The sequence below is a fragment of the Castor canadensis genome, chromosome 13 (genome assembly GCF_047511655.1).
Source record: "Castor canadensis chromosome 13, mCasCan1.hap1v2, whole genome shotgun sequence".
Lineage (NCBI taxonomy): Eukaryota > Metazoa > Chordata > Mammalia > Rodentia > Castoridae > Castor > Castor canadensis.
This window is the reverse complement of record NC_133398.1, coordinates 13,387,120-13,629,550: the sequence shown is the minus strand read 5'-3', so window position 1 is coordinate 13,629,550 and position 242,431 is coordinate 13,387,120. Positions and strand designations below refer to the sequence as shown.

General features: G+C 43.7%; 1 protein-coding gene and 1 pseudogene across 3 annotated transcripts; one reads left to right on the top strand and one right to left on the bottom strand.

Moving 5' to 3' along the window:
- Positions 1–17,016: 17,016 nt before the first annotated feature.
- Ttll11 (tubulin tyrosine ligase like 11) lies at positions 17,017–241,078 on the bottom strand. Of its 3 annotated transcripts, none has more exons than XM_020173109.2 (9): positions 240,429–241,078; positions 202,898–202,994; positions 198,435–198,568; positions 160,971–161,546; positions 148,530–148,625; positions 147,638–147,753; positions 62,512–62,754; positions 52,952–53,058; positions 17,017–22,186 (listed from the first exon to the last, which is right to left on the bottom strand). In XM_020173109.2, the coding sequence occupies exons 1-9, from the start codon at positions 240,879–240,881 to the stop codon at positions 21,891–21,893; spliced, it is 2,118 nt and encodes a 705-aa protein (XP_020028698.2). In that variant the 5' UTR covers positions 240,882–241,078; the 3' UTR covers positions 17,017–21,890. The 3 variants fall into 3 exon arrangements, with proteins under 3 accessions (XP_020028698.2, XP_073907181.1, XP_073907180.1); XM_074051080.1 differs by lacking the exon at positions 240,429–241,078 and adding an exon at positions 212,581–212,703; XM_074051079.1 differs by lacking the exon at positions 52,952–53,058 and having other exon boundaries at positions 21,934–22,186; positions 240,429–240,992.
- On the top strand, positions 229,629–229,747 carry LOC141416018 (small nucleolar RNA SNORA51; annotated as a pseudogene).
- Positions 241,079–242,431: the final 1,353 nt, after the last annotated feature.

Below are 242,431 nucleotides of genomic sequence, written 5' to 3'. Positions count from 1 at the left end.
AGAAATACTGATTGCCATATGAAAGGAATTTCTCCAAGTTAACCAATCTCAAAAAGGAAACAGAGGAAAAGAGCATTTATTTTTCTCAGATAGGGTCTTGCTTTTTTTTGCCCAGGGCTGGCCTCAAACCACAATCCTTTTACCTATGCTTCCCACATAGCTGGGATTACAGACCCATACCACCATGCCTGGCCAGAGAATTTCTTTAAAAAACAAAAAGTATAATATCCTCAGAGAAAACAAGAACAGGACGGTATGAAAAAGAAACAAGATCAGGAAAGAGCTCCTGAACTAATCTTAAAAAAAAAAAAAAACTTTTTAAAAATACAATATCCAATAGAAGTAATGAAATACAAGGTTGAGATACTCTTCTAGAAGTAGATCAAAATACCCAAATAGAAAACAGGAGAGGGAGAAAAATCTAAAGATGCAATCCTGTGTGCCTAACATTCTACTACTAGGAATTCCTGAAGGAGTGAAAGAATATGCAGGAGTAAAATTCCCAAAGGAATAATAAAAGCTCATCTTCCAGAGCTGAAGGAAGGACTCATATGTCCAGGTCGGAAGAACCTGGTCCAATAGAAGGAAAACCCACAATGAGGCATGGGACTGTGAAATTCCCACGCACAACCAGAGCCATGCTGATGTCCCCTTACCCCGGAGCCAAGAGAAAGGATGGGGAGGTTGAGGAGGCAGGTGGGTACCAGGGATGCTGTGGAACAGCAGCCCAAAGAGTGGAGAGAGACTGGTGTTCTTAAGAATATCTCAGTTAGAGATCTTGGTAAGAAATTGTGAAGTTACATTGCACCTGGTCAGCACAGTCATGCACTTCCCTCTGGCTGTGGTCAAAAACTAGTTAATGCCCTAAGGGACAATAAAACCATCACCAATGGACTGTCCATCTTTTCCTGGAAGAAATTTAGAGGTTAGGGTGTGACTGCACAGAACCTGGGCTTTTAATCTACAGCAAAATGGCAAGTTTTGGGGAGATGTGCTCCCCTATGATGGGGGGACCACTTGGACAGGCCTCTTAAACAATTCTTCAGTAGAATACTGGAATGACAAGATGCCTTCCTTTGCCTTGGGTTCAAGTTTAGAATAATTTTTCTGAATGCATCCTGACAATTCTCCATAGTCATAAAGCCTGAAGCCTTGGTGACTTGGTAAGAAAGAGCAACTATTTCAGGCCCACTACAGATGACACCCAGACCCAGTGTTGAGAGACAGCAAAGGGCCATTATCACATCATACCATCCATTCCATGTTGACACCTTCATTTCTATACAGTGCCACTGCTCCTCAATTCAGAGTCAAATGCCACTTGAGTATTTCACAGGCATCAAATATAATGTGTCTGATACAGAACTCTTGACTTTTATGACCTCCAAACTTGTTCCTTTTCTCACTTTCCAATCCCCAAAAAACTGCTCAACCATCCTCCCATTTGCTCAAGCCAAGTGCTAAATGTGACTTCTTGGTTCTTGTGCTTTAAAAGGGATGTACAGATTTAGAACAATGTTCGTGATACAAGTAAAAAGCAGACAGTCAATCAGGATGCCTTCATTTCTTTGAAGAAAAATAAATCCCATTGCATATAATAAATTACACAGGAGGACTGTGTGGAAGCAAACACATTGCACTGTTAATGGCAGTTTCTCTGTGGAGTGAGACTCAGCAGGACGGGGAAGGAGGACTTTCCCTTTCTACTTCATATTCTTATGTGTTGTTTGGATATTTTACAACCAGTTTTTTTATTTCTTGTTCTGATATGGAGCCACTTAAAAATAAATAAAACATATCCATATAATGAAACACTATGCAGCCATTAAATTTGTAGAAGAATAATAAATGACATTGAAAGATGTAAATAATAAATGTAAAAGCTGATAACTGAATTACATGTCCCAGAGGATTCCAGTTTAGTTTTAAAACTATCTTTGCAGAAACAGATCTGGATGAGGGGATGGTAGAGTAGCAGGTAAGAGCTTGAGTTTCAGTACAAGGGACACCTGGGTTTGACTCTGAATGACTGCTGAGTACCATTATGGGAAACTGCTTTAAGTTTGAATTTCCTCTTCTGCAACCTGGGGATAACAGTAACTGTACTCTAGAGAGATCTTCTGTAAGGATTTGCTGAAATAGTTATTGTCCCTCCTCCACTTAGCATAGTTACTGACAAATAAGTGTTACCTACTGTGGGGGCAATAATAATTTTCCAATAGAACCTTAAAATAATTAGGGATATATGCCAAGATGTTAATAAAACATTGAACCAGGAATAATGAGGTAATGAATGACTCTTATTTCCCTTTGATTATTTTTATTTTCTATTTTTTTTCCTTAACATGATTTGCTTTTGCAATTAAAAATCCATTTTGAAAAAATGGAATACCTAAGGCTAGGATGGTGGTTCAGTGGTAAAGTTTAGCACACAGGAAGTCCTGGGTTCCATCTCCAGCACTGCAAAAAAACAAAACAAACAAAAAACAGAAAGAAACAAAGAAAGATCTCAAGCCAATAGCTAATATCATCCTTAAGAGCAAAACACAAGAAGCCTTCCCAATGGGTAAAAAACAACTTGAATATAGGAGTCTGCCACATTCCAAGATAAAAGAGCAAGAAATAACGCAAATATTGGGAGAGAAAGCCAAAAAGGATTAGCTTCTCAGAATTTCCCATTGAAAGATGGTCCTTATTCAGTAAAGTGGTTGAATACACAATAAATATACAATGGCCATTAGTGGGGAAGTTATGGGGGGTGCTACTGAGAGAGGAGGGTGTACAAGGGATCTGAAATGTGGGTAACCCAGTGAGGTTGTGTACACATGGTCTGATGGTCACCAGGCCCCTGGCCAAAGCAGATTGCCTGTTTCTTGTGCATACTGTACAGTGCACCAGGATCCCAGTCTTGTTATCTGATGGACAGTACAATTATGCCACACTGTTCACTGAATTTGTATGAAGACATCCATCTTCAACCAACAGTTTAAAATTTCCTACAATCTTTGTGACTCTCTTTTGCCACTGCTTTATTTTCCCATGTGTCCTTTTGAAACATCCAGAAAAACAAATAAGCCATCTGAGATGCCCAGCCAGTCTGAAACAGTTTTTTTCCCAGAGGGTGGTGGTCTGATTTTGGACAAACCCTTTGCACCAGCCAATATAGCTGTGAGAGGCATGTGTCCCCACTCACCAAAAGTGCAGTCTGTGCAGAAGGCTGGGCTGAGATCCCTGGAGGTCTACAATTGGGGGTGTCCACACTTTGCTGCTGTGTGAAGTTTGGTTTTAAGCCCATCTGGGTCTGGCAAGGGAGGAATACAAATGACAGAGCCAGGAGAGAGGGGGCTGTCCTGGAATTCTTATCAAGAAGTCCTCTGGAAAGTCTCAGGAATACTTTAAAAATGTTTACAGATTTTACTTTTAATGACAAAAAGTAACAGACGATTATGTGAAAGATACATTTTTTTGACCAATGGCACAACCAAGACTCACACAGAGGTATAAAATGAACATATGTTTAGCATTTTTAACTCACTAATTAATGAGAAAATCAGTTGGTTGTCACAACCAATTCAAAGGATACTTCAAAGAGCCACACAAATAGGCAATGGGAAATGCTGAAGAAAATTTACAAATGGATGCAAAACTGCTTTATCTGCAGGAAGATAATCTGAAGATTATGTATAATAGGACCAGTTTTTCAGGACTTACAGAGCTGCAAATAGCTCTGTAAGATTCAGAAAACCTAGGAGTCCTTTTTGCTTAATTTGAAGTCTTTCATAAAGAAAGCCAGAAATATAGAAGGTGAAATGGGATTCCCTTACCCACAGATCCTTCTCTTTATAGATGTTTGTAGTTTAAGGTTGTTTATAGTTTATCAGGGTTCTGATAGACTTTGTTTTTGTGCATACAAACTTTTTTTTTTTGAGACAGGGTCTTGCTATATAGACCAGGCTGGCCTCAAACTCATCCTCTAGCCTCCATCTCCCTACTACTGGAATAAATTACTGTTACTTTGGGGAGAAGTTTGGTTTTATTTTATTTTATTTGGCAGTACTGGGGTTTGAACCTAGGGCCTCAGGCTTGCTGGGCATGTACTCTACCACTTAAGCCACTCTGCCAGCTCTGTTTTCTATTGGGTGTTTTTGAGAAAGGGTCTCATGAACTATTTGCCTAGGCTGGCTTTGAACCACAATCCTCCTGATCTCTGCCGCCTGAACAGCTGGAATTACAGATTTGAACACCGTGCCCAGTGTAAACTAGTATTTTTAACACAAAAATAGATCAAACTATGTGACTACATTCCAATCAATACTTTTCCTGACTTTCTTTCTTTCTTTTCCTTCCTTCCTTCCTTTCTTCTTTTTCTCTTTCTCTCTTTTTTCTCTTTCTTTTCTTTCTTTCTTTTTAGATGGGGGTCTCATTATGTCGTCCAGGCCTCAAACTTTTTCTTTTTTAATTTTATTTTTATTTATTTATTTATTCCACTTCTTTTATTTATTATTGTTTTTTTATTCATATGTGCATACAAGGCTTGGGTCATTTCTCCCCGCCTGCCCCCACCCCCTCCCTTACCACCCACTCCACCCCCTCCCTCTCCTCCCCACCCCCTCAATACCCAGCAGAAACTATTTTGCCTTTATTTCTAATTTTGTTGTAGAGAGAGTATAAGCAATAATAGGAAGGAACAAGGGTTTTTGCTGGTTGAGATAAGGATAGCTATACAGGGAGTTGACTCACATTGATTTCCTGTGCATGTGTGTTACCTTCTAGGTTAATTCTTTTTGATCTAACCTTTTCTCTAGTTCCTGGTCCCCTTCTCCTATTGGCCTCAGTTGCTTTTAAGGTATCTGCTTTAGTTTCTCTGCGTTAAGGGCAACAAATGCTAGCTAATTTTTTAGGTGTCTTACCTATCCTCACCCCTCCCTTGTGTGCTCTCGCTTTATCATATGCTCAAAGTCCAATCCCCTTGTTGTGTTTGCCCTTGATCTAATGTCCACATATGAGGAAGAACATACGATTTTTGGTCTTTTGGGCCAGGCTAACCTCACTCAGAATGATGTTCTCCAATTCCATCCATTTACCAGAGAATGATAACATTTCGTTCTTCTTCATGGCTGCATAAAATTCCATTGTGTATAGATACCACATTTTCTTAATCCATTCGTCAGTAGTGGGGCATCTTGGCTGTTTCCATAACTTGGCTATTGTGAATAGTGCTGCAATAAACATGGGTGTGCAGGTGCCTCTGAAGTAACCTGTGTCACAGTCTTTTGGGTATATCCCCAAGAGTGGTATTGCTGGATCAAATGGTAGATCAATGTTTAGCTTTTTAAGTAGCCTCCAAATTTTTTTCCAGAGTGGTTGTACTAGTCTACATTCCCACCAACAGTGTAAGAGGGTTCCTTTTTCCCCGCATCCTCGCCAACACCTGTTGTTGGTGGTGTTGCTGATGATGGCTATTCTAACAGGGGTGAGGTGGAATCTTAGTGTGGTTTTAATTTGCATTTCCTTTATTGCTAGAGATGGAGAGCATTTTTTCATGTGTTTTTTGGCCATTTGAATTTCTTCTTTTGAGAAAGTTCTGTTTAGTTCACTTGCCCATTTCTTTATTGGTTCATTAATTTTGGGAGAATTTAGTTTTTTAAGTTCCCTATATATTCTGGTTATCAGTCCTTTGTCTGATGTGTAGCTGGCAAATATTTTCTCCCACTCTGTGGGTGTTCTCTTCAGTTTAGAGACCATTTCTTTTGATGAACAGAAGCTTTTTAGTTTTATGAGGTCCCATTTATCTATGCTATCTCTTTGTTGCTGTGCTGCTGGGGTTTCATTGAGAAAGTTCTTACCTATACCTACTAACTCCAGAGTTTGTGGTCTGATATTAAGATCCTTGATCCATTTTGAGTTAGTATTGGTATAGTGTGATATACATGGATCTAGTTTCAGTTTTTTGCAGACTGCTAACCAGTTTTCCCAGCAGTTTTTGTTGAAGAGGCTGCTATTTCTCCATCGTATATTTTTAGCTCCTTTGTCAAAGACAAGTTGGTTATAGTTGTGTGGCTTCATATCTGGGTCCTCTATTCTGTTCTACTGGTCTTCATGTCTGTTTTTGTGCCAGCACCATGCTGTTTTTATCGTTATTGCTTTGTAATATAGTTTGAAGTCCAGTATCATGATACCTCCTGCATTGTTCTTTGGACTGAGTATTGCCTTGGCTATTCATGCTGGCCTCAAACTTGAGATCCTCTTGCCTCATTCTCCCAAGTATGCAAGGTGTACCCCACCATGCCCAGCCAATAATTTGGTTTTTTTCTCTTGGTTTTCAGTGTGGATATGATTCATTACAGATATCATTTTTCAGTGTTCTTTTATTGTTTCTCCTTTTAATGATTATATTTGCACATAGTCTAATTTTTTTTTTAGTTTGGAAGTAAGTACAATTGACATTTATCATTTGTAGAGTCTCTCTCTCTCTTTCTCTCTCTCTTTCTCTCTCTCTCTCCACACACACACACACACACACACACACACACACACAAACATAAAATATGGCTCTTTACTCCTAAATACTTCAGTAGTGCTGTTATCAACTTCATCCACCTTGCTACTTTTATCTGTTCTAACATTCATATCCCACTTTTCTCAGTTGACACAATTATGTCCTTTCATAGTATTTTTTCCTCTAGGACAGGACTCTGTCAAGGGTCAGGGGTTACATTTAGCTCTTATGGCTTTTTAGCCTCTTTTAATCTTAAACATTTCCATAGTCTTTTTTGGTCTTTTTATGGTATTGACATTCAGGAAGAATGCAACCAACAATACACACACACACACACACACACACACACACACACACACACCCTTTTTTCAAATAAAAATAGAATCTTGCATTTATCCTTGTGACTAGTTTTTGTCTACTTATTCTTGGCCAAAACACTGCATAAAGCATATTGAATCTTTTCACATAACACATCTGGAGGCACAAGATGTCCACCTGTCCTTGGTGATGGTAATTTTGGTCACCTCATCACGTGATTCCATCTTCTCTACTGCATAATTACTGTTTTTTGTTTTGTTTTGGTAAGACTGGGCTTTGAACTCAGTGATTTGCACTTAGAAAGCAGGAGCTTTACAGCTTGAGCTACAGCTCCAGTCTATTTTGCTCTGGTTATTTTGGAGACAGGAGTCTCACGAACTATTTGCCTAGGTTGGCCTTGAACCACAATCCTTCCGGTCTCAGCTTCCCAAGTAGCTAGGATTAGAGGTGTGAGCCACTGGCACCTGGCTTTGCTTTTGTCTTCCTTGCAACTAACAAGCAGTCTGTGGGGAGGCATTACTTTTTGGCAGTACTGGGATTTGAACTCAGGACCTCACGTTTGCTAGGCAGCCAATCTACCATTTGAGCCACTCTGCCAGCAGGGAGGCATGTTGAGATCATGCTTTAGCAACCATGAGTGATTCTTAATTCATCCCACCTTTAACATGATGGCTGCAAAGGATGATTTTGCCAAGCCATGATCCTCCCTTCACCTCCCCAGTTGACCCAACAATCCTACTGTGAGCAATAGTCCTCCTCCCCCGTGGGCTGGTTTTTCTATTTACTCTCCATATGGAGCTCATAAATTCTCATTGTTAAGGGTCTATAATCCATTACTCTACTTAATTATTTTGGCACTCCAACAGTCCTGGGTTTGGCCCCTGGAAGCCCGTTCAGATTAGTATCTGTGTCCTACTGTTACACCCCAATGTTACTTTTGACCAGTTCTTTACTTTCTGGCCTAACAAGATATCCCAGATTCACCTTGTATCTTCCTGCCCTGGTTCTAGAATTAGTCATTTCTCTGAGGACTCCTGAGGATCAGTATTATGGTTCAAGATCTGAGAACTTCTAGAATGTTTCTTCTTCCTGACCTTTTCAGCAGACAGAGCTAGGGAATAAATGTGTGTATACACATATACACAATAGGAATATACATCCATATATCAACTTGCATATACACATTCCTGAGCTTGATTTAAAGTATACAAGAGGATGTGCATACGTTGTGGGGCTTCAGGGACTGAGCCTCCGGCAGGCTTATCAGTGGGTCCTTGCTGCAGTGGGAGACAGTGTGGTGAGGGCAGGGACCTGGAACAGACAGGCAGAAGGAGACACAAGGCAGAAGGCAGTGGGGGGAAGGGCAGGAATTGAGGCAGGAGGACAGTACGATGTCTTCAGACCATCTCTGCAAGTTGCACCCAAGTTCAGCCCCAGTCCCCCATCATCAGCCCCCAAGTCTTCCTTTGGTGCAACCGCAGGGAGTGAGTGCAATATCTTTGCATTCCTGTTTCCCTGTGGAGGTCCGGAAAAACGGTCCCGGCAAGAGGAGGGGCAACGTGTCCATTACAGGAAATAAGCAGCACAATTGCATTCCAATAAATCAGTGCAGATTTCAGAGCAGCACGGGGTCTCGCAGGCTCCACGGGCCGTGGAATTCAATATGATATGCTTCAGCCTGTCGGTTAATGGGCTGCTGCTGGATGCCATGTGACCCAGTCTTCCTGGGGATGTGAAACGATGCTGAAAAGTGGCCCAGATTTATTTATTAGGACAGTGTGTGTTCCTGCCTATGGGTGTGTGAGGAAATGACAAGTTATGAAGGCAGGTTTGTATGAGTCAGGTGGGTGAAGATGGGGATTTCATACTGCCACAGGGCCTGGTTAGAAGCCCCTGGCCCCCTTGCTGGCTCTGCTGCTGGGTCATCCTGTCCTACCCATGGTCTTCCGTCCCCTTCCCTGCTTTGAGCACTCCCATCTGTTGAATGCATTCATTTGTCCACCATTCCTTCTCTCACTTGGACTCATTCCCTCCCAGAACACCACCTATCACATGCAGAGACCAGCTTCCAATAGGACAGACCAGGCCCTGCACCCACAGAGCTCCAGCCCAGCGGGGAGGTGACAGTAGAGTAACTCTCTTCAATGCCATGTGTCTCTTCCACAGGCCAGGGAGGCCTGCAGCCCCTCCACCCCCTGCCCCAGCCCCAAGGCTCCCCACCCTCTGCCCTCAGTTGACCTTTGCTATTTTTAGTAAGAATTTCCCTGGACCTTTGGCTCCAGGCACGCAAGGGCCCCCTCTGGTTGTGCTCACATTGTCCTATTGCCAGGGCATCAACTGGCACAGAGGTTCTGGGCTCAGCATTCACTGAATGGAGAGGAAAGAGGTTAGGAAGAGCGAACACCAAGCCCACCGGCAGAGCAGGCCTTAGCCTGGAGGCAAGATATTGGCAGAGACCTGGGCAGAGGTAAAGATCCCAGCTGGTGGTGAGGCCAGAAGGGACAGGAAGTAGGGACTGGGTCTTGTTCCTCAGAGGAAGGGGAAGCCACAGAGCTCTGTGAAGCTGGAAGGACCCTCATCCTTAGGGGTCCCCCAGCCAGAGGAGAGGAACTGATAGTGGGATAGTGGGATAAGACCTAGAGGTAAGCAGAGTAGTGGGAGGCCCTGAAGGTGCCCAGGGGCTGCTAGTGACAGAAAGGTGAGAGTGCAGACACATTCTCCCTTTGAGGAGGTGGGCTGGGGTGGCATGTCTTTGTTTGGGAGTAGGAGCTGATCTAGGGTCTACATCCCACTGTCTCCTGTAAACCAAGAAGGCTCTCTTGGGGCCCTGCATCCCTGGGAGGTTCTAATGCAAAGGCCTTTGTGTCCCTGAGGATCCTCCTACAAGGACCCCCAGGGACTAGGAGAGCAGGAAAGCTGCTCTCTGAAAAGATGTGAAGTCATCCAAGTGCATTAGGCCTGCTCAACCGAAAGGCCTCACTGCCACCTGGCAGGGAAGACAGTATTACTTGGGAAGGATGGGTCTGCTGCATTTTTTAATTTGCATTTGACAAAGTATTTAATGAATGCTTATATAAAAGAACAGCCATTGGAGCAAATGGAAGACTTTACCCTACCCCCCATGAGTTCTGTAGTGGAAGTTGCCTTCATTCATCCTCTCATTTATTCATTTATTCACTCATTCATTCATTCGTTCATTCACTCCACACACATTTCCTAATGCCTCCTCTGTGCTGGGAATGGGACTGAACATGAAGAAGCACAGCCCTCCACTGGAGAGGGTGTAGTAGAGAGAATCACCAACCATGAAGTGGGATACAGGATTTTGGGGGTCCCAGGGCAAAGGGAACCACCTGGAGAGAACAAGGTTGGTTTGTGAAGGAGGTGACCTTCAACTGAGGGGTGTAGGAAGCTCACCAGTACCCCAGGAGTCAGGAGCAAGAGGGGTTTAAGGTAGTGCATGAGCATAGATAAATGGGACCTCATAAAACTAAAAAGCTTCTGTTCATCAAAAGAAATGGTCTCTAAACTGAAGAGAACACCCACAGAGTGGGAGAAAATATTTGCCAGCTACATATCAGACAAAGGACTGATAACCAGAATATATAGGGAACTTAAAAAACTAAATTCTCCCAAAATTAATGAACCAATAAAGAAATGGGCAAGTGAACTAAACAGAACTTTCTCAAAAGAAGAAATTCAAATGGCCAAAAAACACATGAAAAAATGCTCACCATCTCTAGCAATAAAGGAAATGCAAATTAAAACCACGCTAAGATTCCACCTCACCTCTGTTAGAATAGCCATCATCAGCAACACCACTAACAACAGGTGTTGGCGAGGATGTGGGGAAAAAGGAACCCTCTTACACTGTTGGTGGGAATGTAAACTAGTACAGCCACTCTGGAAAAAAATTTGGAGGCTACTTAAAAAGCTAGACATTGATCTACCATTTGATCCAGCAATACCACTCTTGGGGATATACCCAAAAGACTGTGACACAGGTTACTCCAGAGGCACCTGCACACCCATGTTTATTGCGGCACTATTCACAATAGCCAAGTTATGGAAACAGCCAAGATGCCCTACTACTGACAAATGGATGAAGAAAATGTGGTATCTATACACAATGGAATTTTATGCAGCCATGAAGAAGAACAAAATGTTATCATTCTCTGGTAAATGGATGGAATTGGAGAACATCATTCTGAGTGAGGTTAGCCTGGCCCAAAAGACCAAAAATCGTATGTTCTTCCTCATATGTGGACATTAGATCAAGGGCAAACACAACAAGGGGATTGGACTATGAGCACATGATAAAAGCGAGAGCACACAAGGGAGAGGTGAGGATAGGTAAGACACCTAAAAAACTAGCTAGCATTTGTTGCCCTTAACGCACAGAAACTAAAGCAGATTCCTTAAAAGCAACTGAGGCCAATAGGAAAAGGGGACCAGGAACTAGAGAAAAGGTTAGATCAAAAAGAATTAGCCTAGAAGGTGACACACATGCACAGGAAATCAATGTGAGTCAATGCCCTGTATAGCTATCCTTATCTCAACCAGCAAAAACCCTTGTTCCTTCCTATTATTGCTTATACTCTCTCTACAACAAAATTAGAGATAAGGGCCAAATAGTTTCTGCTGGGTATTGAGGGGGTGGGGGGGAGAGGAAGGGGACGGAGTGGGTGGTGAGGGAGGGGGTGGGGGCAGGGGGGAGAAATGACTCAAGCCTTTTATGCACATATGAATAATAAAAGAAGAAAAAAAGGTAGTGCATGAGCTAGTACTATGAGGAGGAAGAGCCCAGAACTGTGGAATGGCAGAATGTGGGGCATGGGGAGGTATGGGTTACAGGAGCTCAGCAGGGCTCCTGCAGGGGTGCCATTTAGGTTCTTCCTGATGGTCATTGTCCCCTGTAGGTAGCACATCTTTCATGACCTCTTGTGGTGGACTCACATGGATTGGGGGCTGAAGGAAGCTGGGCCCCAAATGGGAAGTATCCCCCAGCAGGCTGAGGAGTTGAGCTGGATCCTGGGAGACAGGGGTGACAAGATCTCCTCTGCAGTTCAGAAAGGCCACTGTGGAGACTGGGCTGGGGAGAGAGTCAGTTGGCTGCTGAAAAATGGGCCCATGTAGAATATAGATTCTGCAGAACTATGACAGAAGGCCAATTCTTTTTATCTGAAAGAGATGCTACAAATCTACAAGATCAGTAGGAAAACAAGCAAACAGCAAGAGCAGCCAGTTCACAGGAAAGGGAACACTGATGGCTTTCAAACATACACACAAATCTTGGCTGCATTCAGAGCACAGAAGTGAAAATTAAATCTATAATGAGATGATACCATGTTTTTCATCCATCAACTGGAAAAGTTAGCATTCTGACAATATGCTGTGTTGGGGAGACTGTGGGGTCCTGGCCATTGTTCTAGGGCTGAAAATTGATCCAGCCTCTGGAGATTAATTGAGCTACGTTGATTACAATGTAAAACACACGTACCCTTTGACCTAGTCATTCAACTTCCAGGACACATGGCCCATGTACATAAAAACACTGGTAGGACAACAGTTCCTGCAACACTTTGGTAGTAGCAGGCAACTGTAAACAATCTAGATTTGGGACTGGTAAAGTAAGCTGTAATATCATAAGTGAGTAAGGTACATTATGTAACAGACACCATGACATCGTTTTAAAAAGCCATAGGCAGCTTTTGTTCACACAAGGGCGGCTGGAGTCCATGGACTTTCTGACCTGCAGTAAGAGTCAGAAAGTTGGGCGACAGCTTCCTTCTGTCTGGTGTCCCATGGATCCTTGCACCTGCTGGGCTCATAGCTTTATGTTGGACTCATGGTGGAGGGAATGGAAGCCTCCGTGGCCTCAGTTAAGGCACCTGCTTCTCTGAATTACCATTTCTTGGCTGTAAAAGGGGAACAATGCTACCACCTTGCCATGATGTCTGGGGTGATGTGACTCTGGTGCCCAGAATAAAACTAGTCGTCGGTCACCTGTTTGCTGCCTCTCCACCCCCACAGCCTGGCACATTCAGGCCAGTGATGAGGCTGTCTTGCTATTGGAGTGCCCTGTCTTTAGTTTCTCTGTGCTGTCACTCTGTTGCCAACCTCAACCATTCCCACCAGGGCTCAGCACCATGGCCAACTCTGTTGTGTAAATCTTGTTAGAGAGGGGTATCCTTCAGGCAGCAGGGGCTGGTGGCCTTTCCTCAATGACTTTAAGCTTACAGAAGGATTTGCTGACACGCTGCTATTTAGGGCCTCCCCCAGAACTTCCCACTGCCTCATCTTCTTGGGGCCTATCTCCCCTGGGCAGAGCCCACCTCCTATTTGAGGGGGGCCTGGCAGCACAGAGACACGGTTTGGAGTGCGGGCTCTAGAGGCCGCACTCATTTGCAAAGAGTGCTACCTCAGGCAAATCACTTCATCTCAGCTTGAAACCTCAGTTTCCTCAACTGTAAACTGGGGTGACTGTGAGTATAATCAACTTGCCACATCTTTGGGTTCTGAATCCAAGGACTCAACCAATGGAGAATCAAAAATATTCATGGTGGTACACATTTTTAATCCCAGGTACTAGGGAGGCAGAAGTAGGAGGATAATATTCTAAGACTGGCTCTGGCACAAGTGAGAGACCCCATCAAAAACAAACTAAAGCAAAAAGAGCTGGAGGCATGACTCAAGTGGTAGAGAGCTTGCCTTGCAAACACATGGCCCTGAGTTCAAACACTAATGTGGGCTCAAGTTCAAACCCTAATCTGTTATCTGTCTATCTATCTAGCTATCTAGCTATCATCTATTTATCTATCTATAGATATATTTGCATCTGTACTGAACAAGTACACTTTTTTCTTGTCAATATTGCCTAAACAATATAGTATAACAATTTTCCATATCACTTGCATGATATTGTGTTAGACAGTATAAGAAATCTAGAGATAATTTAAAGTTTGTGGGAGGTTTTACAGGAGTTATATTCCAATATTATGCCATTTTATATAAAGGACTTTAGCATTCTTGGATTTTGGTATTCACAGGGGGTCCTTGAATTCCAAGACACTGCTGTACTAGCTGTGATGGGCATGCCATGTACTGGTGTGGACAGGTATAGCCTACGCTTTGCGGTATGAGTAGGTATCCATGGTGTGTTTTATGTGCGGTTCTGTCCAGGTGTGGTTTGTGTGCCAATACAGGCACATGACTTATCAGTTGTGAAAGGTGTGGTAGATGTACCTGGAGTCATAGACTCAATGACTCATGGATACCAATGATTGTATGTGTGATGGGCAGCAGGGGCGGGGTGTGCTTTGTGCTGTCGTAAGATAAAAGAGGTCATTTTCTTGGAGCAGCTGTTTTACATGAAGCTTGAGGGGAGAAAAGCTTTTTTATATTAAAACAAATATGTATTGTGACAAAAACAACATTTCGTGTTCACTTAGTCTCACTTCGTTCTTTGCTCTTGGGCACACAGGAAAGCTCATTTCCTACAGTCTCAGCTCTTGAGTCAGGGCCACATGACAGGGTGATGACCAAGGGCATGTGGGTGAAGGCAGAGTTGGCTGTGCCTTGAGCAACATCCTCTGTCATCCTCCTGGCTTGTCTTCCCTGAGGCAATTGGAGGCCACCATGGAGAGGGAAGAGCCTAGGCTGGAAGCAGCTGGAGCTGTGTGGAGGAGTTGTCCTGGGGGAGGGGCCACTTGGCCCAGGGCAGACTCCAGTGAGCAAGAAATAAACGTTGGTTGAGTTACAGCCCATGAGACCTGAAGGTCGCAGTGTAGCCTAGCCTACTCTAGCCTGACTGAAATACGGATAGCGCCATGGAGTAGAATACAGCGTTTACAGAACTTTTATAGCCAAAACATAAGGCTTCAAATAAGTTGCTCCTTTAGCTTGTCTTTTTGGGTCACAACTGCAGACTTCTGATCTGTCAGTCTGGGGCCTATCTTAGCCCAACTCTACTGGTGGTAGAGACAGTGACCCACTGAGGTCAGCAGCCGTTGGCTCTGAGAGTGGCTCAATGGTCTATTTAAGTGAGAGTGGCAAGTGAGAAGCTGCTGTGCATCAAGTTGTTACTTCCAAGTGTCTACTGACCAAAGTTGAGGAAGATGTGAGCTCTGCCCTGGCCTCCAAGGATCATTGCAACCCTGCTCGTATGGCTAAGAAAAGCCAGTTGCAATGGACCGAATGCTTGTGTCTCCCCAAGTTCATTTGATGAAATCCCCTCCCCACCAAGTGTGAGGGGTCAGGAGATGGAGCCTTTGGGAGGTAGGTAGATCATTAATGGGATTAGTGTCCTTATAACAGGGGCCCCCAGAGAGTTCTCTCATCCTCTCCCTGCCAGGTAAGGGTACAAGAAGACAGCAATCTACAACCTAGAAGGAAGCCCTCACCAGAGCCTGACCATGCTGGCACACTGACCTTGGGAGTTCCTACTGTTCATAAGCCACCCAGCGTATGGTACTTGGCCTCCCAATGCAGGCTGGAAAGCCCAGCTCTGCCCATGGCTTCCACGGACCAGTGCCAGAGGTCATGGCAGGGCTCAGATCATCAGAGGAAGAAGATAGGTAGTCATGACCTTGGATGAGTTACTCATCCTGGGTCTTGAGCTCTGTAAAAACAAAACAAAACAAAACTCTGCTATTTACTCCACAGGTTAAAAAGTTGGAAGAATGCAGCTAGCATTTGAGGCTTTCCCCTTTTGTGCAACCCCAAACACAAAACACGTAATGGTTGAGCTGCTATAAATTCTGTGGAATCCAGCTTTAAAAACGGCCACTCTAGAAATCTCTGGGCTCCCCCGTGGTGGGTATTTGATGAGGTGCTGGGATCAAGGCTGGCGCAAGCTCTTACTGTACCCCTCTGATCAAACAGAGCAAAATAGATTCTCCCACAAAGAGAATCACATCCCTAACATGTGGGAATAGGGGCAAGCCCCTTCTCTCTCTAGATTTCCTTTGCCTCATTCACATACTTGGAAGGTTGAACTGAAGTAGCCATGGATACAATTTTACAGTGAAGTCCCTTCCATGGAACAGGTAAGGCTAGAACTGTTTGCGTTTAAGTTAGAGGTGGGGTATGAGCCCTGAGGTGTTCCTGCAGGAAGGCACCTGGGTAGAAGTGTTGCCTAGGATATGACAGTCCCCACTCAAAGATACACCTGGCCTGGATGCAGAGGGCCAAGACAGAGGTAACCTCACAGAAAGGCTGCCCTAACCACCTCCCCACCTGGCTACAGGACCCCTGGTAGGCAAACCTGGGTTTCTCCAGCAGACAGCGGGGTGATGGCTCTAGAGCACTACAGAGCCATGACCTGCAACAGGGGAGCCTAAGACAAAAAAAAAAAAAACAGGGGACATAGTAGGAACGAGAGGCATGTATGAGATTTGAATGTTTTATGAACTGGCAAAGAACCCAGGGAGTTGCCAGTGGGCCCAGCCTACTTAGGTGGCTTCCCTGGTGGCAGAGGGTCTGTGCAAAACGAATGCCTCTCCGATGCCACTGGGAGGTGGAGATTTCCAGGGAGGTAGGGTCTCACTTTATTTTTAACTCAAGGCCATCTGCTTTCCTCTTTCCACTGGGTGGCCCAGAGTCTGGGAAATAATCAGAGCGAACATATGCCGCTCCCAGAGGGTCGAGGGGGAGGAGACGCTGGAAGGGGGTGAGGGCCTCTGTTCCCAGGGACATGCCACCAGGTGTACTAGCAGCACCAAAAGTGGCTTTGTTGGTGCAGTCCTCTGGGAGGTACCCTGCCTTGAGCTGCCCATGAGGCAGAAACTTGCCATGCACAGCTGCACAGACGAGCTGCACACAGGGACTGCTTCACGTACACCAAGCAGAGGTTCTGACCTTTCTCCCAGGGCAGGCATTTCTCCAATGGAGTATCTGACAGGTGGCCAAACTAGGGACAAGCCTATTCCTCATATGACAGCCATCCCCAGCAGATGGAGGCTGGATTTCCCAAACTCCTCCCTCCAGCTCACCTGGGATCTCATAGTTTCTTTGAGGCAATAGTTACCTTCCCAGGCAGACATTAACCATGAAGGGAGAAAAAAAATTAAAAGGTGGCCTTTTCTTACCAACTGACCTAAAAAGAACAAGCATGTCCACCCCATCGGGTTTGCTGTCAAAAATTATCACACCAAAGAGACTATCAATACCCTGTAGTTGTTTATACAATGAGCCTGTGGTTAGCAACATTCAGCTTTGTTTTATTATTGCATTTTACAAAGTTACCAAGACAACTGAGGCAAACTGACAGAACCTTGACTTCATGCGCCATGAAAATTTAATCAAGACTTTTTAAAGGCTTTTAAGAGGCAGGAGCTGCAGCTTAAAGGCAGAGCTGGGTACGGGGTAGAGGGTGGCTTGAGCCTGTGGGAGTCTCACCAGACCTCCAGGAGCCTCCCCTGCCAAGGCTGATAGGTTGGCATCAGTGTTCCCTGGCATCTGCGTTTCAGCATATGGAGACCATGCCTTTTCTCAACAGACATTTATGAAGATACCTCTCTGGTGACAAGTCCCATACCAGGCTCTGTGCATCCATTTTGACATGATCTCTGCTGTACAAGCAAGGAATAGGGGAAAGGAAATCACTGGTCCATGGTCACTTAGAGAGATTGCAACAGACAGAGAAAAATCCAGATCCAGGTCTGACTACAAAGCCCTTGATCTTTCCAGAAGAGCTACAGCCTCCTCTGGGCTTTCCCATTCTGATGCAAGATGTTCTGTGGGGAAAATATTCCTACAGCCTGAGTGGGGCCTGGGGGAGCTGCAGTGGTCCCAGACTTCCATCCTGGTTGGAATCTTAGCCAACAACTTCCTTAGTGTGGGAGGAAATGTGTTTCCTAGGAGCCTCTTGGTGAGGAGCCATACACCAGGGCTGTGGACTCAGAAGCAAATTGCCAGAAATGAGAAAATCAGTAGTGGTTTACCATTTTATACGAAAGCACTCAGCTGTGCTCAGTGATGTGGTGTGTGCGTGTGTGTGTGTGTGTGTGTGTGTGTGTGTGTCTGTGGTCTGTAAGTGTGAGCACTAAGCTGCATGGTTTTTCTAGTTACAGCAAAAAGCAAGACTTTTGGTTACAAGCAATGAAAGCAATTGAATATGTTGACTATTCTGCAGAGTTCCCTTGTCTCTGAGAATAGAAAAAACGGACTTATTTTGTATCAGAGAAATTCACATGCCATGGGGGAAAATTTCCAACAAGCCAAATAGGAGACTGGCGAACGTATCAATGGAGATGAGGTGGATTTTAGGCAAATGCACATTGTGAATGTCCCTCAGTGAGGGACAGCTCCCCCAGCCCCTGGGAACACCAGCTCCGGGAGAGTTTGTAGTTTCCAAGCTTGGAGAGAAGGTGCTCAAATGTGGACCGTGGCATGCCTGGTTCTATAGGACGAAGAGTATAGCACATTAATCCAAAAAGGAAAGAAAAAAAATTGAGGTATTTTGGAGCAGCATTCTGCCAATCATGAGGCAAATTCCAGATGTCGGAGGAGTGGCGGGGACCATTTTTCAGCCTGTGAATGTCTTTAAATATGAGAGTGAGCAGGGAAGGAGAGGAGCTGACCATTTGGCTTCATTTGTCTTGACAGATGACATTACTCAAGGAAGCTTTTCATCCTTCATCCTTCTATGCCTTGTAGGAAACCAGAGACTGGCCTGAAGGTCAACACTCCATTTCGGCAGCACCTTGGTTTACAAAACACCTTCACATTCATTGTGCTTCCCATTATCTCACTAAATGTTCCCAGGACTGAGTGAGAGAGGACATATCACCCCCAGTTGGAAGGCTGGGGACCTAGATTCCTTAGTCTGTGTGGCCTACAGAACATTCCTGGGGTTTTCAGTGGGAGAAGAGCAGGTCAGTCCACCCCAAATCCCTGGGGCCCCCAGGTACATGCTAAGCAAACACGCAGATTTTCAGAGATGTACGTTTCCATGGCTGAATGGTGCCCTGGACAAGCCATTTAACCTCCTGGATAGCAGAAAAGAGTGCTGATAATTCTCACCCTCACTGGGAGGCTCAGGTGAGGAGGCAGATTTAAAAAGTACTTTTGTAAACTGCAAAGCACTCAACACGTGTTGTTAGGTTCATATAGGAAAGGGAGTTGGTTCTAGAAAGACTGACTCCTACCCAGGCCCATCTAGTCCCATCCCCCAACTATTTGCATTCATAGAAGGATAACTTTTCTGAATGGTGGGGTGCCCCACACCAGTGCAGGCCAACATAGGAGGGGAGAGAGGCTAGATGCCCAAGGAAGGAGTGGTGGTGAGGACCATGCAGCCAAGCAGTCCTCAGTGTCCAGGGCTGAAGGACACATGGAGTCTGGTTGTGGAGAGATCGAAAGGTTAGAAAAGCCATTATCTATTCAGGGAGTCATGGGACAGCTGCCATGTTTGGGGGATAGAGCAAGCCAGCCTGGGATCTGGCTTGGCAAGGTTTGAAAACCATAATTCTTTAGGGTGCAGGCAGGCTACTGGGAGAGGGAGCATGGTGATGCTGTCTCCTCACCTGGACTACTTAGGATCCTATTATTTCAACAAGCATTTGCTGGGCCCCTGCTCTATGGCTGAGGGACCAACCTGGATCTAGCACATACCTGGCCCTGAAAAGAAGCCACAGCTGGGTGGAGCAAAGGCTATACTCCCACAGTTAAGCATGGTAAGAAAGGAATTCACTATGTAGCCAAGGCTGGCTTCAAACTCATGATTCTCCTGCTTCAGCCTCCTGAGTGCTGGCATTATAGGTGTGTGCCTGGTTAAGAAAGAAACTATCATTGTGTGCTGATGGCTCACGCCTGTAATCCTAGCTACTCAGGAGGCAGAGATCAGGAGGATCATGGTTCGAAGCCAGCATGGGCAAATCATTTGCGAGACCTTATCTCAAAAAACCCTTTATAAGAATAGGGCTGATGGAGTGGCTCAAGGTGAAAGCCCTTAGTTCAAGCCCCAGTACTGCAAAAAAAAAGAAAGAAACTTTCTAGATTTTCAAAAATATATGGAAGAAGCCATTCATTCTGTGTGGTGGAACTTCAGTGGGGCACTTGAGCTGGACTTTGAAAGAGACCTATGCTTGCCAGAGTCTGGGGCACAGACAGCATAAGGGTTGGGACACAGAGCAGGGACCTGCTGGGGCGCTCTCATCACAGGAGAAATGGCAATTTCTCTTCCTGTCTGCCAACATATACTAAGAGACCTGGGAGCACAGTCAGAGACTCAGAGCGGGCTCAGGAGTGGCTCTTAGGTTGGATGGAAAGGGAGGGGCTTGATTGCTGGATGATGGCAGCTCTCAGAAGGGATATGTCTGCTCTGTTCTCCAGTTCCCTCTGAGCTGGAGGGATGGAGGGTGGCCAGGATGGCTGGCAGGTCAAAGCTCCTGCCTTGAACAGCAAAACAGCTGAGCCTAGTTCCCTAAGCTGGGATGGGTCTTGAGGGTCCTTCTAAGGAATGGGTTTATGCCACAGCCAAGCACAGGGTACTCTGAGCTGTACCTGGAGGGGTCGCTAACTGGTCCCTCTCTGCTAGCAAGAAGGTAATTTTGCTCTCCTTTCAATCATTCCCTGAAAAATTAGGGACTAGTTATCCAAGGGGGAAAACACAGTGGAGCTTCCCAAAGGAACTGAGGGGGTGGGAGAAGTCTCTAGAACTTGTTTTGCCTTGAAACTCTTTCTAACAGTATTGGGGGCGAAAGGGTCTAACTTGTCATTGAAGGGCCTCTCGTGAAACGGCAGCCTTGTTCCCTAACAATCACTGCGGAGTTGGGTCCCCCAGAGCATGGGACTTTCCTGGACCCTGTCCACAGAGGGGTTGCTTCCAGGACAGAAGGGTTCTATAATGGACAGTAACCTGCTTCCAAATGACAGTCACGACGTGAAGAGGACATCTCTCACCATGAGGGTTGACTTTTTTTCTACCACCCCAATGTGGCTGGAATTCATCCTCTTGGTCCCTCACCCACCCAAGTCACTGTGCTTGGCTGGTTCTAGACCTGAAGCCAATACTTTCTGAAAAGCCACTGAGAGAAATGATGTCAAATTAGAGCTCTGTTTAACAGATTCTTTGCAGCTCCCAGCTGATAACAAGTGTGTCTAGACACATCTACTTGGGACTTTCACTGTGTAATTCATTTGCTCTGCCTAAGGGGTCCATAAGGTCAGACATAGGGGCTTCAAACTCTCCTTCTCACTTGGGAACACTAATTGCTCTGGTCCAGGCCACCATGCTTCCAACTCACACTATCCTGCTTGCCTGGTACTTTTCTGCTTCTTATGTCTTTCCCTCTGAAGCCCCTCCACTCCCCTAGCAAGGGCCTTTACCATGGGGTCAACACCCCACCCTTGCAGAAGTCCACTCTGAGGCCACAGGCCATCTGGACGGAAGGCTGAAGATGGGATTCCTGTTTTGGAGTCAAGGCCAAAGCAAAGCAAACCAAATGATCTCTGAGGCTCCTGTCTGCTTCAAGGCTCTAAGAGCCTAACTTAGTTATTTGTTAATTATTTCTTAATTAGTAACAAACCAAACATTGCAGCAACAGTTACTGAAATAAATGAGGCTAATCTGTTAAATATACCCAAGTAGCACATGATTGGGGTGGGAGGTTCATGTCTGCCTTTTTGTATTTCCACTTCATTCGCAGAGAATGGCCGGGAGGAAATACACACGATGTTCTTGGGTTTTAACCAGGCTCTCGGAGGCCCCTGCAGAACCAAGTCTCTACTTCCTCTCCACAGTTCTTAGTTTTAGGATTGCTGGTGCCCCACTCCCTGCCCTGCCCCAGACATAGCAGCTTTACCCCAGTGGGTATTTCCTGTAAGCCCAGAATAACAGGTGCCATTTGCCACATTTCAGATGTCATATGTCCACTGATAGCTTGCAAACAGGGCGGGTCACCAAGAGGTGTGTGTGATGAAGGCAGGCAAGAACTGGCTTCAGGAAACAGATGCTCTGCAGAACACAGAGACAATGAATGGGAATTATCAGCAGCTGTGGCTCTCTACAGACAGGAGCCTGGGACTCTCTTCAGTCCTGAAGGCTTCTTTTTGGAGGACATAGTGGCCTTCAGGACAGAGCATGTCCAGAGTGGGAGAGCTTTTTAGCACCGATCATGCAGGGTGGGGGGCTGCCCCCCGCGGGCTGGGCTGCTGGGAGGGTCTCCTGGGAGGACTGTTCTATTAGGGGTCTGGCTCTCCGCCGTGCTGCTGTTCCGCTGTACACCAGGCGCTTTTCATCCAGCAGGGACAGGTGGTATTCACACAGGTCGATCAGAGAGGCCACCTGCTCGTGGAGTGGCCTTGTCTTGAACTTCCTCTGGGCCAGGAAGAAGAAAGCTTCTACAAAGGCCTGCAGACACATCCCTGTGGAGAGAAAGATAGCCTCAGGGTGTTGCAATGCTCCAGAAAGGTTCAACCCCAGCACGAGACTGCTCCAGGACCCCGCGTCTGTCCCCACTGCGTGTCCATTCTGGAAGCTCTGCCTGAGCCAATTCACAGAACGCTTACCAGGCCCAGGCACTATGTTTGAGTTACAGTCCTGTGGAGTAGGTTTAACCCTCTTTTATACATATGGAAACTGAGTCTCAGAGAAGTGGGGAAATCCAAGTAGAAAGTGATTTCTAGGTACCACAACAAAATTTTCCCATTAAGACCCAGCTCCATCATATATGAAAATGGAAAAATGAGACCTGTTGAAACTTTTCTAAGAAGGGGAGAAGGGGGGATAAAGGGAATGATGGAGGGGGTGAATTTAACTAAGATATACTGTAAGCACTTTTGTAAATGTCACGATGTACCTCAGTACAATAGTAATAAATAAAATAAAATATTTTATACTATTATATTATATATAATATTATATATTATATTAGTAATGATAATAAAAAATCTTACCCCACCACTGCCTAACTTTCATAATTGGAGGGGTGAGCTATTATAATTATAAACCCAATCTGGTGTTCTATATGAAGATAGGAGTGGTGGTTACACTGGAAGGTGCATTTAGAGTTTATGGGTTTTGCTGTATGTAAATTTTATCTCCAAAAGTAAAGCCTTCTCTCCGACCAAAGTTATACTTTGGAGTGTAAGATGCAGATTCCCCCCCACCCCCATTCCCCGCCCGAGCCCCAGGATGTTCTTCCCCTGCTTTGCCTCTGACCCATCTTTGGGATCTGAGCTCACCACTACTTGTTCAGCAAAGCTTTCCTGCATGCTGGGCAAGTGCTCTACCACTGAGCCAGTTCCCCAGACTCTCTATATGAACAGAGGCCTGGTGTGCACAGACGAAGGGAAACGGGGGGTTTCTGTCCAACTCAGGGGGCGGTCAACCCTCTGCCAGGCTCTCCTGGGGGATGTGGGCGTTGTGTGTATGAACATGTATATGCCTGTGCATTTGAGACATGCACACATACATACTTGCATGTCACGATTGGGTGGGTCACATACACAGAATGGAAGAGGCTGAGATCCAACGGCAGAGAAACCCAGTCCCAGCCCCCATGTTCCAACTGTGTGATCTAAACAGTGCCTGCTCTGAGTGTGGCCCGCTGAGGATGCCAAGTCCACGAACAGCGCGTCCATGGTCCTTGACAAGATAAGGAGCTTGGGCCAGAATGTAAATCATCCACCTCATCAATCACATTGTTTAGTTCAGCTGACAGTATTGTGGAGCAAGTCTCTCTATAAAGGAAGCAATAGGCTATTTACACTGCGGCTCAGGCCAACAGTTGGTGGACTGCAACTGTGCGTGGCTCTGTCTACACCACTCAGCGATATTCATTACTGAGCTTTCTAATTATCACGATCTTGTTAAAATGTGGATTCTGGGATGGGGCCAAAGACACACCTATTGTTAGCTTCGTGATGGCGCGTAGCGCTGCTGGTTCCTGGGTCACTCTGAGTAGAAGGATGGAGTAAGTCACTGAATTGTTTTACACAAAACACACATTACTTTTGTCCCCTTCACTGAAGGCAGACTGTGGTTACAGCTATGATGCACAGAAAAAAATGCACTAAGGACTTATTTGGGGAGAAAAGTTTGGCTGAATTATCTGGAAGAAGACATTTTAAAAAGAAAAGTGGAATTTAATATTTTTCTGGTTTGTCTACATTTTCTGTAACGAACAGGTATGCAATTTTTAAATATGCAATGGGGGATTCTGGTGGGTGGAAAGAGGTGATGTAGGTGCAGCTGCTTCTGTTATGAACCCTTTGCTGAGATCTTAATTTGAAGTCAGGTACATGTTTCACTTTGAAAAAAATATAATGCAAACTTTATATGCTATATATATTCTACTTTGATAAAATGCTTAAAATAATATATATATACATGCACACACACATATAATTGTCCTCCTCCTTTATTCTCTGGGGATGTTTCAAGTTCTTCCCCTCACCTGCCCCCTCGCCCCTGCCCAGTGAATGCCTTGAAACCTCTGATAGCACCAAACTGTATACCGAATATTTTAAATTTTTTCCTGTATGCTCTGCAGCATTGCCATATATCACAAGAGTTCATTTGTCTCTCTGGTGTCTTCTTTGCATCACTACTCTTGAGTTTTGGGGCCATTATTAAGTAAATAAGGGTTACTTGAACAATGGCACTGCGATACTGTTACAGTTGTTTTTGTAACAGATGGCTACTAAGTGACTGATGGGCTGGTTGCCTATACAGAGTGGATACAGAGGACAAAGAGATGATTCCCAGCCAGAGTGGGATGATGCTGGATGGCCTGGGATTCCTTCCTGCTATTCAGATGCACAGTTTATAACTTATGAATTGTTTATTTCTGGAATTTTCCATTTAATATTTTTAGACTGATATTGACTAAAACTGTAGAAACTGTAGAAAGCAGCAAGACTTCGGAGACTGGGGAGATCACTGTAAAGGGAAAGAAGCAGTGAAGGGTAATGGACATTGATGGTTCTATGTGAGCCAGGTACACTATGACAGGTACCCCGATTCTCACCACAACTCCCATTGTGCAGAAGAGAAAACTAAGGCCCAGAGTAAGGAACAGCTTGCTCTTAGGTTCCACATTGGTAAGTGGCAGGGCCACGATTTGAACACAGTCCTTATGCCATGTGGCTTCTGCACCTTATTTTGCATCCTCTTCCCCCAGTCTCCCCACCAAGAGCACTCTTGGGGTGAGGACACAGTTGTAGAGGGCAGACAGGCTCAGAGGGAAATGTGAGGCACTCACAGGATGCAGCCCAGGACATACTTGGAGGGTCTGGGGTGGGGTCAAAGAAGCCATGTGGGGAAGGGGACATTTGAGTTGGGCTTTGAAGAGGAGTGAGGGCCTTTGACAAGCAGAGCTGAGCCAGGGTTGGAGGCCTGGGCTGAGGGCAGGAAGGACAAAGCAGGGAGGCAGAGCATATGTCACCCATGGATGACACAGGACACCTGCAGCAGGCACTGCTGAAGAGGCCAGCTGCACCAGGCTGGCCTCATGGGCGAGAGTTCATGCTAGAGCAGATGAACGTGCACTCCAGTGAAGGTGCTGGAGTCATGGAGCCCCACATCTAGCATAGCCTCAGCACACTTTCAGGCCTGTGATTTCTAACTGATTTCTTCTATGGTGATAGAAACTTGGGGTTTTTTTCTATCTTCTTGTTTTTATTTATTCCTCACCTAAAATCTTAAGAAGGGGCCCAGCCCAATATGCAGCTAAGTCAGGTGGGTGGTGGCTCAGAGTCCTGCCCACACTTCAGCATCTTCCCAGCAACAAGGCCACCGTCATTTCCTAGGAACCTTGCCAACATCTTCATTTTACCACAGGGCTGGGGCACATGATCCAAGTCAACAAAGACGGGACCAACCCCAGGTCTCACATGAGCTTGGATTACCCTCAAACTGCATGACACCCTGCCCCCCAGATAAAAATGGAAAGAAAAAAAAACAAACCAAGACAAACACTTCTTAGACAGGGGGCTGGAGAAAAAGGCCATCTCAACTGACTCACATCCCTGCATACTTTGCTCAGCCCTGTGACATGGGTCCCAGAGAATGGAGGTGACGAGGGTTGAGAAGAGGGCACACCCCAAACTGTACCACAAGCACAGGGGGTGTCTGCCCCGCAACGGCCCCTTAGAAAGGGCTGTGCTTCTGAATTTGACAAGAGGTTGGGTTTGGTCCTCACTCTATCAAGGTGGTCCAGGAAGTAATAGTTTGACCTAGGTCAATATTCAGTGAGCTTCAGAGAGTGGATCTTTCTACAGCTTTGAGGAGGTGAAGGGAGGAGGAGGTGAGCAGGGGGGAGTTAGCACTGGATTCAGGAGTAAGGTGCTGGGGTTTTTACTGGAGAGGGGAGCCTGGGATTGGGCAAAGGGGCAACGCCTACATGGCTAGAGGTTCCAGCCTTTTCCAGAGCCTTCCCAAATAGTCTGTGTGTTCTGTCAGGTGGACCTGGGTCTTTTTCCTGCCTTGTTATTACTTATTATAAAGTGCAGCGAGAATATTGGCAGAGAGCATGGTAGAGTTCAGGCCTTATTTTCCCTCTAGAGCTCGAGTATCTTCATCAACTGACCTTCCGATCACAATCTGTCCTCGGGAAGCTGTGTATCACTTGCCTGCCATAGCTACACATGCAGAATTTCATTTTATTTAAAATTAAAAACATTTTTGTAGGTTGCTACGCAGCCTTGCAATATTCCATGAAGGACAGGTGTGCTGGCCTGCACCTACAGTCCCAGCTCTTGGAGGCTGGAGTGGGAGGATGTCTTGAGCTCAGGAGTTTGTGGCCAGCCTAGGCAACATGGTGAGACCCCATCTTAAAAAAACAAGTAAACATTCCATCAAGTTTTTGCTTTGTAAATCATTGCTCCACCCCTCCCCGCTGAACACTGTTTATCTTTGCTCACTCTTCTTGAGAATGGTATAACAAATAGTCGGTACGTCACTGTTTTTATTTCTGATTCATTTATTTTCTAACAAAACCCCAGGAATCTGGGTTGTTGTTGTTTTTAATAAATGTTAGATTGCTTTGGCAATTAATTTCATGTAGAGTGTCCAAATACACAAAGCACATGAATGCACAAGTAAGAGAGAAAACAACCAGCACCCTGGAAGTCATGAGGAGATTGTTTACTCACTAAGGTAATAAAAGTGAAAATAAGGGTACAGTCAACTGGTGGTGCAATAGCTGTAGACTTTTGGGGTTTTTTTTTTTTAGCAATACTGAGGTTAGGCCTTGTGCTTTTTAGGCAGACACTTCAACACTTGAGCCTTGAGCCACACTCCTGGCCCCTTTTTGCTTTAGTTTAGTATCTTGTGTTTTTGCCTGGACTGGTCTGGAACCATGATCCTCCTACTTATGCCTCCTGTGTAGCTGGGATTACAGATGTGAACCACCACAGCTGGCTTTTTGGTTGAGATAGGGTTTCACTGATGTTCTACTTCCATCTTCCCCAGCTGGTCTTAAACTGTGATCCTCCCAATGTCTACCTCCAAGTATCTGGGATTACAGGCATGAGCCACTGTGTCCAGACCACTGTGGAGTTTTGAAAAGCAACTTGGCATAAAAGTTTTAAGAACCATTTAAGTGTTTATATCATTTAACAGTGATCAGAGTCCTAGGAATTTTCCCTAACAGGAAATTCCTTCCAAAGAAAACAAAGTGTGCAGGAATCCACCGCCAGGCTGTTGATAGTACAGTGGGGTGGGGAGCATGGCTAGACTTCTTGAGCATATTTTTATCCTGCTTTCTACTTTTTGTGTCTTTTCCAAACAAAAGAATGCATACTCATTACTGACAATAATTAGGAAGAAATACATATTCTTTAAAAAATATCCCCAACCAGCCTCTGAGGTCGCTGGTTCTATGAGGTGGAGTTTATCACCCTTCCTTACTGCTTCCTCTCATTTCTGGTCAAATACTGGGGTAAATCCCCAGGAAGACTGTGAGCCCAGGAGTCAGAGACCAAGTCCCAGTCGTCTCTCTGTTCCCAGTGTCCAGGACATCTGGGCACATGGCAGGTACCAGAAAGATCTGTTTAATGCACTTGAGTTGACTGTGAACCTCTGAACACGCTTGCGACACAGCTGTCATTATTTGCACTTGACAGCATGGACACTGAGGCAAGCTGGCAGCAAAGGAGATGGCCACTGTGAAAAGTCTTCTCCAGGAAGATTTGCAGGCTTGTGAAAGCAGAATGACCTGGACTTGAGGACACCCCACAGACAAATTCTGATTCAGAGGTCTGAAGTGGGGTTCTAGCAAGTTCCCAGGTGCTGCTAAGGCACAAGACCAGGGACCCCACTTTGGGACTTTCTCACCCCCACTGAATCCAGTCTGAGTGTACCTTACTTTGAAAATCCAGTGGCAAAAAAGTGGTCTAAAAAGGGCTGCCCTAAACAGAAAGAAGCTTGACTTTGGGCTAAAAATGTCTACATTTATTTTAAGACATTGATTGAGAGAAAACCCAACCAGTTATTTTTAAAAGACTAATGATGGAGTTGAAAAGCCATGAAATTGCTTCCACTGTGCATTAAGCCCCCTTGTCGTCTCCAGGAAACCGCATGCCCCGGGCTTCTTGCAGTGTCATTGCCGGGAGAGCTCCACAGCCCTCTCCTGGGCCCCGTCCTCTTCTATCTCACTGAGGTATAGTACACTTGAAAGGTGCCAGAAGGCCAGGTCACACATGGCTCTGCAGACCATGGCTGGTGTTTGGAATTTATGCTGAAGATGGGAGGTCAGTGGGGGAGTTCTAAAGTGACATGATCACTGTGTCTTTTGGCTGAGAGCAAGGGGTAGGGACAAATGTGAAAGAAAGCAATGGGATCCCTTAGAGACTACTGCATTGGTTCAAGCAAGAGCTGACAGTGGTGGTTTTGACATGGTGGTGGACACGGAGGTTGTGAGGGCTGATTAGCTTCTGGACGTATATGTAATGAGAACCAAGAGACACCTATGGACTGGGCGGGGAGGGTGAAGGCAAGTTAGGAGTCTTTATGAAGGAGGGTCTCTGACCCCAGGCCCACCAGACAGGCCTTCCTGTTAAGGTCAATGGTTTTCAAACATTTTATGCTTAAAAGAATCTGAGGACCTTCAGAAATGCAGGTTTCCCTTCCCTCCTCCTGGAGAGTGTGTCTATTTGCAAGGAGGCCCCAGAAAATGCATTTGTAACAGCAGCTTTGGGGATTCAGCTCTGTGGGTGATCAGAAAGAACCTTTGGGACGAACACTCCAAATTGACCATGTCTTAAAGGACTCTTGGGGAGGCTGTGCAGTGAAGAAGCCAAGAGAACAGTCTCTGAGAAACCTAGTATACTGGGCTAGACCCACTGAGGGCAAGCAAGAGTCCCACTGCCCATCTGCCCCTATGCTTGGTCTGCTCCTGTTGCCATAACAGAATTCCACAGACTAGGTGGCTCAAATAGTAGAGATTTACTTCCCGAGATTTGAAGGCTAAAATTCTGAGATCAGGGCACCAGTATGGTTGGGTTCTGGTGAGGGCCCGCTCTCTGGCTTGCAGAAGGCCACCTTCTCACTGTGCCCTCACATGGCAGAGAGTGAGTGATCAAGCTCTCTGGTGTCTATTGAATAAGAACTCCGGTGGTTCACACGTATAATCCTAGCTACTCAGGAGCAAAGATCAGGAGGATCTCAGTTCAAAGCCAGCCCCGGCAAATAGTTCCACAAGACCCTATCTCGAAAAAACTCATCACAATAAGAGGGCTGGTGGAGTGACTCAAGGTGTAGGCTCTGAGTTCAAGCCCTAGTACTACACACACACACACACAAAATAACCCCACCTTTCTAACTTCATTTAACGTTAACTACTTCCCCAGCAGCCCCTTCTTCAAATGGAGTCACAATGGGGATTAGTTTCAACGTAAGAGTTTTTTGGGGGGAGGGCACAATTCAGTCTCTGGCGCTCTCAAACCCTCAGCTCTGCTGAGGTGCCCCAGTATGCTCCCTAAGTCTCTGAGATCCCTGGAGTGTTTAGGAAAAAATAAGAGAACCATTCCACTTCTGCCAGGCACAGGGAACCCTCACAGCTGGGATGTGACTTGGAAGGATCACATGGCAACATTGTTTCAGTGACTTGTTACGGTGAAAGTAATGAAAGTAAACCTTTCTAGTTCATAGTTACTGAGCCCTTGTTCTGGGCTAAGGGCTGTCATATGTCATTCAACTTAATCATACAAAAAAACCTATGGAGCAGGCATTATTTTTAAATTTCATCTGGCATTCAAGAGACATGCCACAGTCACCTAGGTGGCAACCTAAGGACCATCCCTTAACTCCTTTACTCCACTTTGCTTTGAGTCTTCAAAGAGCTGGCCAAATGCAAGTTGCATCCATGCTGCCAAAGATTAAAAAAAAAAAGAAAATTCCAGAAACAATATCAGCTTTGCAGTGAATAGGGATGGGCCTCATCCATGCCTGCTGGATGTCAGTAAAAGAAGGTGCAGCCAGATCTGTGGGTCTTTGCAAATGGGCTTTTCCCACCTGCCTTCCACACCTGGACATAAGCTGTTGAGTGGTTCTTGAAACTTCATTTGGGTGGATGGATGTCGCTGGAGAAAGCAGGCTTTGAAACATTCCAGTTGTAGCTAGACACACACCTCTCACTGGAGGCTGCCACTGGGATACTGAGATGAGGCCGCTGACAGGCCAGGGCTCATTCTGTCAATCAGCTGTGCGAGGGTGGGCCCACTGGCTCCTGCTGGCCCACAGTCCTCCCTGCTCACTTCCTAGGGAGCCATCCTGGCACACATGACTCTATGCAAGCATGGTAATTGCTCCCCACTAATCCTATCATCTATTCAGGGGTTTAAGGACGGAAACAAGATTAATACTTTGTGTGTGCAAAGCGTTTTCCAGTTTACAAGGAAATTCGACTTCTCATCTGGTTCTCAAAAACAGTGGTTGGGGGAGGACATTATTACAAGTATTCCGTGTTTACAGTTGAGGGACACTGGCCCAGAGAGGCCAAGTAGCTTGTTGAGGTCACCCCCTAGGGAACGAGGCAGTATTTCAACCTGTGCCTATCTTGCACTCAAATTCACATTCTTTTTCCAACACTATTAGGCTTTCTTAACATCTGACATTTATGTATTATTTTACAGTTTATGGAGCACATTTGCATATATGATATAATTAAATCCAAATCACTGTAGACAGCCAGGGATATTATCCTGGACTGAATATGAATTTTTTTTCTCTCTCTCAAAAGTACCTAAGCTTCCCTGCCAGTCATCTATCTCAAGGTGTCTGTGAGTGAGGACAGTCATTGCCAATTCCTTCTCTCTCCTCAACTTTTAAATCTCTTTCTTATTACTCACTTAGAATAGATGTTTCTGTCTCATGGTTAAACCCTAAATGTATATGTATACAAGTTTTCTGTTTGGAATCCTTACTAGGAAATAAAGCAGAATGATCTGGTCTGGAATTAGCTTCATGATCTCTCTCTGTGCAATGAACAGCCCCCAGAAGAGCTATCTGAGGGCTGCACAGACACAGAGGTGTTTCATCACTGACTCTGTCTTCTCCCCATTCCTCAGGCCCCTGGCAGCCTGGCTCTCTGTCTGCAGCTGCATGGGCCTCCAAGTCATTGCCACCACCTCCCTAAGCCTGGGGTTGGGGTCTCAGAGGACTCCATGTAAAGAAGGTCAGACCTGGGCATTTGCCATGAAATGGGCTCCATGAACAGTGACTAGGACTCTGATGAGCTGGTCTAGATTCCAGCTCCACCACTTCCTAGGTGTCAGGGTGTTTTATGACACTTGGTCTCAGTTTCTTCATCTGCAAAATGGGGGCAGTAATATCTGCCCTTAGTGGCTTTTACAAGGTACCACCCAGAAAATCTGGCAGCTCAACTGCCTCCTGTCATCTCTCCACTTGGATTTCTGCCTTCTCACTGCCTTTGCCTGCGGTACTACCACAGTGTTAGTTCTGGTTTCTTCTTTTATAGTGCTAGCCAAACTGAGTTTTCCAAGCCCAGGGAGTCAGGAGACAGGTTTCTTGCTGGTTTCTGTTCCTTCACACTGCCCAGCTTGGAGCTGGTCACTTTCCTCCATGGGCCTAATTTTTCCCTTCTGTAAAATGAGGAGCTGGACTGAGTAATCTCTCAGGATTCTAGAAGTATTGGGAATGATCATAGCTTCTGAATTCTTAAGGTAATAGCTAAAATCACAAATTGCATTTATGAAGCATAGTCTGACCACTAGGACTCCCCCTGGACACTTTCTATGTCACCAGGCAGCCCTGAGAGGCTGGCACTGCTAATTTTTGCATTGGACAGGTGACAGTGCTGAACTGGGAAAGACCAAGGTGGGTTCTCAAAGTCACACTCCTCGTGACTTGGAGAGTGATAGTGCTAGGATTCCCACCAGTGCCTCAAACCCATTCTCCCCCAAACCAAAGAGAATCCCCTTCAAGGCCTATCCTTGGAGAGAAGAAAGATGAAGACTTGTTCCTGCCACTCCTACACAGCATGGGGCAGTCACTGTATGTAAGTGTCACAGCAGCAGCAAGCCACTATCACCTTTGTCCTTGGCTGGAGAAATGGGTGTCAGGATGGAATCATAAATAGACCTTGCAGGAAAATCATTACCCCCAGAAAGCCAGCAGCACCTGGGTAACAAACAAAATCAAAGGCAAAAGCAACTATCCTCCATCTTCCATTAATCACAGGTCATCCACTGGCTGGTGCAGAGGAGCCCAACATCCACTGGCTGGTGCAGAGGAGCCCAAAGCCCCAGGCCAGTCCCATCCAACATCACCGCTTTACAACACAATAGAAACACAGGTCCTGAGTCTTTGTCTATGAAGACAGGTTCACAGTACTTGTCACCTCTTCCTGAGACTGCTTTGCACCATTCCAAATATTTCTCTTGAGATTAATGACTCCAGTGGAACCTTCTAAGGCTCAATACTCATTCCCCAGCAAGTAGTCAAAATTTCCAGCTTAGAAACAACTTCAGAGATAACACAGCCCAGGCCTTTACACAGCACTAACAACACTCAAAATAACACAAGGGTAAGCAATAAAGGGAGTCAGCATACAGCATGTGCTTAATGTGTGGGGGGCACTGTGGTGAGTGCTTTATGGCACTGCACATATAATCCTCAAAACAAAATCAGGGTGGTACACACTCTTATGACCCTGGCTTCTCCTTTTGGTTGCCTGCCTGTGTTTAATGACATGTCGTCTTGGGTCCTGTTTTGCAGTTGGGTGCAGGGAAGCAAAGCCGTTGGCTCAGAGTCCCACAGACTGAACCCAGGCTCAGTGAATCTGCCCTTCCGGCAGCTGTTTCTAGACACCAGGCTTTCTCAGACAGGCAGGGAAGGACCCACAGGGGCAAGTTAGCAGGAGCTTCTTGTACTGTTTCTGGTTTCCTGCAGCTGCCTTGTGAAATTTGGACCATGTGTTGCCCTCCCTGACACTGCTGCCAACACTCATCTAGCCCTTTCTTGGCCAGTGATGGGTTTTTGCTGGGTTCTCCCCCAGGAGGCCCCTTCTGGCTGCTGTGTGCTGTCTGCACTCAGCCTGTGTACTGAAACCTGTGGTGCTGGTCCTCTTTAACACAGAGCCTTGCTCTGTAAGTATCTGTAGGGCAGCCAGCACCATAATGCAGTTTGACTGACTGCCCACCAGGTAGACACAGAGATGTGCAAATCTCCCCCAGGGCAGAGGACAGGAGAAATGGGGACAGATTGATGTAAGAGAGGGCTGTGGGGCCGAGGTAGATAGGGTTAAAATGTAAAGGACGAAGCCAATCATTGTCTGGAAGAAGCAGAAAAGGCAAAAACCTCCAGCAGAGGAACCCTGTGAATAGTGGAAAGTGAGAGCCTCTTCCTGTTTCCTCTGCTGCCTGAGTGCACGGTTTGCGATCTTTGGTTTATACGCACAAAATGGAATATACACATCTCTGTGCACATCACCATCCCTATAATTCTGTGCCCATATGCATCATATACATTTTAAAAATTAGGATATATTCACTGTACAAGAGGGATTCATAGTGACAATTCCAAACAAGCTTATGTTGTACCTTGGTTAGATCACCCCCATCGTCTCTCCCCCTCCCCCTACTCACCCCACTTAAAGCAGTTGCAAGAGGTTTCTTTGTTCCATTTCATAGAAGTATATGAGGTCCATCAATCACATACCCTCACCTTCATCTCCTTCATTCACTCTTTCCCTGTGACAAGTACCCCTCCCCCCACATGCACACTATACCTATTTTACAGTCCTGTCTTTCGTTATTAATACAGTGTATCCCTGGCATTCTATGTATTGTACTGTATTTTAAACCATGTGTCTTGACACCTTCCCGTATCAGTGTGTATAGACCTACTCCATTTTGTACAGACTGTGTAGAATACCATAGTTTTAATAATTCCTTCCTTAGCTAGATGGACACTTACGATGTTTCTTGTTTCTTTTTTTCTTGTTATTATGAACAATGCTGCAATGAATGTCTTTGCACATCCAGTGCATTCAGGACTTGAACAAGTGATTACTTTTTTTTTTTTTTTTTTTGGAGCTAGGGTCTCACTATTTAGCCGAGGCTGATCTCGAATGCAAGATCTTCCTGCACTCCTCCTGAGTGCTGGGATTATAGGCATGCACAGCCACACCAAGCTTCTGTGTGTGTTCTGATAGTTCTTGCCAAGCTGTCTCGGCGTTGGGGTCTCCAGAATCGGCTGCAGCTTGCTGGTCAGAAGTGGAAGGAAGACCTCTCTGAGCAGAGTTGCTAGACCCTGCAAAATCTTAGTGCTCTGGCATAATGACACACACTGAAAACTTAAATAATAGGGCTTAGGGAAAAGGGGAAGAGAGAGTAATAGAGAAGGTTGACCTGATTAAAGTACAATATGTTTGTGGGTGAAATCTCTTTGAACAATGAAGGACAGGAATGTAAGACAGGTCCTGTTTGAGGTGTGTACTAGTGGGAGGGGCAAGGTGAATGGAGAGGGTGAAGGAGGGTGAGTATGATCCATCTGCTTTCTATACTTGTATAAAAATAGAACAATGAAGCCTGCTGACATTGTTCAAAGAAGGGTGCAGGGGGATGAGGGAGAATGATGGTGGGGGTGACTTAACCAAGGTACAATGTAAGCATATAGGAAATGTCACAATGAAATCCCACTGTGCAACTAATAAATGTTAATAAAATGTTTTAAAAAATCTTACTGCTCTTCTTGTGCTGGGATGCAGAGCAGGTGCTTCTGAGCTGGCCTGATGGGAGTGGGGGCGGAAGGGGGCTGGAGGTGGAGCAGTGCAGGGAAGAAAGGCAGGTGATCTGAAGTTGGTTGGTGGAATGCTCCTGGCACGTCAGTTTCTGTACTGCTCTATAGGGTGCCTATCAGCCCCCGACTAGCCCTGGAACCTTGCATTGTGCCTGACAGTTGCACTTCTCTCCCTATCATCCTCTCTGTTTCCTGCTTAGTCAGACTTTCCCCTGGGAACACTAGCCCACAGCGTGTGCCTCTGAAACCTCACTTCCAGCTCAGGAGAGGACTTCCGTCCCTGCCTCTCCACCCAACTGTGTCTTGCCAAATGACTAGGCAACTCCTTTCCTTTCTCGCCTCTCAGCTCTTCTCAGCTCTCCCGCTGCAGCATTTGACAACCTTCCCTCCAAGAAACTCTCCCATCCCCCTTCTGTAGCCCCCACTCTCCTGATTCCCCTCTGTTGACTCCTGGCTCAGCCTCGGGTCTCTTTTGCTGGCTCCTCCCTATTTTACCTTGCATTGGGTCCTACAGGGCTCCCGCCTGACTTCTCTACCCTCTTCCTATCATTCATTGCCTAGGCTTTAAATATCTTCAATGAATCAGTGCCATCCAAAATCGTCAGAATCCTTATCTCCAGACCAGACTGCTTTTGTGCCACTGGGACACCGTATTAGCATCTCAAAGAGCTTGTTAAAAATGAGCTTCCCAATCCTGCCTTTCCTGGAGGAAAGGACTTATTCCAATAAATAGCATCTCCACCTACTGACTTGCAGGAGCTAGAACCCAAAGGTCAGTTTTGAAACTTCTCTCCACAACCTTACCTCCCCTCAACACACCAAGCATTATAACTTCTGTTCTCATCTGCCAGACCTTGCCTGAGTGGCTTTGCTCCCCTGTCTCCTACACAGCTTTCTCACTGGTCTCCTTGCCTCCAACACAGCATCCAAGACAGCCTTGTAGAGACCCAGGTCAACCATGCAACCCCTCCTTGAAACTCTCCGACAACACTCAGAAGGGAGCCCACAATTCCTTATTCTCTCTGAGGGGCTGCAAGAGCTAGCCTCCTCTGACTTCTCTGGCTGCCTGGCATTCCTCTTCTGTCACCCTGCTGCCTTTTGTCTCCCAGACACTTTCCACCTCAGGGCCCTCATCGTTGGCATTCCCTCTGCCCTGAACACCATTTTCCTGGGTCTCACCTGGGTGACCCTTTCATCTCAGCATAAAAACTGCTTTACTGACACAGCCCTCTGACCCACAGTCTAGATAAATTACAGCCTCTCTGCTATTACTTTAGGGCTGGAGATATGGCTCAAGTGGTAGAGCACTTGTCTAGCAAGAGCAAGGCTCTGAGTTCAAACTCTGGTACCATCAAACAAACAAAAAGCAACTTACTTTAATTAATGAAACTTATCATAACACCTGATTACAGGAGTGTTTCTGAGCTCAATGTCTGCCTCTGCTTCCAGACACCAGGGGTATGAGGGTCTGGCTGCACTGCTGGTCCCTGTATATGTCTCTCACCACTAGTACGTGGTGCAAGACAGGCTCGTGGACCATTAGTGGATCCATGTGGGGTAGGAAGAACCCAGACTGGATATCAGACACACTTAAGTCTGAATGCAGGGTCTGCCTCATATAAGCTGCTTAGTGACCTTGGCTAATTTGTTGTAGCCTCAGCTTCTGTGCACACCACCAGCTCTAGGGGTGCTTGTAGGGGTTGAAAGTAGTTAACTTATCTGGCCCGAAGAAGATGCTCATAAATTCGATCTTCTTTGCTGACTACCTTTAAGTCACTAAAGAGGCCAACCGTAGTGGAAAAAACAGCTTGCCATCCTGCAGGGCAGTAGTTCAGCTTCCCCCTCCCAGTGTAGCAATTCTTGTTTTCCAAAGCTGGGCAGTCTGCGGGGAGCTGAAGCACCGACTCACCCATGAAGACCACTCTGCTCCCCCTGACCATCCTCCAGTTACTTAGCTGGGCCTTCTGGAATTTACAGAAGGCCTCAAACTTAGAGGGGCGAGAAGGTGAAGGGGGTAAATGCCCACTCACCAAGGGGAGACTTAGTCCTGTCCTCAAGGAGTGACCCCTCAGGATGCCAGTCAAAATCAGCCTGTCACTTGGAGAGGTGACAGAAGATGGATTTTCTTTCTGATAGATTGGTGTCAAAAATAAGACAGAGCAGTGGGTTTCAACTTGACTCACATTAAGAATGTCATGTTAGAGCACAAATGAGAGAGAAGAGAAATGCTCTTTTATTCGGTAGTTTATTTTTGTCACTTTGTCAGAGAGAAATTGCAGCCCCAAGGGCACTGGAGCTGCACAGAATTACCCAAAACATTAACATGCAAATTGCCTTCTTTAGAGAAGGTAATTTTATTAGTGCACAAAAATGTTTCTTTCACTGTACTCATGCCTAGAGCAGTGCTGTCTGGGGGCCAGTTAGGGCCACTGCAAAGGGAGAATTAGGGGAGCACTGAAGTTGGTTAGGATTCTGCTACTCCTCTATCTTTGGGTCTGTGAGGCACACTCACAGCATTACAGTTGGCTACTGGTGGGCACACAGGGCGGGGAGGGCAAGTGACATGTTCAGGACCATACAGCTTCAGGAACATGTCCTTTGTCTCACAGTGGAAGTAGCCACTCTGAAAATCTGGAGCCCAGGGCCATGTACTCATCCACTCACTCATTAACAAGTTTCCACTGTGCTAGGCCCTGGACCCTAAACCAGAACCAGGTACTAGCAGGAAGGTGCTGGGCACCCATTGGACACCCAGAAAGAATACTGACACATAGAATAGGGCCTGCTGGAGGACATGCCAAGAACCAACCCAGCACTGCAGAGAGAATGACTGACAGGGAGGGCAGTGAGAGGGTCTGTGAAGCCTCATAAAGGAGGGTCTCCATGCAGACCTGGTCCAGACAGTCCAGGTGGGGAAGGGCATTCCAGGCAAGGAGAAACACCTGAGCAGAGGTATAGAGATGAGGCATGGTGGCCTGGCCTAACAGTCCGTGATGGTGATGTCACCCTGCAGGGCATGCATGGGAGAATGGTGACTTGGGAGGGTGTCAGGGCTGCAGATGATGAAGACTGAGACCAGCACAGTTGATCTCAAAGGCTGAGGAGGTTGGATGTTACCCTGCAGGCAGCAAGCAGAAGTGTGGGGCCTGCTTAGAACAGAACCAAGGTCTCCAAGGGACTTTGGGGGGGGGGTTCCCCGCCCTGGGTGCCAAGACAACAGAAGGTTATATGAGGCTGCGCTTACATAAGGCTGTCTCCTTCACAGACGTGATCTGGGGATGTGTGGGCAGAGACGCCCACCACCACCAAGAAGAAAGTGCCTCGATGATGCCAGGTCTCCCGGAGCAGATGTGTGCACCCTTTCCCAGGAAGCCGCCTGGCCTCCAAAGCTGAGGGAGCTCTCCCTTGCCCTCAGTTGGCTGGGAGCTGTATCACATGGCAATGGTGGAGCACAGGGAATTTCTCATAGCCTCAGGAGCTGTCTTTGGGAAAGTTCAAGGGAATGCGTGGTTGCTATTTACGTTTTGAGTCAGATAGCTCTCTGTCCTGTGCATTATGGGATGTTTAGCAGCACCCCTGGCTTCTATCCGTTAGATGCCAGCATAGCAATTCCCCTCCCCCCACCAGTGGTGACAACCAACCCTGTCTTCAGACATGGCCAAATGTCCCCTGGGGGATTTGGGGCTGTGGTTTTAACCATTACAGTTTTGTGCAGTAAGATGAATGCATGTTGGAGTGGGCTTTAAATTTGCTCCTGGTAAAAGATGGTGAGCTCTGATTTGGGCAAGCTCTGATTGGCTAGCTCAGGTGTTTTCCTGATTACAGAGAACTGACCAGAGGGGCTGCAGAGATGCCCACTGCACTCCTGGGTTTAGGGATGAAGCTCAGGCTTGACTCAGGATTCCATGGAAGTCTCTGGAAGGGCCTCTGAGGGAAGCACTCTTGGAATGCTCATGATTGGGATGGTCTCTCAAATACCACTGGACTCTGAAGAAAGAATTTTGGCTCTACTGCTCACTAGCTGGGTAACTTTGGACACATTACTTATCTTCTCTGAGCTCAGCTTTCTTTTTTGTAAACAGGACTAGAAAGCTTACCTCTAGGATTGGGGGATGGGGGGGCGGGCAATGTGAACATGCTTATGGGGAAATTTTCAGTTTTAGCTCCAACATGTACAGAGCTTTGAAATCCTCACTCCCATCCTCACAAGTAGAAAAACAAAAAGTGGAGCGATCCAAAAATCAATGACTTTTCTTGGATCCATCAGAGAATTGAAGTCACATGGTAGACTGCCATACTGAAAGCTGGAGAGACAGGCAAATGCAGAAAACAGAGAACTGAGATAGCTACAGGGCAGAAGCACTGGAGCCAGTCACAAGTGGTTTTTTTGAGACAAGGCTCACTGTGTAGCCCAAGCTGCCCTGAAACTCTCCATCCTCCTGCCTGGCCTCCTGAGTGCTGGGATTACTGGTGAGAAATCTTACTTGGAAATTGAAGCACTGCTAGAGGCCTAGGGTGCATTTCCTGCTTCAGGCAAGTTAGGGGGACAGTGACCATTTTGAAACAGGCCTAGGACTTTCTCCATAACAAAGGCTTGCTTTCAAGGGAGACTACTTCTCCAGAGGCTTAACTGACATGGGAGAAGGGCAATTAAACAAGTCTAGCATCTCCAGCCTTCCTGTCCCACATGAGGGGAGGAAAAACCTGACTAAGAAAATTTACAGAAGTCACAGCCTATAAGCTCCAGCCCATTAAAAAGCTGAGATTTAATGTTGAGATTACAGAATGCTTTTTCTCCTCAGCACCTTGCCACCACACCCACAGGGCTCCAGTAGAGCAATGGAGGATTAAAGCTGACAGAGATGCTACTCAGAGACTCCATTTAAGAAGGAGTTTTTAGGGAAACCCAAAGGCAACAGGAGGAGAAAATAGAGCAAGGACACTAGAGGGGCCCCACGCCTCTGGCACCAACAGTTACATCACACGATGAATGCAGCCCAACTCCTAACGAGGGAAATAGAAAGCTCTCAAAATACAAGTCTTGAGAGAAAGCTTCAACTATCTTGAAATAAATGAAAATGAAAACAGAACGTACTGAAGCATGTGGGGCACAGTGAAAGCAACAGAAGGAAGTGTATTGCACTGGATGCACCTATCAGACAAGGAGGGCTAAGATCAAGAATTCAAGCTTTCATTTAGGAAACTAGGAAAAGAAGAGCAAATTAAATCTAAAATCAGTGAAAGAAAATGAACAATGAAAATTTCGAAAACAAATGAAATTAAAAACAGGAAATCAATGGAGAAAAATGAAAGAAACCAAATGCTGATTCTTTGAAAAGGTCCATAAAATTAATAAAGCTTTAGCCAGTTTAATCAGGGAAAAAAACAGAGATTATTATATTATTAATTATTAATTATAAATTACTAATATCAGAAATGAAAGAGGAATCATCACTGTTGGAAATGTAGGCCCCAAAAGTGACCACGTGGAGAGGAGTGATCTGGCCAAGAGATTCTTTATTGCCAGGTGGGAGAGGGAGAGAGCAGAGAGAGAGAGCAGCAGGAAGGGCAGGGGCTTAAATACCCCTCAGTGAGACTCGGCATGATCTGATTGGTTAGGATCTTATGGTTCATGCTGATTGGAGGTTGGGGCAGAAGGAGGATTCAAGCTAGACTTGAGGCAGGACCTGACCCTGGAAAACAGAAGCTTAAGGGTGCAGTAAGAACCAAAACCTATCGGCGCCATTATTGCCAACAATCACTCCTCATCCCAGGGACATTAAGTGATAATAAAGGGATATTATGAATGACTCTAGCCCACAAGTTTGGTAACATAGATGAAATGGACCAATTCTTTGAAACACAAAATTAAACAAAACTCGTATGAGGAAAAACAGATAACCTGAATATCTGTTGGAGAACTTGAATGTATAACTAATAACCTCCCCGCAAAAGAAAGCACCAGGTCCAGACAGGTTCACTGGTGAATCCTAAGAAAGAAATAATACCAATTCTCTTCAGTATCTTCCAGAATATAGAAGCAGAGGGAACAGAGTTTGTTTAGACATGTGCTACCTAATCTCCAATTTTGGGGGGACTTCCCAGTTATCTTTCTGAAATTTATTTTTAGTTTAATTCTACTATGATTTGAGAATATACTTTGCATTATTTCTATCTTTTTTTTTTTTTTAGCAGTACTGGGGTTTTGAACTCAGGGCTTCATGCTTGCTAGGCAGGCCCTTTACTGCTCAAGCCACACCTCTAGCCCTTTTTCTATTCCTGTAACACTGTTAAAGTGTGTTTTCTAGCCTAGCCATTTACCTCATCTTGGTGAATGTTCTATATGAACTGTGAAGAATGCATTCTCTGCTCTTCATGAAGTATTTTAAACATGGTAATTGGGTCCAGGTGATTGATGATGCCATTCAGCTCATCTACAACCTTACTAGGTTTGTTTTTTGCCTACTGGATTTGTCAGTTGTGATGGGGTATTGAAGTCTCCAACAATAATCATAGATTTTTATCTACTTTTCTTTGTGAATCTGTTAGTTTTGCAGTACATATTTGGACACTCTATTCTTAAGTACATACATGTTAAGGATTGTTATATCTTCTTTGAGAATTGAACTCCTTATCATTAGAACCGGTCTTTACTGCTTGTTCTGTCTGTAGCCTGCTTTATCTAAAATTAGCATAGTTACTCCAACTTTGTTTTGGTTAGTCTGAGCATAGTATATCTTTCTTCATCCCTTTACTTTTTAACTACCTATGCTTTTGTGCTTAAAATGGGGTTCTTGTAAACAACATATAGTTGGGTCTTGTTTTTCATCCTCTCAACAGGCTCTGTATTTTAACTCACATATTTAAACCATTCACATTTAAAGTAGTTGTTAATATAATTGGATTAATATCCACCATGACTGTAACTGCTTTCTATTCATTGCATGTGTTCGTTTTTTATGTTTTTAAATCTATTTTTCTGCCTTCTCTGTTTTTTTCATTTTATCTTAATCTTATAAAAACTGAATAATAATAGTAGATATTTTTAAAATGAAAAATTCTGTGGAACCTCATCACTGTATACAACTGTTTATTTTTACATCTTCCCTCATAGTTTTATCTATATGCGTCAAGTGTTTTTATACCTAGATGCAGTTATAGTATATGTATGGTTTTACATTCTGCTTAGTAATGCATTATGTTGTTTTTACATTGAGACAGGGTCTTACTATGTGACCCAGGCTGACTGAACTCTTGAACATGCTGTTCAGTCTTCTGAGAGTTGGGATGATAGGTGATTCTGTCTTCTCTGGTTTTAACAGAACATTTTATATGATTGAATTTTCTCTCTTCTTTCAGCATACTAATCGTATTTTTCCCTCCTCTTTCTCCTTCTTTTTGAAGAGATGAGGACTCACTACATTACCCAGAGTGGACTTGAATGCCTGAGCTCAAGCAATCCTTTGCCTTACCCTCCTGAGGACCCAGGACTACAGTTATTTCTCGTTAATAAGTTCATTTTGTAGCATACATTTCTAGCTAAGAAATTAATTTTCAAATAACACTGTACCACTTCTCAGAGAAATGAAGAAAATCTAGGTGACCTTGGATTGGGCCATGAAATTTTAGATACATCACAAAAACCAAGATTCATGAAGGAAAAAAAGAAACAGATAAGTTGGACTTTATTAAAATTAAAAACCTCTGCTTTGAGAAAGATATGATTAAGAAAATGGGGTGGGGTATAGGTCAGTGGTAGAACACTTGCCTACCATGCACCATGCCCTGAATTTGAGCCTCAGCACCATAGAGAGAAGAAAGCAAAATGAAGATATAAAACACGGACTGGGAAAAATATTTGGAAAACATGTATCTGATGAAGAACTTGTCTCCAAAAATATATAAAGAACACTTAAAATGCAACAATAAGAAATCAAACAATGCAATTAAAAAATAAGTCAAAGATCTGAATAGATTCCATACCAAAGAAATATACAGATGGCAAAGAAACCCAGGAAAATATGCTCAGCTTCAAATGTCTTTAGGGAATTTAAAATTAAAGAACGAAGTAGCAGTATATACTTATTAGAATGACTAAATAATAAAAACCTGACTATCCTAAGTATTGACAAGGATGTGGAGTAACAAAAACTTTCATTCATTACTGGTGGAAATGCAAAACGGTACTGTCACTTTGGAAGACTGTTAGTTTCTTATAAAGCTAAACATAATATTACCACAGATAGGCGAGAGAGGACTTACTAAGGATATTGGTCATAAACTTATGAAAGCTGAAAAGACCCACATCAGGCTGCCTGAAAACTGGAGACCCTGAGGTGCCAGTAGTGTGGTGTCTAAAATCCTCAGAATCTAGGAAATAATGGTGTCACTCTCAGTGTGAGGCCAAAGGCCTGAGAGAGGGGCTCAATGCTATATGCTTAGGAGTCTGAAGGCCATGGAGGCTGGAGTTCTGAGGTCCAAGGGCAGAAGAAGAGTGTCCAAGCTGAGAGGAAGAGAGAGAGAGAGAGAGAGAGAGATAGGAAATCATCTTTCCTCTGTCTCTGGGCCCTCAGCTGATTGGATGGTGCTTGCTCACATTAAGGGCAGATCTTCCCCCACTCATTCCACCAACTTGCAGGCCAGACTCCTCTGGAAACACTTCACAGACACATCCAGAATTAATGCTTTAGTCCAGTCAGGTTGACACCTAAAATTAAGTATCACACCATACAATCCAACAATCATATTCCTGGTTATTTGCCTAACCATGCTGAAAACTAATGTCCACACAAAACCACCTCATGAACATTTATAGCAGTTTTATTTATGATTGCCAAACTCAGAAGCAACCAAGTCACCCTTCAGTAAGTGAACAGACTAACAAATTGTGGTGTACTCACTCAATGGGCAATTATTCAGAGACAAAAAGAAATGAAGTATCAAGTCATAAAAAGACATAGAAGAACTTAAGTGAATATTGCTAAGTGAAAGAAGCCAGTTTGAAAAGGCTGGATTCTATATGATACCAACACTTATATAACACTCTGGAAAAGACAAAACTCTAGAGAGTAAAAAGACCAGTGGTTTCTGGGGGTTCGTGAGGATGAACAGATAGAGCACAGGGAATTTTAGGGCAACGAAAGAACTCTGACTCTGTAATGGCTGATACATGTCAGTATGCCCTCTGTCAAAACCCATTGAACTGTACAACACAGATTGAACTTTAATGTAAACTATGCACTTTAGTCAATAATAATATTCAAATATTCATTAATTGTAATAAATGTACCACAATAACACAAGATGGCATTTTAGGTGAAACTGTGTATGGGGGTAGGGGAGTATATTCTATGTATTTTCTGCTTTATGTTCTAAAAAAAATAAAGCCTACTGATTTTTTAAAAAGTGCTTATAGAGCTCTGGCCTGTGTTAGATGCTTGATACATGTGGCTCGAATGTGTGTCAATGGCCGGCAGTCTTGTTTGAACCGCCTGCTGTGGAAGCTTGAGTTAGGAGACCTGGTTCGGGGTCCAAACTGTACCACACTCTAGTTGTGTGCCGCTGGAGAAAGCTGTCCCCCAGGCTTTCTAATGCTTATTTTTTCAGCTTTAAAAAAAAAAAAAAGGCAAGAGAAACTCCTCCTGCAGATCAATTGGGAGTGTTCAGTGAGGTTCTTTATTGCAGTCACGCCTGTGACACATTCTCCTGACTCTCTGTGGCTGGTAAGGAACAGGTGAGAGTGGCTTGCGACAGAGCCCTCACAGCTGCAGGGCTTTCTGGATGCCTCTGTTGTCATTATCACCACCCTATGCCAAGATCAGGGACCAGACTGTCTCATCAAACACAGTTCCCCCAATCCGGGGCTGCAGATGTTTTGGGACTGCCATAGTTCTCACGGCCTCATGAGCTTGTGAGTGCTGTCGCTGCAAGAGGCAGCCCAGAACCGAGACTTGGGGGCAGCTTCCTGTTCTGCCCCTCATGGCCCTTGTGAACTGTCCCTTTATCCCCGAGCCTGGATTTCCTCCTCTGTAACCGGGGCCGTGAAAAGACTGCGCTCCCTGGAAGTAGGTGCAGTCAGTGAACAAGAGAGCTTGGAAACTGTTTTGTAATCTGTAAAGCACGCACATCAGAAATGATGATGCTGGTCGAAGGAAGGAAAAAGGTGCCACCATTGGGAGCCAGGAACAGATTTCCTTACTAAACTCTTAGAATAAGTCGAGGTGGCTGTCACGGCCCCATTTCAGAGGCCACTGAGGCCCTAGAGGTGAAGTTCTTCCTCTCAGGGCTCCTGACAGTCAGGTGTGGAACCCAGCCTGACTCAGGCACCAATTTCTCCCACGACACTCACTGAGTGCTGGGGACAGTGAGCAGCAAGTGCAAGGGGCAGGGAGGTGCCAGGAAAAAGAAGTCTACTTTTCTCTCTTCTGTCTATTTCTAGGTGGAGAAGGGGACAGACAGCGGGAGAGGCCCTGTTTTCTCTACTCCAGGTGACCGAGGATGAGGAAGGCCAAGCACTCACCTGGCCTGAGGGCAGTGAGTATAGCACACATCACCTCCCAGGCAAGGGCATCTCACAGAACACAGCCTACATTTTGCAGACCTCCAAGACCAGTGTCTGGGCCAGGGAAAAGGTGGGCTGGCATTTCTTTTGGCTCACTTGCTTTTATTAAAAATAATTCTGATGCCATAATCGTGTCGGGCACACATCCAGATAGGTCCATCTGACTTTGAGATAATTTCAAGGCTGAAGAACACTGTCAGTGCCAGATACCTCCACGAGGCACTGTGTAAGACCAGCCTAGCTCTCCGTAGCCCCCATCTTCCAATGGGTGGTGCCACCCATGTAAATGGATAAGGGAGGCCTCGCTAAGCATTCCAAGTAAAAATACTTTAAAATATTTCAGTACATCATCAACCAAATACATTTCAGTTGGGGCTGGCTCCAGCTGATGAAAGTATAGGCGTCAGATGATTTGCATAAGTCGGCTGAGGAAATTTGGTGAGAGACAGTAACAAGACTCAGACACTCACAGAATCAGCTGGCTGCCATAGTCTAGCGCCTGGTCCATCTGACACGAGTGTATGGAGCACCTACTGTGCATCAAGCACAGTGCCAGGCCTCGCAGGGAGGAAGAGCTCTGGTGACTAGTCTGTCCTGAGGGCAGAAGTTACACACTTGTTCTAGTATTTAACAGGTGCTATGATCAGGCAGTGCTGGCTGTTGGAGCCCAGCCTGGGGCCCAAGGATGACTCCTTGAGGAGGCCACAGGACATGAAGGAAGGGGTCTCTAGCAGAGGCAAGGGCCCAGATGGAGGATCTCTGAGGCAGCCAGCACTCTGGCTGGAGTGAGAAAGTGAGAAGCTGGTGATGGAGCAGGTGGCCACAGAGTGTCAGGGGTTCATTCTGAGAGACCTCATCACTCAGATGTTTTTCCTTGCACTTGGACTCGTGAGACCAATCACTGTGGGTGGTGGTTCTGAGTTGAAAGATGGTTCCCAGTGTCAGCTGGTATTTGCCATGTTCAAAGGCAGGGAACACCCCCACTGCATGGGCTGTTCTTCCAGCCAAGCAACCAATGGTGCAGTATAAGACAAACAGGAGACAGAAGAATGAGGAGACCTGGGTTCTGTAAGGCACCAAGGGACAGTCATTGCAACCATGTTCTACCCCTCTTGCTAGACTATGATGCAGCCCCTTCTTCCTGTACTGTCCCCGTCACCTGCAGAAACCTGACAGGTGCAGATTCCAGAGAAAGGTATGTAGGGAGAGCCATGGTGACCACAGTTTGACAACCCAGTTTGCTGAGCACAGGGCGGACTCTGTTCTGAGCACTTCACATGCTTTGTTGCGTTTCTTCCATGTTTTTGTGAAACAAGCACCATGACCATCTCCACTTCCCAGATGATGGTCAGGGGGCCTGAAGGAGGTTATGCAGCTTGCTTGAGACCTCCTAGCTAGCAAGTTATCAAGCCTCAGTTTAAAGCCAGGTTTGTCCAAATCCAGAGCTTGTGTCTGTGAGTAGATTCCTGTTCAACCAAGGCAGCCCCAGGATGGGGGAATGTGGCTTAGGAGTGCAAGCATTAAACTCTACATTCTTAGATTTCCCTCTCCAAGTAAGGTGTGTGTGTTGAACTGGAAACTTTAGCTTCTTTCTTTCCTTTTTTTTTTTTTTTTTTTTAATTGAGGCAGACCTTGCTACGTAGCCCAGGTTGGCCTCGAACTTGAAATCCTCCTGCCTCAGGCTTCTGAATGCTGAGATCACAGGTGTGCACCACCACTTCCAGCATAGCTTCTTTCTTAAAACAGGAAAACATCTGGTTGCAAAGGGAATGAAGGCTCAGGTGCTGGGCTCAAGTGTTCCCTTTGTAGGTGAACTGTATGTCTCTCCTAGCTGACACCAGTGACAGAGCCTCTTATTGCCTGATTTTGATGCTGTCCTCATCTCTCCCCACTAAGATGTGTGATTCCAGTCTGGAAGGAGTTGAGAGCAAAGTCTCCTTGATAAGAAGAAATCGTGAGTACAATTTACATGAAATCACTGCATCTCCAAAGTCAAATTTATTTCCTCGTTTGGTTCTGGCCCAGGAGAGGACTACGACACCCCAGTTTTGCTGATAACACCCTCATTTAGATTTCTACATTGTGCTGGAAATTCTAGAATTGGAAATTAAAATCCTTAACTTAAAAAAAAATGACAATTACATTGGCATGCTGGAGAATGTGAGATGCATATTACTAAATTCCATCAAGCTCCCAAACAGTCTTTGACATTCTAGAAAGACAGAAACAGGCCTATTTAGAGGAGGACGAACACTGGGTGCCTATGAGGACTCCCTGGGTAGGGAGATGAGGGGAGAGGGCAGGGGGTTGAGCCACGTGTCAGGTGTAGGTTATTGTTGAGCCTTAGCTTTGGTTTTGGGTGGTGAGTTTATGGATGTTTATTCCATTATTAAAAATAACTAATTAAAAAAAGTTAACATAAAAGCAGGCTGGGCACAGACCATGATGGAAATATCTCATAAACCAATGATGCTGTTTAATACAATTCTACACACCTGAGGTCCAACAGAAAACAAAACAAACACATGGCTGTTTAAAGGGATGGGTTGAAGTCTGGATTTTGTCGTGTGCCTGTTTTTTGCTTTTTTAGTAGTTTTGAGTTTTTTCCTCATTCATCTATCTTCAGCACCAATAGTCTCCATTTCAGTAGCAAGGTTCTCTCACGCAGGTTATCTTTGCTCACAGTGGCTCGAGCATCAGCAATCTGGTTACCCCTTTGCCTTAGGGCAAAAAGTAGATCACGGCCAGCTTTGGTGAAGTGGAGGATGCATTAGCAATTTGACATGGCAGGTGCTGAGAGTAAGCAACAATCCTGTCCAAATGGGTTGGAGTTATACACCGGGCATTCAGGGGCAGGAAGGGAGACCGTCAGTGAGGCCACCTCAACCATACAATGGGGAGCTCAGATTCAGAATTTCCTGCTTTGAAGATGTGGCAGCTTTTATTTTGGCATTGTCCATTCATCATTCACCTGGCCCTTGGCAAGATGCTTTTAGGCTGGTGCTAGGCCTCCAAGGACTCAGAACACAGAGTTGGTGCCTTTTCTGGATCACACACTGTGCTAAGTGCTGTGTGAGGGGTTTCTCTTTTAACCCTCACAGCACTCCTCCTCTGTTGCTTCCTCTGGATAGCTCTGGTCATACCCTAGTATGATTGTCAAATGTGCACGCAATTATTTGTGTGACTGAGAGACAATGGCTATAATGCAAAGGGAAATGGGCTTTGGACTTAGAAACCAGACTGTTTCTAAGAAACCAGGTCCCTGCTGTAAGGCATTGACTCTCTGTTTAATTTCACCTCTATAAGGTTTCTCATCTATTTGTTCTTTTTATTTATTTATTTATATATTTGCAGTACTGGGGTTTGAACTCATGGCCTCACACTTGCTAGGCAGCTCTACCACTTCACCACTTGAGCCACTCCGCCAGCACCTCATCAATGGGCATTACAACCCTTACAAGACTGTGTGAAAGTTAAATGAGGTAATTCACAACAAACATTCTGTCTTCTGTCACACAGTACATGTTCAGTAAATGGTCTCTATTATGATTTTTCTTAAGAGGTTAGGATCTGTAAGTTATTTGTTTTTATATCTCCACAGGGCCCAGTATTGGATGACGTGTTCATTACCTGTGTGTTGAATGAATGAACGAGAATGAGTTTCATGTTATATCACTCTCCAAAGACTTCCTTCTTCTGTTTTTCATGCTAGGCATCGAACCTAGGGCCTCCTGCATGCTAAGCATGGGTTCTACCACCAAGCCCCATGACCAGCCCTAAAGGCTTCTTTCTTGTCAACTCATAGCAGCTCTGGGATAGGTCTTCCTTTATGCACACCCACACCTCTGCCCAGTATTTAACTGGGAGGGAGGGGAGGGATGGGGGAGAGGAAAGAGTCGTCTTTCTTCTGTTGCTTGCCAAAAGCAAGAAGCACCACCAAGCACAGATTTCCTCCGCTGCTCTCCAGGTGCTTCTTGAATGGTCCTCAGAAGGTGGCTGGCTCCCGATGCCCCTTATTTACTGGATCAGCCTTGACAAAGGCAAGAATTAGGCCCTGACTGGCACCATCTGTGAGACAGCAAGGCCCTGTGATCAGGGGCAAAGAGAGACTACCATTCCTGTCTTTATTGCCCAGTTTGCTTCCTAAACCCCCAGGCCCTGGTATTTCCTTTTGGTAGTAATGGAAATATGCTCTGAGGATGAGGAAAGGGGAGACGGGAGTGTAGATAAGCACCCCCATTCCAACACACACTGTGTAATTCTATACCCCCAGCAGGTCCTGATGAGCTGACTTAAAAAAAATTATTTTGTCGATGCATAATATTTGTACATATTGATAGGGTACAGTGTGGTGTTTTTATACATTTATACATTATGTAATCATCAAATAAGGGTAATTAAACACTCATCATACCTTTGCTGTGACAGCATTCAAAAGCCTGTCTTCCAGCTCTGAAATGTATAGGGTTTTATTGTCAGCTCACCTCTCTGCCTCTGTATCCCCTCCTACTCTTGCCTCATAAGTCCCTTCCCTTACTGTTACTCAGGTGAACAAGCACGTTCTGGTTTGGCCCAAGATTGTGGACAGCACCCGAAGCCAAGTGACAGGATGTTCAAATGTTGCTTTTGCTACTTAATAGCTGTGAGACTGTAGACGGGTCACTTTTGCTCTTGGGACCTCAGGATCCTCATTGGTAACATGAAGCACCATCATGCACCTCAAAAGCCTGGCGTGAGAGCTAGCAACCATGTGTGTACATATGAGATCTTCCCAAAATTCTCTGTAATAACTACTCCACACATTCAGGGAGGAGAGATGCGAAAAGCCTGGTGCATCCCAGGCCCAGATTTGTTTGTGCTAAAAAATAAATATTTTTTTCATTTCCTTAGCTTGGTTAGCAGAGTGGAGAGACCCTGGCAGACCCCAGAAGCCCTCACTTGAGCTGGTATTACCGAAGGCCCCTGTGGACTCTGTGTACACGGTGCAGTTCAAGAGGCAAACAAAACATGGGAAGGTACTTGGAATTAACAATGGGCCAGATGGTAATGCTAGTTTGAAGCAATAAAACATGATAAATAGCTTCCTGCTGCTACTCCTGATCAATTTCAATATTTAATAATTCCACTGCCACCCCCACCCCCTCATCTGGCCCCTCCACAGGAGCCTGTGACAACGTCCCGCATTCAGCTCACAGAGCAAACACTTCTTCACTTTCTGAAGGCGTCAGCAAAAAGTGATGCCGCTCAACTGTCACATGAGCTTGCTCAGTCCTCGAAATGATAATTAATCTGCCTGCTTGTTCTACAGGCTCTCCATCTCACGCCTCCCCTGTTGCCAGGGGAGGCTGTAGCTGTAAGAGAGCTGCCAACTGCAGAGATGCGACAGGAACGCTCACCTTGTTGATCCAATGACTGCTGGAATTCTCTGACTTTTGCTTTTGAGTTAAAGAAAGTGGAGCATCAGGGAGCTCTGTGGTCATCTTACTCCAGGACCAATTAGTAAGAGAAAGCAATCTAGAAGGGGAGCCCAGGTGGGTTGGTATTTGAGTCTTATTCCCCAGCCATGCCTCTGAGCCTCAGTTTCCTTCTCAGAACTATAAACATAATCATGTCTGTCTCCAGGAGAATTTTAGCCAGTGCTATGCATGTGATATGCCTGGCAGTGTACTTGGTGTGTAGGAAATGGACAGCTAGCAGCTGGTAGCATCATTACCAAACAGTGGTACCCAAAGCAAAGGGTTTCTGAGCATCAGTGCCCTGCAGAAAGGGCCTGCTGTGTTCCCATGATCAGGGTTTCTAGTCCACATGAGCATGGGGCAGGATCTGCCAGGGGCAGCACCTTCAGTCAGACAGTCTTCCCCTAGTATTCTCCCCAAGTGATGTCCACAAATAAGATCAGCAGCTCCAGAAGCTGAGTATTGGGAGGATGACAGTTTAGACCAAACCTGGGCAAAAGTTCTCAAGACAACATGTCAATCAATAAAATGGGATGCATGTCTGTCATCCCAGTTACATGGGAAGTGTAAATAGGAGGCTCAAGGTCCAGACTGGCCTGGGCATAAATGACTCTATTGGAAAATAAGGAAATAATAAAGATCTGGGGAGCATGGCTCAACTGGTAGAGCACCTGTCTAGCAAGCAAGAGAACTTGAGTTCAAACCCCACTACCACGAAAAAAAAAAGAAAGAAAAGTAAATGCCTTACAAAGGCAGTGAGGACCCCAAAAGCTTTGAGGTCTCCACTGGCACATGAGACCTCAGGGCCACCTCAGAGAACAGGTGTGTTGGTGTCATTTAACAGATAAGAGAACAAGATTAGGAGTTGGCAAGACTTTTAAGCTGACATTGGCAGGAAATGGCAGTCACTTCCAATCTGGATCTCTCAACTTCTCTATGACGTCCTCCCCACTTCCCTTCCTCTGTATGTCACTTTCACAGGGAAGCAGCAGCAGAGAGGGGAGCAGGATGCAAGGGTGCTATAGGCTCACGGTCACTGTGTGAGCTGGGTCACCTGAGCTGCAGTTTACTCATCTGTGAAATGAGGTTCATAGCCTCTGCACTGGATCATGGGGACACTTAAAGATAGACTAAGCATGAAAGGACTTTGCAGTTCTGTGATGAGGTTTATAAATGTCAGCTATGGTTATTATGCCTTTTTAGAAAAACACCTTCTGAGGAAAAAGATCAGAAACACATTCACCCAAAGGTGGATTCTCCTAATTGACTCCTTCACCATGGCATTCATAATCAAGGTCAAATTCTTTGGTGTGGCATTCAGCACTTCCCACAACCCATCCCCACCCTTTCTGCCTGCTGATTTTGGTCCAGCCCATCTGAACTAGTTGGGGTGGACTGGGCTTATGACTTCTCACGTGTCCATCTACACCCTGTTTACCAGTTTATCCTGTAGACCCTTCTCCAAAAATCCTTGGCTGTCTCTAGGCAGGTACAAGGAACTGCCTGATAGTGTCTGTTTGCTTCTCTCCACATCCCAGCCCACATTCCACTATGCCAGTGCCATTTACTCATGTGCCTCCACTTTACAGAGAGTTCCTCCCAGGCAAGAACCGAGTACTTCTCACTCCAGTCTACCCAATGTCTGGCCAGCGTGTGTGCAGCCAACGTGTGTCAAGGGAGTCTCCCCAATACAGAGAGAGTCAAAGCCAAAAGATGCTAATGGGGAATTAGAATTTGAAGGGCACAGTTCCCTGGAACTTAAATGCCACTCCATTTTTGGGATGAACAGGATCATCTTCCTCCTTTCCCTATAACGAGAAGGAACAGAAGACGAGTGTGCTGCCCTCCTCCCTTGAACGTGTGTGTTTCGGTGCCACAAGGGTACTGTCTAGGCACTTATTAGGTACCTGAGTCCCGCTGGTCCAGGGTCATGGAGTTCCACCTCCTGGTAATGTCGATGTAGAGAATGTCCACGGCAGCCATGGACAGACTGCTGCTGCTCAGCTTGCAGTTCCTGCCAAAATGGAGAGGCAGACATGTCACCTCCAGATGGAAGTCTGCCCTGTTCTCTCTTTCTTCTTTCAGGCCTGTGCGGACTGAAAGTTTGTGTCCCCCTAAAATGCATAGGTTGAATTCCTTTCTCCCAAGGGTGATGTATTATGAGGTGGAGCTCTTGGGGTGGATTAGGTCATGTGGGTGAACTCTCATAGATGGGACACAAGAGAGATATTGCTTGCTCTGCCTGCTCTCCACTATGTGAAGATCCATGGAGACGGCAGCCATTAGTAAGCTCTCTTCAGGCTCCCATTTCCTGGCACCTTGACTTTGACCTCCCAGCCTCCTGACTGTGAAAAATCAATGTTCCTTGTTTTCGTTGCTCAGTCTCTGCTATGTTTTGGCTGAGATGATGTCTTTGTTCTGGCCATGCCCCTGGCCCAGCTGCTACTGAAGGTTGGCAGGGAACATAGGAGAAGAGGCTGGAAACATGGGCTGGGGTCAGAGGCTGTGGGTTCCCATAAGTTCAGTCATGGGGTTACTTAGGAGATAATGGGCTAGAAAGAGCAAGGACGTCAGAATGGCAAGTCTTGAGCTGAACTCTGGCTCTATCACTGAGAAGCAAATGCCCAGGTCACTGATTTACCCTCCTTGTCTGTGAAGCCAGGCTTTAGTGTCAGTGGGACCTCACACAGCTATGAGGCCCTGCCCACTCTGAAAGGGAAATGAGAACTCCATATTTCAAACACTATTCCATGCTTGTGTCTCCACCCTCCTATTGATCAGTTCCTGGGCATGTGCACTGCCCCCACTGCCAGCATCCAGATGGATGCCAGTGTCATGCTCAAATGACCCAATGATGACAGCCCCTCAGAGGAACAGGCTCGAGCAACAGATGCTCAGGGATGAGTCCCTAAGGCCACTCTATAGACAGGAGCTCAACGTTTCTGTTCTTTACCTGTCTTAATTTGTCACCTGAAGATTTAACATAAGCCCAAAATCAGCCACAGGAAGGCTCAGATTTATAGAGCAGAGCAGCACAAGCTGGGCCACACCCCTTTGTGTGGGCTGAGCTAGCATCATGAGGGAAGCTCCTTGATGGGATGCTGGTTCCTAACTTTCCAGGAGTCACCTGGCAACATCAGGAGGAGGGAGGGTCCCTCTGAGCTTCAGATGTTTCTCTTGCGACGTGCAGGGAAGCCAAAGCAACCAGGTTTTTAGTCTGATATCAGTCATGGTGCTCCCTGTCCAAGCCACAGAGGGGGATTTAAAATCCTCTCCTGCTTTTATTTGGTCTGGAAATGTGGGTGGGCGGGGGAGGCAGAGTGTGAGCTGGGTATCAGGCAAGCAGGATTTAAATCTTGGTTCTGATGTCTCCTTTAGCTGTGTGACTATGGTCCATTTTCTTAAACCTCTCCCCCCACCCCATGCCTTTATGAGAGTTGTTGAGGGAGTGAGAGCTGGTCGACATCCCCATGGTGCTTGGTACCTGGCAGACCCACAGCACTGATTAGTCCCCTTCCAGATAAGCTGTTAGTGAGTGACACTGCCCATTTGGAGCAATGGAGCACATAGTCAGAGTTTGGGTTCAAGGGCTCAGGCTCTCCGTGCAGACTGAAGTAGCCCTTGGCTTGTCCAGGGCACCACCCTCCTGGACAGGATTGCATTTGCCCAGGAATTCTGAGAGTGAGTCTGGGCAAGCTGTCAGGCTGGCTGAACTATATCCACTGCTGCTTCCAACTTTTCAAACATATCACATCCACAGCCCCAGAGAATGATAAACTGGTTCTTTGATTTCCCATTTGTCATCATCCCTTGTGTGAACAGCTACCTTAGGAACCAGACAGGTGAGGTGTTGATTGGCAAGCAGGACTAGGCACCCAGAGGCCACTCTCCGAAACCAGACACACCCCTAGTGATGGTGGTGTGCCCAGTACAGTGCCTGGATAAGGCTGGTGCTTCTCACATACTGGTTCACCTGCTTGCCCCGCTTCTCCCTTCCTTTCCTCTTGCCCAGCCACATTCTCCAGGCCATCAATTCTCATCTCGCTTCCTCCTGGGCTCCTGCTCTATACTTCAATCACAAGTCACCATGGCAGACTTCAAAGCACATCAGCACACTATTATTGAGCCCTGGTAACAACATGTCAGTGGACGCCAAGCTTTTCACGTCACCTGTCATCAAGATGGCTATCTCTATTGGATTCTGCTGGGATGATGCGCCTGTCTCTCTGGAGGCAGCTGAACAACCTGCGGTGCTAATTTCCAAAGCTTCATTAGGAAAGGACCACAGGATTTCTCTAATTATTATATCTGTGTCCTTCGGACTACCTGCTCCCTTGATGGACTGAGCGATGTCTGGCTTGCTCTGTGGGTTAATGGAGTATAAGAAGGAAAACCAAACTGATCACTGGCATATAGTCATTTTTTTTCTGACAGCAAGAAAATAGAAGTGCCAAACCTTTAGCAGATGCCGTAATTTACCAGAAAGAATTCTCCATTTATTCCTTTTCCAAGGTAGTGATGCCGGCGAACACAGTTGATGGTAACTTCTGCACCAGGACCAAGGAAAGAGGCTCTCTGATGACTGCTGGAGATAAGGAAATGCCTCAAAAGAATTTTGATTCCATAGGTATTTTTGGGGCACTACCTATATGTCAGGCCCATTCACGTCTATGATCTCTCAGAATCTATGAGGCAGTTATTTCCAGTCCCATTTCAATGAAGGGTAAGCTGAGGCACAGGGGAACAGACACGATTCACCCTAGATTACACAGCTAGGATCTATACCCACTTCTGCATGAAGACAGAGGAGTGGGTTTGGGAGCTGTGGGGAGGTGGGCTGCAGGAGGCACCCGAGAATCTAGATGCAAAGTCTCAGGCCAGGGACAATAAGGTCAGAGCCTTCAGAGTGCTTCTGTTAGGAAGCTTGGGGACCTGGAGACAGGTTCTCCCATATTTGTCCCTGTGGTCACCAAACATTCTCAAGGGACTCAGACAGAGGATGAATCTAAGGATCAAGATGTCAAGACTTTGCAATGATTTTTTCTCATCCATTCATCTACTCCACACAGAATTATTTTTTTTGCCCTGCACTATGCCAATATTCTGGGCCCTGTGAGCAAAGCAGAGCCAAATGTGCCAGGGGTATAGGTGATCTCATAGTCTGGGGAAAAACATGAAGGTTGCGTAGCTCCTGATCATGCAGAATGGTTTCCTTTCTTGCCCTGGGATGCAGTTCTTCAAATGACTCATAAGTGGTAGGATAAATTCTTCATTGGAAGAGAAACCCAAGAAACATGGTACATGAGAAGCCAGACAATTTCCTAGCAAAGGGTAGACTACAAGTGAACTTAGAAAACATGAGCTTTGGCGTCAAATGCCCAGGAATTTGAATCTTGTGAATCTGTGACCTTGAGCAAGTCATTGGAGCCTTCCTCATTTGTGAGAGTAGGGCTACTCACCAGACAAGGCCCTTTTAAGAATGCTCAGTGCCTGGCACCTACATGGAAGTGCCAAATGACAGTTCATATCCTTTCTCTATGATGTAGAGCCAGTTTGAAGAAATGATTTTTTGTTCATTTGTTTGGGTTTTTTGTTTGTTTGTTTTTCAAAGTTGAAGGAATTTGGACACAGGTGATGGGAGAGAATCACAAATCATTCAAGTTCATTAGGAGGCTGAATATAGAAAGATTTGAAATGATCCTCCCAATTTCCTCTTAACAACTGCTGACATCTCATGGGAAATTCAAGAACCAACTTTTCCACTCCATAAAATCCTACTTATAGAATTTCTTTTGTGTTCATCCATCCTTCTCTGTGCAAAAAAGAAGCGTGTTTTATTCTTTTTTAACCTCGAGCGGTTTTTATACGGTACCAGCTAACAAATAATCATATTTATTTAAAAAACAAAGATAAAAACACATACTAAACACCTAGTGAAGGTGGGGGAGCGGACATGGCAACTCTGGTTTAAAATGTATGCCTTTTTAAAGGTCATGAATATCCCAGGCGGAGAATCCCATGGTACTGGAAAGGGCTGGTCATGGAAGAGATTTCCAAAGTCATGGAGGAGTTAATGACAGAGGGAGAAGCAAGGCTCCTTATACTTCTATTCTAGAACATTCTAATGCACCACATTGTCTCTCAGAGAATAAAACCCCCTACAGCTACCCATTATGGAATCATATTAATATCTCCTTACGATAAAAGGGAATAGAAGGGAAAAAGAGGAAGAGAAAAAAATCCTCTAATTCAAAAGGATACCCATTATTAGAAGCCACAAGGACGATGAACAGAGATTTCAAAGAGGAACTGACCCATGTGGAGCCAAGGCTTGAGGCGCAAGGGAGCGGCTGCATTTCCTAGGAATAAACCTGGCTTGGGCAAACAGTTGAAGCCCTGGCTGCTGTCCGTGAAAGGGCAGAATATGCAAATGGATGTCAACTTGTGATGTCTGATGGTTTGGGAAAAGTGTCCTCAGTGAATCATATTGGATGCTCCCAAATTTGTAATCCAATAAAAGGAAAAATAACAAAAATGCACTTCCCACAAAGAAAGCTGTCAAACTAAAGATTCAATTAGATCATTTGTATTTCCCAAAGAAAGAGAAGCCTCCCCACCCCTGCAATTACTATAAGATCAATTTTTTTAAAAAAAGAAAGAAAAAAAAAAGGCACTAATTCATGGTAATATGTGCTACTATTACAAGCCTCCTGAGGAAATGACATGAAAAACTGGTTAGGTAGACTACGTCTAGACAAGAGAACGATGGTTCATTATTTCTCATTTCTTGGTGAAAAGGAGAAATAGAAGCTGGCCAGGCTGGCATTAGCATAATTCACTCTGAAAACTGCTGATCTATGTGGCACGTTATGGGGGATGGACACTGAGAATAAATTCAATTGGACTGTTTATTATTTTCTTCCTTCTCATTCTCTTCAAGGAACTTGGAAAGAAAGAGTGGGTAGTACACATGAAACCCAAGTTCAACTTCTGCCATTTGCTGGGGAGCTATGAAAGGTGCATGTACCTCATGAGCAAATATGTCTTTTTCAAAGTGCTCCTGAGAAGGGGCACTTGGTTCAATTTAACATATGGCATAAACATTAATTCATAATAAAGCAAAATTTAAACCAAAGTGGAAAGGAGGAAGAGAGAAAAAGAATAGTGTTAGCAAGAGCAAGACTGAGTGCACTCAGTAAATTTTAAGCAGTGAGTATCATTTTCCATTATGAAGTTGCTGTGGGGATCCTTGGGATATTTTAGAAGGAAAAGTCCGTGAATAGTTGTGCAATATTCTGTCTACTTCTTCCTGCATCCTTAATTAGGTGTCATTTGCTGGGTGGGGAGGGAGGCTCATTGTCTGCTCCAGCTGCTCCAGCTGCCTGTTCTCTACCTGAAGTCATCCTTCTCCACCCTCATGGTCACCATAGCTCCCACTGACAGCTTCAGTCACAGATTGGGAATGATGGCTGCAGGACCTAATTGTCTCTAACATCACAAAAATCGGTTTCTCATGCAAATGCCCTTAACTATAAAGAACAAAGGGATAGAAAATCAGAAAGCCTATCATATAGAGACAGATTTGTGGGGACATTTTTGACATCACCCAGTTCCAGTCCTAGAGCTTATTTTAAGGAATCTTAAAATTTACCCGGACCATGTGTAATTCTGTTTTCTCTTCAGGATTGTGTGAAAATGTACTAGGTGGGTGACTAGGTACCAAACTCACCCATTCATGGCCTCTGTGGACAGTCATGCTTAGACTAAGCCTGTACAGCAGCTAAAATGATTTTTTTCAATAGCCAGCCTTTATATACATGTGCTGAGATTTTACATAAAAATCAATGGGTTTAACTTGCTTTTGAAAAACCCAAAGTGCTTCCCTTTGACAGTGTGTGCATGCTTCAGCTTCCTCAGACCCCCTTCTCAGACTTCTTTATGCAGTCCACTAAGCTTATGCCTCTTGCCCGTACCCACCGCCATTCACCCCATCCCTGTAGGCAATCAAGTGTGATTTCCTGCCTCTTTCTTCTATGCTTCAGTAGAATTTTACTAGGAGTAAAAAGGAAGCATTCTACCCTGCTTCTACAGTGCCCAAGTGCCTCATGGCCACTCAGCCTGGATGATACACCTTTCCTGACCTCTAGACCTGGGCCATGCACGCAGTCCGTTTTCAGGTTCTCCATGTCTCCTGGATTGTGTTTCCCTTTACTGCCTGGCAAATTCCCATTTTTGGCAGTCCAAACCCTGCCTCCTATGGCTGGGGGTTCCTCCGTCAATTCCACCAGGCAGACAGAGCCTCCCCAGTTTTACTTCCAGGGCTCTGATCACAGTCCCATTGAGGAGACCTCTGGTCACTGCTCCAAACTCTGCCAAAGGATGGCACAGAACTGTGTTTATGGTGTGGTTTGTGTTAGACTGGGAGTGCCCTCTGGGGCAGTGAGGGCTCTGTTATTTTTCTGGGAATATCCTGTGGTTATTAGATACTCAGAAAGAGGTGGAGATGGGAGACCTTACAGAGCCTGCATTCCCTGCAGCTCCCAAGATGTTGTTCACATGAACCCAACCCAACTCTCTGATCTTGAGATTTCTGTGCAATGGAGCAGAGGCTGGGGAGGGTTCAGAAACTACTTGCTTTTGTTCAAGAAGGTCTGGGTTCATGGTCGGGTCATGCAAGAGAAGCACCTCAGGTTGCTTTCGAGGTCACTGAGGTGACAGGTTGACTTGGGTCCCTGTGTGCTGCCACAGTGCCTCAAGGGCCCTCAGGACCAGGGCCCATTGTCACTAAACTGTTTCTCTGTTCCAAAGCCCAAAAATCACAAAGGGGAGGGACTGCCTACCTATGTGCTCTCTTCCTCCTCTTTTCCACCATGATGGGACTGCAGTAGACACAGTTAGAAAAATTCTATTTCCCAGCTTCCCATGTAACTGGCAGTGGCCAGTAAGATAGAAGTGGAAGTTGTTGGATCTGGCTTCCGGGAAAGCTTTTAAAGGGGTTTGAGTCATCTGGGTAAGACCTTTGCAGTTCCTTCCTTTTCCTTCTTCTTGCCTAGAACTCTATTAAGATAGCTGGATTTTGAGAAGTCATTTTGTGACCATAAGGCAACTCTGAAACTGGAAGCACATACTTAGGACGGATGGGTAGAAAGATAGACAACGGGACAGTTGATCATATTGTGGAATCATTAACCAGCCCTAGAACCCCTGTTGCCAAGTTTCCTGTTATATGAGAGAAAATTATTCTCACATTTTAAGCCATTTGTATCTTATTAATGAGAACCAAATGCAGTTCTGAAGTGAGTCACGGACTATTGTGCTCCATAGTATTTTCTGGGCAAATCATAACATAACATGTACCCACTGACTTGCTTGAAAATTCCCATTGCTTAATGCATAGATCAGCCATAGACCCCCATTTAATAAGCAGCTCCCATGAACTAAACCTTGAGCAGGTGAGTTATGTTGTATCCCATTCCCTCATAACAACCATGCGCAAGGCAAGAATGAGTTTCCCCATTTTGCAGATAAGGGAATAGAGACTGAGAGGAAACAAGGCATTTGCCTGAAGCCACCCAGCAATGAAGTAATACAACTTAATCCCTGAGCCAGACCTGTCTGAGCCCAAAGCCTGTGTTCTCTGTCTTCCCTTATCCCAAACCCTCCCGCCCCTGAAATTAGCACAAAACTCTTTCTCAAATCACCCTGAAAATACATCTTCAGGTTTATATAGAAGGCAGAAATTCCTGCCAGTACTTCTTCTGCTTACCAGTACTTCTACCAGTACCAGAAGGCTAGAGTTAGAATCCACAAACTTTATTTGCAGAAAAGCCTTAGCCGGAAATGCTAACTCAATTATTTGCTTTAGTAAATAAAACTGGGAAAAGTGTGACTTTGAGGTGCAAGGTAGAAATATTAAAAACCAATGACAAGAAAAATGACAGCAACATTGAGGGTTGGCGGAGACTCTTCTTTGAGGAATATACACTACAATTAACTGCTAATCAGCAACTCCCTGTTGGAGCCAATTCACAGTTGTTGAAGGGATCTAGAGTCATTCAGTTTGGCCTATTTTGTCTTAGACCTGTGCAAGTGTGACTTTTACCTCTCTCTCTCTCTCTCTCTCTCTCTCTCTCTCTCAAGAACTTCTTTAAACATTGTAGGAAGAAACTAACAATAGTTTGCTTACCACGTATTAGATGTGCCATCCTAACTAATGTTATTATTATTTTTTGGTAAGACTGGGATTTGAACTCAGGGCTTTGTGCTTGCAAAGCAGGCACTCTACCACTTGAGCCCCACCTCCAGTCCTAATGTAACTAATCTTACACACACAATCCCATTTACAGGAGAAAGTCACTGAGGTTCAGGGATGGACATGAACGTGTCTCAGTAAATGTTTCTGTATTGCCCCAAAGTGCCCCATGGGGAAGAGGCAAATTAATAAATAATCTGGGGAAACCAAGAAGCAATTTCTTACTTTGCAGGCTGCCGCAAAAATACTACTTCTTTGTTACTTCATGTTTTATCTTTAAAATACATGCAAATTTCGTATTATACTCTACAATATAACCATGTTATTTTTATATTAGAACAAATGTGTTACATTATTGATCAGCTGAATTATTTAACTTTTCTCTCTTGAAACTGACACTTTGGAAAGCGGTGACTTGCTGCTCTGCCGTGGCTTTGTAAATGCTCAACCCCAGCCTGGCACCACTGGGCGAACTCCAGACTGTTTGATTCCAAGGGCCATTGGTTAATATGTGTTTAAGGACCTGGCTCAAGGAAGCTGCTTGCAGGGTGGATAAGGTTTGAGTACATCCCGCAAGGATTTATGCGTTGGAGACGTGGTCATCAGTGTGGCGGAGCTGAGGCTATAGGATCAGAGGTGGGACCTAGTGGGAGTTCCTTAGACCATTGGGGCCATGCCTTTGGAAGGTAGCAATCCTTCTGGGTCCCCAGGTGGTTCCTGGGAGAGCGAGTTGTTATAAGAATGAGCCTAATTCCTGAATTGTTCTCTGGCTTCCTTTCTGAATATGAGCTCTTCCTCCTACCATGACACCACCTGCCATTAAGCCCTTACCAGAGACCAAACCAATGGGGCTGCCTGATCTTGGACTTCAAATCTTTAAAACCATGAGCTAAGTAAAGCTCTTTTTCTTACAGAGTTACTCAGCTTCAGGTATTTTGTTATGGTATGCAATGACACACAGACTAAAACAGTAGCACACAATTGTTTTTTTTAACCATGAACCTAAGGTTGTGAATGCTGTCACATCAATTCAACAAACAAGAGTCTATTATGTGCCAGGCCCAGTGCCAGCCTTGAGACCAATCCATCTTTAAATGGGGGTACTGATCTAGTACTACAGTCTCCCCAAAACAGTCAGGGAGATTCAAGCACCCAGATGAGGGACTGGATTCTACCCTGCCCAAAGCCAAGTCAGAGGAGGTTGGTTTCACTCACCGTATGAAGGTACGAAAGCCAGTTGGTCCCAACTTCATTGTACCCTTGATTCCCAGGAACCGGATAAATAAATTTGCCATCCTGTCCACCAAGCGCAGGTAGTTGAACTGCTTTGCATACTTGGGGAACACCTGCTTGAGGCAGATGGAGGGCAGGTGGGCCTCGGGGTTGGCATCTGATACACCAGTCAGCTCGCTGTCCAGATCTTCCTTCCCTGCTGCTGGTTTTCCGAGTTGCTGAGACCTGAAGTACACAAGGCATTCATTTATTTTAATTATTTTTTTTCAGGGAGCTAGGGATTGAACTCAGGATCTTGTGCATGCTAGGCAAGTACTCTGCCACTGAAATATACCCCACCCCTGAAATAAGAGGGTTTTTGCTTTTTTGATGGGATTGGAGTTTGAACCCAGGACCTCATTCTTGCTAGCCAGGTACTCTAGTACTTGAGCAACTCTGCCAGCCCTAGGAATTCATATATGGTACTTTCTCTTGTGTGCTCTTCACTTGAGATTTATAGTGCTCTCAGGGGGTGGGCATTATTTTAATATTTATTTTACAGATCAGAAAACTGACCTCAGAGAAGTGACCTGCGTAGGCTCGCACAGTGCATAGCAGAGCTAGGATGTGAACCCAGGGCAGAGCCAGGACTGGAAGCATATGTTTTCTCCATTCTACCAGCCTGTTCCCCCAATATGGGAAAGTTCCTTTACTGTACTCATGATTCAAGAGAATACTACACTATGGAGCAGACTGGGTTTGATTTCAAACTCCTACTTGTGGGTAGTAATTGAATAATTAAGAAATATAAAAAAATCTCATTGAGGGCTGGCAAAAAGCCATAGGCACAGTTCAGTGAACAATTTGCAAAGATGCATCAGTTACCCAATTCTAGGAATAGGAACAATTACATTTCCTGGCTTAACTGTTTTCTTATTTGGAACACATACAAAAAAAAAGGATTGCAGTGTTGTGATTCCTTAGTCTGGATATTTTATTCTGAAATTATTCTGATAGTCAAGAAAATTACCACTTAATAACTCTCAAACCTCCACCTCTACCCTGAAATGTTCTTCTTATCTCCAGACCCACCTATCACTTTCTCCTCACCCCAAGTCTGTGTCCCCTGAGTGTCCCCACCACCTGCTGGTTACCTAAGCAGGAAAAATCAGAGTAAATTCTAACCTCTCTCCTTTCTCTGCATTCTACTTTCTTAGTCCTGAAACCAACTCCCCTGATCTGTCCTGTCTGGGCTGACTAGAGTGCCAGGTCCTCCTGCATCCAGCTTTGCCCATCCCATCTGTCTTCCATGATGACCTCATTTAAGGCCCTGGTAGGGCCACTACTTGCTAACACTCTCTAGGACCCCCGAGTCTATAATCCTCATTCTGGCACTCAGGGCCCCTCCTGAGTTCTTCGAAGACCTCTTCATTTCCATCCCTGCCTGGTCAAGGACAACATTCCCTTCTGGGCCTTGAACACCACCCCTCCACCTTGCTGCCTGCCCATTGGCCAAGTCTGGACACTTAACACCTCTTTTTTCACTTGCAGCTCTGCTCCTTTCCCTGGCTGCTCTCCTGCCCAAAGCTGAGGCCAGAGGAGGCTCTCTGCCACCTGTTGTGTCCATTCCTGTGCAGAGTCCTGAGCATGTTAGACGTGGTCAGTAAACCCCACCCAACTGATAAGCTGATCCACAGAAATTAGAATCACGTCTCATGGTACTGAGCTCAATACCAAGGCTATTGGCTACACATCTCTTTATGAAATGGCCTCGTGTCAGTGCCCCCACTTCTAAGCAAACATGCCATCAGTCCCCAGGTTGGACCACTTTGGTGTCTCCATACCTGGTTACCCCTGGCTCTGACTGCCTGGCACACTCTGTCCCATTTTCAGAGCCCACTGAGATGCCTCTTTGGCCATGCTGATGGCATTCTTCCATGCTCTGCTCTGTTCCTTGGATGTACTCTCCTGTTCCGAGCTCTGCCTGCACCACACTGGTTTCTATCCAGCCTCTCTCATTATTCTGGGAGCATATCGAGGGCCTGGGCCACATCTGACTCAACTGTGATCATCTAGAGGACCTGGTTTGTAGTAAGTGCTTGGAGAATGTGTCACTGAATTTGTTGAATTGGAAAAGTTTGTTTTTAACAGCAATGTGAGCTCCAAAGAAAATATCAAAGTTATGATACTTTGTATCCCATGTGCCCTTATAAATGGGGAAGAAGTTCAAAGGAGAAACACCTTGCTTGACAGCCCTGGCCAAAAGGTCCTCTCCTCATACCAGTGAAAGGAGCCAGCCTCCAGGAGAGAGATCTCCCTAGTGTGAACAAGAAATCCCAGGAGATCTGTTCACAGATCCTTCCAAGTAAGTTTTAACTCTAGTCTCAAAGCAAGGATAGTCAGAGGATAGAATGAAGGAAACAGTGTATGGGGTGGGGGTGGGGGGTGGGGGGGGACACAAATGTTCTCTCCTTCACAGGGAGAAACCTGATTTCTTGGGAGAAGCATATGTCCCCATGGGTGTGCAATTTTTCCTTAGCAAATGTTTGTCATCGTCACCTTGAACTTCAGAGAGTAAATAAAAGTCAGGTGGTTACTTTTCAGATGAAGTGTTTTCCCACTCAGGTTATAGGAAGAAAAATGAGAAAAGAAAGTGACACTCTTACCGGAAATTAGCTCTTCAATTACTGGATAAGTGTCAGTTGCTGATATTATTAGCACTTAGGAAGTTTTTGTTAAAGGGAAGATCTGGAAAGGCACAGTTTGAACACATCGAGCAACAATGAAAATAGCCCAGAGAACAACGCAATTAACAGACTTGTCTCACTTTTGTGATTGCATTTGCTCTTCACGAAACTCTGTGGCATAGTCTTTGATCATATCCCTGTTTAGATGGGGAAACTAAGGCTCAGCGAGGCATAGCCCTCTTTCTTTTGGCTGATTACGAATCAGTTCTTCTAATCCAGTTCTCTTCCTATTTTACTGTCTCTTATTCAAAAGAACATCGTGATTCACACTGGGGCTACAAAATCCTAAATTCTATACTAGTGCTTATTTTTTATTTTAAAGAGACTTATGATTTTTTAATTTTAAGAGTAATTCTCTTTTTTTTAATTTTAAGAGTAATGTCTCTTTTCAGACATTTTGAGAGATGTATAAAGGAATCAAAATTATTTCCAATCCTGTAATTTGACAATAAACACTGTTAGTGTTTTGATATCTGTATGTACAGTTAGGATAATATTACATGTCCTTTAAACACTTTTTGCATGTCTCAAGCACCTTCCCATGGCATTTATATGTTTTCATGAGCTTGCTTCTAAGGAATGTATAAATATTCTGTATTAAGCCCAAACCATCATGTTAGTAACTCTTCTTTCTCAGATACTTAGTGGCCACACGAACTGTCATTTGCCTGAATAAGCCTGGTGATGAGTTCCTTCTTGGGCAATATGCTTCCTCTCCCAAGCACCAAATGTTACAGCTAGAAGTGGCTCTAGAGGTCATTCTATTCAATGATGTCATTTATTATTTTTTGCCATGTAAAATATACATAAATCTCACCATTTTAATGTGTATAATTCAGTGTAGTCAGGGCATTCACATTGTTGTGTAACCATCACCTCTATCTTGTTCCAGAACACTTCATAACGATGTCATTTTAGAGAAGAAATTGAAACTGAGGTAGACAGGGACATTAGTAACAGTGGGTCATTTAATCAGCATGTCATCCAGGGTGGTAGCCTTAGCTTGGGCTGCCATGGTGATGGGGACCCCACCACCTGCAGACCTCTCAGACTGGACAGGTTTTCCCCATGGCATGACAGAGGATGTCTTCCTCCAGAGTCCACCTTCCGTGTCCTTTTCTGCCCCAGAGTTGTGCAGAGTGATTTTGTTTTCTGCATGACAGTGTGACACCCTTCATGTTTCTTTCAAGGATTTCTGTGTCTACTGATGACTAACACTCCCCACTCCCTGAAGCCCGACTGATAGCCTCAAAATGAAAAGGGCCTCCACAGCCACAGCTGCCATTTTCATGGACTCAGAGCCACAGATTCACAGGGAAGTGGTTTTATTTACCTGGAGGAAGCACTAAAGATGTAGCTGATATATAAGAGGAAATAAAGCAATGAGAAATGGTATCTTTGCCAGAGATAATTGCAATTATCACATTGAGATCTAAGCCATTGTAAATACTGTAAAATCCTATTTTTACTTAATAGCATTTTAGTGGAAATGTCAGGCTAATGAAATAAAAGTGACTGGTAAAGAAAATATAAATCAAGCTTACTAGTCTTTTGGGATCATTTTTTAAAAAATTGAATTTGGTATGTCTTTGATTCATTATAACTGGAGAGAAAATCCTGGAATGTTTTATCTATTAACATTTTTCCAAATAAAATGGAGTTCTTTTTTCATTAAAACTCTTACGAAAAATCTCCTATCTCTAATTTTGCCTGGAAAGCTTACTGCTAAAATCACCACTGTTTACTGGGGACCCCCTAAATGTCAAACATCATGCTAAGCAAATGAATAAACAGATGAATAATTTCATTTGTTTCTCATGACAAGTTGACAAGTCTATGAGGTAGGTGGAAATGAGTTCCCTTTTATGGTTGGGAACTTGAGGCTCAGAGATGCTGATTACTTGCCCAAGTTAAGACAATCACCATGGAATCAGGATTTATACCTGGGACCCTCACTCCATACCCCATGCTTACCTCACTGTATAGTTCTTTGCATTCATTTGGTTACAATCAAATCAGAGACTTTTCTTATTATGTATAAACTGCCTACATTCCCAGAAATTAACAAAGTAGGAAAAGTAGATGTGGCAAGGTTAGATTCTAGTTTCAGAGTTGTTGAGAAATAGCTACCAACTCTAGGTCAGCATGCCTTCAGTCACTTATCCATTCATGAGACATTCCCCAAGCATCTAGATGTCCCAGAGGCCTTGGGTACAGGGTCCCTACCATACAGAGGCATGTGACCAGGTTGGGGAAGCCAAGCCTATCCTTAAGCGATGACTTGGTGGTGTTAGGACCAGGCAGCCAGCCTAATTTTGCCTTCTTGGATTTGTAGTGGGGGAGCTAAGAGTGTGGTAGATTTTAGGCAAGAAGTGTCAAGATCAGGAACTGTGATGGAGATGAATGAATCTGCCAGCAGCATGAATTCTGAACCAAGAGGAGGAGGGAGGGGAAACTCCTGGAACAGTCTAGAACAAACCATTCTGAAAGTGTGGTCTCTGGACCAGTGCATGAGAACTTGTTAGAAATGCACATTTGCAGGTCCCAGCCCAGACCTACTGACTCAGAAGCTCTGTGAGTGGGCTGGGTTGTCTGTTTTGCAAGTTTTATAGGTGGCTCAGATGTACACTGGAGTCTAAGAATTGCTGGTAGGTGACCAAAGATGAGGGCCAAACCAGGACAGTTGCAATGGGTACAGAGCCAGGGCTGTTGCAGAAGACGCTTCATCGGCAAAGATGTGATGACCAGTGCTTAAAACTGGGGCCAAAAAGTCAGAGAACAGCCTGGATCGTATTCCTGGCAAAGCCGTGGCTCAGCAGGACTGCCTGGTGGGCAGTTGGTGCTGCATGGCAGAAGGACGTAAGGAGGCCCCTTTCCCTGCTGTCTGGCCAAGACAAGTCCCTCTGTCACTAGGAGATTTCATATGTGGATGTATCGTGTTGGCCTTGCTGAAGAAAATGCTAACCATGCACTGATGAAGTGCCTTAAATTAGGCCCACAGCTAATTTAAAGAGATGGAAGATGAAGTCGCTCAAAATAAACATAACGATCATGTAGCCCAGCTCTGTCACTTGATAAATCTCTGCCATGACAGAGGCCCCATTTGCTTGATGGGTGATGCTATGTAATTTGATGAGAAAGCACCAGACTACGAAACGGATGAGGCCTGAGTTTCCAAAGTTATGTGGAAAACGACTTAATGAGGAACTGTTTTCTGATACTCAAGTCCCTTTAAGACTTAAACTCATGCTGGATCTACTCCCACCTGTTCTCTCCATGCAATGACTGACTCTTCCTTCCCTGAGCACTAGCCTGCTCACTCTCTCCTCACTCAGTTTCTTTCTTCCATAGCATGAAGTGACATCACCAGCAACAGACAACACTGGTAACATTTACTGTGTGCCAGGAACTGTAGGTTAAAAACATGTAATCCAGAGAAAAATCCTATGGAGTAAGTGTGGGTATTATTTTCATGTTACTGACAAGGAAACCAAGATGCAAAGGAGGCAAAGACATATGTTATGATCCAGGAGAGAAACCCAAGGGGGTGACTCCAAAGTCCCTATTTCTAACCAGGGTGTTATGTACTTCCCACACATAGGGAGCTGTCAGGCAGGTCACTTGTAGCTTTTTCATCTTGGCCCTGGAAATAATCATATGAATTAGAAGACTATTTTGTGTTTGTGTGTGCATGTGTGTGTGTGTGTGTGTGTGGTACTGGGGCTTGAACTCAGAGCCTCACACTTGCTAGGCAGGTGCTTTACAACTTAAGCAATTCTGCCAGCATGAATTGGGTATTACAGGTGGAGCACCTTTAATCCAAAAATCCAAAATCAGAAGTTCCAAAATCCAAAACCTTCTGTGCATTAGCATAAGGCTACGAGTGGAAAATTCCCCACCAAGGAACTTTGTTTCATGCACAAAAGTGTTTAAAATATTGTATAAATGACCTTAAGGCTATGTGCATAAGGTATACAGGAAACATAAAAGAATTCTGTGTTATGCTTGGGTCCCATCTCCAAAGTATCTCATTATGCACATGCACATATCCCCAAATCTGAAAAAATCAGAAATCCAAAACACTACCAGTCATATACATTTTGGATAAGGGATATTCAACTTGTATAAGTGGCCCCATTTTACTAATGAGAAAAATGAGTTCATAGAGGTTAGCTTACTTTCCAAAAGTCACTTAGCTATTAAATTTGAACCCAGATCTGTTTGAGTTCAAAGCCTAGGCACTTTCCACTCTATTATCTCAACTTGGTACAAATTGTAATTATGCAACTGGTCTGAACTAATTTTCTCCTCCCTTATAGTAACAAGGAGCAGTCTCTTGTTACATGGGGTGCTGTGAAGCTTAAGAGGTTTGGAATGAGAGTACACTTAGCCTATGCCCAGCACAAAACAGGTTGTTGTTCAGGATCAAAACACAGCCTTTCTTATAAAGCACCAAGATGAACCAGTGTGAGGACTTATAACTGACTTCACCGTGGCTGCCTAAGAGGGTCCAGCACGCATCTGGATGTGGCTGTTTTCTTTTGTTTGCCAAGCAAATCAATCTGTTAGTTCATAGTTTTGGGCTCACACGGATCATTTATACAGAATGTTTGTCAAATGCAAATTAGCGAGGGACCCCATGGCAACAGCAGTGCCCATCTCTGTCCTTGCTCGGGGCTGGACTCATGGAGCCACTGGCCTAGGGTTGCTGCATGAGCATTTCCCACCAGGCCAGACATGAATTAGCCAAAGGACAAACCCAAGGACTTCTTCTGATGCTCAGCTTCCCACAGACCCGGAACTCAGGCCATTTCAGAGCTGGAGAGGCCTTCAGGGGTCACTGGGCCCAGCCCTCTCATTTTCTGGATAAAGGAGCTGACAGCTCATTTTACAAAGACCTCCCAATATGCTTCTTTTCTAGCAGGGCGCTCTCTGCCCTGCGCTCCTAAGTGCAGAGCAAGCGTCTGTGTGTGCCTTTGCTGTTGTCCCTTTTGCTCGCTAGGCTGCAGCACGGACACTTGATGGAGCATTCCAGGAAGAGGGGCTGTCGGGTGGCTTCTCTCCACTGGGATGTGGTTCTGGTGGTCCAGGTGGGGGTATTAAATTGGACTCCCATCTTTGCCATTTGAAGCTGCTTGACATCAGGAGAGTCACATAACCTCAAAGCTTTAGTTTTCTCTTTTTAAAAAATAATTTAATGTTTTTACTAGTATATAATAAATATATTGTGACACTTCCATATGTGCATACAATGTACCCCAGTTTGGTTCATCCCCTCCAGTATTCTCCCTTTTCCCCCTTCTAAAAATGACTTTGAGAGGTTTCAATGTTCCCTATTCAGACATGTGTAGAAAATACATGGACCATTTTCACCCCTCTTTAGTTTCCTCTTACATAAGAGGCAAATGCCAGTGGTCTCTAGCCATAAGACTGATGTAAAGGTGAGCAGAGAAAACGGAGTGTGGGCTTGCACTTTGCCTCAATAGCGGTCAGCTGCTTTTATATTAATCACCAGCGTCTTTATCTCATGGTGTCACCATCTCAAGGGGCTCACTGTTTAGCCACAAGCTGGCCATGTAGGGACTGGCGTTCACCTGTGGGAACCTAGGAGAATATGAGTTCCTACCCCACCCTTGCATCCATGTAACTGGGCACTAGATTCCCCCCACCCACATACACTGTTCCAACTGTCAAGGGAGTGTCATATCAGGCTGCTAAGGCTCGCTGAGCCTGTCCTCTTGTCTTAGCCTGGACAATGTTCCATGGGGCTTCATTTTCTTAGGCCTTCATGGGTAACTAACCACACCTCCATTCATTGTTGAGGATTACTAGTGTCACAAAAATCCTGCACTGAGAGAGATCTTTGGGACTTCCCACACAGAAACATTTAAACCTGGGAGTTAGGAGAGGCCCTGGTGACAATCTTGTCTCATTTTCCTTCTGAAATACAGGTGAGTAGAGGCCAAGCCCCTGCTTGAGGGGTTAGGGGAAGTTCTCCCGACCTCCTATCTAGAGTCTTTAAAATAAACTAAGAAAGAACAGAAAATCACACCACCATTGAGGTTCAACACCAGGGTGGCAGAAATTCTGAATGAAAATCTTCAGGCTTTTCTGACCACTTGGCAGGAAGGGAGAAGGATCCTTTTGCTTCAGGGATTTCGGATTCCTCTTTAACCCACTGAGGGCCTGCTGCTGTCTTTCTGTAGTGATTTGACTGCTCCTTTGCTTTTCACTGAAACGATCTTCAAATGGTAAGCCTTGCCTGCACCAGCTGTCCAAGGCACACTGGACAAGGCCCCCAACTTCCGGTGTTTGGGGACGTCTGATCACTGCCTGCCTTGTCTTCCATACCCCACGCCCCTCCTTCCCATCGTGATGCTCTTTCCCAAATTAGCTACTTATAAAACACTCATCCTCCAAAGCGTTGAAGAATCTCTATTGCCTTTTCCAAAGTGCTTTCCACAGCTTTTGGAGTGGAATAACTTCCTTTGTGCATGACCTTCCTGACTTTGTGTATCACTGTCGCCGCCATTGTTGTTAAGAAATCTACGAGAAGTTAACGTCTGTTCTGCACCATGGCGATGCTAAGCCTGCAGGATGCATGATGTTTTCTTCATAGTTCTTAGACTCATAGTTAAGTGGCTATTTGTGTAACTGTCTATGGAAAGCCTGTCTCCTTTACTAGATGGAAGGTTCCAGAAGGACAAGCACTGCTATTGCTCCATTTATGACTAAACCTACAGCCCCAAAAACAGCTTCATTGTCAAAAAATCTAGCAGTGAATATTGTCATTGTTTCAGTGAACTCTCACAACAATCCAGTTAACTAGATATGAGGATTAACCTGAGTTTACATCTGGAGACAATGAACTTAAAGAGGGTAAGTTAGTGACCTAAGTGATAAGGCTAGTTTGCCTTCAGAGGCTTCATTTTCTCCCTCTCTTTCTCTCTCTCTCTCCCTACCTATCTACTCACCTACCTACTACCTATTTATTTTGTAGGGTTAGAGATTGAACCCTGGGTCTTGTACATGCTAGGAAAATGCTCTATCCTAAGCCCTTGACTTTTTGAGACAGGATCTTACCATGTAGCCCAGGCTGACCTTGAACTTGCTATCCTTCTGCCTCAGGCCTCCCCAGTGCTGGGCCCTTTACATGCTACACAGGTGTTCCACCATGTAAGCTATATCCCCAGCCTTTCTGGCTTGAGTTTGTTTTTCAAGTAGGGTTTCACACTTTTATCTGGGGCTGGCTTTGGACTGTGATCCTCCTACCTCTGCATAGGAGGGTTACAGGTATGTATGAAGCCTGGCCCTCAGAAGTCTCACTTTTAACTCCTACATTATCGTATCTCTCTACTTCTGGTTTCCACAATGACTCTTTTCCTCTTTTTCTCTCTCAGTTGCTAGAAGAGCCTATCCATACCCTGGGAGAACAAAGATTTCCTAGTGGCACAGCAAGAGACTGTCTGTGTGACAATTGTAATCAGTGGTTGTATTAGCCTGTTTTACCACCTCCAAAATTAGCAGAAAAGGCCAACTTGAGCTTTCATTGTGTGTCTTTGCTAATGAAGGGATCCTTTTAATTACATACTCAGCGCGTGTCTGCAACACAAAACACTGTAGCGTTTAAACCAAAGGATAAGTGAGCGGAAAACACAAGTAGAAGTTATTCTTTGCCTAGATCATAATTTCTTTTTGGCATCTAATGTCACTCAAACCCAGTTCATGTTCTGCAGTAATCCTAATTTCCTTTTGAATGCTGTGCACCAGTATGTCCTACTCAGTGATTCTCCAGGCAAATCTCAGGCCAGATAGTCCCCTGCCCTCTAGATTGCCTGTCAAATCTGCTTGCTTTTTTGTCACTTGATCCTGACTGGAGGATTCTCCCACCCAGCGATGCTAGTACACCCTGCAGTACAGGTGTCGAACTCTAAACCGTCCTCACTCCATGATAACCCACAGGCTCATAGCGTTTGCACCTCACTTTTCTTGGGTGCCATTCTGTACGAGTTTTGCACTAATGTGAGGAAGGCCTTATGGGGTGATCCCACAGACCTTTCTCAGGCAAGGATGCCCTGACCTTGAATTTACATTTGGTCAGGATATGGGGGAGTAACTCCCCCCTTATCCCATCCATGGGCCAGGAATTCTACTATACTTTAAGAAGCTGTCTTATTCTCCCACAGGGATGCACACAGATCCAAACTTCACACCTGGGAGTGTATGCAGGTCTCTGGGTCTGGGAGGCTGATGTCCTCTTACACCCACAGTCAGGTCCAAATCCTGCTGGAGCAGGGTGACCTTCACAGCTCGTTTAAATGCCAGCCCCACAAACCTTCCCATTATAATTGTGCCCATGCAGAAATACACTCTTCTGCATTTTCCAGGGTACTTTGTTGTGGAATTTATCGTTTTTTTGAACACCCATCGTGGCTGTTTAAGTTTGTGTCTTCTTTCTCCTGAAAGACCGTGAGTTTGATGGAAATGGAATTCATTTTTGTTCTCTTCACAGTACCCTACATCTCATGGGTGAGGCGAGGAAGACCTGATGATAAATGATTGCACAGGCAAGGTTTTCTTCAAGACAGATGACATGAAGAATTTGGGGCGATTCTGCCTGAAGGCAAGAAAGTGAGCAGGGTGATCTCTGGGTGTCACTTTTAGCTTAGGGTTCTGGAAAGGCATCTTCAGGGTAACACAGCAGTAATAGTGACTCTGCTTCCACTACTTGCTAACTGTAGAGCCATAGGGAAGTTGCAGTATTGCCCAGCCTCAGTTTTCCTTCTGTGGTATGAAAATGGACATAGAATCACCTTCTAGAGGTGCATCCTGGCTGGAACATAATTCACAAGAAAGCAGTTACCACCCATGAGACACTGCTGGAATTACAAGTGTGTACCACCACATCTGGATGGACACATATATACTAAATACCTGTTCTATAGTCAGGAAAATAGGTTCAGATCAAGCCCACCTCCTCCAGAAGATTCCATAACATTCTTTTCCTTAAAGAACTTTGGCCCTCACAAAATTAGATTTTAAAAAATTCAGCTAATAAATTAGGCATGCATATTAACAATCAGGTCCAGAGAGAAAGTCTAACTTTTTCCTTATGCAATTTGAATTCCCCTAACATACAGTTGTTGTCAAAATCCATTAAAGTGTTTAATTTCTCTTGTCACTGCACTATTCCCCAAGCAGACATCCAGACAGTATGCACTGGTGTTTCTCACAGAACTACTAAATGTTTAGTTATCATGGTGTAGTTTTTAGATGATGGCTCCCTGTTGGCTCTATAGACTCTAGAGAGACATCGTGAGTTCAAGTACAAGGTTAAGATGGCAGCAAAGTGCCAAGAGTTGTAGGGATTGTGACTCAAGCAGGCCTAGGGTTTAGTTTCTACACTGTCACCAGTTGAGTGACCTTGGGGAAGGTACTTAGCCTCTCTGGACATCAGTTTCCTCATTTGCAAAGTGGTGACAATTCCAAACCCACAGGGTTTTAGTTAGCACTAAATAGAATACCAAATGTAAAGAACCTACTTGAACACCACTCATATTACTGCTCCTCAAAATATGACAGCTTAAAAACCCCAGGGAAGTGGGGATGTACAGACTGGGTTTTAGAGGCTGATAACCCCCTCCTCACACCATTCCCCAAGGGTCAGCCTTAAGAAGCAGTGTGATAATGGCCAGAGCCACTGACTCTTGACACTTTTTTTTCCAAAGTATTTTCTCCTAACATCAGATCCATTCAAATAAATTAATAACCCTACTTTGACTGACTCACTTGATGGGAGCTAAAGATTTCCATGCCAACAGAAATGTGGATCCTTCACCACCCAAGAAGAAAACAAGAGTCCACAGTTTAGTTTCTCTACTGATAAGCAGGAGCTGAGTCAGAGCTCGCCTCTTCCTTGGTTGTCATGGCAATGTCAACTGACCTATCCCGTCCTACCAAACACACATGCCACATGCTGGAGGGCAGGGAGATATGGATGTGTAGGAGGTGACAGTTGAGGGACAAGGGGACACAGAATATCACCACAATATTCATGAGAGAAGAATTGTTACCTGTTTCATTTGTTTCAAATCAACAACTAACCAAACAACCAAACAAACAAAAACACTGGCAAAAGTATACACCTTTCCAAGAAATGGAGGAATTCCAGTTCTTATTAGAGTCAGCTCAGACCTGGAAATGCTGAGAGAGATCAGCATGGTCCACCTGTGCCTCTCCTGTCCTGCTTGGCACTGGGGAACTGTGGCTGAGGATGATAACTGCTGCCTCTTGACACAGCTCAGCACACACATCCCACCCCTGCACTAATGTAGCCTGAGCAACAGCCTGGGAAGTGGGAGGCAGTGTGCCCATTTTATGGGCAGAAGAACTGCAAGTTGTGACCATGAACCAATGAGTGCAGATGCGTACTATTGCTTTCTCTCTTCAAGTTTGCTCTCTGCTCCCAGAAGCCTACACCTGGGTCAGGACTAGAATTTTCCTGAACAGGTTCAATTCTTTCCTTCACTCTTAGCTCCATGTAGCTTTTAAAAGTCACCTTCTAAGCCCAACACCTGCCAGACAAATCTCCCCAGATGTCCCACTTGCCTCTCAGTGAGTTTAACGTTCCAAGTTGAACACAATTTGTTCCCCAGAACCTGCTTCTTGTTGTTTCCATGTTGTTATTGGCAACTCCATCCTCCCAGTGAGCCAAGTTCAAAACCCTCAAGTCAGCTTTGCCTTCTTCTCCCCCTCACCCCCATTTCTGAAGAAATGCTCAGAAAGCCTCCCCTGTCCCACTTCTATTCAGAGGCTCTAATGTGGGTATGCTGGGAGTCCCAGCAGGAGGAAAGCAGTGAGAGAGAGATTGTTAACCATAAAGGCCGTGGGCTGAGGCTGCCTGGGCTCTTCCTTCTATGTGCTTGTGTTCCAAGCACATTCTCTCATTTGATCCTTTCTCCGACCCTTTGAGGTTATTATCATGCTTAATGATTCCAGTTTCTATATGAGACACTTCCCTATGAAATCAGGGGTGACATAATTGGCCCACAGTCATCGATCTTAGAAATGGCAAAGACAGATTTTGAGTGCCAGTCAGCTTGACATAAGGGCTTGGGCTCACGACCTACACCAAGCTCCTTCCCACCCAGCCTCGAGTTTCTTCCAAGCATAAGTCCCTCAAGCCCTGTTTATACCTCAGCACCTCGACACCAGGGCCCGCCTCTCAGTGTCTGATGAGGGGATACTTAACCGAGGCTCTGTGGGGATTGTCGGTTCAGAGCTGGGCAGCCTGGATTCCACTCCCCACTGAGACCCTTTCTTTTTACTACGTGACCTTGAGGAAACAACTAGCTAATAGCTAGAGGACTATAGTGGCCTGAATAGTGCCGGATATGTCCAAGTCTTAATCCCCTAAAACCAGTGAATGTGACCTCATTTGGAAAGAATCTGTGGATGTAATCAAGTTAAGATCATCCTGGATGTAGAGAGAGCCCTAAATCTAGTGACAGGTGTCCTCCCGTAGGAGAGAAGCAGAGGGAGACTTGGTGCTGACATATACAGAAGAAAAGGCCATGTGATGACAGATAGGAACTAGAGTGATGGTGCTGTAAGCCAAGGAACAAATATGAGCCACCAAAAATGCTGGAAGGGGCAAGGAAGGATCTCCCCTGCAAGATAAGGAGGAGTGTGACCCTGGCAGCACTTCGATTTCAGACCCCAACCTCCAGAACCTCAAGAGAATGCATTTCCGTGGTTTTAAGTGACCCACTTGTGGTGACTTGTTACAGGAGTCCTAGGAAATAATACAAAGTCTCCGTTTCCTCATCTCTGAAGTGGGTAACCTTGGGGCACTGGTCTGAGTCAACCGAACAGGACCTGTACACAGAAGACATTTCAACTCGATACCTTGTAAATGTCTCTCCCGAGGGGCACCTGGCTGGCTGCCTCTGTCTGCACTCTCAGACTTGTAAACTGATTAACTTCAGATCCCAAGTGCCAGAAGGAGGAGCCACGGGGAGCATCTCCTCTGAGCTCAGCTGCACGGGATGAACGGGCAGCCGGCAGGGACGTTTGTGTCCTTGTGAGGCTGGTGTCTAAGTGCTGGCCCATCTCCAGCTGGAGATGATGAGCCTGTCATGGTGGGTTTCGCAAAACATCTGTTTCGGAACAAGCCTGTTGTTTCAGGCAAGCTCTAGAGATAATAGTATGTTTTTACTACACACAGCCATGACATGTTCACTGAAGTCAAATATTCCTAAATGTGACCAATTTCTTAAGTGGCAGAAGCCCATCAAACTCTTCGAGAGCATAGATTGCAGTAGCCTTTGTTGCTGCAGACCTGAGAAAACATGACTCTGGCTTACAGGGATGTGGTTGGGGGTGGTTGGGGGGAGGGACAGTGCTTTCTCTGAAATTGGTCCCTCTAAAGGCTATGCTGAATTCTGCAAGAGAGTCAGGTCTGTCGGCTTCATGCATATGGATGGCGGCCGTGGTTGAATGATAACCTGCAATTTCTCTGCCCACGCTAATCGACTTTGGTTGGCTACTGAGAATTTGACTAGGGTACGCTATGCTAGTACACATACCAATGATCCCCAGGATCTGAACACAGCTTTGCTGGATTTGACTCAATTCCAGCCTGAGATCAGAAAGCATGAGTGACATGTCCCATGCGAGATGAGCAGAACGTGCCTTGGCATGTGATGGAGAGAGGCCCAGAAGGTAGATCCAAATAGGACAGAGCAGGCACAGTGTCCCCGTAGACCTGTAGGCAGAGGGGAGACCTGGGCCAGGGAAACAAAAGCTTCTGGAAAGCAAGCACACAGGTTGTCCTCTTTCCTTCCTTCTTCCTGGAGCTAGGACTGGGTTGTGCACAGAGGGGCTACTGCCCCTTGGGCAGCTGGGTCAAGCCTGGAAATCTGTCTGCCTTCACAGGATAGTCTCTTTGAGCCAGGGCAGCTCTCTACCATGCTCCTTGTGAGTCAGGCCAGAAATGCTTGTAGGTACCAGGCAGCCCCAGCCCCCAGTGAGGGTTTAAGAGTGGGTCATGCTTCTTGGTACCCAATTTCCCATGGAGTCTTCATTCCTCATCCCTGTCATGTCACAAAGAGGGACACTGGCCTGGAGACCTGGCCTCAGTCTTCTGGAGTTCCTTGTATCCTGGGCTCTGCAGGGCCAGGCATTCTCCCTGTCCTCAGCTGTCTGCCACTAGGGTCCCTCCCAGGCTACAGGGATCAAGCCCATTCTGGCTGACAGAACCGGCCCCAAGGTCAACTCTATAGTTCAGAAGGCAGTGACTGCATTGCAACTCCCCCAAATTATCAATGCTCAGAAGATTGCTCCCAGAGACAACCACATGTTCAGAAAGGAAATCGCTTCAGAGCACGGCCAAGTTCAAGGTCTTTGTAGACAAGGACTGAGCCCTGGAGATGGGGTGTGACTTGTCTGAGGTGTTGTGGCTTGTGAGTTTTAGGGTTCAGAAAAAACTTGTTTCCTAAATGTTGTCAAATTTGCAGTGACACAATCCTTATCTCTTCCTGGGGTCAATATCACCTCTTTTCAGACAGGCCATGTTGGGCTCATCTCTGACTCTCTGGCAGTAGCAGGGATGGGGGAAGAGAGAGGGGGAGCGATGGAGAGAGGGGAGTTGCCTAGGACAATGGCTCAGAAAATGCTACTTAGACCCAGCTGAATCTGTCCCCTTTGTAAAACAAGTGAATCAGACATAGACACATTACAGAAGCCAGCACAAAGGGGTAGTTTCAGGTTTCTGCAAACACCTCACCTACCAGCAGGCACTGTTCTAGAGAAGGAAGTAGATAAGGACATAGGTCCTACTAAGTACTGACCCTTGACCCTGTCAAGCAGGAATTACCAGCCCCTCACTATAGGTAAAAACTGAGGAGCAGGAAGGTTAAAGGGTTTGCCTGATGTCACACAGTTTGTAAGTGCTGGAGCATGGATTTTATTTTAGGTCTGTAGTGTTTTGCCTAAACCAGGTTGTTCTGGCATAAGAATGGGTGAGGGTCTGCCCTGTGGAAGGTGTGTGGATGCATTTAATCCTCTTGTCAATCCTACAAGGCTTTGCAGGTGAACAAAAATAGGTCCAGAGATGCTTAGTGACTTTACCAGGTGATCCATTCTTGGCCAGAGACAGAAAGAGCCCAGAATAAGAGGCAAAGGATGCATGGGAAAGGTGGGGGGTGCTTTTGGATTGGCCAGACTTGCTGCCTGTTTGACTCTGGGCAAATTGCTTAGAAAAAAAAAATGTTGTAAACCAGATGTTGGGGGTATAGCTCAGTGGTACAGCAGCCTTGCCTGACATATGTGAACACTTAGGTTCCACTTAAGTAACACCACAAAAAAGAAATAAGATAAAGTTTTGGTAAACTACATTAACCAAAATGTTTCAACTATTTTCCACAATATGATCCAGCAGCATCATATACACTCATCATGCAACCATTCATCTCCAGAACTTTCTCATCTCCCCAAACTGAATGTCCCCATTAATCACCAATTCCCCATCCCCCCTCCCCCAAGCCCCTGGCAACCACCATTCTATTTCCTGTCTTCAGGGACCTCACACAAATGGGATAGTACAGCGTTGGTCCTTTAGCTCTGATTGATTTCACTTAGCATAACGTCCTCATGGCTCATCCGTGTTGTAACATGGGTTAGAATGCCCTTCCTTGTAAAGGCTGAATGGCAATATACCCTACATTTTATTTATCCATTCGTTCATTGATGGACTTTGGGTGTTGTGAATAATGCTTCTGTGGACATGGGTGTGCCTGGGAAAGTTACTTGTAAGTTGGTCACCTTCTATCCTGGACCTGAGCCTCCAGCCTTGCCCCCTGACTCAAAGGAGAGAGTCCCCACCCACCCAGGATCTGGGTCAGACACTAGAGAGGTTGATTCTCTCCCTCCCCTCACGGGTTGAGTTGGCCAGGTCTCTCCTATCGCCTCAATTCACCCAAGTCTCTGCCATCACCTGGCATCATCCGTGGGTCACATGAATTTCAACAGCCTACCATTTAATCACTAGCAATGTCCCCTTGCAACTCATCCTCCACGTCACAGCCAAAGAACGGGGCTGGCCACGTCACCCTCAACCTTTAGCCCATCACTGGCTCACTCCCTCATTTCCTTCAAGTATTTCTTCAAATGTCCCCTTCTCAAACAGGCCTCCCTGACTACATGCTGACAGCTGCAGCCCACATTCTCCCACATACCAGGCCCTTCTTTGCTCCATAGCGTTGGTTACCATTGTAAAGTCACTCCTTGGGATCTACGGGGCATTGGGTCTAGGACCTGCCTGTGGGTACCACATCCAAAGATGCTCAGGTTCCTTACAGATAATGGGGTGGATTTTATGCATTTATTTTGTTTATTGCCCATCTCCTACTTTCTCACACACCTCCCTGCCCTCTCCTGTGAAATATGGCATTGCTCAAGGCAGGGGTTTTGACAGTGTGGTCCCTGCTTGAGCCACCCTTGTAAGTGCTCCACGAATCCCAGGTGAGTGCACAAATGCTTGAGTGCTTGGTCCTCTGCCTGCAGCCAAGTCTGAGTTCTCTGGCCTGACTGAGGCTCTGGCTCTGGGGCTTTCTCCGGCCCCACCTCCTGCCACATTCCCATTCGAGCTTCAGCCAAACTGCTCTACCTGCCACAGCCTGCCATATCCTCCTGCTGTCCACTGGCCCTGGGCCTTTGCACTCGCGGTTGCCTCTGTCTGCACTGTCATTCCTCCCACCTTGCCCCATCCTTGTGCTGGCTTGAGGGCTCCCTTTGCTAGGCTCCACTACACTGTTCTCACCCCTTCCAAAGCCCTTTTCACCCGGTCCTGCAACTTCCCCTTTACTTGTCTCAAGCTGTTTCTCAAGTGGCAGCTCCAAGGGGACAGCATGATGTTGGTGGCTCTTGGGTCCTCAGGGTTGTGCCCTGGGCACACTAAATGGACAGGAAATATCTATTAAAAGATGAGCCAACCTGTGAGTCTCAGCTGCCTCCTCTTGAGATAATGGCAGTGTCACTCCTTCAGGGCAGCTTAGGGATTGATGGAAATATGTGGCATGTGGAATGTGTGTCACTGTGCCTGGCATGGGGCAGGCATTTCACACCTAGGGCTTGTGTTAGCCCTCATTTGGAATGGAGGGATCACAGAAGGCACAGAGGACCTGCTTCCTTTGTTCTAGAAGCTTCTAGAAATCCTTCCATCATTTGTCATCTCTAGGGCCACAGTGATCAGTGCCGGCCCAGGAGAACATTTCTGTCCTTTCTTGTCCTAGCCATCACATTTTGGCAGCATGCCCGCTAAGCACAGAGAGCATCCAAGTCCACTCTCTTCCCAGAACTGACTATATTTATAATTGTGTCATGGGACTGAGAACATCCAGGGACCTCAGAGACAAGCTGTGCCCATTCTTTGTTTTTCACTTGAGGACACAGGTTCAGAGAGGCCAATTGACTTGTTCAGGTCACACAGCTCATTTGGAATTTGCCTTTTTCTTTCCTTAATGCACAATTTCAGTTCTCTCTGGTTGAACCTGTTGAACCCTAAAGGATTTTAGAGTTCTACCTAGAACTCTCGTGTGAGCTAAATCCTGGCTATTACCATCACTATACTCATGGCTGAGGAGGAAGGCACGTTTCTAACTTTGATAATCTTCTGATCAGCTGCACCAAGTTCATTTCAGATGTTAGAAACTCTTACAGAGCACCTTCTCTGTTACCCAAACAGAAGTGGTGTGACTCAATTCTCCTTACTGTCCCCTGGACAAACGCTCTGTCACCAATAGAGGATGGCATGGCTGCTGTCCATGAGCAGGGTCCCCTCTGCTGCGGCATGGGGAGCTCTGTTTGCGGACGCCTTTGGGTGGAGGGAGGCAGCAGAGGAGCAATGCTCGGCCTGGAACTCGGGAGTTTGCAGAGGGATCAGGGAGGCAAGTGAGGGGTGGCCTGGTTGGAAGAGGCCCCAGAACGCCCTCTCCCTGGAAGGGAGCTGTGAGTCATCAGCCACCTCCAACAGACTAATTCACAACCTCTGGTCCCCGAGGAAATCATTACTCCTAATTATTATTATTAGGCATAATGACTAATTAGTAAAAATAGCTACCATTTACTGAGTGCCAACTTATGCTGCTTCTTAATGCATGTTATCTCTCTTTTCTATTTTATTCTTTAAAGCATATTTTCTAATTTCCTAGTTATAAAGTCAATATGTGTCCTAGGGAAAAACATTTAAAAACAACAAAAAGCAGAAAAGTCACCATTGGTACACAGTGAAGCATTATTTTAGCTACTATTAATGCATTGGTGTTTTCTTCCCAGAGTTTCTCCTCTCTCTCTCTCTCTCTCTCTCTCTCTCTCTCTCTCTCTCTCTCTTTCTCGCTCCACCCCCCACCCTCTCTCTCTCTTTCTGCATGTGTTATCCCTCTAACCCTCACAATGATCCTAGGAGTTGGGCATCACTATTTCCATTTTACAGATGAAATGAGGCCCAGAGAGGGTGGGTAGTTTGTGCAGAGTCACACAGCAGGTAAATGGCTGGACAGGGGTTCATATCACATGTTTCTGGGGCTAGAACACACCTTTCACCCCTCTTTTAGGGCAGTATTGGGGTTTGAACTCAGGACCTCATGCTTCTTAAGCAAGCACTCTACTATTTGAACCATGGCTCCAATCCTTTCTGCTTTTTCAGATGGGGTATTACATTTTTGCCTTTGGCCAGCCTTGGACCACAATCTTCCTACCTATGTCTCCTGAGTAGCTGGGGATTACAGATATGTACCACTGTGCCCAGCTTATTTGTTGAGATGGAGTCTAGCTAACTTTTTGCCCTGGCTAGTCTCAAACTCCCACTCCCATCTCCAACTCCCAAGTAGCTGAGATTGCAAGTGTGAACGACCAAGCCTGGTCTGGTTTTCATTGCATTTTGCTGCCTCATTCCTCTGCCTGACCCATACCCTGCTGAGATATGCAGCTACAGGTAAGGGGGACCAAGGTTATTCCACCTATGTCTACTCAACTGGTCAGTACTGACTATGGAAAGCCTCAAAAGCCTAAGCTTCAGTGAAGACAGTGAAGACAGTTTCTGTGAGAAACTGGAGGAAACCTATGCTCTCTGTCCATACACATATCCGGAAAGTGAAATCAGAAAGCACAGGAAACTATTTTTTTGCAAGCTCTTTTGTACAAGACCACTTAAAGTTCTACAGTCATTGTGGAATGACCTGGAAGTCCACCCATCCTGCACTCAGCTTGAAAACTGAGGAAGGGCCAGACAAGACACCACCCCCATGGGGAGGGAGCAGTGAGGACCTGGAGTCCACTTCTTCTTCTTCTTTTTGGTGGGATTGGGGTTTGAACTCAGGGCTTCATGCTTGCATAGCAGGTGCTCTGCCACTTGAGCCACATCTCTAATCCACTTTGCCCTGGTTATTTTGGAGATGGGGTCTCATGAACTATTTGCCCAGACTGTCCTCAAACCGAGATCCTCCTGATCTCAGCCTTCCAAGTAGCTAGGATTACAGGTGTGAGCCACCTGTGCCTGGCTAGAGTCCACATCTTGTCAGATGTTTGAGCAAAGACAGGGGTACTAAGCAACTTTAGATTGACACCCTGCAAATAAGCAGGTGACACTGCTTATATTCAAGCACTGGGCACAGGGGTAAAAAAATAAATGACAGTGTCCCTGCCTGCAAGGAACTTACACTCTGGGGCAGGGAGGATCTCAAGAGAAGAGTTACAAAGGCTAGGAAATAGTAAGTGATGAGACAGAGTGGTGAAAACATCCAAATAGAAAAAACAAACAAAAAAACCCAAGGTTGGATCCCTAAAAATATTAAGGTGAGAGAATTCATGACAGTGGAGGGAGACTTTTCACAAAAGTTCATTGACATAAAAGGATAAAAAGAACTAAATACAGCTCTCTCTTATCTTGCATATCTTCAATTGAGTAGCAATACGTTGGCACAGTGGCTTCCTAGCCCGTTTTCAGGATCTTTTCCTCCTGCGGTTTGAACAAGATGGAATGTGTTTTGCTCTGCTGCAGACAATGTTCACAATGAAGCTCATCTGCGTGTGTGTGCGTGTGCATGTGTGTGCGTGGGTGTTTGTGTGTGCGTGTGGTGTTCCACCACCTAAAGTTTCAGTTATCTCTAAGTGAATAACCAGGGGTTGTTGACTTCTGCCTCTGTACCTTACTAGGGACATAGAGTGCAGGGAATGCTGGGAAAGCAAAGAATGCTGGGAACACTACCAGCTTGGGCCAGTACTGCAGATAACCTCGCCCCACCACCTACCTCAGTCTTCTGCTTTCCTTCTAACACTCCCCCACCCAACACCCAGGGTGTTTCCAGAGCCCACCCCTGTCGTGGGCTGTGTTCCTGTCCTGCAGCCTCAGCCCAGCTGCCCCTGCGCTGCGTCCTCCTGCACTGCTCCATCTTCATTTCCACAGCCTCTTTCCGAATTTTCCCAACAAGAGTGACACACACATCTCCTCAATGTGGAAACAGAAATGCTCACGGTGGCACAGAAAGGGTGGCAGAGAGGGATCTATGAGTACCCAGCCTTCAGCTTAGGGCCTGGGGCTGGCGAGGGTGACCCTGCAAACCAGTCTGTAGGAGGAAGGGATGTTAGGGGAACAGTCTTCCTGCTAGACTGGGAGGGGACAGTTCCTGTATGTGGCGGCCACAACAAGCCAAAGGAGAAGCACGTGCAAAGGATCAGAGAGACTCAACCCAGAGAGGCAGTTCAGCCTTGGATCTCTTCCTTATCATGCCCTCACCAACGAGCTTTGCAAAGTAAATGTCAACCCAGTAACTGCAACAGATTCAGTTCAGGCTATACTCATACCACTTTGACCTAGCAGTCTAGAAGTGAGTGGACTTTTTAAGGAAGCTAGTAAAACTAAGAATGTCAGACTGCTGTGCACACTTAGGAAAACACAAAGATGGGTCCCCAAAGATCAATCACTCACTGCCCATGGGCTTGGAGTAGTTTTCTCCAGGAAAGAAAAAGAAAAAAACAAGTACTGGTTTTCCATTTCTACTGAGAACTTTAGTCCTCACAACAGGCAGGAAACAGACCCAGGACAGGGAAGCCCTCACTCAGGTGTTTCTTAGAGTAACAGCAAACTGACTAACACATTCACTGTTCTTTACAACATCACTTCGGTGACTGGAGTGCACATGCATGGTATGCCCTGATGGAGATGGAATTTGAATACAGAGTCTGCCTGACTCTCAGTCTTTATGTTTTCCATGGTTCCGTGCTAGGCCTTTCCCGCTAAGAATTAACAAAAGCATTGTAGTTAGGAAGCTTGGAGCAAAAGATGCTTCTCACTGTCTGTTTTGATTCCCCACGTCCCACCCTGGGCTTAGTGCGTCTTTAATCGTGTGCACTGGGTTTCCGCTTGATCTGTTTAGCCTAGAATTTCCACTGAGCTGTGTTTAAGTGTTGGCTGATTCAGCTCACTCTCGTTTTCTGTTCTTGTACTCATGAGTTTGAGGAAGCCATCAGCAAGCCCCTCTGTGTGCTGTGTTTGTCAGGCTCATGAGTTTCTTCTCTGGCACAGATGGGAGTTGAACAGCAGACCAGAGCCCCAGGGCTGGCAACGACCAGGCATTCTCTTTGTACTTCACCTTCTTCACTGTCCTGAGGGTGGGGTAACTCCGGAGCCTTTTCTGCTCTGACATTCAGTGAGCATTGTCAGGCAGGGGATGTCTTTGGGTTCTACCTTATAGAGCAGACTGTACCATGCTCCTCCAAGACTCCTTTTGCCCAGGATGAGCCCAGCTGCTTGGGGGCTTTCCTGTGGCTACTGTACCCACACTGTCCTAACCAGAAGTTCTGACACATGGCTGAGGACCTCCATCCAAAGGTAGTAATAAGGAGAGGCATGCGTGCAGAAGGCCTCCTGGGTATGAAACTGTGCTGCGTGCTTCCTATTCACAATCTCCGGGCCTCACACGGGCCTGGGAGCTAAGTGACAACCTTCTTATTTTATAGACAGAGAAACTAAGGATCAGGGAGATTTGCTTGCCCAGCCTCACACAAGTAGATGGCAGGACTGGAACCCACGTCTGTCTCATTCCTTCCATACTGCTTTTTTCCTTTGGGTTTTTTTTTCTCCCTGTGGTAATGTGAAGAATACTTTGGTAAATCTGTGGTAGCCCCTGTGGCTTGGCCATCAAAAGTTTGACAAATCTGGATGGCCTTAGTGAAAAACAGCATCTACTTTGGGGCCAAACTCATTCAAATCCTAACTCTGTCACTTAGATGCTGTGTGACTTCGGGTAAGTCACTTAACTCTCTTAAGATCCTCCATTTTCTTATCATTAAAATGGGAATAATGTCTCTCTTGCAAGGTTTTTGTGAAGATTAAATGAGATTTTGTATAAATATGCATTATTTATTTATTATATATAGATGTTATTTTTACTCATGTCCACTTAATACACATTATTTTTGTAAAATATGTTTAAAAACAATTGTTGCATACACATAGATATATACTTGCACACCTCCCTAAGTACAAATGGTAGCTGGCACAGGGTCGTCACCAACCTCTCTGTGTCTGCCATGTTATATATCATAAATCTGTCACAAAAGCAGATTTGATAATGCAACAGAAAAGATTGGGTAAATGTAAGCTAAACAAAGAAAATCCTGAGGTGTAGTTTTTCTTCTGTGCTGTGAATAGAATGATATTTATCATGTCATTTTGTAGCGAAGGCTTTGTAGGTTTCCCCAGCCCACTCAGGGATCCTAAACACAACATGGGTTAAATGCACAGACCAACTTAGCTTCACACAGAGACTAAATCTGACCAGGAAGCATCAGTTGCTCTAATTCCCATACTTAAAACAAAGCTCTCTTAGGAAATAGCATTTTCTCTTTGGAGAAAATTCTAACAACTGAAAATACTTCCACATTTATTAACAATCATCAGGGGACAACTCCAACTATTAAGCCCTCCTACACTGGCACACGTTTATATCCTGTCCATTCAGATTACACCAGCCAGCCCCTCACAGCTGGAGTCCTGAGGCCTCCACCAGCCCAAGCCCTGAGCCAGGCCTGGTCAAGCAGATGACACTTCAGTCACCTCAGCCTTGGGGTTGTTCTTTCTTTCTTTCTTTTCTTTGGTGGTACTGGGGTTTGAACTCAGGGCCTCACTCGTGCTAGCAGGTGCTCTACCATTGAGCCACTCCACCAGCCTGGGGTTGTCCTTTCTGACTTAAACTTGGAATCCTCACATCCAAGAGAAATATCCAACTGTGGGTAGCTCCCAAATTCATCTTCATGGAGGTGAGCCAGTCCTGCATAACTGGGCTTCTTCCTCCATACCTGTTTGGTACCTTGTTTTCCACAATGGAGACAAGCTGACTATGATTCCTGCCCGTTTGACTGGGGCACTTACTAACTCCTTGCTTGCTTCTTCTACCAGGACAGCAAGTGTATTCTCTGTAAACCTTTGTACTGTCTGGGACCAGTTGTTAACAACCTGAGCTCATGAAACCATGAGGCCCCCAGTGTCTAGCTGCCAGTGTTGACCAATTCCTGTACATCCATGCCCTTCCTGCCATCTTGGGCCCACAGCTGTGAACATGTGGATCCAAATTGGGTCTGTCAGGCTGTTTTGCCTTGAAGGGCTGTGCTTATTCTATCTGCCACATTCCCTGAGCCCTCAAACCTCAGAATACACTGGCCTGTGTTGAATATAAAAGCCTAAATTGTAGAAGTTCTCTCTTTCATGTCTGGTTTTAACATTGTAACATCATCTCTTTACAGAAGACATGAAAATATACAGAACTAGATAAGCAGAAGAACAAAACTCTCATATGTAATTTTATCATACACAAATGATCACTTTTAATATTTTGGTAAATTCCTTTCCAGTACTCTTCTATGCACATATTTTAACATAGTTAAAAAAACTATACTATGTAAAACATACAGTCTTTAACCTGCTTTCACATTTTACTATAAAGAATTTGTCATGTCACTAAAATTATTTATAGATATCATCTTCAATGACAGAATGACTATCCCTCCAGCTAACAGATATTTAGATTGTTTGTAATTTTTCATATTTGGATGAACATATTTATGCGAACTATCTTTCTTATAATTTTAGATTATCTTTGGTGAAAACTCCCAGAAGCAAAATTTCTGAGTCAATAGGCACTAACATTTTTAAGCCCTTTGATATATAATCTGACTTTTGTCTATGACCTTGTCTGTTGCTAAGGAATAAACTCATAGCCACCAGTACTAAGCTTTTTTTCCATCTGCAATCTTTTGTTTGCCAGGAAGTTAGCTACTGAGATCACTTTAAAATAGAATGACACATTTTTCTATTAATTTCAACACAAATAAGGGTTTAAAAATATTTCAGATAGGTGCACATAAAACTAGAAGTAATGAGATTAAGCAATGTTTTCACATGACCCCCAATCACTGTTCTAATAATAGAAAATAGTCATCGAGTTTTGTAGGTGTGTTTTAGACTCTTCTAAAGCAATGAAACTAAATCTGAATCAGCAACCTTAACAGCCAGAATTGGACACAGTGAGTTCTAGTTCTGAGTTTCTTATGTACAATTGAACTTGGGATGTCAGCTGCTCAGAATTCCATTTTAATAATTTTTTAAAATATCTGTCTTCTCTATGAACCCTTCCCTGATTCTTCCAGGTAGAATTAATCACTTTTCCTCCTTCGTTTAACACTTACTTTGGTCTTTTTCATAGTCAAGTTGTTTATTCAAGTATCCTACTAGGCTGGAGGCTCCTGAAACCCACTGAAATTCCTTAGAGTTAGCACAGAGATCAGTGCCTTAACAGGTGCACACTAATAGGCCTGCAAAATTTTCAACTTGCCAGGAAGCATGGGAATTGTGCCTTGCCAGGAATCTGGTGTGGAGGAAAGGAAAGGAGAAGTTGAAGGAGGCTCAATGCTGTCCCAGAGACTGGACACAGAGCAATGGTCAAAAAGGAGTATTACTTTTAAATTTCCAGTAGTTCCAAAACAAAAGAAAAGTTAATTCATTATTTTTGAGATATTTATGGAGTACTTTCGAGGTTGCAGGCATTGTGCTAGGTGACAGGATCCACAGTGGAATAAGAAGCCCTCTCTGCCTTCCCACAGTTCATGAAGAAATGACAGCAACAAAATATAAAGGTTCCAATGATCCTATTAAAAATGCCATCCATGGATGAGAAAAAATAAGCATGCAAAACCAGATAGGGTAAGACATAGAGGCTAGCCCACTAATCAGAGATTACCACCTCCATTCCATCATTCACAAGTCATTCAAGATTCTTTCAGACAATCACCAGCCTCCTGCTCTCTGCCATACTGAGATCATCCACTCATGTCCATTAGGTAGCAACTTCCTGAGGATAAGTGAGACCTTTGGCATCTGCTAAATCTTACTACAGATTTCTTACTACAGGATCCTCACAGAGATGGTGGTTTGTCATGGAAAATGTATTACTTATAGCCAAATGAATATTTTAAAATATGTCATACATAATTGGGGAAAAATAGCTAAGACCTAAGGATAAAGACTCCTTAAGAAAAAGGCTAGTGTGATAGAAGGTTTTTGGCATAACACAGCCTGGATAAAATCTCCACTCTGTTGGTCATTAATCTTGTAGCCTTGGTTAAGTTCCTTAACCTTTGTGGGCTCAGCAGTCTCACCTGTAAAAACAGGGATGATGACTGATGACACAACAACCTCAGTTTTCCCATCTGTAAAATGAATGCGTGGGAATGAATAGTCCTTGAGTTCCTCCCAGTTTGGACATTTTATCAGACCCTTCTGAAGTTTGTGAGGCAGGGGACAGTGAGCCAGTGAAGAGGCATAAAACTCAGGCAGGCTTTCATGTTTCCAGGTTAGAAAGTTGTGAGCGTGGCTCACCAGGCAGAATAATTAGTACTTATGAAACATCCTGCCACACGCTGGTGTTTTGTGAGAAATGAAGAGATCCATCTCCCATTTTGACAATGCCTCATTGGGGGTTCATGAAATATTGAAGCAAGTAATAAAGTTATTTTCCCATTCAATTGTGATTTTCTCTACTTATCTCTTTACTTATTTGTCCATCCAGTTGATTTCTCCACTAGTTGGAGCATATATTATGAGAAATATGCAGACATGTCACTTGTGTTTTAGGAACTAGTGTTCCAGGCCTCCCTCCTTGGCTTGTGATGGCTCTTTCCTCTCTGTGTCTTCACACCATCTTTCATGAGTGTCTGTGTCCAAATTTCCTCTCCTTATAAGGACATTGGTCATATTGGATTAGGGCCCACTTGAACGACCTCATTTTAACTTGATTATCTCTGTAAAGACCCTATTTCCAAATAAGGCCATGTTCTGAGTTACTCAGGGTTAGGGTTTCAGCAAATGAATTTGGGAATTGGTGGTGGTGGGGGGAACAAGTCAATCCATAACAATTGGTCAACTTATGAATAAGTAGTTATTCATCCATTTATTCATCCTTCCAACTGTAGTTGAGTGCCTAGATTCCAGGCATTGAACTAGGTACTGGAGAGAAAGCAGAACAGGCAGATATGGCCTAAGAAGACTTCGCACCTGGTATTAGTGTGACAGACAGATCACTCAGTGCAATGCACATGTAAAGCCAGAGGTAGCACAGGAATGGCGGGGCTCTTGGCTGATAAGGAGTGTTCAGGAAGGGTTTCCAAGGCTTCCATGAGGAGGAGGAACCCGGTGAGAGGTAAGATTGAGTAGGGTTGGGTGGGAGGCAAGTTGGGAAGAGAGGCATGCCCAGGCTGCAGGCAAAAGGAAACTGCAAGTGTAAACCAGCACAAGTGTGGGAGGCAAGGGTGCCTTTTAAGGATGTGGATAAGGTGGATGGAGCTGAGGCATGTGGAGGAGCAGGGTGAAGGGATGGGGCAAATGTGGGCAGTCACCATGACAACACCAGGAGCAGAGACACAGTTCCCCTGTCAGAACCCAGGTGTCCAACAACATTCTCCAACACTGCTAAGAACTAGGAAGCCAGGGAGAAGTCCTTGGAGGAGCCAAAGCAAAGAAGTTCACAGCCAGGAGTTTACAACTGTATGTGAAAGGAATGCCTCCTGGACCTTACCCCACATTCACATGCTTGCTTTACCTCAACTTCTATCAAGTGTGGTGATCTGACTTTCAGAACAACACACAGCAAGGAATGGCCAGCAAATTAGAAGGGAGGAGACGAGATCCACAACTACATGATCTGCAGAATACGAAGTGACAGCAGCTAGCTTGAAAACAGAGGAGGAAGTACAAACACTTTCCAAAGCCTGCACAAGAAACTCACAGCTCTTCAGAGATACCAAAGCACTACAGAGCAATTTAAAACTTATTTGCAGAATCGTTCAAACAAAAAGTCATAAACTAGGCCTGGAGACACAAGCTCATAATCCCAACACTTGGGAGGCTGAGGCAGGAGGATGGAGAGTTCAAGGCTAGCCTAGGTTATGTAGCAAGACCCTGCCTCAAAAAGAGAAAAGGTCACATTCACAGAAATGTATTGAAGAAACCAAGTTGCTTAAAGGGTTAAACACAAAGTCATTTAAAAATCATTTGTCTTAAGAGTTTCTTACAGCCAAAGATTCCATTTGATGTTACGAGCCAACATGAACCAAACTGAAACTGCTCATGAGCATCTGGAATTTTCTGTTAGGAGGGACTAAAGAGATAACTTAGGCCAAACCTTCATTTTTAGGTCTAAGAAAATGAAGTCCGATGTGGGGAAGGGACTTTCTTGGAACCACCTATCCAGAGAGAAGCAGCACCAGAGCTGTACCTGGGGCCTGTGCACCATACCTTCTGGGTCATCCCTGGACAGGAGTTGGAGGTGAGGGAAACCTCTCAAATGAGTAGGCCTGGGGCAGCTGTGCAGAAGCAGGGTCTGAGATGGCTCCAAATGAGGAAAACGCTGGCACCGTGGAGAAGAGGGTGAGGGGCATGTTAGGTCTTTCAACGCCCTCACAGTCCTTTCCTAGGGCCCCACACTCCTGCTCCCACCCACAACCTCACCAGCTGCCCAAGCCATGAGCCTCTCAATGTACCCACAGGGCGTCAGGAGAGAGCTCACGTGTTCACACAATACAGCACTGAAGTGCAAAGCCAGAGCTTTGCAGATACTGAATGCTGGTTCAGCAGCAGGTGTCTTGGGATATACCCAAGTATTTGGTCTTTGCAAATGACCTTGGGTAAGTCTCTTAGATACTGACTTTCCCTCGTGGAGTAAATCTGATATCGTTAGCTATCACTTGGACCAAAGTATGGTACTTATCTGCAGAAGTAGTGTGGCTTGATTTCAAACACCATTCCTCACCACAGTTCTGCAACATTCTGCCACTGCAGAAAACGCCTCTGTATTTTGTGAATGCCTTAGAAACTTTGCAGTTCCTTCCAAGCTTCCTCTGTCAGCTGAGTGTAACAGTTTGGAAAACAGCCTTACATTGCTGCAACTTCAAATCAAACACCAGCTCCCAGCTTCCACAGCAGCGGCTTTCTTTAGAACACATTTATCATTAAAACAAAGGGTTGTGGGCTTGTGGGGAAAGTGACATTTGAGCTGTCAAGACAGCTGAAATGTTTGGGAAAACATCTTTTCTTTTTTTAGATAATGCTTGCTTCGTAAGTAGCTGCGGTTTCAAATTATTTTCCCCTGCTGTAAATTAACATGTTTTAGATTACATAGGAAGGAAAGAGCCTGGGAATCTTTGGTTGTCTCAAATGTAATTATTGTTTTGACTAATAAGTCAACTTTGCTATAGCACAAAAAGGCTAACCACCAAATAAAAGCATGTTGCTTGCATTTCTTGGTATTTTTTAAGAGTGTATGCTGGATTTTGATAAATGAGAGAGCCAGTAGTGATCGTATAGAGATCTTTATAATGGGTGGGGGAGCTGGTGTTGCAATCTTGATGTAAGTTCTAGCGGGTGTATTACTCATTTTTACAATTACTGAGGAGGCTCACACACTGCATTTGAACTTCGCAAAGTTCTCCCATTCCTAATAGGTCCCTGGTCCTCAGAACAATGTTAGGAGAAAAATAGAATGGAGATGTCCCCATCCTCTGTACAGATGGGGCACAGTGGAATCTCCTCAACAAGCACTTTCAAGCTCCTGGTACACAATAGGCCTGGACTGGGCCCTCGGTGCTGAATTAGAACCCGTTCCCAGGTTGCTCCAGTGAGCTGCAGGAGAATAGGACTGGGATCACGGTCACCTGGGCCACTAGATCCACCTCAAACCTCTATCAGAGCCAACAACAGGATTTTCTTTTGGAGGAAATGCCTTCTGGTCTCTGGGGGCCAAGCTATACTAGCTAGGCCTCTGGCTCACCTGAGGAACCATCCAGAATGCTTTAAATCCAGGTCCTCTGCAGATGGACCCTGTCTAACAATATCACAGTGATTATGAGCCCCCAAATCTGAAATGCCAGTAATGTGCCTCTCTGACTTTGTGCAAGCCTCTCCTTCTGCTCAGAGCTCCCTTTGCTCACAGGCCAAGCAAGCCTCACTGTCACTAACGGGTTTACTACCCCTTCTCTCTGTCATTTCTGTACCATGTACACCTTTCCTTTGTTGAGCTTGTCACCCTCCGCTGTGATTTGCTTATCTCTCTGTTTCAATCCTCCACTGGAGCTATGGATGTCTTGAGAGGGGGGGCGGGGGTGGGGGTCCTGCATTTTATGACAGTCTAGATCTTTAGAGCTTCATCCAGGACCTGGGATGTGGCAGGTGTGAACAACTGTTTCTTGAACAAGTAGATTCTATGAAGCATTTAGTAGCCCTAGGATGTGAGGTGTTCTAGGACCTTCTGAGATTTTTCTCTAACCCACACCATGATCTTACATTATTTTCCAGATTAGGGATCTGAGGCTCAGAGAAATTAGGAAATTTGCCCAAGATTAGAGGCAAGGGAAAAAAAAAAAGAACCAGGATTCAAGGCCAGGTTTGTCTTCCTTTAGTGTTCTTTCCATTATGCCATACTGACTTGACTGAATTTCCTGGTGCTTCCCTGCAAAGTTTGATAAAGAATGCAGTGAACTCTGACCCCCTTCAGCATTCTCTACTCATCTCACTCAGCCCAGACAAACAGGCAAAGGAGGCTTGTGTTTAGATGTCTCTTGGTGATTTATTGTTGATGGCTCTCTTTTGCTTGTTTTATCAGGAGGATAAAACAAGTATGGATCTGGCAACAAGACTCTGAGTGCTCTTAGAAATCTCAACTTTGAATTTCATTTTTCTAAATCAGTCTGACTGCTCCTGAAAGTGGTCAAAGACCAAATCTTACTGAGACTAATTATTTCTTTAAAATGTCCAGATCCCTCTGTTGGTGAAAAGAAGACCAGGAGGCAAAGTTAAATTACATAGTACATCACTGTCCCCAGAACATTCATCTCTGCCACTCTGTCAGTGTGAAAATTTACGGCAGATATTATCTCTTTGAAGGGGTTCAAGTCCTAGAAAATACAAGCTAAATTTTAAATAGAATTTTAATTTTAATGAAAGCTTCAGGGAACGCTGTTTACGTTGCTTATCTTTCATACCTGGTGATTAAGTTAATTTATGCTTAATGGAAGAGGATATTTCTAATCCCCAGACAGGCTCAACATCTGTCTAGGACTGTGTTTTTGGAAGCCTTAAGCTGCTTGTGATGGATGTAATAAAGCCAGAACGCTGTGAACTGACACTTGAAGGCTGTGTAAGGAGGACCAGGGACATCTTGTCTCTGCCCAGTACTTGTGTTGAAATCAAATCAAAGTCCTAAGCATTTCATTCTGTCAGCCCTTCCTTCAAAATCCTGTTTCTTGCTTTTTTATGTTACTCCTTGGGCAGGGTTGGGGAAAGGAAGCTAGGATGTGGAGTCTGGATCAAGCATTAAAACTAGCTGTTCCTGAGCCCCTGCCATACCTGTTGCCAGTGCAGTGTTAAATGTCCCACGACCTTCTGCTCCTTTAGTTCTCACAAGTCTGAGGTAACCATCACCACCCCCATTTTACAGTCGGGGAAACTGAGGTTTAAAAAAAGATAAACTAGCTTGTAGGAGAAATATGACTTCCAAATACCCAAAGCTAGCTAGTATTTGATCCTAAGACAGACTGTGTTTGTTCTTTACTCTAGAATAATGGGCATAGCCCTTGGGACAAACCAGTTGGTCATCTGTTTTTGTAAATAAAGTTTTATTGGAACACAGTCAGTACTCAATAATATATTGTATATAGCCAATCTCATGAAGCAATGGTGGAATGAAGAAGATATGAGTTTGGCTGGCAGGGCCTAAGATGTCCTCTATCAGGTCTTTGACATGAAAGGCTTGCCAACTCCAAGTACAGGGCGTATGTCATCACAAGGAAATTGCTTGAGCACCTATTGCCTAGAAGTCTGGGTTGGGTCCACGAATTTACGTTGAAGAAGATAAACCTAGAGTCAAGTGAAATGCAAAGTACAGACGGGTGTTTACTACCTCTGTAGCCTTCTACCTGCCCAGCCGCAGAAAAAGGGCCCTGCTCTAGCCTCCATAGTGGATCCCTCAGCCTTCCCGGGAGCTTCCCAGCCAACTAGCACAACTCCAACATGTAGTACCATCCTGTCTTTGCTCTCCTGCACAGACCCCACATGGTCCACTGCTACTGCACCCAGCTACTAGGAAAAGCCTCGCTTCTGAGCTAGGCTGGCATGTGAGCACCACGACACGGCAAGAGGGCTCTTAGCACTTGAACAGAGTGGGATTCCACAGAGAGTTGGGATGAGGACTGGGGATCAGGAACCTGTGCCACTGACGGTTCTGGGGGTCTGCTTGTTCCAAGGGTGTCACAGATCTCTTGCCCAGATTAATCAACTCTGGTCTTGAAACCCTCTCTCTACAGAGGCCCAAACCACTTGCTGGAACCACAATAGGAACATATGATATTTCATCTCATTCCTTCTCAACCATGTCACTTTTCCTGTGACCAAATCCTCTCTCTTAATCAGAGTAGGGTGAATGACCAGTAACCCTGGACGAGAGATTAAGAGTTCATAGTAGAGTGAGAAAAATGCAGGTACGTGTGTGTGCAGCAATGTGTGTCTATTCCTTTATGACATCAGGCTGACAATATTACATAAACTCATACTAAATTGCAGATATTAGGTTATTTTGACATATGATTCAAATACCAATTTCACATTTAATTGGTAATAATTGGTATTTAATTAAAAAAATCTTTACACTAAAAATAAAATGTTGGCTATTTCCTTCATGTTACCTCCACAATTTGAGTGTTTGAGTGTGTGTGTCTAACATTTTATTAGTTTATAAAGCCTGCAAGTCTGAAAATTACTTATCTTATATAAGCAGCAGCTGGCCTCAAACACCCTCATAAAGTCTGGCAATGGCTAATCAGAATTTAAAATTGCCTATTCTTTAACCTAGCAATTTTATTTTTAAGGATCTATCCTGCAGAAATATTGGCATGTGTAGACACGAGGGGGTTCTTGGCAGCACTGCATGAAATGTGGAAAAAACTTAAGCCCCCATAACTAGGGGGTTGGTTATGAAAAGAATTTGGGGGATGGCAAACTGGAATAGCGAGCTGGCCTTAGAAACAATGTCAGATCTGGATGCACTGATGTGAAGAAGTGTCTTTACTGTCCTGAAGAGTGAAAAGAGCAAGTCATAGCATGACAGATAAAAAATAGAGTTGAGTATGATCGAACTTTTATATAAAAAAAAATTACAACAACAACAAAAAAGCAAGTTTGCCTGACTTGGAAGGCTTAACTATTACACCACACACACACACACACACACACACACACACACACACACACACACACAGCTTTGGAAGAAGAAAGCAAAGGTGGACAGTGGCTATCACTGGGAAGTGTGGCTGGGGTTGAGAGACTAGGTGACTGGGAAGATTTGCCTTTTCAATTTATAGACTTTAAAAATTGTTCAAATTATTTATAAGGAGGATGCATTACTACTTTTATGGGTTTTTTTAAAGCAATAAAGAAAAACAGTCTCAATACACAGTGGCAGTCTATGTAAAACAAAATGAAAGAAAAAATTCATTTTGGTTCTGAGATTCTGAAAGGCTTTCAGAACAAACATTTTCTGAGCTAAGCCTTAGATGGCAAAAAAAAAAAAAAAAAAGATGGTTAAAAATACAAGTGGAAGAAATGGCATGCCTGCTTGAAGGATCCTGAGCACGTGTGAGCTCTGAGGCTGGCTAAGCACATTAGAGTGTGATTTGTAGCTGATGACAGTGAGATGGCTGGAGAAAATGTTAGAAAACTGGATCTCCAGTTAACATTCTTATTACTTTATTCGGACAAACCTAATTTCTCACCAGGTTAATGTCTCTTCCTTGGAAACCAGGCAGCTTTATGTCAGGCTTGGAAAGCACTGGAAACATGACTGATGGCCCATCCCACATCCCAATCGCTTCCTTTTGCCTAACAGAACTGAAATTCCGTGTAGGTACCTGTGCTCTTCCTCAAGGCCGTGGGCTTCAGGGGAGGCTGCCCCAGCCCAGGGCCTGTTCAGGAGTGTGTTCTGACTGGTCTAAATTGAACCTATTGACAATACTGGCTTACAGTTGGGACTGTGACTCAATTTTGGATAAAATGTTGTGATGGAAAATCTCCCAGGGCATCTCACTCTCTAAAGACACTCTTTCCATGGTTCCCTTCCCTGCCTCGAGATGCTACTATTTGAGGATATGACACCTGAAATTGTTGCAGCCAGTCTGTGATTGAGGGGACCAAGCCTGAAGACATAGCCACCATGCCGAGGATGGAAGAACAGAAGAGTAGAAAGAACCAGTGTACTGAGTGATGTTGTCAAGCCATTAAACTCACCAACATTTAGAGCTACTTTCACTTTGGACGCCTTTGTATGGAAGATAATACATCTCATTATTTATGCCAAGTTAATCTGGGTTCTCAGTTACCTGTGGCCAAGAGCATTTCCAACTAATTCAGAAACATTCTTTCCAGTGACAAGATTCAATCGCACCTTTTTTTCCCTAATAGATATATTCTGTTGTGTTCTAGAAGTCAACTTTAACCTTGATAAATACATCTACCTTTAAAATCCAGTAGAACCGGTGGCTGCATGACTCTCTGAATGTATGTACTGACACTAAGGCGCACACTTCAAAATCATTAAAATGGTCAATTTTATGTTGTGCATAATTAACCAGGGGTGGGGGTGAAGAGGAGACAATCCACATAACCTAGCAAAGTAAGCACAAATTAAGGGTAAGAATGAATATAATATCTAAATGTTAAATTTAAATTTTTTATGCTCTACAGGAAATAGGTTGCACTTCAAAGTCTACTAGATTAAATTAAACCCATATAATGGAGTAATTATGGCCACTAAAAAGATAAGCAGGTGCTTCACTTGGGGCCACAACAGAGTGATGGCAAAACTTGTACTTCTGTTCTCAATAACCATGAAAACTAGGCCCATTTTTGAGGTGAGTGTGTTAGGCCCTGTACCATAGGTAGCCCAGGCCTGTCATCCCTGACAAAAGGGAAATGTGAGATAAGTCCCAGTTGACTCAGCCCACAGGCTGAGTGAGAGCAGCCAATCCCCCAGGGCACTTGGGGTATGGAAGTGGCCAGTGTGGGGAGCAGGTTCCTGGAGAGAAGCAAGTCTGTGCAGGGGTGGGAGGAAACTCAGAGTTGGATGAGTGCTGGGTGAGTCTCTATAAGGCCTAACAGAAAGTGACTGCTAGAAGGCAAAGCACCAACTGGAGACACTGGAAGTCATAGTAATGGGAAATATTTGGGTGAGGGTGAGGGGACTCAATGCCACCAGAACATATGTCCCATGAGGGCAGCAAATGCTGTTTTTGCATCTGATGTACTCCCAGATTTCAAAATAATGTCATGCACACAGTAGAAATGCAATACTTATTTGTGAAATGAGTGAATACTCAAGCTGAATCCAGGACTGATAGCATGAAGGGCAATGCAGGACTGTCTGAGGAGCTCTCAGATCAGGGGGAGACCTGGTGCTAGAGGCTCTGGGGCCAAACCACTGCGGGCAGAGAGGCACCATCAGGGACAGTTGTAAAAATTCATTCATTGCTTCCCATTCGTTCCATTTCATATCTTCTATTACCCATCTTGTTCCCCAAAACGATGGGAAATAACAGCTAAATACTGGAAATAACTGAAGCCATCCATCATAGAGTGTGAAAAGAAATCATGGTACATTCACAAGATGTAATTCCACATAGCAGTGAAAATGAATGAACTCCTGCTAAACTCCACAGCACAGATGAATAGCACCGACATGATGCTGAGTGATAGAAGCCAGATATGGAAGAATACAGCAATGCTGTGCAATGCATTTGTATGTAAAGTTCAAAAACAGGAGAAATCAACCTATGGTGTTAGGAATCAGGAGGGTGGTTACCTGTGGGGAGGAGGCAGCAAGGAGTATTAGGGGACACTTAGGGGCTTTCTAGGGTACTGAAAATGTTCCACTTTTTGTCCTGGGTTTGGTTATCTTAGTGTGCAGCTCTATGACGACTCTCTGAGCAGTACATTTACGCACTAGTCACTTTACTCTATGAATGGTTTGTTCAGTAAAAATGTAGATCCAATTACACTGGCACATTTCACAAAGATCAGAATCTAGACTAAATGGTGGAGAAAATGGGGGTCTATTTAATTTAAACTTAAAAGAGCCTATTTTTGTGATTTTTAACAAAATCAATATTAAGCAATTTATTAAATGACAATATAACTTTCAAATAATTTAAAATATTGCTTTATAAAAGCATACATGTTCTTTTATAAAAGGATATGAAGTGTCCTACAGAGAGATGATAGATAATAAATAGTTGATAAATGACAGACAGATGATAGATGTCAGAGGATCATATAGTTAGGTGCTAGATGATACAAAAATAGGTGATATATAATAGATAGATGATAGGTGATAGAGAGATGATAAAGAGGTAACAGATAGGTGATAGGTAGATAGAATGATGATAAATAAAATGCTTTAAAATGAATCCAATAGAAATAAAAGTAATGGAAGAACATGGGATAGAAAGATAAGCTTGAATTATTGCTTTACAATTAAGGATGAACTAAGCACATAGAAACAAATGCTTCAAGAGTCTGCATAGTTGCTGGGGTTAGGGGCACAAGTTTCACACCAGTGAATTTAAAATCAGTGCTTCTTACACACTCCCACTGTGGGAGGACAAACAGCCCGAATAATAGCGTATAGGAGCAAATTCTTGGATGGGTTAGTTTGATCCCATTTCAACCAGATGAACTCCATAGCCTTCCTGGACACTATGATGAATGTCATCAGGCAGCAAATCACTGGGAAGTCGATGGTCTGTCTTGCAAATTTCAACCAAAGATATTTTCTTTGATAGTCAAGTCAACTAAAGGTAGAGCTGAACTTAGTATTTTAAGTTCCCTATATATTCTGGTTATCAGTCCTTTGTTTGATGTGTAGCTGGCAAATATTGTCTCCCACTCTGTGGGTGTTCTCTTCAGTTTAGAGACCATTTCTTTTGATGAACAGAAGCTTTTTAGTTTTATGATGTCCCATTTATCTATGGTATCTCTTAGTTGCTGTGCTGCTGGGGTTCCATTGAGAAAGTTCCTACCTATACCTACTAATTCCAGAGTATTTCCTACTCTTTCCTGTATCAACTTTAGAGTTTGTGGTCAATAAAGAAATGGGCAAGTGAACTAAACAGAACTTTCTCAAAAGAAGAAATTCAAATGGCCAAAAAAACACATGAAAAAATGCTCACCATCTCTATCAATAAAGGAAATGCAAATTAAAACCACACTAAGATTCCACCTCACCCCTGTTAGAATAGCCATCATTAGCAACACCACCACCAACAGGTGTTGGCGAGGATGCGGGGAAAAAGGAACCCTCTTACACTGTTGGTGGGAATGTAAACTAGTACAACCACTCTGGAAAAAAATTTGGAGGCTACTTAAAAAGCTAGACATTGATCTACCATTTGATCCAGCAATACCACTCTTGGGGATATACACAAAAGACTGTGACACAGGTTACTCCAGAGGCACCTGCACACCCATGTTTATTGCAGCACTATTCACAATGGCCAAGTTGTGGAAACAACCAAGATGCCCCACTACTGACGAATGGATTAAGAAAATGTGGTATTTATACACAATGGAATTTTATGCATTAAAATGTTATCATTCGCTGGTAAATGGATGGAATTGAAGAACATCATTCTGAGTGAGGTTAACCTAGCCCAAAAGACCAAAAATCGTATGTTCTCCCTCATATGCGGACATTAGATCAAGGGCAAACACAACAAGGGGATTGGACTTTGAGCACATGATAAAAGCGAGAGCACACAAGGGTGGGGTGAGGATAGGTAAGACACCTAAAAAATTAGCTAGCATTTGTTGCCCTCAACGCAGAGAAACTAAAGCAGATACCTTAAAAGCAACTGAGGCCAATAGGAGAAGGGGACCAGGAACTAGAGAAAAGGTTAGATCAAGAAGAATTAACCTAGAAGGTAACACACATGCAGAGGAAATTAATATGAGTCAACTCCCTGTATAGCTATCCTTATCTCAACTAGCAAAAACCCTTGTTCCTTCCTATTATTTCTTATACTCTCTCTTCAACAAAATTAGAGATAAGGGCAAAATAGTTTGTGCCGGGTATCGAGGGGGTAAGGGGGAGAGGGAGGGGGTGGAGTGGGTGGTAAGGGAGGGGGTGGGGGCAGGGGGGAGAAATGACCCAAGCATTGTATGCACATATGAATAATAAAACAATAAAAATTAAAAAAAAAAGAATGGAGGACTCTGGCCCCCAAATGCCAAATACAAAGTCTTTGAATGTATAAAAAAGAAAATGGTAGAGCTGATATCCTTTTCTGAAGTTGAGGTACCTAACAAGATTTGTAGCCCATGTTATAGGCATGAGCCAAAGTAGGATTGGTGAACAGGCCAAGATTCTCCTCTGGAAACTGTTCCAGATCTGGTGGCCCTGAGTGTATGCCACCTAATACAGCCATAACTACTTCAATCTGGTGAATGATGTGACTACAAGTGACACTCTTTGTAAGAGAGAGATTGTTCACAGAGAGGAAGGAGCATCCTTACCCAGGGCAGAGGGCCCAGGACCCCCTTTGCCAGCCCCTTTGTCTGAGGAAGGGTAGGAAAGGAAGGGCATCCAGTTGAGGTGCAGATACCCGGAGTGTGTCCGTATGCTTCTGAATTGCTTTGACTTTTGCTGACATGTTTCTTAAAATCTTTAAACTAATGAATAGCCTTAATCTTTGTTATAAGAGGGATTTGCCAGAGGATAAATTAACAGGGACTATTTTTTTTAGTTGTGCACTCATTCAAATATTTACTGACCAATAAAAGAGAAAAACTGTAATGGAAGCCGGAAGCAAAGAAAGAGGTAAATCAGCTCTGACTTTCTTTTAGGGAGTCAAGTCTAATGTCCTGATTTACTAGTTTCTTCTTCCCTTGACTCAACAAATATGAAATTTGTACCTTTTTTGTACCAATGGTTATTAATAGTAGGAGGCAGGTAAGCAGAGACATGATGATGTCCTAAGGAGACATAGTTAGTTAATCTATGGTTGAGGGGCTTCAAGGAAGAGGTGATATCAGAGCAGACCTGGAAGGATGCTAAGATTTGTTTTACAAAAGAACTCACCATAAGATTCCTTTAAACAACATTATTTTTTTCCCTAGTGCCTTTCAATTACCTCTGGATTGCTTTGCACACCCTTTTAGAAGCACAGCTGTTGTGTAAATTAAACCTCAGTAATCCCTCCCCAGTGCTGAGTCCCCCTTAGGAGAAATTCTGGCACCTGCTGATTTATTTCTGTGTACTTTTTCAGCACCTTGAGAATTTCAGCTTTAAGAATCACAAGTTATGAGTCACTCCAATTAGAGAAGGTTAGGCAAGGAGAGAACAGGGCATGGAGAAGAGAGAGTGGAAGGAACTCAGATGGCGGAGGAGAGTAGAGACAGCAAGGAAGTCCTGTGCAGACAAAAGGAAGTCATCCCAAGCTGGTGATCATGGCCTCCTCTGTTCAGAGGATGAAGAGCCCCAGACAACTGTCTCTCTTGTCTGCATTTCTAAGATGATGGGATAACATCTTAGAACATTTCAGAAGCATGGCACGCTATCTGGCAAGCATCAGCATGTTCTGAACAGCAGTTGCTGCTCTTCTACAAGGAAATTTCAGGAATCAGTCCTTTAGGTTGAACGGGCTGAAGAGGGACAACTGTGTAACTGCTGAACAATTTACTGCCAACCCTTAAGTTGTTTTCTTAGACCAGTGTTTCCACCCCACAAGGACTTTATCCTTCTCTGTTTTCTCTTTATTGAAACTCTACTCTTTTGAAGAGATTTGACATAAGCACATTGTCCTCCCATGATTTCTGTGACTGTGTGCTTTTTTGCGGATCATCTCTGGCCCCAGTGCCTGGTAATCACCTCCATATCACTGTTGAATTTTTCATGTCGTGTTTCTCACTAGAGTCGCTGAAGGAATTCTTGGGGTCTGGGAGTTCTCAGGTTTATGAAATGCTGCGTTAGATTGGTAACCACTTGGGAGCAAGCTGACCTTGGGAGACATCAAGTGTGCGACAACTCTCCAGTTTCTGGAGTCAGTACAATGACCTTGTCTGCTGATAACCTTAAGCTTGAGACCCACTAAACCTAAGATGGATTTGTTTCTTCTCTTGGAAGAAGTAACTCCAATTCTGGAAATCGTGCTGCAGTTCCTACCATCCTCTGTGACAGTGTCAGCATGTTAGGAGGGGACCATACCCTGAAGTTAGTGCCCCAAACAGGCTCCATTCACCCTACTGTGGGAGCTTGTCAAATAGGATTACAAAGGCTCTGCCCAGTCATGTTCAAATAAAGTTTTTAGGGAAAGGAGTCAATATTTATTCTCAGTGCATGTGTGTGTGTGGATCAAACTTTAAAATCCTAAGAGTTAAATGCGTCAGTGAGGGATATAAGCATGTAATTTCTAAGGCCCACAAAATGAAATATAAACAGTAAACATAAATGGTTATATGGAAATGTTCGTTCTTGTAACAACCAAAGACACACACATTTTCAAATCACCTGACATATTGTAAATCAGCAACTATTTTCATTGATTTTATTTAATTCTTTTGGTATTTTGAGACAGAGTCAGCCAGCCCAGGCTGGCCCTGAACTTGAGATCCTCTTATTTCCATCTCTTAAGTTCTGGGATTGCAGATTTGTGCCACCATGCCTTGTAACTGTTTTTATAAAGGTAGCACCTAATGCTTTGCAGAGGAGTGGACACACGTGGGCATTAGTGGCAGCCAGTAATAGTCATCCCTTTGGAAAAGCAAAATGGAGTCTGCACCAGAGTATTTAAAGATAGTCATTCCCTTTGAGTCAGTAATTCCAGAGTGGGGTTTCATTTAAAGAGCAAAACCGAAGTGTCCAACACCCAGAAGTGTCCAATGTAGGGTAAATTATGGTGCAACTGCATCCAGGGACATTTTCTATTCACTAAGGATAGTGATGAAGACTGTGGAGCAATGTGGGGTGACATTTATGCTGCAAAGTCACTTAACAGCCAGCAGAATTAAAAAAGCTTGAATAGGTCACATCTGCAGGTGGATGTCTGGAAGAGCACTAGAATTGGCAGAAGTTGAGATTGGAGTATTTTTTTTAAATCTTTTTCTAAATTTTGGAAACTTTTGCTTTTGAATTTTTTTTTTTTTTTTTTTGGTGACAGTAGGTTTTGAATTCAGGGACTTGTGCTTGCAGGCACTCAGCCATTCAAGCCATGCCCCTGGTCCTTTTTGCTTTAGTTATCTTTCCCATAGGGTCTTGAGTTTTTGCCCAGGCCGGCCTGAACCCTGATCCTCTATTTAAGCTAACTGCATAGCTGGGATGACAGGTGTGCATCACCACACCCAGGTTTTATTGGTTGAGATAGGGTCTTGTAAATCCCCCCTCCCCTCAGGGTCTGGCTTCGAACCGAGATCCTCCCAATCTCTGCCTCCTGAATAGTTAGGATTCCAGCTGTGAGCCACCACACTCCACCCTGTTTTTAGCTTTGCCATTGTAACATTTTTAGAATGCTTTGCTGGTGTTTGTTCCCAAACTGCAAAGGAGGTCAGACGCCTCAGTTCATAGGGGAGACCCTGGGGTTTGGTGAGAGTCAGTGGCTTGCTCTGTTCCTAGGGGCTTAAAATTTTACCAACTTTGATCTGTCTATCTTGAGCCGGAGCTTTCCTTCCAGCATCTCACTCTCCCTGTAGCTCTCAGGGAGCTGGCACTCCAGTTTTCATCCTCCAGTGAAAGAATTCATACTTTAATGGCATTTTCTTTGATGCTAGAGAAGTAATTGGCTTTCTACAAAGTCTGTCCAGACACCCCAATGGAGTTACCCTCCACCTATCTCCTGCTCTAGGGACTCAGCCCAGTGCCTGGTACATAGTAGGTGTTTGGTGCGGAGTGATGCCACTGAATTTGAGATAGGATATTTCTTTCCTATCCAAATGCCGTATCGCCCTTCACTGCACCTGGATGATTGACAGGAGGGACAGAGAAAAGGAGAAAAGACCACAGCCCTGGTTTGCTTCCAGTCCTGATATCTATCTATACATTGCCAAGTGTCATTGGTTGTCAGTTTGTTTTCATCCTAATACAAATGCAGAGTAAGAGATGGTGAGGAAGACTTGCAGTGGAAAATGAAAAGGCCATATTGGAGCAAGGAAAGAGGGGAAGGGGCAGGTGAGAGTTCCACGGTTGAACACAAGGAGTCTGAAAATGAAACAGAAGCAACAAGTGGAGCCCTGTTGAAAAGACAGAGGTCAGAGTGAAATCGGGCTCTTCTGGAAAGAAGAGAGAAAAAACAGGCCCAAGCCATTTCCTGCAGAAATACCAGTGGGGATAACAAGTAAAAATCATCAAGTCCAGCTAGCTTTATCATCTAAATTTGTTCTGGAGATATCCTCTAGTTCGTGAGAGACATCTTTACTCTCTCCATATTTGTCACAAGGAGCTGGAAGCTAACCAACGTGTCTGTCAGCAGGTTTGGGGGCTCAAATTGCGAACTATTGATTTTGTTTCCTTGCAACCCGTTTTAATCCAACTACATGGTCTTATTACAAGAATTTTCTTTCATCACGGCAAGGAGAACAGGCTTAGCTGAAGGAGGGGAGGAACAAGATGCAAGTGATTGGCTCTTCATTTCTCCTCTGAATGGTTCTTTTTATAGACCTCAATCTCGCCAACAGAATTTCAGCCCAATTTTCTAGTATGACATTTCTGAAAGGAAGACCAAAGTTCTGAAGAACCTGATAGAGAATGTGATTTTTTTTTTTCCTTAAGGCTGAACCTTAGGAAACCCTAGTAAAGGCAACTTGATGTCACTGGGGTGTCACCACAGCTGTCAGCTACTCAGAGCCAATGGGATGGGCACAAGGGCCCCCAGGTTGGGTGGGCAAGGCCTCCAGAGGCCTAGACTTCACAACTTGCCAGCCTTCCAGCTCCCCCTGCTGACCTCGCCTGTCAGTCTCCCCTGGTTTTCTGGACACACTGGGCCTGTCCATGGCCCTGGGTCTTTGCTTATGCCATCCTTGTCTCCTCCTCCTCTTGCTAACAACTAATCACTCTTCAAATTCATGGGTCCTGTCCTTGTCAGAGCCCTCACACACTCCCAAGCTGAGCAAGACCCTTTCTTCTTGCTTCTCCCTCAGCCTCCACAGGCTCCCACACTGTCCCCTGACCACACCGTGTGACCCTCAGTGGCCAGGACTGGTCTTTTGAATCTCTCTGGCACAAAGCCTAGTCCAGTGCCTGTTTCTGTTCAGGACAAGTTTGCAGAACAAATGAATGAAAGGCTGGCTTCCCCCTGCCCTCCTCCCACCCTATCCTTTGATCAAGATCAGCACTGGTAAGGGGAGAGCGCCTGGCACCCAGAGCCTTAATCTCAAGATGAAAGGCACAGGCCAGCTCTTTAGAAGATAAAGCATTCATTTTTTTCCTTCCCACTTCTCTTGTGCCACCAGGAGCTCTGAAAATCCAGTCATATCAATCTCTTCAAGGTGCTGTGTTCCTCTCGAAAAGATACAAATTTACCTTTGGTAGGGCTCTTGTATTATTTGGTCTCTTGTGTGTGTGGTGGTCGTAGGGGTAATCTTTAGAGCCAGGAGAGGATCCTGATGCATGCTCTGATGTTCCCCTTCACATGTACCAGTCAGAAAGTAGCTGTGATTTTTAGATGTGAAGAGTCTCGGCTTCAGAGAGGCTGGAGTCTGGAACCTATGACCAAGGACTGTCCCTTGGGAGGCCCTGTGCTGCCCACATACCATTCCCAGCAGGCAAGACACCAGGGCAAGTGTGCCACACGCTCCCTCTACTGGACCTCCTGGCGGGTGTGGTACCCACACTTTAGAATCTGAAAATAACTCCCTCCTTCTCTGTTCAGTGCCAAACAGTATCACTAAGGATTTATTTGTATTCATTAATTCTTTTTTTTTCTCCGAATAACTCTATGATGGGAAGAACAGGTGGGCATCCTGAGTAAGGATATCATAGCCTCAAGGCCATCTGAGGTGGGGGTGACCCTGTGGTACAGGTGGAGGAACTGAGGCTTGGGAAGAGGCGCAGCTGGTGCCATGTCTCAGAGTGGGTTGGTTGGCGGAGCTGGGCCACAGGGTCAGTCTCCCATCATCAAGCAGGGCAGAGCTGGTATCACACAGATGTAGCTATGGCTTCTATGGATTTAGCTGTGCAGTCAGTCTGGGCTGCCATGATGGAAAGTCATACACTGAATGCCTTATAAACTACAAGATTTTATTTCTCACAGTCTAGAGTCTGGAAGTCTGGACTGGTTCTGGTGCGGGCCCCTTCCAGGTTGCAGAATGCCATCTTCTCATTGTCTTCTCATGTGGTAGATAGAGGGTGAGAGCTCTTTGGGTTCCCTCTTATGAGGGTACCAATCCTATTTTTAAGGACTCCATCCTCATGGCTTAATCATGAGGCACCCCCCCACACACACCAACACATTGGGGGATAGGATTCCAACTATGAATTTGGGGGTCCCACGGACATTCAGTCTATGAACTACTTCCCGTGTCCCTCACCTACCAGATGGAGAAAGTAATAGAGCCTCACCTTATAGCCTCATTGTCATGAAAGGTAATTGAAATGGTGTTTACAAAGCAGGCGTGATTCCAAGCACACACTCTGAGTCTGGATCTTTGTAGATGGCAGATGGATAACAAATACTTTCATTGTCATTTCCTTTCTTGGCTTTCCCTTTTCCTCTGGAGTTTGATCTTCATATTGACTGTTTTCATTCAACAAATATCAGCACCATGATCTTTTATATACTGCCTCTCTCTGAACTATGATCAAGCTTTTTGGATTAGTAAATCTGAAAAAAAAATCAATGGAACTTCTACTGTCAGGCACTCTCAAAGGAATCTAGATGTCTGAGACCCATTTTCTTTGCTTCCAAGAAGATGAAAAGAACATGTAAAAAAAAAAAAAGTAAGTCTTACAAGAGCACAGAAAATAGGTCATGTTTTGAAGGAAGGAGAAGGCTGGGGTCTTGAGACTTCTGGGCGATGTCCTGCACAGGATGCTGACAGAAGTTACCTAGGCAAAGAAAGGGTCTAACTAGTGCTCTGAATAGAAGAAAGTGGAGCTGTGGGGCTGCTACAAGTTATCCTTCTGTATAATTCCTTACAGATCACCAGGAGGCAGGAGTAGCAGATGTGATTTTAGTGAAGTGGCAAGACCTAGTGGTGAAGGATCTTGTATAGTACACGTGACTGAGTTTGGGTCTTCTGTTAGTGGCCTGTGATCTTCAAGCCTTAGTGCACTTAAGAAACCAGCCACAGAACTTGCTAAAATGTGTATTCCTAGTCACAAACCCAGAGGCTTCAGTCACCTGGGATATGTAGCCAGGTGACTTGGATGGGGGTGCTCCAAGAATTCAGTCTTAAAGTATCATAGTGGTTGATGGGGTGCTAGCAGAGAAAAGTAGAGGACAGTGCTCACATCTGGGATCTTGATAGATCAAGAATTCTGTGCATGCTTGTAATTTCAGCACTCAGGAGGCTGAGACAGGAGGATTACAAGCTTGAGATCAACGTTGGGCTACACATTGATACCTTATCTACAAGGAAAAAAAAAGGAATTCTGTTTCTAATCACCTCCCCTCCTTGGTAAGGGATATAAGCATCCAAAATACTGGGTGCTTTATTTATTAAGCTTTATTTGAGTGTAATTGGTATATAAAAACCTGCACATATTTCGAATATACAATTTAATGGGCTTTAAACATATGTGCTCACTTATGAGACCACTGCCACAATGAAAATGATGGACATATCCACCACCTCTAAAAGGTTCCTCCTTCCCCTTTTTGTTTTGATGCTATTTATATATCATCATGATAAATTATTTTTAAATCTCATATTCAATTTTATGTACATACAACATGCATTTGCCACACTAGCATAAAATGGTTCATTTCTTCTCATTTGGACAAAAAAAAATAATCTTTATCCTTCCAGAAAGCACCTTAGTTTTAACATTAAGTAGAATGTACAGTTTCAGACAGCTTCAACTATTGAAACACAGACGTCGAGTGTGAAGTGAACCTGGGGGGGCGGTCCCAGAACAGCACAGACTTTCTGTAAAAGTCATGTGTTTTATTTTAGGAAAGCTAGAGGCATTTTCAGCTTCTCTCTCAGCCAAGGAATATGCATGGAAAATGTGGCGGGGAGGGATGGACAGCGTGTTAGGAGTGTGTTGAGGCCATTCAGGGTGGACATGAGCTCATTCATTCAATCTGTGGATAGATACCTGTGGTCACTCTGAGCTGGGTAATGTGATAAGTGCTGAGATAACACAGGCAAAGCCATAAGGACAAACAGTCATTAGAACATGATGGACAAGAAGATGGCTCACTGGATAAGGAAGCCCGAGGCCAGCTCTGAAGGACACATGCTCTGCTCCTCTCCAGCTGTTGGACTCCAGACAGGCTACTCAGTTCCTTTGAGTATTTGTAGAATAAGGGGTAGATTCCTTTTGACAATAACGTCTTATGGTTCAATGTTCAGAATGAAGACCTTAACTCACCAAGAAAAAAATTTCAATAACTATTGAAGTTAAGAAAAACAAATATGTGTAAGATCTTGAAGAACATTCCAGTTTTAAGTGACTAAACTTTTAAGTTTTTGTGATTATCAAAACAAGTACCCATGATCTGAAAAGATCTCACAGAGGATAAATAATGGCAGTGATAGGTCAACGAACAGAAAAAAATCACAGAATTCTAGAGTAATTCCATTTCTGAGGAAACTGAGGTTCAGGGGGGCTATGTCTGACTTACAGCAGGTTAGCAGCTGAGTCATGAGCGCAACGCCCCCACCTGTACCAGAACGAAAAGCCCAGCTCTACCACACCACTGTGATTGGTAGATTGTGACCAAAACATGCATGGTCAAAAGCAGAGAGAACATACTTGCTTATTTAGGCACTTGGCCTGCAGGGGCTTCCCTCTTTAAGGAGTTACCCAAAATAATCATACTTGGGAAACACAAATTCTCATTCTTTCTCTTAGCTACGCAATTACTAAAACTGTGCCCCACGTCTTAAATGTGCCATGAAGTGACAAAATTTACCTACTGGTGAAGTTAATTAAACTCAATCCCACATCAATCAGCGTCAGAGAATGCCAGCCGGTGCAGAGGGGACATGGGCTCATCCAGGGCCAGCAAGGGTAAGACCTTGGGGGGTGGGGGAGAGGAGGGGATCAGAAGGGTCACAGCTCCTGACTCTACAAGTGGCTGCTGTCCCACTCAGCCAAACGGTCCTTCTGGTCACTAGCCCTGTGTATGTCTTGACCTTTGCATCTCTGGGATGGAGCTGACCTCACTGTGAGGATAACTGCTCAAATGCCAATTTCCTAGCATTGAATCTGGCACATAATAAGTGCCCATTTAGTGTCAGTCACTGGTCCTTATTAGCGTTATGAGTATCGTGAGCCCACGCTGCCCTTCTTCCTCCTAACTGAATTGGACTCTGCCTTGCACCGGAAGACGATGGGAGGCACTCAAGCAGGGAGGCGCAGCCAGTGGGTTGGAATCCATCTAATTACTCGTTTCACTTTATTCGACCATTAATTGGGAACATGGCAAGGTTCAAAGACCTAATGATTAGTATTAGCTTTCCCTGTTCAGTCAGGCCGGCTATCTTCCCACTCCACCTGGCTCAGCCATTCACTAGGAAATTGCCTGAGCGGCAGCTGTCCCATTTGTCAAACGCTGAGAGCCTCGGTAATGGTCTAATGTGCTCAGGGCAGAGAACACATGCTAATGGCACCAGGCCACCAGACATCCGCCGAGCCCCTGGCGGGCACGCAGGCCTCTTCCTGATAGAAGACTGAGGAAGCTATGTGGCTGAGAAGTTAAAATTAGCCCTTCTGACTACACTTCTTGTTTGAAGGGGAGTGATACGTTATCAAGTTTCCTCCTCCCACACCATCATCCCCTGTCTTTTCAGGCAGTATGAAATGCTCAAGCCCTGTTTCCCAGACAGCTGAAATGCCCACGAACTATTTCAACAGCTCTGTGAAAACTGGAGGCTTGCCTGTGTGCAAAATGACAGAGGACCATGCAGGAAGGCCCTGTCCCATCACGAGACAGAGCCACCTGCTCACTAACCACCCATATTCCAGAGGGGGCCATGAACTCACAGCACTCTCAGCAAAGGAGTTTTGGTGCCAACTGTGGCTCCTCGCTCTTTATCCTCCTTTTCAGTTTTTCTCAATGAGGTCGGTGCACTGACTTCTCTCCTCTCTGGATTCTTCCAATATTTTTCATTGAACCACGTGAGTTAAGCTTAATACATTATCTTTCAGGAAGGCTTCCCCAAGTCCCTAACTGGATGTTATCACCATTCCTAGCTTGCACCCTCCTCCCCAAATCCTACTCCATAGCTTCAAGGCATCTTTGTTCTACCCCTGTCTCTACCCAGTGTCCTATAGGTGGAACTTCGGAGCCTGGCAGGCTGAATGTTCTATTTAGCTCCAGGGGTCCTGGCCCAAGGTGGGCATTTGATATGCACACAGATCTGTGTATTAATAAACACATACACACAGATATAGAAATATATGATAGGTATCATTTCTGTATTATACCTAAGTATTTTGTAGATTTAAATATCTTGTTTCTGAGAATACTGTGTTCTTTGGAGACCCAGGCTGTGTTTTCTCCTGCCTCTGTTCCCTCCTCAGGACCAAGAACATCCTGTAAGATGCTTTCAGGAGGCATTTGGGTTACATAGTCTTAGAGCACAGAAAGCTTTAGCAAAGAGCCAACCATTCATCTCACAAATGGGAAAACCAGGTCCAGAGCACAGCAGAGGCTCCTGGGTTCCTTAGCATCAGCAGGTACTTCACACTTCTTCACCCACAGCCTGTGCTCTTACCAAGCTTTCTTAGTGGTTCAAAAAGAATATCCGGCCAAACCTTTCATAGTGCTTTGGACAGGCTGATAGATTTAGATAACCTACATTGTTGCAAAGAAAAATCAAATAGTAAAGCTAATTCCCATTGATCCTGAGGATAGGTGAGGTCTGGGGTTTATACTTCAAGGAGTTGGAGCTCAGAGAAAAAAAGGATGCACCATAAAAACGGGAAGTTTGACAGATATAGAACAGATGCAGAAACCAGGCACACACTTCTGTGATTTCCATCTATAAGGGGCAGGATAATTGTCCCATTAATGACAACATGACATGCCTTTCTTCCTGGTCTGGGAACCACACACACACACACACACACACACACACACACACACACACACACAGAGTAAATTACACCAGAGCCTATAAAGAGGTATGTGAAGGCCCTCTTAGAAATGTACGAGATCTTGGGGAAAACACTGATCAACTGGCTGCCTTCATACTGAAAATGTCGGTTAGTTTCTCCTCTCTCTTGTGTAGGACATCTGGTGATTAATATAATACAACAAACAGCAAAGGAGGTGGCACTTGTAAAATAGGTACCGAGGGGAAATGATAAAGGCAGGGCATAATGAGAATTTAAATCCAAAGATAGAGATCCTCATGAAACATATTAACATGGAGCCTTTAGAGAGAGGATGAGAACAGTTACAGTAGATGCCGGCAAAGAGCAGGCTTTTCGGGGCTGCACAGCAGAGGTGGATAAAGGGTGACTGGGAGGGACGGGTGTGCATTACTGCACACGCGGAGACTGGGGTAACTGGCGATGTGAAGGGAAGAAGGCATTTTGAGGAGTTCCGGGAATATGTGAGATGAGGCTGGAGTCTAGATCTATTCTACGTCCAGAGTTTACATCAGTGGCTCTCAAGGGTTTTGTTCTTAGTCCTTCATTGTCTTATAATCCTTCAATTTCCATGGTGGAAATTAAAACAGAGGATTTAAAAAATACTGATTTATTAAAAACAAATAATAAATCAGTAACAAATAATAAATCAATAAAACGGTAATAAAAACAAATGTATTAATGCAAACAGCACTTTTTTTGGTGAAAAGCATCAAAATACCAACAAAAATACTGAAAAGGATAACACTGATTTACACTTTTACAAATCATTTAATAACTGGATTAATGAGGGATAGTTGGATTTGCACATCTGTTTCTGCATTCAGTCTCCTGTGAGGTGTTTGGTGATAAAGCATATGAAGGAAATCTGGTATGCACCAAATCCTGTCAAACAGGCTTTGGTTTTTCTTCTCTCCAAATACCTTTTATTTATAGATTTTTAAATTAACTGTAGAAATGATGGGCTTTGTATGACATTTCATGCTTTCATACAGTGCACTCGAGGATATTCACATGACCCCACCCCACACAGGGCTTTCTTTGTTAGGGTAAGTTGCAATGCAGATGCTGAAATCCTATTAATAAACTTCTCTGACTGGGGGAGTAGCTCAAGTGGGTAGAGTGTCTACTTAGCAAGTATGAGGCCCTGAGTTCAAACCCAAGTGCCACCAAAACCAATAATAATAAATAAATAAAACTGAACTTCTCATACTCTGCTGTATTAAAATCCGTTGGCCTATCTTGATTTGAACAGATGTTTTACCCATGAAGAACTTTACAACATGGTGCCTTCAACATTTGGTAATTACTGGTTTATGCAGATCTTCTAAATGTGCTTTCATTATATAACAACAGAAAATCACATTCCTTATCACCACTGATCTCAAAAAAAAACGTCTTTGAATTTGGGGAGCTCATGGTGGCAGACACAAGCTTTCTAAAACTTCCAACTTTTGCTTAAAAGTTCACATTTTACTTCTTGGGAGGTGGAGATCAGAAGGATCACAGTTCAAGGCCAGTCCCCACAAAAAGTCAGGGCGACTCCATTTGGAACTGGGCATGGTGGTATGCACCTGTCCTCCCAGCTATGCAGAAAATATAAACATGAGGATCACGGTCCAGGCCAACTTAGGCATATAATGAAGAGCCTATTCAAAAAAATAGCAAAAGCAAAAAGGCCTGAGGATGTGGCTCAACTGATAGAGTGCCTGCCTGCAAGTGCAAGGTCCTGAGTTCAAACTCCAGTAGCACCAAAAAAAAAAAAAAGTTCAATTATATCACTGGTGGCAATGCGGTAGGTTGTTTTCTTGTATCTTTCTTTTTTTCCCCACTGTTTCTTCAAGTACCTTCTTAGGAGAATCTGCTGTTCTGTTTGTTTTAGCTTATGAGTCTATGGCAGTGAAAAAACACGACTACCGTTACAGTTTGGTGCAGCTGTCTTAACTAGCATTAAGGAGCCAGTAGTTCACTTCACTGCTTTTACACCGTTATCACCAAAGTCCGTATGATGGAAAAGGCAGGTAATGTCTTAGAGTCATGCTGGTGAAAATAGTTTCGACCTCACAGATATCCTGACAAGATCTTTGGGAACTCTAGTAGAAGTCTGAGGACCATAGTTTAAGAACCGTTGGTCTAGACTAGATAATGCAACCTCTTGTCAGATGTTTCAAATGGTTTGGTTTTTATCCTACAGGGAAGTGAGAAGCCACTGAAGTGTTTTTTAGCAGAAACTTACCTCCATTACAAGGAAGTTTGAAAAGATCACCCTGGCTGCTGTGAAGAGAATAAGATGGATAGAGGTAAGAGTAGGTGAGGAGAACGTAGGTTGTGAAATTCTTAGTGCTATTCAAACTACAGGTGACGGTGGCCTGGACAAGGATTATAAAGATGGAGAGAAGGAAGAATCACCAGAATCTTTAGGGGCTGGCGGAGTAGCTCAAGTGGTGGAACGCCTGCCTAGTAAGTGGAAGGTCCTCAGTTCAAACCCCAGCACATGAGAGAGAGAGAAAGAGAGAGAGAGAGAGAACATAAATTCAAGAGGACCAATTTAGAGTTCATGAAAATGTCCATCGTTTCTGAATTAGGTACATGGATGAAGTGAGAGACAAGACCAAAGAAATGATGTGTATGATGCACAGAGCACAGGACTTCACTCAGGGAAAACCAGCTGCCCAGGCCCCAGATAAGAGCAGTAGGAGGAAGACTGAAGACGGTTTCTATCAAGTTGGATTGTGCGGAGAGAAGAGACAAGACTTCACTTCTCCTCTGCCCTCTGATGACCATGCACCTGTTGCTAAGGCTTCCAGCTCCCAGTGAGTACCTGGAAAGTGGGGGTAGTACTGAGTTTGCTGAAATCCAATGGCCAGCTGTCCTTACACGGGTATAAATGGGGAAACCCTGGCTCCACTCTTTCCTTGCCAGAGCAGGCTCATGGTAGAAACTTGGAATATACATAAAAATATAAAGGAAAATTAAAATGGTCTATAACCTTACAAATCAGAAATCATCACACTTAAGATTTTAGGAGCTTTCTTCCACTATACTCTCTGCACATAAACCATACATTTTAAATAAAATTCGGGCTACATGCAAATTGTTTTTAACAAATTTTACTATATCATCATATGGACTTTTCAAACACAGTAGTAATGCCTAGCTATTACTGTGAAATGATATTTGCAATCCTTTCTCTGCTGCTTCCTTTACAGATACTCGAGGCTGTTTCTCTGGGTCTTATGATGAATGACTTTAAATTCTCACAATGACACTCCTAAGTGCAGACAAGAATTTGGGTTTAAGCCATCCCAGAGTGTGACATCTCCTCCCATCTGCATGGTCTTTTACATTGATCAAAGCCCTTTTAAGTACATTAATAAAAAACAACATTTTTACAATATTTTACCAAATGTTCCCACGTGCTCATAAAACGTCTGTCAAATGGCAACAATATCTGTCTCATAAAGCCACTGTGAGAGACACATGCAAATAAGGACAGCCATCTTTCGATTGATTCTCACTGTGCATTGGATATTGTGCAAAGCATCTTACAATCACATGTATTCAGAAGTGCTCTATGAAGCAGACAGTGTTATTATCCTGCTTTAAAAGAAGAAGCTAGCAGGGACTTAAAAAATTAAGTAACTTGCCAATTTGCTTATAGTGAAATGGCTAAGAATTCAAATCCAGATTCATTCAAGTCTAGATTCATCCGATTCCCAAATCCTGGGCTCTTGAACACCCACCTCCATGTAACTGTGCTGTGCTTTGTGGACAGTTAGCACTAATTGTATGACAGTTTTCAGAGTCAGGAAACGCCCCTATTTTCCCACCCTACTCTATTGCCAGAAGTAGTTGCTTAATAAATGCTGGTGACTTGATGGCTATGCAAATTGATAGAAGCAGAAAAAGTGTGAAGAGATGTCTCTCCTTAAAAATGACAAAGCAAACCACAAAACCCTGACATAAAGATATTTAAAATAATTAAAATTTAAAAGAAAATAGACCAAACCCTAAGGAAAGAAAATTAAGAAAAGAACCAAAGGAAAACAACTCAAGACAAATCCAGTAAAGTATGAAAAAATAATCTATCATTACCAATGTTTATTCTAGGATTGCCAAAATGGTGTGGAATAACTTGATAAAATATGTCTGCCAGAACCCACTGTTGACTTCACATTCAATTGTAAAATCCTAGAAGCATCCCTTTTAAAATCAGGAACAAGATAGGCACACTCATGATAATTAGGGTAAAAAAGATGTTTAAAAAAAAAAGGAATAAGGCTAGAAAGGAAGAAATAAAGTTATGAATTTATTGGGCAAATACTAAGATCATATAAAATTGAAAACTTACATTTATCAAAAGGTGACTACAGAGTACAGCCTAAGTGACTGTATGTATAACCCCTATAACCATCAAAGGGTTGTATCCAAGATAAACAGATCATTTCTACAAATCAGTAAGCAAACAGAAATGACAAAGAAGATGAGCAGGTAATTCATAGAGATGGAGGAAGAAATCTAAGTGCCCAGTAAATCTACTTCAACCTCATTAGTAATCACAGGAATGCAAATGAGGATACTAAGATACTGCTGAATACACATCAGACTGGCAAACATTAATATGTTTCATGACCAGGTGCTGGCAAGAATGTCGGAAATGGAAATACTTATGCAAACTTGTGGGACTGTGAGCTAGATAATCACTCTGGGGTGTAATATGAATACATTCAGTCTTTGAACAAATGTTTATTTAGTATTTCAAGGCATTGAGCTAGGTGCTAGGATAGAGCAGCAAGCCAAAGTCTGAGATGAGAAAATAGCCAGTACATAAATAAACAAAGAGCTTACATCCACTCCAGGTCTAACCCAGAGAACCTCTCTCTCTCTCTCTCTCTCTCTCTCTCTTTTTCAGTGAGACTGGAGTTTGAACTTAGGACTTGGTTCTTGCAAGACAGGTGCTCTACCACTTGAGCCAGTCTACCAGCCCAGAAATGATTTCTTTAAAAAAAAGAAGAGAGAGAGAGAGAGAGAGTGTGTGTGTGTGAGAGATCTGAGGTAGATAAGGCAAATTTGTTCACATTTGCAGAATCTTGGTAGAGAGTACATAACTCCATTTTATTGTTTTCTGAAAGTTTAAAATGTTTCATGATCAACAATAAGTATTTTTAAAATCTCATAAAAGTGAGAACAGGACAAAGTCAGCCCTTGGCACTGAGGAAACTGCCCTTCACCTGTACCCCAGCCCAGCCTACACAATGCAGGTTGGGCACCTGGCAGATGCAGCCACGGCCCTGGAGGCCTGGCCCTATATACCAGGCTCACTTGTGCTTAGCAAGGAGAAGGTGAAGGAGCAGAAGGCAGAGGGGCAGGGAAGGCAGCTGAAATGAGGCTGGGGGTGGTTTGGTGGGGACAAAAGGTGAATCTTTTGTACTATTTGAAAAGGTGACCTAAGTGAAAAGGACAAAAGAGCAACTTCCCTGCTGCACCATTCCAAGTAGCCTGGCTGCTCTTCCTGAGTTATAAAAACTAACAACCCAGCTCAATCTCGAGTATTCCAGCAATGGCACAGGTCAAATGCCTATCCAGTCTCTCAAAGCACAGCTTGTGAAAAAAGCTATGTTGTATTTTTGAATATGTGTTTGACTGATTGTCATAAATCTTTGTAAACAATATAAAATCTTATGCTTTTATATTTTCTTCCCTTGTCCTCCCTCTCAGATCCTCCATTTCTCCCTCCCTTGGAGTGCTCACTATCTTTGATCTGTCATCTCTTCTCTCTTTCTTGATTTATCTCTCTTCTTTGCTAACCTGCACCCAATCAACCATCAGGAGATGGTCTCCAGGGGATGGAGGTGGGGCACAAGCAGTAGACAGCCTGCCTAGCAAGCATGGAGCCCTGAGTTCAACCTCAGAACCACCATCAAAAAGGAAAAAAAATCCCCAGCATCCGTGCCTTAATTCAGGTCGTGGCCCTCCCCTGGTCATTCTAAGTTTTCTTAACTGGTCTCCCATTTAGGTGGCATTCTCCCTCTTTTCCTCCCTCACTCCCTTCCTTCCTCCAGGTCTCAACGTGTCGCTCAGGCTAGTCTCAACTTCCTGAGCTCAAGCAATCCTTCCGCCTCAGCCTCTCAGTATTGAGATTACAGGTGTGCACCACCAGGCCTGAACTTCCCTTTTCTTCAAAGCCCACCTCAAATGTCATCTTCTCTGGGTAGAGTGAGCCACTTTCTCCTCTGAGCCCTAATGGCACCTTATGATGACATCACTGTTTCCACCTCTTCCTCCAACTGCAGACCCAGGGTTGTCTGCAGGCAGGGGCCATTTCTTACTCTGAAGCCTGCCTCCAGCTCACTGCAGGGTATAGAGTAGGTGCCACAAAACATTTGCTGACCTCTTCCTTTTCTATTTTATATAAACTGGAAATATCATTTTTAATTGGATTACTAACTCCTTAAAACATGATTCAACTCTAATTAAACAAAGAGGTCTTTATTCACCATTGAACCTAGAAATGTTGGCTCTAGGTAACAGGAAAGCTGGAGGTTCTTCAGAACTCCAATTACTGCAGGAAAGGGCTATATTTGGGAGCCAATTAATTTCACAGTGTTGGAAATTAATGCATTTAAGATTCTGTCGTTCATATCCACTTTTCTCCATTAAAACGTTTTAACAGTGCGGTGCCTGTCATTGTCTCTGTGTGTAAGAGTTTTCATGTAAAGGAGACCCCAGGATTACTAGACATAGCTAGTGGCTTATAACTTACCTTCTAAAATTGCAGTTAATTTTCAGAAACTTTCAAGTTGAGCCCCATCATCATGAATGTGAGGCCTGGATACTAGAACATGCCTTGTGCTCTGGCTTCTAAGACAAATGAAGGTGGGGCTGCCTCTTCATTTCCCCTCTTCTCTTGCACTCTACAATATCCCTGGAAGACCTCACCTTTGGCAATGACCTTGACTACCACTGATGGAGGAGTTCACAGTTGTGAAATCGGTGGTGATGATGACAATCGCAGGCACTTACTGAGTGCTGGCACAGACCTTACAGTAACCTGTCCCAAAGTGGATTTCTTTCCTTCCCCTGAAATCTGTTCTTCCTGCTGCATTCCTCATTAAAGTCAATGTTTTACTCTCAACTCCTCATTCTTCTCTTTTTAATTAGTGTATATTAATCACACAAAGGAGGTTCATTGTGATAGCTCCATACATGCATATAATCTATTTTGATCAAATTCACCCCCTCTCTTTCTTATTCTTCCCTCCCCATTTTCTGAACAATTTTATGGTTTCATTATCCTATTTCATACAGGTGTATAAGCACTTCAATCATATTCACCCCACCCTCTCCCTTTCACCCTCCCGCTTCCTGTTGGCTCCCGCCCTCAAACAGCTCCCTGTTTTGTATTCATGTCATTCACTTTTTTGTTTAGGTCTAGATTCTGTATATGAGAGAGAACATTCGATATTTGTCTTTCTCAGTCTGGTTTATTTCACTTAACATGATGTCCGGTTCCATCCATTTTCCTGTAAATGACATAATTTCATTCTGCTTTATGGCTGAATAATGCTCCATTGTCCATATATACCACATTTTCTTTATGCATTCTTAGCTGACGAATGAACTAGAATGATTCCATAGCTTGGCTATTGTAAATGGTGTGCAGATGTCTCTATTGTATGTTGACTTACATTCCTTCAGATACATGTCCAGGAGTAGTACAGAAGGATCTGATGGTAGTTCTATAACTATTTTTAGCTTTTCAAGGAACCTCCATACTGATTTCTGTAGTGGCTGCACTAGTTTGCATTCCTACCAACAGCATATGAGTGTTCCTTTTCTCCACATCCTCACCAGGATTTGTTGTTTTCTTGATGATAGCCATTCTGACTGGGTGAGATGGAATCTCAACGTTGTTTTGATTTGCATTTGCTTTATGGCTAAGGATTGGACCCTCATTCTTGAGTCCTCCAGTTTCTTCATTCAATGGATCCCACAGTATCCCTGCCTGATGAGTGGCACTGGGATGGTCTCTCTAGTCCAGTGCCTTGGCCCAGCTTTACAGCCCAAGACCTTTGTTCCAAGTGCTCATTTCCACCCTACTGCTGGCCCTGCAGCCCTCCGTTCTCACTGTTCCTGTCTATTCTAAGGACTGTCATATATGTGTGGATGTTAGAATAGCACAGATCAGCCGCTCCTCTGTCTTTCCCATCTCCACCCAGTCACTCAGGCCAAAACCTTGGGAGCACCTTTGACTCCTCTTTCCCTCCACTGCCTGTGGCAGTTCTCAGGAATCTGTTCTGCACAGGCTGTGTCCTTTTACACCTCTTTCTCTCTCTATTTCTCTGCACTTCTATATGGCTAGTGTCACTACATTGCTCCCAGGCTCCTGTGAAATGAGGAAGTTTCCCTACTGCCAGCCAGTCACAGCAGCTGACAGCCATGCCATGCTACTAAGGTTTCCATTAAATATAGAACAAAACCTAGCCTCCATGATCTGGCTCAATGTCAAGAAGGTACGTCCACATGCCCTTAAGCAAGTAAGCCACTTAGTGTCCCCATATCCATCTGTGCCTCTCTAGCTGAGGTCCCACGGTCCCCACTGAAGGCATTCTCCCAATGGCCTAAGACCACCTACAGGCCCTAGCCTCTTAAAGTTTCCATTGTCTCCCAATGGAACCCTGAGGACCAAGCCTTTAACACACCAGTCTTTAGGGGATATTCCAGATTCAAATGGTAAGCACTGGCTAATTAATACACATCCTATACTGGCTGGCACCATAGCCCTTGTCTTCTGTTTGATTTTTTCTTTCTTTCTATGTTTGTTTGAGGTCTACCTCCCTCCCTTGGACTGCAAGACACATGACAGCAGAATTCACAGGTGTGCTTTACTGCTCCATCCTTGCCCTAAAAAAACACCCTGCACCATTGGAGATGCTCAGAAAGTGTTGAATAAATGAACAAAAGGTTCTATAAGTCTACCCATCTCTTTCTTCATATTTGATCAAAGAATAAAAGTCAATCTTCATATTATAAATAGCTAACAGTGAAAGAGTAAGAAAACTATTTTTTTTAACTGATTAGGGATATTTACAAATCCCTAATCAGTGTGATTCTATACAATCACCATCTTCCTGGAAGGAAGAAAAACTATGACCAAATTAACAAAATGATAAATATGGCCCAGGAAGACTGGTTATACCATGAATAATCAGTGCAGAACTAAAGTTTTTCCCTTGGGATAATTTTAGAATTTAGGGCTTCACTATGGAGCAGGGAAATATTGAGTTTATTTGTTTAAGTGAACTCAAGTGCGATGGTAGTTGTATCAGGGAAATATCTGTGGCATTTAATACACATCTATAATGTAGTTAAACTATATTTGTAATTATTTCCATTACTTTCCAGATGCTGTTAGGTAAAATTCAAATTCTTATATCATAAAACACAGTCAATTAAACATAGACAGCTGGGGCTATAGCTCAATGGTAGAGCGCTTGCCTAGTATGCACAAGGCCCTGGGTTTGATCCCCAGCACTGCATGAAAAATTAATTGTAGACAAACGGAGAGCTATAAGCACACCACAGTGAGAAGTGAAGAAACCAACATAGGGCTGAGCTGAGTTCGAATCTCAGCCTGACTCATAATGGCCCTCTGACCTTAGGCAGTGAATCCACTCTTTGAGGCCAGATTTCCTCTCTGGAAAAATGGTATTTGCAAAGCTCTTTCAAGAATTCCACAAGACAACCATATGTGCAAAGGCCCTGCACAACCACTGGCACCATAATCCATAATAGCAATGTAACAATAACAAGCATCTCAGAAAAACGTGACATTCACACACAATTGGATGTTTGTTTTCAGGGTAGAAAAAAGTCAGGGTTTCCTCACTGAATAGACTAATAATTTTAGTGGTGCAATCTGGAGGCCAGCGGTTTAACAAGCAACTAACTAGAGATGGGTGCTCCCTAAGCGGTGAGTGACACCTGCTTTTAAAAAATGAACACACAGAGCAGAGTCAAGTACAAGATAAGTTGCTGGCCAACCTCTCCCTGGAAAATAAAGCTGAAAGCAAACCCCTAATTGGTCTCTTTTAAAAGATCTCTGAAAAAGATGTGAGTTAGGAAGGTGAACAAAGGGGGTCTTCGGTGGTCCTATCAGTAATGTCTCCCACATCAGACCATTCATGCCAAGATGGACTGTGAAAATAAAAGCAATAACTAAAGGTAAATTATGCAGATGGAAGGGCAGAACCAGAGATGGAGAGGTGGGGGGTGGCTCTGAAAGACAAGCAACTTGATCCTGTCTGTTCAGTGAAACATGCCACTGTCTCCCTCCCCTAAAGTGTTCATGGGGTCCTCCCCTCTACCCACGGGGCAAGTCCAAAGCTCCTTAGCCTGGTGGTCAAGGGCCTTTATGATCCTACCATCTATCCCAAACTTCTTCCAATTTCCCAAAGTCACCCGCAGTTTAATGTGTCCATTCTGGACATTACTGGAGAGGAAAATTACTTTCAAAGTCAATGTCTAAATCTGTTAATATCTAAATCAAGCTGGGCACTGGTGGCTCATGCCTGTAATCCTAGCTACTCAAGAGGCAGAGATCAGGAGGACCACTGTTTGAAGCCAGCCCAAGAGAATAGTTTGTGAGACCCTATCTCGAAAAAACCCATCACAAAAAAAGAGGTGGTGAAGTGGCTCAAGTACGGCAAAAAAAAAAAAAAAAAAAAAAAAACTAAGTCAATCTAAGTACGTTAGATCCATAATCTAGCTACCATTACCATGCATCAGTCCTGCCATAAGAACTGAATCTCCCTATGAACTTTCTGGAAATTATAAAAACGTTCCTCTTCAGTAGAAAGTCATTCATGCAGCAAACTTATTTTTCAACATCACAGTCCTGATCACAAGTAGTAAGCAAGAAGTGTCTCCCACCTCTCCCATCCTGGTCTTTCCAATATATGAGAAGCTTCCTCTGTGCCAGGACCTATGCCCAGGGCTGGGGGCATGGATGAATCAGATGTGGTTCAGATCCTAGAAGACCTCACAATCAGGATGTCTAGTCCATAAATCCAGCACAATTCATGCTTGGCTCATCATGGGCACCAAATAAATATTTGTGGAATTAAGACAAGCATGTAAGCTAGTAACGATAATGTTGGGTAAGTGCTATGCCAGGGGTGGGCACAGAGATTCTAAGCCCTGGAGGATGGTGTGTCTAGCCTCCTGGGGAGGCAGAGAGGACTTCTGGAGGAGGTGATCTGGAACTGGTCTTTGACAGGTGAGAAGTCATGGGGTGGAAAATGGGTAGGGGAGCATCCTAGGTAGGAGGAAGTGTACGTGCAAAGGCACAGAGCCATGAAAGGTATGGCATAGCTGGGGCCTCAACAAGCTGAAAAATGAGGTTGGGAGGAAATGGGGTGGAGTCCCAGAGTTCTTTGCTCCTGAGCCCACCGCAGAGCCTCTGATCCCACTTTACAGAAAAAAAAAAAAGTACAAAATACACTTATGGTCTACTGGAGACAGCAAGACAAAGCGGAGTGGGGGAGGAGGGGCTTTCAGCCGCAGGGGTGTTGACAGCCGAAATGATGCCTGAGGGCCCCACATCAAGGTTTAGGAAGATTTTTAAAAAGCTGCTGTACAAAGAACAGCAGGTTGTCAGCCAGTACCAGGCTACAGGGCAGGGAGGTTATCCTGTAGCCCCTGTTCTGTGCCAAGCAGTAGACTTATTTGGGAGGTGACAGTCACGCTAGTCACCCACTGTGCCCATTTTAGAACCAGCACTTCCCAAACATGGCCTGCACAGTTGAATGACCTGAGGAAACAATTTTTGTTTTCTTACAGCCATACTCAGGTTTCACCCTCAGAATTCTGGTTTAGGCATGGAGAAGCTCTTAGCTGGTTTCTACAAGCAGCCGAGCTTGAGAGGCAGTTTCAGGTGTCTGTCTGAGTCCCTATCCAGCTTGCTTTGTTCACTGTCATCTGTTTGGGCAGATGATGCATGGGTTTGGGACCTCTGATGTATGCCACCCTCTTAGTGCTCACTGTCACTCTCAGTGTGGTTACTGTTACCTCAGTTCACACAAGAAATTTCAGGGTAAGTGTCCTGTCTCAGGTAACCCAGCTCTCAAGTGTTAAATGAGACCCAAGACCAGGCCTGCCCAGATCTGGTGGCTGGTCCTTCTCATTGGGCCATGCTGCTTTCTTGAGCTTTCTTTCAAGCTGCCCATGCACATCCAGCAACTTCCCAAGCTGGTTGTTAAAAGCCAGTTTGAGCTTGAAATCAGTTGTGGTAGGAATATTTACCCCATGGAAATACACAAACACTATGGATCTGGGGGAGTTTTGTTTTGTTTTTTGAAAGCCAGTTTACTAGCACACCTCTTCATTGCAAGGCACCAAGAAAAGAAAAAAGAATGTCAAATTATGTTCTCTGATTTCAGGAAGCAGGTGTACCATGCACTGTAGGAAGATTCCAACTTTAAACAGCTAAAATTGAAACGGTTTTGTGAATTTAGAGAGAGAAACCCCAAGCATGTGGAAAATATATGTCTGTAATTTTTATTAAGATGCCACGTGAGTACAGATGCATTTGGCTGGGTGCATTTGACTCAGTCACGTAGTGATAGTGAGAAAGGCACATGCAAGAGTGAACAAGGTTTCTGGAGGGGCTCCTTGTCTCAGGCACTGCTGCACAATGGACAGCATCCTCAGGAAGGGGGCTACCTGGCAGACTGTCACTGCCTCTAGGTGGAGGCCTCCTAGAACAGAATGATGGGAGGAGGCGGGGAGACACTGACAGAAACCACTCATCCCCGACCAACACCTCTACGGAGTTCAGCTTCACCCTAACAAGGATAGTGACATTTCTCCACCCAGCATGGTTCTGCTATCAGCTGGGCTCCATACCTGTAAAGCCTGGTTTTGTTGGTGTGGTTCTTGTGGAGGACAGAAGGAGGTTGTGTATTGAAAAGGAATAAAGGAAACTCATTTCCTGAGTGCCTGCTTTACAACCAGGCAAGCTCTGAGCTGGATGTTCTCAACATGGCACAGAACTGCCACTTTTTGAACAACTGTTATATGTCAAGCCCCATTCCAAGCCCTTGGTGGAATCTCATTTAGTCCCATCAAGGACTCTGTGAAGTAGTAATAATTTCCCCCCATTTTACAGAAGAGAAAATTGACGCTGAGATAGTCAAAGTCACTTCCTAGGTTCACTCAGCAGGAACGTGTGGCAGCACCAGAAACAGTGCAATGATACTGGGGCCACCTCTATCCTGAGAAAGATGTATTTCCTGTAGGGAGAGGACTGTCACTCACTTAAATTCTGGTCGCCATTTATTCAATATTTCAGAAAAGATAACTGTGTGTCTAGATATTATTGTCATGGAGAAAATGAAAATTTTACTTATGTGTCTGTAATTAGAAATTTATAGTAATTATATATGGTAGCTACTGTTTGTTGAGTAATATCCCCCATGTCTGAGAACTCTAAAAGTCACTTGATGATGGAGACTGCACATTTCTCTCAGCCCGCTTAACACCAAGCCTCACAGTCACCGGGTGAGGTAGGCATTGTTCCAGTTTTCAGATACAGAAACTGAGGCTTGCCCAAGTTGCAAGAGCAACTTGCCCAGGGTCACAGTTAGAAAGCAGCAAATCCAGGCTGGAATTTAGGATCTGAGGCTCTAAAATTCATGCCCTCTACTCTAACAGCCAAGCATGTGGGCTGTAGTGACATGGTAGAGGGGGTGACATGGCAGAGCTACTCGGGATTGAGCAGAGCACTGTTTTCTGAGTTCCCTGTAGCCAGTATAAAGTTACTGCAGACACATACAGCACAGGAGCAGGAATGTGACCTGATGTAAACTGAGGGCCTGACTCCCTTGGGCACAGTGACCCCAATGTGGACGTGTCTCCCCCTCGTCACCAAGAGCATGCTGCCCCAGAAATGTGGCATCTGGGAGGTAAGAGTGACCCACAAGTGCAGCTGAGCCAGCCTCTCGGCCAGTGCTAGCATCTCCATTACAATTCTGAGTGAGACCTGCTGGCATCTGGGACCATCTCACAAGATGGGGTACAGGATTAAAGGAAATATAAGTAAAGTGCTTATTAACCTAACGATGATCACATTAGTTAGTAGCAATTAACACATTTAATCCCTGCTTCATCTGTTCACTCTGCATTTTAAGTCGGAACCTATTCTATACCAAGCTTGAGAAAAGATCCAGCATCAAGCTTCAGGGTGAGTTTTTAGGGAAAATCAGTGATTATTAATTAATGACTTGTGGGGGGTAATCTTGTCCAATGACTTTTCACCAAGGCTCAGTTATATCTGTCCCCCACACACTGCTGTGCCACTTTATCACGTGGTGAGCTCTCCAAAGCCATGAGATGGTCAATAATAGTAATCAGATGACCAGATCACTGCCATTCGTCCTGAGCACTCGCCATATCCCAGGTACTGTTGTGGTTAATTTAACTTTATTCCCTGAAGCATGCAAGCTAGGCGCTGTTACTTAATACTCCTCTTTTGGGCCTGGCAAAGAGGAAAGGTTTGTAAATGTTTTTATAATTAAGTAAAATTGCAATTTATTCCTATCTTCAAACCCTGGTACTGTAGTTTGAATCTAAAATGGTCCCTAAAGACCCACGTGTTAAGGGCTTGATCTCAAGTTTGGCCCTATTAGGAGGTGGTAGAATCTTTAAGAGGTGGGGCCCAGTGGGAGAACATTAGGTCACTGATGTGCCTGCAAAAGGATTATTAGGACTGGATCCCTCCTGTTCCTCTCTCTTTGCATCTCAGTCACCATGAAGAAAACAGCTTCCTCTATGGCTCCCACCATAATGTGCTGTCTTGCCACAGGCCCAAAAGTGACAGAGCCATCTCACCATGGGCTGAAACCTCCAACTGTGGACCAAAGTAGACCTTTTGGGAGATTTACCTCAGGTATTTTTAACAGTAATAGAAAACTGACAAATATACTTACAAAGTGTGGTTTCTCTGGGCAGGGCAGAGGCAGAGCCTGACCCAAGCACAGAATTGGTGACATGGATCTTTCAGAGAGCTTTGCTGGTCAGGACAACACTCATGTGCTCATGACCAAGGGAGGACAACAAATGGTATTTTTTAAAATGGGGCTGGAGCTAGATATTGGCAATAGTATTTGCCAAGAAAAGAGGAAGTCTGCTGGCTAAAACACAATGTCAATAACATGAAAGCTGCGAAAGCCTTAGAGACCTCTTCTGGGCTTAGAGAAGTGTCACCTCTGCTCCCAACACAAACAACATGCGTTCTGGGATGGGCCAAGCCTGGTTCAAATACTGACTCTGCCCAAGCCCTTGGGCAAACATGGAAACAGTAAAATGAAGATAATAATTGCTGATATGAAAGTTTTGGTCTAATTTAAACCAGAAGGTACCTGGCCAAGGTAACCCTCACTAAATGTGATGATAGTGGTGACAGGAAGGACGAGAGGAGACAGAGCAAAACCACAGTTGTCCACCTGCTTCATTTTTTTCCCTGAGTGTACTTCAAGGGCTGCTGCTGGCAAATGGAACTGTCCCTTGAAGCCTGACAGAATATCAGTTTATGAACAGGCCGGGCCTGTGTCAAATTCCCACTAATGATTCTCAGCATAAATTAAATGGTGAATACTCTCTAATGGCCACTGCAGAATTACATGACAGCTTCCAGGAGAACCTACAAAAATAGCTAGAATCAGAGGGCTGGTCATTGTGATGCACAGAAGTTTCTCATTAATTTAATTTCTTCTTTCCTTCTGGCTTGTGGCTCTCCTTTGAAAAGAGCTAATAGGAAAGAGACACATAACAAGCCACCGGGCACATTATACACTTAAATAGGAAGTGCTAACAAAACAGCATAGCAAGTACAATTCAATATCACACTAAAGTCACCACAAGGAATAATAGTTCTCTATATCTATACAGATGTAATTTATATCTATATATAATTTACAAAGGACAGTCACACAGCCCATCTCATTTGACTTTCTATTATTTATTGAGCTCTTATCATGAGACTTGCATTTTTATTTACTTTCCCACATAGTTTTCACGATGCCCAATTGTTAGCTCTCTTTCACAGGTAAGGTTAAGCAAGGTGGAGGAATTCACCTGGGACCATGCAGCCTGAACAAGAACTGGGATTTGAACCTAGGTCTGTCAGACTCCAAAGCGAATCCTTTTAGTTCTTGTTACTCTGCTTCTGTTTTGGGAGGGGCACTCTGTCCCTACCCTAGAGGTCCTTGCCATGGGAAAGGAACATGTTAGTGTAGTGTTTCTGGCCTCTCTGTCGCATGCTCCCTCTGAGGAGCATAAGGAGACAGAAGGTCTTCTGCGATTGAAGAGTTTGAGGGGCTCAGCCCCTCCCGTCCTTCGTCCTCATTCCTGCTGCTCACAGCCTGCCTTTGGTTTCCCACAATCCTGCTTGTAGGGTGCAGGGGGAGCTGCTGGCTGCCTGAGTCTCACTCTGGATTCAATGTCAGGAAACTCATTTGCCCACACATTCCCCAACCTCCCCTTTTCCATGATGGTGATATATTAGCTCTTCTCTTTATTCCTTTGCTTTATTCTCAACTAATTCAGAACCTAATGAAAGAGAGGGCTGCATATTGGGCCTCCTTCCACAATTCTATTCTGATCTCCATTGTATAAATAGAGCTCAGAAAGGACTAGAGCTTTTTCTTACAGAAGTTCAAATGTGGGCAGGTATGTGGTAAGTACCCCAATACATTTCATGCTACAGGAGCATAGTTCCTTTAACTCAGATTATACATGTAGTTTAAGGGGATGGAGTGAAAGGCCCCCCAAATGACTTAAATGCAACTAGAAAAGAAAACCCAAATTCAGATGAAAGCACCATCTATGAGAGCGCCATGCTTCTACCAACTCAGAGATCTTAATCTGAGGTACCACATGAAGAGATTTGAATGCCAATTGGTGCCTAGGACAGAAATTTAACCATGGCATTTCCCAACTACTAAGCAGGAGCCAGAACCAGTTTATGGACACTGCATGCCCTCCCCTCAATAACATAAACAAACAAACGTGATCAATCACGCTCACAAATTAAGTGCACTTTTTGGAGCCATCTGGAGAGTTACCTGCTACTGGAGTTGTATCATAATGCAACCTGAGAAACAGCCCAAGACTTACTGCTGTTGTGGCTAGTAATGGAGCTGATGGAAGGTTAGAAAGGGTCCCTGATAGCTGATCCCAAGCCCCATTGCTGGGGAGATGCAAAAAGACCAAGTTACAGAACTGAGTAGAAGAGCTGTGTGGGATTATCCCGCATCCAAGGCCCTGACTCAACACCTGGCCCACGGTGTGAGACAATGAAGCATGTCAGTGGTAGAGCCAGGGCTGTGACCCTGGTCTCCCCACACTAATATTCCTTCCCTTTTTTATAGTGTCTTGTCCACAGTGATGCCTGTCTGTGTATCTCACTGATACCACGTATTCAGCAGTCACAAGTCAAGTGACTTGTACAATCACAAGTCAACAGGCTTCCAAGACCAGAGGAATGATTTCTCACAAACAACTGGTACAAGTATTAAGATTCAAACTATTACAGTCACTGGGCCCTAGCTAAGCATAGAGAGGAATACCATTCTGTCCCCTAATTACAAGCACTGCTTCTCCAATTTCAAAGATGCTAGCAATGAAGTTGAGCAAAGGATATATGTCAAGCCACATGATATCATCTTTATGAGGCACCCAGATGGTAAGAGCACCAAAAAATGGACCTCTGTTCCCAGAATTATTTTAAGAAACACATCTTATTTCTCTTCTTCAAGCTAATCAACATTTAGAACCAGGACTGAAGTGTTTGCAGTGGAGAAGCAAATCATTCCAGTTGGAAGCAGGCAGTTGGGTGGTGCGAGACTGTCAAAAACACATTTAGTGCAAGCACATACACTCTAGATGATAAATACAACTTCCAATTAAGCCACCCTCAAATATCTGGCACCTAATACCTGGTGGTTTAAAAAGAAACTGGCAAAATTTGCAGAGTCTACAGGTTTTTAAAAGATGAAATCTTCCTTTTTTTATTTTTATGTCTTTTTAAAAGGAATAAAACACATACATTTTTAGAATTGCAGCATCTCCACAACATAACAGACTGCAGATGAACAAACCACAGCCCAGGCAAGTGTGGGACTTGCGCAAGGTCAAGTTCAGGTATCATGGTAGGGCTGGCACTCAGGCCCAGCCAGGTCATCTCTGACAGTCAGAGCTGCCTTTCCATGGGACAACTGCTTTTATTTAAAGTTCCCAGCCCTGTAGCACAACAAAGAGAAGTTTGTGAAAATCTATGGAACCAATTTTCAATTTGAGGCACAAATTGAACGAATGTTTTGCATCAGGGATTATCTTAATTAAACTATTTATATGAACACCATTGATTTACTTCAGTTTTGCTGAACTTCATTAAGCTGTCCATTTGCTTATGTAAATTCCTATCTTAAAAAAAAACTACATATAATTTGCATGGTGGAAAGTAATATACAGTTGGCCTTCTGAATCCATGGGCTCTGCATCTGAGGATTCAGTCAACCAATGATTAGAAATATTTGGGGAAAAAATTGCATCTGTACTGAATATGCATAGACATTTCCCTAAAAAATGCTGTGTAACAACTACTTACATGGAATTTACATTGTGTTAGATATTATAAGTAATTTAAAGTACATGAAAGGATGCATGTAGGTTACATGCAAATACTACACCATTTTATGTAAGAGACTTAAAATCTACAGATTTTTATACTTTGGGGGATACTGGAACCATCCCCTACAAATATCGAGGGATGACTATATTTGAATGTCCATTTGTAAGAACTCTAATGATGTTAATGTCAGTAATAATAATAATTACCATTTATTGGACTGCTGTGTTATTTGCACTGTGATAGGGACTTTATGTAACAGAAACAAAAAGCATAATTATAAAATAACTAGCACTTACTAAATGCCTCCCATGTCCAGGCAGTATGCTGTGTGTTAAATACTGTAATTCATTTAATGAACGCAATCCTTCTGTTACGTAGTTATTACTATCACACACATTTTACTGATGTAAAAACCAAAGCTTTGGGTAGTTAACTTCTCCAGATTTCACAGAGAGCAAGAGGAAGAATCCAAGCCCACGCCCAGTGGACTCTGGAGTCCTTGACTTTGCTCTACAGAAGGCTATATGCCCATCTATTGAAAGTATTGCTTCAAGCACTGTTTTCAGCAAGGACATTTATAGATCCAAGGACAAACTAAATGGTGTGAGGATGACCTGGTCTCTATGAATGTCTTGCTTGGCCTTCTCCCAAGTTGGGAGCAAAGTAACTCTGCTACCAAATTCTCTGAGAGAAAACAGAGCTCACAGCATGGGGTAATCAGATAATGCTGAAATATGAAGTGCTTCAGAACTCCAATGAAATTTAGGAGCAAAATACAATTTGTCTACTATTCCATTTTAAAATATTCATGAGGCAAAGAAGCATTTCCACATTCAATAATTAAATGGCTAAAATCTGCAACCTGATATATTTACTGATCATGAATGATGTGTTCCTAGAAGGACTGAAGTTCAAATTAGCAGCCCCCAAAGCTGCCATGTTATAGTGTAAAACCAAACAAATGAGACAGAAATGTTGCTGTTGCCTAGAGAACAAATTTTCCCCACCACTTGTTCTGCTGCAGAGAAAGGCTGAGTCAAAATTAAGACTGCTCCCAGGAATTTGCCTGCAAACCAGCTGGAAAAGAATGAAAAGGAGAAATCTGCAACATTTTCCTTCATTAGAAGAACTTTTAAAAGAGTTTGTGCCTTCAAGATTAGGTTTTACAATCATTTAATATTTCACTTGTCTTATGAAACCCACACAGAAAAGCAGGAGAGGAAAACACATTAATAAAAATGTGAATTTATAACATGGCCCTATGTTGCTTTATCAGAGCCATGGTTGCAACCACTATTATGTGACATCTGTGAACAGAGTGCCGCTAAAGTAGGGCATCTTACTGTCTGGGTTATTGGTGAACTTGGTCTCTAGTGCCTCATTTCTCAGTGGCACTGTCTACCTCTTGTGTATAAGGATGAGTCCTATGACTATCACAGTGCCAAACCCTAGAAAGGGCTAAAGGACTGCTTCCCAGAATTCAGGTGGTTTGGGACAGACCCAAGGATGGGAGCTTGCAGGCAAGTTGGACCTGATGAGACCTGATGGGTTGATCCCTGATTGGTATCATCTGGAAACAAGTCAGAAATGCAAATGATCAGAAGCTTTGGGGGTGGGGCTCAGCAGTGTGGACTTGAGTCAATCCTCCAAGTGATTCTGACACCCGGTAGAGTTTGGGAACTACCCAGCTCCAGTCTGGTGGCATCTGCCCCTACTCTCTAAGTTTCTGCATCCAGTGGATCTGCCCCAGTCCTGCAGCCTATGCTGACCTCAGCAGGAAGTAGTTAACAGATGCCAAAGTACCAACAGGAGGGGGCGCTTAGGGTGATCTGACTGACTCAGACCCAGAAGCTGATGTCCTGCAATGCCTTCCCTGCTGCCATGATGACCCAGTTGGCTATCAGAATAGGGATGCAGTTTTAGCTTTAACTCCAGGCAGGATGGCTAAGGCCTGATCCTTGCCACTTTCCTACCCACAACCCCAACCCCATCCCCAGGAGAGGGACTTGTGCTCTTGGTGCTCCTTCAAGTTGGCCAGATAGCCCACAGCCAGGGACTGCCATTGCCACTGTCACTGCCATTGCCATTGTTCCTGCCACTGTCCAGGGACTCTTACTATAACAGCTTGCCCACAGATTCCTTTTACCACCATGGAAGTAAGAGCCTGACCCAGAAGAAGTTCAATCTGTCTCTATAGACATAATTTAACTGCTGGCCCCGGCCTGATGTCCCATTCCTCCAGGCCCCTGCCCTCTCCCCTTTCTTTTCTGGCTTTATACCCTTGCTCTTAGTCTGCCACTGAGGCCTCAGAATGGCACAAGACTGAGCACATCCAAAGTAGCTATAACTAACACCACCACTCCTGAATCCAACAGAAATCCCACACTCACACACTGGCGACAGGCCCCTGCCCTGGGCCCTGTACTTGAGAGAGTTCTACACCAACCTGACTCTGGCAGCCCTTTTCCTGAGGGGCAAGGTGTCTTTGAGGCCAAAGAGATATGTCCACACAGAGCCTACCCCCCATGCCTTCTAGACACTCGCTCTGGGTACCCAACACCCTGGAATTCCTCTCCTACAAGGATGGCAGCCATCTTCCCAGGAGCAAAGTATATGTCTGGTGCCTTCTTTCTAGACCTCAGGGATGGCCAAGGAGAGTCAGAGCCAGGTGGGGTCAAGACTGGTGTGGAAGGGGTTGGGTGTGTGAACGGGAGAGCCTACCCCCACTCCTGAAGTAGTGGCATCAGGAGTAGCAATAGACAGAGGACTGGAAGGAGACCCTTGTACTTTTCCTTGGGCCCCACAAATATTAGGAGCAAACTTGCATGCAAACGGAAGGAAATGCAGGTTAACAGGCAGTAGCATTTTGTAAAAACTCAATAGATACTTGAGGAATAAGTGTACCTGAGATCTGCTTTGGTACCTTATTTGACCCTCCATTATGGTTTGGATCTGAAATGTGCCCCAAAAGCTTTTGTGTTGAAGATTTCTTATCATTGGAAGGTGGGGGCCTTTGGGAAGTGATTGGATCATGAGGGCTCTGACCTCATTGCTATATTAATCTATTGATAGGTTCTTGTATTAATGTTATTGGGAAGTGGTAGAAATTGTAGGAGGTGGGGCCTGGTAGATCATGGAGGCATGCCCTTGAAGGAGATATCTTGTTCCCAGTCCCTTCTTCCCTCTCCCTTTGCTTGCTGGCTGCCCTGCAGTGAGCTTCTTTGCTCTATCACATGGTCCTTGCCATGATGTTCTGCCTCCCCATAGGCCCAGGAACAACAGAGCTAAGTGACCATTGGCTAAAACCTCTGAAACTGTGAGCCAAAATAACCTTTCCTGTTTTTAAGTTATCTCAGGTATTTCAACACAGTAACAGAAAGCTGCCTAACATAACAACCAACCTGCAATGTAGGCTCCGTTATCCTCTCTCTACAAGCTTGGGAGGTTAAGTGACTTGTCCAGCTATGTGGAACTCACAACTCCTTTGAGTCAATTCTTATTTTAGGCAAGGAAAGTTTTTTCTTTCATTGAGCTTAATTCTGCAAACTTTATTCATGGTTCTTTGTTCTGTTCACTGGTACCTGCTGAGTTTATCCTGTCTCCCACTCACAACCTTTTATGCCAAAGATGGCAATTGCTCTTAGCTCTTCTTTCCCCAGCACCTTCCCCTTTTCCTTGTAGTAGAGGATTTCTAGCTACCTTTCCAAAGCAAGCCTCTGAGGGCAGATTCCAGTCCCTGTCCCCTCCAGCCCCTCACAGAGGTCAGAGTATGTGCAGAAATTCCCGTCTGAGGCCTTAGCTTATATGTGGCACACAGGTAACCGTTCTCATCACCAGCAATCCAAGATAGAGTCAAGGTTAAGAAATGGGAATGATGACTCATATCCTGGCTATTTTGCATGGCCGGGTGAGTATGATTTATAATAATTGGGTTGAAATGGCTCTACAAACAGCAGAGCACATACAGGTGTGTGGGTGATGAAGGCGATGACATTAATGAGCAGAGGAAGTGATGACTGGGGAAGCCCCAGAGAAGCTGGCGCTCCTGAGAAATGTTCTTTGCCTGCTGCACTAGTTTAGCTGCTCCATCATCCCCGCCCCCCAGACATGGGTGCAACTTACAACTAGGGACAGGTGCTCCTTAACGACACCAAGGCACCTGCACAACTCTGGGAGTCTAATGGTGAGTCAAGACCACATGGATGATAGGTACAGGCAGCTTAAAGACAGGATGTCCTTGTGCCCAGGCTTTGAGCCAGCAAGCAGGGCTGGGCTCTCTGTACGTGTTGCTGTGGCATCATGAGTAGGCCAGAGAGAGCAGCAGTCAGGATTGGAGCCAGGTATTCTGCCCAGGCCCACCCCACTTCACCACACTGTCACTGAAGTCACCTGACCTAAACAGTGTCTGCCATGGGTTCTGCCTGCTCTCCTCCTGGGAACTCTTCATCCAGTAACAGGCCTCGTGAACATCTGCCCATGTACCCAACTAGCTATTAGACAGCACACCTGGAAGTTTCATGGTCCTTCATCACGTCCCCCAAAGCTGTTCTTTCCCTGGGCTTCTCCTTCTGTAACGGACATCAGCAGTCACCAAGTTGCTACACCTGAGTCCCTTTCTTGGCTCCTCCTTCATGCTCACCGTTTGTGCTCCACTCATCACCAAGTCCTATCCACCCCTTCTCCTAAACATCTCCTGAATACTCACAGTTCTCGCCATCCCTATCATGGCTACCTCGTCCACGTGACCACCCTCTCTCAAAACTGTTAACTGCCCCATATCCACCCTCACCTCACTCTAGTTTGGCTTTCATGCTGCAAAGTGATTGCTTTAAACACAAGTCTCATGTTGACCTGCCAAACGGCTGGTCCATTGCTGGTCCATTGCTGGTCCATTGCTGGTCCATTGCTGGTCCATTGCTTTTAGGATGAAAAGCCAAGTACTTGGCCTGACCCCCAGGCCTCACAGTACCTGCCTAACAATTTCTGACATGCGCCCTACTTACCTGCTGTGATCCTGTCACAATGGACTTTGGTTTTCCTGTAAAATGTTCCATATATATATATATATATATATATATATATATATATACTCATAATACATGATTACATAAAAGAAATATGTATATTTAAAGAATAATTCCAAAGAAAATTATGTAAAAAATTGCAGCCACTACTCAGGCTGAGAAATAGACAGGAGTCAGGCATAAACACCTGTAATCCCAGCACTTGGGAAGCTGAGGCAGGAGGACTGCAAGTTCTACACCAGTGAGACCCTATCTGAAAGAAAGAAAGAAAACAGGGAGGGAGGAAAGAGGGAGGGAAGGAAAGAAGGGGAAAGAGGACCAGGATCTCAGCCTCCCACCTATGCCCCTGTCATATCACACCTCCTCCAGTATTTCTCACTTTTCTTCATATTCACACCACTTAGAATTACATTTCCACGGGACATTTTAGTTTTCCCTGTTTCAAATTTTACTTCATTGGAACCATAGTGTAGATACAATTCTATGACTTGCTTCGTTTGCTCTACATCAGTATTGATGCATGGAACTACGGTTTGCACATTTTCATAGACATACAGAATTCCAGTGAATGAATACCCACGATTAGTGCATTCTTCTGTTGGTGGACATTAGGTTGTTTCTAGCTTGAGGCGTTCATGAATAGCACAAAAATGAACATTCTAGAGTTCTTTCATTGCTTTGAGACCCAATGTTTTGTCCTGCCTTGGGGCCTTCACTGTGGCTTCTCCACCACCTCTACTCACCCTGCCTCACATCCCCTCTCTCCAGGCCCAGCTCACCTTGCTTCTGGTGCTTCTGCTGTATCCGAAGTCTCACCGGAGGCTCAGGTGCATCATTGACCCAGCCTCAGGCACAGCATCCACAGGTAACAAGCCCTCAACACTCACTCATGCATGTAGCCATTCACTGACTCATATGAGAGCAACTTCTCGGGCCTGGCCTCCAGGGCTGCAGAGGCACGGTACAGGCTGGAAGAAGAAGGGATCCTCTCTAAGTAAAGGGAAGCAAGCCCCCAGACAGAAAGGGCACATCCTGGAAAGCTGCTCCCAGCTAGACATGGAGTCAAGCCCTGCTGACCCCTAGTCAGGACAGGTGCACCAGGCAGAGAGGCAGGGAGGAGCACGGAGGAGGACCCTACTGCTCTGAACAGCTCAGATTCCACCCTCTCCCACACCCCGTGCATTAGCATCTGTCAAAAGAGTTGGAAGGGGCTCCTATGCTGAAAGCAAAGGAAGAAATGAAAATTGCATAAAAAAGAAAGGGAAAGAAAGCAGCTGGTGAATATTGCCAACCATTTGGTATGATAACCCAGGGCTTCAAATGATTACTGAAACTGGCTTTCATTTTGATCTTTCATTTCTTTTAATCTAGCAGATAATTAGAGGGAAATCAAATCCATCCCCACAGCCAAAGATTAACCTGTCATCGCTGTAGCTCTCTTCCCACTTATTTTACCACCTCTTCCTTCACACTATTTTTTCCCCTTAAAAAACACAAAGCACAAAAACCTCCAGGTTACATATATTGTTCAATTTATTTAAATACATCCAGATTGGACATTTCCCATGACAAGTGCTCTCTTGGGAATAAGCAACACTTCCCTCCCTCCAGATAAGAACTTCTCTTTGCTTTACAGATTTTAAGATATCTAACTGAAAACCCTCTTTTTTGGATGAAGAAATCACAGTGCAGTGATTTGGAAGTGACCATGTACCATATATGGCTATAAATGGCAGATCTAGGATTTACTCCCAAATCTTCTGACTCCAGAGCCCCTGCCTTTACCCTCTCCACTCTCCCACTTATGCATGTGGAGTGGTTCTCAATTCCTTCTACTTCAGCGTCTCTCTCATTCTCTCTCTCTCTCCCCACTGAGACGACATGCTAATTGCACACAGAGCTTGAAGCACAAGATGCTAGAAATAAACTAAACATTTTCCAAACTCAAATCCAGCCATTGACGAAAATGATGCTTACAAAGTGTTGTTAATCAGAAGGGGAACGTCACTGTCATATGAAATAGAGAAACATGAAAGCACACAAAAGTTATATCAATATGGCCTCAGTTATATATGGCCTCAACTATAAGACAATACAGATGAAAATTATACAATATTTATGAACTGGAAAGTTAACAAAGGGGAACTCTAAGTGGCTGAATTTGAGGGAGATTTTATGCTGTATGCTTACAGTATTTTCCGGGTTTTGTTTTTGTTTTTACAGTAAGCCTACATTACTTTTTTAATGTGGGGCAAGGAGTGAGAAGAAGTAGGCAAGCACAGAAACAGTGTCTGTCCCTCCTTCCCAACACACCCTTTGGGGAGCATGACTGGGATCTGGTTTGCCACAGGGCTCCACCTGACACTTTGCCCAGCCTCCTGCCCCCATCTCTTTCTCCAAGCCTGTTTTGATTTTATTTCCTCACCAGTCCTTATCCGAGCAAATGTGCCCTATGTGTGCAAGAGGCCAGCCTTGGCCACTCCAGGCCAGCAAGGAGATTGCTTCATATGAAATTGCCATTCTTGTATTTTCAAAAAGATCTAATATCAGCAATTTTATATGGTTCAACCCAATCCTTGGTTCACCCTACCTTACTCTAAAACTTCAACCTGTCCCTTAGGCTGGGACATACAACTGCACGTAAAGAATTTTCTATTCAATACTGTTTTCTCTTGTCCTCTGTGTGGATCTGGCTTTAAAGCACTGCTTTTTGCACATTGGCTTAATGTTTTATTCCTTTTGGTTTGGGACACTACTGAGAACAGAGTGGCCCTCTAGCTGGCCACTGAGCTTCCTCAGAAGCTTGGGTTCTGTGCTTGGTCCCTGGAGACTGAGAGACAAGTCACTGCCCCATAGTTTGCAGTGAGACAGAGAGACTTGGGTGACACCAGGGAGCCCAACCAGGGAATGATAACACCATACAGGCACCCATCTCTTTAGTGTGTTAAGTGCTTTCTTGTCTCTTCTCCTGTAGGGCAAGAACTGGATGGGCCTGCTTTGAACCTCAGTCTGTCACTTATAATTGGTGCAGTGTTCGGCATGTCATGCAACCTCTCCAAGCCTCAGTATCTCATCTGTCAGACAGAAATAGTCAAAGCCCCTACTGCATATGGTGGTTATGAGGAAGAAATGGGAATATGTGCGCACAATGACTACCTGCTGTTCACAGTTGGCACCCAAGAAGCACGTCCTTGTGAAACAGGCCAAGCAACTATTATGCCTTTTTTTTTATGTTTTTTTGGAAACTGAGCTCAGAAAAGTATAGACTTATCTGAGGCTAAGTGGAACTGATACCAAACCTGATCTCTTGAGCCCAGACCACACAGAGTCCTTCCAAGAAGCTAACAACTCCTGATTTGAAAAAGACACCATTCTTTAAGGCTCACTGGAACAGTGTGTAAGGAAATTTCCAAACCCTACCTGGAGTAATTCTGAAAGGACCCACACGGAAGTCAGCACTGCCATTTCCTCCATCATGGTGACTGACGGCCATATGCTCTGTCTAGTTTCCCATCTGGTACCCACACTGGCAAAAGGGAGTGTACTTACCTCCCCTCCTGCTTAACAGCCCTCTGAAATGACACTGTCACATTAGCTCAGGATATTCTACCTCTCCTTATGTCTTGCAAATGGTTGCCTCTCAACAGACTTCACGCAGAAGAGGCTTTTATTGGTTACTTCTCACTTAATATTTTCACATTTTCAAATGGAAGAGACTTGTTTTGTCTCTTGCACATAAAATAATGCACTTATCATTAGTCATCTCTTGTCTGTTCTTCCTTGGGAACAAATGCACATTTTTCTAGTTGCTGACAACCACCTGAGTCTGAGACCTTTGAGGTACAGACAGCCAATTTTTCTCCAAGCTATGATGCCCCCAACCTTGAACAAGCTGTGTGGAGATTCCAATGATAATAGCACAGTTTGGTCTTACATAATAAAACTTCTGGACTTTTCTTCAGGAAAAATACACACATACACAAAATAGTGTGTCAATTCTGGGCTCAGATATCCTTACAGATGTATTCCAGATTGAAAACAAGTTTGGATTTCTTTAGCTTGACCTTCAAGTTTGTCCACTTCTAGTCTTTGAATTTCCTTCTAGCTTCCACCTCCCTCTCTACCAATTGGCTTCATACACCTGCCTCTCTAGCCTAAGCAAACACTTCAAGTTTCTACACAGAGCCTTGTGCTTTTCCTTCCTCCACCAGGGACAGCCTTCCTCTTGTTTTCATATTTCATATCTTACTCCCCTTTAAACCTCAGCTTTAGTGCCACCTCTTCATCAGATTTAAAAATTCTTCCCATCAGGAAATAATCTCTTCCTACACTTTCCTCCCTTGACAATTTGTCTTTGCATTTACAGCACTTAGCACTTTCCACCTTATAGACATTTATGTGTGGGTCTTGCCTCCCCTTCTGGCCTGTGAGCTGATTTGCTTCTGTAGTCTTCCCCTTTGGAACACAGTAAGTGCTCAGTAAATGCTCAAAGCAAATGAATCCCTATTTCTCTAACCCATGCATGATGCAAATGGGATGCAAATGAATATGCACAGAGCCTCCTTTCTGTGACCCAGACTTCATATTCATATGAAATCTTCAGAGGTGCTTGGGGACTGTGATCTACAGGGTCTGGCCACAAAGGAATCCTTTGGCATCAGATGAACCCCAGAATTTCAACCAGAGGTCAGCTGTGTGCACATGGATGGGCCATTCAGTGAGTCAGACAACTTTTCTGGAAAAGTCTGTTTCCAGAAGAAAGATTGCCAGTCGCAAAGACAAGCCTCTTTATGTATGATAGCATGCTTAGTGTAGGTGGCTGGGAACACATCTTTCTTATTACTGAGGGGATTTCAATAAGATGTGCCACCAATGTAATGGGGAGGGGTCTGGGTTTGGGGGGGATTTCTGATCAGTGTTTTCTCTATTCTTCTGTATGATTGGACAAAGCCATATTCCTTGGTCATACTACAAGGCTCAGCCATTAAACTAAGCCCCTGGAGGAGATTCCTTATTCTTTTTAGAATGTCCCACCTTTATCATAGATTCTATGTTCTAAACATAACACAGGATCCCAGAGATATGCTTGGAGTTGAGGTAAGAAGTAAAGCTGGAGTTCTCAGTAAAGCATTTAGTGGCCAAACAGCTCTGATTAAGACCAAAGCTGCTCTGGCAGGCTGACTCCTCTCTTCACAGTAAACCTGGTGGTTATGGTGATAAGAGGTAAATAAAACGGGAAGAGGACTGTGAAATGTTACCGTCAGAAAAGGGGCGTCTGGGCCATGTGTAAAATAAGCCATTTTCCAAATAGACACCTTTGGCTAAGAGGCAAACAGTCTATAACCTGGAATCCAGGGGTTACAAGGCATCATGGTATCAATAAACCCTCCTCAATTTCTCCAAGCCTATCTCTGCCTTCCTTTGTGTTACTCTGGGGTAACACAGGTTATGGTTCCTAAGAACGGAGTCCAATTGCCAGAAATATCTATGCTCAAGAAATGGAGTGTAAAACTAGTGAAATGGACCGCCCCAGGGGCCCATTTCATAGCTTCATGGAATAATCACCTTGTCTTAAAAATAATCAGAGAATGCAATATATTTACTTCTGCTTCTGATAGTAGTTTCTGAAAAAGAAAGACTTAGGCTGCCTGAATGTCTTGAGAAAAGTGGAAACTTTCTGTTGATTTTCCTTAGTTTTTTGGTTTTGGTTTTTTCGTCTGTGAAGCTAAGCATTGTGCACTGGAAACTGGAGCCCAGAGCAGCAGTGCGGCCGGTAGAGTAAACATTGGTGTAGAAATCAGGAGACCCGGCTCCCAGTTTCTACTTTGCTGCTACCAAGATTTGTGACTTGGGCCAACTTATACACCTTGTCCAGCTAAGTTTTCTTATGTGTGGTTCAGGGAAGACAGAACCACCATGTCCACAACTCAGCCAGCTGCCTCAGAAGCGGGCAGGTTAGCTGTCACTATCAGCAAAATTTTAAAGTCTGATTGACCACTTGGTGACCTAAGAACCAATGTTTGTGTAATGCTCAGATTTTATGAGGCTTTCTCACATGTGTCATTTCATAGCATGACCAACGACAATCCAGCCAGGAAGAGGCCGGGTTCCCATTTTACATGCTGATCAGAGATTAAGGACTTCAGCCCAGCCTCAGCTGATGCCAAGTTCACTGGCCAGCAGGGCACCTGCTGCTGCTCTTCAGGGACGTCTGCCTACAAGAGGGACTCTTGAACCAGGGAGCTGACTGGCATGATGATTTTCTAAGATCTGTGCTTCTATCAATAAAATGAAGCACTGGATTAAATCAGAGGTTCTAATAACATCTTGTAGCAGAAAAGGCACTTTCCCCTCAAGCAAAACCTAACATAGAGAGCAAAATATGAGCTACATCACTGCAGCACCCCTCTGGTTGAAAAACAAATGCCTTCTACCCAAGTGTCCATCGACTGACAATAGAATACTAAAATGGGCTATAGCTAGTCTATATAACAGAATAGTGCTCAGCCATAATGAGGAATGAAATGCTGACACATGCTACAACAGGTTGAATCTCGAGAACAGTACACTAAATGGAAGAAGTCAATCACAAAAGACTGCATTTTGTGTAATTCTATTTATAGAAAATATCCAGAACAGGAAATTGGGAAATAGCAGATGGGTAGTTGCTGGGGATGGAGGATGGGAGAATAGGGAGTAAGTGCTTAAGGCGATGGGTTTTCTTTTTAGTGTAACAAAATAGTTTAGGGCGAGATGAAGTGATGGCTGTACAATGTTGTGGATATAGTAAAGGCCACTGAACTGAATGAACCCTTTTTTGGGGATGCTGGAGATTGAACCCAGAGCCTTGCATACGCTAGGCAACTGCTCTATCACTGAGCTATACTGCCACCCTCACTTTTAAATGGCTAGTTTTACAATACATGAGTTGTACCTCCATATAGATGATGCTTTAAATCCTGCCCCATTAGCCTCCCACTTCCCTTGTGTCTACAGTGCCTCCATGGGACCCTCATATGAAAATCAATAGTCCCTAGATATTATGAAATATTTCCATAATCAAAATAGTTTTTGTGTGACAGCTGTCTTCCTCCTTCAAAACCCAAAGGTAGTTTCTTCTAACTGCCAGATAAAGGTCCAGTGACACCTTGCTACTTGAAAACAGACCCGCGCCTCCCCCCACATTGGCCACTAGCTCCAATGTCAATTCCAGTCCATGATGAGCTCACTACTTCAGTCTTAGGATAAGTCATTGGTTTTAAATTCAAAATTCAGGCTGGGTGCAGATTACATCTGTACAGATTACATCTGTAATTCCAGCTATTTAGGAGGCAGAGATCAGGAGGATTGTAGTTCGATGCCAGCATAGACAAAAAGTTAGTGAGACCCCTATCTCAATTAATAAGCTGGGTATGGTGGTCCATGTTTGATTTCACCCACATGGGAGGAAGAGTGAGGTCTGAGGTTGGCCTCTGGGCAAAAACTTTAGATCCTACCTGAAAAATAACTAAATACAGAAAGGGCTGGAATGTGGCTCAAGTTGTAGAACACTTGCCCATCAAGTGTGAGGTTCTGAATTCAAACCCCAGTAATGTCAAATACATAAATAAAAATTCTTCTTTAAGTATACCAGAAAAGAAAATAACAACACAGCATTATTTTTCATTTGTTTGTTTCATGTCTTTAGATAATTCTACTGTTAATTTATAAGCATTAGAAGCAGCCTACAATATGTTAGTTTTTCTCATTGCTTCATTTAAATGTCATCCCCCCATTATATAGAAAAGGATACCAAGACTCAACACAACTATGTGACATTCCCAAGCCGCCATCAGCTGACCACAGAGTTGGGATTTTAATGGGGCATCTTCTTTTTTTTCAGTCTCTTTAGCTCAGGAGAAAGTGCTATGCCAGGATGGAATGCCTGACAACTACCCTCAGTCTCACCAAGAAACTGACCTGGGTTACAAGACCCAGGGATGATGGGGAGGCATGACGCGTGGACACACGTCTGGTGGTGTCCTTCTAATGTCTCCTCTGCACCTTTCCAGAGACGTCTCAGAGCCGAGGGACTCAGGGTGTCTTCTTTTTTTTTTTTTTTCAGTTTGTGTGGGGAAGTCTCTTCATGACAAACAGTCCCCAAGAAGGAACCGAAGGATGCTTCAGAACCATTTTTAATAACAAGTTGGAGGAAAAAGCCACAATACCATTTGTTTCAAAAAGGGTTAGGCCAGATCCTATGTAAACGCAGGAAACTCTTGCTTTTAAAGCCAAATATGGTGGTACGTGTCAGTAATCCCAGCCCTCAGGAGGCTGTGGAAGAAGGATTGTGAGTTCAAGGCTAGCCAGGGCTACACAATGAAAACCTACGTCAAAGACCAAGAGAGAGATGGGGGAGGAGGGAGAAGGGAGAGAGAGAAACAAGAAACAGAGACAGAGAGAAGAAAAAAGAGAGAAAAAATAAACTCTGCTTCTCAAAGCAATTTCAAGACTGGAAGTCTATGGTGACATCATCTAATTAGTTAGAGTGACGTGGTATTGGAATTGGACTCACAGGACTTAGCACTGTGCATTTTCTGTGGACATAAATCCAGTGCTTTTTCAAGCTATTCTGAAGCATTTCTGGACAAGGAGTTGAGAATAATTTCAGTCTGTCCTTTGCATTGTAAAGTTATCAAAACTAACACAGTAACTTTTGCATATAAATGTACTTTGCAGATTACAAAGTGCTTTCATGGATAATCATTGCTGGGTAAAAATAAAATAGAATAATGAAATTAAGGAAAAATATCAGTAAATAGCATTTAGCTATTAATACACACCCTTGTGTTGTAGGGAAGAAAAGGGTGAAATAAAAGGATTTCTACATCAGAATTGAAGTCAGGTTCTCGAAGTTCTAACTGTTCCTAGATATCAATATAAAAAAGTCAATGCTTTTTAAATTAAAAATGAGATGCTTCTACTCATGACTTGATAAATTATAAAATGCCATTTTCATCCTTCCTAATCAATGGTCCTGTGCCCCACTGCTATTAAATTTCAGATCTGCAGCTCATAGGAATTACATGGGTGTAGGTAAAAGAAAACAAGGAGAACAAGAAAAAGACAGCAAATTTGCTTCAATGCTGTTTAACGTGAAATACAGTGGAACCCTTCCAGTTCTTCACATTTGGTGGCAGAAGTTAAGAAGGTCCAGGCCACACAATGGGTTTTGAACGTCTTATTCTCACCAATGGAATCAGAATGCCAATATGTCAAGATCACCCTAAAATAGATTGTACCTATTTCCATACTAACATAGAAAGCCACCCATGTACACAGTCTCTCAGGACCTCATCTCTGCTGGTGAGATCAATCACCATTAGAGGACAGATTTTTGAGGGTGAGCTTTGTTGCAATTATTCTCACCAAATTGCAACTATAACCATCGCTTTTCCTAAGGGATGGCTAGAAAAGTAGTTGCAAGCACTTAGCAGTGGGCACTTCATTCGCCTCCCTCCTCACAGAGTTGCTTAGAAGATTCAGCAGCCCTGATTCACTGCCACTTTGGAGCACTCATTGATTGCAACCATACCTGTAGGATTGGCGCGTACAAACCACCCATGAATGTCCTCAGTGGGATCGTGCCCACAACGACAACCTGTGCCTCAGCTGGTTAAATGCTCTTAGGAAGAGCTCAGCTGCACGGGCACCATCCAGCCTGCATGGAAATAGGAGAAGTCCTGCAGGCAGTGGGGCTCAACCTTGGCTGCTCAGTAGAACCCTTAGGGAACCTAAAAATGTCCATGGTTGGGCCTCCAGCCCAGGCTAAATAAAATCAACATCTCCAGAGGCAGGGACCCTGGGCTGGTGTTTTTGAAAGCTCCCCAGATGGTTTTACTGTACAGCCAAGGGTGAGAAACACTCCTGTCGGGAGACTGCAGCAGTATTTGGGCTTGAGCCCAGTTGGTGAGGAGCCTTGGTACAGACCCGCAGAACATCACTTGCTTTGGGAAGTCAGCATTCCTCCTACTCTCAAGCTATAGCCTGAATATGCTTACATGTCTGGGAGCATTTGGGTCATTCTGATTTGTCAGGGGTATGAAAAGTGCTATTTGAAATGTCTGTCTTTGGTTTCTCTGACTAAAACATAGGCACAATGATATTTACTGAACCCTTACTTTGTAAGAGCCTGGGATTTGGTTAAAATATAGAATAAATGAAATATCCAAGTAAAAGGTCATTCATTTCTGAAGCGATTTGGTGGAGGAATAGACAGGGACATATACCTGCCAATGTCCCAATGTAAGGGCCTCCAGAGTGGCCGGAGATGAAGAAGAATTGTAATTGTCATAAACATGATAGAAATGACAAAAATTCATTACATGGGCTCTGCAAATTTTGAAATTAAAAGTTGACACTGCAAGAGCATAAAGAAAAGAAAAAGGAGGCATTTTATTTCACTCTTTTTGTGCCTGAGGATTTCAAAGAGACACACTGTGATCAGTGGAGATCCGATCACCAAGGCAGAGTGGGAACTCAGAAGATTCTTTCTGGGTTTGGGTAATAATCAGTTAGAAATTCATCACCCAACCCCAATTGTCAGATTATCCTGATTTTTGAGTCACTGTTGCTTGGCAGCTACTCATAAAATGAAAATGTGATTTATTTGATTGTTTAATATATAAGTCTTGTTAACAGGTTCCAAGAAATTACCTCACCTGCCTAGAACCCAAAGCAACATTAGGAAATAGTTGATAGAAATGAATGGCTTAAAAAAATACTTACTGAGTCTCTCTTTTCTTCTTAAGTGGGTCCATGAGGCGCAGGGTGTCTCTGATCACAGCCACTTTCACTTCTTCATCGACCAGGCTGGGGATATTTTCAAATATCCCTGGAGAAAGCTTGAATAGGTAAGGATTCAGTGTTAAGGTAGGACGGTAATCTAGTACCAAGTGACTATCAATGTGCCACCTCCAGCTAGCTCAAGTGGTCATACTATTACATTTTGCCTGTGCTAACCTACGGAAGAGAATTTTTAAGTGATCCCTTTATGCTACCCTAAAAATGTCGGATTTCCTTTTATAAATTAACAAATTACCTGAAGAGAAATAATAACACTATGCTTTTTGGGTTGCCAAAATTATCAATGCTCACTGTACAAAAGCTAGAATTGTGGAAAGTGGTGAAGAAAATTAAAGAATTCAGATAATCCCCCTGAAACCTAATACTAATCTGGGGGTATATTTCATTCCAGTTCTTTAAGTGCATTATTGGGGAGGGGGTCCAGAAAAAAATATAACCGCTGTTAAATGTACTATTTATCTTAGTGATTCGAGCATGTCTACATGGCTAAATCATATTCATAGAATTTCAATTAGTTCATCTCCTGAGGCTAACTAATTAGTTCATGTCAAAACTGATGGAAAGACTCAGCTGCTTCTAAATTTCCAGACCTTAAAAATGGGAAGAACGGCATGCTGGGAAATTACCATAGGTCGGAAAGGTCTTATATTAATAGACTGTTTGGAGCTCAACAGAACTAAAATTACTTGACTCGAACAGAACTTTGCTGGGAAAATTGGAGAACATGGAGACTTGTGTAGCCAGGTGGGCACCTCAAAAGTAGGAGCGCTTGGTTTTACAGCAGTATGATCACCAAGAGGTTCAGGATACCTACCTCGTGCTCGTGTTCAATTCTCATGCTGGGATTTGCATTTACTTCAAGTAGCATAGGCTTCAGGTTTTTCATCAGAAGAATGTCAAAGCCTAGAATCTTAGCAGAAAAAAAAACATAATTCAGAATTACTCCCTCTGGCCACAATATCTTTTCAGGAATTTGAGTATGGTATTAGGGTCATTAAGGGGAAAATAAATTCAAACTCGGTCCCCAACCTTGGCCTTGACCCTGGCTTCTCTTCTCCACAGCCCCTGGTCCTCTGGGTGTACTTGTCAGACCAAATGAATAGCAGAAAATTTCATAGAAACCTCGATAATGAGATGCATTCCCATAGTGCATTTCAGCACTATCTGTGTCTTCCCAAGTGCTGTAAAATGATGACCTCTTTCCTCTTTAACAGGTTTTTTATTATGTTAAGGATTAGTAGTAGTCCATCAATTTCTCTCTCTGCCTTTTCTTCTGCCCTTCTCTATTAAGTTGCTTCTTAGCAAGATCTCTGAAAATCTAAGTCTGCGTTTTCTTAACCTGGTGTATGCCAAGGAGCCCCAACCTAGCACACGCTCCCATCCAGAGCCCCCAGGTGACGCTGATATACCCTCTTAGTTAAGGGAAGGGAATATTTATTAGGCACCTACTAGGTACCAATGACTATACAATGCACTGATGGCTTGTGATTTCCTTTATTCTTCATGACATGATGGAGTCTCAGAAAGACCTGTGGATTTCCCCCAACACTGCCCACCTAGTAAGTGACAGAATTGCCTTTCACACCCCAGGAGGACTGATCACTTGGGTATGCCACCAGTTTGATGTAAAAAGGTAGCCATATCAGAGCATAGAAGCAGGCTGGAAGCCCTCTGGAGCATGGGGCCCTATGCAGTGACTCCACAGATCACACACCTGTGAAGCTGGCCCTAGACCTGCACTCCAGAACCATTTATTGCACGCCTGTGCTGCCTGCCTTGGGTGAGTCTTTCCCTTCTAGCCACTTTGGTTTCTTTTAATTCCTGGCAAGCCCTACCACCCAGCCAGCTACCTTGCCTCTTGCTCGCTCTGCCTCAAACAGCCCTTCACCTGGATAATTTTGCATCCTTGAGATCACTGCTCCTAATGAGATTCAGACTCTGACTATAAGGACTTCAGAGTCTCCAAAGGACTCTCATTATCTCTCATTCTCTCATTCTCTGGAGAATTGATACCATAGAAAGTTTCTAATATAATTGATAAAACCCTAAAGTCTCAAGAAATAATGTGGAGGATAAAAGGAAAAAAAGAAAAAGATATGGTTGTAGATTCCCTTTCCTCTGTGGCCTCCAGAAGAAAAGACAAGGGAACCCATTTACTTGTCTATATAGAATATGCATTAGTTAAATGATAATTATTAAATTGTAGATTCATCTATATTAATGAAATCAAAGCCCAAATGACCATTTTGGGGAATGATTCAAGGTGAAGTTATGTTTCAATGAAGGGCACTAAGAATGGGAAAAGTCATCTTCACACTATTTTTCTTTCCTTAGTCATGAAAAGGAAGGAATGGGAGGGAATTCAGTGGAAAATATCACATGTATTACAGATCTGCTTAATAATATATGACAAGTGAATATGAAGGATGAGGCCTTTAAGAGACTCTGGTGACATCACCAGTCTAACTTCAGACCTGGTCTGAGACATGTGATATGGATGAGGCTATGGAGAAGGACAGGCTACAGAGCCAACATTTGTCATCCTTAGTCATCAGCCCCTACTTTGTGCTACATCTTAGAAGTCTGCACTTGGACTTTCTCAGCCTGATGGATGCTTCTCAGTTCCATGGCTAGGGGACTTTGAATCCAAAGCTAGACTGGGCGTGTGGCTCAAGCGGTAGAGTGCCTGCTTTGTAAATGCCTGCTTTGCAAGTGTGAAGACCTGAGTTCAAACCCAGTTCCAACACACACACACACGTCTATGAATGAATGCAAAGCAGTAGGAATGCTGGAGCTAGAGAAGTAGGTGTAGAAACCTCATCTGCCATATAGGCCTGCACACACCAATGTCCTACTTCCCAGAATCCAAACTTTGGCGTATGTGTTTTTTTGTTTGTTTCTTTTTTCAATGTGTTGGGTCTTACACAGGAGTGCTTTGGAGTGAGACACACAGAGGCTCCAATCTCAGCTCAGTCTCTCACACTAGCTAGATGACTTTAGGTAAGGTTCTTAGCCTCTCTAAGCCTCAGTTACCTCATCTGAAAAATAAGTACAACATAGTTGCCTTGCGGGGTCACTGATAATGGATGTGAGAAGTAGTGCCTAGGACTATGTTCACCATTTGAAGGTAATATGCAGCTCTCTTTCCAGTTTTCTACCAACTTCATCAATAAGAAATGGCACTAGTGTGCTTTGGAGTCACAGGACGCATGCATTCTAGGCATGCCTTTAACTGAGGGCCAGGCAAGTTACTCAGTGGCTCTGAGCCTGTTTCCTTGTCTGTAAAACGGGAATATGAATAGAGCTTACTAACCTGAATTCATCAATAATATTTACCGAATGCTTCCTCTGGTCCACAGACTATTCTAGCTGCTGGAAATCTCACCATGAACTAGAAAGTCCCTGTCCTCTTGGTGTATACACTCTCGTAGTAGAGACAGGATCAAACAGAGACCATGCAATGGAACATGTTTTGCACCAGTGCCTGACACCTAGTGTTTAAGGAAGGTCAGCGTTATTGTATTTCTCCACAAGTTCAGGGAGCTATGAATGAGTAGTGGCCTGTTTCCAGCATAGAGAGTAGGGCAGAAGTGATGAGAAGTCACTTCCAATATTAGGTTATATCTTGGGGTGCTTTCTCTCACTCTGAGGGAAGCCACCTGCCATGTAGTGGAGAAACCCAGGCAGCAGGGAAGTGAATTCTCCTGCCAGCCCCCCCAGGAGGGACCTGAGGACTGCCCTGTGAGTGAAATTGAAGAGGAATCTTTCCCCAGTCAGACCTTAGGGTGGCTGCAGCCCTGGCCAACCTGTGGGTTGCAGCCTTGCCAGGGACTGTGAACCAGGAAGCAAATCAGCAATGCCTCGCTTCTTGATCCACAGGTCTGGGAGATAGTGAATGTTTGTTGTTTTAAGCTGCTTTTTTGTTACACAGCAATAGGTAACCAATCCACCATCTCTTTTCTCTGATACCTGCTTTGCTTCCTGCCTTCCTTATCCACCCAATCACTCAGGTGGAAACCTTCACCCCTCACATGTAGCTGGTCACCAACACCTGTAGACTCCACCTACTGAAAGTTTTCTAGATCTGCCCTTTCTCACTGTGCTATCTCTCATCCTTTCCCTGTTCTTGTAGGGAACCATCTGGCACAAGGGGATGCCAGAGTAATTTTTCCAGAATACAAATAGAACATTAACACTCCTCTGTGTAAAATTTCTACCCACGGAATGAAGCTCAAGTTCTATGGCATGTCTTATAAATCCCCCGTGGCCTGGACTCAGTCTCACCCTCCAGCTTTACCTCCTCCCCACTCTCCTGTGAACTTTGTGCTTCAGCTGTGCTGCATTGCTAGTGGTTCTAGGCACTCTGCTGCTCTCCTGGTCATTCTGCTTTTCCTCCTGGATGACGTTGTTCATTTACCAAGTATTTCTAGAAAACCTAGTAAATACCAGGCACTATTGAGTGGGGATGGAAGCAGGGCATAAGACAATGCTCCTGGCCTCTTGGGGCTTGCATTTCAAGGGGAACATGTCCATGACTGAGTGAACAGTTCAATCAAGGAAGAGCACCGAGGGAGTGTGCAGTGGGGAGAGGGGAGGCTTCATCTGGAAGGATGGCCAGGGAAGGCCTTTCTAAGGAGGGGGAGTTTGTCATTCCATCGTCTTCTGGCGTGCATAATTTCTGATGAAAACATCATGGTTATTCTTTTTCCTAGGAACATAATGATGTGTCTTTCTGGCTGCGTTAAAGATTTTCTTATCACTGAGTTTCCACAAATTAATTGTAATCCTTGTGTGTGTGTCTGTGTACATGTGTGACTCACCTGGGGTTTTTTAAACTTCTTTGATTGTGAGTTTATAATTTTTATCAAGTTTGGAAAATTTTGTCTTCAAATATTTTTCTGTGCTTTCCTTCTCTTTTCTATCCTGGGACCCCAATTACACAGATATTTGACCACCTGAACTTGTACCATATTTTTTAAAAATTTAATTTATTAGCAGCTGAGAAGGTAGAGAGGTATTGCTGGGACTATTCATTCACCCTTCTCCCCAGCCACCAAGACTTAAGGGTCTTCCTCACTCATTGTAGGTGATTGCAGTCAGGCTATTTTTCTGGGTGGGGGGTAGGGGACACCTTTTGCAAGTCAATTACATTTCTACAGGATTTCTTTCTTTTTTTTTTATCCCACCCCTAATTCTTTTTTGCTTTAGTTATTGGATAGAGTCTCACATTTTTGCCAGGGGCCAGCCTCAGGCTACAATCCTCCTACATATGTCTCCTGTCATAGCTGGGATTACAGGCGCCCACCAACATACCTGGCACACCTGGCTTATTTGTTGAGATGGGATCTCACTGACTTTCTTCCTAGGCTGGCAGAATCCTCATAATCTCTGCCTCCTGAGTAGCTGTTTTTGTTTGTTTTTGAGACAGGGTCTCTGTTGCCATGTAGCCTAGGCTGGCCTCCAACTCTCCCTGCCCTTCCCAATATGAATCACCACACCCAGCTTCCACAGGTCTGGACTGAGATTACATCCAGAAAAACTGGTATTTTCATGCAAATTCCTCTAAGGGGCAGTCCTAACATCTTTTCCTCAGGGCCCAGCCACATGGAAGCCAAAGATGTCAGCCCACCCAAGCTGGAATTCAGTCCTGATTGTGCTAATCCATTCTGGCAGACAGACTTTGCAAATGCATAGTTCTTTTTTCTCCATGTCATTTCTTCTCTCTGTCTAATTTTGTAGATTCTGGGCCATGTACGTCTTCAAGTTCGCTGATGTAAACTTCAGTGTCAGCTTTGCTGATAATCCCATCCAGTAAAATTTTCATTTCAGGGATTATATTTTCTTTTGGGGTTTTGTTTGTTTGCTTGTTTGTTTTTGAAGTAGGGTCTCACTATGTAGCCCTAGGCTGGCCTTAAACTCATGATTCTCCTCCCTTAGCTTCCCAAATGCTGGATTACAGGAATGTACCACCATGTCCAGCTATAGTTCTTCTCGAAAAGTTCCACTTGATTTTTTTTAACAGCTTCCATTTCTCCCTTCATTAAGCTAACATTTCCTTAAAAGTATTATACATAGTTGCAATTATTTTAATATCCTTTCCCTATAAGTTTCATCATTTTTAATATTTTGACTCATTTGAACAATTTTCCTCATTGGTATAGGTTACCTTTCCCTGCTTTGTGGAATATTTAGTGATACTTTTTAATTGGTTTCTGGCCATCATGATATTACAATGCTAAGTGTCTTGATTTTGTGGACTTTGGAAGTGCTGGGCTTTGTTTTGCAGTCAGTTATTGGCAGATTAGTCTGATACCTTTGAACCCACTTGTTTCAGTGACCTAAGATGGGTCTACCAAGGAAGATTCAATCCTACCCACTGAGGCAGGCCTTCCTTGGTGGCTCCAGTGACGGCTTCCGATCACCAACAAGGATTTGCTACTCTGGCTCTTCAGAGCTTGAATCTCCCTGCCCTGTGTGAGCTATGAGGTTTTTCAGCTATTGGTTCACATCATTCTCTGCCCAGCTCTGGAGGTTTTTCAGCTATTGGTTCACGTCATTCTTTGCCCAGCTTTGTGGATGAAGCCCAACCCCCACCCCTATGCTCAAGGCCTGGGACTAAGCAAAGGCTCCCAGGGAAGCAGTGCAGATTTCTGGAGCTGTTTCTTGCTTAGCTTCTTGCTTTCCTGAACCTCACCCTATAATCTACCCACTTTAGCCTTCCCAAACTCTGATCTCCATCTCTCTAGTTCCTTGATGCCACCAGGTTCTGTGTGATGTCTTCTCCTCGTCCCAAGTTCCAACATTGCCTCCAAGCTGCCAACAAGCTGAGGCAACCATAGGGTTCACCTTGGGTTTCCACTCTTTTCTCAGGGTTCACAGTGCTAAGTCACTGTCTACTATCCAAAGCCTTAAACATTGATTTCATATATGGTAAGCCTGCCTGATTTGTGGACTTATAACATATGTTTTTGACCAAGCACAGTCAAAAATAAATTCCCATGTGCACATTCTACAGCTTAGTTGATGAGGAGAAAATTTGAGTTGGTCCTGCATTATTGGCAGTTGTGTTTAAACTCTATGTATTTTGAGCATTCATGGTTTTTCCTCCTTAGAACAATATACCTGTGGATAGCAAGGATCTACTGTACCTATTCATATGTATTTCTGGTAATCTAGGGATTTGCAGAAGGATCTTAAGACAGTCTTTGTTACTCCATCAAGACCAGAGCCAAGCATTTCAGGAGCTGATTATGAACAGAGACTAAATGAAGTGAGAGAATAGGTCCTTTCTGAACAGCTGGGAAAAGCATTCTAGGCAGAACAAAGGCCATATTTGAGACAGCAAGGAGTGATATAAGCAAGAGGGAGAGTGGCAGGGGATAAAGTTAGATAGAAACACAGACAGACCATGTCACATCTTGTGGACCATGAAAAGGAGCCAGGATTTTAAATGCAATGAAAAAGTCACAGGAGGGTTTGAGCAAGGGAAGTAACTTGATCTGACTTATTTTTTTAAAGGATCTCTGACTACACTGAGAACAATTAGCTATAGGTAACAAGGGTTAGGAAGCTATCCTGGAAGTTCAAGTGTAAAGTGATGGCTGCCTAGACTGGAATGGTAGCAATGGATCTGGTTAGAAGTGTTACATTTGGGGTATATCTTACAGTGTATTTGCAGAATTGCTGATGGACTGGATGTAGGAAGGAGGGGGACAGAAGAAATAAGGATGACTTAGGTTTTTGGTCTGAGTGAGTGACTGCCACTCATTTACTGAAACAGGAAAGACAACAGACAGTAGACCTGGGAGGAAAGTCAAGTGCTTGACCATGCCCACTAGCAATCCCAGCAGGAAATTAAAGTGGGGAGTCGGGTATAAAGTCTGGAGATCAAGGAGAGATGGGGATTAGAAATATGAATTTAGGCATCAACAGCACATAGCTGTCGGGGTAGACGAGATCATTGAGGGAGTGATGGTAGATAAGAAGACAAGGTTCCAAGGATCGATCCCTGGGAACTTCCAAAACTGACAGGTGCAGAGGAAGAAGCATAAAAGCAGCAGCTGTTTAGATAGGAGGGAACCTGGGAGAACATGGTGCCCCCCAGCTTCTGTTTGGCAAATTCTTCTCCATGCCTCTACCTCCACTAGAGGGGCCCCTCCTCTGGGAGTCTTTAGTTAGGCAGTTAATTCTCCCTATCCTGTGGGCTCCCAGCATTCTGTGTGTGCCCTCAGACAGCACTGTTTGCAAGGACCCCTAATTCTCATCTGTCAGTCTTACCCCCCTGAACCCAGTACCCCTTAGGGGCCAGGACCTGACCTTTTCCATAGCCACATGCTCCATATCTACCTCAGGTCACATCTCAGTGGGTAGCCAAGGGAATGTGATAGAGTCCAACTGAAGGAAAAAGCTTAAATATCAGTGGCCAAGGAAGGTGTTATAGAGATGGGACTTGAGTACCATGGAAGACACTGAATGTCAGGAACAGTGAGAACAGGAGAGAGCATGCCAGGTTGGCCAAGACAGAAGAGAATAAGGGAAAGTACCAATTATGTCCAAGAAACATATGTCAGATCTGTTCTGTAGACTGAAGGCTCAGATAGAGTACAGGGAAGCTGGACTAGGGCCAGGTTGGGAGGTGATACATGCAGAGGAAGGACAGTGATTTATTCAGTGATTTCTATGTGTTAGGTACTGTGTTATTCCACATAGCTCTCTCTTATTTGGGCATACAACAGCTCTAGAAGGTAGCTACAAATATGTTCTCTATTTACAGATAAGGAAACTGAGGCTAGGAAAGGTTAACTTGCTAAGATAACCAGCTAGAGTTGCTGGAAGGGTGAGCTGGGATTAGCTTGAACCCAGAGTGTCTTGAGACAAAACCCAAGACCTTGACTGCTACGCTGCCTCTTGGGCTCCTCCCTGTGGGGTGCCTGGACTGCAGGGTGAAGAGGAGGTCAGAGAACAGAGAAGAAAGAGGAGGACCAATTTAGGAAATATGTCTCCAATAGAGATCCAAGGGAATGGGTCATGGGCCAAGGACAGAATTAGACACGGGGCAAGAAGAAGATATAATCTAGGCCATGGAGCGGGAAAGAAGGTTCTTGAAAGCTGAGCTGGAAACCTTTCCTCCATCCACATGTGTATTTCTGCTACATGAATCATCTGCACTCTGAGAGACTCTGCTGTTTAAGCCAGGGTCACACCACTGCCTCAAGAAGACAGATGTGAGGACATGCTGGTTGGGGCTGCCCAGGCAATGACAAGGGATGGGCTGGAATGACAGGGTGGCCATGTTCCTAGGCAGCAGATTACAGGAAACCTGCCCACCACTGAGCAGTGCCAGCCACTGCTTGGGCCATCACAATTTCCCAAGTAGTTATTGTGGCTATGACTAGAAAGGACGTGTTTCACATAAATGTAATTTTGCTGGCTAGAGTTTTATGTTCTGGAATGCTGTGGTCTGGGTCAGGCCCAGGATACAAGTGAGAGGGGCTGCATGACAAAGAAATGATTGATTGTATCTGTGCAGAGCACTACAGCCTGCAAAGCCCTTCATAATCCTTATCTTCTTGAGTTGGACACCAACCCTGTGAGGTGGGTGAAGAGACTGAGGTGCAGAGAAGTTAAACGATTTAAGAAAGATTACACAGCAAATTGATGGCAAAACTGAACCATGTCCCTAAACCTTTGTGTTCCAAGTCAGCTCAGGTATCTTGAAACCCTTCTAACAAGTGATAAAAACAAAGCAAGCAAGAAGGAACTCCAAGAATAACAAGACAGTATTCCTTCTCAATCACTGTGTGTCTGAAATGCATGGTAAAACAAATTCCAGCCATCTAAAACTTTATACCTTGTCAAAGCATCACTTCACAACATTCCTTAAAAAGACAGGAAAGTGAGTATAGGTGAGAGAAGAACAGAGGTGCAAGGTGGTGAAGAAACCTCCCAAGGTCACACAACCGGAAGGAGCTTTTCCTCAGCTCCATGTTCCTCTTCTCATCCTGGGCCTGGAAGCATTTAGTATGGTCAAGCAGTGGGACATGGTCACAAGACTGTGGTTCCATTTGCTGGTCACGTTCTGTCCAAACCGGTGGCTCCCTCTCTGTCTACCCTCCAGTTGCCCTCAGCTTGGGCCCTGGTTCCACCCCAATGACTACCCATTGCCGCCTGTCCACAGTAGGACAGGCAGCAAAACAACCATGCTGGCCCTACCCCCTGCCGCTTGGAGCACGCCAGGTTTGTGTGGCTTGGCCATGCTTGCTGGAGCCCACATGATTCTCTTAGAATAGCTGTCACTGTGGAACAGATGCAACCACACAGTCCCCTGGGATGACTCCTGACATGGCCACGTTGCAACTGTCTCCTCTGCCCTCACTTTTTGGTGGCATAGGTCAGGACTTCTTTTCTCTGGTCCTACCTTGAAGTCCTGCTCACTAGCCTTTTCTAGTGTCTTAAACTACCTCCTGAGATGACATAATACCGCCTGGGAACCAAAGGCCTGGGGTCAAGTTCCCAAGGACAGATCTCTGGATGGACAATTCTCTCCCCTCCTGTTCCTGACCACTGCCTGAATTCTCTTCCAAAGGCTTTGCCAGCCTGCCTGGGGATACTGGTGACGGACATGCAGCTTGAGTGGCCTCTCTGGGTGTGGGGCTGCATTTGGGAACAGCCTCCTGCTCTGCTGGTGAACAGATGCCCTCTCCATGGAGACATTGCCTCATCCCCCTTTCCTGACTTCTTCTGTGCTGCCCATTATCCTCTTGCCATTGACTAGAAATACCCAGATGTTCTTTGACAGAAGAACTGATAAACTGTGCAAATTTACAATGGAATACACAAAAGTGCAAATAAAGCAGTACCAAAGGCCTAGCAACATGGGTGGGCCTTTGAAACACTGCATGTGGTGGGAAATAATTTTGCAATGATGACATACTTCATAACAGTGTCTTTATATAGCCCAAAACAAGCCGAACAAGACAAGTATATTGTTTAGGGGTACATTCATGCATAATAAAAGTATTTTTGAAAAGCAAGGAAATGCTAAACATAAAATTCAGGGAGTGGGGAAGGACGGGGAGGAGCACACTAACTGGAGACTTGGGGCAGGAGGTGGTCAGGGATGGTCATTTTGTTCTGCTTCATGGCTCAGCTGCCACAAAACAATTTTAAAGATTAGATGGGGAGGGTCCCTCAGGAATGCCCCTTCTGATTTGTCAGATAGCAGGAAAGTGTGTGCCTTCTGAGTGCCTGGCCTCCATGTCCCCTGCCCTGCCACTCTGACAGCTCAGTGACCTGGAAGATATTCGTTCCCCGTTCTCCATTTCTTCCCTCCCACACACTGGCATCTTGCTGGGTCAGTCCTTATGGAGTCCTCTGCACACTCGTTAGTGAATACGATGGACAGATATCAGCAGCCTTTGATGCCACCCGCTGGCCCTGACCTGCGTCTTCTCTGAGAATCTCTTCCTTGACTTCTGGGCACTGCCTCTCCTGATCCCCCTTATATACCTCGAGCACTCTTTCTTGGCCTCCTTTGCCGGCTCCCCTGCCTCTGACCTTTAATTAAGTGGAGGTGTCCACGGGGTGTCTCCAGCCTCTTTTCCCCCCACAGCTTCTCATGTCTTCAGTCACTGACTGAATGTGGACAAGTTCCCATCTCTTTCTCCAGCCCAGACCTCTCTCCTCTGACCTCTAGCCCAAATACCCACTTATCTACTCAGCCTCCCCACTTCAGCACAGCATAGGCACTTCATGTCCAATTCCTGACCTTCCTCCACTAGCCTGGTCCTCTTCTAGTGGCTTTTATCTGTCCAAGTGCCCAAGCCTCAATTCCTCCTTGCCTTCACTGCTACCATTTCCTTCTCCCTAGTCCCCTCCAGTCACCAAGTCTAGCCATTCAACCTCCTTAAATGGCACTCAATTCTACCTATTCTGTCCATCTCCACCAAGGCCTCCTATTCAAAGCAAGCATCCTCTCTTACTCCTATGAACACAGCAGTCTCACTAGAGATCTGCCTGAGACCAGCCTTGGCTTAGTCCATTCTCTATCCTGCGTGTACTGAATTCTTTGGAACATGTAAATCTGAGTACATCTGTTCCCTGCTTAAAATGCTCTGGTGGAGCAAAAACCCTTGTTCCTTCCTATTATTGCTTATACTCTCTCTTCAACAAAATTAGAAATAAGGGCAAAATAGTTTCTGCTGGGTATTGGGGGGGGGAGAGGGAGGGGGTGGAGTGGGTGGTAAGGGAGGGGGTGGGGGCAGGGGGGAGAAATGACCCAAGCATTGTATGCACATATGAATAATAAAAGAAAAAGGAAAAAAAAATAAAGTTACACTTCAAAAAAAAGAAAAAAGAAAAAAATAAAAATAAAATAAATAAATAAATAAAAAGAGTGCCTACTTAGCAAGCATGAGGCCTTGAGTTCAAACCCCAGTGCTGCCAAAAAAAAAAAAAAAAAATAGAAAAAAAAAAAAGCTCTGGTGGCCCCCACCACCCTAAAGCTCTCCATGACTCAGCCCTCCCTTGTCTTCCCTCCACATGTCTGCCTCAAATCCCACCTTCCAACCTCACAGAACTGCTTTCAGTGCCTTAAGCACACCAGGCTTCTGTCTTACTTCCAGGGCAAAACCATGTCCCCACTCTGGCGCCACTGGTCCTAACCAGTCTCACCTGCTTCATCTCACACCTAGGATTTTGGAGTAACTGTCATTTCCTCCTGGAATCTTCCCCTCTCCACTCTACTCCCATCCAGAGAATGTTAGCTGGTTCCACAATCTCACAGCACCCAGCACATCCGTTTGATTCTAGCACTTGTAAAGTCCTATAATAATCTTTTTTAAAGGATTTGTCTCCCACTATGGTCTCTATGCACAGGTCATCAGGGACCTAGCCTATTGTCTCACAAGGACCTAGAACAATGCTTGACTCTTACTAAGCAGGTGATAAAAATTATTGAATGAATGAATGACACTTTGATTTGCATATGTTGGCTCCTTGAATTCTCATAAGAATGCTTTAAGGTAGACGCTATTAGTTTCATTTTACAGTTAATGGAAGTGAAGTAACTTGCCCTGAATCACATATAGCTAATAGAAAGCTGATAAGGCCAAGGTTTAACACCGAAACCCACACCAGTCACCATCCCTGTCCCTTCCTCTGGCCATCCCACCCTGCCCGTTATCCCATAGACCAGAGAGCCCCCTCTAAGCCTGGTCAAGGCTGGGGACTCCAGATGGGAACGGGAAGTGATTACCTGGAAGCAGGTGGGCCCCGGCCTCCCTGTGGGGATGTCCGACTGGTAGAAAACTTTGAGCTCTGGCGTCAGGGCAATGACAGTCTTAATCACCAAGGAGATGATGTCAGACCAGACCTTCTTGATGTCCACGCCTTTGGAAGACAGTCTACAAAGAATGCTAGAAAAAGTCCTTTTGCTGCCTGTGCTGGTACTGTCTGAGTGGACGAAATTGCCACTGTGGATATTCAGTGAGTAGTTGGTTAAGTGCATAAAGACATGGTGCAGGTTTTGGGGGTTGGGTTCCTGATATGGCTCTGTACAAAATCTAGAGAGTCCATCTTTGGCGATATAAATCTCTAAGGGGTCTAAGGACTTTAGCAAGACATACAAACGAATATCGAACTTGAGCTTGTCGATAAGGAGAGGTTTGCAGATGTACTCCTGGACCACCACTGGCCTGCTCTGGAGGATCCCAGCCAGACGGATGTCACTGGGGTCGTTAACGAGGTAGATTCCATCACCCTGACAACCACCATCAGGTTTCACAATAAAAGTGGGCTTCCAGGAGGGGTCACCATCCTTCACCATGCGAACCTGGGAAGCGAGGGACAGAACGGTTAGCATCATGCTCTTTTTCTCTCTGGATCCCCAGTATGGCAGCACTGTTCAAGGAACTAAGGTGGTGATGTAAGAATGGTCCTCAGTCACGTGCCCCAAAGGGAGATGGTGAGTGCACCACAATGGCATTCACAGACATGGGTTCAAATCTTGGTTTTTCCAGCAATTATGTTTTTGAACAGGTCATGTAACTGGTAATAAAGATGGTCCCATTTGTGGGTGCTTACCATGTGTCAGGTTCTGTATTAGGCACTTTACATAAGTTATCTCATCCAACCCTCCCAGAACACATCGTTGACCCTTTTCACAATGTTGGAAACAGAGAAGAGGCAGCTGTTAAGAGTGTGGGTGTTGGAGTCAGACTGTCTGGGTTCAAACCCTGGCCCTGTCACTTACTGTGCAACGTTGGGTAAATTACTTAAGTTATCTGTGCCTTCCTCATCTGTTAAGATGTAAGATTGTTCTGAGGATTAAATGACAAAATAATGGTTGTACACGGGACATGCAAAAGACAACCAAAAGCCTAGTTACTGCTATTTTGAAAAGATGAAGTAACTTGCCAGCTAACTAGGGGCAGAATTGGGATCGAAATCTAGATTGATGGCTTTAAAGCCCTTGATTCTTTCTTCATATTGCTTCCTGCCCTTATTGGGTCACTGTAAAGATGAGATAAACTGACATGTGCAAAGGCCAATCATAACACCAAATAGAGCTAGAATACAGGAAGTGCATGTGTGGTGATTGACATGACTAAAGTTCATCTGGTAGATGTGGCCCATCCTTCAGTCTGTTCAGATCTTTTGGAAACTAGGTTCTGCCATCCACAGTACTTGTTCCCCTCCCAAATCCAGGACAGCAGGACACTGCCATAATTAATTACCCAGGCACTTGCCCGGTCTAGATCTAGACTGGTACTTGTGCATAATTCCCAGAAGCTTGATTCCTTCACTGCTGTGGTTTGAGTTGTTCCCCAGTAGTCGGAAACTTAATCCCCAAATTCATATGTTAATGGCATTTGGAGGCAGAGACTTTAGGAGGTCATTAGGATCATGCTGGAACCCCATGACATCATTAGTGGCTTCATAAGGAGAGAAAGAAAAATCCCAGCTAGCACATTTGCTCTATCTTGCCATGTGGTGCCCCACCTTGTTATAATTCAGGAAGAAGGCCCTACCAGATGCCAGCATCTAGATATTGGACTTCCCAGTCTCTGGAACTGTTAGAAATGCATTTCTTTGTAATCTACCCAGACCAAGGATTCAGTTATAGCAGCAGAAGATGGACTGACATCTGGACGCTTGTGAGGTCTGAAATGGCAGGAGAGGAGGTTTTCACTATGGGAGAGGAGCAAGAGGAAATGTGGAGGTGGAAACAAAGAAGAAGCCGTGCTGTCTGCAGTGTCGGGCATGGAAGCTCCATTCTGAGCCATAACTGAGAGCAGTGCCCACAGGCCGAGTTGGTGGCATGCCCCAGCACTGGATTGCTCTCCACCTGCACCTTTGCTGGGTAAGCCTGACCCAGGCCATCTGCATTCTGGGCTTTACTTCTCTCTTTGACTGGCCTATATTTCTAAGTGAAGCTTTTGCCAATTCCTGAGGCTCTATCAGTTATTCCAGGCTTGTAAAAGATCTTTAACAATGGAGAAACACTTAAAGCCTTAATAATGATCCACTTCAATTGTTTCCCCTTGTCAGCAGGATTCAGGAATGGAACTTTGCAAGAGATCAATGTGAGCCTCCCAGGGCCTTCCCCAGAGCTGTTGTTCTTGTAACTGTGACCTTGACGTTTATGTAGTTATTTAATATTCATCCAAAGCATTCATACACGTGGCCCTTTACAGTAAATATGAGTGTGCTGGACAAATGGCAGTTATGGATCAGGAAGTGAAAAATGTCAAGTTTGCACTGATGGGTAATTTTTCCCTCTGGAAAGCTTTCACTAGGCTGAAGATACCAACAGTTCAATATATTATCAGGAGCAGTATTTTCTCCTTTGAATCCAGTGTTTGTGTCTTAAATAAATTAAACTACGTGGTCAATAGTCTGTCATTCATTGCATTACCGAATATTTCTTCTGCTCTTTGCCAGGGTAGTAACTACAAATCAAGATTATTAATACTAATAGAATCATTGAATTTTTAGAACTGAAAGAATCCTCAGAGATCAACATCAACACATCCTCTCATAATTCAAAGGGGAAGCTGAGGCTTAGAGAGGTGACCAGACTTGCCTTGGGGCCCATAACTGGCTAGCATGATGATTAGGATGAGAACCAGGTCTCTTGGTCCCACCTCAGGCTCGTTGTGCCACTTTTACCTTTGATAAGATAAAATTAAGGCCCATTTTTTTGATTACTGTATGAAAGATTTTCTTCATAGCTCAGATGGCTTTGGTTTCTGAGCTCTAGCCTCACACTAAAGAGTCTATGCCCTGAGCATGGCGGTCTTGGAACTGTATCCATGGATCCCAAGCTGGCCAGGACTGCTCGTTTGAAATCTTCTGTCTGGGTTACTGGTGTGTTAAAATACAGGTAGGATCTCTTAGACAGCCTCATTATTGCTTGGAATGAGGCTCCCATAGCCACCAGAGCCTTCAGCCACTCCTTTAGCAAGGAGAAAACATTTTTGCAGAATTCATACCTAGTGTCTCTGAGGTTTTACTCTGGGGATACCCTTCCTGCTAGTTGCTAATGTTAAGAACAAATATACTGCCAGATGTGGCGGCTCATTCCTATAACACCAGCTATGAGGGAAGCTGTAGGTAGGAGGATGGAGGTTTGAGGTCAGTCTGGGCAAAAACATGAGACCCTACCTGAAAAACAACTAAAGCAAAAAAGGGTTGTGGGCATGATTCAAGTGGTACATCATCTGCCTAGCAAGCATGAGGCCCTGAGTTCAAAGCCCAGTACTGCCAAACAAAAAAAAAAAAAAAAAAAGAAGAAGAAGAAGAAGAAATACACTGGCTCTTAATGAGAAGTCGTGGATCAGAATCAAAATACAGTCTCTCTGTCTGGGCCCCAGCCCGACATTCTGTCTTAACAGATCTTGGCTGAGACTAGGGCATGTGCATTTTGGAAAATGCACTCCAGATGATCCTGATGTATACTCTGTCCGAGGGCCACTGGACTAATGTGAGTTAAACCAAAATATAATTTGAAACCAACATCTGGGATAAAGTTCTGTATGTTGCAGCACGCAGACTACATCTGATGGTATCGCTACTTCGTGCAAAGCTGCTGTTGGATGTGAAAGCCATTATCTTGTAACTGTATACATGGACCCAAGAAAGAGATACTCAGAGGAGGTCATGGCTGGATTGCTTGGCACTCACAAGGCCTACTGAAAAAATTCAGCATCTTTTACTGCCCCCTAGTGGATATTCAGGGAAAGAGTCTGAGAAAGTCACTGGTTCAAAATCCCAACACTGCCTAGCAGATGTTAAGATGGTCTTCAAGAACCACCACTAAAATGGAAGATTACTCAGCCTTAAGAAGGAAGGAAATTCTAACAAACTGGATGTTTGAGGACACGCTGCAAAAGAAACAAGCCAGTCTGGAAAAGACATCCTGCATGATTCCACAAGTACGAGGTCCCTAGAGGAGCCAGATTCCTACACAGAAAGTAAAATGGCGTTTTCCAGGGCTGAGGTTGGGGACAATGGGGAGGAGGGTTTAATGGGGACCGAGTTTCAGTTTTGCAAGATGAAAACAAATTCTCCAGATGGAAGGTAGTGACGGCTGCACAAGATGAACTTCACTTTTAAAAATGGGTAAGCAGGACTGGGGGTGTGGCTTAGGTGGTAAAGCGCCTGCTTTGCAAGCAAGAGTTCAAACCCCAGTCCCATCTAAAAAAAAAAAAAAGGTTAAGCAAGTAAATATTGATATGTACAGTTTACTCCAATTTTTTAAATTATAATTTTTCATTAAAAAATAGCTTTGGGTGAGTTTGAAAAAAAAAATCCAAAAGTGAAAAACAGAAAAATCTAGATTTTGGTCCCAGTTAGGTAATTCCTGACTGTGTGACCTTGAGAAAGTCACCTGACCTTCTGCACTTTGTTGTACCCATCCTTAAGACAAAGAGGTCACACTAAAGTTCCTGGCTTCGGCCAGTTTACAAGTGTTGAGCAATGATTTATCTTGACATCATCACAGTTGAAGGCTGTGTTACAAACATGAAAGTGGCATTAGTCACACAGGAGAGGTCACATATACTGTTATGATCAGCGCCTTGGGATGATCTGTAAGAGCAGGCATCTCGGGTGGGAGATATATGGTGCGTTTGAGGCAGTCAGTGGGGCATCTGGGAGAAGCAAGCTAAAATATCTACAGGGAGAAATTCAATGACTGGAATACCAAGCAACAAAACATTATTAGCAGTGAGGGGCAGGTAAGAGGACAATTTCTGAAAAAATACTATGTCTGCAATACCAGAGAAGTCAAAGCCAATTAGAGCAGAGCTTTGTCACAAGATTTGCATTCAATCCTAGCAACTGAGTCCCTTGGTGTCACAGGCAAGCCCAGGGTCTTGAGCAAAAACAAGCCACTGGTAGACAAAATAGATATTGCAGAGTGCATTCTGGACTAGCCCCTGCCAGTCACCGGGGGCTGAGCCTGGTACCCTGGGCAAATTTCTGTCTCTGTTTAAGGCAATTTCTGAGGCCAGTTAAGACTGAAGGCAGTGTGCAGCAAGACAATGGAAGCCAAAGAGAACGGCAAGAAGGGCCTACCAAGGGGCAGAATGGGAGATGGAAAGGTGGGGCCAAGAGGAAGAACTTGAGCAGGTAACAGAAGGTAGAAGAGAGGAGAATACATCTGGGGAAATGCAAACAGTGGCAGACAGAAAGAAGGTGATCAACAGTGGGGAGTAAACGTGGGAGTCCCACTAATGAGATCAGCAGCAATCTTCATGTATCTACTGAGCACTTTTATGAGTCAAGCACTGTTCTACATGCTTTATTTCTCACAACAATCCTATTTTACAGATCAGGGAATGGAGGCCCAAAGATGTTAAATAACTTGCCAAAGATCACACATCCCTTAAGTCATGGAGCCAGCATTTTAACCCAGATTGAGAGATTCCAGAACCCATGTCCAGAATGCATGAGGGATGTATGTGAGAAGAGGGAATGAAATCAGATAGATCAAGCTTGGGTATGAAGGAGGGGCCTGATAGAGAAAAGCCTTGGATATCATTTTGAGGAGTTTGGACAATGTCCTGAAATGATGAAGACTTACTGAAGGGTTTTGAGAAGGAAGCAACTCAATTAGACATGCATTGTAGAAAGGTCCCTTGCTGCTGCACAGAACATGTACTGGAGGGAACAGATGGCAGGGGTCAGAGAGGAAATGCTTAAACTGCACCTGGCAGTTGAGTTGGAGAAAGGAAGGGAGGGAGACTTGGGAAATATTTTGGAAGTAAAATAGACAAAACTGGATTATGGTTTAAATATGAAGTCTCCCCCCAAAAGGCTCATGTATTAAAGACTTGTTCCTCAATGCCAGCAGTGTTCAGACATGGGACTTAGGGAAGTGACTGGATCAGGAGGGCTCTGTCTCATCAATGGATTAATCCATTGATAAATTCAAAGTTTGAATAGACTAGTAGGAAGTGGTGGATCTGTGAAAGAGGGGACTTAGTTGGGGGAAGTGGGTCCCTGTAAGCATGCCCTGGAAAGACATACCTTGTCCCTGGCCCTCTCTTGTCACCCTCTCTGCTTCCTGTTCATCACAAAGTGAGATGCTTTGTTCTACCACAGGCTCCCTGCCATATTGTTCAGTATTGCCTGAGGTGTATAGCAATGGAACCAGCTGAACATTGAAAAAAACCTGAAACCGTGAACCAAAATCTTTCCCCTTTAAATTGTTTATATTTATCAGTTATTGTCATGATGACAGAAAAACACTGGGTGAGGGAGACAGGGGCATATGGGACAATGTCAAAATATCTAGGTAGATGGTTAGTTAGAGTCACAGGGAATGCAGAGGAGGAGAGATTTAGGGGAGGCAGGTGGGAGATGATGAACAAGACAGAGTGACACAGAGGGCACACAGCTGGAAAGAGCCTATTGTTACCTAAAAATAAGCCTGGAGTTTGGGAAAGAGATCTGGAGTCATTAAAGCCCAATGATGGCTGGCCAGGTACCCAGGGAAGGTGTGGAGAGAGAGAAGGGCATGCCAGGGAACCAGGGGCCTGCAATTGGCAGAAAAGAACACAAAAGGCACTTGCTTTTTAGGCAACTGATGGATTTTCAACCAGAGAGGGACATGACACCGACATCATTAGGGCGCACATGAAAATCACATTTGGGAAGACAGACTAGATATAGGAAGATACCACAACCATCAAAGTCCCAAATGCTGATCTGGGGCAGAGACAATGGGATAAAAACAGGGGAATGAGACAGAAAAAGTAGGAACGCCTAGTAACTGGATGGATGTGATAGTGAAAGACAGGGTCACAGAGGGTCTCAGAGTTTGAGGCTTCAGCAATTATGGGATGCTGGTGTCATTTCTAGATGTAGAGAATACAGGAACAGGAGCAGGACTCATTGAATGAAAGCGTGTGGTGGGTGAGGGACCCCCTTCATCCAATGAGGAGTAATTGAGCAGCTATGGCCACAGAGATGGTCATAGCTTATAACCTCAGTCCTCAGGCTCTTTACAGTTCATTGGAACCATGTTGTCTAATATATCCTAGAGATAATTAATTTTGACACAATCATTCTCCCAACCTTAGAAAAAATAAGAACTGCTGCATGACAAGGACGAGACTCAGATTTCAAACTCAGATGTGGGATACCTTGAGCTGGAGGGAGGGTATTCGGATAAACCACTCCGCTAGACAGAAGAGGGAGAGCCACGGTCATGTGGAAGGAGCACTATCCACCACTGTGTGGTCAAATGTTTTCACCACTTCTGTTTTTAGAAGGGTTCCGGTTAACAAAACTTAAATGGCAAATTTTACAGACCGCTGTTGGCTTTATCACTGATGAGTTTTGGTGCTTACTCCAACAGTTTAAAAGAAACAACATTAATTGTTCCCGAAGAGTTGTAGCTGACTGCTCATGTGTGACTCCCTGGCATGCCTTGCATTGAAAAGTCCTCCTTCCTTGCAGCTCTGAGTCACCCCAAAAGCATCATTCCTGCCCTCGCCTAACCCCCGTCCCTCTGTCATGCCTCTGTGTCTTTAAACATGCTTCCCCTCAGCCTCCATCAGCCCCTATGCTCCTTCTTTGCCTATAGACCTCCTCAAACTCATGTTTCCTGTACCCCTGAGGACCACCCCTCCAGAGTCCAGCCCCAAGCCCGGCTCTTCTCCCTGGCCTCACACCTAACTCTTCTTCTTCCCTTCAGTCTCCTGCTGAGAGCCCGGGGGCCTCAGAGCTGTACCCACCCAGAACAGAACACGCCACTGCTGAGTAAGCTCCCATTTAGCTCAAGTCATTTTTCCAATAGTGAGGATTTCCTGCTAATGAACTGGCTAAATAATCTTTAGCTCACTTTCAAATGTATATAGCTCCATTAGAGTCAAGAACACTTCACATCACTGGTCCCAGCTTTTCCTCCAACATCACAGTCCTGTATCTCTTGCATTCCTGCCATAATTTGCACATGAAACTTTAAAAAAACACAGGAATATCAATGCCATATTTTGCAACACTCAAGTCAGGTGCCCTCCCCTCTTTTAATATTCTGGTGGCCAAAATGGTAGTATTGATCATTTCCACACAGCAGGGTGAGCAAACACGAATGCATGCATGAGACTGAGTCCTACAAGAGAAGGAATGGCATTTTATTCTTGCATGTTGCAGCATCTGCCCCATACTCCATAACCCCGCAGAAAAGGAGGCTGAGGTAACTAAATGCCAGCTCCTGCAGGGCAGAGGACTACTGCCCTCACAATTACATCCTCTGGCCACTTTGTCCCTTCCTAGCCTAAGAAGAGCCTCGAAGGACTGGGACCCCCAAACGCTTCTTGGAGCCCACTGCATGACTTCTAATGCTAAGTGTGGGTGATACCAACTACTCCCTGGACCACCTTCTGGTCACACCTCTCTTGGACCCAGACTCCTATCATTACACATGTGACATGGCCAACACTAAACTCATGTCTTTCCCCTCAAATGTACTGCTCCTGTGTTTCCTCCCCCAGTGACCATCACCATCATCTGCCCATGTCCCCATGCCAGAGATCTGAGATCAGCATGGCTTCGGCCATCTCCCTTACCACTCAGCCCTACCCAGTTACCAAATTCTGACACTTCTGCTTAATACACCTAACAGTCCTCTAACTTTCTCAACATCTGTCACCCACATTTCTACAATTAGCTTCCCAAATCATCCGAAAGACTGCAATGCAGGCTCTGGGCTGGCATTTCCCACAGATTAGCTTTGCTCTATTAGCAGCCCTATGTGGCAGGTATTAAAGGTACTAAAGGGTGAGCCATAGGAAATTGCCTCTTTTTTTTGTACTGGGGTATGAACTCAGAGCTTCTTGGCAGGCACGCTACCACTTGAGCCATGCCTCCAGTCCTGAAATTTTTATGGATCACATCTCTTTCTCTCTCTTTCTCCCTCTCTCTCTCTCTCCCTCTCCCCCCCCCCTCTATATATGTATATCTGCACAATTGCATGTGGTTCACTTTAATACTATTGTGACCCCTCCCCTTTACAGACAAGAAAACTGAGGATAATTCATTTCCTCAAGTTTCTAGAAGAATGCTCAGCACTTCATACTTTAAAATACAATTAATAATATATATCAAAACAACTACTATTTCTGAGTACCTGTAATGTGTTCTACATTCATTATTTTACTTAATCCTTATAGCCATGCTATGGGAAATATACTGACTTTTTTTCTAATTTTGTTATGGTTTTATGTTTTATTCTTCTTATGGGTTGTGTGTGTGTGTGTTTGTGTGAGGGAGAGAGAGAGAGAGAGAGAGAGAGAAAGAGAGAGAGAGAGATTGTTTTTAATAATCCTACAAATAAGGGTTCGAAGGCTCCAAACAGTTGTACTCCACAAGGTTAGGAGGGCAAGGATAATAAAGGTGAAATGACTTCCTTGACCAAGGTTATGACTTTGGTCCCTTGGTGCCCTGAGCACAGTGGCATGGCCTGTGGTTGGGTCCACTTGGCTCTAGGACCCAGGATGAGTGGACAGTTACAGCAGTGCAGGGCTGGGGCTTCTAGCAAGACTGATCCTGAGCAAAGAGGCAGTGAGTGGAAACTGACAAGCCAAGACTGTGAGCTGCATACCCAGCTCCTCTAAGAACCTGGCCTGGCAGCCAAGGACCTGGACTGTCATTAGTCTTGATCATTTACACTAACAGAGCAAGAACAGGATCTCCTGCAAGCCTCTGGATTTCCACGGCAGGTATAAATTTCAAGGCAAAGCTCAGAGGTATTGACATTATAAGGAATTACTTTTGCCTTTGATCACCCAGAAGCTCTGGGGACCTTTAAAGGAGAGCTGCTGATTGGAAGCTTAGCAGAGCTGAGTGGTACAACAGAGCTCCCGCTGTGCCACTGAAGACCGCTGGAGAAACCACTTCTCTAAACAAACACTGTGGCCCCCTTTTATTTCAACAGTAGCAGGCAGTCATTGGACAACAGAACCTGGGGCTGAGCTCTCTCCAAAGGGTTCACAGTAAGTATTCACCCAGAAGCACCTTCCTGACCTCTGGCTGGTTACTTCACCTCAGGTCATTTGTAAGGAATCCAAGAAAGGCAATAGAGGCCGTCTTTCTGTGTGACAGCAGACTTGGTGCTATTCTCCCAAATTCACCTTCCCTTTGGGGATATCTCATGAGCCACTGTCACCACCACAAAGGGCTGAGGACTCAGAGGGGAGAAGAGATGAGGGCTCTGAACCAAGCCTGGGGCCCCAGCTCCTTCTTAGTTCCCCATAACCAGAGACCAAGTTTGTAAAAGACTTGACTCATAACTCAAGGAGAGAAGAAGGGAAGGGACCAGAGAAGAACCTACAGCATGATGACTGTTGCTAAAAAACCTCTCACCTCAGCAAGACAGGATCGTAATTTTGCCCTTAGATAGTAGAGGAGGATGCCTCCCCAAGCCCTAGGAGCACATCAGATTTCCCAAGGGCTTGGCTCTCCAAGATCCCTTGCTGACAGGCATAGAAGGCTCACTTTCTTAAGGCAGATCTCACCTATGACCCACAAGGACAGTGTCACACTCTCGACAGGACAGCTGTTGCAGGGTATCAGGACATAATGCCCTGAATGAACGTGCTAGAGAGGAAGTGCATATTGAAATAGCAGGGTATTTGTTTTACACCAGCGTCAATATCTTCATCTGTCAAATGGGAGATTATAATAAACTTCCCTGCTTCAGCATACCTCAGGCTTATGTGGCCTGGGAACACATTTAAAATTATAATGTACTGAGAGAACACTAATGGACCTCACATCTATTCAGATTAATAATGCAGACTGATCGTAATTTCAATATATAAGATACAGTGAGATGGTGTTATCAGTCAATAGTGACTTTAGTCAATATATACCATACCAATATGTATCATAACATTGTAACAACAATAATCTGTGAGAGCATTTGTTTTTTGCTTTAACTTTAATCCAAGTATGCGTGGGCTCCTTGTTTGTGTTTTGCCCTCATAGTTTTTAAAGTATCTCATGGTTATCTAACCAAAGGGTGAAGTCTAAGAGTAGCAGAGATGAGTGATTTTATCCTGAGTTTTAAGCCCTAAGTACCTGAAAGTTGCTTCAAGTATGTCACACTGGAGAAAGAAAAAGAAACTAATATCTATTGAGTACCATGGTGATGGGTGTTTTACAGCATTCTGATTTAATAGTCTGTCTTTTGTTTCCTTCAAAGGACCCTATGAGACAGTCAGTCCTGGTTCTATGGAGACTGAAGGCAACAGTACAAGGCCACACACATAGTTGTGGATAGCGTCAAATGCAAATCTGGTCATTTCCAGAACCCAAGGTCTTTGTTACAATAAATTGGTTACAGACTTGGTGATCTCACTGCATATGTTCATGCTTGTACAGTGTCTGCCTTCTGCTACAATAAAAGTTCCATAAAGAGAAGAACTCTTTAGGCTTGTTCATCACAATAATCTGTGTCATGTACAGGCCAGAGACTGTAGCCAAGAAAGCTCAAGAGACATGGATACAATCTTGGAATTCATATGGTCTACAGGGAACATGCATGTTTTAAGGAACCTGGAGGGCCAAACCGTACCCAAGGAGGATGGGGAAAAGAGGAGGAGAGACAGAGAGAAGGTCTCAACTCGAGAATATCTTAGAAGTTAGAGCAGCCCTGGGTGATGAATTGCCCTAAAACATATTAAATCACCCATTTCTGAAGATGATCGAGGACAGTTAGAGCAGCCCTATATCTTAGAAGTTAGAGCAGCCCTGGGTGATGAATTGCCCTAAAACATATTAAATCACCCATTTCTGAAGATGATCGAGGACAGACTGGAGTCTGACAACTTAGCTAGGTGTGGAGGGGATTCATCAAGAAGGGGAGTGGCACTGACAGTCTTCGGTCCTTTCTAGTCTCCAGGATTTGTTTCTTTGATACCAACTTCCTCCACTATCAGCCTCCACTAATAAGTATCTTTGACTTCCACTTGCTATGTGACCTGGCCACTTTCTTTTCCTCTTTGGATCTGTTTCACTATCTATACAATGGGGGCATTTGTCTAATGGTCCCATTGAGAATTATTCTGCTTAGAACTTCCAAGATCCTACATGGTATCTGGTGAACAGGGGTTATGACAAACCTGTCTTCAGGATGGCATCGTGTTCTGAAATGTCACAAACCTTCCTATGACATCCTCCTGGATGAGAGCTCTGGCCACCTAAGACAGTGAACTCTGGCTGCTTCCCAACCCAGGCAAGAAGAGAGACCAGGCTCATTTAGATTCAGAGAGAAAAGTAGGACTCAGGCAAATGCACAGTGTTAGACATAATTCTGGAATATGTTAAAAATGAAATGCTTCCAAGCAACATACAGTGTTGTCTTTCTTAAGGAAGACAGATAAAAAATGCTTCTGCAACATAGTAGGTCAATCCATGGTCCCAGGGAGGCTGGCACTGCCTCCCAGGGAGGGTTTTGGAAATTTCTGGGGATGTTTGTCATGGTCACAGTGAATGGAGGGGTAACTGGCATTCAGTGGGCAAGGGCCTGAGATGCCAGAAAGATTGCAATGCGCTAATGAGTCCTGTCACACCTCCATGAAGGTGGAAGATCAATTTACATGTGACATGAAGACAGCCTGGACTTTACATAGAAAGAGAAAGTATTTTCCCATGGTTTGAATTGAGCACCACAATTTTCCAGGGATGAAAAACTGTGTAATTAGAGGAGAAATTATAGTTTGCCTTTTTTCCTGGAATTTTTTTTGAGTCCATTTAATATTTCAGAAATATCATATCACTGATGGCACAGTGGCTAATGGTATTTGTCACTCATACAATAGCCAGTGATTATATATGGAAATAGCTTAAAATATCAAATACAGAGAAATATTAAGTAGGAGAGACTATGAATCAAGCACTATCTTACTTTTCTTATGTCTAAACTTAACCATTATGGGTAGTAATGATTCTGTCATCATGTCATATGCTGTAACAGTGCCAAAGTATTTTTGAATACTCACTGAGACATACACAATTTTGTTATAAAGGCCATTTCTATGCTGGTTCAAGTGGTTCAAGTTGTATGTTATCTGTCTAGCAAGTGTGAGACCCTGAGTTCAAATCCTAGTACCACAAAAATAGTTCCCTTATTTTTCGGCTCATAAGAGCATTTAAAGTGGGTGTTTAAAAATCTATAAATATAGATTTATTTTATTTCTTTTTAGGATAGTAAAGAGAATGCCACAATTTATCTTTGTTGGTGGTGGTGGTGGTGAAAAGGGTCATACTATGTAACCCAGGGTGGCCTCAAATTCTCTGTGTAGCCCAGGCTGCTCTTGACCTCTTGATCCTCTTGTCTCAGCCTCCCAAGTGCTGGGATTACAAGCATGTATCACCTCACCCGGCCACAATTTATCTTCATAAAAGGTGGACAATGGGGCATTGCATGGTACCCATGTAGTGATAAGCCCACCTAACATCTATGAAAAGAATCTAGGGCTTTTTGGAGAATTGGCTGATTTCAGGGCTGGGGCAGAAAAGGTATAAGAAATGCATGGAGCATCTAGTTATGGCAATACCAAGAGAGTACTTAAAGAATAACAGAGACTGTTGAAAGGACTCAGGGTCTACCGGCACTGGCCAAATCTTAGCTAATTGAGCATCAAAATAAGTAATGCTAGTAAAGGATTATAACCCACTGAATAAAAGTCCATGAGTTAACACTAAGATGCATACATCACTAATTGACATACATCAATTAATAAATGAGAAAGCCAAGTTCTTGCTTACAATAGAGATTCAGCTGATAACTGTCCAAAGAATGGTGAAGCTAGATAATCAGCATTTGGCAACCGTCACAGTAACTGTGTTAAGCAAGAATCATTAACAGAGGTTAAGACTAGAGGGTAAAAGTTAGGGGAGTAACAGGACCTTATATAAAGTATTGTCCCACAGGAAGTGGTGACTTCAGTGGAAATCTGGCAGGCATCACCTTAATCAAATGATCAAAGCTAACATCCCCAGTAATCAGACATGCTGACATCATGTTCCTCCAGATATGACACCCCCACAGAAAACACAACATGGCTTCTGTGGTATTTCTGCCAAAAATGCATATCCCAAATCTTGTAATGAGGAACCCCTCCCCCCCAACAAACCTGAATCAAGGGGCTGTCAGCTAAATAACTAGCCTGTGCTCATCAAAATGCTAATATCATGCTACAGTGAGAAAGACTAAGAAATTCCTCTAGGTAAAAGGAGACTGGAGAGGCACCCAGTTGAATGCAATGTGGGATCTAGGACTTTCTCCTGCTATACATCATTGGTACAGTTGTCAAAATCTGAAGAAGAAGCAAGCAACAGAGTGAGGAAGCAACTAATGGAATGGAAGAAAATATTCTCAAACCATACATTTAATAAGGGCTAGTATCCAAAAATATATAAGAAATGCAAATAGCTCAATACTTGAGTAAAGAAACAACTGGTTTGATTTAAAAAATGTGCAAAGGGGACTGGGGGCATGGCTCAAATGGTAGAGCACCTGCCTAGCAAGCATAAGACCCTGAGTTCAAGCCCCAGTAATGAAAAAAATAAAAGGGCCCAGAATTTGAATAGACATTCTCACAAGAAGACATACAAATGGCCGACAGGTATATTGAAAAAATGCTCAGAATACTATCAGAGAAATACAAATTAAAACCATGGTGAGATATCACCTCAACCTGTTACAATGGCTATTACCAAAATAGACAAGTATTTGAGAGGGCTGTGAACAAAAGAGAATTCTTGCACACTGTTGATGAAAATGTAAATTAGTACAGTCATTATGGAAAAAAGCATGGAGGTTCTTCAAAATACTATATGGCCTGGCAATCCTACTACTGGGTAGATATCAAAAGAAAACAAAATCAGTATGTTGAAGAGTTATCTGCACTTTCTTGTTCAATGCAGCATTATATGCAATAGCCAAGATATGAAATAAACCTAGGTTGCCATTGACATATGAATGGAATACAAAATGTGGTATGTATACACCATGGAATACTATTCAGTCTTTAAAGAGAAGGATGTCTTATCATTTACAATAATATGGATGAACATGAAAGGACAAATACCACAAGATCTCACTCATATGTGGATTATAAAAAGGTTGAACTCATAGAAGTAGAGAGCAGAATGGTAGTGAGAAGGGACTGAGGAGAAGGGACTAGGGAGATGTTTGGCAAATAACATAAAATTTCAATTAGAGCAAGGCAAAGCCCTGAGTTCAAACCTTAGTTCCACCAAAAAAAAATTCAATTAAATCAGATGAATAAATTCAAGAGGTCAATTGTGCAACATGGTGATTATTTTGATTTGGATCTTAAATGACCCCGCAGGTTCATGTTTTGAAGGTTTGGTTCCTAGCTGATAGGGTTATTGGGAGGTGGTAGAGCCTTTTGTAGGTGGGACCTGATGGAAAGAAGTTAGGTCAAAGCAACAGGTCAAGCAACCAAGGACTGCAACTTCTGAAACCATGAGCCCAAAGAAATCTTTACTCCTTTTGAGTTATTTACCTCATTTGTCACAGTAAGTTATTTATCTCATTTGTCAACAGAAATTTAGAAATTGCTAAGAGAATAGATTTTAAGCGTTCTCATCACACACACACACAAAAGATAAGTATGTGAGGTAATCCATATGTTCACTAGCTCAATTTAACCATCCCATAATCTGTTTATTTCAAAACAACATGATAAGTATATATGATTTAAATTTTCCAATTAAAAAATAAATAAAAAGTCTATTCACTATTATCTTCACTAAAGTTTTTTTAATTACCTTTTTTGTGGTGCTAGAGGTTGAACCCAGGGCCTCACACATGCTAGATAAGTGCTCTCCTATGAGCTATAGCCCCAACTTACATTAACTTTTGATATGAAAATTTAATGAAATAAATAATATGTAAATATATGTTACATATACATTACCTGTTATTCTCTGTTCTCTGTATAATATTTATGTAGACATACTATATATGTCTATATAAACTGCATATATATACTATATATGCAAACACTACATCTACTATACAATGTATATAACCTCTATATACATAGTATATGTGGATGTATGTGTACACATGTACATCTATATACACACATAGTATATATTACATATATATTTGTCCATGCACACACGCACATACACATATGTACATTTTGGTGTCTGCCTTATAAAACTATAGACTAATAGAGCTGTAACTAATTTCAATAGTATGATTCCATTCCATGACTTTGGATAGTTAAAAATCTAAATCCACAAAGACTGGTCTATTTTCTTCATTGCTAGCTCTAGAGATGACTATTATACAAAAATAAATAATCACACAATTGCTCATCAACTAAATATATTTAATGTCATACTATTTGTTTCTTTTCTTTTGCTTTCTTTTTTATTTTTGCATCTCTCCAATGAAACTTGCATGCTTTGTGGTCTTTGTGTATAGACGGATTATGAGCTTTATTCTGGTTTATTAAACATCATATTGTGCCCTAATATAGCATCTGAAATGCCTTCCAGTGTTTAATCTGACGGTTGACACGTTCTTCCATGTGATAAATTACTTTTATCATTTAACATAAGCTCCTTTCCTCTTACTCATCCTTTAATACAACTGCTAGTGAAAGTGAAAATCAGGCTGACTCCCTCCCTTTGTAAAATTGAGATTCAGGTATTGCTTAAAATGTATACACAAACCTTTTTCTTGTGGTTGTGTGCCCTTTTAGAGTCTCCTCAATGGAATGAAATGAGATTATTTTAGCCATATAATGCAGGAGACAGAGTCTAGGTCCACTGCTGGCTGTTGTATGAAGTCTTATTGGATCACAGCCATACTCATTTATTTATGTATAGTATACAGCTGCTTTTATATCACTACAGCAGGGCTGAATATGACAGAGACATTAGGATGCTCCACGTTGACAACAGTTGTTATCTAGCCTTCACAGAACAAGTTTGTCGACCTCTGCACACAGAGTGAGCATGTGGTGCCATTAATTACGCTGCCATGAAAACAAGCATTGTGACTGGAGGTGTGACTCAAGTGGTAGAGCACCTGCTTTGCAAGTGTGAGGCCCTGAGTTCAAACTCCAGTCCCACCAATAATAATAATAATAATAATAATAAAAATAAAACAAATAAATATAGTATTGTCAGCTGTGTTAATAAATTCATTCAACTGAGGGATTACTTTCAATATGCCTTTGAATATTTCCTATTATACATGTTTACATTTAATTGCTTGCTTCCAAGATAATTCTCTAGACCTAGAATCTGCTAGATTTTCCTCAAAAACCATAGTTGCATTGCCATTTCTTTGGGTTGTAGAAATATTAGTTTGCATGATCTTTAAGAATACATGGACTGGATGCCAGGGGCTCACACCTGTAAACCCACCTACTTGGGAGGCTGAGTTTGGGAAGATTGTGTCCAGCCCTGTACAAAAAAGTTTGTGAGACCCCATCTTATGGAAAAACGATGGGTGTGGTGGCCCGAGCCTGTCATGATGGCAGGAAGCAGAAATAGGAGGACTGCAGTCCAGGTGGCAAAAAGTGAGACTCTGTCTCTAAAATAACCAGAGCAGGGTAGGAGGTAAAGGGGTAAGGGAGAGTAATGGAAAGTGTTGAATGGATCAAAGTAAAGTATACCCACAGTGAACCTACACTGAGACACCCCTTTGAACATCAAGTTAAATATTAATAATGAAAAACAGGACTGTAAAATAGGTAGTGTGGGAGAGGCTAGTAGTACCGTATACGATAGATGGACTTCATATACCTACATGAAACATAACTAAGAAACCCCTTGTAATTGCTTTAAGTGGGACAGGGAGGGGACTGAGGGGGAGAGATGAAGGGAGCAATGTAACTAATGTACAATACAAGTCTAATTGGAATTATCACTATGATTCCCCCCTGTATAATGAATATATTCTAATAAAATTTTTATAAAAATTAAAATAACCAGAGCAAAAAGAGCTGGTGGTGAGGCTCAAGCAGTATAGAGTACCTGCCTAGCAAGTGTGAAGCCCTGAATTCAAACTGCAGTGTTGCCAACACAACTTTTGGTGTCTGACAGATCATGATTCAAAACAAGACCTGTCACATATTGGCTGTTAGTACCTGCTAAGTACCCAGAGGAAATATAAGCTTGGACATGTGACTTGAACTCTCAAAGCCTTATTTTTTTCACTTACAAAATGAAACCTATCTCATAGGTTTAATGTAAGAATTAAGTAAGAAAAAATGTATATAATGTATTCATAGATTATGGCCAGAACACATGGTATATGTCCCACAAATAGTACTTTTTATAATAGTCAAAGTAAGTGTACAATAATTATAATTAAAAACTGAACAGAGCTGGGTTTGGTAGTGCACACCTATGATCTCAGCAACTTGGGAGGCTGGCCCAGACCAAGGCCCAAGACACTGTGAAAAACAGATTAAAAGCAAAGGACTGGGGTATGCATGGCTCAGGTGTGTGAGGCCCTGAAATCAATCCCCACTACCTAAAAAATTAGATTAGACAGTATTGGGTCAATGTCAAGTTTAAGATTTTGATAATGGCACTAGAGCTATGGAAAAAAACCCCTTATATTTAGGAAATAAATACAGAAATCTTCGGAAGAGAAGGAAAATTGTGTACATGACTTACTATCAAAAAGAAGAGAAAGAGAAAAAGAGCAAATGCGGTAAAATGCTAACATTTAGTGTTGAGTAAAAGTATATAGAAATTATTTGTATCATTCTTAAAGTTTTTCTGTAAGTCTGAAATTATGTCAAAATAAAAAGTTAAAGAGAAAATTGAAATGAGACATTAGGTCCAAAAGCATAGGGAGGGACTATTATAAATCCATTCTAGCCAAACAAATCCTCTTATCGTGTTCTTCCAAACCTTCTGGAAGACGAATGGGGTCATTTCCAGAGCATGGGAGAAGCAGACACGTGTTTGGGTGAGAAGAAAGGACAAGAGAATCCTGTCATTAATCAAGGCCAGAAAATTAGATTACGCCACCTTTCTAAGTCCACATCTCGCCTTTCAACAGAACCCCTCCAAGACAACAGTACACTGAAAAGAAGCAGAACAAGAACAAGAGTCAGAGAGATTTCTTCCTTTCTTTGGAGGTGAGGAAAGAAGGTACAGGCAAAGCAATTTTCATAATTTTCTTTTGAAACAGGCACTGAAGTCAAGGCTGGCTCCACTATTTCCTTGTAGGAAATTAGACACCTCTCAGGTGACTCAGGTGACATCGCTAAGAACTTTTGAAAAATGAAATGAAAGGAGAAATATTGAAAGGTGAAAAATGACCTTTTACTCAATTTGGGGAAGCAGGGGTTTTTTGACCTTTAAAATAGTTGCTCCTAGGAAACAAAAAACATTTACCTTTTTCACTCTTTCTTTTTAAAAGCTTGACGAGAGAAAGAGAGAGAGAGAGAGAGAGAGAGAGGACATTAAAGTAGTAGCCCTATAATAATCACATTTATCTAAAAATTCCATGTGCTATGTTAGCACTGCAAAGTAACAAGATTATAATGGCCGTGGTTTAGAACACTAAACGTACTGAACAGTAAAGGTGCTATTAGAGAGGTTACTGGGCAGGGCTGTCTTTGCGGAAAGAAATCTAAACCTATTTAAGCCAAACCAGAATGCAATTCAGTCAAGATGGAGCCTTTGCTCATTTTCTCTCTGAAATGATCTGTCATCAAATAATGAGATGATTAGTCTCAAGATTAGATTTTTATTAAAAATTAAAGTAAATCCATTTCCATGCTCCCAAGAAGCCAGAAACACCCAGAATGCTAAGTAATCTTAGCTTAAATCTCCAGCTTAAATTTCCATCTAATACTACAAAAGCTTTTCCCAATATTCACTCATTTCATACACACGCCGGAGGGTCCCCTTTGTGTTTGCCACAGGGGAAGCAGCTTCCCAGGGGCCCCCAATTTATCAGTGATAGCAGAGAAGGAAATATCTATTCACTGTGTGGATTCAGTGATTCTCAAAGCAACCCTATGGTGCTACAGGCGAGGAAACTGAGACTCAGAATAATTAAGCAATATACCTAAGGTACACATATAGAAAGTAATAAAGAAAGGATTTCGGCCTAGGCCTGTACTAACCCCAAATCCTGGGCACACTACCTCTCAATGTAAAACACTGCAAATACAATATTTTGGGTCCTGTCATTGAGAAAGAATGGGACAGAATTGGGACCTAGAGAATGTAGCAGTCAACTGTCCAAAGGCCAAGGTGGCAGGAGAGTAGGAGAAGTGGGGAGAGGGTCTTGGTGACATCAGCTCTGATACAAAGATGCTGAGTGTTTATCCTATGGAGAAGGGCAGGAAGGGTATCCCCAGTAGAGAAAATGGTGGTATGAGCCCCAGTCAAGAAGTAGAGGAACGTTGGTAAAGAGTTGTCTTTCTGAATGCCCTTTAGAGTATCCACAGGAAGGATGTCTTGGATTAGCCCATGTTGGGAGTCTTGGCCAATTGCACTACAGGAATATCTGGCAAGGAATGTGCAGCGTCTGGCCCAGACAGGAATGGGACACAGGTGATGGGGAGAGATCGTTGTGGGGTTGCCACCACCAGCCAGCAGGAACACTGTGTTGCAGTGCAGGTGCAGCTGTGTTGCACCTTCATTATCAGCCTCTGTGCTGAGCCCCGGGCTACCCTGATCCCAGCATTAGCAAGAAAATGATTGAGTACCTCAGGTCCTTTGTGCTCTGACTGAAACCTTAGAAGAGAAATCTGCACAGAATTTTAACTCCAGTAGGGAGTTTTATGAAAGTCCAGGAGAACCAACTCACAGAATTTCAAAAGATTAGATTGCAGGCACCTTAGTGAGGTTCTGCAGTCTTCTTCTGAAGCTTTTGGGGGCAATAGGAGAAGGTGAGATGACTTGGTCAGTGTCCCATGGTGAGCGAAGAGGTAGAGATAGTACTTGAATCCTGATCTCCTGACTCTGGCTCACTGTTTTAGTTTACATTAAAAAATTGCCTAAGAACTTCTCCTGCCTCCTCCATCTCCCATCTTTCCCACTCCATGTTCCTTTGGCTCCCACAGCACCGGTGCTTAATTCTACCATGGCCTGTCTCACCTATCTCCTTTGGACCACCATCTTCTCTGCTCATCAGCACCTTCCATTGGAAGCAAAGACTTCAGCCTTTGTCTTTGATTCCCAAATCTACCAGTGCTGGACATGTACAAGTCACTCAGTAAATGTCTGATGATATTAAAGAAATTGTACCTGAGGCAAAAGGCACAAAAGGGTTGGAGCTCTGGCCATGGGAGTGAGAAGTGACTTAACCCTCTGGACCTCAGCTTCCTCAACTGTATAGTGAATAAGAACAACACACATTTATGGAAAGACAATGGGAATGGGTTTTCTCTAGCCCAGAAAACCTGAGGGCAGGGACATTTCTAACTCATTTGGTAACCCTAGCACCTGGTACTTGGTGGGTCTCAGGAAACAACTGCTCTACACCAAATGAAACATCTCAGTCCACTGGTAGTCACCAAGCAGGTAAAACCAGGAGCATGTGCCTGCGATTCTGGCCTCCCATCTCATCTGTAAGTTGGAGATGATGGTGGCACCCCCACACTGAGTGAGATTAAAAGAGGCCATGTGCATGAAAAGCTCTTGGTAAGCGCCAAGCACTGCACAGGTGCCAGCGGTCACTGGGCTAATGCAGGGGACCTGAGTGCGCCTCTCCAGAGAGGAACACCATCTTGAGCTTCACATGATATCATCTTCCCAGGAAAGGCACCAGCTGGTAAGCAAGGGGCAGAAGAACAGCATGAGACATCTCAGCAGGAGGTGGAGTTCTATTTTTGGCAATGAAGGAAATAAAACTTGAAGCAGATTGGGAGGTGAAGCTGTGGCTTCTACAGAGTCTGTGCCAGTGGTTTTGAGTCATCTGCCTCTTTCTGACAACTGGATCCCCTGGCTTCTGTCTCCTGTCTTGTACTAGCTATGCATTGGAACCCTGGACCATGGCCTCAGCCTCCAGGGATGCCTTTTATCAGAATCAGAGGACATTCTATTCTTGGCGTTGGCCCCCACACTTGCTGGGGATGGGTAAGAGTTGTGTGTGGGAGGTGAAGGTTGGGGAAGCACTGGGAGAAAGTTGGCTGGCAACCACCTGGGGCTCTCACTGGATGGCATCACTTTGGTAAGTCTCTCATGGCTCAAGTTGGGCCTACACTCTTGGAGAGTGACAGGCTGGGTCATGATGACCCCATGGCCTCGAAGAAGCTACCTTTGAAGACTAACCTCCCAAGAGACATCTAGGCAAATATACTTGAGTTCCTACTATGTGCCAGGCACTGTGTTAGAATCTGGGGATACGATGATGAATATGACCAATCTGGCCTCACAGTTGACAAGAAAGGGAATCAAATGTAGCTTCTTATTAAATTATAATAAGCATAAGTACCATGAAATACTAGGAAGAGAGAAAACAACAGTGTGCTACTGAGGACTTGCTGTGGTGTCAGAGTAGGCTTCATAGAGAAAGTAGAAGCTTAGCTGGAGTCTGGAGAATTAGCAAAATTGGTTGGGTGAAAGATAGCAGCCTTGGAGGTGGGAGTGGAACACAAAGGATGAAGGCAAGAGCTCCAGGAAAAGGAAAAGCAACAAAAGAGAGGTCACGGTACTGACACTTAAGACATAGAGTATGGAAGGGCCCTACAGGAAGAGGTGGGGAATGTGGGAGGTGAGGCTACAGGCTGGGCGGGACTCTCTAACCATGTGAAGGAGTTTAAACTGCACCTTTTGGATAAACCATTAAGTGATGCTGTCAGCCAAATCAGCATATTGTCTACACAAAGGAAAATGATGTGAGTAATCAACTCAACAGAAAGCTATTTGACAAGCATTGGAGTCAGGATGAAGAATATGCACTTCTCATTGTGGCTTTCTTTCTGCCTTGACTCTGACCCACTTATAACTCACATTTTCCTATCCTAAACCCAGTGGAGAACATTGTTCTCTGGGGTTTTTGCAAATAATGCACTCCATTTAGCCTTAAGGAGCTGAATCAATAAAAGATAACTTAGGATGGCAACTGGGGAGGAAAATGGAAGAACCCATGCGCCACGGTTTCCTCCAAGAAACTGCAAAACATCATTGAACAGGTTTTTGGCTTTGTTCACTGAAAAATTCTTCTGCTGAGAAATACAAACTCTTTTACCATAATAAATACTGTTTTGATAACAAAACTGTACTTTTCTCAAATACCCAGATGGAAGACCATATGCAAAATAAACTCCAAGGAATTTTTTTATTGGCCATCTGCTAAAACTGGAAAGCAAGCCCGCATCTTTCTCCATTCTTCACAAAAGTTGCCCCTGAGAATCCTATTTGCTTTTGCCTGGTGCCACCTGCTGATCGTGTCTGCAAATGGACAGCAGAAAGAGGTGGGTCTTTTTCTTTAAAGAAATAAATTGAATCCTAATTATGTTAGTGCCAGTTTTTTTATTGTTTTACAGTGACTCACACCGAGGAAGTTGTTTCCCAGACATCACAAAACAAAGTCCATACACACCCTGGACAGGTCACTTCTAAGTCATTATCAAGACATTGGTTAGCCTCAAGACTAAATGCTTTATCTCTACTAAAGCCTCCTGTTTGGCTTTACCTATCAAAAATGTAAATGCTGTGCTTCAGTATAGAAATTCCACCTTGAAATATCTACCTGCAGAAAATGCTGGCACAGTTGTATAAAGAAACTGTGCGATGGTGTTCCTTATTTATTTGTTGAACAAAAAAATATGAGGACCACCTAAATGTTCACTAGCAGGGAGTGACTTTCAAAGTTATGATGCATCCAGAGTGGAATATTGATGCAGCACTGACCTGTGAAGATGTCTGAAACACTCTTGATGGTGCTAAGGAAGAAGAATGTAGAGAGAAAAATATGTATCTGCTACAACATATATTTGCTTATACATAGGAAAAGCCGGAAGGATGCACACTAAACTGTTAATTTCTGAGAAGCAGGACTTTTTTCATTTTTTACTTTACACATTTTTATATTATTTGACTCCTTACTGTGAATGCATTGTTCTCTATCAAATCATTGGGACTATTAAAAATAATGATGGCACATTTTTGGGGCCAAGTTTGCAGTTAATGAAGCATTCCATCATTATATACTCACTGGATGTCCACTCTGGGATTTTGATCCTTTTCCTGTTTAGGAGATGTTGTTGGTTGCATCTTGAATGTCCCCCAAAGGCCCATGTGTTAAAGGCTTGGTCACTAGCCTGTGGTGCTATTAGAAGGTGGCAAAATCTTTTTTTTTTTTTTTTTTGACTGTACTAGGGTTTGAAATCAGGGCCTTGTGCTGGCTAGGCAGGCACTCTACCACTTGAGCATGCCTCTAGTCCTTTTTACATTAGTTATTTTTCAAATTGGGTCTTGCATTTATGTCTGGACCAGTCTACACTTACCATATAGTGAGGATGACAGGTGTTCACCACCATGCCCACTTTTTTATTGGTTGAGATAGGGTCTCACTAACTTTTTGCCCAAGCTGGCCTCGAACCACTGTCCTCCCAATCTCCATCTCCCAAGTAGTTGGGATTATAGGCATGGGCCATGGTGCCAGGCCAGAAGCTGGTGGAAGTTTTAAGAGGTGGGACCTAGTGGGAAGTCTTAGAACATTGGGGCATGCCCTCAAAGAAGACTGTGGGCTGTCAGTCTCTTCTTTTTCAGTTCTTGGCTCCCATAGGTGAATAGCTTTCTCTAGCACACCCTCCTACACTAAAGTGCTGCCTCACCACAACCCATAGTAACAGGGCCAATAAATCATGGACTAGAACCTCCAAAACCATGAGCCAAAATAAACCTTTTCTCTTTACAGGCTGATTACCCCAAGTATTTTGGTATAGTGAAAGAATACTAACTAACACAGGAGATGAGGTAATGGGACTGAGAGAAAAGACCAGAGATCCCAGAAGGAGTAGGTGACAGTGCCATGGAACTCAGGCAAAAAACTGCTGTAGAGTTTTTATCATCTCATTCTGCAGGTACAAGGCCCTCAGTCAGCAGATCTAAATTAGTCCTCTTTTGAACAAAGGAACTCTCTTCTACATTACAGAACTGTCCAGTCCTAAGTAATTTCAGCTTCAATCAAATGGTCTTTGAAACTGCAGGGCTTATAATGCTAAAACAGAGAGATGCCAGAACAATCATGTGCCCAGCTTCCTCCTTTTACTGATGAGAAAAGAATCTCCCTGGATGGCTAAAACCAGTCAACTGGTAAGCCACCAGCACTCGCTCAGCCCGAGGAGCTAACTTTCCATCTGTTCCACTAAACCTGCTCCTCCCGTTGGACATCCCATCTTGGCAAATGGCGCCCCATCAGATTCCTGAGGTATCCATTCTGCCTTCTTCCCCTTTCCCAAGTCCATCTGTCTCCAAGTCCTATTGATTCCACCTTCTAAATATTCATCACATCTGATCCTTCTCTTTCCAAGACACTTGTCTCAATGTCTTAGTAGAACCTTCAGCACTGGCTTTTTAAAATTTTTGTGTTTTTGTTTTGCGGTACTGAGGTTTGAACTTGGGGCTGTTTGCTGGCCAGGCCTGTGCTTTACCACTTAAAGCCACCCTGCCACACCCTTTTTGCATTAGGTATTTTTGAGACAGGCTCTCATTTCCCAGAGCTGGCCTCAAACCATGATCCTCCTGATCACTGCCTCCTGAGTAACTAGGATTATAGGCGTGAGCCACTGATGCCCGGCTATTTTTTGTTTTTTTGAGACAAGGTCCTGCTACATAGCCCAGGTTGACCTCAAACTCATGATCCTCCTGCCTCAGCCTCCCAAGTGCTGGGATTCCAGGGCACTTTTGTCTAGGCAAGCACAGCATCCTTTCTAATAGGTTTCACTCCTCTCCCCCCTCCACCTATTCTATGTGCCACCTATAGAGAATCCTTCTAAGACAAAAACCTGACCATTTCCCTCCCTCCCTCTACATAAAGCCCCTGCATGACTTCCCCTGCAAGCTCTTCAGCCTGGCATTCAAGACTATAGTCTGCCTCTACTCCTCATTCTCCATCTTCTAAGCTCTAGTAACACCAAACAGTTCATCATTCCAACACATCATGTCATGCCATCCTATGTCATGACTTGGTGCCTTGTCACATGTTATTGGTTTTGGCTGGCAACCTCGCTATTCCAAAATCAAGACAGGTATCACTAATACGAGAGAACTCTGGAGACTGGCAGAGGGCTTCCCTGGGTGTTTAGAGAAGAACAGATCAGTGCACACAGGTGAGGATTACAGGTGGCAGGCCCCAACACCCACAGATCCAGGAACAATGTCTGTTCTCACTCGCCAGACTGCAGAGCACTGTGACTGATGGAGCACTGGGTAGATCACACGTAGGACTGGCCTCAGTAGTGAGGGATAATAAGCCACAGACTGAGCACCACTCCAGTCCTGCCTAGCAGATCTTAAAAACAAAACCTGAAATCTACTTCTAAGTAACAACTGGATCCTGTAGCAAAGTTCAAGAATACATGTAGGAAGACAAAAATATCCAGCACTCAAATCAGATAAGATTCCCTATATCTGGCATCCCAGAATTTTTTAAGTGAACAGAGCATCAGTGAACTGTGAGGCAACATATGTGTGAAGGGGTACCCAATGAGAAGAGGGACAGGAAAAGATATCTGAAGAAAGGCTCTGATACTCTAAGCAAAATGGCATAATATTGCTTAAAGGCAGATTATCTAAGTTACAGCTGTATACTGCTATAAATCCTAAAGGAACCATTAGAAAAAGAAAAAAGAAAGAGTTACAGCTATTCAGCCAACAAATGAAATCAATAAAAATGATTGGTGGGGGCAGGAGATGGATTACAAATGTTATGAATGAAAGGTGATGTCAGTAAAGATTCTGTAGGTATTAAAAGTAACCTTTTAATATTAGAAACAATATTTTGCCAATAAAAGCAACAACCAGGAAATGTATACACTTCTTGAAAGATACTAACAATCCAAGCTTATTCAAGAAGAAATGGATAATATGAATCACTTATGCCTGTTAAACAAATTGAATTTGTAATTAAACCCTTCCCATAAAGTAAATACCAGGCCCATATGAGTTCACCAGTGAATTTTGCCAAACACTTAATGAAGAAATAATACCAATTTTACATAAACTCTTCCAGAAAATGTAAAAGTGGAAACTATTTCACAACTCATTCTAAAAGAAAACCAAAGACATTGAGAAAAAAGAGAGAAAAAACTCTAAACCAATAGTCCTTGTGAATAGATATTCAAGCATTCTTTTTGAAAATTTTATTTTTGAATTGGTATAATTAATAATATGAGGGGGTTTCATTGTGATAATTTCATCCATGCTTACAGTGTACCTTCAACAAGATCAACCCCTCTGTTTTATTTCCATTTCTCCCCCTTACTCCCTTTTTCAAACAGTGTTTTGTGGGTGTCATTATGCTGTTTCATATGTATATATAAAGTGCACTTCGATCCTCTTCACCCTTAGTATCCTTTGCTTTCCCCCTCCCATCCCCCACTGCCCCCAAATAGTCCCCCATATACATTCATGTCCCATTATTATTATTATCTAGATCCAAACATTCTAAAGAAAATTTTAGTAAGTCAAATAAACAAAATATAAAAAGGCATAAATATCACAAACAAGTGAGGTTCATCTTAGGAATGTAAGGTTGTTTAATATTTTTAAATTAATATAATTCACTATTTGAACAAACTAAAAAAAAAATCATATCATCATTTCAATAGACTCAGCAAAAGTATGTAAAATCTAACATCCATTCCTACTTAAAAACAAAAATAAAACAAAACAGAATCTGTGGAAACAAGAAATAGAACAGGACTGGCAGAGTGGATCAAGTGGTAGAGCACCTGCCTAGCAAGCAACTTCATCAGCCTGGTAAATGCCATGTACTAGAAATCTACAACTCGCACCCGACTTAGTGATAAATGGCAAAATCTCTGTCCCTAAGATCTGGAATACGTCCAGGATGCCTGCTCACAGCATGTCTGTTCAACATTGTGTGGGGGTTCTAGACAGTGCAGTAAGGCAAGAAAAATAAGCATAGGGCTAACTGGAAGGTAAGTCCTGGAACATTCTTATTCCTTGAGATATTATAGTCTATATAGAAAGCCCAGTAGGGTCTACAAAATAAGCTACTGGAACTATCAAATGAGTTTTAAGATCAAACTACAAAAAGAATCAACCGTATTCCTATATCTTATAATGAACAACTGGAAATTGAAGTTTAAAAATAAAACATGCTAGAGTCACGTGTGGCAGGGCATGCCTCTAATCCCAACTGCTCACAAGGCAGAGATTGGGAGGATCACAGTTCAAAGCCAACCCTGGTAAAAAGTTAGTGAGACCCCCATCTCAACAAATAAGCTGGGTATGGTGACCCACGCCTAAAATCCCAGCTATGTGTGAGATATAGGTAGGAGGATTAAGGTCAGGGGCCAGCCCCTGACAAAACTTTGAGACCCTATTAAAAAAACTAAAGCAAAAAAGGGCTGGGTGTGTAGCTCAAGTGGCTGAGTGCTTGCCAAGCAAGCATGAGACCCTGAGTTCAAACCCCAGAAAAAAAGAAGAAAGAAGAAAACATGCCAAGGTACCAATTTAAAATAGCTAAGAATAAATCTGACAAAAGATGTGAAGGACCTATACACTAAAAAATTAAAAAGGATTACTCAAAGAAATTAAAGATCTAAGTAAAAAGAGATACGCCATATTCATGGGTCAGGAGACTGTTGTTAAGATGTCGATTCCACTCAAAGTGATATATGGATTGGATACAAGTCCACTCAAAAGCCAAGCAGACTTTTTCTTTTTAGAAATTAACAGCTCATCTTAAATTTCAGATGACAGATCAAAGAACTGTAACAGCCAAACCACACAAAGGAGAACAAAGCTGGACACTATTCTATCCAACTCCAAGGCTCATAGAGCCTTAGCCATTAAGCTGGTCGGAGACTGTGACATGGACAAACAGACCTGCGAAACAGAGCGGAGAATTCAGAAGAACATCCACACGTATTTGGACAACTCTTTTCAGCATAAGAACAAAGGCAATTTGGAGGAGACAGGTTAGTGTTCTCATCAGATATTTCTGAAACGACACCTTATACCATATACAAAAATTACTCAAAATGAAACAAAATTCATGAGTTCAAAAACATAAAACTTCTAGATGAAAGCACAGAATATCTTTGTGAGCCTGGGTTAGGTAATTATTCCTTATTTGATACCAGGAGCATGACCCATAAAAGAAAAAAACTTGATAAATTGGGCTTTATCAAGGTTACAAAACTGCTCTTCAAAAGATGCTGTTTAGAGAATGAAAAGACAGATTAGGAAAAAATATTTGTAATTGGTATATCTGATAAATACCTGTGTTCAAAATATAAAGAACTCTCAAAATTCAGTAATAAAAGACTGGGCTTGGTGGCTTAAGTCTGTAATCCTCTCTACTTGGGAGACAGAGAGTGAGAGGATTGAGATTTGAGGCCAGCCCAAGGAGAACGTTTGAGAGACAGCATTTATCCAAACGAATTCAAAACATCACCACAAAGACTTATACACAGCTGTTCAAAGTATCTTTGTTTTGTTTGTTTTTGAGAGAGGGTCTCGCTATGTAGCCCTGGCTGGCTTGGAACTCCTCCTGCCTCAGCCTACTAGGGCTGGGATTATAGCCCGGTACCACTGTGCCTGGCTAAATATCTTTATTTTTAATAGCCCAAACTGGAATCAACCTGAATGTCCAACAGTAAGTAAAGGTATAAAAAAAAAAAAAACCTCCCCAGAAATGATAAAGAATGAATTATTGATACATACCTCAAGAATAAACTTCAAATTAACTAGGTTGAGTAACAGAAGCCATTCTAAAGAAGAGAGAACCTGCCATATGATTTCATCTATATAATATTCTAGAAAGTGTGAGCAATATTGACAGGAGGGAGGGGACATGAAGGGGAAGAAAGGAAGGAGTACAAAGGGACACGAGGAGACATTTGGACAATGGATATACTCATTATTTTGATTTTGATGACCAGTACACACGTCAGTTACATCTGGATAAAGCTGACTCTTAAAGGGTATGAGACAGAAAGGCTATCTGTGTAGTGTAAAGTTCTACCCCCCCCCCACGACAATGATTACAAAGGCAAAAAAACTAGTATCTTTATACATGCTCCAGAAACAGCAGGCCCTACCAAGAGATCAATGCTAACACAACCAGAATAGGACACCATGGACCTCCTGATGTGCTGCATCGAGAAGGTCACAATCTCATTTGTGTGATATCCTTGCCAAAAATGTGTAATCTAAACCGAATTATGCAAAACATCAGACTAAGAATACCTGGTTTGAAGTGGAGTGGCTCAAGCAGTAGAGCACCTGCCTAGCAAGTGTGAGACCCTGAGTTCAAGCCCAGTACTGCCAAAAAAATTTTTAATGCCCCAAAAACTGTTGAAATAGCCATAAGAAGGGGACTAAGGTAGAAAGGAAAAAAATGGAGGAGATGAACCAATTCGGGTTACAATACATATATACATGGAGATGTCATAAGGCAACTCCCTTTATAGCTATCTTAAGCAGACAAAAATGCCATTTTGTCTTTTACAAAAATGGAGAACAGGAGGGTGGAACTGGTCCTGTCTGGGGGATTGGTACCTGTGGAAGGGGGGAGGATGTGGGGAAATGGTGAAGGAGGGTGAATATAGTGCAAATACTGTATACACATGTATGTAAGTGAAAAAATGAGACTTGTTGAAACTATTCCAGGAATGAAGGGAGGGTGATAAAAGAGAATGATGGAGGGGGTGAATTCAACTATGATATATTGTAAGAATTTGTGACATTGTAAATGTCACAATGTACCCCAGCACAATAATTTTAAAAAGTCTTAAAAAAGAAAATATCTGATTTGAAAATAAATGAAGGTCATCATCAAAAAAAATTAAGTAATTAGCATTATTCCTTAAAAGAACCAAGGTCATGAAAGACAAGACAGACCCGAGCAACTGCAAAAGCTTGAGGAGACTAAGGGGAAATGATGCTGAGTGACGTCAGGCCTCACAGTGGGTCCTATACCAGAAGAGGACATTTGGAGGACAAGAGGCAAAATTCAAATAAGTTGTATTGCCTAGTTAATAATAGTATATCAATGTTAATTTCCCATTTTCTGCAATTGTATAAAAATGGGGGAGTTACATGAAGGGTACTGGGGAATAGACACTGTACTTTTTTTGTAAATTTTTGTAAGTCTAAAATTATTACAAAAGTTTAGAAAGTGAGAGCAAAACAAAGACATTTTCGGACAAAACAAAAGCTGAGGGAAGCTGCCACCGTAGACTTGAGCTATGAAGAAATGTGCTAATGGAAATTCTTCAGGAAAGGGTAATAATACCAGAGGGAGTCCCAGACCTACACAGAATAGTGAAGTGTGCTGGGACAGGCAAATATATGGAAAGTATAAAAGACAAATATACTTTGTTTTAGTTTCTTCAAGATATTCAACTTTTTGCCAGGTGTGGTGGTACATACCTGTAATCCCAGCACTTGGGAGGCTGGCAAAGGAAGACCATGAGTTTGAGGCCAGCCTTGGCTACATAGCAGGACACAATCTCAAAATACAAGAAAAATAATAATAATTAGCTTTTCAAAGCATAAGTAAGCATGCATTGTGGGGTTAGTAAGAAATAAAATATGTGACAGGAGCACAAAATAGAATAAGGGTGGGAATAAAATATGCTTAGATTTTGCTCAAAATAAGTAATACTTGAAGGTAAATATGCCAAGTTAAGGATGTATTGTAAATCCTAGATTCTAGGATTAAGATAAAAACTAAAAACATTTTAAAAATAGGTATAGCTAATAAACCCAAAGAGGAGATAAAATAAAACCTCAAAATATTCACTTAATCTATACAAAATAAATGGAACAGAAATGGTAAGATGGTAAATGGTAAGACTTGAATCTAGCACATTCCACATTAAGTATAAATGGAATACACATGCTAACTAAAAGACAGAGATTGCCAAGCTGGATAAGTGCAAGACAAGAAAAACTCTATAAAAATGCAGATAAGTTGAAAGTAGAAGAATGGTAAAAGCCATTATCACGTACATAGTAAGCCAGAGAAAACTGGAGGGTGCCATGTAAATTTCAGACACAGTAGACTTCAGGACAAGGAAAGTTACTTTATAAGGAAGTCACATTACAAAGCTAACAACAGAGCTTCAAAGTTTATGAGGAAGCCACTAACAGAACTGACAGGAGAAACAGACAGTCACAAATGGAGTTGTAAACTTCTCCCTTAACTCAGGAACTGGGAGAACGAGTAGGCAGTAAATTAGTAAGGAAGATGAAACGCTACCAAGAACCGACTTGATCCAGCCAGCATTTATAGGATGCTACATCAACGACTTCAATGCAAATTATTTTAAGTGCACACAAAACATTCACCAGGATAGACAGTATATGTACCATAAGAAAATCATCAGCAAATTTAAAGGAATTGAGATGAAGAATATACTTTGGCTGGGCATGTGGTGCACGTCTGTAATCCCAGCTATGCAGGAGGCAGAGGTGGAGGATCATGGTTCCAGACCAAGACAAAAAAGTTATCAAAGGAGGGCACAGTGGCTCACGCTTATAATCTCAGCTACCCACGAGGTGGCAATTGGGAGGCTCAAGGTTCAAGGTCAGCCCAGGCAAACAGTTAGTGGAATCCCATCTCAACTCAGAGTGGGGGTATGCACCTCTCATCCCAGCTACATGGGAAGTGGTCCAGGCCAGTCCTGGCATAAGAGTAAGACCCTATTAGAAAACTAATTAAAGCAAAAAGAGCTGGGAGTATGGTTCAGTGATAGAGTGCCTGCCTAACAAGCACAAGTCCCAGAGTTCAAACCCCAGTACTACCAAATAATAATAATTAGCAATACCAATAATAATAAGATAATGAGACCCTATCTCTAAAAAGCTGGGTATGGTGGTTCATGTCTATAATCTCAGCAACTTGGGAGGTATACGTAGGAGGTAGGAGGACCATAGTCTGTGGACAGCCCTGGACAAAAGTGAGACCCTATCTAAAAAACAAACTGAAGCAAAAAGAGCTGAAGGCATGGCTCAAGTGGCAGAGCACTTACCTAACAAGTGCAGAGCCCTGAGTTAAAACCCTAGTACAGTCCCCCACATATATACTTTCTGATACTAACAAAATTAAATTAGAAATTAAGAACAATATAACAGCTTTGAAAAAATCTCAAAATAGAACAACACATTTCTAAGTAACCCATGGGCACAAGAGAAATCCCAAGGGTTTTAGGGATTACTTTGAACCAAATGTACTGAAAATACAATGTATAAAAGTTCTGAAATGCATTGGAAACAGTGCTTCAGGGAAAATTTTTTGCTTAAGGTCTAAAAGTCAGTTGTCTTAGGTTTCTCCTTTAAAAGTTAGAGAAAGAAGAACAAAGTAAATTGAAAAGAAGTAGGAGAAAAGAATTTAAATGAAAATAATAACAAAACAGAATCAATGATAAAACAGACAAATATAGAAATGGTGAAATACTAAGTTGGTTCTTTGGAAAAATCAATAAAATTAACAAACCCTTAATTAGACTGGATCATTTAAAAAGAGAGAAACACAAACCAACAAAGCACTATTATTTGAAATTTTTCATGGGAATAGATCAGACAACTTAAATAATTCTTTGGAAGGTACAAATTACTTATATCCTTTGAAAAATGAGCCTGTGACCTTAAATATTCCTCAAAAGAAAGCCTCGTGCCCAAATACCTTTGAATCTTGTCAAACATTTAAGAAATAATACCAAAATTTTCAGCCAAGCAGAGAAAGAAGCATTTGCCAACTCATTTAATAAGCTGTCTTTATCCCAATCCCAAAACCAAACAGACATGGCATATCAGCCGCTCTCACGATCAAAGACACAAAAATCCCTAGCGAAATATTGTGAAGAGAATTTGTCGGTATACAAAGAGGATATTAACCAAGTGAAATTCATATCAGAAATGCAACATTTAAAAAAATCACTCAGTGCAGAATTGCACTCCCAAAACCAGGAGAAAAACCCTAAGATGGTTTAAATAAATGCAGAAGAGCCAATGACAAGGTCAAGCACTTGAGTCAGAATGAGAACTTTTTGGAAATTGTACACAGTAGAACCTGCCTTGCCCCGATTAAGGGCATGTAGGAACAAGCTGTGGCCATGCCACCTGCCACGGTGACAGGGTGAAAGGCTGAGGCCCCTGCTCAGTCCCAGTCCACATTGCATGGGAGGTCCCAGCCACTGCGATTTAAGAAAGATACACAAACAAAAAAGAAATAGCTTAGGCAAATGGACTAGAAAAAATAAATAAAATACATTTATTCACAGATAAATTGACTGCATACATAGAAAATCCTAAAAAAAAAATTCTGGAACTAATAAAAAATGTTGAGCAAGGTCATTTTATGTAAGGTCAAAATTAAAAAGTCAATTGGTGTCTATATACTAGGCACAAACCTATTGGAAAATGAAACTCAAAGTACAATTTATAGTGGCATAAAACACTAAATATTTATTAAGGGATACGTTTAACAACATATCTGCTGCAAAAATTACAAAACATTGCTGAGACATTGGAGACAAAAGTCGTGGATTAGCTGACTCAGCACTGCTAAGATGTCCCCATCTCCACAGACTCACCTGTGGCACCAAAACCCCATCAGGCTCCTTGCAGAAAATGACAAAATGATTAGAGAATGTGTAGGAAAATGCAATGGCCCTGTAAGAGCCAAAACAACTCTGAAGATAAACAAAGTAGGCAGACTTACATTACTACATTTCAAGACTTGTTACAAAGCTACAGTGATCATGGTAAGATGGGATTTTGACATAAAACAAACATTTGGGTAAACAGAACAAAATAGAGAACCTAGAAAGAGAACAAAACATACATGGTTTTGTCAAGAAACTACCTTGACAAAGACATCAAGATAGTTGTGTCCAAAAAGTACATGAAAAGATACTTAATGTCTAGTCATCAAGAAGGTATAAATTAACACCATAAAAAGATACAGGTGAAGTTGCTGGGTGTGGTGACATATGTCTATAATCCCAGCACTCAGGAGATGGAGGCAGGAGGATTGCAAATTTAAGGATAGTCTGGGCTACACAGTAAGTCCCTGTTTAAAAAAAGAAAAGGAAAGGATGGGGAGGGAGGGAAGTGAAGGGGAGGAAGAAGAAAGGAAGGGAGGAGGGAGGGAGGGAGGGAGGAAGGAAGGAAGTGTACAAAAACTATAGTTCTGATGTTGGTGCGATATAAAGTGCATCAACTTTGGAATTTCTTATAAGAAGTTTGGGAATTTCTTACAAAGTTAAACATACACATATCACATGATCCAAAAATGCCACTCTAAGTATGACCCAAGAGAAACATGTATCTACAAAATAACCTGGGTTAAGCATGGCAGCTGTACATCTAACATCCCCAAACTGGAAAGAACCCACCAAGCACTGAACAGATAAAGACAGTGTGGTATACCCATACAATGGGACAATTCAGCAATAAAAATACAACAAACATGGGTAAATCTCAAAACCGTAATTCTAAGGGGGAAAAAGACTCAAGAGAGTACATACTATCCAAGTCTACTTACATGAATTTCGTGTGTGTGTGGGGGGGGGGGGCGGGGGCGAGGGGTACAGGGGATTGAACACAGGTCTGGAGCTTGCTAGGCAATTCTACCTCTTGAGCTACGCCCCCAGTCCTTTAAGGGTTTTTTTTTTTTTTTTAGTTTAGTGTTCAGATAGGTTCTGACAATAACTTAGCCCAGGCCAGCCTCAAATCATGATCTTTCTGTCTCTGCCTTCCCAGTAGCTGGGATTACAGCTGTGCACCACACTGCTTTGCACCACACTGCTTTGCCATAGAAAATCAGTCCATGGGAATGCAGGCCAGCAGTTGGCTGGGGAGACAACCGAGGGAGCTGACTGCAAAGAGGCATGGAGGGTGAGGGTCACGCCCTTGTCACTTACTAGATTTGGGTGCAGTTGGATCTCAGTTAGTTGTAGCCATGGGAAGGAAAGGAATTCCACATGGTGAGAGTGGGGTGAGCCAAGCCACAGGAGTGAGTACAGGGAATGGCTAATAGATATTTCTAAATTAATTTTATTGGAGCATAATTCACATGCCATAAAATGCATCCAGTTGAAGTTAATAGTTGAATGGATTTTTTTAAATGTATATAGATCCATGTGACCACCATCTCATAGAGTGCTTCCTTTAAAAAAATATCACTTCAAACTGTTTTCATATTTAATAAATTGAAGTTTTATTAAAGGTTTTCAAATTCAATATTAAAACCAAACCAATATGGAAGCAACAAAATAGACTATGAAGACCATAGACCTTGGAGTCAGCTCTAGATTTAAGTCCTACTTCTTGAGCAGGTCACTTAATGTCCCAAAGCATAATCACCCCCTCGTCCACAGTTTTGGTGTGGACTGTGGAACTTGCCAAAGGATTTGAAAGGGTCCTAAATGAATCTGTTAAAAGACTAAACAAAAAGGCCGTGTTGAGTTCTGCTTCCTTCCTATCCCTATCTCACAATCAGTGGTGAAGGCTTCCAGGTATTTCACCCTCAAATATTGCTTCTGACTGGAATGGGTGGACCATTTGAGAATTGATTCTGGAACAAATTTAAAGCAGAAAACTTAAAGGGTTTTCCCCTCAGGTGTTCAGACCTGCTACCTGGTCCTTAAACAGAGTCTGACAACCCCACATTTCATACCATTGGAAGTTGGGAGGCCCCTCCCCTAAGGTTCTCTCAATGGCCCTATTTCACTCACAGGCACTCCACCTGCTCCATCTCCCTGGCTCACCAGTGCCCTGACTCCATGATCCAGTCCTAACAGCAGTCTGTCTTCTCACGTCAAGACTCACTTCTGCAGTTAACCTGTCACCCTCCCTGTTCAACTCTGCCTTGATGGCTGCCAACATTCACTGAACAGGTATCATCCTCTTATTCAGGCTCAGCTTTCTGGGGTCCCCTTGGCCCAGATCCCAGCACACAGGACCCAGGACACAATCACAGCGGCAAGCATAAATAATTCAAGGGTCACGGGGATGATGTGCCGTCTACCTGAGCGACAAAGAGCTGGAACTCATCAGGCAGAATCCATGAGCGAGGGTAGAAGTTGTACTCTTCGGGGAAGAGACTCTGCATGATCCTCACGGCTCTGCTCAGAGTAATTTTACGCACCATCTCCGTCATGCCTGGGGGAAAAGAAGCTGTGAGGTTTGAACAACCATGGGCTCCCAGCTATGAAGAAGCCATTATTGGGGGACTTTTAAAACCACCCACCCACCATGGTCACTTTTGCAGGCAGCATTTAAAAACAGGTATGAGTTGTTCCCCACAGTGGTGACTCATGGTTTGGCCAGACCTACCAAATTAATGAAAACAGATGGATTCTTTTTTGTCTTATAAAAAATGAAGCCTCTGTTTGAATAGATGAGTTTTCACCTAGTTTATCATTCTAATATCACCCTCATGGGTAAATGGATAGAGAAGCATTTCTATCTTGCACTTAAATCTTAATACCCGCTTTAATTTTGGGGCCAGCACACATATTTCTGGAATTTCTTCTATCTTGTACCCTAGAGAATATTATCTGGTAGACTCTGACGACATTATAAGAAGCTTAATTAAATTGGTTTGTTTTAATCTTTCATGGATATTAAAGGTATAAAGTAGAAAAAAACACACCTTTCAGCATAAAATATGTCTCCTTGAATCAAGGTCAGGAAGTATGAAGAATACTACAGCGTAGTTTATAGTTTGGGGCAGGGGATGCAATCCATAGGAATTCTTCAGTATAAGTGCCGACATTGACATTGATCAGCTCTCATTAATATGCCCCGGGGGGGGGGAGATTGAAAAATATTTTTAAAAATACTTTTAAAAAGAGTGGTGGGTTTTTGTTTTTTATAACATCATTAGTAACTAACAAGAAAAGAAACTGAGCATATATCTTAGCAAATTCTGTGATGTAGGTTAAAAAAAAAACACTGCAAAATTTAATCTGCCTATTTCTTAAGGCAAACGTCTCTGCTAAAAAATGGATGCTAAAAATAGACTTGACCCTGAAAGAGACTAAACAGTTCCATGACTGACACTGGAAATTTGCTTAGCAGAGTTATTTTTCACAGAAAGCACAGAGTCCCATATCAACTTGGCATGTCCAAATTATCACACGTTTCAAATGGGCCCCCATGTTCAGCAAGCAAAAGAACATCTGAGGAGGAGGGTTTGGATAACCCATTTCTTGCTTCCCTCAGCATATTAAAAACAGCAATAAATCTAAATATTGACACTTCAAGAAGTCAATGCCGGGTTCTTAGTTCCTGTTTAAAGGATATAGAGCAGGTTAGGTGAGTAATAAAGGGCTTAAAAGGCAGCAATAAAAACTGCTCTGATGTGGTCTCTTCTATATTAAAGAAAACACACCAAGGACACTTTCTTGAGCTTCCCAAGAAACAAGTCTGGAAAATGATAGCTCTTGTCTTTTACCTCCCCACAAAATTAGAATAAGTTATAGATCCTGGAGCTCAACACAAAATAACAAAGCAAAATTTCAATTTGTTTCCAAGCTTTTTACTTGTATTGACTAACTTTTAGTTACAGTATTAAGTGGAAAACCTTGCAAACTAACTCTCATAGAGCACACCTCTTACCAAGTAGATGATGGCTCCTGACCAAACAGTGTGGTGGCATTTCTGCATTTTAGTGGCTTTGTGACAGGGTCTCTTTTAGAAACCCCTCAGAAGATCAGAAGGGCTCACACAACGCAGACAGAGGTGCTATGAGTACAGGGTGGGGGTGGGGAACAGTTTTCTTGACAGTCAATGTCCAGTCAATTGAGTAACTTCATTTTATATCTGCAAGAGCTCCTTTTGTACTGTGCATCCTCAGTGCCCCCATCAGCTAACAGATCTGGTTTCCAAGTTCACTTTTGTGTCTCCAGGAAGTTCTCCACTACCAAAAGCCCACTTCAGAAGTGGTCGATGTCACTGCTTATGGCCACAGACACTTCCTACCCTCAGGCTAGAGACGGTTCAGTCCCTAATTCAGTTAAAATATAACAGTATATTTAGACAAAGAAATTACCCATAGAAAAGTTAATAAAATCTTATGTGCTGACACAAGGCAAATTTCTTCCGTATGCATATCCAAAAGTTCTCAGTTTATGCTGCACTCAAGTGTCTATACTCGCCCAGCACATCCACCAGAACTGACTCCAAGTCACGTACATGCATAGGATATGCATTTTCAGAATAAGGGGGTATATGAGATTCAGATGATAAACTTGGACATAATTGGAGTCAAAGGACATATGGTTCTGGAATCACCCCACTGCTGAGAATTACTATCTGTCATAGGGTGGCAGTGCTGTTCCTCTACCCCACAGGTTTCAGAGCCTGCTTTGTCATTACAGCTAATTAGTTGCTGTGGGTAAAACAAACATGCAAAAAATGACACGCTCCAGTCACTATTTCATGCAGAATTCAGGATGGGGCAAACTTGCTTCTTTGGAATGAATATTCTCTTATCACCTTTCATAAAACTAGTCCTTTGAGTACCTCTCTCTATATATTTCCCATTTGTTTTCCAAGTGTAGACCTATGGTTCCTTCTTTCCACTCTCAGCTATTTAGTGATTTTCCACAAACAAAGGGAGAAAATGTAGATGAAGCCTCAAGTGATGACTCAGGTCTTAGGAACTTTGTTCCCAAACAGTTGTTCTCATCCATATTGTGTTCTCCCAACATCCCGATAAGTCCTTTTAGTAGCATCAAAAAATAACCTCTCTCTGAGCAGCAAGGCAGAGAAAATAGTAGTTATCCCATTAATGTGGTGTATAAGAAGCCTGGCTGCAAAGATCACCCTTACTCTCTAACAAAACCCTTTCTTCTTCTCTAAGAACAACTTTGACGTTGGAGTAACTTTCTTTCTCTGTTCCCCTGGAAACCAATAAAGGTAGAATGTTAGCTGTGTTATTTGACAATAAAGCATAAAGTTAAAATGATCCCTGATTGGTAAATTATATAAACACCTTGTAGGAAGCCATAGCTTTAGGCTTTCCAGAATGTGGTGATTCTTATGACCTAGCAAAATCCTTGCAGGGAACTGGGAAGCTGTGCTATAGGGCAGTTATGAGAGATACTGACTCCTATTCAGCATCTAAGCCAAGACAGATAGGGATTTTGTCTCCTTGCTCCTAATCTTTCACTAAAGGGCAGAGCCTAGTCCCCGGAATGCTCATAAATACTCTACTGGAGAGAAATGTTTGATGGTGACTGGCTGGCAAGCTGTGTTTTTTGCCCTGCAGCCTTCTAAAGTGAATCTAAGCCAAGTGTGACCTACGGTAGTGACCTTGGAAGTTTTCATGCTTAAATTGAAACCCCCTTAGTGGATGTGGTGAAATGAGCCACTGGGTACAGGTTTCCTGAGAGGTGTTTTCTGAGAGGCATGGGATAAAATGCAAAGTACAAGAGTAAGTTGATTCTCCCTTCAGTGTAAGTCCAATGACAGAATACCAAGAGAAAACACCTCTGCCAAGGCGACTACACTGACTACAACCATGTGAAAATGACAAGCATGGTTAAGGTTTGGGAGGAAATATATAAATAGTCACACTGTTACTTTTTTAAGAGAGGGATGGGATTCAGGGTGATTTCTCTTTAAAATTTATTTATATTGTATTATAATATATGATCTGTGCAGTATGGTAACATGATAATCGCAAGACCCTGTGGCTGGAGAATTTTAACTAAATGTTCCCTTCTCTCTAAGCAGTCCCCACTGTCCTTAGCCTCTGCCTTCACAAAGCATTAAAAAATAATGGAAAATAGGGCTGGAGAGTGGCTCAAGTCCTACCCCTGAGGGCCTGCCTAGCAAGGCCAAGGCCTTGAGTACAAATCCCAGTACTGTCAAAAAAAAGAAAGAAAAAAATAGTAATCATGGCAGAATGTGGTAGATAAAAAACAAAATTTACAAAGTGAAGACTGGCAGTGGAGTGAGAGAGAAATTTTAATGTATGGGGGCTGGGACAATTTTCTAGCATTGAGTTTTCCTTGTAGGGTAGATCTCAAATTGTGGCTATGTCATTGTGCCTACAGTCAACAGTGCTTAGAATAGGTTTTTTAAAAGGAAGGGAAAACAGTATCTCATTTTTGAGATGTTAGTATTTTTGGTTTCTTGCAAGAGAAATGTTCTATTTCTTCATTTCAAGAATACAGACCCTTGTATCTATATCCCAACAGGTGACAATCATGTTCTTCCATCAGTGGAATTAGACCAAGAAAGCCTGTCCTTAAATCCATAAAAGCCAGTCTGCAATCTCCAAGCCCTCGGTGGCTCAATCCTGATTATTAACGCGTTCACTTCCCTCCCAAGGCAACAGCAGTGGAGTGGAGGCCCAGCAGTGACTTCCAATTAAGAAGCTTCAAGTTCGATCTCAACACACTGTCATGTTTTTGTACATGTGTTCTCTGAGACTTGGTCCTAGAAACACTTTCAAATGCCAACACTAACAGTGGGTACCTGGAAACTTGTTCACTTGGCCAGAGAATATGTCATTGTCATGAAATGAAACTCCATGCCAGTAGATGTCACAAGGCAAGCGACGGCCAAACGGGAACTAGAAAAAAGAAGAAAAAAAATGTGGTTAATAGTGAAAGGAGCTGCGGCCACATTGGGTGTCCATTGTGCACAAATTCCTGTCACCTAGAATACAGCTCATGATTTAGTCCTCAAAATAAGCGTGTGAGGTACAGGAGAGCTTCCCATTTTGTGAGTGAAGAAATGGAGCCAGACAGGTCTCATCACAGCGGCAGTGTTCCCATCACACACGGCAGATGCACCATTGCACACTAGCTTACAAAAAGAATATTCCCATCTTAATGATTAAAATCCTGGGGCTAAGAGGGGTCATTTGACATGCCCTAGGTCACACAAAGGAATTGGGATTGAAACCCAGGTCTACCAGATTCCAAGCCCATATGTCTTTCCCTTTCTCTGTAAATTGCAACTCTCAACCCAGCTCCAAAAGAATCAGTCTCTGTCCTTTTCTCTCTTCCTCTCCTCTCCTCTATTCTCCTCTCCCCCCTCTCCTCTCTCTCTCTCTCTCTCACACACACACACACACACACACACACACACACACACACACACATACACACACTCCACTCCACAAGAGCAGGAGATATCCCCAGTGCCTAAAACAATTCCTGGCACTCAGTAAAGACTTTTTGAATTAATAAATGAACAAGCCAGGCATGGTCACCTGACTCGAGATGACATAACCAGATTCTGTCTTCCAGGAACTTGAAAATCAGAGCTGCCAGGAAGTGTCTGCTGGCCCTTGAACTGGGAGCCAGTGCTGGACACACACACAGAGAAGCAAAGGCAGTCAGTCTGCTGAGAGAAAAGGAGAGATGCGGCTATGTTGCCTGGAGACAGGTAGAGTGACCTTGGTTCCTGGGGCTTGCCAGTCTTAGGTCCCTGCAGCCCTCATGAGCCTGGCTGGCACTCCTGCCCTTGGATCCTGTGAGACAGGCTTGCATCCTGAGGAGATCTTTCGGTATTCTAAAATCTTCTTTAGCAGAGGGCTTCAATTATTTGCAGTCAGAAAAATCCCTCACTGAGACAAAAAGTCTGTTCCTTCCATAACCTCCTGCCACCTCTCAAAGTTATTAACAAGTTCTGCATTTACAGAATGTGGTTTTAAAATCTGTAACTCTGATGACCTTGTTAAAGGGAAAAGCAAGGACATGCTAGTTCATATTTAGAACTTGCTCATTCAAAGTCCAAATGAAGAGACATGCCAACACATTAAATAAAATCACTTGATTTTTCCATTCTAAGTTCATCAGAATTTTGTCTACTCCAAGCTGAGGGGAGGCGTTCCAGTGGAAGAACACAGCGTGACTAATGAAATGGTGGTGATTCATGCTTCCCAACCATCCCAAAATTAAAATGAAGGCAAACAGACTCCAGCCCTTTAAGTCAGTTACATTATTTCAAAGCTGTGCCAAAGCAAGGCATATGCTACACACACTATTAGCATTAACAACTTCCGTCTATAATTTATACCACTTCACTCATTTTCTTTGCATCCAGTGGGTGGTAAGTTATTTATTTAGTAGTCATAAATACAAAGAGATACAACATATGTTATTTCTTCCAGCTGTTAGTGCTAATATGGAAAAGGGAAAAAAAAACAGAAAGGTGCTTCTAAAATGCAGGCTCTCGGCCAGGCACAATGGCTCACACCTATAATCCCAGACCAGGGGAAATGTTAGCAAAACCTATCTCAACTAACAAGCCAGGAGTGGTGGTGCATGTCTATAAACCAACTATGAGGGAAGCACAGATAGCAGAATCATGGCCCGAAGCTGGCTGCCAAGGGCTTGTGGAGTGGCTCAAGTGATAGAGCGCCTGCCTAGGAAGTGTGAGGGTATGAGGCCCTGAGTTTAAACCCAAGTACCACAAAAAAAACACCAAAGCTGACCACAAGCAAAAATTTTGAGACCGTATCTTACAATCTAAAGTAAAAAGGGCTGGGGACATGGTTCCAATGGAAGAGCACTTGCCTAGTTCAGAGTTCAAACCCCAGTACTGCCAACAAGTAAGTAATTAAGTAAGTAAGTAAATGAATAAAATACAGGCTCTCCAAGGCAAGTGTACTAAGATTAGAGTGGCTTTGTTGCTCATAGTAAGGGACCAACACCTGCTCCTTATCAGCAAGTCATTTGATGACGTGTTATCATCCTTTATTATCACCTTCCAATCCTTACCACCTTCACCAGTACCAAGGCAACCCTCTAATCAAAAGTACTATTAGCTCATTTCGTTTTGATAAGCTACCATTTTTTAAAAACTTTACCCATTCCTCCAATAATTATTAGTCACCAAGAATGAAGAGTGACACAATTTTAAAATCCTTTTAAAAACTGTCTGCTTACACAGCTAACATCATACCCAATAGTAAGAGACAAGAAACTGGTCCTTCACAATAGGGAACAAGACAAGGATGCCCACCTCCCCACTTCAGTGCTACAATATCACCAGTTCTAGTCAGAGCAAGGGGTAAGAGAAAGGAATAAAAGACATCTACATTAGAAAGGAAGAAATAAAATTATGTTTCCTATCTGAAGAAAGTCCTGAAGATTTCACAAAAACACCGCTAAAAATAATACATTAAGTCAGTAAAGTTACAGAACACAAAATCAACACACAAAAAATCAGTTGTGTTTCTATACACTGACAATGATCAATCCCAAAAGGAAATTAAGAAAACAATTCTATTTTCAATAATATCAAAAAATAAGATACTTCAGAGCTACTTAACCAAGGAAGTGAAAGACTTGAAACTTCTAAATGTTTCGAAGGAAATTAAGGAAGGCATGAATAAAAGGGAAAGATATCCCATGTTCATGGATTGGAAGATGGACACTGAAGGTGTCAATGCAAGCCAAAGTGGTCTGCAGACTCAATCCAGTCTCTACCAAAATCTTCTTGACTCCTTTTTGTGTGTTTGTTTGATTGCTTTGCGGAAATAGGAAAAAAAAAATCCTAAAATTTAATTGGAATTATAAGGAATCGCGACTACCCAGACAATTTTGAAAAAAAAAAAAAAGCAGAGTTGGAGGTCTCCTACTTCCTGATGGCAAAACTTAAGACAAAGCTGTGCTGCTGTTTCTGAAAGGCCACCTGCACCAGGCAACACATGTCTATTTGCTTGGGACAGTTCCAGTTCACGCCTGGTGTTTTTAATAATACCTCTGCTCACTTTTAAATTATCCCAGCTTAGACAGCAGATTAAACGGATACCCCATTCCAGAAGAAGGTCTATTTGAGCTGCAATTGAAAGGAAGAAAGAGGCTGACTAGGAAATGAAGGAGGAAGAGAGTTAGATAGAGAGGACAAGCATTGAAAGCCCAGAGGTGGATTGACTATGGCACCTGGGAAAGCTGGAAGACAGGTCTGGGTAGTGTAAGAACAGGCTTTGACAGAGGCTTTGGCTCAGTGTCAGTAGGTCCTGGAGATGGGGTTGGGGAATCGGTATCTGGGAGAGAGGGACAAGAGAGAGAGGGAGTGCTGGCCATAAAAGGTGAGGGGAAAAGTGTTTGAAGATTGAAGGAGGTGGTGAGAGGCTGAGAGATCCAGCAAGACAAGAACTAAATCTGTCCATTACATGTAACAACACAGAGAGCTTTGGAACCCTGTGAGCCCACACTAGTCATCACCTTCCTGATCCCTTGCCACTTACTAGGTGTCTGACTCATGTGTGCTCTTATTTAATTGTTCCATACAGAACCTTCATCACTCTCCTAACATGGAATTCCTAGGACTGGGAACAATTTGACATACTTGTCTCAGGTTTCCAGTGGTGCTAACTGGTCCAGTGGGTCCTAGGCCCCAGAAAAATTAGAAGCCATAATCCTGAGGACTATCCGTGGGCCTTGTCTCTCACCTGGATGAGGACTACAGTTCCCACCAGCCTCTTCCCTCTCAGTCCACCTGACATGTACCAGCCAGGGGGGATATTCTCTCTCTCTCTCTCTGTCTCTCTCTCTCCCCCTTCGCCTCACATCTTTCTCTCAGCAGCACTGGGGTTTGAACTCAGGGCCTTGTGCTTGCTAGGCAGGCACTCTACCACTTGGAGGCATGCCCCCATCCTGGCTCTAACTAGGCTGCTCTTGCTTAGAACCCCTCAGTGCCTTCTCGTGCACCATAGAACCCAGACCAAGCTCCAAGCCTCAAAGACACTTCACAAGCTTCTCTCTGCCAACCAGCCACATTGGGTTCAATCACTGTCATGGCCAAGTGACTTTTCCTGTTCTGTGGCCCAGGTTTCCCCATGTGACTCCTTCTGACTCCATGAAGCTGTCTTACCAGCTCTCCATCCTCTGCGACTTCTGTTGGTAACACCCATCACAGCCCATTCTGCAGTCTCTTGTCTGAGTCTTCCTCACCACTGTGTGAACTCTGATGAGAAAAGTCTTATAGTCTTCTGTGCATCCCTAACACCAAGTTTTCAGCACACTGTGCACCTCTGTTTTTAAACCTTTTGAAGTTAATAAGTCCCTTTGCAATTCTCCCAGAATTGCACACGCACATACACACACACACACACACACACACACACACACACACACACACACACACACACAACTTTTCCATATGATTTTAGGAGATTCCAAAATGCTCTGAATCCTCTAGTTGTTCACATACCATTGTTAACAAGACCTGCAGTAATATTTCATGATTTAATATGTGAATGAATGAACTTGCAAAGAGTAGCTACTCAAATACACACCATCATTGCCACTATTAAAGCTTGCATCTGTGTAATGCTTACTACTTCATTTGTGTTAAACACTTTATGTGTGCTCTCATTTAACCCTCACAACACTCTTATGTACTATCAATCCTATTTACATGACACCGAAGCTTTGAGAGAGTAAATTATCCTCAAGGTCATAGAGCTAGTGTGAGCAGCGATCAAGTTCAGGTCTGCCTGATTCCAAGGTCCGTCACTCAGCCATTTGCTATGGTTTGGGTGGGTGTCCTCAAAAGTTCATGTGTTAGAAGCTTGGTCCCCAGGGTGGGTGCTATTGAGAGGTGGTTAAATCTTTGACAGGTGGGGTTTGGTAGGAGGGCCTTAGATCATTAGGGTGTGGCCCTGGAGGGGATTGGGTGACCCTGGCCAGTCCTCCCTCTCTGCTTCTTGGTTCCTGATGTGACATGTGAACAATTCTCTGCCACATGTTCCACAACCATTTTCATCTGATGCTCTTACCCCAGGCTCAAAGCAATGGACCCACCTGATATTGGACTGGAATCTCCAAAACTATGAGCTTTAAACTTTCTCTTTATAAGTGAATTACCTCAGGTATTTTGTTACAGTAACATAAAACTAACACACCTCCCCACACTACTTTTTGAACTGATAACTTAGTTGTATTCATTAGTCACACATGAAATATTGTAACTAAACTACCGTCACTCTGCACACTATTGTCTTTGTCACAAAAGAAATTTCTTCCTCAGAATATACACCTGGTGGGCCCAAAATCTTTCCCCCTGTTGCCCCGAAGGGCTGAAACACACTTGCAAAATAGTCAGGCTTAAATAAGAACTGGAGCCATTAAATTTCCTTTGAGCATCTTTGTGCTTAAGGAACTGATGTTCAGGTCTCTCTCCTAATGGTCCAAAGAGCCAGTTCAAACCCTACCCCCTGGGGACCTGGCAAAATGAAATTTCACAGTGAAAGCTGATGAAAGCCCCATTCACATTTCTGTACTTTGTGAATGATTTTCTTCATAAAGCTTCTTTATGAACAGAAAATCTTTCAAGTGACTGGGGATAAAAGTGGAAAATAAGCTTTGATATGGGTGGGTATATGTGCAACACACTGGCAAGGGGAACCATCCAATCTGGCATTTAAGATGAGTGGCCCAAAGAACTCAAGGGGAGCCCAAGGATGTGGTGGCCAAAGCATCATGTTTGCATGGAGCAGAATCTGGATTAAGCCCCAACCCACCACACCCCATTCTGATACCCTGACCCAGTGACTGTGCCCCTCTGCGATTCAGCAGCTCATCTACAGCTGAGAAAAAGACAGCAATAAAACCTGTCTTCCTGCTTTGTGGGCTAGGCTTAATGCACGGGAAAGCACGCTGTAAACAGCAAATCGCTCTTACATAGGACAAGTTATCAATTTTTGTATTCAAAGAAATCACCTCAATGAGAAACTTGAATTAAAACAGATGCCAACCACATATGGAGCACCATTGCAATGGCTGTCCAATGAGGACACTGTGGTGCACCTGTACCCAGGAACCCTTCCAGGATGTCCTCGGGCACAACTAATGGATTCCTGTCTACTAATGGATGTTCTGTTGATTCCTGAGTTCATTTACCTTGTTTGGCATTTATATTTACACTCTCTCCTAGATGGAATGCTTTAGGGTGAGACATTTTATTCTTTCTATCTTCTCCTCCACCTATGTAGCTGTGGGCAGCAGCTCTGACTCCTGTGGCCCTGCTTCCTGGAGTTCATCCTTTGCGTGTCCTCTACCATGTTGGGCACAGTCTTGGTGTACATGACAAGAGCATGCAGCAGAGGGAATGGGATGTCACTTCCAAAATTAAGATATCTTTGTAAAAACATTGTGACTTCTGTCTTGACTCTCTCTTTCTCTCATTCCCTCCCTCTCCCTCAGTCTCTCCCCCTCTCTCTCAATCTCTCCTTTCTCAATGCTTCTATCTCTCTCGTTCTCTCTTTCCTCTCTCTCTCCTCTCCATCTCTCTCAACCTCTCCCCTTCTCAATCCCTGTTCTCTCTCTCTCTCTCTCTCTCTCTCTCTCTCCCTCTCTTCCTTTCTGCCTCCCCCTCTCCCTTCCCACACTCACTTTGGGAATGCCTAGGGAGAGGCTCCTATGTAAGGAACACAAGCCTCAAGCCAACAGCCATGTGAGTGAACTTGGCAGTGGATTCCTCAGCCCAGGCACATTCTCAAAGTCTGTGTCTCTGGCCACAGTGGCACACACTTTGACTTCAGCCTCATGATGGACTCCTCACTCTCAGAAACCATGTGAGATAATAAATGCTGTTTTAAGCTGCCAAGTGGTGGGGATATTTGACAAATGCACCATTTCAGTTTTAGAAAATAATCATAGAGAAAGAAACCATTTTGAGGATGAAGGGAATTAAAACTAATATATCCTTATAATATAAAGGATGTAATAACTACTACTTATGGAGCACTTAATTATGTGGCAGGTATTTAAACATATGCTTCCACTTTGCAAATGAAGAAATATAATCCCATTGGTAATTATTGACAAACCCAGAACTTGAAGCCATGTTGGTGTAGTCACAAAGATCATGCTCTTTCAATTTGATTAAGCTAGATGAATTGATAGATGGGTGAAAGAATTAACCTATGAAAATAAATGAGCACATATAGCAGGCAGTTGTGGACAACGCCTAAAGGAAGATGTTATAAATTTGTAGTTGCTGCCTTGGGATAAATCTTTACACCTGACCTAAGTTACTTGAAACCCAGTAATATCCAGTCACCCTTGGCCTATTTAAAAGTTCCCATGTGATTATTTGTGACACAACCTGCTTATGCTCATCCCACTGGCCACATAACACATTCTGGCAGCTGCTGATCAAAAAACATAATGGTTAAGACCAGAGTCATATAAAAAAAAGTTCCCCTCCTCACCTGTTTTCTTTAAACTAGCCAATCTACAACCCCTGAGGGAAAGCCTAAAGGATAATGGCCATAGACTTTACTAGGGACACAATCCCACAGATTCTCCCTCCCCATTCTCACCTCTCCTCTCTCCCTTTCCTTATCCTCCCCATCCACAGTTCTCTGTCCTCCAGATTTCCTATTGGCCCCCAGTGGCACCCCTAACCTCTCTAAAACCTGTAAAAAATTTCTTCTGTTTCGTGCAGTTTAGTTTTACTTCTTCATTGTGCCTCATCCAACTTTCTCCTGCAGGTTCTCCAGGAGGGTGTCTTATTGGCCTATGACTATTTACAACAAGGCAACCTTGTTGAGGTTTAGACTTGAAATGTCCCCCAAAGGCTTATGTGTTGAAACCTGGTCCCCAATGCAATGTTCAGAGGTGGGGCTTTTGGGAAGCAATTGAATCATGAGGGCTCTCATCTAATCAATGGGTTAATCCATTGATGGATTCATAATTTGATGTCATTATTAGGGTAGAAACTAGGAAGTAGGGCCACCTGGATTAAGTAGAGGACGTAGATCACTGGGGGCGTTCCCTCAAGGGTAGATTTTGTTCTCAGCTCCCCCACCCTCAGCTTTCTGACTGCCAGAAAGTGAACAGCACTGCCATGTCCTTCCGCCATGATGTTTCTGCCCTGCTGCAGGACTAAAAGCAGTGGATCCCGCTGAGCATGGATTGAAAACTCTGAAACCAAGAGCCAAAATAAATCTTTCCTCCCTGAAGTTGTTTTCTTCAGGTATTTTGTCATTGTGACTAAAATCCTCTCTCTAATACAAATTAGAAAGAGACCATAACTATAAAAATCACAAGAATGTAATACAGAAACATCCAGAGAAGGCCAATTAAGACAAGCAAAGACTGAGCAACTGCCTTTCAAGGATGAATTAAAAATATATCACTGTTCTTCAACTAAGAAAGCAAGCAAACTAAATACTGGTGGAAATATATCTGTGTTAGTCAGTTTTCCATCACTTTAACAAATACCTAAAATAATCAACTTAGAAAGAGGAGGGATTTCTTTTGGCTCACAGTTTGGGAGGTTTTAATTGATGGTTGGCTGGCCTCATTGCTTTTGGGCCTGTAGTGAGGCAGCACAACAAGGCAGGCAAAATTGTTCACTTCATGGCAGGACAGTGAAAAAGAGGGAAAGAGACCAGGGTAACAATGTCCCCTGCAAGGACACATCCCTAATAACCTAAAATCTCTTACCCTCGGCCTCACCTGGTAAAGGTTCCACAACCTCTAATAGTGCCATGGACTGGGGACCATACCCTAAGCACATGGGACTTTGGGGACCTTTACAGATTCAAATTACGGTACTGTCCAATCCTGAACACAGCTCTGTCTGCCAAATGTGAGCATATCGAAATAAACGAGTCCTTTTCAAGCCTAAAGGGGGGGTGGGGGCAGCTCACCCCACTTTTGTGACACTCACATCTCAGCTAATGGCACTGAAGCCTTCCCAGACAGCTGAGAACAGCCACTGGCTGAGGGCCATGAAGAAGATTCCAGGATCCCTCCTGCCTCTGAGAAATGGGACCGATAGGGAAAGTCCTCCCCAATCAGACAGCTTCCTGTTCGGAGCATCTTTGGTGGGGATGGTGGAAAAGTCCACTTGTGGAGCAACTCCAAGCCTGCTCTCTCAGTGAGAACAATAATGTCAACCTGATTAAGTTATTGTTAGGCTAAATAACCAGTGTGAACAGCACTGGCCAGCACAGTCTAGTTCTTAGGTGTTCAAGCAAGGCTGGCTTTCTTCTTTTCCATTCTTTCCCATCAATCTTCACTTCATACTTATCAATTGATAAGAGTTTTTTTTTTTAAACTTCCCCATGTCTCTGATACCAAAAGAGCTGGGTGGTAGAGGTGTTTTCAGCATCAGCCTAAGGTTAAAGGTGCACATGGTACATTCAGGGCGTTAAAGCTATGTAGGTCTGAGAAGTGATACCCTACCTCTGAGGAGCCTGCACTTGCAAAAGAGTTTCTTGCCCCAAGTTTGAGAACGTGAATTCAAATCTCAGCCTTTCCAACTGCGAAGAGCTTTGGTTTCATCATCTGAAAAAGATGAACAGTGAAGCCACTCTCACCGGGGATGGTTGTAAAGATGAAAAACAACCATGTAGGTGAAAGGACTGTTAGGAACCAGGGGCCTGGCATACAGAGGGGCTAAATTAGTACAATTAGAGACTATGGAGAGCAAGCCACCGTGATTGTTCTTCACTAATGAAGTCCCTCGGTGAGAAAGGCAGGGAGGAAAAGTCACAGCCATGCCTGATGACAGAGAAAAGCAAGGCTGGCCCTCTACAAGTTCCCCTGGAGAAAACAGCAAGCAAACAACACTCCAGTCCAGTCCACCAGGGATTCAGGAGCCAGGCTGAGGGCAGAGGCAGCTGTGGGGACAGCTATGCAAACAAATTCTGTGTGACAAAGGGCTGTGTGAGAGCCCAGAAGTAAGAGCAAGATGGAGAGAACTTAACCAAAGAGGGCCTGTTGAGCTGGGTGTATGGAGGCTTCCACCAGGAAGAGACGGGGAAGAGGGAATGGTGGCAGGATGTGGAGTCAGGGAGGACAGAAGTCCTGTGTGGCCAGAGCTCAGGGAATGGGGGAGACAGCACAGGATAGGTCCACACGGCCCACACAATCGAGAAGGATTCTCAGGACAGGCTGAGGAGTTTCAACTTGATTCTGGAGAGTGGATGGGGAAGCAGATCAGGACTGGGAGAAACAGAGGGGGCCAAGAGAAAGGGATGCACCAGGAAAAGGAGTAGGGAAGGCAGAGGGGTAAGGCTAGTCCTGGGCTCCACGTGTAAGGAATACTCTGATGGGCAGCACACTTCACAGAGGCTCCTTCTCACATGCCCAGTAGGCTGGCATTCCTCTCTCACCTCTGCCGGTTTCCTCGTCTTTGGGACTCCAAAGTAGAGGATCCCACAAGACTAACTAGCACTCTGAGGAGCCTTCCAATTTAATAAAGGCGTCGTCTGGCTCCAGTGGGTTTCCCGGGAACACAATAATTACTCATCCTCTAATAGAGCCAATAAATACAGCAAGAGGATAAGTAATTAACAACCTTTTGCTGGAAAGTAGCAATTCTTGTGATCTATGAAGTTTCCTTTTCCTGTTCACTCCTGCATTATTGCAGATATGGCATGATACTCCGGGCAGCCGTGCCATTCATTGTTCACCGAGTTAATCACCAAAGCACGCCGTATTTTTTTTTATTAAGTCCATTCATTATCATTGGCTCCTATGAATTACAACTGGCAAAGCTGCAGTGAGGTCTGACATCCATCTTGCTTCCACTTCTGGTTGTAAGCATTTAATGAGATCACAATTGTTAACAATTTAACTGGGGCGGCCGGGGACACCCATGTTAGCAGAGAGGTGGGGAAATAACCTTAAGCCTTTCATGACTTCAGTGACTACAGCGATCCTTCCTACCCAAGATATAGACTCTGGTATTTGCTTTCCCACCCGTAAAGAATCTTATTAGTAGTAATTACATTAGGCGAGAGAAAGAGAAAAACTTCACAAACTTCTAAAGTGATTTACCTCTTGGCTTGCAGTTTTAATTAAAATTCCAGTTTATTTAGCAAATAGCTCTGGAAAGATTAGATACCAATTTGGTGCTGTGTTCTTTCTCCACTTTCCAATTCATAAGGCTGACACAAACAGCACAATCACCAGGCTAAATGATTCCTACTCTGTTGCATCGTAATTCAGCCTATGGAAAACAACTCCAATATCAATGATGAATTATAAATTAACTTCATTATGCTCTGCAAAATTATCAACAGTAATCTCCTTGTTTGCTACTCTCTCATGGTGGTAAATTATATCAATTTTCTACGTGGCCTCAAATTACCAAGCCTCTTCCACATCAAAACTTTTATGTGTTTATTAACCAAAATGGAAACAAAGCAAATCAGAGTTCCATCTCTGCGGCACTTTCTTCTCACCCCGGAAACGGCTTCATCTGAAGTCACACCTGATACCTCTTAGGGTAGTGTATCCCCTAGTTACCCAGAAACCCAGGCCAAGTCAGGACTCTCCCACTGGATATTTGCTCTAACAACTCCATGGTTTAGCCACCAATTCATTCATTCAACACATAAGCAAGTTGTGTTTTTGAGCCAAGCAGCGAGCTCAGGGAATGCCGAGAAGTGCCACATCCACACAACAGAGGGCTGGTGGTCAGAGCCAAAGCTGGCAAGGTGAGAGTAGGAAGATGAATAAAACAGTCCTTACTTTCAAGGACCTGGCAGTGCAGTTGATGAGTCAGATCATTACAATCCCTACAGCCACCACCTTACTAAGCATCAGTTCCTGTGTCAGATTTCTAGACAAATCTTCAATAACTCTGGAAATAGCCACCTGCTCATTTCACAGAAGAGGCAGCTGTGGCTTGGAAAGGCAGAGGACATTTGAGCTGACTCCTGATGAGAAAGACAGAAGTTGCCAAGAAGATAAGAAAGGAAAGGGATCCCCCAGGAGGAAGCAAACAGCATGTGCTTAGACCGAGCAAAGTACAGCCGGGAGCCTGGAGGTCCTGTCCTCCTGTCTGTAGCCACTGACTCATCGAGCCATTGGAGTATTCCCTGGACTTCTTCAGGCCTCTTGCTGCATGTAGGTATTTCCCATTCTGCAAATCTACAAAGTCCTGCTCTTCCTTTTCAGCAAAAGCACCCAGTGCTGTCAAAATAATGTACCCAAGAGAAAGACAAGAGGTTTCCCAGAGGAGTCACTAGACACAGGTAAATGGGCTCAGCTCCCTCTAAATTCATTTGCTCCTCCTGACCCCTAAAATCAGTCTGAATCTCTCAGAAACATGTCATACCACTGCCATGTCATTCAATCACATTAAGAAGAATGACCAGCATTAAGCCAGTAATAATGGCTACTGTGAGTTCACAGTATGTGTTGTGTGCTTTACATGGGCTTTTTCAATTCACCTTTCAACTCTAAATAGATACCTTAATCTCTGGTAGTTCATACAATAGGTGACAGGGCAAGGAACAGAACCCAGCCCCATTAAATCCTTACTCCTCAAAGAGCTAGACCTGGGAGAAATGGATGACATTCTTTTAACTACCATAGAATTCTAGAGATGATGGCAATTCTGGTGCCTAGGCAATTTGTATGGGGGAAAGGGGCAGGGGAGGAACCGGAAGGGAGGGATTGGGCCCATCTAGGAGCTCTCCAGAGTGCCGGTCAGCCTCTGCCAAAGCATTTGCCTCAGAGCACCTGCATGGCTCTGGGTGCCTCAGCCTGGCCCAGCCCTCACTTCCTGACTTCAGTGCCCAACAGAGCCCCTAATGGAAAGAAGAGAGTGCTGAGAACGGAAATGCCTGAGCTTGACAGGGCAGCCAACACATCCACGGAATGGCTACTGAGAAAGAGTGCTTACATTGTATAATAAATCAGTTCCAACATATCTATCTCCTCAAACTTTTGACATTTCTTTAGAGTGAAAGCTTTCAACATCCTTTCTTCTAGCATTTTGAAATGTACAGAACATTGTTAATTATAGCCACCATACTGTGCAAACCTACCACAGGCTCTCACTCCTATCTAACTATAATGCAGTAGCCATTGATTCAGCCTTTCTCCAGCTTCCATCCACTGTCCCCAGACTCTGGTAACCACCACTCTACTCTCAACTTCCATGAGATCAACTCTTTCGGATTCTGCCCATAAGTGAGATCATGTCTTTCTATGTCTAACTTATGACACTTAATCATCTTGATCTCCAGCTCTGCCCATGTGGCTGCAAATGACAGGATTTGATTCTTTTTTAAATGGCTAAATAGTATCCCATTGTGTATGTGTACCACATTTTCTTTATCCATTCTTTCATTGATTGCTTCTACTTCTTGACTATCAAGATAGTGCTACAGTGAATGTGAGAATGCATGTGTCTCTTTGATGTACTGATGTTATTTCCTTTGGCTATATACCCAGGAGAAGGTAGCTGACTCTCATGGTAGTTCTATCTTTAATTTTTTGAGGAATCTTCATATTGTTTTACATAGTGACTGTACTTAGATTTCCCCTAATAGTGTGCAAGAGTACAGGGAAAATTGTATTTGATTGTAGGCTCCCCCCAAGAGATAAAAATGATAAAGTATTCAAGAGAAAACTAGAAGTTGGTCTGCCATAAGGTATCAGGATCAAGTTAGATAAGGTCATACCCATTCTTACCTGAAGTAGAAACATCTCCTTATGAATTGAGAAGTCACTGAGAAAGGCCCTGGGCTTCCCTTTGGCTGTTCAGACCATAAAACCTAAAAGGCCTACAAAATAGGACATTTATAAGCCCACCTCCCCCCCAGCAGTAAGACAGATACTAGAAAAGAACATTTCTTCTCTGGCTCCACCCCACCTCCATTCTGTAAGTTCCTACACAGCCTTCATTACCTAGTTTTTCATACAAGCAAACATTATTATGCATCAACTCAACATCAGGTCCTGAGGTAATTCAGTGAAGAACTGGGCACAGTCCCTATATTTAGAATGGTGAACTTACGAACAAATTGTAATGGAAAACAGCAAACTTGATAGTTGATGAGGGACAAAGGGCTATGGGAGCATGAAGTAGAGTGTGAGATTCTGCAGGAGGTAGGGGGAGGTGTGGTTTAATAGAAAGGTGAAAGGTGAATTGGAACATGCCAAACCCAGAAGGCAGTCTAACCTAACAGAGCCCCGTGTACAAAGGCACAGAGATGTGGGGAAGCATGAGTCTAAGTTTCTCTAAGGCAGACATATCTTAATCATCTCTATATGGCTGGTTCCTAGCCCAGTGCCTGGATGTAATAGATGTAATAGGTGTGTAACAGACACTGGAGGAGTGGGAGGCATGGAGCTCAGTGTGGAGTGGATTAGGCATGACTATGGGGCTGTGCTACAAAAAGGGACATGAGTGGCTGGAAATGTGGGCTAAGTGCAAGGCCTGAGTTAACCCCATACTGACAGTGAAACCGCTCAGGTGTGTATAAGTCATATGCAGGTTTGGTCACTCATTTCTCCAGTCAAAGGTCAATGATCGATGCCTACCTCTGCACAGGTGAACAAGGCAGCTATTGGAAAGGAAATGTCTGGCCTCAATGATAGTATAAGAGTGATGGACTTGTTCTCAGCTGAGAAAGACTCCATCTGCTGTTTAGAATTTTTAAAAGAATGTGAAAGAAGAGGAGATTAATGTCTATGGGCATCTTTGTCAGATTTGAGTCTCCTTTTTTTTCTTGATGTTGAACTATATTGCCAAATTCCCAATCTTCTCATTATTCACAGCCAATAGGTGTAGCCAAAACCACTGCTTACACTGGCCTCTTGAGATGAGAGTTGTTATTCCTCTGCTAAGTACTTAAGCAATACCTTTCACTTCACTTAATGAACTCAGAACAAACTGATTGATGGCCTCGCTCAGTTTGCAATGACAGCTGGCATTTCCCTGATGGCCAGATAATGAGGCAATTGCATTGTGTTTGTCACCCCAATCAGTGCACATGGTCTATTAGGGCAATGCCAGGCCAGGGATGGCTTTCAGGCAGCCTCCATGGCATGCAGCTCTGTAAGCACTGTAGTATCAGATTAACACCTCCATGTTTCCCCACTGCAATAAAGCTGGGGCAGAAAAGTCATCTTAGGAAAAATCTGTATCATGTTACAAATAATGATTGGTAGAAACATTGTAGGATTAAGAATCAAGAGACCAAGAGACTAGTCCTAATTAATTCACCCACCTGACAAACATTAATCCAGTACCTGGCATGCACTACTGGGATAAATGCTGGGAAAGAAAACAAAACCACCACCTCTTACTTTGGTGCTAAGCACTAAGCATGTATAGTCACTTAACACTCCTAACAATCCTGGGGCATAAAAGCCATTATCATATCCATTTTCCAGACAAGGAAATTGAGGTAAAGGATCTTGCCTGTTTTCAACCTCATAAGTAGCACAGGCAGGACCCAAACCAGCCAATGTGACTCCAGAGGTGAATAAGATGTCACTTTGGCCCTAGAGAGGCTCAGAGTTTCTTGGAAGAATATAGACATTTACATATGTGGACTTAATAACTCTGTGACCCAGAGGAAAATGCTTAGTCTCTCTGTGTTAGCTTTCTATTGCTGCAACAAAAAATTAGTGCTAAGACAACATCCATTTATCAAAACTAATTTATTTATTAACATCAATTTATTATTATAGTTTTTTAGGTCAGAGGTCCACCATGGAATAGCTGAGTTCTCTTGTGCCATGCCCAGGTTGTCACAAGGCTAAACTCAAGCATTGGCAGGATTGTGGCTGTCATCTACACTCAGGGATGCCACCTGTACTCACTGACTGTTGGCAGAATTCCTATCCCTGCAGGTGTAGGGCTGAGAGAGTGTGGGGAGTGGATTATGAGAAGCCTATGAGAACTTAACATAAGCAAAGCTGTGCCCAATAATCGGCAGGCTGAGTTTGGTATGGCCCCAGCCACAGAAGAGTGCAAAATGCAGCACAGCTGCTTTTCCTAAGTTGTTTATGTTCAGAGAAGTAGGAACACAGGTTTCTCTTCTTACGATGTCACTCCTGTCCCCAAGAACTGTTGCTCCACCTCCTTGTTTACCACTGGATATAAAAGACTTGTTGAAGTAGGACATGGGGTTTTTCTTGATGGGGGGTGGATTGATTGGTGGGCTGCTTTCAAGAATGATGCTGCTGGTGGGCTGCTGAGTTACGCTAGAGATTAGAGGAAACATTGGACAGTGCAAGTCTGATGGGACAGTGCAAGTCTGAGGGCCGAGACTTTAAGAAAGCTAAAGAGAGAACATGGGACAGTACAAGTCTAACAACCGAGACTCTAAGAGTTATGCTAATGCAGTTTTTAGATGTGGCTGCTGTTGTTTGTCTGCAAGTCTGAGCACCGAGACTTTAAAGGGAACTTGGAACAGTGCAAGTCTGAGGGCAAAGACTTCAAGAGAGATTATGCTAAAGAAAAGCTAAGAGAAAACATGGGACAGAGTGAATCTAAAGAAAGAGACTTTAAAGAATAGAAAAAAAGACTTTAGAAGTAAGGTTTTAGAGAAAAGAAGCAGAGTAAAGAGAAGAGAGGTAAAAAAGCAACAAGGCTGCTGTGCATCTTCATCCAAGTGCCCAGCACACCTGGCCCCAACTTTCTGCATGTCTGTCTTCTATTGTTTGTCCTTTGTGCATCTCCCGTTGCCGCCAATTAGGTCAGGAGAACAAGGGAGAGAAAGCTTGCTCCAAGAGAGCCCTTTCCTTTCCTTCTAGCTATTGTCCCGGAAATACACCCAACACCTAGTGACTTCCCACAGTTCCTCACCACAGTGACCCCCACAGGCAGTGCATAGTGTAGGTGTCTGCTTTCTTCCAGACTAATCGGAGAGCATCTCTAAGACTTGCTCTTCTGCAGCCAGCCAGAGAAAATGCTTTAAAAGGGCTGATTGGATCAGACCCACCTAAGGAAATCTCCCTTTGCCTTACAGTATAACTATCACAGGAGTGATGTCTCATCATAGCCACAGGTCCCACCCCAAACCCAAAAGGTAGAGGAGTAAAAAAGGTGACTATTATTCTGGTTCATCTTAGAATGCTTCCTACCACACTTGCTGAGTTGTTTTCACTTTCCCGGGGGCAAGAAGACAATGGAGGTAACTCCTACCTGACTAGTGATTTACAGTCTAGAAAACACCTTATCACATAGCTATCTCATTTAAGCCTTACCATCTAGACATCTCGATGCTCTGGGTTACCTTGCTTGTCCAGAAGAAAAATCTGAGTGCTAGAGAAGTTGCAGAACCTTTTCCCTGACACATGGTAGAGAGAGCATGGGAGAGCAAAGACTTAACTCAAGTCTCCCTGTTTCAGCATGTGAGCTCCCTCCTATAGCCATGCTACCACATTGATTTGAGAGGATCTGACACATTCTCATGCCAATGTCCCAGCCAAAGTGGAAGGAATACAAGAGTCACAAAGCTCTTGGTTCAAATCCAAGTTCTGCCTTCATTAGTTCTATAGTCATGGGCAAGTCAATTCCCTGACTTTCATCTATAAAGTGGGGGGACTTGGACTGCATGGTCTTCAAGGGCTCATTCAGCCTCAGATCAGGACAAACCTGTTTTAACTGTACTGTGAACAATTATGAGCTCCATGTCTCCATTCTCTCAAATGAAGGAGAGCTGTATAACTGTGTCTTCTGCCTATCCCTGGGCTCTGGGGGAAGACCTTCATTGCTTTAGTTCCCCAGGGCAGCCATAACAAGCTACTAGAACTTAGTGCCTTAAAATGGAAATTTTTTCTTTCACAGTCTGGAGGCCAGACATCCAGAATTCAGGTGTTGGTAGAGTTGAATCTTTCTGAGGGCTGCGAGGAGAATCTGTTCCATGCCTCTCTTAGATTCTGGGTGGATGCCAGCAATCTGGGATTCCTTAGCTTATAGTCCCGTCACTCCAATCCCTGCTTCCATCTTCACATGACCTTCACTCTGTATGTCTCTGCCTTTCTCCTTTTCTCCTTCTCATAAGGCACTTGTCATTGGATTTAGAACCCATTCTAAACCCATAAATCATCCCATCTCAAGTGCCTTAATTATCTTTAAAGACCTTATTTCCAATTAAGGTCATAATAATAAATTCTAGTTAGGACTCTCTACACTGAGATGTTTTATCTCATACAAAACCTTAAAACTGTATTGATGTGAGAATGAGTTGGAGGATGCAATCTACCACATAAGGCATAGCCTTCAGGGCATTGTGGCACATGCCTGTAATCTCACCTACATGGGAAGTGTAAATAGGGGGATGTAAGTCCAGGCCAGCCAGGGCATAATAATTTGAGATTCTATCTCAAATTGACCAAATCAAAAAGGGCTGGGGGTGACTCAAGTGTTAGAGCGCCTGCCTAGCAAGCTTGAGGCTCTGAGCTCAAACACCAGTATGCCAAAAATAAATAAAAAAGCAAATAAATAAAATGATACAAGCAGAGTTATAATTAAGAGCACCTATATGTAGTTCAGTGGGCTTAAAAGCAAAAACTTTCATAAAATTTTTTGAACTTCTTATGAGTCTTGTGTTTCTTAAAAACAACAGAAAAGGCCAAGCACTAGAGGCTCATGCTGTAATCCTAGCTACTTGGGAGGCTGAGATTAGGAGAATCATGGTTCCAGGCCATCCCAGACAAAAAGTTCATTGAGATGGAGTCTCAATGGGAAAAAGCTGAGCAAAGTGGGGTGCTCCTGTCATCTCAGCTACCAAGGGAATTACAAGATAGGCAGATTGAGGTCCAGGCCTGTCTGAACAAAAAGTGAGATCCTATCTCCAAAATGACCAGAGCAAAAAGGGTTGGAGGTATGGCTTAAACAGTAGAGCACCTGACTTGCAAGCACAAAGCCTTGAGTTCAAATCCTAGTACTGCCAAAAATAATTAATAAATTAAATAAAAAAATTTAAAAACAGAAAAGCATGCTATTGCTTACTTCACTGATGCTCCATTTCCTTCAACAAGTTACAATGGCCAACCAATTCACTTCAGTTTGTCAAGGACTCTCTTGGCTTTAGAACTGAAAGTCCAGTGTCCTGGAAACCTGAGTAAACCAAGGCACTTGGTTTCCATGTGCCAAGAGGCAGCTTCCATGTGCCAAAATATGGAAGAAAGGACTTATTAATAGCAAGCGCTTCTTGTAAACCTTAAATCTAAATGGTAGTCATACATCTGAAAGTTATTCCCAGCTGAGTAAGAAAACAAAATTTTGAATTCAGTTCACTTAATAGTATCAGCCTGAATTTCACAAAGGATTAGAGGAAATCTTCACAAGTCAATGTTCTTATTCTCTTCTAAAGAATTCCAGGAAAAGAGATTTTATAAAGCCACCTTTGAAAGCCATTCTACCATCTGTAATCTTTTTAAAATATCTACAATCACATTATTTTCATTCTTAGCACCAGGATGAATAAAGAAATCTTAAAGGTATGCTATCCACAGGAAATCAGGTAAAGTTATTGGAGACCTCAAAATGGATCACAACAGAACAAAGTTAAAAGACCATTGGAAGACAGTCTTTTGGGTTGGGGAGAAGAAGACAATTGTATTACATAACTAAGAATACTGGAAAATGTGTAGTCTTAAAGCCTTGGTTATAATCTAGTCTATTCAGAACAATGATCATAAGTGAGTTATCCAAAAGAAGATAAAAGCTAATGTTTATTAGTTGCCTATTAAATGCTATTTGCTCTTGTGCTATTTTAATCTCCCAACTCCTCCTGTTTGACAGCACTGATCCATTTTACAGATGAGAAAAATAAGACTCAGAGTTCATTCACATTATACTACGCCAAGTGTTTGGCATGTTGTAATAAACGTAGAGGCATAAGATTCCTGCTGTCATAGGAGCTTATGGTCTAGTAGGGAATGATAAACACTTAAAAACTCTTACTAAAGTAATGATGAGTGACCCAGCTTGGGAATTCGGAGGACAGAGGAGGGTGTGGGGAGAACGATTTCCTGATTCTAGGCAAAGGAAAAGGTACTTAGAGGTCTTGAGCTAAGAACATTCAGTTATGTAACCAAGATAACACAGTTTGTGAGTGCTGGGATTGGGGTTTTGACTCCTGTGCTTTCTGACTCCACGAGGCATGTTCCCTCCCCTTCAAGACAGCATGAACAGCCCTGTTTTAAACCTACAGAGGACAGGCCACCAAGGGGACACAATTCCTAGCAATGACACTCAGTATTTCCTAAACTAGTCAGATCATTAGAATCATCTAAGGGGGCTTGTTTAAAAAACAAACAAACAAACAAACAAAGATTCCCCAGCTTCCACCCCTACTGGGAAATCAAATATTAACAAATGCCCCAGATGATTCTTAGATCAGACAAGTTTGGAGTATGCTAAGTCACGACTTCAGAAAACCTAAAACCTAGCACATTAGGGGCTTACTTAATGGCAGTCTCCCAGCCATTTTTAAGAACTGAGTGGAGTTTCTTGAAATAATTTAGCCTTCCAAGAAGAAAAGGAATGGGAAAAAATAAGAACCCTCTAGAGCTCAATCAGTCAACCAATCAAACAAAAAAGCTGCCTCTCCTCTCAGCCAGATTTCCTGTGGATTTCACCCTCTCTCCTTCTGGATTAAGTAGTGTCTTCTCGGTATAGGATACATGACTGCTGTCAAAACAAAGCCCGTTCCCACGCCAGAGGGCTCAGGAGCGTACTACTAATTTGGAGTCATTGCTAATTGAGGAGTTGAGTAGAGACACCAAAGCGGCAAGATAATAAGAAAGCTTTCAGTTGGGAGAGGTTATGGATTTAGAATCCAAGCAATTTGGGTTCAAATCCCAGACCCACCACTTACCAGATGAAACATTTATGAACTTCTATAATCCTCATTTTCCCCAACTGCACGGGGGGCTAATCAGACCTGCTTTGCAGAGTTATTCTCAGGAATAGGTGAGGTAATGAAGGTGCTGGCCTGACACTAAGGGCCCTTAAGAAATGTTTGTCAATAAATAATAAAGCAAGAGTGAATTTAGAGCTCAATAAGAGAGGGATTGTGCCAATATGGTGCCAACAGTTAATAAAGCTATATTAAAAATTGTTTAAAGACATGCTTAGGCACAAAGCACTGTTTCTAAGCTACATTGTAGAAAAAAACAAACAAACAGGTCCTTCCTGTTTTATCCTATAGATTGGATTATGATTGGTTTTCTGGATATGATGTGTTCAAATGGGATGCAAGGGTGGAGGAGGAGCTTTGATGCACTCGTTTTTATTTATAGGTAATAAGTTTCCTCGGAGCTGTAAGAACTGAGCCCAGATTCCAGAAACAAGAGCGGACTTCAAGTTGAGGTGGATGGTGCTCAAAAGCTGGAGAACTGGGGAGCAGAGAAGAGGAACAGCCTGCAGGCTACACTACTAATAATGCCATGCATTTTCAAAAGTGCTTTAAATGATCTTCCTTTACTAAAAGACAGAAAACCCATTTGAGAAGTTTGATAGAAGGTGGGGGGAGCTCCAGAGAAAGATGCAAATCACTGAGCAGAGTCAGCATTGTTGGAAGTATTCAGTAAGAAAACCAATGCAATCACTTTGAGCCAGAGCCTGGACAGTGTTCCCTTCCCTTTCCTCTTAGCAAGAGGGCCATGCATATGAATAGCCTCTTTACTGTTTTATTTCCACATGGTCTGAATTTGATTTAACTCTGCATCTTCCTCCTCAATGAGGTTGAAATATATCATTGGTTGCTTAATGGTCCTTCAAGCAATGAGGCCTTTATTAAATAGCAGCGTGATACCCAGGCGCTCAGGATGCGAGTGGCACACAAATTTCTCCCCACTGAGTCTGGGAAGACAGCTCTCAGCTGCTCCCTGGGCCTCCATCTCTCTGCCTGAGAGGAGAGTCAGGAAAGGGGCACCATTGCCGGATGGGGACAAAGGAGATGGCCTTCTGTGGCTGGATGCCCGAAGAAGCCTCTTTTGGCACCTCCTTCATCAGAGAGGAGGACAATGGTCCCTGGAGAGAGAAGACACCAGAAAGCCAGTTCTCTCTCCAGCATTCCCTAAGACAGCAATGGGACTTGGCACCAACAAAGACCTAGGTTTGAGTTCTGGCTTTGCCCCTTTTAAACTGTGTGACAGGGAGCAAGTCCTTTGGTCAGTCCACACCTGTTACCAGGTCTGAAAAAAGCAGCTAAGGACAGATGCCATTCTTGCCTGAAGGCTCAAAGAAAGTGATGAAGTGATTCTGCTATTTTGCAGAGGGCTCATGACTCCCACACTTTGCTGGTCTCCACAGATTGACTCAGTGACATGAGATGGCATTTCAGTGCTTTGTCTACATCAGCCACTTATCAGATGGTGGAGACTCAGGAGGAAGCCACATTGTCCCTGCCCTTAAGCAGTGTTTCCTCACTTCCAGTTCACCACCTCAACCCCTAAATACACCTCCACATCACAGCCAGAGGGGACTTCCTCATCTGCAGATCCAATTCTTCACACACCTGCATGCATCACACACACACACACACAGAGTTCAATCCTTTCTTCCAGTGGCTCCCCAGATCTCTCAGTCTGCAGCTTAGACCTTTTAGGCTTGGTTCCTGCACACCTCTCAGGTCCACTCCCATAAATCCTGTGCCCTGGTCAGAGTAAACTGTCTGTAGTCCCCACACATCCCTGCTGTAGTTTGTTACCCTGCTGCCTATCTGATTCTCATTCCTGCCCTTGTCCCCTAAAACCCAACTCATACTCCACCAGACTCTGCTCAGGGGCCCCTCCCAGAAGAGGCCTCTCTGGACTTGAATCCCTGCCAGCAGCCTCTCCCCTCCCACTCCCATCATTACAACTACAGGCAGCGGGCTTCCTGAGGGAAAGCCCCAAAGGGAGCCATTGCTTTGTTTGACCAGTGCACAGCAAGGTCCATGGCACAAAATAAGATCTGAGGAATGTTTGAGGGATGAATGAAAAGATTATTTCAGCCGGTATTTATCAAAAGCTGATTATAGACTATAGCAGGCATTGTGCACTGGAGTGTGAGGATCCAATAATAAACAACAGTAAGCAAGACAAATGCAGCCCTCGCATCTGGATTTAAAATCTAGTGGGAAAGAGAGAAAATTAAACAAGTAATAACAATAAAACCGATGCATGCTACAAAAGGGAAGCACAAAGGAAGAATCCCAGTCAGGGCAGGGTGGGGGCCGCTGGGGAGAAAGTGAGATTTGAGCAGATCGCTGAAGACTGAGGAAGTTGTGGGCAAGAGGAAAGAAGAGCAGCACAGTTTATGTAAAAATAGCAACACCTCAACAATCTGGAACCTGGCTGGCTATCTTACTTACTCAGAAAGAAGCCAAAATCCAGGAAGAAGGCTGAAAGGGCCAAAATATGTCAAAAAGACACACACCGTGCTCACCTGGAGCCTCTCACTCACGCAAGCCTTTCTCAGTACTGCAGCCCCACCTCATCTTGCCTCCTCTGTCTCCCATCACTCTTTGTAAATGCTTCTAACAGACCTCTCAGCATCCCACACTGGACTCATCCACCATGCCTGCTGGGGCCTCAGAAGCTACCCTGTGTGGCCTTTTAAGTCATGCCATCTGCATGCTGGCATTTTAACATTTGGGGGATTGTTTTGTTTTATTTTGTTTGGTGGTGACAGGGTCTCACTATGCTGTCTAGGCTGGTCTTGTACCTCCTGGCTCACGTGATCCTTCCACCTCAGCATCCAGAGTAGCTGGGAGTACAGGCACAGGCCACAGAGCCCTGCTTGAAATATTTTTATACTTCTATTTTTAATTCCACACGTGGATTGTTCATGTTGAATATTAGTTATTGCATTATTAAGCACTATACACATTTTGTCATAACAAAAGGATTTGCTGGTTCAAACTAGAATTGAGAAATACTGTTCAGTAAACAAATAGATAATTTTTTATTTAGGTTATTTTATATTTACGATGAGAATTTTCTGGCAGATGGCATTCAAGTGTCTTATTTCATAAGCCAGTATGTATTGCTTCCCTTTGACAAATTTGATAGTCAAAAGATCTTGTTGATCTAATAGTAACCTGTTTCCAAAGAGGAGTCTGCATTTACAACTGGTGAATGACTAGGGAGTATCCTTAAATTTTTAAAAAATCCTTCCTTGGAATGAGTGCAGAGGTTAAATGTGAAATTTCATATTTAAATTCAATCACTTCCTTTTTTATTATATTAGAACACTTTTGAATTCTAAGTTCAAATCAACAAACACGTCATGATGTATAAATATTATTTAATAACTAATATTTATTTATAATAAATAATCCATTGTTGTAATAAATTTGTTAGTGAGATATAAATAGCATATTGACTAATATTTTTTCCTGGAGGAGGGGGAACCTTTTTCTAATTCACACAAAAGGACAGTCTGGACCAATAGTGCCTCTGGTTCAAGGACAGTTATGGTGTCTTTATCCCCAGTGCCTTACACAGGCCTTGGGGAAGAGCAGACATTGAACACATATCCACTGAAGAATAGTGAGGACCTTCTGAGCCTCAGAATTTAAAAATTGTGTATATATGCTTCCTAGAAACACTTCTGCTCATGCTAGTGGAATAGTACTGTATAAACTCGTACAGCAACAGTCCTTAGTGACCAGCAGAAGCTTACTAAAGTGTCACATAGCAGGGATCATTTGCCTCTCCCTTTGTTCCCTAAACACACAGCACTTTTTCCAAAAAGAACACCTTAGGAGTAAGGAATTTTCATGGTTATAACATACCATTAGAAAAACATCTTTGCAATGTGCCTAGAGAGTCATAAAGTTTAGTAATTTCTGAGAAAATACCATAAAAATTCAGGAAGATGGTAAGGCTTTGTTTAAGTAGTCTCAGACAGAGCCTGGGACTCCTTAAGCAAGGAACAAGTGCACAGGCTAAAGAAAGCTATGTTATCATGGAAAATAAACCCTGCCAAACCGAAAGCTTTCAGGACCTTACAAGCAGCTGGCTCTCTATTTCTGGTCCGGGCTTTGCAATGCCAGAGACAGGCATGGGTTCACTGCTTGGTATCCTTTTATGTCATTTCCCTTTAAAGAAATAAGTCACTTTGAAGATAGCCCAAAAACCAGCACAAAACCCATTAGTGATACCATAGTTCAATTTCATGAGCATTTGTGAATGCCTTCTCTGTGCCAGGCACTGGCACTGGCACTTATTCAAAGATGAATAAGATGAGCTCATTGCTACTGACATTCTTATAGTCTAGGGAAAGAGACAGACAATCTCAATCAACAGCCTTCCCCACCTATCACCACCATGTCGCCAGTGACATCACTGTCCCCGAGGTCTACATAGCATCTTAACTTGCCTCCTACCTCCACTCTTAAAGCCCTCTGTAGCCTGTTCTCCATAGAGCACTAGACTAACCTTTTTTAAAGGCAAGTGTGACTATTTTGTTTCCTGTACATTTAGGCAGTCTACATGTGGTCTGGCTCCTGAATACAAGGTGAGAATCAGACTGGAAACTCCCACAGAAGCCAGACCCTCTGCAAGGCCACATCCTCAGTAGGTAAAGTAGAAGAAACTCTGCTTTGTTTTGCCCTTGGCTCAGGCCAGAGAAAATAGAGGGAAAAAGTCTCCTCACAGAAATTTTAACCATATAACCTCCCTGTTACAAGTCTGAAGTCAAAATTCATACTATGACTACAGCCTAAAAAGTCTAAGACTGAAATATTTGGCTTTACATGTCCTTGGTTGGTAGAACCCTCTGAGGCATCTAAACAAGACAAAGATTCTTACTTTAAACCCAGGCTTCAAAGAATCATTGGAGATTAAAGTTCCCAGGTATATTATGGACATCAAAAGAATACAAAGACTGATATCAGAATTCCAAAAAGAGAGGACAGAAAGACTGGATAAGAGACAACATTGTAAGAAAAAAATGGGTGAGAATGTTCCAGAATTGATAAGATACCAAATCTCAGGGAAAAAAATGAATACTAGCAAATCCTAACCAAAATAAAAAGAAGCCCTCTCCTAGAAGTGTCTTAGTGACATGGAGCATATCTAAATCAAAGGGATTTTAAAAGTAGCCAAAAAGAAAACCATATCTAACTAGCAAAAGAAAAAACTAGGTTGACATCTGACTTTTCAACAGCAATATGAAAATGATAAAGTGGTGATGTCTTCAAAGTGCTGAGATCATATAACATAGAACTGCATCTGGCTATGTACTTATATCACAACACTACTGTTCAAGAATGAGGGCAAAACGAAGGTAATTTTTGACAAAAATTGATAGAGCACTCACTAAAGAAACTCTTAAAAGATTGTTTTCAAGAGAAAGAAAATAATCCCTGAAGAAGGGTCAGAGTTGTAAAATAAAAGAGGGAACAAAAAAATGGTAAAGTAGTAAATCTAAAAGATACTAAGATTATACAAAATAATAATATCTGAATTTTGAAGTTCAAAAAAGGATAAAATAAGAACTAAAATATTGGCTCAAAAAAGCATGTAAGATAGTAGGCCTCCTTGTGCTTCCCATGGGCTGTGCTCTTATACTGACTGTGTAGAAAGAAGAAGCCCCATACGCACCTCGGCCCAGGCCCTGTGCATGGTCTGAACTATGAATGGGAAGACACGGGGTGGGAGAAAAAGTAAAAGAGAATGCATATGGACAAAATTTAAATGAACCTAAGTTCATTGTGTTGTTAAGAAGAAAGTAATGAGTCTGTGAAATGATACACATATGCTAAATTTTCCAGGGTAAATTTTTAAAAGTAGCATATACAGCTCTCAGATTAGTATAAGAAAATGGAAAAAGAAAAACAAATTTTAAAAGATGCGAAATTCACAATCATAGAGGTAAATATTAGCATAACTCTTCAATTAATGAATAGATCAGACAAAAATTAATACTATAAAATTTATATAATGCAATTCACAAATCGATCGAAGGTACACGTGTAAAATATTGCATTCAATGACTAGAGTTTGCACATTCTTCTCACATACTCATGGAATATTTATAAAAACCGACTATGTAGTAGGCCATGAAACAAGAGAGAGAGGAGAGGGAAAAGGAGGAAGAGGAGGAGAAGGAGAAAGAGAGGAGGAGAGAGCTGTATATGGAGACTTTATAAGGAATCTGAACTTCATTCTTCAGGAAATATTCAAAATCCCTCCTCCCCCCAGTCCCCAAAACTCATGAAGAAATGCCACCAGGAAAAGATTCCACAAGATACAGGTGTCCAAGGGGTCAGTGTACCAGTAACAGGCAATACTGCAATGCAGAACTAACAGTGGGAACTCTGAACTTGAGCTCCTGAAGCATATGTCCAGTTACTGCCAGGACACAGTACTATTCAATGATGTGAGATGGTGAACATATTACATTCTTAATAGCTTTACTGAAATATAGTTCACATACCACACAATTCACCCATTTAAAGTATACAATTCAATGGGGTTTAGTGTATTCAAAGAGTTGTGCTAACAACACCCCAAGTTTAGCACATTTTTATCACCTACAAGGAAATCCTTTACCCACTAGCAGTCACTCCCCAGTCCCCTCACCAAAGCCCTCCCTGGCCCCCAACTTTGGGAAACCACTAATGTACTCCCCATCTCTACATTTCTCTATTCTGAATATCTCATACGAGTGGATCCACACAATACGTAGTCTTTTGTGACTAACTTCTTTCATACAGCATAATGTCTTCAATGTTCATCCATGTTGTAAGCATAAATCAGTATTTCATTCCTTTTTGTGACTGAATAATATTCCAGCGTTTGAACATACCACATCCTGTTTATTCATCAGGTGATGGGCATTTGGATTATTTCCACATTTTGGCTGTTGAAAATAATACTGATATGAAAATTAGTGCACAAGTTTTCATGTGAACATATGTTTTCATTTCTCTTGGCTACCCAACTAGGAGTGGATGGCTAGGATGTGGTAATACCATGTTTTACATTTTGAAGAACTGCCAAACTTTTTCGAAATGATTGCAGCATTTTGTATTCCTTCCAGGAGTGTATGAAGAGTCCACATTCCCCACGCACTCGTCTTATTTGTTTTAGCCATCCTAGTATTTTGTTCTGAATTTGATTTTCAATTCCCTAAAAGCTAATGATGGTATATGGCATTTTTAATATGGCATTTTAACCCAGCTCTTAACATACCTTATTTATGTACCTCTAGTACATAGAGATATTTCTTTGAGACAGGGTTTTTACTACATAGCCCTTAAACGTGGGATCCTCCTGTCTCAGCCTCCCAAGTGGTGGAATGATAGGTATGTACCACCACTCCTGGCCACACTAGAGATAGCTGGAAAAAAAATCTTAAAAATCACACATTAGCAGTTCCATTGCCCACAGGTATGTGAAATGCTTAAGCCTTATCCTATGGGTAGAAGATCAGGGATGAGGAGTCAGAAGTGGGGAGAAAGTGGAAGAATGCCGAGAAAGTCAAACATGTCTATTGAATACATTGTTTGAAAACTAAAAAGAGGGACTGTACATTGTGGCCTAAGTGGTAGAGTAGCCTAGCAAGCTCAGAACCCTGAGTTCAAACTCTACTACTGCTTCAAAAAAAAACTGAACCAACAAAGAATGCAATAGTTTCACAGATGAGGCAATACAAATGATTAATAAACTTATGCAAAGAGCTCAACCCTGTTGACAATCAAAGTAAATTAAAAACATATTTTGGATCTCTGCCTATCAGTGTGGCAGAGATTTAGAAGACTGACAGCATATGGTTTTGTGAGGGTACAAGTGGACAGATGCTCTACAGCACAGCTGGGAACAACTTACTTGGAAGTGCCAAAATATAAAGTTCTTATACCTTGTAACCAAACAATTCCTAGGAATTTATCCTACAGACAGAGCTACGTACTTAAATACATACAGCACAAGTGCATACTGAAAATGTCTGAACCAGGAATACTGTGCCATTCTTTGTAACAGTGAAAAAAAAGAAGCATTATCCACTAATAGATTGTGGTACATCCATAAACGGGACTATCTGGTTGATATTAAAATGAAATGAATCTATGCATACTAACAGAGAAAGATGCCCATAAAGTACTGCTAAAGAGGCAGTTGCCAAACACTACAGGTATTGTGTGATACAAAATTTATAAAATATTGTCTTGGGGCCGAAGCTGGGGTTCAGTGGCAGAGCTCTTGCCTACATGAGTGAGGCCCTGAGTTCAACCTCTAGCACCACATTTGAACCATTCTTTAGATTGGTATTCATAGACAATATTTATCATGTGCCTCTCCGTCTCACTGATGTCGTGAGGCTCATGGTGCAGATCCCTGAGTAGTCAGGTTCTTCTCTTTACACCTGCTTGGTTCTAAGGACTGAGCAGCCCTAGCCCCTCTGACATCAGCTGTGGCCATGTAACTTGCTTTGGCAAATGAAATGTGAGCGGAAGTGACTCATAATTCCTGGGAAGATGTTTTGAAAGCCAGAGCAAATATATCAGGTGCCCTTTCTCTCAGATGTCCAGTGGAAGCATGGATCTCTGAATATCCAAGATGACGAGAGACTCTAGGTACAGCCCCACCAACCTGCACCAAACCCAGAGTGTGAGCAAGAAAGAAACTTCTGTTGAATCAACCCATTTGTCCAGAAAATTGTCTATTACTGCTTTTTAATTTTCCATCAATCACAGTTCTGACACAATGAGCAATACAATCTCTGGATGAGTTTAAAGCACATAATATGACAACTGGCCTCCTTCAGAGATCTAGGCAGATAGACTGAAGGACAGACTGATCTGTACTCAGGGCAGACTGCACAGGAGATAACCAGCCCTATCCTCCCAGCTTCATTAAGGATGAGAGGGGTTTTATTCAGATGACAGAGAAGCAGATGGGAGAAGAAGGAGCCGCCGGAAATGTCTGCTAGGGCTCATAAAGCATTTATAAAAATTACTAGACAATGGTTCACAAACACCTAGGGAAACTAACATGTGCACAAACTGCAGTGGAGGCGGCTGTGAAGACAAGGCACAGTGTGACGTGAGGCAGAAAAGGAGATGTCGGTCCACCTGGAATAGAAAAACATGACTATTGTTCTCTCCAGCAAAACAACAGCCTTTGTGGAAGAATCACAGGGACACAGCTTCAGAGACGCATCCACAAGGAAAGGAGGTGCAGAACTAATTAAAGGAATTGCAAGCTTCTTTGCCTGTTCGTACTATCAATTTTTCTGTTATAAAATTTAATTAAGATGTCAGAAATTCATCAGAGAGAAAGCCAAACCAATATGCATTCTTACCCAAGCATCAGGTGCTTTAAAGATTTTGTGACTTAATCATCTCGACAATCCTACCAAGAATTTTATGCTCATCCTTAGAGAGGAGGAACTTATGGCTCAGAGAGGTAGAGGAACTTATGGCTCAGAGAGGTAAAGCAACTTGTCCAAGGTCACACAGCCATAATGTGACAGAAGTAAGACTCAAATTCATGTCTGACCATGCTCTCTGTCCAAGCTCATTGTGAGGACTGAGAGCAAGGAGCAAAGAAAAGGCCCAGGAAATTCACATCTCTTCTGTTTCATGTACCACAACCTCAATTCTCCCTGGTGAAAAGGTACTTTGTGAGCCCAAAGTCAAGGTATGGATGTACTCAAACAGCTAAAATGATATCATTAACACAACAAAACCTGAGTACAGAATGGTGGCTTTTAAAAATCCAATTAAACTCACATAACCTTAAAAGTATAATTGGTTTTAAAAAGAAAAACCTTTAGTGTTGTTTAAAATATTTTAATCCTAGACTACATCAAGTCGACATTTACTTAAAATGTAACTTGTTTTGTGGTCTGCTGTGGGGTTAGGGTGTAGCCCAGTGACAGCCTAGTATGCATGAGGCCTTGGGTTCTAGCCTAGGACTGAAAGAAAGGACAAAAATAACCCCAGATTTGTTATCTGCTGTATCCCAAGAGCCCAAATAGGTCACAAAATATTAGCTAAATGAGTTCAATAAGCTGGCCTATTCAGGTTAAGCAGTAATCTACAGACGTAGACTAAAGTCTATAATAGTTTTTTTCTTCTAGATAAAAAAAAAACATAATCAGATTACCAGTGACTATAATAACCCAATGGAAGGGAAATTAACTAAATACCAAAGGCTGGGTCAAGGAAATGTTTATACATTCCTTTATGTAATCTTGCAAATATTCTGCAAGGCAAGTATCACTATCACAAGCCCATTGTTACAGCTGAAGAAATGAAGGCTCAGAGGGTTCTGTATTTAATCCACACCCAGGTTAGTCACATGCAGTTGGTGGCAAGGATTTTAAACCACATCTTCCTAATTTCAAAGCCTGGGCCAACTCCAGGATATGACACTTCTCCTTTAAAGCAAGCATTTAAAAATGGTCAATTGCTTTTACAATACGTTCTTCTCATTGAATAGATTTAAAAGGAAAATAAGTTAATTTTTGCATTCAACCTCAGCTAATACAAAATCAGCATCCAAAACACTACAGAAATTGAGGTAACAATAATATATACAGTGTATGTTTTGTAACACAGAAAATAGCTCTGGAAATTACCACTCCTGCTAAAAATATTAATTTACAGTAGTGAGAGGCCCTATGAACCCTGGAATGTATTGTTTTTAAAGGGCTGTTTAAGAAGTTAGTGTGGATTCATGAAGCTATTGCGTGTCTTGTTCAAATAACGGTGGTAGTGAATTGTGATTTTTATATTATGACAAGTTTAACTTGCAAGAGAAAAATTCTGGTGGATTAGATGTTAAAATAACATGTCTGTTGAAGGCGAACATTTGATGGAGTAGGGTATAAACCTTTCTTAAGTGTAATGCTGTTTTCAAAAACTAGGACAGAAATTGCAATGACTATCTTTGAAATTGGAAGGGGAGGGAAGGCTACCCAGTTTTTCATTTTATACTCTGCCTTCTTCCAGAAGGCATCTGAGACAACAATTCATATCACAGGCTCACATGCCACAGAGGAGCAAGGCAGCTTGGCTCGTTAAATGACACAGGAATCACATCTCCTTGGTGGCAGCCGCAGGATAGGACTTGGAGGAGCAGGCACTGAATGCTCCTCTGCCAGGCAGGATACATTTCAATGTGTTTTCATTTAAGTCCTGTTCTGCTTCTGAGTGACTCCACTGTCATTTGAGGAACAGGAGGGGTAAGAAGTGGAGAATTATAAAAACGCACCTAAAAAAAAGGCCTTTGGAACAAAACTGACTGCTGTTTAAGCCCTCTCTTTCTCTTGCTCACACTTCCTTGCTGTGCCTGCCTCAGTTTCTCCAATTTTTATCTGAGAATGATCATGATTATGACAATGATGGTGGTGATAATGATAGAATAACTCCTTGCAAGATGGTCTTTAACAAAGAATTGGCAAAGAAGATGGTATGGGTTGTACACTGACTAGATCAGGAGCTGGCTGCTCTGTCCCTTGTCACCTATGTGACCTGTACCAGTTTCCTCATCTGTAAATTGGAGACAACAACTGGAGGTAACAGGATCTGGCTCAAAGGGTTACTGGAAGGATGAAATAAAATAATCTATAGTAAACTTCTGACGAGCATAAAGCACTTGGTACAATACTTAGCACATGCTATTTAACAAATAATGACTAACATAGGCAAGTGGCAAGTAGGACAATATAGTAAGTGTCCATGTTCTGAAGAAAGGCTGGGCACATTTCAGAAAACAACACATGGTTTGGAGTCTGCAACAAAGAGCTCATACTGTAATAGATCTCAGGACAGAGGCCTTTGCAAACCCTCGCCAACAAAGGTCCCACTATCAAATCTCAGAGCCCTCAGTCATATTAGCTGGTGTCCATGGCACCACTGTGCACACACACACACACAGCCTACATACCCAAGGAGGGCAGCTCACAATAGTGACATCTATTCCCTATGGTGTATACTTTCTCTAAGGTTTTCATTAAGGAGGACAGCAAAGCTGCAAAAGAATATGCAGGGGATGGAAGAGAAGATCACTCAATTGGAAGAGGACCACACAGTTACATAAATATGGAGCCTTCACTTGGAGACAGGAATTCTCTCTCTCTCTCTCTCTCTCTTTCAGTTTAACTTCAGGGGTGACTTTGTACATATGACTTTGCTATTTGAGAGAACATTATTCTTTCCTATATGCTTACAGAGCTACCATCTGTGAGTTTCCCCTTTGAGAAACGAATTTAACTCTGAGGACTCTCCAGAATGGAGAAAACTGAATCATAAAGTGGTGGTGTGGGACTGAAGGAGAGTGGGAAGGGAAGCTGAGTCTATATGCAGCCAGCAAGCTGTGAGCAAATGCAGTCAAGAGTGCAGCTTTTTAGCATGACCTCCACATGCTCCATGATCTCGCTCCTTCTCCATCTCTCTCTGCTTTCTACAGGCTCCCTAATCTGCCAGCATCCCATCCTGCATCCAAAACTGATCCACACTCCCTGCATCTGCTCCTGCTCTAGGTGGAATGCCCTGTGCCCACTCGAGATCGAGACGGGACTGTAATTGTCTGTATGCAGATCTGTCACTCTACCCTGGGAAATCCTGGAGGACAGTGTGTCCTATTCATATCCATAGCTGCAGCCCCTTGCCTGGGCTCTGCGAATAGAGAGCTACCAGGGAGCATGGGACATGCACAGAACTGAAGCTTGGTTTCAGATGGAATTCTTATTTCAAATGCTAGCTCTGCCTCCCACTAGATATATGACCCTGCATAAGTTAACCTCTGTGTACTTCAATTTTCTCATCTGTAAATTGGGTTGTTGGGAGAATTGTCTATATGTAAAGCACTGAAAACACCACCTGACAGAGTAAGCACTATGTAAGGGTTCATTGCCGTGGTCATCATTGTGGTTGTTAAATATATGTGGAATAAAGAAAAACTGAAAAAGGAAGGGAGTTGGTGTGACCAGTACCTGAGCAAACTTCTGGCTGGCTCAGTGCGCCTTGTTAGGTGGACTATGTTGTGTAGCTCCTCTCTGTATCCCCACAAAAGGAGAGGAAGCTTTTACTCTGATTGGTGTTCATGACCTTATTTATTTTCTTTTGTCTTTGTTTTTGTTGATTTGGGTTTTTTGAGACAGGGTCTTTTCTATGTTGCTCAGGCTATCCTGGAACTTGCAAACTTCCTGGCTTTGCCTCCCAAGTGCTAGGATTACAGGCATGAGCCATCATGCTTGGCCATGACCTTATTTCTTTCCTGAGCTATGCACCGCTACCAAAGCCAGCTAGATGGGACTCCCAAGCCCTGCAGTCGTAGCACAGCATCACATGCACGGGACACTGCTGCCCAATTCCCTGTACCCAGCCTCAACTGTAAGTTCTGGCTCCAAGAACATCAGTGCTGGAAATTAGAGATCATCTTGCCCAAAATTACTCCCAAAGCAGATGGGGAAACTGAGGCCTAGAGCAAGGTCATGTGTTTGCACTTTGTTAGTTCCAGGCTTATACAATATGACAAGCAACATATACTTGTTATGCAGCCAACTTTGTCATGGGTACTAAGAATACCATAGTCATTGATTAAAGTTAACTTTAAAGTGTATCTGGACTGGCGATTTCAAACCCTACATTCTAGGGCATCAGGATGACATATGAGCTCTGTTGCAAGTATGCCACCATTCATTTGATGAATATTTCTTGAATGCCTACAATGTACTATGTATTCGGGACACAAATCAGATGCCACCTGCCCTCAGGACCTCACAGACTAATGAAGAAGAGTGATATTAAGTAAGCCATCAATATCTGACAGTAAAGTCCTACTGTTCTGAGTGAATTGTGTTCAAATATGCTAGGCTGAGCATCTGAGCATCTCCACTTACATGTCAATGTGCTTTCTGAGTGGCAGAAGAAGGCAGGCCTTGGGGTACCAGGGGAAGTTACAGGCAGGGCCTTGGAAATTGCCCACCCTACTGGGCTCACTATGCAAGGGTCTCATACAGGCTTACATTGCTATTATGTGACTGTAGAGATTGGGAACCAGCAAATTAGCTCTACCCACTCCCAGTGTACAGACAAACAAAGTGAGTCCTGAGTTGTTTAACCTGCTTGCCTGAGGTAGCACAGCTGATGGATGAAAGAACTCTAAAGTTATGTAATGACTCACACAGGCTTCTTTCCAAGAAAAAGCCCAAATCCCATAGTGCAGCCTATGATCTGACCCCTGGTCACTTCTGCAGCCTCATCTCTCACTATGTTGACTCTCATTCTGTAATCCAGCCAGACTGAACTACATGCAAAGCCCCAAATGTACCTCTACTTTGCCCACACCATGCCCTCTACCAGGGTCCCTAAGTAACTCTGGTCCCACTTTCAGCACTCAGGACTCAGTTAGTGTTTACTTCCTCCAGGAAGCCTTGCCAGATGTGGCTCCCTCTGCCTCCCACAGCACTGTACCTTCACATACATAGAGAGAAACACTCATCACGTAGTGTATTCATCCATTCAACAACTATTTATTGAGCAACTTCCATGTGCCAAGCACCTGCTGGTGCACAGCAGTCACATAACAAAGCCCCTGCCCTCGTGGAGCTTACACTCTGGTGGGGACAGCAGACAATACATAAACAGTACATAATATGATGTCAAACAGAGTTTACTGCTGTGACAAAAAATAAACAGCAAGGGCTGGAGGCTGGTGGGGGCATCACTCAAGGAGGCCTCTCTAAGGAGGCAGCATCTGATCACAAAGCTGGAGAAGTAACAGCGTAAGCCATGCAAGTAAGTGTGAAGCAAGCATTGCAGAAGGCAGCAGCAAGGGCACTGGGATTACTGCAATTATTTTTTCACCTGTGTTCATTCCCTACTGACCTATAAAGCCCTTGAGGGCGGGTGCAGCTTAAGCAAGATTCCTAGGGCCTAGTGCTGAACTTGGCACCACATAGTGGACATTTACAGAATGAATGAATGAACCTAGGCTGGGTTAGCTGAGTCCATCTGGCCTAAACAAGAACTAGCCTGTTTCGTGTCTCTCTCCCACAGGGCTAAGCTGAGCTCAGGCACCACTTAGACCAAGCTGCCTAGCCTCACTCTGTGCCAGTTTTTGTCCCCGGAGTCTCTCTTCATTAGGACTGTGACATTGACAAGTTCAGGTTCACCTTTTTGGCCCTCATATCTCTGGTCTGGATCTGGGACCCTGTCTAGAATCTAGACGTTCTAGAACTGGGAGAATTCCCTTGCTTCCTATTCATGAAAGTCCCCCTCTAAGTCACCTGGAGTTAGACTTTCCTGATGACTAACCCCTTACCTTCCTAGAAGTCCCCCCTGCCTGATCCCTGACTTCTCTCCAAACCAAATGACTCCTTCCTGACTAGGATATCAACTCCACATCAGTCCTTTCTATGGCCATCTCTCTTCAGGTTCCAACATCTACCACACCCAAGGCACAAGTCTCTGTACCTGAGTCCTGTTGCTAGCTGCAGAGCCCTGTTAATTTCAGCAGGTCATCTGGCCAAAGTCTCCAGACTCGACTGCCATAATAATCAAAATCCTGACGCTCCCAAAAGCACATTAAATAGTCCTATGCACTGCAAATAAAGTCAAATGGATTTATCCACACAGCCAACTGCAACAGAAACCTCTGGAAGTCATCGGTGCTTCACCCCTGACTCCATGACTAAACCGGTTCAAGGATGAGTAACTCATCTCCTTATTTATCCTTTCATCCACCAGTTGCTGACACCTGCCAAGCCCTGAATCATAAAACACAAATCTGCCCTGGTGGTGGTGGTGGTGGTGGTGTGGTGATCATGATGGTGTGGAGGAAGGGAGAGGGTGGTAGAAATAGGTTGCTGTTTATTGAATACTTGTGCTATGCAACACTAGGCAACAAATCTTCTGATAACTAACAAAAGTATACAATAGGTACTAGCATCAGAGAAGGTCATGGGCTAAGAGGAAAGGCAACTTGCTCAAGATCGCTCAGCTAAGCAGCAGGGTGTAAGTCTGTCTGCCTCCCAAGTACAAACAGTTAAGCTGCACAAGAGTTGCAAGCAAGCGCTAAACAAATCGAACTTATATGAAGACGTCAAAGAGAGGAGGTCCCGGTCCTAAGGGCTGCTGGAGAAGACAGACAGGCATATCTACAAAGATACAGAGCTGTAGGGGAGCCAGAGGGGGAGAATGGCTAACTTGACCTGGAGGAAGTGGCTTCGGGGACCAGGCCTTGAAGGATGAGCAGTTTGCCGCTGACCAGCAGGCTGTGAGCGAGGCGCAGCAGGAGCTCAGCGCCTGGGCCGCGCGGGGTCCTCTGAGGTCGTCCTGTCCACCCCCCTGTGCCCACGCGGCGGGGTCGGACCTCACCTCCTTCCACTTGAGCTGGCGGATGCTGATCTTCAGGGCGTCCAGGGAGGTCCTGGCCTTGGAGCTGTCCACGGTGACGGCCCGCTGCGCGCGCTCGTCGGGAGGGCAGCCGGAGCTCCGCTTGCAGCCTCGGCCCTTGTCCCTGGGCTTGGGGAGCTGGCCGAGGCCCCGCGCGGGCGCTGGCAAACCCTTGGGCTTGGACTGGGGCAGCATGCGCGGCGGCCGCTGGGGGCCGCGGGCATCGCCCTCCTCGGCCGCGCGGGGTCGCGCGGGGGCCCGAGCCCGGGGCTGCCCCTGCTCCGCCTTGCCCTCGGGCTCCCCGGCCGCGCCCGCGTCCACGCGGACCTGCTCCACCGCCGCCCGTGCTCTGGCCTCTGCCTCTGCTTTGGCCTCGGCTACCGCCTCCATTTCCCACCGGGCCGCCAGCTCCCTCTCCGAGCTGCCCCGCCGCATGGCGCTCAGGGCCGGGGCCGGTGCCAGTGCCACCGCCGCCGCCGCCGCCGCTCCGCCACCCCGGCCCACGACCAAATTGCCGCCGCTGCCACCGCTGCCACCGCTGCCACCGCTGCCACGCGCTCCCCGCCCGAGCCCGTTGCCATGATCGCTCAGGCTCCAGTTGACAGGGACCGTCGCCGCCTCGGACGGAGCCCGGCAAGGGACAATCACCGACCAAGCCCCCTGCGACCTCATAGGCGAGAGTACCCACGTGACCAGAGCTGTCACAGAGGCGGCAGCGGCCATCTTGGAAGTGGGCAACGAATCGCGCAGGCCCGTCCACCCTAAGACCCTGTTAGGTTTCTAAGTGTTGTGGAGTCTGGCCAGGACCGGCTAGAGGTGATTGAGGATGGGAAGGTGTTGAGCACCCTCGGAAGCACATCTGTCCTAAACAAGCGGCTCAGTTTCCTCACCCCCATGCACACTCGCTGGGATAACTCTGGGTCCCCACCTCACCCATCCCAGGAAAGTCCATCATAGGGAACCTGATCAGGCTGGTGATGGATATAAGTCCAAGCCTTAGCAACAAGAGCCCCCAGACTGAGAGGGAAGACACCTTTCTCTGCTTTGGGAGAGCTACCCACCAAATGAAGAAACCCTACAAATTCCCCATGGAGTTGAGGACATCAAGGACTGATTTTTCTTATTCTGTCACTTCTTTTTTGTAATAAGAGATACATAAAAAAATTTTTAAAAAGGACTATTTTTAAGGTATAGTTCAGTAATATTCAGTATGTCAACACTGTTGCACAGCACGTAACAGGTAACTTCAACTGCTTTTCCTGAAAAGCACTGACTCCTTACTTGGGCCCACAAATGAACTAAAAGCAGGAAAAAGGTTTGGCGTCCCCGCCTCTATTTTGTATCTGTCTTTGCTGTAAGCCATTTTTCTCTGCAGTCCCCTTGCTATCACCTTAGGTTCCAGAAAGGACAGGACTGATCAATAGCATCTTTACAACAAGGAACTGAAACTACCCCTAAGGAACTGCAGAGCCTTGCAAGATAGAACCCGCTCGCCAAATGAGGGCAATTAACTGTAATGATGAGGCTGCACCCTGGAGCAGGAGTAATCTCATGGGAACCAGATTTCCTCCCCTCAAGTGATGACAGTGATAACCACTTCTCAGGGACCCTTGGAGAACCAGATCTGAGATAATCAAGTCAGGCTACACTTTGACCAAAACTGCTTAATTATGCATACTTTTCAAGCATAAAACTCACGTCTATACTTGGAAGATGGCCGAAGATGGGCTGAAGTACTTACTCTGTCTTTTTCCACAGCATATCCCAGGCCAGTCATAAATCTCCTTTCTCTGACTTTCACCATTACTGTGACTATTGGGCATATAAGAGTAAGTGGCTGGGCCTGAGACATGGAATCCCAGGACTGTGGGCCTGGGACTCAATCATACAATCATTAAACACTTGTCCTTTTGTGTCTGTCTTATTTCACTCAGCATAATGTCTTCCAGGTTCATCCATGTTGTAGCATCAGAACTTCACTGCAT

Bases quoted from the DNA above. Each gene is read 5' to 3' on its own strand.
- Ttll11 (XM_020173109.2), bottom strand. From the start codon at position 240,881: ATGCGGCGGGGCAGCTCGGAGAGGGAGCTGGCGGCCCGGTGGGAAATG. The intron at 202,995-240,428 runs GTGAGGTCCGAC...TCTTTTTTCTAG, and splicing joins GCCAGCTCAAGTGGAAGGAG to TTCCCGTTTGGCCGTCGCTT. The intron at 198,569-202,897 runs GTACCCACTGTT...CTTTTCCCCCAG, and splicing joins CCAAGTGAACAAGTTTCCAG to GCATGACGGAGATGGTGCGT.